At 36.0% G+C, this 288,358-nt stretch overlaps 8 protein-coding genes, 2 long non-coding RNA genes, 3 other non-coding genes and 5 pseudogenes across 74 annotated transcripts in view; 10 read left to right on the plus strand and 8 right to left on the minus strand.

Annotated features, from left to right (window-relative positions):
* Nucleotides 1-6,799: 6,799 nt before the first annotated feature.
* On the minus strand, nt 6,800-14,867 carry CLK1 (CDC like kinase 1). 3 transcript variants are annotated; one of them, XM_039844370.1, is made up of 13 exons: nt 14,732-14,867; nt 13,145-13,305; nt 12,625-12,853; nt 11,518-11,608; nt 11,043-11,109; nt 9,814-9,930; nt 9,559-9,725; nt 8,977-9,071; nt 8,756-8,885; nt 8,134-8,216; nt 7,632-7,711; nt 7,278-7,368; nt 6,800-7,160 (listed from the first exon to the last, which is right to left on the minus strand). In XM_039844370.1, exons 2-13 carry the CDS (start codon nt 13,303-13,305, stop codon nt 7,017-7,019), a joined length of 1,455 nt encoding a protein of 484 aa, XP_039700304.1. In that variant the 5' UTR covers nt 14,732-14,867; the 3' UTR covers nt 6,800-7,016. The 3 variants fall into 3 exon arrangements, with proteins under 3 accessions (XP_039700304.1, XP_039700306.1, XP_039700307.1); XM_039844372.1 differs by lacking the exon at nt 14,732-14,867 and adding an exon at nt 14,014-14,204; XM_039844373.1 differs by lacking the exon at nt 11,518-11,608 and having other exon boundaries at nt 14,732-14,826.
* A 5,756-nt stretch (nt 14,868-20,623) lies between these two features.
* On the minus strand, nt 20,624-20,742 carry LOC120587868 (uncharacterized; annotated as a pseudogene).
* A 9,534-nt stretch (nt 20,743-30,276) lies between these two features.
* On the plus strand, nt 30,277-44,758 carry NIF3L1 (NGG1 interacting factor 3 like 1). Of its 2 annotated transcripts, none has more exons than XM_039844376.1 (7): nt 30,277-30,412; nt 32,100-32,560; nt 33,620-33,782; nt 35,931-36,057; nt 38,288-38,426; nt 40,058-40,141; nt 42,626-44,758. In XM_039844376.1, the coding sequence occupies exons 2-7, from the start codon at nt 32,125-32,127 to the stop codon at nt 42,808-42,810; spliced, it is 1,134 nt and encodes a 377-aa protein (XP_039700310.1). In that variant the 5' UTR covers nt 30,277-30,412; nt 32,100-32,124; the 3' UTR covers nt 42,811-44,758. The 2 variants fall into 2 exon arrangements, with proteins under 2 accessions (XP_039700310.1, XP_039700311.1); XM_039844377.1 differs by lacking the exon at nt 30,277-30,412 and adding an exon at nt 30,419-32,003.
* Nucleotides 33,392-33,510, minus strand: LOC120587810 (uncharacterized; annotated as a pseudogene).
* ORC2 (origin recognition complex subunit 2) lies at nt 44,151-82,247 on the minus strand. Of its 6 annotated transcripts, XM_039844365.1 has the most exons (19): nt 81,971-82,246; nt 81,761-81,866; nt 79,292-79,346; nt 78,271-78,374; nt 77,621-77,764; nt 73,047-73,136; nt 69,842-69,934; nt 69,124-69,155; nt 64,455-64,515; nt 62,029-62,222; nt 60,896-60,994; nt 58,001-58,110; nt 56,055-56,187; nt 55,145-55,241; nt 53,019-53,165; nt 52,241-52,412; nt 48,702-48,763; nt 47,907-48,025; nt 44,151-45,918 (listed from the first exon to the last, which is right to left on the minus strand). In XM_039844365.1, the coding sequence occupies exons 4-19, from the start codon at nt 78,365-78,367 to the stop codon at nt 45,832-45,834; spliced, it is 1,737 nt and encodes a 578-aa protein (XP_039700299.1). In that variant the 5' UTR covers nt 78,368-78,374; nt 79,292-79,346; nt 81,761-81,866; nt 81,971-82,246; the 3' UTR covers nt 44,151-45,831. The 6 variants fall into 6 exon arrangements, with proteins under 6 accessions (XP_039700299.1, XP_039700303.1, XP_039700298.1 ...); XM_039844369.1 differs by lacking the exon at nt 81,761-81,866 and having other exon boundaries at nt 62,029-62,171; nt 81,971-82,247; XM_039844364.1 differs by lacking the exon at nt 81,761-81,866.
* A 7,985-nt stretch (nt 82,248-90,232) lies between these two features.
* Nucleotides 90,233-155,226, minus strand: HYCC2 (hyccin PI4KA lipid kinase complex subunit 2). 7 transcript variants are annotated; one of them, XM_039844385.1, is made up of 15 exons: nt 154,850-154,943; nt 154,028-154,060; nt 139,909-140,006; nt 133,321-133,402; nt 132,516-132,617; nt 131,704-131,759; nt 127,486-127,665; nt 123,613-123,693; nt 122,154-122,269; nt 112,019-112,114; nt 109,187-109,303; nt 105,783-105,870; nt 102,937-103,096; nt 102,027-102,194; nt 96,826-97,888 (listed from the first exon to the last, which is right to left on the minus strand). In XM_039844385.1, exons 7-15 carry the CDS (start codon nt 127,570-127,572, stop codon nt 97,287-97,289), a joined length of 1,515 nt encoding a protein of 504 aa, XP_039700319.1. In that variant the 5' UTR covers nt 127,573-127,665; nt 131,704-131,759; nt 132,516-132,617; nt 133,321-133,402; nt 139,909-140,006; nt 154,028-154,060; nt 154,850-154,943; the 3' UTR covers nt 96,826-97,286. The 7 variants fall into 7 exon arrangements, with proteins under 7 accessions (XP_039700312.1, XP_039700319.1, XP_039700318.1 ...); XM_039844378.1 differs by lacking the exon at nt 131,704-131,759 and having other exon boundaries at nt 90,233-97,888; XM_039844379.1 differs by lacking the exons at nt 131,704-131,759; nt 154,850-154,943 and adding an exon at nt 155,084-155,226 and having other exon boundaries at nt 97,196-97,888.
* LOC120587765 (5S ribosomal RNA) lies at nt 100,138-100,256 on the plus strand. Its single transcript, XR_005649082.1, has one exon. It is a non-coding gene; the product is annotated as a 5S ribosomal RNA (ribosomal RNA).
* LOC120587774 (uncharacterized) lies at nt 152,641-152,759 on the plus strand (annotated as a pseudogene).
* Nucleotides 155,002-163,769, plus strand: NDUFB3 (NADH:ubiquinone oxidoreductase subunit B3). Of its 3 annotated transcripts, XM_039844389.1 has the most exons (4): nt 155,224-155,304; nt 157,338-157,460; nt 160,011-160,164; nt 163,434-163,769. In XM_039844389.1, exons 3-4 carry the CDS (start codon nt 160,013-160,015, stop codon nt 163,588-163,590), a joined length of 309 nt encoding a protein of 102 aa, XP_039700323.1. In that variant the 5' UTR covers nt 155,224-155,304; nt 157,338-157,460; nt 160,011-160,012; the 3' UTR covers nt 163,591-163,769. The 3 variants fall into 3 exon arrangements, with proteins under 3 accessions (XP_039700321.1, XP_039700322.1, XP_039700323.1); XM_039844387.1 differs by lacking the exons at nt 155,224-155,304; nt 157,338-157,460 and adding an exon at nt 155,002-155,163; XM_039844388.1 differs by lacking the exon at nt 157,338-157,460 and having other exon boundaries at nt 155,161-155,304.
* On the plus strand, nt 156,781-156,899 carry LOC120587873 (uncharacterized; annotated as a pseudogene).
* LOC120587906 (5S ribosomal RNA) lies at nt 160,853-160,971 on the plus strand. Its single transcript, XR_005649093.1, has one exon. It is a non-coding gene; the product is annotated as a 5S ribosomal RNA (ribosomal RNA).
* Nucleotides 163,770-173,047: 9,278 nt separating the features above from the next.
* Nucleotides 173,048-174,393, minus strand: LOC120587526 (uncharacterized). The gene is made up of 2 exons (XR_005648993.1): nt 174,267-174,393; nt 173,048-174,007 (listed from the first exon to the last, which is right to left on the minus strand). It is a non-coding gene; the product is annotated as an uncharacterized LOC120587526 (long non-coding RNA).
* On the plus strand, nt 173,426-211,316 carry CFLAR (CASP8 and FADD like apoptosis regulator). Of its 29 annotated transcripts, none has more exons than XM_039844391.1 (13): nt 174,865-175,002; nt 175,182-175,252; nt 175,498-175,578; nt 175,763-175,887; nt 184,928-185,336; nt 187,302-187,407; nt 188,905-189,040; nt 189,991-190,076; nt 192,940-192,997; nt 199,241-199,290; nt 199,950-200,031; nt 208,038-208,548; nt 209,922-211,316. In XM_039844391.1, the coding sequence occupies exons 5-13, from the start codon at nt 184,978-184,980 to the stop codon at nt 210,058-210,060; spliced, it is 1,527 nt and encodes a 508-aa protein (XP_039700325.1). In that variant the 5' UTR covers nt 174,865-175,002; nt 175,182-175,252; nt 175,498-175,578; nt 175,763-175,887; nt 184,928-184,977; the 3' UTR covers nt 210,061-211,316. The 29 variants fall into 29 exon arrangements, with proteins under 29 accessions (XP_039700349.1, XP_039700326.1, XP_039700331.1 ...); XM_039844396.1 differs by having other exon boundaries at nt 175,797-175,887; XM_039844403.1 differs by lacking the exon at nt 174,865-175,002 and adding an exon at nt 179,122-179,227 and having other exon boundaries at nt 175,248-175,323; nt 175,797-175,887.
* Nucleotides 211,317-222,194: 10,878 nt separating this feature from the next.
* Nucleotides 222,195-222,324, minus strand: LOC120587917 (small nucleolar RNA SNORA9). The gene has a single exon (XR_005649103.1). It is a non-coding gene; the product is annotated as a small nucleolar RNA SNORA9 (small nucleolar RNA).
* An 89-nt stretch (nt 222,325-222,413) lies between these two features.
* Nucleotides 222,414-249,122, plus strand: CASP10 (caspase 10). Of its 9 annotated transcripts, none has more exons than XM_039844424.1 (9): nt 222,414-222,774; nt 224,103-224,456; nt 225,633-225,726; nt 233,102-233,237; nt 236,725-236,846; nt 242,233-242,295; nt 243,846-243,960; nt 244,864-245,356; nt 247,879-249,122. In XM_039844424.1, the coding sequence occupies exons 2-9, from the start codon at nt 224,104-224,106 to the stop codon at nt 248,015-248,017; spliced, it is 1,515 nt and encodes a 504-aa protein (XP_039700358.1). In that variant the 5' UTR covers nt 222,414-222,774; nt 224,103; the 3' UTR covers nt 248,018-249,122. The 9 variants fall into 9 exon arrangements, with proteins under 9 accessions (XP_039700358.1, XP_039700353.1, XP_039700355.1 ...); XM_039844419.1 differs by lacking the exon at nt 222,414-222,774 and adding an exon at nt 223,714-223,857; XM_039844421.1 differs by lacking the exon at nt 222,414-222,774 and adding an exon at nt 223,714-223,857 and having other exon boundaries at nt 243,849-243,960.
* On the plus strand, nt 231,947-232,065 carry LOC120587925 (uncharacterized; annotated as a pseudogene).
* Nucleotides 249,123-263,058: 13,936 nt separating the features above from the next.
* On the minus strand, nt 263,059-267,282 carry LOC120587530 (uncharacterized). 2 transcript variants are annotated; one of them, XR_005648994.1, is made up of 2 exons: nt 266,680-267,282; nt 263,059-265,943 (listed from the first exon to the last, which is right to left on the minus strand). It is a non-coding gene; the product is annotated as an uncharacterized LOC120587530 (long non-coding RNA). The 2 variants fall into 2 exon arrangements; XR_005648995.1 differs by having other exon boundaries at nt 263,059-265,625; nt 266,680-267,194.
* CASP8 (caspase 8) overlaps nt 266,209-288,358 on the plus strand; it is a 30,552-nt gene continuing 8,402 nt past the window's right edge. Inside the window, exons 1-4 of one of the 9 annotated variants that reach the window (XM_039844435.1) lie at nt 266,231-266,362; nt 276,161-276,246; nt 284,309-284,646; nt 287,967-288,072. In XM_039844435.1, coding sequence (XP_039700369.1) covers nt 284,342-284,646; nt 287,967-288,072 — 411 coding nt within the window. In that variant the 5' untranslated portion in view covers nt 266,231-266,362; nt 276,161-276,246; nt 284,309-284,341. Of the gene's footprint in view, nt 266,363-271,814; nt 271,889-273,720; nt 273,970-276,160; nt 276,247-282,488; nt 282,827-283,453; nt 283,478-284,308; nt 284,647-287,966; nt 288,073-288,358 lie in introns of those variants that run through there. The other 8 variants (XM_039844433.1, XM_039844434.1, XM_039844432.1 and 5 more) reach the window with 8 other exon arrangements.

Here is a 288,358-nt window from a genome sequence, read left to right on the forward strand (position 1 = left end):
ACCTGAAATTTGCTTCATGTCTGTACCCTTGAAATTGAATAAAATTTCATGAGACTCATTAATGTAAAGAGAAAAGCAATAACTTGTATTGGTTATTGTATGCTAATAACCTTTAAGTGCTAGAATTGGTTAAAGCTCAGTCTTTATCCTGGGGTCCTTCCCATTTTTCCTGGGTGTTTTAAATACTATCAGAAGGCTTTTCCCTCCAGAAGTTCTTTTCCAGACCAGTTTTGCTTTTGTTTGGTTCACATGTACTTCACATATCCAAATGTGTACATTTAATAATTTAAAGAATGCCAGTGCCTTACTTATAAAGTAGTAATACCATATACCCTCTCCAGAAAGATTCAGGTCCTTTTCAGCCCTCACATGTAACAGATCTAGTCTTATTTATTCCTTCAAAATAATTTCTCTCTGATACCACTACCCTAATTCAGGCCACAAGCAGCTAGGGTGGTCTTAAACTACAAGTGTAATTGAATAGACCTTTATCTTTTCTTGGAGGGCGCTGCATGATTCTTTACCTTTTACTTGCCACTACTGTTGGATGCCCAGTATACAACAGTACTTGTCAGTAAGCATTAAATATTAGTTGAATAAGAAATGAGAACAGGCACCCTGATATTTCCTGGAGGAATGTTTGCATGTAGAATGAAAGCTAGTCTGTGAATATTTTGAGTTTTTGGAAGCAACATTTATTAGACAAGATTAGATACAAAATATTTGTTCTGTGTTTAGAGTTGCTATGACTGATGTGACTGAGATGGAATGAGAAATTCAGTCAACAAATAAATGTATGTTGTCAGGCACTCTGCTGAGCTTTAGGGCTACGGTGGGTAGTAAACAGGATGGGGTGCCAAAATTCAGACCTGCAGGAGGTAGGTAAGAGAGGTTAAGGGCAAAACAAGGACACATGATAGGTACTGGCAAGTTAAGAGTCCTGTTTCAGAGGCTATAATCTAATTAAAATACCATGAGAAATTACATTCGCCAAGCCCTAATACTGAATGAAATAGTGCATGCCTACTGGAGACAGTCTTGGAGAAAGATGTCTCATTCATTAGTTATATGACTGGGCAAATAATTTCTGCGCCTAGTTTTCTATGTCTAAAATTTATAATTGAATGATACCATCTCATGAAGTAGTTGAGAAGCTTACAATGAATCTACATGAAATAAAGGTACTTAATACAGTATCTGTCAGATAATAAGTGAACAGTAGCTGTTATTTCTGTTTGCCAAGTATGTATTCATGGGAGGGCAAAGAGCTGAACACAGGTTTCTTATTTGATTTGTACTGGTAGAAGGTAATGGAAGTCCCAGCAACCATCATGATGCCTGTGTTAGCAACTACTAGAAAGATGCAAGATAACTGAAATCCTCGTGGCCCAGTAGTAAGAATGGAAGTTGTGTTTCGTGTGAGTGTGGTCAAGTATTTACGGTCTATATCTTCCCAAAGTTCCATTCTAATAACTATAAAAATGTAAACCCACAAAGAATGAGAGAAGAGTTAATGGCAGATGAAAACAATACAGCTGTTGGAAGAAGGAAGACATGATCAACTGGCTTGGTTTTAGCTTTCTTTGTTCTGCTAAGCCCGTGCACAACAGGGAGCTAACAATATCAAGTAGATTGATTCTGCAAGACCCAGGAAGGTCCCAAGTTGGGGGCATTCATTTCTTCTAAGGGTGGGGGTAAGGTGGAGCAAAAAAGTAGGGGCTATGGACTGGTGGCTACCAAACACTGATGAGAGGAAGAGCACCATATTAAAATTCAAAACAAAATTAAATGGGCAGATCCCTAGTACTATACACCTGTGTGGCAGAGACTAACAGTGATCCCCTGTATTCCCTGATTTTTTCTTAGGATCCCCAACTTTCAGCTGGACACATGACTGCTCAAAATACACCTCCCTGTCTCCCTTGTAAATAAGTGTGGCCATATGATTAAACTCTACACAGTAGGATGGGCTGTTGCTAGTGCCCATAAAGGGAGAGACTGTCTTCTTCCTTCTCTTTGTCCTTCCTGCTAGCTGGGGAATGGGCATAATGACGAGTTCAAACAGGATTCTTGAACCATAAAGATTTAGAACCATTTGCTGAGAATTACAGAGCAACAAAATAGCCTGATTTCCTGACATGAACATTCAGCATTTTATTCCTGGACAACCTACAACTAGATTTCAGATGATAAATATTTTATTTCAGGTCTCCTGTTACATGCAGCTGAATGTAATCCCAAATGGGTTACTTAAAAATATAAAGAGAAATAGCAAAAGAAACAGCCAAAATAGACTAAAGGAGAAAATCCAAATAGATCAATCATCTTAGGGAAAAAATTCAAGTAGTAGTGTGGCAGTTATTAAGCTATTATCATTCAGCTTCAAACACCCTTTTGTCCTAGTCAACCCGACTAGGTGGTGTGAGAGGCTAAATGGGGAGCTGAGACTTCCATCCCCATCACTGGTAACAAGATACCCCCACTCTTCCTGCTGGTATGGCATTTGAGGAGGCCAGGTGGGAAGTCATAACTTTCATCACTGTCCAGTGATAATGTGGATTGAGGCCATGACATAATAGGTAATGAAGCAATCCTACCCTCTTGGCCAGGGTGGTAGCAGGTGCTTAGTGGGGAGCCAGAACTCCCATCTTGGCCCAGCAGCAATGAGGAGCCCCTGGTGTTAGCAGAAGCCAAGAGGAAATCCTGGACTTCCATCCCAACCTTGCAGTAACGGACCAGTGCCCCCTCTTCCCATCAGGGTGGTGTCAGAAGAGCCCTGGTAAAATAGAATTTTTAAATAAGACCCAGAGTCTCATAACATACATGCCCAAAATGTCCAAGTTGCAATTAAAAAATCACCTGTCATACAACAGCCAAGAAAATCCTAAACTGAATGAGAAAAGGTAAACAGATGCCAAGATAACACAGATCCTGGAATTACTTAACAATGCTTTTAAAGTAGTCATAAAAATACTGCAGTAGGCAATTATGAACACATTTGAAACAAATGGAAAAGTAGGCAGTCTCAGCAAACAGGACACATGAGGAACCAGACAGAAATATAACTGAAGAATATAACGGGGGCGGGGGAACCTCAAGGACAGCAGAAAGGAGGGGACGGAGGAAAGAATTGGTACTCTTAAATAACAAGTTATCTGATTTGAATGGAGAAAATAGATGAAAAAAATAAGACCAGTGTCTGGGACCAGTAGAACTTTAGTAAAAGATCTAGTATTCATGTCCTTGGAATCCCAGAAAAGTGAAACAGGGTTGAAAAAGTATTCAAAGAAACACTGGCTGAAACTTCCCAAATTTGGCAAAATATGTAAATCTACAAATTCAAGGAGCATATATCCAAATAGAATAAACCCGAAGAAATGCACATCAAGACACATCAGTCCAACTTCTGAAAATTTAGCTGCCCATTGCCTGTTTTTATAAAGTTTTATTGGGATACAGTGGCACCCATTAATTTATATACTACTTATGGCTGTTTTCTCACTACAACAGCAAAACTGAGTATGGCCTGCAATGATTAAAATATTTATTATATATCCCTTTACAGAAAAACACTACTAACCCATAATTCAGTCTGACCCCTTTAGGTTCAGAAACTGTGGTGTGAACATGATGGCGGTGTCAACCAGGATGCCAAACATGTAACGAATATACACGTCCTCTTGCCAATGTGGTACAGTTACATGAAAAGCGTTTTAAAACTTGTTCATAGAAAACTTAGAACATTTATAAGAAAAAAAAAATACAGTGAACCTCCCTTGATTCATCGCCGAGTTTCAAATACTATCTCATGGTCAATTTTATTTGGTTTATATCCTCCCTCCCCTACCCCTGGAGTTTTCTGAAGCAAAACCAAAATAGCATAACTTTTTGAGAATTCTTTTCTGTGATTGTTGAAAGGGAGGCAATTCTTTCTTCTAGTGAGAAAATACAACCCAGGGGCTGCAGGCAACCATTCTTGTCACCATCTGGAAACTTCTAGTGACTTCTCATGCAGAACAAAATCTAGTCTTTACAATAACCTACAAAGCCCTACTTGACCTGGCCCCTGGATGTCTCTAACCTCATCTAATACGCTTTCCAAACACCCATTCAGCTTCAACTGCACTGCTGTTCATTGAACATACTGAAGATACTTCTGCCTTAGGGGCCATTATTGCCTGCACTATCCTCCCTGAGTTATGTATTTGGATCTCTCCTTAAAGTCACTCATTCAACAAATATTTACTGAGCATCTTTCAATCTACCTGGCATTATTATAGGATCTTGGGTATGACACAGAGTGAACAAATTAAAACTCCTTATGTCACAGAACTTACCTTTCAGAAATATATAAACATGTTCCTATAGAGAAAAATAAAGCAGAGAAGGGGCATATGGATAGTGTTGACAAAAGTTCTGTCAATTTTAAGTAACATAGTCAAGGAAAGACCTACTGAAATGAATAAACACCTAAAGGAAAGTGAGATGTGTATATCTACAAAGACTGTGCTTAGTATGTTTGAGAAATAAGATCAGCAAGACCATAACAGTTACAGGAGAAAGTAGGTGGCAACGTGGTCAGAAAGATGGAGTGACATGGCAGATATACTACAAAGGTGATTATAAGGGCTTTGGTTAAACTGACATGGAAGCCTTCGGAGGATTTTGAGATGAGTGATGTAGTAGTGTTAACAGGCTCACTGTGGCTTGTCAATAGACTGAGGGTAGGTAGGATGGGTGACTGACTCCACTGATAATCTAAATTCTCTTATTTCTGCCTTTATCCACACCTTTTGTCATGTAGCCTTATAATACCTTCCTGTGCAGATTCTGGGGCCCAGTATGTGATTCCAATCAATGGGATGTTAGCAAATTGCCTGTGAACACTATTCTTGAGGCAGGATAAGCCTCAAAGCTTTTAACTGCCTCTTTTAAATCTAAGAAAATATAGGCTTTTTAAGGTTTCCATCGTCCAATTTAATGCATTTTCACTCAAACATGTAACCCCAATACACCTTTTGACTGTGAGCTTAGGCTTAGAATCAGTACAACTGAATATTACCATCTTTAAATGGCAAATTTTACGTAACTCAAAATTTAGGACTGATTAGTACATAATTTAAGGCTCAAAAAAAATTCAGAGAAATCCTTTACACAGGGAACCTTGATATAACTTTTGAGTGGGAATTAACCTTAAAATTAAAATACTGCATGGGACCAAAGGAACAAGCAGAATACCAAAGACACATGTAGCCTCTCTCTCCAAAACAAACAGCTTATGTAGAATTTAGGCCACTATACCAATTATTTCATATACAAACTAATTTATAACTCTTAAGTAAATATAATCATCTTCCTTAGTTTTACAAATACAGGCAAGCGCAGAGGTTTAGTGACATTCCAAAATCATGCAGCTAGTAAGGGCTAGATCTGAACCTAGGCAGTCTGGCTCCGGAATTGGGATCCTTATCTTGGCAACAAGGGAAGAATTTTTAGTTGGATCTACAAATATGCTTAACATCTCTCAGCCTTAATTTTATTTTTAAATTTCTAAAAAAAATACACAAACACAACAAACCCCTTTTCAACAAATGGATGGCAACTGGACACTTGTGCGAAAATATTCATCTAAGCAAGACCTTACATCCTTCACAAAAATTAAAATAGATTAGACTTAAATATAAAACACGAAACTATAGATTCCCAGAAGAGAAAACCTAGAAGACCCCGGGGGGTATGGTGATAACTTTATAATTACCATCACCAAAGGAATCATCCTTAAAAGAAATGATAAACTCCTGAAAAATTAACTTCTCTTCTGCAAAGACATCAAGAGTCTACAAGCCACAGACTGGGAGAAAATATTTTGCAAAAGAAACATTTGATGAAGTCTTAGAAATCAACAATACCTAACCTGATGAAACTGGAAACTCATATCCATACAAATCCTGCATACAAAGTTTTACAGAGCTATACTCATAACTGTCAAAACTCTGGAAGTTTGTTATTCATTATCCGTACTGAACTGAGATGTCCTTCAACATGTGAATACTGTGGCACCTCCAGACAACAGAATTAACACTAAAATTATAGTTATAAAAAGACATGGAGGAAACTCAAATGCACATTTAAGTGAAAGCCCATCTGCAAAGGCCATGTACTGTGTGATTCCAACTACAATCATATTGAATTGAAAAATAAAGCAGAGAAGTAAATTTCATCAAACGTACCCTCTAGTGAGGAGTATTAATAATGAGAGGCAATGCATATAAGGGCCAGGACAGGAGGTGTTATCAGAAATGTTACCTTCTCAATTTTGTTATGAATGTAAAACTACAAAAAAATCTTTAAAAATAAAACTGTGTTGGCATCCTAGATAAAGCACAGATAAAACCATGGACAAAATTATAATTTCTTATAGTCACTTTATTCAGATTTTACTGTAAAGGATTCTGGAAGTTAGTCATTTTCAGTCCTGAAGGAACAAAGAACCTTAAGCCATTTGCAGAAACTCATTCAGGGGAGACAAGGAGGCAGAATTAAATTTGAACGGGAAAAAAGGGAGAACAAAACCCTCTTGACTAATCTCTAGTTCTTAGCAGCCTGTAATTTGGTTTCATTACATTTGGTTTAGAGAAGAAAGGCTCAAGTCCCAGTGCTGCCAATTGCTAAAAAGGAAGAAACAAAGCTAAGCTTTCCCAAAGATTTAAGGAATTCTCCTATAAGAGAAACATGTCCACTCTTTAAAGTGAGAGAGAGAGAAATAAAAATAGTGCTAATAAATCAGAGATTCATAAAATTTCATTAACGCAAAAATTTATTCTGAATAAATCATTTTATACAGTAATCACTGAAAAAAGCTGTTCATTACTTAGCTATGTACTTATCAAATCATCTAAACAAAATAAACATGGCAATACAAAAATTTAAGAAATTTACAAAAGCTATACAAAATAACTTATTTAAAAAGACTGATACAGTCTATAAAATTTCTAGAGAGCTGTACAATTACGTATCTACACAACTTTTTTTAGGGGATAAAAGAAAGGATGCTTTAAGGCTTCTTTGAGTGTAATCCTTTTAGCTGGATCATACTCCAACATTTTCTGAATGAGGTCAAACAGAAGCTCATGTTCAGCATCCTGAGAAAGCATAAATTCCTGAAAGGAAAAAGAAATACAATTAACAGCTTTTTTCTAACATGTATTTTAATTCTATTTCTCCACCATAAAAAGAAGGGAAACTCAAAGATCATTTAAGCAATGACCCAGGCTTACCTTCAGAGGTTTACAGCGCCTTGAAACATATCTGCCAGCAGAACTGTGTTCATCCCAGTCCAATCGATCATGATGGAAATATTTACGTTTCCTAAGAGTAAGTCAACATCCATCTATGTTTATAACATTAACTATGAAAATATAAATATCTAAACAAAAACACTGGTTTCAATCATTATGCTTTTAGAGATCAAAGAGTAATCCTTTTCTATAGATTTTAAGCTCTCTAAAATCCTAGAAATAAGGTATCTCAACAAGGTAATCAGTTAATTATGTGAAAAAGCATTAATTTGACTTCATTGTTTTAGTTCTAAGTGATACCAAGGACAGTACTTATTCTTAAATAAAACATACCTGGTTTTCTGTATCATGTGTTTTGGTAAAGGTCCAAGAATCCTTTCCATCATTGCTAAGTGCTCCTTACTATCATGAGTCTAAAATAAAGAAAACTTGTTAACTACCTTTATTTGCACATTGTGTTTTGTTCTCATCTAACAGAGCTGCTCCATTTCGAGTCCATATATATTAGAGAATATAAGCAAGGTGATCAATAAAAAACGCATATGTTTAGCAAGCTATAGCTGCTAAAACAAATTAAGGCTTACAGAACAAGATCACCAAAGAATTCCCCAAGTTTGTTTTTATACTTTAAAAATGCATGTCTTAAATAAAATGATAAATTATGAAGGAAATACAAATGTCCAACAGCATCAGAAGTACATTTTTCTGTATTACTTATCTACGATTACAGTCTATAATGAGGGAAAAGATACCTTAATGTGTGTACTCGAATTAAAGTGTTCACATAAACAGGCATTTTTCTTGTGCAAAGACACTGAAAAACATTGTCACTTACTGGAAATACTGTAAACCCAAGGTAGTATTCAATAAGAATACATCCTATACTCCAGACATCACATGGTTGGGACCATCCTAAGGCTGAAAATCAGAGAAAACTGTTAGGGGAAAAAATCCTCAATATTTCTTAAAAACATTTTTAAAAATGTGTAATTTCATTTTTGAGCTGGAAAAGATACTAAAAGAATCACTTAAACTAAGATTAAACCTAACAACATAGTAGTATGTAAAGGTTCTGGAGACATCTGGTTTTAAGTACCAACTCTTGAGACTAGCGATTTGGGGGGGGTTGGGGGGGAGGAATTTCTGATCCTCAATTTCCTAACCCGTAAAATGGGAGCCATCTATACCGTAAGAGGACTGGCTGGACAGACACTGAATGATGATGTTTTAAAACTCCACTATATATTTATTACAAATGTGCAAACTGAGTTCCAGAAAGGTTAAACCACCTTACTCAAAGTCCCAGAGCTGACTATTTGGAACAAATAAGAGATTAAAATCCTGAATGTTTTATTATACTAATTCCTTAAAGAGAATGTCCCACAAAAGACCTAGAACTGCAAGTAAATTTTAAAATCAGCTTCAATAAAGGTTCCTACAGAACAATTTATACTTACCTAAAATAACTTCAGGTGCTCTATAATGCCTTGTAGATACTAATGTACTATGATGTTCATCATCATATGTTGCACTTCCAAAGTCTACAACTTTAATATCTGGATTTATTAAGGTACGTTCATCACGTTTCTGAAAACCATAAATGATGGGTAAGAAAGCATATTTAAAAAGGCATAAAATATTTAAAACTATGAAGTTAAAAAAAACATTGAAGACTTACCATTTTGGGATTATATGTCTCTGTGTAGTCAGACTGCACAAATAAGATGTTTTCAGGCTTTAAGTCTGTGTGAGTCAACTTATTACTGTGCAAAACTAAGATTGAAACAGAAAAAGTTGCTGTAATCTAAAAATCAAAACCCAAAAGCCCTACAAAAATCTCTCTGATGCCTTTTCCATAAGTCCAAAGAAGTGATCAACATTTAGTGTGCTAGAAAATCAGTAGGAACTGAAATCCAATACCCTTCTGAAAAAAATTAGTCTACTTAACAGTTGTTTAAAATTCAAGAATTATCTTTCTTATGAAGCTGAGATTTACCATTCTTTAATTAACCCATGGTTCTGGGTTAATACTTTTAGAAATCATAAAGGCTAAATCATAGTTTTCTACATGACATACTATTTACTGAAAGTAAATTGACCAACAACTCATCAACTCTACATCTTTGTCATACCTACTCTTGAATCAGGCTTCCAAGTCCTACTATGTTAGATTCCATTTTTTCCCTTAAAAATCCAATATGGTCTGTCATTAAATTTGTCACAATAAACAAGTATCTGGAAGATATGCCAAAATACTTACAATTCACCGACTTGCATATCTGATATGCCATCTTCCTGATATGATCCAGTCGAAATGGCAGAAAACCATTTTCCTTAATAAAGTCGTAAGTACTAAGTCCTAGGAGTTCAAACACAATGCAAATGTGACCATGATGCTCAAACCACTCCAACATCTGGACGCAGCAGCTATAAACACATAAAAAATAACTTAGTACAGCTTCTTACAATTAAAATCTACCTGAGGCCATTTCCTAAATTATGTTTTAATACTTACAATGTACTGTTGGGATCTGTTGTATTTAAGTGTTCCAGAACTTGTATTTCTGAACGAGCAGCTTCACAATATCTATCCACATTTTTAACTATTTTTACTGCTACGTGTCTACCTCCCCTGTTGAAAGAGAATAAATCCAAGTTAAAAAAAAAAAAGATATTTGCATTTTTCTATCACTCTCTCCAAACTGTACTACTACTTAGATCCATATTTGTTTTCTTGAATTTATAGTCTAGAACTGTTTTGTCTGATTACATGTAAGTCTTCTCTTCTAACTGCAACTCAATGTAAGCAACTAGAACCTTTGGCCATAAGGTAGGATTGGTAATACAAATACATGTCGAATGACACACATTTCTTTAATCAGACCACCACTCAGGCCAATTAGGCAAACTGTTTTCGGTTTGAATTAAACTATGTATCAACAGCTCTAATTTAAGAATATTGGGATATTACCACCTCAATTTGCATTCCAACTAAGACTTAAATGTATACAAACAGTTTCTTTCTATAGTATCTGTTACTGGCAAGTAGTAGCTCATTTTCCTTTGGTCCTGGTTATCAGAAAAGCTGGAATGATGATGGGGGCACAGTAATAAGTGCTAGCTCTCAGAATCTTATCAACAGTAGGAAGCTTACCGTAACAAATCATTTAGAAAAGCTTTCCCACTCAGAAGGGGAAAAAAAAAAATTTAAGAGAATGAAAAAGGTAACAAAAAAATTTATGCTAAAGAAATTTTAATCAGGAGTTTGATGAGCATAATTAACATGTAACACCAACCTAGAAAAGTTCTCAGCTCTGACTGTGCTATCAAGAATGAATTATGGGCACTTTTTAATCTAAAAATATTGGTTCGTAACTACTCTAAAGACTGCTTCAACAGATATGGTGTGAGCAAAGATCTAAGAGTCCTAAAAGAAAACCAAGGCTGAGAACCACTGATCTTGAAGAAGGAAAAAAAAGATGGCCACAACTGTGCCCAGTGGGACAAAAGAATAATTTATGAAACAATAAAATCTGCTCTCAGCTTAAAATTGAAATTAGAGGCTGCACATACTACTAACTGCTACTGTTGAAAAATACATACAGCTAGTACCTTTGACTGGGAGTCTACTACAAAAAGATAAAGATATATCTATATAACTCATGGTCAGACTACATTCTAAAGCTGAGTAAGTATTCTATATGGTTGCCCACCCAAAGTGCAATCCCAGGATAGAAAACTTACGCTTTAAGATCAACGCACTCCACGACTTTTCCAAAAGCTCCTTCACCTAAAGTATCAACAATTTCATCTAAAAGAGAAAAATAAATCTCAGTCACAGCAAGAAATGAAAACATTTTACCTACCACAATAAATACTATAAATGCAGATAATTCTAGTTGATGCTACGAATTTCCTAGTCACTATTTTATTGGTCAACACTGTCAAAAAACATGTAACTATTTTTAGGTCTAATTTCATTCTTAAAAGCTAATTTTGTTAACTCGATTTATTAATTTGGAAGTTCTACGTAACAAACATTAAATTTCTAAAGAAAGCAAAAACACAATTCCCCCCACCACCAAAAGAAATGGAAAAAAACAAAGAAACAAACAAAAACAGAGAAAGAAAAAAAGATTTCCAAATCCCTGAAATCTTAATCTATATATATAGATTATGTTATCTGAAAAGTTAATAAGTGTTGAAAAATATTCTATACATCTTGCACTTAGTACGTCTCCACTCTGACAGATCAGGTGACCCTCCTCATCATCCTCTACACTCCTGGTTCTTTTCCTTCGGTGACTCTTCTGGAAACGTCAAGTGGGCGGCACCAAGATCATCCAGCCAATCAATATACCCGAGTGAATTCAGGGCAGAATACGAAATTCATTCAGCGGGGAGATATTCAGGCATTCAGATACACGCCAGGCCACAAACGGTTGGCAGGAGCAATTTCAAATTCAGTCCCCAGAAATTCACAGGGCACATAGTTTATGTTAACAGGAGAAAAACATGGCAAGGAACAGATTTTCAGATAAGATACTCAAAGTGGCAAGGCAACAAAACATAATACAATTGTTTTCTTAAAAAAAAATGCTTAGTTGTAGCATTCACTGAAACATATTTTAAGTTTCTAGTGTCCTAATTAAATGCTGCAAAACTGCAGGATGTAATATTTACTTGTCAAAGTAGACTGTGGCCAAATTAAGATTTCCTAACTCATCTAAGAAAACGAATATTAAAACAGTAAATAAAATTAAAACCCTAATTTTGGGAAGAAAAAAAAGATTTGGTATACAATAACACCATGGCATTTTAAATGTCATCTGAGCTGACCTTCAAATACATATTCCATAATGTTCTAATCTCTTAAGTGGTTTCCTTAGTGAAAAAAAGGATCAGAGAGCATGCTTTGCTATAACAAAAAGGAATACTTAATCCTTATATAAAAATAAAATGCCTATCTATTTTTGTGATCAGGTTTCAATTTATTAATTTATCAAAAACAAATCAAATTTCTTGAAGTACCATAAAAAAAAAAACCTATCGGACTATCTGCAATCATTGCTATAAACCTACATTAAATCCCCTCCACCATATCACTGGAATGACATTTAGTTTCCAACTAATAACAAAATCTATTATATAACTAAATAGCTATTATATTTCAGGAATTTTCTATCCAATTCACAAACAATCTCCTGCAAATTAAAATTGAGATGACTTCATCTTAATCAGAACTTTCTCAAATGATTAAACAAATTTGTTTTCCTGTTCCACATGGGAAATAAAATTTCCAAAATGTTTTTAAAAGAGCTCATACCCCATGTGAATGCTGATGTGAAGTACTGTGGTGAATCCTGTGTTTGCTTTTATAACTACTTCTTCCACTTCTACCAGAGGACTTGCTACTATGGTTCTGATATCTGCTTTCATGGTCCCTGTGGCGATGTCCAGGTTCACACTCTTGATTGTAGTCGTTTCTGTACTCATCAATGTAGCGTCGACTATAATAATCTTTCTCATTTGTGGATCTGCTTTCCAAATAATGGCTATAAAAATAACAAAATTTTTTCCATCCTTTATGGTAATATCAAATATCCTCAAATTCTCAGTAAATCTCTTAACACAGTACTCTTAAGATTCTATTTTGCCCCACAACAAACCCACACAATTTTACCAACATTACAAGCTATCCTTGGAAACATAAAAAAGGAATGGTAATCACAAGTACTTACTTTAAATACTAGTTTTAAGCATGAAAACGTATCCCCCCAGTTTTATCCAGATATAAGGGACATACAACATTGTAGTACTTTATACATATAAAATACCCTCCTTACCTGTCAGATGTTTTAGAGTGATTGTATTTGCAGCGTTTGTTCTCCCGGGCACTGCTATGTGATCTCTTCTTTCTTTTATGACTGCTACTGCTCCTCCACTTTGCACAGTCCCAGTCTTTTTCATCCCAATCAGGACAATAAGTTCTCTTTGAGTGTCTCATCTACATAAAAGACAAGTTGTTCCCACTTATACAGCATCTCACATGTCAACATTGAGCAGTTTAATAAAACTCTTCTTTGCAAATTCACTCTAGTAACATTTTCTTTTAAATCGAAGCTCAAGTCACTGTTACCCAATCTGAAATCGATAAACTCAAGATTGTGGTGTCTAAAAATGTGGAGTCTGAACATTTTTCATAGGCATTCTGTATTATCCTTGTCACGCTAGCATTTATTGAAGAGTATAGGAAAAGAAAAAACAAAGGGGGAAGGGAATCCCAATTTACCAATTTTGGTAAAATCATACCCCTTTCCTGACAGCAAAAATTTACTATGGGTCCACATATATAATTCTCTCCATCTAAACGATTATCAGTAGAAACTGGCCTTCAATTCACTTCAACCACAAAAGTTCTCAACAGAACCGTCATTAAGATTTCTGTTAAGAAGGCAAATCAATCAAATTAACAATACCTTTTATTATACACAAAAGTCAACAACGGCATTAGAAAACAAAACTACAAAATGTCTTTTGATTGAGTACTCCCCAGCACATAGTATGCACATAACAAAACCTAGCTCATTCTAAAAACCACCTTACAATTTGGGGGAGGGGGAGCCAACTTCTTTCTAATAATGTTTGAAACAAAAATCTCTACCTTGAAAATGACATTCCATACAAATGACTTTTCATCAACCATCATTCTTACCAGTACTACTAACTGCCCGGACTTCACCACGTCTTTGCAATCAAATCTCAATCAAAACGTTCCAATTGTTCCCCGGAGCCCGGGGGCGCAGACCCTCAAAGCGCTCCTTCAAATACTACGTTATTTCTCTTTCCTCGGGTTCCTCGACCTAGACACCACTGAGGGGGAAAAACATTCGCGATTCTCACTTCACTCTTTTAAGATTCAACCAGAGGTTAAGTGACACCGCCTTACACGAAGTCAATGTCTTTGTCTCTATTTGCTACCAACGCAATTCTCCCCTGCGCCGCAACGCGTGACTTACGCACATTCCAGAACCGAAGTAAACACCACCCCCAACCAGAAGCCTCGCCGCCCCGCCCGGCCGCCATCTTACAGCCCGGCCGAAGCGGCGGCCGCAGACAAGATGGCGCCCGAGCGCAGCCGTCCCACCCCCCGAGGGAGGCAGACGTTCCGGGTGCGCTCTTCCCCGGGCACATACTGTCACTGCCCTCCGCCAGCGTCTGGGGCGTCGAGGTTCAAATGGAAACTTGCGCCGACAGGCTCGGTAGAGCTGGGGAGACAAGGGGCCGCCTTTACGCAGCCTCGGGTGTCGGGGAAGGGTAAAAAGAGTGCAGAGAAATCCGGGCGGCCAAACATGGAAGGCGGGCATCACCAGGCGCTCTCGAGGCACAGAAAAAGGGCCCTGACACCTTGCCCACTTTTTCTTGCGGCTTACCGTCCTGGCCAGAGAGTCCAAGCCGAAGGAGATAAAGCTTGCAACGCGACCACGGAGAAGGGTCAGCTGCCTGCGTCGGGTTCCGACAACAAAATGGAGCTGACAGCTGCCGCGTCAGGACTCTTCTCGAAAACACTGGTGACGTTGCGAGCGCGTCTCCGCCTCCGGGCGGGGCGGCGCGTGCACGAGGGCTGGGGGTGAGGTGGCCTGCGGTGGCCTGCGGTGGCCGTCGAGTGCGCGTGCGCCGGGCCGCGAGCCCCCGCCGCCAAGGGTAAATAGAGGGTGTCTGTCGATGGCGCCTGTCTTGGCCAGAGTCTCCGTTCCGATTGTGAGAAAACACTGCAAGGACTGGGGTGAAGAGTCTCGTCCATGTTAATAAAAAATAGTATTTGTGAACGCTGGAAATAAGGAAAAGTAAGGGCAGCACGGTACAAAAATAGCCAGATTGAAACCACTAAATCAGTGCTTAAAAAAATGACACCGCTTGTATCAATTAGCCCCAATTTAGTAATTGTCTTGATTTCGGCTTTTGCTCGATTTTTCAGTCTGTAGTGGCTGAGACCCACGCACACGGAAATTGCAATGGAAAGATTTTTCCCAAGGTTTTAAAAGTGGAAGAACTGAGTGGGCAAGAGCCTCGTGACAGGAAGTGGGGACACTTAAGAATTAAGCAACATTTCGGCCTTAGGGAGGCCTCTGCAGTTAATATTAAGGCCAAGTGAGCTTAAAAGAAGAAAATGAAAGGCCGTGAAGAAAAGACTAGAGTATCAAGAAATCTGTACTACAAAAATCAACTGCAATTTGATAGACAAAGTGCCGGTTCTGACCTCCGCACACCGTCCTCCATTTTTCACTTGAAAAATATTTTCACTCATTCCAAAGTTAGTGGAAAACAAAATTATCAGACGTGTTATGATAAGGATGTTTACTGGTTATAATTGCACAGGAGAGCAACTTAGATAGCCAGCCTTATACAGATGCACAATTATTGTAGGGTAAAGTGATGAATGAATACACATTCCCAAAATTCCTATGGTGGTTTGCATCTTTCTTAATGGATTTGAAAGTGCTTTAAAACCCTTAATACTTATATCTTTATCTCGGAGCCAGGATACATTGGTAAATATTTCACAGAGGGAACAATTAACTTGTGAAATTTATACCTGTTCAGTTACTACTGTATATTTAGCAGCACATTTAAATGTTAGGTAAACCCAGGGAATCCATCTTTGGAGGATAATAGCTAATCATAGTGGGCTAGTCATTGTGCAAGCACCGTATTTATGTTCTCATTAATCCTAACAATAGTCTACAAGATGGGCTTCAACTATATTGTTACAGGTAAAAGCTGAGTGAATGACTTTGTGCGAAGAGCAATTTAGTATATTTTAAATTCTTTAGAACTCATCAGCAAAATTACAGGGTGAAAGACATTGAAAAAAATCTTATACATACTACCAATTGCTTTCCAAAATGGTTAAATTTAGCAAAGCTGAAATCCAGTCAGTTGGGAACCTGAGATATACCATTTATGAAATTAACTGTGTTCTTTAGTGCACACAACCCGCCACTACCTCTGTGACTATTTGTAAGTAGGGCCTTTACAGAGGTTAATTAAGGTTAAATGAGGTCATTAAGGGCCCTAATCCAAAGACTGCTTGCTGTTCGTGTTTGAAAGAGATGAGGACACAAGCACAGAGAGGGAAAAGACCACAGATGATTATCTACAAGACAGGCTTCAGCATAAACAACCCTGGCCACACCTTATCTCCCAACTTCTAGTCTCTATAACTGAAAAAAAAATTTTAAGCCACCCAGTCTTTGGTGGCAGCACAAACAAATATAGAGCATAACATCAAAAAATGTTATTTCAGTGGAAACTGAACTTGTAATTCAATTTTCTAATGTGAAGTTAAACATTTCCTTTTTTCGAGGCTTGACCATTCATACCTCATTTTTGAATGTACAGTTCTTTTGCGCTTCTAATTACAAAAAAGTTTATTTTCATGTAGTTAAACTTGTTCCATTTTCACCTTTGTCATGCTTGTAAACAGAAATTCCTTCTTCAGAGGAATTCATTGAACTGTATTGTTTTTCCTGTTTGTTTTTTTTAAAAACAACATATCCATCCAGAATTTTGGTAGATCATGTGAGGTAAAATTCTTTTGCTATTTTTCTCCATGTCATTTACCAGTTACCTGGGTAACTAATGATTTTAGATACTTCTTTAATTAAACTCATATGTATATACCACTGTTTACACTCTTGTTCTAACATTCTAGCCTTATCCCTCACACTATCAGTTTTAAAACTTGCAGCTTTATAAAGATTGGGGCTAATTTATTTTTCATTGTGATTTATTTTTAATTTCCATTAATTATTTTTCTAGATTTACTTTAGAAGTATTATATTGAATTTCCATCACTACCACTACCACCACCATTGGTACAAATGAAATTAAAAAGAATGGTCAGTTTTCTTTTCAATTTGCTAGTGAAACAATAATTAACCTATGCACTTTGCTAAACTGGTTAAAAGTTGAGTCCTATGTATAATAATTTATTTACATGTCTGTTAGCTGCTTAGACTGTGCAGTGTCCTATGTACCTTTGTATCCAAGCCTGGAAGCTCAATAAGTTAATTACTAACAGAACTCAAGTATTTTGATGATAGTACAATTCTAGAGTGGAAAAGGGTGTATCAGACATGGTTTGATTGTGCTATTCCTTAAGCTCATCCAGCTCCCTTTGAAACCATGATTATTTGGCAATTTGATAGTTTAGATCAAGGGTTGGAAAATTTTTGCTTAAAGGGCCAGATAATATTTTAGGTTTATAAGCCATTTGGTTTCTGTCACAACCAATCAATATTGCTGCTGTAGCATAAAGAAGCCAGAGACAATAAATAAATGGGAATGGCTGAGATACAAGAAGAAATTATTTACAAAAACAGTTCGCAACCCCAAGGGTTGTATTTTACCAATCTCTGGTCTAGAGGGGAAACCATATTGCTCTCTTTTTAGAGAGAATTTGGGTTGATTAGCACTATTCTAGTCTTCTTAGTTTACACTCACTGCCAATTAATATATGGAACAGAACATCAACAACTGCTAATGTGATTAGTGTGAACCAGTCAACTCAGTGTGAGTGGACAGAAATCAACATTCTGGATCTTGATCCTCATGGTGTCTTACGACAGGCCCAAGGTAGGCAGCTAGTATACCTCCCTATCTATGAGATCCTATGGCTTTAACTGAGCTGACTTTATAAGAATGAGCTCTAAGAACCAAAAAGTGACCATATTGGCATCAGTTTAAAAAAATGGCAGAGCTTAGAATAAAAATTGAGGGAATGCCAGTCAGTGCAAAAACATCCTGGCAATCGATAGAAGCCTCGTAAGAGTAATGACAAAAAATTCAATGACATGTTTGGAGAGAAAAGATACCAGGTATAAGAAGTGGCAAAACAAACTCTAGCCAAAAAGAGGCTTTAATATTAGAAACCTAAATGATTAAATTAAAAGGTTGCAACAAAATGTGATGACATTAGTATAACTGGCACCTCAATTTAGGTGCCAGTTATACTACAAGCAAACTCCTAAACTGTAGAATCAAAACATTTAGATCAGCCATCTACAAAAGTGATACAAACCAGAAAACGTTTGTTTTCGGAACACCCAAAATCTAATCAAGGTGATCTAGGCAGTGAGTGGAATATGGTTCTTGAAGAAATCAATGGTAGAGTCTGATGGCCTGATTAGGTAAAAGCTCTCTCTAGTGGAGATAAACGTTATGAGACTAGCTTCCATTTACTTACTATACAACACTTGTTACACACCAGAAGCTTTACACACATTATTTCTTTTAATCCTCACAAAATAGATAAGAAAACTAAAGCTTGGAAATGTTAACTTGCCTAAAGTTACTAGTAGAGGACAGTGCTGTGGTTCAAACAGACCAGGACTCTACAACTGGTGTTCTAACCAACTAATTGCATTTTTCAAATGGATCATCTGTAAAAATCTATCCTGCAGTATTTTAAAAGATACACTTTACATCCTGAGAAAAAAGAATGAGGCTGGAGGCATCACTTTGCCTGACTTCAAATTATACTACAAACTGACAATCAAAACGGCACGGTATTGGCATACAAATAGACACACGGACCAGTGGAACAGAATTGAGAGTCCAGAAGTAAACTCACATTTATATAGGCAAATAATTTTCAACAAAAAAAACCCCAAAAACATACAGTGGAGAAAGGAAACTCTCATATAAATGGTACTGGGAAAACTGGAAAGCCACCTGCAAAAGAATGAAACTAGACTATTGTCTATCACCACACACCAAAATTAACTCAAAATAGATTATGGACCTGAATGTAAGACCTGAAACAATAAAATGCATAGAAGAAAACATAGGAACTAAACTCAAGGACCTTGGACTTAAAGAGGATTTTATAAATTTGACCTCAAAGGCAAGGGAACTAAAAGCAAAAATAAATGAATGGGACTACATCAAATTAAAAAGCTTCTGCTTAGCAAAAGAAACCGTCAACAAGGTAAAGAGACAACCATCCGAATGGGAAAATATATTAGCAAGCAAAGCCTCCGATAAGGGCCTAATATCCCAAATATACAAACAACTCATACAATTCAATAACAACAAAAAAACAATCAAAAACTGGGCAGAGGACCTGAACAGACACTTCTCCCTAGAGGATATGGCCAAGAAACACATGAAAAGATGCTCAACATTACTAGCTATTAGGGAAAAGCAAATCAAAACCACAGTGAGATACCATCTCATACCTGTTAGAATCACTATAATCAACAGGACAAGTAATAACAAGTGTTGGAGAGAACATGGAGAAAAAGGGACCCTCATACATGCTGGTAGGATTGCAAATTGGTACGGCCACTGTGAGAAACAGTATGGCGGTTCCTCAAAAAACTAAGAATTGATCTACCATATGATCCAGCAATCCCTCTGCTGAGTATTTACCCCAAAGACTTGAAAATTCCTATCCGAAAAGATATTTGCACACCAATATTCATAGCAGCATTATTCACGGTGGCCAGGACATGGAAGCAACCAAAGTGTCCTACAATAGAAGATTAGATGAAGAAGCTGTGGTACATATATACAATGGAATATTACTCAGCTATAAGAAGAGATGAAATGCTGCCATTTGCAACAACATGGATGGACCTCGAGATAATCATGCTAAGCAAAATAAGCCAGACAGAAAAAGTTGAAAACCACATGATATCACTTATATGTGGAATATAAACCTAAAAACAAATGAACAAGACAAACAGACTCATGGACATGGACAATAGACTAGTGGTTACCAGAGGGTAGAGAGGAGGGGGAGTGTGGAGGTAGAAGGGGTAAAAAGGGTCAAATATGTGGTGACAGAAAGAAATCTAACAATGGAAGATGAACTGTTAAAATGTACACCTGAAACTTACTGGATTTTGTTAACCAATGTCACCCTAAAAAAATTAATTAATAATAAAAAAGAAGATACGCTTTAAAAAACATTCCAGGGGCAAATCAGTTGGGAAATTCAGTGTTTATTGTACCCTAGGACTTCTCTGAGCCTTTATTATAAATCTAAAGACTAGAGAAAATAGCAAATGGATTGGCTGGTCTTTCTAGGCCATCTCTTTGTCCTTTCTCTTTCTAACTGCACAAAGTGAATAGTTAATGGAAAATAATAATTCCACGATGTGGACTATGGTAGACATATATAATTAGAATGCTCGAAATTGCCTGATTTAAGGCTCAGCATTTATTATTTTATTTTTTAAGCGAGGCAACTCTTGGTTGACCTCACAGATTGCAAGGACCTTGTCAGCTTACAATCCCTTATTTTTAAATTTTTTTTACGACTACAGCACCTGGTCTTCCTAAGTGGTCTCCCATCCAAGTACTAACCAGGGCCAACCCTCCTTAGCTTCTGAGATAAGATGGGATCGGGTTTGTTCAGCATAGCATGGCCGTAGAAGAGGGTCGGCATTTAAAAATAAATGTTTATATGTAACAACAACAACAACAAAAAGGACCTAAAAAAAATACATTGGCTAATAGTTATAACTATTAGTTTTAAGTAAATAACTAATAGTTTAAAGAATATGCTCTAAGGATGGAGTAAAAGCTGTTTGGATCCCCTTGGTACCACCAACTCATTTATCTTAGCTGTAAACAAGCAGGATGATGCAATTTCTGACATAATTAAAACTGGTTAAACCACAATAGGTGTGTCCCTTAAATTTTGCCAAGTATTTTTCCACATCAATTATAGCTACTGAGCAAACGGGTTGGCATGAATAGTTATGTCCTTAATGTGTACATCATTAAGAGGTCGATATGTCTTCTCATTTACTGGTAACTTCTCCAATTCGTCTAGAGTCTCCAGACCATCTATCACTCTGAAAGGGAAACGGTATAATTTATAAAAATTTCTCAGATTGAAACACAATATCCAAATACCTATAGCAATTACAGTATCTTTAAGAGAAAAGGACCATTCTCATAGTTCTTTGAATTTCCTAGTTGAAAGTACAATATTGATCTGATTTTCTACCATAGATATGGGCCAAAGTTCAGAAACAAAAATTCATTTTTATATTTTTACACAACAATAGCAATGTGTAGGAATATTCTACCACAGTATCTAAACATTGTATTCTGCCACATTTATACAGCATAGCTACAAATGGAGCTAATATTACCAGTCATAAGATTTTCTTCACTATAGGAAATACCCAGAGAAAGTAAATAAGAATGACACTATTATTATCAATACTACCCTACACTGGAGGACCTTAAGTGAATGGCCACTTAGCACTTTATTGTTTAAATATGGTGTTTTTAATTTTTGCTTCTGGACAACAAAAAGCAATAATAATAAAAATAGAAAAAAGAGTTGAACAGTTAAGCCTAATTCCTTACACCATGCTCACTTCATGTTTCCACTAAAAAAAAATGTTGAGAGCTATCCTTTACATATATTCTGGAAAGTTAGTCTAAAACAAGTTGCTAAGTAAAGGTAGATTTTTAGATTATACCTCCTAGTCCAACTCAAAAACAGTTTCTAAGATTTATAGTAAGTACTTTTTTAAAAATAATGTTAGCTGATAGTTTTAGTAAAGAATATACTCTATGGATGGAGTAAAAGCTGTTTGGACCCCCTTGGTACCACCAACTCATACATCTTAGCTGTAAACAAGCAGGATGATGCAATCTCTGACATAATTAAAACTGGTTAAACCACAATAGGTGTGTCCCTCAAATTTTGCCAAGTATTTTTCCACGTTTATTATAGCTACTGAGCAAATTTTACGTTTTATTTTGCAATTCAACTAAAATGCTACTATAATCAAAACCTTTTGATTTTATTCTCAAACGTATGACAATTAAGGCCTTTAAACTGTAAATGTTGAAGACTTTCCCACCTCTGGGTCTGTAAGAGAAAGAGAGGATATAGAAAACAGATCTCGGGCAAAAAAAAAAGGCATGCAGAACTGAGGCAAGTTAATTTTAGTCAAGTATCTGGAACACAGCCCCTTTGAGAACTAGTGGAAATCTATGTATCATCTTCCCAGAAAAACAGAATTTCAAGAAGTTAATGGACCTAAGGTTAAGAATTTAAAAACTCTAGTTTTGTCACAAACCCAGTAAAACAAGTCCTGGTAATTACTGATAAAAATTCTGAATGGTGGGTTAAGGGAGAAAATAAAAGCAAGGGAATCTGGATCATCCACATACATACAAAGAATACTAGAGGCTGTAATATTTCACTAATTTCATGAATTATTAATTAAATTAGATATGTATATGGAATGAAAAAGCAAGTTGTAATTTTCTATTTTTAATTAGCCTAATTTGATATCCAAACTATTAAATAAAACAAACTGTAGAACCATGCATTAGTTTATTAAGCATAGTAAATATTTGTAGAATACAAATTATAATGAATGTTCTAGCAGAGACTGCTAAATACCTCCCTAGCATTCAGTCTCCCCTTCTTCTTTCTCAAAGAAACCTAATTTCATTGAGAGTGGTAATGTGTCTGGCTGAAAAACATTTCCTACCTTCCCTTGAATGTAAGGGGAGGCAACATTGCAAAGTTCTAAGTGTTCCATGAAAACTCTTTAAAAAGGGGTAGGTTCAGCTGGCAGGTACTTTTTGCCCTTCCTCCTCTGTTCTGCCTGGAACACAGATGTTCTGACTGAAGCTGTGCTGCCCATGTTATGACCATTTGGTGAGATTAAAGACAGAAGCTAAAGATGGCTGAGAAGAAAGACAGAGGTGACTAGAACATTGGTGACATGATGACACCACCATCCCAGTCCGTCTTGTTTAAGCCACTGTTTTTCATGTCTGTCAGTTGCTGCAAAATGCTATTCCTAATGAAAACAGATACATTACTATTAATTTGTATAATGACCCTAAAAAAAAGTACTAGCAGCCCTCTTTTGCAAAATAAGGAAACCACAGCTCAGAGAGGTTATAACTTCCTAAGGTCACAGGACTGGTAAGTGGCAGACTTAAATTCTGGATATGTTTAGCTCTCATACAGCTCTTTTTGATTTTTTTTTTCATACTGCTTTCAATATTAGTTATGCTATTATCACAGCCACTCATATGTATCCCTTGCATTTAAATTCCAAAAAGAAAACCATAACCATAATACTTACTTTCCAAATACTGTATATTTCATATCCAAATGTGGCTGCTTGCCATAGGTGATGAAAAACTGAGATCCATTGGTGTTTGGGCCATTATTAGCCATAGACACAACACCTCTTACACTGTGCTGAAAAAGACAGATCAAAATATTAATTTAACTGTGTTTTTATATAAATATTCCAAATGTAGAACTGAAACAACACATGTACTCTTTAACTTCCCAATATTTAAGGGACCAAGAAAACATTTAATTGGCTGCTATTTGGGCTAACCAAAATGTTCGGTTTCTGTATTATCTGTATCTCTGAAAACTTATGTGTAAATTATTTATATATCAAATCATATCCCCCCATTCATTTCACTTTCACTTTGGAGAAGTACAGTAATACAACTGTATAAGAGAAATAATCCTTACATTTATATTAAGGAACTGTGCTGGCATGAAATGATCAGGTAGACAACAAAACCAAAATCCCCATAATCTCTTCACATATACACTGGACTCTGGCTAGTTTCTTTATCTGTAAAACAAGGGAGGTTGGACTAGTTCAGGGTTTTTTCATACTTTAAATGCTCACAAGGGTCAGCAGATAATAAATTGGTGACTGGGCAGAATGTAAACATTAGGGAGTGGTGGAGTCTGGCCAAAGGAATAGTATATCCCTTGCCTAAGCATTAAATTTTTTTTTAATCAATGCCATAGAGAATCCATCTGTGGGTCATCCACCCATGGGCAGTCAGTTCATTACCCCAGAACTAGATGATCTAAGGAAGGTCTCATCTAGCTCTAATGTTCATAACACTATTTGCTAAATAGGGACTGTGTACAGGAATTAAAAGGACTTTACTTATAAGACTGAAGACATGACAGAACCATGTTATAGGGCAGTACCCCAGTATAAAATACACTATAAATAACTCAAACAATTACTCTAGCTATTCATCAGGGGACACTAATAAGACCAGCAATAGAGATGCATACTCTCCAATTAATTTCATTTTCACTCTGGAGAAGCACAGACACACTTTTACCAACACCAATGTATAATAAATGCAGCTACATCAAGATATTAATGCTTTATTGTCTCCCAAAAAAGGCTACCAATCAAATGTAATATTTGATACATACCCAAGGATGTATGTATCACCTGTAACTTAAGTACCTATTAACCTATTTCTAAGCTTTAAGAATTAAAATTTACCAAACTGTTGCATATGTCTATGTACTCCTCTCATCTATTACCTTAGCTTCTCCAAGAAGTAACCACTATTCTAGTATCTTTATCACACCTAAACAATATATAGTTGAATGGGTCTTGAACAAGGAAGGGTTTGATTGGTGTGGGTCTACTTATAGGCATATTTTTTTAAATCTGCGTTTGGGAGTCTGCAGATGTGGACAGCTGACTGTATGCACTGATCTATGCCATTTTATATAGGAGACTTGAGCATCTGTGGATTTTGGTATCTACATGTGTGTGTGGGCAGGGGGGAGGTATTGTGGAAGCAATCCTCCGTGGAAACAGAGGGAACACTGAAGTTTTGGGGAAGTCAAAAGTTATACACAGATTTTTGACTGCATGGGGGTAAACGCCTTTAACCTCTATGTTGTTCAATGGTCAACTGTATTGTTTCCTTCACTTGTTTCTGAACTCTATAAAATACTATCATACGTTTGTAGTCTTCTGGGCAATGCTTTCTTCTCTATGTTTCTAAGATTCATACATGTATAGGTAACTGTAGTTCTGATTTTTTTTACTGCTGTGTAATATTCCTCTACTGAATATATTACAATTTGTCCATTCTATGATCGATAGACATTTGGGTTGTTTTTAGCCTTTTGCTATTAAAATAATACTGTAGGAGTACTCTTGTACAGGTCTCCTGATGCACATTTACAAGAGTTTCTTTAAGAAACCCTTAGGGATGGAATTCTTAGGTCAGAGTATGTGAATATTCAATACACATCCTCGATTCTGGTATATAAGATAATGGTTCTTAACCTTGGCTGTGTAGGAATCACCAGGGAACCTTAAAATATAATCAAGATCCTAATAGTCCTCCTGATTGTTTTTCTCTATATTTGGGAAGTGGGGATAAGGACCTAATTTTTTATACTTTTAGAACTTCCACTGGTGAGTCTGTAACAAGCAAGGTAAAAACCACTGTATAGGATGACAAATTAGAGTTATGAAAGCTGTCATTAGTTAATGCCTAAAACGTTGTTTTGTTTCTAATTCAGGAAAAAGATGACTTTAAAAACAATTTAGCATCTCCCTACCCCAACTCCTATAACAAAGTAGTATTTCTTTATGATAGAAAAGCAAAAAGAAGATAAAATAAATGACACCTAGTCCTACCATCCAGAGATAAACACTGCATTGAATTTTTTTTTCACAAAATTTCCTGGGTATATTTTAATGTAATAAAATACAACATACTAAATTATGTGTTCTGGTTGAGGAGAATTTATCTTTTTTTCTAATTATAAAGTCATTCTATGCAGATACAAAGTTAAAAGACCACACGATAAACTGTTAACTAATGTCATCACTGGGAACTGGAACTGATTTATTTAAAAAATAGGCATGAATTATTTTTTTAATTTTAGGAAAAGAAAATTCTTAAAAGAGTTTTAGAAATACAGAAAAAACACAGAAAAAAATCCCTAATTTTACCCTGCTGAACATTTACTTATATGTACTTCCTGTTAACTCTGCTGAGATCTACCACAGGTGTTAAGTAAAGTTAATACCGAAGAAGATGAGAAAAGTTGGAGACTGATAATGGCAATACTGCAACTACTGGGAGGTCTGATAGTCTTTCATCCCTACTCTCGAAAAAGGCCAATGATTCATGTCTTTCATCATGAATCTTAGAGTGAGACATTAACCCCCTTTGGTACATTAGTGATTAAACATTGCATGCTGGACACAAAGATGAGCTCACTTAATACCAAGATCCATGTGATGGTGAGATTCCAGTATATATCTTAGGCTAGAGCTGCCATTTATATTCTCTCCTTGATATCATTTATCAAGTGTGCAAAAACTACAAAAAAAAGTACAAATATTTGCTTACCAATAATGTTAACTTGTATAACTACAACATACGTATCAAAGTTTCCAATTGTAAATAAGGCATGAGAAGATAGATTTTGAAGCACTGGAGACATACCTTAAGATATTCACTGTATTCATCCTCAAATTTCTTGCTCCAGATACTGTTACCTCCTCTTCCGGTACCTATATTACAAGAGAGACAAAAGAATGATCTAATTAAACTTGAGAAAGGGTTTATTTTCTAAAACGTAAGTACTAGTTTAAAATATAACTCTTTAAACACAAATAAAATTTGATATGTATTCCCTTACTTTCTAAAATTTCACTTCACAGACCAGAAAAATAAAGTATCTCTAGAAAAAACAAAACCCCCCCCTTATCAGTATTATTCACATTTTAGGGCTAGGTGCTAATAGCTTCAGCTTAAAATTGTTTGCTATTATAAGGTAGCCCAATTATAAAAACTCCACATGCTTTTATTTTTCTAATCTTTGTCTACCCCCTTATTCAAACTTTATATACCCAATTCCCTAGATGTTAATGGAATAACTTACCTGTGGGATCTCCTGTTTGAACCATAAAACCCTTGATATTTCTATGAAATATACAGCCATTGTAGTAATTACTGGCACAAAGAGCCAAGAAATTCTGAAGAGAATAAAAATAATGATTGAGAAAATATGTAAAGAAACACATTTAAGATAAATAACTAATTATATTTACTGAAAATACAATAATAGCATAGTTAAACTAGATCTTTTAGGCATTACTTTGGATAATGTCACTTCTCTGCCTAAAATACTTTAATGGCTTTTTTTTAGTTCTTGGAATAAAATACAAAAATCCCCAGCAGAGCCTAATATGCCCTGCATGACCTGACCTACCGCCACATCTCATATAATAACCCCTTCCCTGTTGCTTACTACGTTAACCCTATCAGCCTTCTGAACATTCACCCAAAAGAGACAGGCTTTCCCACTGCTATCTCTATAACTGGAATATTCTTTCTTTTTTTTATATCTTTCCATGAAGATGCCTTTATTACCTTTCACACTCAGTTTAAACTAAGTATCACTGTCTTAGCTAGGCCTGCCTTAACCTTCTTTTAAATAATTCCCTTCCCATTATTTTTAGAATTACTTTTTTTTTTTGAATGACCACTCCCCCCTCCCTGCCCCCACATCAAGCTCCGGACTATTTTCCTACATAGAATATTAGCTCCATGAGGGCAAGGAATGTTTCTAGTTCATCACTGTATTCCCTTACACTGTCGAGATAGCATTTCATAAATAATTTTTGAATGAATATATATAGCTGACTCTTCTTCCCTCTATCCTTGTCATTTAAATAAATGAAATAATGTAAGGAACAGTTTTCTTATCTGACATCTAATGATTTTTATGTTTCCTGAGGAAAATGATCCAAGAGAAAAAGATACCAACCACTCTATGGTTAGAGAAAAATTATCTACACTTTCTTTGATCTACCTTTGATATTGGGAAAGGTAAGTGGAAATTAGGGCTGAAATTATGATGGTTGGTTTTTCCCAACAATGGTTTTATAGAAAAAGTTTTCTTTTTCTCTTTTTTTGGGGTGGGGGGTTGTTAGTTTTCTTTTAATCATTCAGTTTCGAAATGGTTATCTCTTGCATTAATTTATTTTTTATTTGTACATAATGGTACTCACTTCACATGCTTTGGGTGTCCTCTCACAGAAGACTTCTATTTTAATATCACCTACGTCTGTATGCAGTGTCACTGACTAAAAAGAATATGAAAACAAATGAGATTTCTTCAGGTAACTGTATGCACTGTATGATTTCCCTAACCAAATATTAAATATGACAACCTAAATAAAAACAGAATGAAATACTGTTTTAGAGATGACCTGTCCACAAAGCAGCTCTGAGAGATAAGTTATAGTTCTTTAAAATTTACTTCAGTAGTAAAAGACAACTCCAGAAGATAAATATAAAGTTTAGGGTAAAATAGTATCTATGCTAAAAATTAGGGAGCAAATATTGTGATATAATTATTTTTAGTTTGAATTTTTCATCAATAAAAAAATTGCAATGTTTGTATTATTGATTTAAATGGCATGCACCATCATTAATATTTACTGAAAAATAATAAGAAAATGACTTTCAAAACAGTTTCCACCATTTCCCTTATATAACTGTGAGACAGGTTTAAAAAACATTTCCTTTCTCAACTAAAGACAAGACGTAAAAAGTGTCAGTGTTTCTAGATTTTAAATGTGGAGAGGTAACCATAATACTCTTTATGGTAGCTTTTTGTTTTATCTATTGTTTTGGTAGCTCAAATACTCCTTTTGTTAACCCATGCCAGTAAGAAGGAAAACTATTCTGGGGCTTCTTTTTCATATATCTTCTTAAAATCATATTTAACGGTCAACAAGTATGGCCAGATTGAAGATGGCGAACAGGAGTGTGTGTGTGTCTGTTGGGGAGCACCGGGTGGGGTGAGGGTGGGGCAGTAAATTATTCTCATTGCTTTTCATCTACTTCAAGCTCTAGCTGCCCACCTTAGATACAGAGCAAAAGGTTCCAATTAAAATGATCTCACCTGGCTATACCCTTCTGCTCCTCCTACTCACTCTTCCCATCTCTATATCCTGTAATCTGTTTTTCCATAAAAGGTAAATTCTGTGTTTTAAATGAAAACATAATTTAAAAGTAATTTTGCTTAGTTATGGTTTTGTTTAGAATCCTGTTACGCTGTATGCTTCTACAACGTCTCATTTCTCTGTCTTGCTATTGGAATTTCCATGGAGTTTTTATTTCCCTCAATTGAATTTCTAAAAATTACTTATAATGAAAGATATTCATGAGATTTCCATAAAACTTACCATTTTTCCGTTACTTAATTTCTCAGTCTTATCCAGAGAAGTTCGAAAACGAAATCTCTATTTCCTAAAGAAAAAAGAATTAAGTTCATTTTTCTTCTTTACCTCACACATGCTCATGTTTACTGCACATTTAAAAGAAAAAGTCTCAGAAAGCATCTTCCAAATAATAAAAACCCGGTTATGTAAGTGATGAGGAGTTCTTACCGGACTTAAGTCCCTAAACCTCCTACTTCCTCAGCTCGCTCTTCTTCAAAAGCCTCCTTGCAAGTCCTCCGACAAGCCCGGTGCATTCAAGCCTTGGGGTTTACGCACTGGCTGATCTCTTCGCCTGGAACGCTCACACTCCGACATCTCTTTGGCTATTTTGCTCACCTTCAGGTCTGCACGCAACTCAGGTCTCACTGACCTGATAACTCTATTTTTAAAAGCCTTAACTCTAGTACCTGCCCTATTTCCTTTTTCTCATAGCATTTATCATTAATATGACATATACTTTATTATTAACGTTTGTGTTTTCAACATCCTTCCTGCCCAGAACGCTCATAGAAGGTACCTAAGACTAAAACAGCGCTCTGCAAGCATTTGAATAAGTGAAGGAGACAATGAGCGCGTTACCCCTTACTTAACCACTTCGATTAGCACAGTTGGTAAACAGAAAAGATGGAGTTGCAGAAGCCCCCCCACAGATCTGTAAATCAGAAATTGGTTTCTTCAGGTAACCGGAAGTCGAGCGCGGGACCCATTAGAAAGAACGCCCCTCACGGGCTCGCCTCCTGCCTCCATCTCAAACCAAAAAAACTAGAACTAGGGAGACAAGATAAGTCATCCTCACCTGGAACACTTTTGACAGTGAAAAAAAGCTCTTTTAATAGTTACGCTAGGACAAGACGCCTAGCCCGGAATTATTTTGGACAACCTCTAGAAGTGCCTTGGATTCAGAGGTAAAATAGGAAGGTCCACTTCCGCCTGCCTCTTTTGTCCCGCCCATTTCCGCTACGCCCCGAGGTCTCGCGCGGGACCGGAAGTGACGCAGAAGAGTGTTTCTTGGGACTGGTAAGTTTTGGGCGGTGTAAATCCCGGCGGGCCTAGCTAAAAATTTCGGTGCAGGCTGTGGTTCGTGCGTGCTGTGACTGTTATCCGGGTGTTGCAGCGACAGGAGGCAGAAGAGATAAGGGCAGAAAACTAGCTTGCAGCACGAAAGCATAGGGCACTAGTGGGGCAGGGTTCCTGACTCAAGGACTTGCCGGTGGTGCTACTTGTGCTTATCATTGTCCTGGAAAAGGCCTGACGTGGAACAAAAATGAAGGGTAGAAGAAGTAACTTTAGAAGGTGTAGTTTTCAGGTTGGAAAGTGGGGCCTACTACTATTAACAATAACACAGAATGCCGACTCTAGGTCAGATATTGTTCCTAGCTTTACAGTTATATTTTGCGACGATACTGTGAGCTGAACACTAATTTCCATTCTTCAGAGGTGGGAACCTCAGAGATTAAGAAATCTGTTACACAGCTATGACTCTGGGAGTCAGTCTGATTTTAGAGTCGGTGCTCTTAACTCACCATACTATGCCTGCCGCCTCTCATTGTTAGTTGTGGCATCAAGCTACCCAGCTTTGCAGTTTCCTAATCTGAAATGGAAGGTGCTCTGTTATTTTCAAGGGCTCTTTCAAATGTAATAGTAAATAAGTGGAGGTGGCCCACTAGAAGCTTCACTTTCGCACTTGCCAGATTTAGAAGAGTCTAGAGAGTGGAGTACGATCAGAATGTGGAATCTGGAGAGGAGGTGGTACAGGGAAGGTAGACGATCTTCCAGGACCACCGGCTGGAGTGATTAATGAAAGCTCAATATCACTTTAAATCATATATTGAATAAGTCCATGTCATATTATTTTTGTTGTAGAAATGTTGCCACAAACTTGCTTTTGAAATCATCGGGTTAAGAATATTTTACTTATAATCTTGTTAATTGTTTTGCATACTATGAAATGCTTTTCTTCAAAATCAAAAATGTTCGTGGATACTAAATTTAAGAATGGAGTTGGCAGTGTTATCTTTTGTATTGGAAATAGCTGTTTAGAAGACTTACAGATTCTGTGGGCAAAGTGCCCTTCACCTTCACCTCTCCCACCTGTTGAGCCTGGCCTTCTTGTAGCAGGTGTTGGTTCTGAGACAGCTGCTCCTGCCTCTTCTTGCTTCTTCCTTCCTTGACCCTGCCCATTAGTGAAGTGACCATCTGTATATCTTATAAAGCACTTAACGTTATAGATATAGATTTTTTTTTTGATAAAGTATGTGCCATCCTAACTCCAAATTCTGCTGTGATCAGTTGGAGAGACTGTCTGTGCAATAAGCATTTAGTGCTGGCCTATGTTGGTGATATTGAGAAATATAACAGATAGTTCCTGTTCTCCACTATCATTAGCATACTGAGGAGACAGATAAACAGGAATATACTAAGAGAATACTAGGGCAGAGCAGGGCAGGGAGGAGGGAGACACAGAAAAGGAAAGTGTTAAGAAAAGCTTTGTTTAGGAAGTTGAAGGGGACTTGGAAGGAAGGATAGTATTTAGAGGAAGGAGGAGAGTGGTTAAATGACACCTAAAATACCAGGTGCTGTATGTGGCAGAGCCAGTATTTGAACCCAGGTATGTATAACTGTACCTCTTTTGCTCATGGGTTTTGCTGCCGCAAAAGTCGGCCTAAAGTGTGCACATGTACCATTTTCTGTGTTTTGATTTCAGATACTCAGTTTTACCTGATTTCTGTATGTTGTCATCTCGTGTATGCCTGGTCCCCAAAACAGTCCGGCTTGTTCATTCCTTAATCTGCAATTCTTCCTCTTCCATCATGGATTTGAAGGCTCTTCTTTCCTCCTTGAATGACTTTGCATCCCTCTCATTTGCTGAGAGTTGGGACAATGTTGGATTATTAGTGGAACCAAGCCCACCACACACTGTAAATACCCTCTTTCTGACCAATGACTTGACCGAGAAAGTGATGGAGGAGGCGCTGCAAAAGAAGGCTAATCTCATTCTCTCCTACCACCCGCCTATTTTCCGACCCATGAAGCGTGTAACCTGGAAAACCTGGAAGGAGCGCCTGGTGATTCGGGCTCTGGAGAACAGAGTCGCTATTTACTCTCCTCACACAGCCTATGATGCTGCACCCCATGGAGTCAACTGCTGGTTGGCTAAAGGGCTTGGTGAGAAGCCTCTTGTACTTTCATGTTTAATATTTTCCCTGTAAATGCTTTGAAATTTTAGAATGGCTTTCCAATAGAATTTTAACTGCTTTGGAGGTAGGGCCATTATTTTATTTTTTACATAATACATTTTTTAAAAATGTTGCTGAAATCTGGCAATTAAATTGCATTTGAAAAATAATTTTTTTTTTTTAATTAATGAGTAGGGAGAGCGTAGGGAATTTTTATTGCTGGATTGAGCTTTCTGATTCCTCACTCATGTGGCATAGTCCTAGCACCCAAACACTCCAGAAATGCTTAAATTGAATTGAAAGTTCAAGCCTCTCCAGAATATACCTAATATGTCAGTCTAGATATCAGAGTTTTATTGAATGCTTAGTTTGCCCAGCACAATGAGGAAATTCAGCATATGTGTTTTAGCTTTATTTTTAGTCATTTTAGTTTACCCACTCATTTTGGGCTGAGGCTTTTCTGATGATGTAATATGGATTGATGTGGTCAGGTATATTATGAGCATTTGCAAGGTGAATCATGGTTTACATGAGTAAATTTAGTAAGCAGTCACAATTCTCTATATCATCTAAAGATTCCTGAATCAGCCTTTTAAAAGTCTTCTGGAAAATAATTCTGAAAATAAATTCGATTTTGTATGTCTGTAGTAAATCCCTAGTTTATGGGGACTATTGGATGTATACATAAGGAATATGTGTATATGTATTGTGATGTAAGCCTCTGGGAATGAAATTTTTTTTTTTTTTTCAGGCAAGGCAACCCTTGGTTGACCTCACAGATTGCAAGGACCTTGTCAGTTTACAATCCCTTTTTTTTTTACACTTACTGCACCTAGTCTTCCTAGGTGGTCTCCTATCCAAGTACTAACCAGGCCTGACCCTGCTTAGCTTCCGAGATCAGACGGGATCGGGCTTGTTCAGGATGGCATGGCCGTAGACAGAAATTTTTAAAAAATACTAATTTCTTAAAAGTTTTGCCCATAATAATTTATCTTTTTAATTAAAAAAAAACCACAAAACTTCATTTCCCCACAATTTTTTTTCCTAGGAGTTTGCACTTCCAGGCCCATACATCCTTCCAAAGCGCCCGACTATCCCACGGCAGGAACGCACAGAGTAGAGTTTAATGTTAACCATACCCAAGACCTGGATGAAGTCATTGCTACAGTGAAAGGAATTTCGGATGTTTCTGTCACTTCTTTTTCTACTAGGTACAATGTATTTTTCTCTTTTTTTGTGTGTGTGTATTTATTTGTAAGGAACTGCCTTACAAATTCTGTAACTCGGGTTTTTAGATTTGAAAGAAATAGTTTTCCCCAGGATGGGTTTAAAAGCAGCATCCTTCTCACTTGCTGTGGGTCTTGGAGGAGAATTATGGGAGATTCTCTCATATTGATAAGTAACACTTAAACTATTTTCTATATAGGAGGGACTATTCTACACATTTTACATACAGTATTTCTTATCCTGGTAATGATGAAAGGTAGTTGTTTTTACTTTGGGGTACAGGCATACCTTGGAGATACTGCGAATTTGGTTCCAGACAACCATAATAAAGCAAGTATTACAGTAACGAGAGTTGTAATCTTTTTTGCTGGTGGAGGGTCTTACTTTTAGTTTGTAAAAAACACAACACCTATGAAACTCAATAAAGTGAAGTATGTCTGTGTATAGATAAACCGTAGTAATATACTGATAACATAGGTCTACTTTTATCAATTTCCAGCAAATCAGTGATTCCCAAGCCCTTTAAAGGAAAAATACTTTAAAGTGCCTCTTATAAGGGCAGTTGTTTGTTTATTTAGGGTAGAGATAGCAGAATGTTGCCTCACAGATTTTCTTTTAGGTTAATTTACCCTAATAACTTGTCAAAGCACTATAAAAGTCAACTTATTCAAAGCTAGGATTTAATAATTGTTTAAAAACAAAGATAAATATAAAGACTTTAATAAATTGGAAATCTATTTCAGGCTACTTAAGTATATTTTAGAGTAAAATCATCACAAATGTCCTTTAACAGTATTGGGGGATTTCAAGAATCTCAAGAAAATTATTCATAGGACTTTTCATAGATGTCAGTCATGGCTGTCTTTTACCATACTGAAATATTGTGTGAAATTAAAAGAAAATTACGCAAATAAAGCATGACAAATTTGAACATTACAGAAATCCTTGTCTCCTCTACTCAGTCGCAGTATCTGTAAATCAGGTCATCTTTTTACTTGCTTTCAGAGAAGTGGGTATCTTTCTAAGTACATAGAGAAACATGAAGAAATATATAGTTTTGGTCATTGTTCTCTTAAATGATGTGCTGTATCTGCCTTTTTTACTAACAAAATGTCTTACAGATCATTCCCTGTAGATATATAAGATCTCTTTCAACTGCTGTGTAGTATTTCTTGTTATGGATGTATTATTGTTTCTTTAAGCTATCCTCCTTCTGATGGACTTTTTTTTTTTTTAAACTGATACGTTTAGTTTGGTTTTAGTTTTTCCATATTACAGATAATGTCGGTTTTACCATTAGTTGAGGCTCAGGCATTGTTTTTGCTTTTTTTCCCAAAGCTCTGCAGATGATTTCTTTGTTGACAACTATACTTCAAAATTATATTTTAAAGTGTCTTTTAGTTCATACCTTATTTTCCAAATTTGTAAACCCCATGTTTCAAAACTCTACTTAGAGTTTATGGTTAAATACAAAGCTCTCTTAAAGTAGTCTTTTTGGCTCTAGGGCATTGTTGCTCAAGGGGCAATTCAAGGACCACCTGCATTATTGTTAATGGGGTCTTTATGAAAAATGAAGATTTTTGGCTTCATTCTGGAGCTATGTAATTAGAATGGAGTTTGCCTGAGACTCTGTCCAGGAAATTCTTATATTCAGTTATGTTTGAAAATTCATCTTCGCTAGGGCTTAAAAAAAATTCACTTTGCTCCAGCCTCATTCATAGATGTCGCTTCACTAGGTCTATAGAGAGGTCCAGTAGCCATCATTTTAAGAAACTAGCAAAAGATTTCTGATGCACAACTGGAGTTAAGAACAGTGGTTTCAAAGTGAGGTCTCTGGATCAGCAACATCAGCATCACCTGAATCTTGTTAGAAAAGTAAATTCTCAGACTCCACCTGGAACTTCTGAATCAGAAACTTGGGTTGGGGCCCAGCAATTTATGTTTTAATAAGTCTACAAGGTGATTTTGATGCACTCTAAAGTCTGAGAAACAATATTCTAGAAAATAGTGTGGTTTGAGATTAAATCCTAAATTCCATATAAATCTAATCTGTTATAGGAGGTTGTAAACTATGGATTATTTAAAAACATCTTGTTTATATTCATCTTAAACCAGTGAGTGACTTCTTCTAGGGCTGATGACGAAGAACAAACACGGATCAGTTTGAATTGTAGTCAGCAGGCTTTGATGCAGGTGGTGGCTTTTCTTTCCCAGAACAGACAACTTTATCAGAAGACTGAAATTCTGTCACTGGAGAAGGTAATAAAAATATCTTAAATTGCTGTGCATTTTGGTTTGGCAAATTCATTTGTAAATTATTAGATCAGCAGGCTATTATTAACTGTTACCTAAAGAAGCACAAAGTAATGATGAGGGCATTTCCTCTGGAAAGTATATTGAGAAAGGGAGACATTCCAGAAGAGAAAAATGTTGGTATTATCAGTCCATTTGGGCTGCTATGACACATTCGGACCGTTAGAACAAAATATCACAGACTGGAAAGCTTATAAACAAATTTATTTCTCCTAGTTTTAGAGGCTAGGAATTCCAGGTTCATGGCACTAGCAGATTTGGAGTGGTGTCTGATGAGAGCCCACTTCTGGTTCATAAATGGCACCTTCTCTCTGTCCTCACGTAGTGGAAAGAGACTACAGATCTATCTGGAGCTTTTATAAAGCACTAATCCCATTTATGTGGGTTCCACCGTCATAACTTAAGCACCTCTCAAAGGTTCCACTTCCTAATACCATTACATTTGGGGGTTAGAATTTCAACATATGAATTCGGGGGGACAGAAACATTCAGACTATAGCAGTGCTCTTCAGAGTTAATGATCAGTAACAGGTTTGGTCTCTTATACCCTCTGCCTGGACCATTTTATTGATTCCTTTCAGCTTGACAGTCATTTGTATGATGGTTCCTTTTTCTTTACTTTCTGGCTCAGAATGCTTTTTAAGTTGAAAAATAATGAATGAACTCATATTTCCAACTACCTTCTGGACATTTTCCATTTACGGATCTCACAAGTATTTCAAATACAGTATATACAACTATTGACCTTATCCCTGTACTACCCCTTTATTCTTTTAACCTAAGAATAAAACAGCCTTTCAAAGTAAGAGGCAACAAGCATTTATTTGAGATCAAAAAAAGGAGTAACTATTCAGGAAGTATTGATTCAGGCACAAGCCAAAGTAATATTTCCATTAGGAGACAAAGGCAATGGGTATTTATGAGAAAGGGAAGAGGAACAATTACATCAATAGAAGGAAAGCCGTCTTGGTGCAGATAACATAGTGATATTCTAAAGAATTAATAATCTATGATATTAATTCTACCAGTCTGGTAGTCATGGTATCTGCTTTCTTGTTATCTTTGCATATAGTTCGTTGGGACACACAAGGTTGCTTTAGGCCCAGTCCAGTGGTTATGTTTTAACACTCCAAGGGTTTGAGGCATAAGATGTGAAAGGCAGTTCTTCTGGCATGGCAGCTCTGGCTCAGTTTTAAAGTGGCTCCATTGATTGATTGATTGACACCTTTAAATACTATTCTTTTTCTATTTCTACAACTTTCCCTAGCCCTGTAAATCCAAGCCCTGCTGATTCTGTCCTCAAATCTATAAAATGTTTTTCCTTTCTATTCACTGTGCCAGCACAGAAACTCTGCTGTTCCTTCACGTGGGGTATGAGTGGTCCTAAGTGGGCACCCACAGGTGACAATCCAGGCATAGCATCCAGAGCCTTTCATGACCGGCCGTGGCCCCTGTCTTCAGCCTCTTCCTGGTCCCTATCCATTGCTGTGCATACCAGCTATACTCTCTCTTTTTTTAATATGGCGACATTGGTTAATGAAATCCATTAAGTTTCAAGTATGTAATTTAACAGTAAGGCATACATATATTGCATTGTGTGTTCACCACCCATAGTTAGATTTCTTTCTGTCACCACATATTTGACCTCTTTTATCCCATCTCCCTCCCCGCTCTCCCCATATACTCTGTGCTTTTGGATCTGCCCTCAGTGTGCTCTCAACTTTGACACCTTTGTATATGTTCTTTCTGTTTAGAATGCCTTTCCATCCACATCCTGCCCTATCCCTATCCTACCCATTGCACTTAACATCACTCTTTTAACTCCTTTCATGTCTGTCTTCGAGACTCAAGTCCTTGTAAAACCTTCAATTCTACTTCTTCCAAGTACCGCCCTCCCTAAGACCCAGCTCATTTACTTTGTCAATACTTATCTTGTATTTAAACACCTTTATTGTGATTATTTATTTAAACATCTTCCCTCCCAGGATACCGTGATCGCCTAGAAATGAAAGAATGTTTTTGTCCATTTTGTATCCCCAAAGTTTAGCTTGGAGCTGGCCTGTAGTAAGTGCATAGCGTGTATATTATGTTGATCTCAGCATTTGCTGTTTGTTCTGTAAAGTTTGTTTTCTAGGACTGATGATGGACAGTTTTTCTAACTTCTATTTCTCTTCAGCCTCTGCTTCTACATACTGGAATGGGACGGTTATGCACACTGGATGAATCTGTCTCCTTGACAACCATGATCGACCGAATCAAAACACATCTAAAACTATCCCATGTTCGCCTTGCTCTTGGGGTAGGGAGGACCTTAGGTAAATATGTCCCCTTTTTTTTTATCCAGTATACATACTGAGAACATTGGGCAAAAGTCTAAACTCTTGATCGTATTAATATAAGTGAAAGAAAACGCATGAGCTCACAGGAGATGACTGGTTTACATTATTAATCAGGGTGGGCTAGGTTGTGCTGTGGTAAACATCTCATTGGCTATATAATTCTCCATCCCATTCTGTTCATCTCAAGTCAGCAGGAGGAGTCTGCCCATTTGTAGGATGGTCATTATTGCAGAGGGAGAGTTTTGGAGAGCCTTAACCCATCTGTTAAACATTTTGAATAGCCTAGAAATGAACTTCTGTGCAACTCATCGTCCAGAATTAGTCACATTGCCTGGCCTAACCTAGGTTGGACAGAAAGTGCAATCCTACCATCTGCCAGGAAGAGAGCTGAAAATTATGACTGTTCCAATTACCATGCAAATCTTGCACTTTTAATACTGGTGACATTTTATAGTAAGTTACTACTAAGCGAAATGATCCACTGCAGTTTTTGAGTCTTGTAGCCACTGTCTTTTCTTTTGGCTTTTCCTAGTACCTTTGGGAACAAAAGGAATGAACAGAACATTTGTTGAACCCCTGCAGTGAGCCTAGCACTGTACTGAGTGTCCTAAGTATGTGAGTTCTAATTGCAAAGGAACACAGAGGATTCTGAATGTGTTAGGTTCAAATTTATATGTCCTATTTGCTGCATGACTTTGACAAGTTATTTAACCCCTTTGTGTCCTAGTAGCCACATCTGTAAAAATTACAATAATAGTATAAAACCTAACTCATTGAGGTAGATGTATAATGCATGTGATAGGCACAGTTACTGGCATACATTAAGTACAGTAAATGTTAGCTCCTGTTAGCTCTGTGGTAGATGTTAGTGTTCCCATTTTAGGTGAAAAAATTGAAGTTCAGAGAGAGAAGTAACATCCAGAAGTCCACAGTTGGATCAAATAACTCATGGGAGTTAATTTCCAAAGAAAATGGATGGCGGAGTTGAGATTTGACTTCGGATCCACTCCAGAGCCCCTCTTCTTAAATACCACTGTGGTGTGACAACTCATGAAGTGTCCATTCTAGACACCTAAGTGCCAAATACCTGTTGGATTTTGGCTTGAAAGTATCTGTTATTTCACTCTTCAGAGGATGCTCTTTTAAGATAAATACCGTATTTTAAAAAGTGTCAAATCCATTCGTACCATCCTCTAACTAGCCCTTTTAGTTCCTCTGCTTCCTCATCTGAGAACAAAGATATTACCTGCCTACCTCTCACTGTTGCCTAGAGACCCAAGTAAGGTTACTTTACCGAGTAGAATTGCAGTAAAGCCTTGAGCTATACCATTAGCATTATTCAGCAGTGCCTTTTATGGGCTTGTGCAGCCAGGTATGTCCAAAGGAATAATAACCCTGCTTTGGATTAGCTATGCTATACCAAAGAATAATCTGTTTGCCTATAAAACATGTTTTGTTATTTTTTTAAAGTTCAATAAACAAAATTCACATACTGTATGAGACCAGGAGTGAAATATGCATTACTTTTAGGATTCTTTGTACAAATTATAACATTAAAATGAAGGAGAATTATAAAGTATTGGCCTCTTGTTTCCTTTATCTTGAAGAGTCCCAAGTCAAAACTGTGGCCTTGTGTGCTGGTTCTGGGAGCAGTGTTCTGCAGGGAGCAGAGGCCGACCTTTACCTCACAGGTAGGACAGCTTTTAGATCTTCTACCCTTTTTTGTGTGTATCTTTTCCCAACCTTGGTTTATTTTTTACAAATATCAGATTTTAGGGCAGCACCTGGCATGTAGATGGATCTAATAAATGCTTTTTGAGCCTGAACTAAATAGGAACTACACCAAAATTGGGGACATACCAAATTCTTTGTGGAGAGAAAAAGATTATTTAACAGTTTATTATTACATTATCTAAAAAAAAAAAAAATGATGTTCAGCATTTATTTAACCTATATTCTTCCTAAATGTGGTTTCTCTCGGATTTCATGTCTGTTAATGGAACACTTTCTACCTTTTCACCTTAGCTAGAAAGTGGTTCCTCTTACTTCACCCTAAAGTCAGTCATCAATTCCTGTCAGTGCTAGCTTCAAAATCTTTTTAGAACCTTTTCCTTTATCTCTGTCTAGGCATCATCTCCTACCTGAAGTACTTCATCAAGCCTCTGATCTTCACCTCTCACGCATTCCTCCAAAATTAACTTTCAGAAGTATAAATTCGATAGTGTATAATATTATCCTGGCTAAAAAACCTTCAGTGATTTCCTTCATCTGTCCTCATGAAGCCTGAATGTTTCATCTTCTTCATGCAGCCTTTGTTTATGCTGTTTTCTCTGGCTAGATGCCTTTTCCTTGCCCCTTTCAGTGTATTTCTATAGGTAAGCTCAAAGATAACCTCCTTTGAGAAACTTACTGCCATTCTCTGGCTCTTGCCCCTGATGGCCATGCCTTCCTCTTCAATCTCTGTCACTTTGTCCTTAACCTCCTGTATGTGTTTCTATTGGACAGTAATTGTTTGGCTCCCCAGCTTTACACTGTCTTTGAGGATAATATGTAATGGGTAACATTATCTTGTATGACCGTGGAACAGTGACCAAATTCAGGAATTTAATATTGTTAAAACACTTACTTAATATAGTCTATATTCAAATTTTGCCAATTGATCAAATTTATAGCATTTTTCTGCTCTATATCCAATCCATGATCATACACTGCATCTGGAATAGTTCCTCAGCTTTATCTTCAGAGCACTGACATTTTTGAAGAGTATAGCCCATTTGTTTTGATATCTCTCAATTTGAGATGTCTTTCCTCATACATAATGACTTTTTAAAACTAATTTTTTTTTTTTAGCATAAAGTAGTATGTGTTTAAGATAAATTCACAGAGTTCCAAAATGTTAAGCTGTCTTTCCTGTTTACTTGGGAAAATAGAAAATATTTTCTCACCTGGCTTACTTTAGGTGTCTGTGATGTGCGAGGCATTGGACTACAGCCTCAGGATTGGGAAGCACCAGCCCATGAGACCAAATATAGGCCTTTGCTGATTTTCATCACCCTTCCTTTGAGCTTGATATGGTATTAGGTTAAGGGTAATATCCTAGAAAGACTAGCAGATGGAGGAGCTCCTTGCAAATAAATACTGTATAAATTCTCATATGCTTTCTTTCCCACAGCTGCCATCCTGTGCCAGGCTTTTCTTTCTTTTGCCTTCAGCTATTATTGCAGGCTCTTCACGGATTTCCCTACTTTCACACCTTCTCTAGCCAGTGCATTTATAATAGTCCAGGCAGCCAGATTTGTCTTTCCTAAAGAATGGCTACTAACCAAGCCACCTTAGTGTCTTTTTATTTTACCTTTATGTTAAAAAAGGTTCTTGAATGACATAGTGGGTAGGAAGGTAGGAAATTAAAATTTTTGTAGAAAACTTTTTTTTCTAAGAACTTTTTCCTTATTTTTTATGCCTTTGTTTTTTAAGTATATTTCAAAACTGCTTTTTGTGAACAAGCCAGATTGTGTACAGTTTACCTTTGCTCTTAAATTGGAAGTCATCAGATGGTGTTTTTAAAAATTAAAAACATTTGCGTTTTCCCAAAATATTTTCACAAAAGATGTGATCCTATCCCACCAGTAACAGAATGTCTAGTTTTGCCTAAGTCAAAGGAAAATATTTTGTTTTTAATTTAGAGATAACCTTATTTCATTCTTATGCATTAGAGTTGATGCTGAAAGTTTTTGGTGCTCACAAAGTATCAAGGAGTCTTGTGGGAAGTATACATAAGGATTTTTCTCTATGTATTTGTTATTGAATACTTACATAAGAAACTTTCTGAAAGCCCCATTGTACTTAGCAGTAGTCATTTATTTTATTGTGAAAATATTTTGAATGGATGTTCTTTCAGGTCTGGTTCTGGCAATATTTTATACTTTTGGATATCTGAATTTGAATACTTGTCTTGGGTTTGCCAAGGACAAGGAATTTGGAATTCTTAGTGGGATAGTCTGTCTCTTTCTAAAATGGAAGACATATAAGAAAGCTGTACATAGATTTATATGTGATTCTACTGTATCACATTTGCTTCATACAGAATGTAAACTTAGTCTTTCTGCTGTTATGGTTCAGCATTCCATAGACTGTGTCTCATAAATATAAGTATTTGCTCTTTCCTTTGTTGGCAGGTGAGATGTCCCATCATGATATTCTGGATGCCGCTTCCCAAGGAATAAGTGTCATCCTCTGTGAACACAGCAACACTGAACGAGGCTTTCTTTCTGATCTTCGAGATATGCTGGTTGCTTACTTAGAGAATAAGATTAATATTATTCTGTCAGAAACAGATAGGGACCCTCTTCGTGTGTTATAATGCATACAGAACAACAGGATGACAATCTACAAATCATTTTCCTCCTAACTTGAATGCATAACATGAATCAGTGGATGGTATCCTTCTGAAGAAATTTCTTACAATGTACATTTTCATGGTTTGTTAATGTTTCACCAAATGTTCTATAGTTTATAGGGTAAAAACTGTAATGTAACTATCACTAAAGAATACTCATTATAAAGAACAAACTAAAGAATATATTATAAACTCCAGGCAAGATCGACTAAAATTTATTTACTTAACATCCATGGAAAGTAGTTCAAGTAATCCTCTCCTTAGCTTAATTGTAGATGGGATGTGTCATTCTAGACCTTTCTGTTCTCGGTTAGTTTAAAAATTTTCTTTCAAAACTTGGGATTGGAACACTTATTTTAGGTAGTAGTCTCTATGTGATAAGGTCTGTCTATATATATTCTTGTTTCTAGGTCATAATCTCCCTCCCTAAATTTCAGAATCAGGATGAGATTTATAAGGATGAGGTTTTTTAACTTTTTAATATACATGTAATTTGTTTTATTGCTTTCTAGGTAATTCAGCTATAATTTTGTTAGTAATACATAAAGACGATTAGCTTTCAAATAATATTAGTGATAATACTAGAGATTATGTATACATTATTAATTTTGTCAGGTGCTCTGTAAACATTTTCAGTCCTTTATAAAGAAGCATAAAGGTATTATTATTCCCATTTTTACAGATGAGCACACCAAAACAGGAGTCATCTCACCTCCTAGAATGTAGGAAAATACATTTTGAACAATGCTACTGGCTCTACCTTTGAATTAGCTGGGGGGAAAAAGTAGAGTTTTAAAAGTTTTCTTAGTAATTTTTTTAAAAAGTTAAGCAAAGCCTATTAACCATCCCCCAAACTCACTGATCTTGTATATGAATGAATGTTCATATATTAAAATGACAAACATGATAATAAGAAAGTCAAGTTTCTGGAGTATCACAAGAACTCATTTAGCACTCCCTCTTAAGGAATTTGGTCTTACACCAAGTTTGTAGAAGTATAAATGTCTGTTTTACATCCCCTATGCCTTTTTTTGTTTGGCCTATTTAGCCATTTTATTAAAGAGCAGCCAGAAAAATCTTTCAAGGTTTCAGGTCTGTTCAATCTTGACAAAAGCAAGTAACAGCAAAAATTGGAGTCTTGGCAGTCAAACTCGAAGAGCCTGCAGAAAATCGATGCTGAAACAAGTTAGTGAAGAGCATATAATTCTGCTGAAATCATCAAATCTGTATGAAGCACTCATAAAATTTTTGAGGTAGTTCAAAATATTTTTAGTAAAAATACTATAAATGAAAAAGTAATTCTATCCAAATTGACTTTTTATTAATAGTAAAGACTATTGACACATACTGCTTACAAATAGTATAGACAAAAATTATAAAAATAAACCAGTAGATATTTAAGGGCAGATGTAAAGTTTGCACATTAGGTCATTAAGGATTTTGTATGCTTTTTTATACTGTTAAGTTACTATATTAAGCAAAAAAAGCAAGGTACAAACCAGCAAGTATCATATGCTACCATTTGTGTTTTTTAAAGGAGAAATACAGACCAAAAACCCTTACATGTGCATAGAATACCTCTGGAAGAATTCTTAAACTGCTATTAATGTTTGCCTAAGAGACTGGATCAGGGAATGGGAAGGAAACTCACTTTTCATTAAATAGCATTTGGTATAATTAAAAAAAACTCTACAGTCATAATCATGTACAAATTTGTTTATATATTTTGATTAGTAATTATATCTGACTTAACCCTTAAAAAATGGATTTAACATAAAATTAATTATATGCCACAAAGATGATTTTAAAAATTCTGAGCATTTTGGGAAATATTTTCATGAAAGGTATTTATAAGAAATGAGTGAAAAATGCTGATGGAGTACATACTTTATTACAGTGATATTTTAATAAATTCATTTCCAAGTATGAAATATTTTCAGGGAGTATGTGAAGACTGTAAGCTGACTACAGTGGCCAAGGTTAGTCTTTTTTTTCTTTGCTAAGAAAAATATTTAAAAGGCTTGAAATGGTCACTTTAAGAAAAAAAAAACCTGAAATGTCTTACAGTGAGTTTTAGAAATCAAGATTAAATTTAAAGCTAGTCATTAATATGCTACTCACCTGCATGTTATTCAAGACAAAAATATGTTGATATTAAAAGAATAATTAAATTTTTATTTTCTATTGTCTTGAAAACAATGACTAAAATGTAATTCAGGAGTATATTTCTCTAGCCTGGCTTCTCACCTGCATCATGAAGGTGATGGCACAGTCATTAACTGTTCTGAATATCATGTTCTATTACTGTTTATGTGCTTTCTAGGGTGGGTATATACCCTGTATATTTGTTATGCGTTTCCCACTACCCCTACCGAATAGTGTCATGCCCCCTCGCCCCCCACCAGTATGTAGCCTAAATCCAAAAGGAGAAAGCTGGATCACCTACTTTTCCCCAGTCTTACACCTTTTGTTAAGCCATTTCAGAAACAGTAAGAGATGGACTGCCTTCTCCATTACACTTATCAGTTCTGACACACACAACAACAGAATAAAGCAGATTTACATGATGTCAATGTCTTTGTACTTCCACACTCTGGAATAAGCACACTTGCAAACAATCAGCTCCAGGAGTTTCAAAGGCCCTCAAAAACTTAGGATTTAAAACCATCTCTAGTATAAAAGAATTCAAAAACATCCAATTCCAAATAGTCCCTGAGCACAGTGTTCATTCCAGCAAGAAGTCTCCAGAGAGGTAATGAATGAAAGGCACATTTTCTCCAACTTGTGGACCACTGCATAGTGTAGTACTAGAGAAGATAAACCAGCCAGGCTAATCAAGGTTCTAAACTGATGATATTCCCCCACTCCCAATTTTAAATCTTACACACTGCGAAAAGTCTAATGTTGGCTGTAAACGTAACACTTTAGAGGAGTGGCAGCTGGAGTATAACCCTTCCACAGAAGATTCAAGAGTAAAGGATAGCTTCAAGACGACTCTTCTTCCTTTTCCAGGAAATCAGTCAATGTTCCATTGTCAATGGGAATTAATAAATATTCCACTCCATCAGTTCCCTAAAAGATGTAAGAATGCACAGGATGTTAGTCATTTGTAAGAGAGATTTGAATCTACTGTAGGTTAAACAAAAAATGAATTTAATATTTTATATAAATATAAAAGTATTAAAATTAAGGGAAAAGGGCACACGGGCACATATCTATTTAAATACTCTGGGTTTATAGTTAAACCACTTTACAGTAGAAAAAGACTAGAGGGTGAGCAGGTGGGTATTCTTCACCCTCCTGCTCTTTCTAGAATCTTACACCAATTATTTTTCTGTTCTTTCATTTCCCTTTCGACTGGATCCTTTCCATTGGTTTTTAAATACAATTAGGTAGCTTCCATTTTAAAATAACCCTCACTAGGCGCCTCATTCTATCACCCAACCGCTGCTCCCTTCCAGAAGAGCTGTCTATAAATGGTAGTCTCCATTTCCTTACTTTTCACTCAATCCAGTCCAACCTAGCTACTGCTACCATTATCATGTCACCAAAAGAGCTTTTGCTTAGACCACCAAGGAATTCCATATTCCTAAATCCAAGAGATATTCTGTCTTCCTCTTTTGGCCTCTCAGCAGCACCTAACACTTGACCGCTCTTTCTTTCTTAAAATATGCTTCTCTTGGCTTCTGTGACATCATATCCTGGTTTTCTTTGTGGCTCTCTGGCTGTTTCATCTTGCAGGCTTATCTTTTACTTGGCTATTAAATGTCACACTTCTAGGCTTAATTCCTGACCCTCCATTCTCACTATATGTCCTCTAGGTAGTCCCACCAATACTTGGTTTCAGTTACAACCTAAATATGTAGGAATTACAATCTTGCACCTCTAGCCTTGCTCTTTCCTCTAGCTTCTTGTTGCAGGAATCCAACTCCCTAGCTGACTTCTCCACTTGGAAATCAGAAATCTCAAACCTCAAACAGTAAGTCCAAGCACATGAAGAACATGAACTCATGATCAGTTTCCCAAAGAAGTTGTTCTTCCACCTTCTTATCCAACGATCCCACCATCTCTGGTTATGCAAGCCAGAAGCCAGGAATTACTCTTGACACTTTTTTCCCCTTGGTTTCCATATCCAATCTATCATCAATTCTTGTCAATTTTGCCTCCTAAGTATATTTTGAATCCAGTCACTTTTCTTTCTTCACCCTAGACCAAATTACCATTATCTCACCCAGGCTATTAACACCCTCCTCACTAGTCCCTGTGCATGCCCTTTTGGCAATCCCCATCCCACTCTGCCCTATTCCACTCTGATACCATAGTCAACAATTTTTTTCACGTCTTCTCGTTATTTCTGAATAAGATTAAAATCTTTTACTTAGCCTAAAATTTGTGCATGGTCTAACCCTTAAATCACTATCTTTTCAGACTCATCTTGTGCCATGCTTGCATTTTTGTTCCAGGGTCTCTTTACATGCTGTTCCTGCCTGGAATGCTCTTCCCTTTCTTGTCTCAGGAGTTATCTCCTAGTCTTCCTTTAGATCTCAGCTCAGTGGTCTCTTCCGATATCCATAATTAAGTCAATCCAGCTATTTTAATATGCTCTTTCAGAACTACATACCTACTGATCATAGGACTTACAGGTAAAATTTTACATGTGTATAATTATTCAAAAAATGTACATCTCCACTCAACTTTAAGCTCTTTGAGAAAAGGTGTTTGCTTACTACTGTATCCCAATACCTAGTGCAATTTCTGATAGTGCTCAATAAATATACACCAGATTAATGAATGGAGTAGAAGAGAGGGAGAAAGGAATATAATTATTTGACTCATATTTCAAATGGCTTATTCCTCTGAACTAGAACTCTTAGGTTTTCTGCTCTGCTCTGAAATAGAGTTCTACCTCTTTTTACACAACACAAATGGCACAATGCCTAAATGGATCCCTGTGACCCATCATAACCATCATAACCATATCTGAGTCAAAGGAATACCTGTCCATAAGCAAAGGAGGTATGCTATTCCAGGCATATAGTGCTACAACAGCAAAGCATTACCTTCTTTGTTCTTATAAGCTTGTGGTCCCTAAATTCAGTTAACTGAGCCCGAAGTGTCAGATCACTATTGACGAGGAATGCCTCCCGACACTGCTGGTAAAAATCTTGAAAAGAAAGTCCTGAAGAGGTCAAAAGGAGATGTGAACATAAGTCAGCATTTAAGAAACATGACCCTATACATGAATATCCATACCAAAGAATAAATTTAAAAAGTACTGTGGTCACAGTATGTTAAAAATAGGCAGTAAGTACTGATTTTTTTAAAAAGTACCTCTGGAAGAAGCAAAACTAGAGAATACTTAAGTGTTATACACTGTGGTTTATATTTTTTAAAGAGAACTGATTGGTTGAAAATAGTCAACTATGACCAAGTATAACAATCCTGTGGGCAGTTTTAAACAGTGTGCATAAAGTTGACTTTTAAAGAGAGAACTATTAAATAATGAGAACTGAATGATTATGAAAATATTTAAGTTAACACATTTTCTCTCAAAAGGAAGAAAATCTCCTAAGCAAATCTCTAGCATATGAAAGAAATACAGGTAATTGGTAGACACACATCCACGGTTAGCACAAGAAATTTAAAAAGCAAGCAGGGTTCGTCTTTCAGATTGCATTGGCAGCAGAGCATCTTTGGGTCTGCTTCAAAATTTGTTATGTGGTAGACACACTGATCACAGAGCAAACCATTTATTCACTGCTGTGAAAAACTGCAGTGTGATCATTAGACTCCAGAAAAAGGATTAATGAGGTGAAACAAAAGTCACACAATTTAATATCATAAATATTGAATACCAATGTAAGAAGCATTATCCTGGTTATCCAGCTGATACTTCATTAGTAGCCTGAAAATTCCCCTAAGGAAAAAAACAAAAAACAAACAGGAATTCAAATCTAGAACATTAACATAAAATAGCTAGAAGTAAAATATATGAAAAAAATGTGAATGAAATACTTGGCCTATCTGTATTAGCTTCTATTCCTTTTTTTGAAGGAACATATCCTGGCCAACTTAAAAAGAAGAAGCTCTTTTACTTCTTTTTAAGGAAAATCTAGAAGTAGATTTTTTTAGACTATAGGTTATTTCACTATAGAAAACCTGGAATATATAACAAACTCTAACAAGGAAAATATCAATCCTACAGCCCTAAAATAACCACTAACATTTGATATGGAGATCATATTTGCATATGCTGCTTTCTAAAATCTTTGTGGAAAAAGGCAGGATGGAAACTATAAATTCATGCATTTATATATGGTATGCACGATTTTATCCCTCACTTTTTCACTTAATGATTTTTCCATGTCTTTAAAAACTCTTCCTAAACAATTTTTAATGGCTGTTCATCTATGATATCACTTGAGTACCACAAATTTACCATTTCCTTACTGGACTGGGATGTTTACATTAATTCCAGTTTTAATTATTAAAACTAACCCCACATTAAATAAAATTATACACATTACTTCATATTTTGAATTATTTCTGTAGGAGTATATCGAGTAGAATTACAGGGCTGGAAGAAGTCTTACATAAACTAAAATTCCCAGGAGTCCTTGGGTATAGCAAAAATTTTAAACCTGTGCATTTTCATTTTTATGATAATCTAGAAAATAATTACGATAAGCATATTCTGTATCATCTGAAGGACCACCTTATAACTAAGTATAGCTGACCCTTGAACAATGTGGGAGTTAGAGCGCCAACCCCCCATGTAGTTGAAATTCCAAATATAAATTTTGACTCCCAGTTGTCCCTTGGTATCTTCGGGGGACTGGTTCAAGTCCCAACACCTCACATCCCCCTCTGTGGCTACCACAACCCGAGGATGCTCAAGGCTCTTATACAAAACGACGCAGAACCATGCATAAAGTTGACCCTCAGCATCTGTAGATTCTCGACCATGGATTCAAATATTGTTTTCGATCCCTGGTTGATGGAATCCGTGGTTGACTCAGTCTATGGATGCGAAACAAGGAGATACAGAGGGCCGACTGCATATTTATTGAAAAAATCCTAGTATAAGTGGACTCGTGTAGTTCAAAACTGTTGTTTGAGTCAACTGTACTGCCATTGACTCCATAGCTAAATTTTGTTAAAGATTTTTGATCAATCATATTCATACCAAGTAAAGACTAAATGATATTAGAATTAGCAGAATGGACCAAAATTTCAAAGTAGTTTAAATAAATTGTTTTACGTGTTGAAGGCTAGCACACAGACATTGAGGTACGCCAAACTAAAAAAAATTTGCATTAGTATCAATCATATTTAATGTTTTAAACATATCATATTTAATGTTTTGAGTACTTCTATTGCATGGATCCTCAACTGCACATGTAGCAACTTGTAACAGTCCATCCATTAGCAGTAAAATTGAATGAAGACTTTTTCTGTTCCCAATTCCATCAAAAATTATGATTAGATACCCATTTAATATATATTTCAGTATTAACACAATACTAATCTTATTTTCAAGTGTACAAAAACAGCTTTATAAAGTAATAAAATTCATTAGCATTTGAGGGTAACATGAGAGAGTCCTGTACTGATATAGCTGAGTTGATTGTGGTGGTAGTTACAAAGGGCTACATGCTACATGACTGCAGAACTAACCACAGACAGATACACACACACACACACAAATAAGTGCATGTATCAATGGTGAAATCTAAATAAACTCTTTGGATCAGGCCAGCATTAGTTTCTTGCTTTTAATACTACATTGTGCTGTGAGATGTTGGTATCAGTGGTAGTTGGGAAAGAGGTGCTGGGAGTTCCTGTATATATTTTGTAGCCTCCTGGAAATTTGATGATTTCAAAACAAAAAGTTTTTAAAAAACCAAAGAGATAAATAAATGGAAAAGAAATTGCTAGCAAAAAACCCAAATCTATTTGAAAGTTCCTGTGTCCCCGAACTCCTATCCCTTTCTCTTCTTCTAGGGTCAATATTATCCTAAATTAGGAATTTTTCGTATCCACCTACATTTAAAAATTTTATTCATATATGTGTGTGTGTGTGCATGCGTGCATGTGTGTATGTATATATACACATACACAAATTTGAACACTATATAATTTTGTTTTACATTCTTTTCTTAATTTTTACATCTCCCATTCTGTCCAGGTTATTTATCTTGAACAAAAATGTCTGGGTTTGGACAACAAGTAATATTGTCACACTACTGTTATTTCGTATAAGTCAAAATCCTGGATTTTGCTGCTTCTAGATCCAGAACACAGCTGGGTTGTGGCTTCAGTTCTCTCACTGCTTTATGATTCTGTTTCATTGAGATGTTCATATTTTTGAGTTAGGCAAGATCTTGGTTTTTTTTGTTGTTTTATATTTATTTATGCAGTGTGTTCGTTACAAAAGGGGATAAATTCAAGGGTGAAAGTATTGTGCCATCTTGTACAGAAGTATCTCACCACTCTTTAAAAAAAGTCTTTGCTAGTCTCACCTGCTTGTTCTTTAAGAAATTTTGAATTTTTAAAACACACACACAAACACAAAATCATTTAATGATTTGATTAATTTATAGCTCTAATACATTTCTAACTTGGGAGAAACTGCTACCTTTATATTTAGTCCACTCATCCAGAACACCATATTTCTCATTTATTCAAATCTCAATTATCTGTTCTCAACAAGGTTTGTTGTTTTTCAACATTTCATCTTGTTAAAAATAGTTACGGAATTCTATGCTCTTAGGGGGTAGTTTGCTACTAAAAGCCTTTTTTGACAGGTTAATTTTCATACTATTTATTTTTTTCCTGGCTTATATTATACCCAGCTTTTCTTAGCTTTTATTAATTCAGATATATCTCTTGGTTAGGCTATTAAAAGTGTTTCACTGGAAACATTATATAAAGATATTTAAAAGCATGAGCTTTAGAGCCAGGCAGATGTGAATCAAAATTTCTGTGCCCTTTACTATCTACCTTAGCATGGTTATGAGGATCAAATAAGCTATCTTATGTAAAGGGACCCATGTTTGAATCATAATGTTCATGTGTCATTAAAAAGGACCATCGAATTTAAGTAAAATCCATTATGATTCTGCTTTTTCCTCCACAATGACTACTGAGACACTCTTATTCAAAAATACAAAAATCTATTAAGAAAAAAAATATTGGTACTGTTTTATTATTGGGCAATTTGGTAGACTACTCTTGACTCTTGCATAATCCAGTACTGGCAAGTATTATCACTACTATTTCTCTTAATCCTTCAGACTAAGTAGGAACTTTAGTATTACCATTAAAACCTAGGAGTGCATGTCTTAAAATGTACTGAGTTTCTTAAAAAAGAAACTATGGTTTTCATTCTTACCTTGCATTAGGAGTAAGGCTTCGTAAGACATGAGTTAGGGAACTAAGTGGTAGTGATCCAGATTGTTTAACCAGAAGGGAATTCTCATAGGAGGTTTCTTCAGTATAAGGACTATATGTAGTAGTTTCATACCAGAGCCAGTTATAAAGACTCTGCTTTACATGATCCCACACTAGAGCACATGATCAAAGAAAACAAAAATTACTAATTATTTTCATATTGCCATGTTATTAGATTCTACTCTAGGAGAAAATAAAAAACCATGAAATAAAAAATGAATCTTGAAAATTTTCATTTTTGCCATTTCCCCATCCAAATCAGTACATGACGATCTAACCTCATTATCAATCAACATTTGAATTTTTACTGGTATATTAAATACAAGTTAAAAAGTTAAAATATATTAACATTACCAAGGCACTCTTTTAAAAAATTTAATAATTTAACATTTTGTTCTGTAGAATTATACCTGAATTATATCACACTAAATAAATGTTGCAATACCATGAAGTGTAGAAAAAGACCAAAATAATAATTGGGTTTCCTCTCCTTCATGAAACTTTAGGTGTAAAACACCTCCTTTAGAATCTGAATTTTTATTTCCAAGAATTATGTTCTAAGTCAGACTGAGGAGACCTATATTTTTGGCAATCTGTGTCTTTAAACATGCAAAAAAGGAAAATTGTGCTGAAAAACACTGAAAATGTTGTGACTTACAACATTAAGAAAATTTTGTAAGACTGAAATCTCAAGAAAAAAATAGTAACGTTTAACTTACTAAGGGGAGCATTGAGGTGATCAATAGATGCTATCAGGTATATGTTACGTAAAGATGACAACTGTCCAATAATTTGCTGGCTTTTATCTCCTCTCAACATTTGGCTATCCAAATTGTGGATGAGAAGGAAGAGTTCTAAAGAAGAATCTGAAAAGAAAAAGAATTCAATATTATTTTCACTGAGTATTTGTGAAGTCCCTACCACACACACAACCTATGGACTAAAGAATTTATCAAAGTAGTATAGGACAAAATAACTATTGCTCAGGGATACACAATTTATTTGAGAAGATATGTCAGCCACTCAAAAAATAGGCAAGAAATTATTAAAGTCTTTTTTAAAAAGTAAAATTCATTGGAAATCAGTAGGAACTGGTGTGCTTAGAGTCTTAAGGGTAATGCTTAGCACTTGAATCAGACCATAAAGAAAGCAGTTTTAATAAGGCATAGGAAACAAGGCAAGATGCACAACTGGATTGGAGGTGAATCTATGCATGTTGAATTGCAAGGTGGGACTGGAGGGGAAACACCCAAAAAAAAAAAAAAAAAAAAAAAAAAAAAAAAAAAAAAAAAAAAAAGAAAAAGAAAGAAAAAAGAAAGTTCTCACTAAACATTAATAAGAGTTAATATAAAAAACCTTAATTATCACAAAAGCTAAAAGAGGAAAAAGAAAAAAAAAGGAAGGGTGAGAGACAGAATACTGATCAAGGAATCAGGAAAGTGAGAGAAGTAAAATTTCTTAAGTTAATGAAGAAAGAATATAGACGATAAAGGTGTCAATACCATTGAACTGCAAAGATCGAAATAAAGAATGAGCCGAGGCTTATTTAGTAAAAAGGAAATTACAGGTGATCTTTAAGCATACAGTTTGGGTAGTAAAGAAGCAAGGAATTAAGAAGGTAACAGGTAAAAAGGAGAAGGCAGGACATGTCTTCAGAAACTCTAAAATCATATTGAAATAGGGAAATAAAATAGTGTGTAAGAGCAGTAGAATCAAGTAATTGCTTTTCCTAAGATGAAAGAAGTCTTGTACACATTTAAAAGCCACCGTAAGTCTCTCATGAGTTGATAGGAAATGAGAAATTTGGCGTTTATGATGGAGGATGAGCCTTTAGAGAGAATAAGCAAATTTCTGTTGCACTGGGGGTAGAGAGACAAATGAGACAATATAATGACAAAGATGCTGAGATGACACATTTTTAAAGCCCAAGGTTCTTTGAATTCTAGAAGCCACCACAGTCAATAGTATTTAAATTATATATAAACATATAAATTACATATGAATACATAAAATATATTTATAGTATATATAAAATATATTTATAGTATATATAAAATATAGAATACACACTATATATTTAAATCACATATAATTATATAGAATTGCAATTACAAATATATAATTAAAATTATATAAATATATACATGTATGTTAAATATTTATATAAATTATAATTATAAATACATTTTATATAAATATGTAGTTATTATATTACATATCATATATAACATGTAATATAACATGTGTAAATGAATAACTTAGGCACCTATTTTAATGAACATAAAACGATATTGAAATTATCCATCAAATCATTTAATAAGCATAACCAACTACTCCTTTTAATTCTTAAGCAATGACTGAATGACAATTGTTAGAGCCTAAATAAATTTATTTCTAATTTTTTGAAATGCTCATATAAAACATTCACACGAAAATAACAAAAAATGTTTTTCTACCCCAGATTTTAGTATATAAAACCATTGAAATGCAGTGATATTTACTTAGAATAAATAAGAATATTTTATGAAAATATTAAATATAAAACTATCAAAGGTGTACCAATCAACTGGAAGCACTTCTCACTCACCAAGCAAAACCTGAAAATTATTCTGAAATAAGAGGCTCTGGGTTATAAAAGTTCCAGATAAGAGTGAGTGTTACAACTAGTGAAGTTCACATGAAAAGTTCACAGATTAAAAAAAAAAATGTTTTAGAGAAATCTAAATCAGCATTGAGAAAAAGTACCTTATTAAAATAATCTCCATTTTCGTGTATAGTAATACACAAATAAATAGAAGCATATGCTTGGCTTCATCCTAAAACTAGAGTATCTACTTCATGTTACCTTCTTTAAATTTGTTTATTATCCAGTCTAGCTGATCCAGTACACTGCGGAAAGTACCCACATGATCGAGGACTTCTTCTGTTATAGAATTCAGGATCTATATCAAAAAGCGCAAGAAATACATCGATTATAACTTATTCTGTCATATAAGATAAATACAACTAGCAAATCAATCCTTTTTTTATAAATTAAAAATGAATTTGGATTTCCTATCAAGTATGAAAATTCACTTAAAAAATTCTACTGGTACTTAAGTGTACCTATACTCATTTTTTGTATAAGTTACCATTAAAAGAAACAGGGAAGAACAGCAAAGATGTAAAGATAAGAGGGCAGCATGAAAAAAAAACAATATGAGAAACATTAGAAAACATTTATCAAAAGAAACAGGACACAAACATTAAGGGCATTTTTAGAAAGGAATACTACATTAGTTAATATCCATCACCCAAAAAGTTTAAGTTAATTTTCAAATGATGAAGAGATATGAGCATTTAGAGAAAAAATGATCTATAAATATATTACAAAACTACAAAGTACTACTGATATTTTTATTATTTTTAGAGTACTGAAGTGACATAAAAGCATAATAAAACTAAAGTCCCCCATAATCCTGTCCTTCAGAGAAGTACTGTTAGTATTTGGTGCAGTACACAAAGCTAAACTTTTCATAAGATTTAATTCATTATCAGATACAAAGTAGGAAATTCAAAAATGGGGATTCAAAGCTAGAACCCTGAGTCCAAACACATGATCTTAAGCACTATGCAATTCTACTAGTGTGATAACTAAAAAAAAAAAAAAAAAAATTGCTCCAGAATGAGAAGTAGCATTCTCATTAATATGGGGGTATAGAATGGCAGGAGATATAATGTTCTTTTTTTAACATCTTTGACACTTTGAAACTTACTGATTTCACACTGATTCCAGGAAAGAAGCCATTTATGACAACATGAATGGAATCTTGCAGCATGGTGGCTCGAAACCTTTCTAGTAAATCTCTCTTAGAACCCAAACCATAAAGCACAATGTTGAATCCCAAGCTGTTAGGAAAGACAGCATTCATGAAATTAAAGTTCAGTAACTCTTATTGCCAACCAGTTTATAATCAACCAGTTTCCTTAATTTAAGCCTATAAAGAATACAGGAAGAACTGTACACCAAGTTCTGTACACCAAGCTTATAGTTCCAGTTTTAGTAGCTTTGGTGTCTGTAAACCAAGCTTATAGTTCCAGTTTTAGTAGCTTTCTCCCCGGCTCATATTACTTTCAAGCAACAGGTGCCCAGAAGTAAAGGGAGAACATTGGTAGGTACAAGGCACTAATAAGTTTTTCAGGCTGAAGCAGAGTTTTGATTGATAGATTAAAGTGAAAAGGTAAGCAGAGGCCAGGTCACAAAGGTTCTTGTTAAGTCAACTAACACAAGTAGATTTTATTCCAAAGATTATGACCATGTATAAGTAACTAGTCAGGTGTTAACGGAAAGGTTTTACATGAGAAAGTAACATGATCTTTTTAAGAAGATCACAGTACCTGAATGGGAGGAATAGATAGGAAGGAGGGACAAAACTGACTTGAATTAGGTGTTATGGAGAAAAATGTAAGGTGTCAAGAACTTTATATGTTAAGTCAATAGTATCTGAAGAGTAATGATTAGATGTGGAAGGTGAGGGAAAGGGAATATTTAAAAATAACAGTTTTTTGGCACAGGCAACCACATAAATGGGGTGACGTTCACTATGCTAGGTTGCAGGCGTAGGTGGGAATGATGAGTTTCAATAAGTAAAATACTATGTTAATTGAATAATTTATAGGACATCCACATGGAAACCTCCAATATACATTCAAATAGCCATGTCTGCTGCTGAAGAGTGTGATCTTGCCTGGGCTGGGCTGTAGATACATTTATGGAACTTAATTCATATTCAAAAAGCAACCAAAGCCAAGAGAGTGAATGAGATGGCCCAGAACACCAAGCACAAGGGCCCAAGCTAAAGTTCAACTCCATGATTGTTTATGGAGGTCAATCAGAAACAGTATTTATACAATGCTCTGTAGCAATGCAGGATAGCCTAGGAATAGAAGAACAGGAGACAAATAACCACCAAAGGTAGAGATCGACAAGATAGAAGCAGCAGAAAAAAAGAAGCAAAAGAATTCAGAGAGCTAGCAATTCCACTGAAAAAGCTGACTATGAGGTCTAGGCTAGGACGCAAAGCAAATCCAAGTTATTGGAGTTGACATACTGGAAGGAGGAGGAATTGGACTGGGGAATGGGATTAAGAGAGAAGTGCTGCTTTCTAAATTTATAATGAACAGATCCATAAATTGTTACTGAAAGCAGCCAAGATCCTAGCAAGGAAGATAATCATTCTCTTACTAGCACAACACTTTGAATTTCATTGGCAAAAGAAAACTAGGATCAATTGGGAAAAACTGTGGCAATTTCTATGTTCCTACTGCTTGTTAGACCTGCCTTCTTATTTACCCCAGTGACTATGTAACTGTGAGCATCTAAGTATATTTTTATTAGCATCCATTTCAAACACTTCCTTAAAAATACAAATATAACTTATTCTAAGAAAGGATATTTATCTTACCAATGGCTTTCACATCTAATAAACTTAGAAAAGACAAATTTCTTGAAAAATGTAGAATTTCTAAGAAGAGCCATACAATGACATTTCTACATTTGAGTCATAAAATTGGAAAAACACCTATTGTTCAAATTTTTACATGAAAAAATATATGAAGTTCATTGTAAAAAGAAAATTAAATGTTAAACTGCTTGATTTTAACATACTTTATAAATATATATTATTATTTTACAAGGGTGTGCAATGATGATAGTACTTACTGTAACTGCAACATCCATTTATGAAATAATTGTTCATATTGTTGATTTAATTGTTTAAGTTCAGTAGAAAAGGAAGGAGGAACCTTGCTCAATAAGTCACATAAAGTTTGCTTTAAAAAAAAAAAAAGGAAGAGAGAGGAACAAAATCACTCTCAACATACATCAAATCAATCCAAACGAAAAATATTTTCTTAGAGGTAAGGGTTAGAAGAGGCCATTAGTGGAAATATTACTTTAATCAGTTTGGTAATAAGTGCATCAACTAAATAAATACACATAGTATTTTAAACATGATTTAAATGTTTTTTTCTAATTAAAAAATTTTTTTTAATTTTTAACACTATTACAAATATGTGATAACAGTAAAGAGTTTTTTCTAGATCCATACGCATGATTATAAATTCCAACTGTAAGACTTTAATTTCTAAAAAGATTGTTACCATAAGGAGATGATTAAACCTGCCTTCCAGCTTTGACAACAAATCCAGTTTTAAAAACCTATGGATTTGGAAAAAATGTAAAAGCTTAGGGTAACAATTCAACATTAATTCTTAGAAAACATTAAATGTTCTTTATAGTTTACCATTATTATTAATAAAATAAACTTCTATCACTGCTCCTCCAAAAGCTATTCCTAATAAATCCTTTAACTTTGATAAGTATCACAAAGTTTTTAAAAATATAATGTAAATAAACTGAGGAAGGTATATTGCCCTGTACCCAAAACTTGGAAATTCTTGCTGGTGAATCAAATATAGCTCATTTTTTGAAATGAAAACTCTAGTAAAAAGCTGTATGTGCATTTTTATCCTGGCTCTACCATGTTTTCATGATTCTACCCTTTAAGTATAATATTTTTTAAATTTAATTAGTTTCAAGTATACAGTACATTGGTTAGACATTTATTTATATAGTTTAGAAAACAATCCCCCTGATTGCTCTTTCTCTCCTCTGGCTCTCCACCTAGCCATTACATTAATGCTGACTGCAATCCCTATGTCGTGCTCCCTCCCCATCCCGGTGACCATCTATCAACTACTAATTTGTATTTCTTTATCCTTTTACCCCTTTCTCCAAGCCCCCCACTTCTCCTCCCCTCTGGCCATCACCAGACTGTCCTCTATATTTGTGAGTCTGTTTCTGATTAAGTACAACAGTCTATTAATACTGAAGACTAGAGTTGCAATCAACATTCTAGGCACTCTAGCCTGTACAGTTTTTATTTATCCACATAATTAAAGAGAATAAGTTTTAAGTAAAACTGTTAAGTAGTTTAAAATTTTTTTCTCTCATTCCTTCTGAAGTTTAGAGCCATGAAGTTTAAAGCAGACAAAGTACAAGCAATCATTTCCAGTACTCATTTGTACTGGATTACCAGAGCATACTCTCACCTGAGTGTGAACTCTAAAATATTATCTCATCTATAAACTTTCATTTCAAATTTTAGTATCTGTGGAGAATAACATTACTGGCCTCCAAACTTCCCCACTCCCCATATCCACACCCTTTGCCATATGACTGTGTAGTCTTTCCCACTAACGAGGTGGAGTCTAGTTCCCTCCTCTTTGACTTTGCTTTCAGCCATGCGATTTGCCGTGGCCACTAGAGTGAGGCAGAACTGACACTTAGCCCAATGTCTGGTGCCTAGGCTCTAAAAGGTTTTGTGTTTTTTCACTTCTCTTACATCTGACATTGTCATGAAAAGAACATGCCTCAACTAGCCTGCTGGTCCAGGGATGAAGAGAGACATATAGAACAAATCCTAGATCAGACAACTCCCAGCAAACCCAGAGACATGAGAAATAAATTGACACAAGCTACTGAGATTGTATTGGTTAGCCATGTCCACAATCACTGAAAAGCCTTCCCGTCCCTCATTATCGGTAACAGGTGTTTCTTACACTCTCCTGAAGGTCCATTTGACTCTAGGTCCTACGTAGTCCTATTTTGACCCTAGATCCATTTATCCTTCTCTCATGTTGCTTGTATAAAAATATATGCACTAAGCAGATGTTAGTGCCATCTCTTCCTTGGAAGAACTTGGTTTCTTGATACATGTTTTCGGCTAGTCTCTCATCTGAGTCTCAGTACCAGAAAGCCAGGTGACAAAACAAAAACAAAAACCACCACACAGCACCATGTCATCCCGGTCATACAAGCTTACCCTATACTCTCTTTCCTCTTTTCTGCAATTTGAAAATTCTGTCAAAGCTCTGTACACCTTAGAAAACTGCACTAAAATCTAGCTTGAGAGAATAATAAAATCTTGACACTCTGTGAGCCAATAACGCTCTCTTAACTTAGATTATCAAACCCAATTCTACTGAAAGATTTTCTCAGATAGTTCTGTCTCCTCTCTTTGGGAGGTAGCAGTCAAAAGCCTAACAAGTACAACTGTATAGTATTTCTTATAAAATGAGATACTGGAACCATAGGATATACTTCACTGAGCAGGTTTTTCATAATATCAAGAAGCAAAAAACCCTGTTTTTCGCAAGGTTGTGTAACTGAGAGAATAAGGTCTTTGTTTTATAACCAGTGTGAGGTTCAATGAATATATGGGTTAAATGAAGAACAGAGATTAATAGCACATGGATATCAAATACACTATGTCCTTGATGATTATTATAAATCCTGAAGTGATTTGATGATGAATAAGGGGAAAATGATGAATAAGGGGAAAAAAGTATAACTATAGTATGTCAAATAGAATTCTAATCCAGTGAACCATTTAGCATTTATATAATAAAATATGTAATAGTTACATTACATTAATTTGTTTCATTAGATCAGGACAATAATTCTGCTTATTTACTCTTCAAATTTGCTGCTTACGTAGTATATTATTCAGCTTGCAATAAGGAAAAATTGTAAGTAACATTCCTTGCAACATACCTGATCCAGTTTAGTTCTCTTTAATTTATGCAGTGTTCTATCAGAGGTTAAAACTTTTGAACTGCTGTGAGCTTCAAAATATTCTTCTACTAAGTCACTCTGAAAGTGAATAGAACAAAGTCAGTTCTTAGTTTCAGATACATCAAAACTACACAGTAATATTACATCAAAACTAGACAGTAATATTAGCATAAAATAGGATATGTGAAATTTTTTATTTGGCAGTCAATATTTTCTATCTGAAGCAACAACACAGATTTTGGAACAAGCAAATTTAAATCTAGTGATAAAATTGAGTAACTCTTAGAATCATAAAAGTTAAAGAAATGGCTAGATTGAAGTTGTCTGTTCCCTAAAATAATTCCTAAGTTTCACCATATAATTTCCATTTAGACTTAAAAAAAAAAAAGAGGGGTTTTACATACCAGAAACTTTGTTTTGCTTCACATATTTCCCAGCAAGTTCTTAAATATTAGTACAGTTGAAGTACTGTGAAAATGAGGAAGACCAACAGCAAGCTAAAAAAAAGACTTGCCTACTATTCCAGTAAATGAGCTCATACAAGTTCTACTGATTTGGGGCAGGGCAAACCTCCAAGGCAGTAAGGAAGGGATGGAAAGCCATTCAAGCAATAGGCTTCCTAGACTACTCTGAAGCTTTACACAGAACACCAAGATAATTAGCCTTTTCTCAAATCATGGTATCTGCAGTGTTCTTCCAAACAGCTCAGCATGGATCCATAGCCATCATTTATTATTCACACTGACTTGAAAACATCAACAATGTTACAAAGATGAACTATAAAAGAAGGTGTATACTGAGAAGTCTTGCCTCCAGTTATCCAATCAAAATTTTTAATTTTTAAAAGCTCTTTTTTATACAACTGAATTGAGATGTCACCTTTCACATATACTATAGTATTGTTACATAAATAGGGATGCAGACAGGCCAAGATAGAAAGTCCAAAATGGACACAAATACATATGGGAATTTACGTGGAAGGCTAAGAAAACAGAGAAAAGTGAAAGGAAAAAATATGTTGAGTGCCTCATTTGGATTTCCTCTCGTAGCGAAGCTTATCTTTGAGATATTACACAAATTTATTGAAGGTTTAAGTCTCTCTCTTCACTTACTGTTTTCTCTCTTTTCATTTTCTTAGAAGGTGTTTCTTTGTAAACAGGAGCTGAAACTACTTTACTCTGAGCTTGAATCTTTTGGCTCAATATGACTTCATTAGTGTCCTCTTCGTATTCTTGTGCAACCCCTTCATCATCCTCTGAGTTAGAAGAAGAATATTCACTTTCACTGTCAGAATGAGACCTTGGAACTGCGGGGAAAAAATGCAATTGGGAAAATTTGACAGTTTGACAAGAGAGGCATTGTGGGGTATTAGGAAGAATGTGGGCTTTGAAGTAAAAGAGTTTGACTTCTGGTTTTGTCATTTCTTGCTGATGATTTTACCAGAGCTAGTTATGTTTTCTGAGCACCAGTTTCCTCACTTATCAGATGAGGCTAATAGTGCCTAATTTAATAAACCACTGTGAAGAGTACACTGAAATGTATATAAAGCAATTAACAATGCCTGACATGCAGAAACTGTCAATCATACCTAATACCATCCTCTTTCCTTCTTCCTTGCTAACGGAACTCCAATTTTGTAAAATGTAGCAATGTGCTCCACCCAAAGGGATAAATAATCATAGTAATCATCTTTTCCTTTGCCAGATACTTGGTTTCCCAGCCTCCTTTGCAACTAGGGTGGGCGACGTCACCCTCTTACCAGTGAAATTTGAAGGAAAATTTGCTGGAAGGTTCTGAGAAAGATTTTCCTCCCGAATGGAAGGAAAGCCCCATATTTATACCCTTAGTTTAAAGCTATGGAAGTCGTTTTGCAATATGAAGTATCAAACCTAAAGATGAAAAATGTTGGTGGCAAAGCAAAAAAAATAGGAAGAATCTGAGTCCTTCATGACATTGTTGAGTCACTAGATCAACCATGGAACTGTGTATCCCTAGATTTCTTATGACGTGAGATACTTAAATGTCTATAGCTTAAGCCACTACTGTAGAATTTTTTATTGCTACCTACTGAAAATGCCATTCTAAGTGATATACTATTCAATAAGTGGTAGCCACTATTGTTAAGCACTACTAATTCATATGCACACTCCATACAATTACATTTTTAAACAAACCACAGCCAACGCCACCACTCCCCAAAACTAATAAAGCTAGTTTAACACTCATAAAGTAAGAATAAAACTAGTTTTACATTCAACAAAATAAGTATAAAACTATTATAAAAAGTTCACTTCCAAAATATCAGTGAAATAACTTTAACCAAATCACTATATTTACTTTAAACAAAAGGTATATTTCAGAATATCAACAGTCAGCATATAACAAATATAGATGCTAAAAAAAGGGTGGGGGGCCTGATTTTGTAGGCATATATAGCTTAGCAGATTCAGATTTGCACTGACTGCTGCCCATGGCAGATGCATGGGTTAGAAGTAGTTGGAGGTACCAGAAAAAATCTCCACTTTATTTACATATATACATCATACATGTAAATATATATGTTTGGTGGTAATTGAGAAGGAAGAGGAATTTCATCCTTGCTCTAGAAATGATTCTTCTTCAGGGTAAGGAGGAAACATAGGACATGGGATGTATTTGACATAAAATAGTAATAATCATAATTGCACATGTCATCTTTTATTGCTTCAGATATTCAATCATTTAGTATTACCATTTTTATGTTGATTAATAGTGTAGTATTAACAGTTCTATGAAGTCTATACCTTGAAAAAGGGCCACAGCATGGATTTAACAATGTTAGCTAATATTATTGTCAAGGGCCCCAAGAAAGAACTTGACATCTTTCTGAAATATAAGTCAACAAGTCATTTGCCCCAAGTTAAATATTTAAAAATCTACAGACATTTTTAATTTTCCAGAAGGCAGGACCCATAGGTTTACTTAGCTTTGTATAGCATTCAGTACAACTATGAGTATTTAAAACTATTTCATTATAAAATTTCTAAAAACCAATAGAACTACTTCCAACTGTCTCAAAACAAACTAAAAAGCTTATTGTTTTGTTGGAGAGACATTTTAACTAACCTCAATAGCCACTGACTAGAATGTAAAAGACATAGTGCTAAGTATTGGAGTTAAAATATAAGATACAGTTCTCGCCTTTAAGGAATCTACAGTTTAGTTGAGAACATAAACATATCCTGTTTTTCATGAAAAGAAATAGCAATAAGTATTTACAAGAATAAAAAGTGATAATAGCTAACACCTGTTAAGCATGTAACGAAGTCAAGCTCTACATTAAAACTTTTGACATCCTTTATCTCAGTTAATCTCAAAACAACTCAGGCTGGTACCATTATTATCCCTATTTTGCAAATGAAAAAACTGAGGCACAGAGAGGTCTCTATTAGTGGTTAACCAAAGATAAAAGGCAAGCAGTCTGCTCGATCCTATATACTTAATCATATTGCCTTTGTTTACATGCTTTTTATAAACACTCAGTGTAAAGAGTACATACCTATTAATCTTTTCCTTAGACGACGAGGTGTGGTTGACAGAAATTCACTTTTATCACTGTTCTGTTTAAAAATAAAAAAGCAATGTAGTTTATTCAGCTAATAATGACGACATGAAAATTAATGATGGATCTGAGAGAGAGGCTAGAAAAGAAAAATATTTTGTTTTCAGTCAAAAATGGGTAGAAGACCTGAACAGACACTTCTTCCAAGAAGACATACAAATGGCCAACAGACATATTAGGAGATTATATATTGATTAAGAGAATATACATTGATAAGTGTTATGTATTGATATATGGTCCCCTTTATCATTATGAAGCGTCTGTCATTATCTCTCATTACCTTTTTTATCTTGAAGTCTATTTTGTCAGATATAAGTATGCCTACTCCCACTTTTCTCTGGATGCCAACTGCTTGGAGTATCACTTTCAATCCTTTCACTTTGAATCCGTTTGTCCTTGCAGTTAAGATGTATCTCTTGTAGGCAGCATATGGTTGGGTTTTGTTTTTTGATACAATCTGCCACTCTGTGCCTTTTTATTGGTGAGTTCAGTCCATTTACAATTAGTGATTATTGAAATATGCAGTTTTCCTATAACTATTTTATCTTTTGTTTCCTGGTAGCTCGGTGTCTCCATTGGTTCTTTGTCCTTGTGTGTCTATTATTTTAATTTGGTGGTGTTTTATGGTTTTTCCCTCTGTTCCCTCTTGTTATATGTTATGTATCTCAGTTCTAGATTTTGTGTGTGGTTACCATTAAGTTTATGTAAAAAAAAGTTATATATAGAGTAGTCCTTTTTCTTCTGTGTGCACCTTATCTCAAATTGCCCTTTGGAAATTTAAATTTAGATCCTAACCCTCTCCTCTTTGTTTTTATTGTCTCTAATTATTCCTATTTATGCTGTATGTTCATTTCTAGGTTGCAGCAGCTGTTGTCTTACCTCTTTAAAGTGTTTTTCTTTTTGACCTTTAACCATTATGTAATATTTAAACTTATAATACCCAGTTCTTAATAAAGGTTGCACTCTCCTTTTTCTGTGTGCCTGTTCGTTATCTTACCAGGTTATATATTTTGTCTTTTTGTTTCAGGTAGAATAACTCCCTTCAATGATAATCTAATGAGTTTTCCTTTATAAGTTACAGTTTTCTTTATTCTGGCTGCCTTGAGGATTTTTCCTTTGTCATTAATTTTTGACAATTTTAATATAATATGTCTTGGAGAAGGCCTTTTTGGGTTGAGATAATTAGGTGTTCTGTTTGCTTCTTGGATTCGAGGATCCAGCTCTTTCCATAGGACTGGAAAATTCTCGTCGACTATTTGTTTAAATATGCTTTCTGTTCCTGTCTACCTTTCTTTTTCTTGTGGTATACCCATTATTCTTATATTGCTTTTTCTGATCATTTTTTTCACTCTCAAGTCTCTTCTTCCATCTGCATCATTTCCATGGTCTGTCTTCAGTATCACTAATTCTTTCCTCCATTTGGTCAGTTTTATTTCCTAAGCGTGCTATTTCATTCTTCATCTCTTTTAATGAGTTCTTTCTCTCCAGATGTTCTATTTGGTTCTTTTTAAGAGTATGAATCTCCTTGGTAAAGTATTCCTTTTGTTCACTGATTTTATTTCTAAGTTCTTCAAACTGTCAATCAGAATTTTCTTGCATCTCATTGAGCTTTTTCAGAAGTGCCATCTTGAATTCTGTCATTAAAATTGCATATTTCTATATTCTTAAGCTTATTTTCTGGAGATTTTTCATTTTATTTCTCAGCTGCTTTGTCACTTTGATTGTTCATGTTGTTTGATGGGCTATTTCTCCACCAGGGCATTAACGGACTATTTCTCCACCAGGGCATTTGATGGACTATTTCTCCACCAGTACATTAAAATGTACTTTTTTTTTTTTTTTTTAATTTATTACATAGTGATCTCTCTTTAGCAGGTTGATAAGAAGAGTTTTTTCTTTTGGTTTCCACTAGGTGGTGCCCAAGCTTCCTGGATCTCTGCTTTGAGGTTAAAATGGCCTTTATTCTCTGGTGAGGTGTGTGTCTCCTCTGTGACCAGGTCACTTTGGTCCCAAGGCTCCATCCCCATGAGAGGATGTGAAGGGTGATGGAGATCTGAGCCTCTGAATGGGCCCTGTTACTGCTCCAATAGACAGTTGCAATGCTGTGTTGTTTCCTCCCAAATCTGCCTGCCTCGGTTGGGGAGGGGTTGATTGGGAGAGGCCAGCACTATGTATGGCTGCTTCTCTTCTAGTAATCCTGTCCCTTGGGTTTCAGCTCTTTTGCTTCTATATATATCGCCATCCCTGTCACTCGTACCAGCTGCAGTGTATGTTTCAGTTCTGGTTGTGCAAATTCCTCTGGAGCTGGGTGCTAGCTCTGGAAGGGGGAGGGCATGCTCTGGGATGGTAGGGGGAGGCAGCCAGGCTCCAGTGACTCAACTTTATGCCTGGCAATGGCGGTTGCTAAGACACAGTTGTCCCCTTCTGCGCTCAGTATCTGCCCTGCTCTCTGCCTTGATCACTGGGATCTGTTGATCACTCAGGTAGGGCTGTTCGGGGCTTCAAAGAGCCAAGAAACAGCAGTGTAACTCCCCTCATTCCTTACCCTGCAGGGAGCTCTGGGTTGCATTCTACAGCACCTTTGTTCCTCTCTCCTATTCCACCTCCTGACTCATATGATTGGCCCATCTTAGGACGCTCTGATGTGAAGATCTCTTAAACGTGCTTATTTGCAGGTTGGGTGTTTTTTGTTGGATTGTAGGTGTTCAGATTATTGTAATTTCAAGGGGGAGGGATCGGGGAGATCCCTCATGCCATCATGCTTCTGACATCACTCATTAAATGTTAATTTTTAATGGTACTAATAAAAAGATAAAATATCTTTGCTTTTGGGCAATATGAAAATATGACAAAAATTTTAAGTCTGCTGTCTTGTGCTAGGTTGTTGGTACTAGTTACAAATGTTAATAAATTTTGATTTGGGACATTAAGAATAGTACTGTAATAACTGAGCTGATCCCAATGGGTTTATGAAGTATATTACATTGTTTCAAACTTTTTTGATCTAGATCCTCAAAAATTTTTTTACATTTTGCCATCTTGATCCAGTACATATGTACATATACAACTAAAACAAATTATAATGAAATAATAGTTACAAAATAGATATTGTCTATATCATTCTATTTCACTTTTTAAACTGCAGGTCATGTCCTACTAAATTGAATCTAAAATTGAGAGTTGAGACAATTCGTATCCATATAGCTTAATTATCAGGTCTGAGAACACTTCTGTCTAACAATTTCAGAAAATTCTTGCTCAAAAAGATAGGGCTATAAACTAATAAATAACTTCACTGTTTGTTACAGAAATTTTTGCCAAATGATTTATCTCAATAGTTTTCTCATTTGGGCAATCTGCTCTCCCATTGGTACAATAATTACTCATCAGGGCGAAAGAGTTTGCTTATCAAACAATGATTTTCTTATTAAGACGTTGGTTAAGGCTCTCTCCTTGACCAATCCTAAAATATGTCACGAATTTCATCTAACATCGATCAGTTCCCCATCTTGATGATGCGTCTTAAACCTCTTGAGTTCAGATCCCCAATTCCCATATACATTCGCTCCTGAACTCCTCTGTCTAAGATAGCGTGTTAAGACTCTGTCATAGTGATGTTGTTTTACCATAATAGGTATATTAGCTTTGATTAACAGGATTTCTCATGTCCCTTGGGGAATGAAGATGACCCACTAATGTGTTGTGATCCACAACCTGAAAAAGAACTTGTCAATATATCTAAGTTATTGAGTGGATTATGGGAATGAGTTTTACTCTTCTATAGCAATATAATACACAAGATGTATTACAGGAAAGAAGCATTATTAAAGACAAAGGAGGCTCTGACATGTCTAATCCCACACCTAGACTGCCTAAATGGAACATTCCTGCACAGGCCATAACCATAGCCCTCAGTGTCTATACTCACATTCTTATAAAGGGTTCTCTGAACTTAGCCTGTACACAACTCATGGCCTGTCTAAATCTATGGTTATCCAGACCTGGACACACTCACCACTTACATACTCATTGTCTTGGATTTGTCCTTGCCCGTCTGGGCTTGCCCACATCCGGGCAGGGCCACTTGACAAGGAATAATGAAAAAAAAAAACAAAAAACAAAAAAACACAGAAAACACAAATTGTCATTTCCTTTAGCTACCCTGGAATAAATTTACCAAAGTTGACTTAGTTTTCAAATGTAAGTTGTAAAAGCTTAGACTATGAGATTTAATGGATCTTGGGACCAATCCCCCAAGAAACAACAGAACGTTATGTACAAAAGCAAAACAAAACCAAATCATAAAGTTTCTAGGCCAGTCTACTAATTGAAAATACTCAGGGATAGTTCTGACACAGAAAAGGCATGACAGCTCACTCAAAAGGCCTGACTTCATTTTCCAGTTTTTCTCCTTCCTAGTGAGATACAATGAGACAAGTCACTTTACCTCTCCAAATCTCAGATTCTTTATCTATGTTAGGTATTTAATTGGCAAATACCTATAAATTATAAAGCACTATATAAATTAAGAGATGAAATTGATATTTTTCATCATGTCTTATTTTGTAACACTAAGGTTTTTGCTTGTTTTTAATCAAATGCTTACCTTCAACTGAACTTTGTCTGAAGATGAATGTCCTAAAGAATGAAACAAAATCCATTACTTACTATAAATACTTCACTTTTCATCACAGTTTAGTTTCATTAAAAGCAAAGATGCAGTTTCTACCCAGAAGCCACCACATACTATACAAACTGAATTCTCAATTAACTGCATCTCCACTAGAGGCTGAATTGCCACTATTAATTATATAATTATTCCCATTAGTTACAGCTATGTCCTGTATTTCTTTAGCATTGATGTAACAAGAAAAAATGGAGCCCTTTTCATTTTTCATTATTTAAAAAGTATGCTGTTTAACCTAATTAGAATGAGTCATTCAAAAACAACTACTCCACAGTTCTCCAAAAATGGTAAGACTTCCAAACCCCCAAAGCTCTATTTCAAATAATATTTGCGAAAGCAAATCTTTGATGAACATTTGGCTACATGAAGCAAATGACAAGAAGATTTTAAGTCTGTTCTAGTTGGCCCTGCCAGTTCGCACAGTTTCAATCAGCATAGGTATTTTCCCCTTTTATTGATAGCTAAATATAGGTATACTAAGGCACACAGGTTAAGGTATTAACTGCATTTTGTTAAATGAATTTTCAGAATAGAAAAGAATATATAAAAATGCACTTATGACAAGGGAAAAAAATAACATACTATAACTTGAAGCAACTATGAAAATTCTCTTTAAAGAACTGAGGTAAAATCTTACCCTTGCTACTTTGAGGAATGTTTATCATAATTTCAGGATCATTCTTCAAATTGAATGATATATTTTTTCTTGGTGTTTTTGCTAGTTCTGTAGCTATAAATAGAAAAAAAGAAATATATAAAAGACCTTCTAGTAGACGACAGTAGGTTAAAAAGGGAAATAGCCTTATTTTACTCTTATATATTCTTAAAAAAAAAAAAAAAGAAATCTTTCTGTTACTATTATCAGAAAGATAAATAAAGCTACCCATATATTAAGAGTACTACTACTTTCACCTTTATTCTCTGTATTCCAAGCATCTTCAAGCCTTACATTTCTTTATCATATAAACTTAAAGTACATCTTTGTTAGAGGGTAAGAAAGAATGGCCAGAATGTGGGGTCTGAAATCAGAGAAAATTGTGTATATTTAAAATTATATCTCCCCTAAAATGTGGCATAGTTTATTTTCTAAAATATAATATTTTTTTAGTTTCTACAACTGTATAATATACATGAATACTGTATAGAATATATAGCACTGAAAAGATGGCTATTCAATTGAGCATCATATAAAATATTTGGCTTCTAAAAGGAATAGGCCATTTTAAAAGAAAAATACAATGTTTAACCTTAAAAATATTCACATTCTCACACTGTGAGAGGCATGTGGGAAATGAGCCTGATGAAGGAATAGATTTACATTTGCCAAATTAACACACACTAGAATATCATTTGCAGAGAAGATATACATTACTTAAATTATCTCCCTCTTCTTTTAAAAAAAAGAAGAAAATATACTTGAATTTGTGTAAGTTAAAGCTACTTTACTGACTCAAATTCTATATAACCTCTTTCACGGTTTTATCGTCCAGTCTTAAAATTGACCCAAGATACTCATGAGAGTCCCCACAAATACACTGGCTTTCTTTTTCTTAACTTCGTTGGTCCTCTGTATCATTCACTAGAGTTTTTTTAATCTTTCTTTGAAATTACTCTTCCATTTGGATTCTGTGACATTACCCTGGCCCCCTGGCTATTGTTGGTAGTTACTCCATTGCTTTTCCATGGTTTTCTTCCTCCCTAACAGTCTGCCCCTGTAGGTATGCCTAAGGCTCATGCCTTGGTCTTACAAGATTAAAAAAATATACCATTTTTGGATGAAAGGCTGTTGATCCACAAAATAGGGGAAAAAGTTCACAACAAAAAGCCACATAAGTACAAAGTAATTTAGCTGAGATCATTTTGGTTTTATATTAAAACAAAAATTATCTGCTTTTAAATACTTATTACACAACAAAAGGAGAAAGAAAAGGAAAAGTTGAAGAGGAAAAAGAACAAGAGACACTCATCCATGTATGGTTATTGATGCACTAATAATAAAAAATTGGGGCATATATTTGTCTTTTTATTTTCATTTTTCTAATAATTCCTTTGTATTGTATTTTACATACTTTTTTATTGTATGTCTGGAACATATTAGAAATTTTAAAATAAAATTCCTCTTTGCCTAATGACAGCTTCTCATCAGGTTATTATCTGATACTATCTAACCAATCTATTTTCAATTTCCCTTAAGCCATCTTTCTCCAAGTTGGTTGAACTCTTCATCGTCCTGCTTAGTAATTCTGTCTTTGCTCTTTTGTTTGCATTTATTTACTCATCCTGGACATGTTCTCTGTATATTACACAAAGCCTTCCAATCCAACCCTTAGTCTATTTCTAGCCCTATATCATATTAGCCCAATTATATTTAACCATCATTTATACTCAGAGTAATATATGATTTCTGGCAGATCATAAGTTATTTTAAAAATATTAAGTCATTTATATTGATATATTAGATATAAATTAGCATTTAGATTAAAATTAGCAATAATATGAGGCAAAGAAACTCTTTAAAGAGCATCATAACTAAACAGAGGTCCTAACTGAACACAGATTTTGGAAAACACAATCAGTCTCAAACTATCGAGAAAACTATCTTTTCATGACTATATATTTCTTTCAGACACGATGACAAAAATGCACAACATAATATTTAAGTTTCTTGCAGCACATTCAGATATAAGACATATCGCCACGGTTATGTGCATGTTGCTAATCTACTTGAAGAACTACTTGATTACTTCTCTGCGGTTCCACTCTACTTTTTACTATTAGTTCTTTCTTCAATGTTCTTTGTACTGCTTGATTGTCCTAGAGTTTCATTTAGGTCTTGGTGTCTATCTGATCTTTCTTCTAGTAATTACATTAGCATTTCTCTCAGTGATCCTATACAGAATTTAGTCATTTTTTACAGACTGAAAAACTTTATTTTTGATATAGATAAGAAATACATCAATGTAAATTATTGTATATACCACATTAGGTTCAAAATTAATGATGTATTTAATATTACACCTTTCAGAAAAACTGAATTGCAAATGACTGAATCATATTATATTCAGAAACAGGTCTTATAATTACTTCTTATATGTCTTTCATCAGTGTCCACACTTACTTTAAAAAGAGTGTTTTTTCACTTGACCTTGAACATTTACATAGTCATTGGCTAGAATAATTGCATAAAGATATATCACTTAAGAAATATATGTAGGTGCTTTATAATTATAGATTATAAGCCCTCTTATACAACCACTACATTTTATTGGGTAATTAATTATTATTCCATTGCTCTTGACTTTTTGGTATTCCCAAACCTTTATATGCTTATGGACGTCCTTTTCAAAGTGCTTTCACATGTCATTTCCTTTCTTTAAAGCTTTCAAAAACAATGACCCCTTCATACCACAGGATCCAAACATAGTGTCATTTGAATTTTTTTTAAAGAATTAAATCGACAGTTTAATTTTAATGTTATAAGTAATTTATTACAGTCGAATTCTCTGAAAATCAGTAATTCGTGTGTAATTTGTATAAGTGGTAACTTGAGTAGAAAAATGTTAGAACAGCCCATTCCTAACAATTTTATATAGTTTTCTGTAATACAAAGAACATATTCTATATACAGTACAAAACTCTTATTGAATAAATTCAGAATATCTCTGTGTGACTCAAGTTACTTATTTAAACTAATGGCTTTAGGAATGTTTAATAATTTAATATAAAATGACATCGTTCATCATTCTTTTAGGGAATGCAATGGATGATAACTATGAAGAATGTGGATAAATACACCTTAGAAAACATGTATAATGATTACAGAAATCAGAAAAGCAACATACCCAATTTAGCCATCTTTTCAGAGTGTTTTCTGTTTTGAAAAGAATAAACTTTATTCCCACCATCTGTAGCAGAGCCATTTTTAAAAGATTCTGAAAGAGAAAATACAACATGTATTCAGGAAAAATGAGCAAATTTAATAATGGTAAAAAAGATAAAATTTTAACTAAAAACTTAAGATTTGTACTCATCACTGCCTTACATAAAGGTTTAACAATGCATATTCATACATAAAACATTTTAAAATATGCAACAAATTATGATACTATTAATATAAATTTTAAAACACAAAAAACATACACAGGTACACAAATATATATATAAATCTCTTTTTTTAAAATCCCACTAAAAAAACCCTCCAGACTAGAGGGATATGTATTCAATTCAAGGTAGTAGTTGCCCTTGAGGAGAGAGGACAGAAGTGACTTTAATAGTTATGTTTCCTTTTTGCAGCAAACATGCAAAGTACAACTGCTAATTGACAAGGCTGAGATTTAAGTACTTGTTAGATGGTAGAAACTCTCAATTAGGATCATGACTTAATTTCATTCTTCAATCTTCCCTTTACATAATAACTACTACCCACAACATACTGGACACTCATACGCTAGCAATTCTCAATGTGTGGTCTGAGGTCTCCAAGGTCCCTTAGGCCAAAACTATTTCATAAGAACAAAGACATCACTTGACTGTCTATCAAACAAGAGTATACGGTGAGGTGTTCCTGAGACTATAAGATGTGTGAGGACATCACCACTCTGTTGGATACTGAAATGTGTGGAAGCAGATATGAAAATCCAGCTGTTTTCTATTAGAGATTTGCAAAAACGTAAAACCATGCCTTCATCACTAACTTTTTTTTGGAAATAGTTGTTTTTTATCTAAAGATACGTAATTTATGTTAATATGTAATAGGTTTATTATTGTTATTACAAAACACTGCCAAATTTCTCCAAAGTCAGTGTTTGCTCTCCTTATTTCTGAGTTCCCACTGATGTATCTATGCACTAACACTTAGTATTATCTAAACTCCTTAATCTTTGCCAATCTAGTGGTTGTAAAGTGAATCTCATGGGGAGAGGTATTTTAATTTGCCTTTCCCTAATCACTAAGGAGGTTGAACATCTTTTTACATGTTTCTTATTTCCAGAAGAAATATCTTCTCTATTCTGAGACTTGTCTTTTCACTTCTTCTCGGTGTCATTTGATGAACGGAAGTACTGAATTTTTAAAAGACTTTATATTGGAGAGTAGTTTTAAATTCACAGTCAACTTGAGTGGAAGTTACAAAGATCTCCCACATATGGACAGCCTTCCCCACTATGGACATCACACACCAGCATGGTATACTTGTTACAATCGATGAACCTACTTCGACACACCATTACCACTCAAAGTGCAGAACTTATATTAGGGTTCGCTCTTGGTGTACTTACTACATTCTACAGGTTTTGACAAAAGTATGGTGATACGTATCCACAATTATAGTATCATACAGAATAGTTTCATTGGCCTAAAAATCCTCCCTACTCTACCTATGCATCCCTTCCTTCCCCTGACCCTTGGCAACCATTAATCTTTTTACGGTCTCCATAGTTTTTCCTTTTCCAGACTGTTGAAGAGTTGGAATTATATAGTATGTAGCTTTCAGATTGGCTTCTTTCACTTAGTAATATACATTTAAGGTTCTTCCATGTCTTTTCATGGCTTAACAGCTTTTGTAAATAAAAAGTTAAAAGTTAAATAAGCCAGTCACAAAAATAGAAATAATATATGATTCCGCTTATATGACATACCTAGAGTAGATATATACATAGAGAAAGAAAGCAGAATGGTTGTTGCTAGGGGCCAAGGGGACTAGGAAAGTTTTTTTAATGGATACAGAATTTCAGTTTTTAAGATGAAAAGAGTTCTGGAGATTGGCTGCAAAATAATGTGAATATATTTAATAGTGAACTATACACTTAAAAATGGTTAAGACAGTAAATTTTGTTATGTATATTTATCACAATTTTTAAAAATAATTTTTTATTTAACCACGATGAAAAACCTGACATAGTCCATAAGTTCAAATTGGAATTAAGAATAAGGCTATATACTACTACAAATGGACCAAATATTTGTCTCAGAATTTTCTAGCCGCCAACTTATAAAGCATCAATTACAGAATTACACTGTTCATAAGAGTGAAAACAAAACAAATGTTCACTGATTGTCAAGACAAAATGCTCTTCTATTTCATGCCTGAGATCACCAGTATTGTCATGCAATGATTTTTCTCCGGATGGGATGCATTAATAGATGATGAGAATTATGCCACGCATGTCAAGATGTGTGTTGCTTATAAGAAACAGCTTATACTTCAATAGTAAGTAAAGTATTTAGAGGTCCTTGTTGAACAGTTTTTTTCTTTTGTAACTATTCCTAAAGATTCTTTGTCAAATGTCCTTGTTTTAAAAATAATGCTTACTTGTTCTCTGTTTATAATTAAAGACTAGACAGAAGCATATTGTTCAATATCTCAAATAAGGTTAAAGAAGACTACAATAGATGTCATCATTTCTTTCCTGGAAAAAAACATTAAAAGAAAACTCTCCTTCTTACACCTTAACTGGAATATCACTTTTGGCTCCTATATATATTCTGGCAAACAAACAAACAAAACAAGAAGAGTCATGTCTGCAAGACTTAAACTTAAGTTATGGGCCTCTCTATTGTACATGCCTATAGCCAAATAAATAGCTCCATTTCCTGGACGCAGAGACTGTTGACACAAGCTTGAATGTGTGAGTGCATATAGACGGATAAAAGATACACACTGAATTATTAACAGTTCCATGTTCTCTAAAGCATGCATTCCCAACAAGAATATTACACCTGATGGAATGAAAATTGGCTCTTAGTGGGAGGAGTGTGAAAAATACCTTAGATATTATAATGGTCTGTGGCCTTCCAAAGGGTCACAGTATATAAACAGATATACAGCATATATGCAGTATTAAAATTTTATGGGTTAGGAGTGATTAAGAGAAAATGTCTAATAAGGCTCCTCAGGGGATAATAATCAATCAATCAATCAATCAATTAATGTTGGGAAACACTGCTCTAAGACAAAATTTCTCAATAAGTGTACAGAAATTAAAGGTATGGGTAACAGGTGTGCTGAGTACTGATCCTAGTAGGCCTTTGAGGTTGCCAGTCAGGAACTACAGAGTTGGCAGCAATAGGGGTCAGAAGCCCAAGGGCATCTGTCCCTAGTCTGGAGCATTCTCCTCTATTTATTCCAGTGTGCCTCCAAATATTTACTGTTGGTGCCATTAGGTGAAAAAGGTTGGAAGCACTGAGTTTCTTACTATAAATATGTATTACTTTTGCAGTAAGAAAAAATTTTTAAGAAAATATTTTTTTTTTGGTCTCTTCTTTCAATCCCTTCTTAGATCTAGCATAACAGCTAGTCAAGAATCTAAAATTCTATTTAGAATATGCCCTAAAAATGTCAACTCTCTAGTTGGGAACTCTTCAGAGAATCCACCCTACCCACTAAGCCTTCTGAGGGACAGTGGTCACTTTTCGTATCATGTTATTTAACATTGGACCAAACCCAGAAGCACTATGACTCAAGAAGTGACAAAAAGGTCAGAAGTAGTCATGATGGCCATTTATAAGCCAAGTCTGAGAGAGTAAAAAATATGTACATGAGGGAGATAGATGGCATAGAGAGAACAAAACAGGTGCACAGAGGTGACATGAGGGAGACTAGGAGATGCATGAAAGCCAAATCCTCCAATTTTAAAGTGGTCCCAATTCCAGTGCCTTAGTGCCTGACAATACTGATTTTGTTCCTTGGCTTTTATTTTTTTAAGCCAACTTGGGTAGAATTGTGTTCCTTGCACCCTAATATAAATCTGTGCTCCTTAAGCCCTAACTAAAATATAATTCAAGCCTAAAAAATGCTAAGTATAATTTGGCAGGAATCTGGCATGCCAAGGTTGGAACAATGTCACGTCTTGGAAGGTTCCTTCTAACTATTTCTATAAAAAAGATGAAGATAAAAATGAAGTAACTTACTTTATGAAATTATTCCAAATTAGTTAAAAATATAAATATCTTAAAAAGTAACTTTAGAGTGGTTAGTCTGCAGAATCCATCCTTCTAAAAATAATTAAGTTTAGGGCCGGCTGTTTGGGAAAAAAAAAGAACTGCAGAGAAAAAATCTATAGTAGAAACTCAGTGCTTCCAATCTTTCAACCATAGTGAAAAAACCTGAAGCAATGCTTTTCTCATGAGAAATATATTAATATAGCACACCACATGAAAATAGTTCAGGAGATGGATGGTGGTGATAGTAGACATTATTAATGTATTTAATACAAGTGAACTGTACACTTAAAAATGGTAAAGATGAAAAAAAATGGTAAAAATGGTAAATTTTGTTATGTGCGTAGTAAAAAAAAATTAGAGAAAATAATATAGCACACCATTGCCTAACCTACCAGACTACTTTTATACATCCTGCAAAGTAATTTTGGCTATTAGCAGAAATATGAATGTATAGTCCCCTTCCATCCCCAAATACCTTGAATATCTTGTCCTAAAACTTGCACATAGTTCTGATCTTTTAAGACTTCTTGTTCATCCTCCTCCAAATCATATTCTGGCTTCTTTATTATTTTTTTTGTGTTAACCAAAAGTTGAGGTCGTTCCTTTTTTAATTTAGTTCCTATAAGAATATCCAAAGAATTAGAACATGGCAAAAAAAAAGGAATTAGAAAATAGCAGGTATAAATTCTTTCTAAATATTACATTTAAATAAGTAAAGAAATTATACTACTTATATTGTCACTACTTAAAAGATGTAAAAAAAATCGTGTTTTCTCTTTGATTTATGTACAGACCACTCTTCCACAGTTTACACAACTAAGTTAAAAAAAAAACAAACAACCTTGAAAGTGTATTTTTTGGTGGGGTCAAAATAACTACAAATTTTAATTACAATGGGTAGTTATTTACCACTACTATTGAGCATTTCATTTTAGATGAGGCTTTATTATTTTTAATTTTCAATAAAGTTTGAATGGAGTCAACTAAAATTTAGTTTTTATTTACAGTCTTACTAGATCAACTATTTTGTGCCATATGTTCAAAATAGGTTAAACTATTTTAAAAAGTGAAACAATCTATAACCATTATAAAGGTAATCTCTTCAATTGTAGAATTGCTCAGTACCTCCTTCTCTATCAAGAATGTGATTAAGAACATCATCATCTCCCACAAACTGAACCTCCAGCATCTTGTCTTCTTTTAATTCCAGTTTATTCATCATTGCCAACCTAAACAAAAGCAATAAAACACTCAAAAGTAATGAAAAATTCATGTCAACAGCCAAATAAATTAAACATTCACATAATAAATACAGGTATTTGTATATTTTAAAAAGTCTTTTAAGTATGAAAAATATATTATACATTATTGTATTAACATTACATTTTTGATAATAGATAACAATTCTTTATCTGAAAAATAAGAGAAAGAGGTGTCTGAGATTTGGAAAAAGCCAAATCCATTCAAGGCAACTAAAATGTAATAACAAGAAAACAATTCTGTCCATAAAGAAAGCTCTAATCAATCCACAAAATAACGACATTACCATAAAAAGAATGGTTAATACATTAGAGTTTAGAAAAGGAGCACCCGAACAAAGAATAATGGTTTGGTGGATTTTAATATCTGCTCACTAGAAAGATACAGACAATTCATAGAAGTCTGTGTAAATGGTCACTGGTGTACAAAGCCTGGATCACAAAATCCTCAAGCAACTCCCTTTACTATTATTGCATGCTTACCAAACAACTTTACAAATGTGAATAAGGATTTTTAGGTATCTTGGTAACTAAATAGTAAGTATAAATATTTCCAATACTTTATAATCAGTTCTTCACTGAACAAACTTGAGTTTGGCAGGCAAAAGCTTAATCAACTCTGGCTACTCTAACAAAATTTAGCTTTGGAACTTATAATACTAATAGCCTGAAATTAATTAATGATGATTCCAACTGGCTGCCAGCTAATCAGTTTACCCCCAAAATGATTTTTTTTCTCTTATAAATCCTATTTTTGCCTTTTCTCCTGATAAAAGGTACTATGTCCCTCATGAGTCAGTTATTTCCATGCAGTTGACTTCCTAAGTGTTGTCAAGTTTTCTTTTGTAACTAGCACACTTAAATGACTTGTCTTAGTTTTCATTTACCTTTAAAGGTACTGTACATTCTGCAGCTGGAAAATTCAGGTAAAATCACCTGTAACTGGAAAAAGAACTCAGCATCAGCTAATGGGAAAATGAAAGCAACCAAAGTAGTTCAAGAATTTTAACAAAGATAGATAAATCTGGTTCTTACAAAGCCAAGGCACAGTAAAGTACAAAACAACTATTATCATTTTGGCCAGGAAACCTTAGAGACAGAGATCCAGATTATGGGGGCAGGTGGGTAGAGAAAGGCGGCCAAAATTTGAGCACTTACTATGTGGTAGATACAGTTTTGAATATTCTGTATGTATTCTCATTTAATCTTCACAACAATTCTATTAGGTTTATATTTTGTGGATAAAGATAATATTTCATCTATAATTTATATGATCAGTTTCAGTAGAACATATCCTTTTGGGCCATCTTCTAGTCATACTGCTTATTATGAAAATTAAGTTGTAGTAGAGGAAAAGTTTAATGTACCTACATGACATTTGTGTAAAATAAACTTACAATTTCTTTACATCTGTATAAAATTTTCTGGGGAGGCTGTTTGTCAGGCAATGTTTTAGTCACTTTTATGTACATCAGATTATTAAATCCTCAGATTCTGAGGCAGTTAAAAATTTATATGCAAATTCCCCCTATTTATAGATGAGTAAACTGAGTTAAATATTAAATTACCCAAATTCACACAATTAGAAAATGTGTTAGGGCTGAAACCTCAGTTGAACTACAAAGTCTCTGATCATTCTATTACACCAAACACTCTGCCATTAAATATCCCAAACGTTGGAAACTATTCATAATATGTTTAATTATTTTCCCACACAGCAATTCAAATATCCAAAGACCTCTGTAGTTCTCTAGGTTTCCAGTTCATCAGATTAAACATCACTAGTTCTACCAAGCATACTTTTAAGAACATTGCCAGATTCCGTATAATCTACATTATTTTAAATTATATACTGCTTTGTTCTACAAAGGTTTGAAGCAGTGACAATAAGCAAATGTAACAAAATGAATGATAAACTATTAATACTAATAGAGAGTCTGGATCAGGGAAAATCTAAAGAAAAGCAGAAAATAAAATCCTAGAAAGAATTTTGGCTGTAAGCTTCCTGGCAATCAAAGTGAAAAAGAAGTAAAAGATCAGTTACATAATTCTCATCGGCAAAAGTTTAGTAGTTCCTTGCAGGGGTAGATTTTCAAGGAAAATTTAAAAACAAATATTCTAGACAACTGAATACTGTCCTAGGCAATTTTCCTATGATACTTTACATAAGAAGTGCCCAGACAGAGGCAGTCTAACTTGCTCTTGTTTGTAGCCGAATGCATTTATGTGTAATTTCCTTTTCTAGATTTTAAGACATCAATTATATAGCACAGAATCACCAAAGTGAAGAAATTTCTACAAAAGACCTTGAAAGAAGATTTTTCTTCCTTTTTCTCCAAGTATTTCTTTAAAAAGCACTACCCAACAATCACATATAATGCAAATATTTAGTGACCATTTACTCACCAAGGCACTGTCTTGGGTGCTCTATTTTTTTTGGTGGGGGGGGTGCTTTACTTTTAAGAAGACTCCTTTCAAGGAGTTCACAAAACAATACAGCAGCACCAAATGAGTGCTAAGAGCAGCGAACTCTCCTTTGAGAGCAAATACAGATTTACCGCAAATTTTAAAAACAATTCTTTTAAGAAAAGGTTAAGTATAGGGTAGTAGTTAAGCACCAATTTTAATATCAGATAAACCTGGATTCTGATCTTAACTACACATTTATAACCCTGTGACTCTGGACAAAGTTGTGACGATTAAATGAAATCATATGCTTGGCATGTGAAAATGCTAATTAAATGTTCCCTAACGTGGCTATTTTTACTTTAAACTTCAACTTAACCATTCAGATCTCTTGTACATCTCTATATCCCATCTAACATCTAATAGAAAAAGTACTGAATAAACGATGAATGAATTATGTCCATTTACCATGAAGTGCCATAACACAAAGTTGTGCAGGGCCATGCTACCTTTCTTCAGATTGAAGTTTAAATAGGGGGAAGGTGTGATGGTGCTATTAGGATTTCAATTGCAAAACAATTTATCAATATCCTTTTAAGTCAAAAAGATCTACCAAAAGAGCCTGGTTTATCGACACTTTATAATCAAGCGTTGTCCCAGGGTAACTGTTCAGTTAGCAGGATTCATTTAGTGCTTCCAGGCTGGGATGACATTAAAGGGTTTCGCCCCAGTGGTAGTTTTGGGAAAAGATCTCTTCCTCCTCAACTCTCATTGTACCTGCTCCTCTCCCAGGACACTTTACTTCGTTCGTTACGGATTTCTGCGTATCTCTCTTTACAATCCCAAGGTTCCTTATGCAAGGAAACAGATATGTTGGTAACAGGCGTCCCTTGTACAGAGGCCTATCACTGCTGGACAGACAGACGGTCTGTCCAGAGAGAGCCTCTCACCCGAGCAAGCCTCTGACGGACTTCGGCCTGGTCCTCGAGCCTCTGACCAGTTAGTTGGCCGTGCCCTCCAGCCGGGGGTCCTCCGGGTCGCGGAGCTGCGGGCAGCCTGAGGGAAAAGAGGGAGGTGCAGCGGTCCTGCCCTGAGAGCCAAGAAGCCCGGGAACACGCGCGCCCCAGCTCGGCCGCCCGGCTGCGCGCACCTGGACTCACCTCCCAAGCTCGAGCTAGGCAGGAGAGGCAGGCAGGCTGCCTGGGCGAACCACCACGCACCGCTAGGTCACGGCTAGTCGCGGCTCTGGCCACCTCGCGCCTGCCGGACGCCACTCTGTTGAATAGTCGCGGCAGGGAAGGCGGCTTGGGCCCCAGGGGTAAGGCCAAATTTTTGTAAGCGGTACTGGAGCAGGGTGGCAGGGTGGCAGGGTGGCAAACTCGCAGGCTCGCAGGGTCGAGCAGGAAAACCCCGGAGGCCGGGGGATGGGAGGCTGCTGCACACCGAATCTCCCGCCCTGCGCAGGGGGCGGAGCCCCGGAAACCCAATAGGAAGCTGTGTCAGCCGAGAGTGATGGCTCTGCTGGCCAGCCTGCGCCGGCCTCCGGCCTCGTTCACCAAGAAACCTGAGGAAACTAAACCCTAGGCGTTGGGTTCGGGGCCTTGCCTTTCCTCTTTCCGTTTCCGGGGAAGGGTGAAGGAAGTGTTGGTTAGATCCTAGGAAGTTTGCGGAGGTGTACAGTGCTCAGCTGTCTCTCTGTCTTGAGGTAGTCTTAAAAGTGTTTACTGGTTTCTCTAGATACCTTCTTCTGAGGAAAAAGATAATGGGAATGAATTCGCATTCTCTTTTTATTTATTTTAAACTTCACATCATTTGGTATGAAAGGTAGGATCCTGTGTATCTCAAAGGTGTGGGTATGGAGGAGGGGAGACCTCTCTGTAGAGAAGATATTAGGGTCTGGACACTGAGTATGGAGATAGGATCAGACTGCTAATGGATTGAAGAGACAGGGAAGACAGAATGATCAGACATAGAAAGATAATGAAGACGCAATACTGCTGGGATACAGTATTACCCACTAACAGAATACAGTTTCAGTTGGATTCACTCATTCATTCACAACAAAACTACAGAGTCCCCTTTGAGGAATAGAGTGAAGAAATAAAATGAAGTCCCTGTAGTCTTGCTGTTAAATTACCAAAATCAGGTAGGTTGATGTATGAAGAAATGATTCTAGTTTTATCTAGCCTGGGTACTCAAACTTTTGAACTTTCCAGTATTGTGTCAATGCCTGGATATACACCAAACCTCCAGATAACCCTCTGATTACTCCCTGAAGGACTAAGGAAAGAAAGTTCCCATATTTAGACCACATCCATTACTCAGCCCACCAGTCACCTGCAGGGATCTCCAACCTCTGGGCCTGTTAGGAACTGGGCCACACAGCAGGAGGTGAGCAGCAGGTGAGCAAGGGAAGCTTCATCTGTATTTGCAGCCACTCCCCAGCACTGGCATCACCACCTCAGCCCCACCTCAGATCATTAGACATTAGATTCTCATAGGAGCACCGGTCCCTGGTGCCAAAAAGGTTGGGGACCTCTGATCTAGAGGATTACTATCTTGGACCAATGTAGAGGCTAAGAATGCAGGACTGATTCTTTTCAACGATGTACTCTTTACTAAAAGAACTCTTAGCTTTTCTTTCTGGTTTGGAACATTCTCCATATTGCCTAGTTGTGTTTCCAATTTGCAAACCTGAAAACCCCTGAATAAATCTATCATTTATTTCTGTCCAAAGCCACCACCAGACTCATTGAAAGTTCATTTGACACTCTGGATAAAGGAGGTAAGAGCGAGAGCAGAAGGAAGGAAAAGATGGAGTTACACCATTTTGGAAATTTAGGAAATCCAATTGGGAAACTGAAATGATGGTAGCCTGGATACCTTAATATTCTATTTTGGTCGGCAGAATTTAAGAAAACAAAAGAGAAAGGTAATTTTCTCTACATTAGAAATAATTTGAGGGGTGAGTAGAGAGAAGGGGAAAGAACATAACCAACAGTTAACAATGAAGTGCTTTAAGAGTTCTTAAAAATTTGAAAATCTAACAATATTAAGGATATTCAACTAGTATGTTATGTTTCTGTGATGTAAACTCTTCCGTCTCTCCCACAGACCTTCACAGTCTTCTACAGACTTAGAGGCCTTGATGTGAGTAGTGAGTTGATTTTTTTTAAATGATATATGTATGGAAAATAGATGCTTAGTTTCTCTTTTAGATTGATATTAGTGTGGACAAAAGGGGTTCTGTAATAAATCTGACACGTCTAGTGACCAAAAGTAACCTCGCAGCATGATCTGATCATAAATTCCTAACTGGGCAGGTCATGATAGGTAGTCACACCCTGGCCTATAACTTCTTTAATAAAAGGTTTTTAAGCAAGCCCTATCCATTTTTCTTGTGCATCAAGGTTAACACACCTTTGAAATGCCAGCAGTAATCCTTTTTTCCACACCCCTCAAAAGCTTAACCACCCTTAAGGGAGCACAAAATCTTAAATATCCTGTAATCCAGTCCCCACCTTGCTTTCTCCCACTTTCATGCAATCTTCCTTACCTTCCTTCCTTAATTCTAAATGTATAAAATAAACTGCAGAGCATTTGAGATCTTATTTCCCAACAATTGTCATTAGTTTGGCTAAAATATACTCAAACTCCTATAAAAATTCCCCCCATGTTTGGATATTTCTTATGTAGACTAAGATAGATAAAAACAGAGCCATACCATTCATTTAGGGATGGCAGGAAGTTGAAACTAGAGGCAACTGTAAATGGCAGCAAGAAGGTCCCCAAATGAAAAAGCCAATTAACCTGTCAATCTACATCAAAACCTACTAACTGACAAGCCCTGGCCCTAGAGGCAGAGCTCCAACCAATTTTAGCGTCACTAAACTTTTGAATAAAGAGTCAACTCTGAAAGAGACAAAACAAATAGACAAGGAGCAAACATACTATATAGAACCAAGAAAATTTATTCCAAACTGTAATTTTTTAAATCTCATATTTCATATCTACAAAACAAGGAATAAAACAGGACTATAAGGTGAAATGAGTTATCAAATTTAGATTTTTTTTAATTTTATAAGAATTTTAATAACATTTAATAGTATTCAAACTATTGTTTTTCTTCAGTATATATTTGAAATGGAACGAACTATAATTTGTGATGGGATTATATTACAAAAATATCAGTAACTTTCCCCGTTGACCTTTTATGATATATTTAAAATAAAAATTATAAAACAATCACAAGAAACTCCCAAGTATTTCAGTATTTTAAGTACACTGATACTTTTGAATTTGTCACAGATTTAGATTTTTAAAGGAAAAAATAATTCTTAATTTTTAAACAGCAGACTGCAATATCAAGATATTAGCTGCATATTTTCTTCACCAATGATCTCATCTGTCAGCACAATTAAGAAAATCAGAATATCTTTATATTTCTTTCTCAAGATGACTGAATTAAAAAATTAAAATATTTTTTCAAGTTTACTTTTTATATTCAAAGTTTTTACCCAAACCATATTTTATATGATCAAATCAAGAATATCAGTTTATATATTCCAAACTGAAATATAATCTAAATAGCCATATAGATATCAGTGAGAGATCTAGATTGAATTACTAGGACCAAGTTGGTAGGTCTTATGGACGAGATATTTGCATTGGTTCTGTGGACAAAAAAGGGGCTCTGTAATAAATCCAATCAAAAGTAACCTCAAAAGGTGATCTGATCATAGTGGATAGTCACTCTTCAGGCCTATAACATCCCTAGTCAAAGATTTATGCCTTAAGCAAGCCCTGTCCATTGTTTTCGTGCATCTAGGTTAACATACTTTTGTAATGCCTTTTTCAGACCCCTCGGAAGCATAACCACCCTCAAGAGAGCACATGATCTTAGCTATCCTATAATCCAGTTATAGAGATTTCCCAGCCTTTCTTTCTCCCACATTCATGTAATCTTCCTTGTGTTCCCTCAATTCCAAATGTATAAAAGAAACTGCAGTGTCATTCTGAGAAGCATTTTTCTCAGTATGTTGAGATTTTGTTTCCAGGTATGTCCTGTTTGGTTCAGATAAACTTACAAAAATTTTCTACATTTTGATGTTATGTTGACAATTCCTAAATTTGGGAAACTCAATTAACTTTTATCTTTATTGCCAGAATTATGAAAAGTTTTATACTGACATTATTGCTGCTTGAAAAATCCATTATTTTCTTCTGGTTTTCTTTTTTTTTTTTAACAGTTTATTTAATTAACTTTGAGCACCTATATGTACCAAGAACATAGTGCCCCAGTATGTCCCTTACCCTTATGGAACTTAAATTCCAGAAGTTGGTAGAATCAGATAATTTCAATACAATAAGGTAGTTATGTGCAAAGACAGAATTTACTGAGAACTACTAGGACAACTACCACTTAGCCTGGTGGGTGGGGTAAGGGGTGTCGGATAAGAGAGAAAAGGCCAATCTAGCTTCAGATGATAGGGCATGGGGGTGGAGAAGGGCTTTCAGGGAGAAAGTATGGTAATACAAACTAGGTGTGGTAGTATAAAGCAGTCTTGTGTTACTTCAACCTTATGTGCAAGCAAGAATGATAGGAGATGGGGTAGAAGAAGTAAGTCTTAGACCAAGGAACATAGAATTTATCTATGATGGAACCATGAATATTTATAACCGGGAGACTGATAGGTGTTTTATATCAATCACTAAGGAAGATAAATTTGAGAGGAGCAAGGGGTCTAATTAGGAGGCTATCGAAGCAATTTGGATATGATGATGAAGACATGAATTTCAGCTATAGTAGTAAAAGTGGGGAGAAAAGGATGGATTTAGGGGAAAAATAGACAAAGTCAGCAGGATTTGGAGACTGGATATAGAGGTAAAGGAGAGGAACGATCTAATTCTCAGGTTTCTGTTTGGTTGCCTGGGTATCAGAGTATGCTGTGAAAGAAAGATAACAGATAGAGGGAAAGGGTAGGAGAATTGAGTTTAGCTTGGGGCATCTTGACTTTCAAGTGCCTGAGGGATATCCAATTACCCAGTAGTTGGTTATGAGTTTGAAATTCATTAAAGAGGTCAAGACCTAGAGATAGAAATCCAGGCATCATCAGCATATAGATTAAAAGCAAAGGTGTAAAAATGAGAATTGCCCAGGGATGTTAAGTAAAATAAGAAATAAAGTAAGATACCTACATCCTCTGAGACAGGCGGCAAGTGGATGAGGATAGCTGTTGATATAGTTGTTTTTTGAAGTGGTAGGGGAGAACAGGAAATTAAGAATGTTCTAACATGATATTTTATGGAGGAAGTGAGTTGAGGCTGCTGAAAAAGTGATACTTAAAGTAATGAAGACTTGGGACAGAAACTGAAGGGCATGAAAAAGGAGGCAGGCCAACAAATACAAAGAACTTAAGGTTGGGGCCAATGAAATTGTATTGGTAGATATAGTATTCAGTGGCCAGATTGAGGGACTAGAAAGCAGATGTCAGCCTTGATAAGAATTAGTCTATATTAAAAAAATTTTGGAATGAATTAATATCTTTCTTATGTTGTCAGTTATATAGAAAGAAAGAAAGCTTAGATATAAATGCCAAGGATTATAATAGGGTTGAAGAAAGTTTTCAATGCTGATTGCAAATGAGAATTACCTGGGGAGCTTTTAAAACTACTGATGCCAGATCTCAATCCCAGAGAGTCTGATTATGGATTGGTCATCAGAATTAAAGAAAAAAATTCCCAGATGGTTTTAATGTGCAGCTAGGGTTGAGAACTACTGAGCTAGGGAGAATGAAAACTTGGCAATAAAAATTTTTGTCAGATATGAAATGACCTAGATGCTATGAATTAAAACACACTTGGTAAGGGTACAATAGATCTAGAATATCAGTAGTAGATGCCTCAGCAAATCATGTCTACTCGGAGATTTTCTTAAGATACTAATTTGATTTCAGTCATGCTCAAGAGAGAAAACGTGATTACTTCTATCTGAGCATCTAGGAATAAGAGATTATAGTAGCCAGAACCTACTTTATTTCCAGGATGTCCTTGTACCAGGGATGATGAGGCCCTCATAAAGCACACACAAATTAGTAGAGAAAGATTTGGCAGAGTAAGCCTTAAAAAATGTACACATAATAATTCAAATTCTGGGAAACTAGCTTTAGTATACAATCTTCAATACAGAAAATAACAGTACACATAAAGCTATGATTTATAAGTTGTTAAATTAAATGTCTAAAGATTTCTTAAAATCCTGTGATTATTTTGCTTTGAGGAAATAAATGATGGAAAGCCTATGTCAGGGAATTCCCTATTGAATAATTGAGAGAATGAAATCTTTTTGAGTAGTGTTTTTAGTTAAATTATATGATTCAGAACTTAAGGCTATACTGGGATGACCTGGCCATAAAAAAGTTTCATTCCTAATGTATATTAAACATTTTTCCCTAAGATAAAGTGCCAAAAGTGATTGGCCCATCAAGTGAGTTTTAGGAGAAGTCAGTCCCACCCTTTCTAATGTAACATCTTGAACTAAACAAGGGCTGTTTCTACAGATTATCTCTGTCATATTTGGATTATGGCCCAGGGATAGATGGTCTTTAAATGCCCTACACAGACTTTTCTACCCTCTCCTATGTAGTTTAAAATAACATTAGATCATAAAATATTTGCAAGCCAGTCCAACAAAATTCTAATTTCCTCCCAAACTACCTCACAGCTTTTTTCCCATGGTGGTTGGGAACAAAGACCTGTAAAATATTCTTGTTTTATATTTGGGAGCCTCTTCTGCTTTATTATGATCTAAACCAGCTTTGTTCCACTGAGGTTCCTCATATGAACCACAGAACTATTTTCTCTTTTCTCCCAAGAACATAATTAAGGATAGTACATAATGAAAACCACTGTATATATGTAGGAGAGAATTTATAACTATAAATGTCTAGGGTATTCAGACTTCATTTTTTCATGGAGTTAGTTTGCCTATTAGTAATCTAGCTCTACTGAGATTCAATCCCCTTTCCTTCCCATCCCCCACAGGGACCTTGGCCTTGGCATAGGGCAGGTATACTAATAATTGAGAGCAGTCAACAGTGTGTGAAGCAGTATCTTATAATAGTTAAGTGCACAAATCCATGAGCCTGAGTAAATTCAATCCCAGCTCTGTGAACCTGGACAGATGAACTTTATTTTTTTTATAAAAGGAGAGTAATAGTACTTATTGGACACTGTTGTATTAATTACTGAATTAATGCATTTTATTTAAAGTGTTTAGAATGGTGCCTGGCACATTTTTGTACCCCCAAAATGTTAACTGTTGTCTAATTCATGTGAGAAGAACCTTTGGACCATAAAATATTGTGACCTGGACCAGCATTGTATGTGTGTGGAGGGATAGAGCCTATACTATCTTTTTAATATTCATTACTTTATTCTAGTATATTAATGATTTTTCCTTTTGTACTTTATATTTTGTAAGGTTTTTCAAAAAGAGCAACTATTACATTTTTAATAAAAGGAAAAAAATTGAAACTGTCTACCGGTGAATGTCATTTTTCCTAATGCAGATCCACAGTCAAAGAGAATAAAACAAGCTTGGTGAGTTACTTTAATCCATTCTCTTCTGAAAATGCTAATCCATAACAGTGATTTTGGATGAAGTCATAATAAACAACATATAAAGAAACCCGATGTGCTTTGTATTGCTTTAATCTGAATAAAAGGGAGAAGAAAGCCTTGGTTCCTAAGTAAGGAATAATAGCCTTAATGAAAAAAGCACGAGAGAGATTTCTCTAGGAAGTGCATGAAAAGAGAAAGGAAACAGGCCTGGGGCTCAGAAGAGAAAGCTAAAGTATACTTTAGAAAACACAATGTAGGAAAGATGAAAAGTTTAATGATTGATTAGAGAAAACTGCTGGTAAGAGTGTGAACACACAGACACTTTCAAAATGTACTGCTGAGGTGAATGTAGGTAGTACTAAAATAATGACGAACTGCTCTTTATAAAGGACCGAGGAAAGAAAATTTCCTAACATCTCAGTACTAGAAACAGTTGTGCTTCATATGAGAAATTGATTTGTTTTAAGAATATCTGAAAATCACATAATTAATCTTACTTCTTTCTGCATTTAGCTGCTTTAAGGTTCAGAGATAAATCTGTTTATCAACAATAACATACAGAAACATATGGCACATATTTTATGTATTAATTTCACTCCTGCCTTCATGTTATATCTTATTTCATGGTGCTATAATTAGTTTTATATATTGCCTTAATTAATTTTGTAAACTGCCTTAATAGGGTGCCATGTAAATAAAAGGTTCAGACCTAAATAAAATAGCATGCTTTGAAAAAAATGCAATGAAGGGCCATTTGAAGGTATCAAATTTAGGTAAGATATCAAATTAACTCAGGGAAATCCAGTCAAAAGGCAAATAAAGTTGTATTTTTATACTGTACAAAAAGAACATTTACATTCTTACTGTAACTAGATACATCTAGGGAAAAATTACACATCTCTTAAGAAACACAATACATCTTAGATATGTTTCTGCATTGCAGACTGATAATGAATTTTATACATCTTTATTTACAATACCTTAAAATATTTTTTTCATCTCTGGCAGATATTTACAGGTCAACAGTGACTACATTTCACATTTCAACAATCAACAGCATTAACCAGTTCAGTAAGACAGTTAAGATAATGGCTTACATGCACCAATAAATATGATCTTAAATGTGTGTTTTTTTCTTCAGCTCTGAAAAAAAATGAAGGTTTTCACTAGTCTTAGGTTGAAAGGACATCAGTCAATAGATATCCTATTTTCTTCATGCCTATTCTATTTAAATTTTCACCAGCACTATTCTCTGAATACTTGGTAAGTTTATACCAAGATGTAGGTTGATGCTGGTTTAAAAAACAAAAAACGAACAGCTGATCTATACATTCCATATCCTTTTATAAAGCAAACATGTGTAAGTGGGATGTTTCCTGTTTAATTGTCCATTTTGACAGATATCAGACCACAAAATGTTAAAGTAGTAAAAACTCTTCAGAAATTATAGCTTAGGAGAGCCAAATTATTATGAGGAAAATAATGGGAAAATAATTTTTGCACCATAAATACTGTTTCACTTAACTACTTAAACTGAATGTAAAGCCAGCATTAATTTTTAGAATAAGAACTAAAAAGATTCATTGTAAAGTAGTTGATGAACTTATTACAAATATTTTAAAACACATGAGCATTGAGCATTCTCTCTTAATTCAGTTTGGATGATAACACCCACAAACCTACATTAGTAATTGTTAGAAAGCCAATCTTCTCTTTCTAAGATCAATACAGTCATTACTTTTTAACTACCACCTGATATGAAAAAAAATAATATATAGAGCCTGTTTTGAACATCAGTTAATAGTTATATTTCATTTTTCAAAAAAAATCATTAAATAAGTATTTTAGCTTTTCTTAACCCAATCATGTTTTTCTGAAAAGAAAAACACCCAGAGTGATCATGTACATAAATTATGTAAACAAACATACCATTTTAGCCTATATCATACTTATTAGCATTGCCATTGCCCATTTGAAAAGGTGCATTTCCATAACTTCCCCTTAAATTTTACATTTAAAAAATCACAAGATCATACAATATACCAATTTTAGGAACTTCCACACTTTTTTATTCAATACTGATGGACAGAACCCTTGAGTTAAGACATGAAAACGTGCCATAGCTATATTATTTGGACTTAACCTTTAACTGGTATTTTTGCTGGAAGTGTAAATGTGGCTATTTTACTGACATAAGAAAATTTCAAATGGAATCTTGTAGGTCCTGTATATCTATGTTCCAGATCAAAGAATATTTTAATATCTATTTCTCCCAAGGCTAGAAAACAATCCTTTATGTTAAAGGGGCTTCATTCCTTAACAGTAAGGTATTTTAAAAATTCTATTTGGTTGATACATTTTCTTTGGTAAATTTTGTAATCAATGAAGATGTAAAGAATTTCCTCTGATATAATTAACACTGAGCTGTTGAGATTCAAATACAGAAAACCAGATTGGTATCAATTCTGTAGTTTGGGGATGGATTGTAGAATTAAGTTCATTTCTCTTTGAAAATAAAATAATTGCATTATTAAACCTATTTCCAGATATACAATTATTAAAAAAAAGACCCATTTATAATGTAAGCTACACCTAATACTAATTTTATTGGTAAAATCTATATTAAACATAATAGTATAATAGCCGACATGTGAATGTGCCCTAATTTGTAAACATTTTCTCAAAATCAGAAGGAAAATATAGAACCTACATTTCTGTACTATGCTGCCAGTTATTTCACATCATTCCTAGCTTTCTGCTAACTTCTAACCTGAACTTTTGCTCTTGTATAAATTTCTCATGTGATCAATGGCTAAGACTACAAAAATACTGAAGAGATTACATTACCAAAATTTTGTGGTTTTATGGTCAAGTTTAGAAGGAATGTGCCTACACAAGCTGAGGAAGTTTGGGTGATGATGACTCCTCTAATTCTCGTGGCTTGGGGTCACCACACAAATTTGTGGCACCATCAAAAATCTAATATAGTTTAAGTTCACACTGGTTGACTCTGTGAATAGTATTTCCTATGTATGTTCAGTGCCAATATGATATACCCAATAGGTACGCAATGCAGGTAATACTAAAATTTATGTCTTACATTAATCAACATAACCACCCTGGCAATGGAAAATTGTACCAATCTAGTAACTCATTATGATTTATTAGCACTGTTAACAATTTCACACTGCACTCCATCTTATAATCTGGCATGTACGTTAATATTTAGAGTTTAAGTTAGCAATAATGTCTAGTTGGTTTTCAAACAACTTATTTCTAAAAAGCACTTTAAAATTAAAGTATTACAAATAAGTGTCTTAACCAACTTAGTGGTTTGAAACATGACAATAATCATTCAACTTGAAAGATAAAAAGTATCATGTTCAGACTGTTTAACATAGCCATAATAGAGAAAAATTGCTCTAAAATTCTTATATACTTTCCAACCACTGGCATGACCTATCAAACATTTTTAAACTGAAAAAGATATGTAACTGAAATACTGATTTAAAAAAATAAAACTTACTTTGTAATCCAAGATCATAAATGGAGAGATCCTCATTGCCAGTGTTTGTATAAATAGTGTACTACTCTCTAAAGACACATACTAATTTTTTTATTTACAAATGAACATGCAGAAAATTAAATGAGACAACTGACTGTCAACTAAAGTAGTCAAAAATGGACCCATACAAACCTCACAAAGTGAGGTAGGAAAAACACCCTACTTTATTAAAATATTCACAAATATAGTGCAAACAAAACAATCTGAAAGAAGTTATTCTCAGTATTCCAGTGTCTAATAAATAATTATAATTAATTTAAAGCTACTAAGTGGAATTTGAGAGTATAGGTTGGAAATACTGAGTTTATATAACTGAGTCTACCACATTTAGGACATTTCATATGGTATATACACATTAAATGACATGATGGTCACCATTCCATTATGAAATCACAAGCTTCATACAACAAACCTTTTCCAATCACATAAAGAAATGTTGCTTTATCTATCTGCTCTAAGCACAAGGAAGGTTCAATCTCTTTTGACATTAGAAATTAATGGAATCAAATTATTTAATATTTACTTTGCAATACTCCATTGTGCAATACAATTAACTTGCCACCTAGGTGACTAAAAGCTGGCTGATTCAAAAATTACTCTAAAATAGCTAGAAATACTGATCAAAGCCACTTCATTGGGTTTATTTTGCATTTAAATAAATCCCCAGCAATATAATCAACTATAAATGGCAGCGTAAAACTGTTATATGGCAGAAAATAGTAAGGCATAAATTAGAATAAGGAAAATGTATCTATCCTTACATCTGTGGTATAGATACCTACATTTCCAATACTTCCCTATCTATGTTTATTACTCTATATTTTTTCTAGATTTAGTACTTTTCTTATTATGCTGTATTCACCAACTACTAGAACTGTACAGAAACTGTAAAAATGGAGAGTGTTACATAACACACATACCATAGTATGAGTAAAGGGGGGCAGTGTGGTGCTATTATGCATTTGATGGGAGACAGGGGGTTTGATTCTGGCTCTGCTTCTTGGTTATGTGACCTTGATCACATCACAACCTTTTGAGCCTCAGTTTCCTGAGGATGGATATGGGGCAGGGGTGATAGGAGACTAGTAAGATTATCTCTAGAGTCTCTGCTAGCACAAAAAATTCTCACTCTATAATAAATAGGCACAGAAGAGTAATCAGGAGGGCAAGGGTCAGGATTTCAAATTACAAACATTTCCCTCCCAGCTTCTAAAATATTTTTATATTCAAAAATCTTACTTCTAAGTTAGCTTTTCACTTTACATTTTAGTTTGCTTTCTAGTAACATGATTTCAAATCAATGTAATTAGAGGAATTCCCAAAACCTTCAGATATTTATTTGTATTTCTTAACCCAACATGGTATAGATGGTATCAAATTATTTTATTATAGAAAACAAGTATTTTCTCCCTCACTAGCTTTTCCATAGATGAAAGGACTTTTTTTTAGATGGAAATTAGGAAGTATAAAACAAAAGGTTAAAAGATAAAGTATGAATATTGTTGGCATATATTTGTAACTGTTGTATCTGAAAACTGTTTTAAATGCCAATAAATAACACAAATGAATATAAAAAAAATCTCCAAAAATTTGATTTATGGTTAAACTAACTCATCCCATTTTAACTATATCTTGCACAAGAAATCTGTTCTAAAATCCTGAATGCAAAGTTTGAATTTAATGAAATGTTTCTTCATTGGGGCCAAATCACATCACTTAAAAGTATGAAACAGAAATATTACAGGGTCATTCAACATTAATGGGTTATATAGACATACAAAATACGTATACACACAGATAAATGAAATCCTCTAAGTTGAAAGTTTTCAACACCAACTTATCAGGTTTAACATAAGATTTCTAACAAACCAAAGGGGGATCTTATAATATTTATTACAGCTCTTGTTGTAATTTGGTATTATCTGGTATTTTTTGTGCTTTAACTAAAATCATGCTTGATTTAGATGGCAAGAAATACACAACTTGTTGAATTGAAAAACAATCCTTCAGCCTTTTAAATCAACTGAGCATTTCTGCCGTAAGTGACTGACCTCCAGCCATGGCTAAGACCTTCCTTACTCCTTGTTAAGTACCATGCTCTTTTCCTTTGATACCTGAAACTCTGCTCTCCTTAGTATGTTACAGATCTTTATACCTCATTTATTTTAGCTACTTTTTAATTCATTTATCTGGCATCTCATAGGTAAATTAGAGGTAAGGGATACCTAAAATGTCTTTGTGATATGTTTACACCACATGCATACACATACACACACATTAATAAATCTCTATCAACTTTTAGCTTTACCCTGGACTTTGGCAATGTTGCAGATACTAGTTCAGCTTCTAGTTTTCTATTTTAACATGAGCTGAAAAAATGTTACAGACCACCAACTTCAAACGAGTATTTCATTGTTCTTATAAAGATTATAAAAGAAAATCCCTTAAACAAACAAAAAAACCTCTTAAACAAACAAACCAAATTTAAAAAAGAAAGAGGGGGAGGGAGAAAGGGTGAGATTTAAAAGTATGAAAAAAACAAGAGGCATTTTTCTGGTTATTTTAATTATCAAAATATATTATAATTTTAATTGGAAGAGAGAAAATTTTAAGCTTTGTCAATTAGGAGAATACTTGCTTTCTATAAATTCAGTATATATATATTTTTCACAATAAAATAAAAATATCTAAAGAGACAAAGCACTAATAGCTCTGATGTATTTTGTGGAAGAATAACGCATAGCAGTTCAAGTCACAATATACTGATTTTCAAAAATCAATATATTCTCTTCTATTTTGACCAAGCATTAGAGATTGAAACCAGAAGAGGTCATGATGAAATCTTAACCAACCAAATCAGAACAAAAATTTTTTTTAACCAATAATGCATTTCTGTAGCACAGTTGCCAAATGCTACTTTACATACATTCAACATTCAGCTTACTGGCATGATTTCAAAGTTTTATAAAAATGAGAAACTTTTGTAGATATATGATTAGAAGGTACACAAAATGCATTAAACACAAAGGCAGTGTGTTCCTTGTAGGAGAAATCAAGTCAGTACCTCCTGGTAGAAATGTTCTATAAAAATGTGTCACATTGAAGTATCAGTGTTTTCAGCCAATTATCTGTCCCTGATATATTTCCTTGGAGTATATGATCTATCAGGACTTCAGGTTTCTTAATCCAAAATATCTGACTGAATTTAGGTACATCTAGAAAGCAGCTGAAAGAGTTTCTCCAATAGTCTGACATCACAGAAAGCAGGATGAGAAATCCCTTTCTTTACCTGAAGACGTACTTGTTCTACTTCAGTCATCATCAGCTCACAAAGGAAAAGAAAGAAAACCAATCAAAATTTCCCCTCACACAGACAATCCCACACAAGCTAAACAAAAACCACTCCCTCCCCCTACAAAACCCCAGCACCAAAGTGTCAGTCATTCCTGGGAAACAGAACATGCCCCTTGGATTCTCTGATTTGTTAGTTGTTCAAACTTGAAGGACAGAAATGACCTTATGTCCTTGTAGGGAGGAGGGAAGGCATGTTAATGACTACAGAGTCTTTGAGAAAGTGCATTATCAATTACACAATCAACTTAGAGTCCTGCCCTCAAATGGAGGTGGCCACAACTTGATTTAAATGCCTCAGTAATTGAACATTTGTGTCCTCAAGATAAAGGAGATGGGGGGTGGGGTGGGGAAGAGCCATGCTCATTTTAATGAAAAAGTGCAACAGTCTACCACCTTTCCCCTTGCTTTTCAAGAAAATGATTGCACAGACTCAGAGAAGTCCAAAGTCATAGCAGAATCTCTGAGGCACTCCTGGTTAAGAGAGAAAAAAGTATGACCAAGTAATCTTCATAGTTCTATAGATTATGAGAACAAACCCGTTTTTTTTTTTTTAAACAAAAGCCAAAGAATCATTTCATAGGGATCATATACACCATTTCCTCTAACATATCCTCAGTCTCACAGTGTTGAAATGGGACCGATCAGCCTACGATGGATTGCACATCACCCAAGGAGAAAGGAAAGCATGGAAAATGCAAACATTTTATACTGCTTCACAAACACATTTACAAGGAATAGGTGAAGAGAAGATATAGGAAGGAGGGGGAAAGAAAACCTTATTGCTCTTTCCATACAAAATACAGTATGAACATACCTAAACTAAATCAAATCTGATTACAATGACCAATATTTTCACAATGAGGGATGAAGTTTCTTCTTGAACAATGAAATGTTCAGTTAAAAAGTAAGCAGAAAGATGAGAGAGGATGTCAAAACTACACCTGGGATATTAGCTGCATATTGAAACTTGGGGATCGAGACTGCTTGGTTAAGGGAGCTCCTGGGCTGAGGAGCTCTTTACCATCTCCAGCTTGACCTAGTCGGTCTTCCTGTAGACTGATAGTTGAGTATCGATTAGCATTGTTAGCTGCTAAATTAGTAACTCCCTCAGTGCCAACCCCAATGCTGGTACTTGCTTGACTGCCATTTACATAGTCAAATGATTTACTTGAGGAAGCACTGGCTGTCCGGATTAGACTTAAACTATTGGTTTTTGGCACCACCTGGCCAGCAGGCAGACTCAGGTGTTTCTTCATTGGTGTCAGCTCAATTGAATCTACACTAAGATCAGTTGGTTGCTGTACATATTGCCTGCGAACTACTGAATCTCGAGGGCTCTCATTGGATTTGATGGCAGAGGCTGTTTCTTTATCCTTGACTGAACGCCCAGTTGCTACTTTCCTTAAGCTTCCCCTCTGAGAAGAGGAGGATGGTTTGGTCCCAATTGGCTGACTGCTGAGGGAAGCCCCTGATGAAAATCCTTCATCTGCATCATTCAGGTTTACCGACTCCTCTCCTCCATTTACACCCTCAGCACCTAAAAAACAAATCAGAAAGACTCAGCAATAGCTAAATTAAATAAGAAGTAGCTGTGAATAACAACTCTACTGACCTCTCTTGGGTAATGTTTGCTATAGGTTGACAATGGCCCTGCTATCAATACCTCCCCTTAATAATTTAGGGGAAGAAACCTTAATCTACTCAGAATTCTAGTATTTTATTTGTTTTGTTCATTTGGCTTTAATTAGTCCAAGCTTTTGTAAAACTATCCACAAATAAACTTAGTTTACTATCAATATTTAGGAACATAAAACTTCAGGTAAAATACAACATTTTGTCATCATAAATCTTTATAATGCACCTTTGTCAATTTGAAGTGACCACATCTAGCTATTAAAAGAATTTTTTTTCTCATATCTTCCTTAACCTACCATAAAATAGACCTCTTTCTAATTTCAGTTACCCAGAATAATGCCAAAAACATTCCTACAAACCAAACCCTTTTTAACTACAATAGAAAAAATGTACATTTATTCAACAGTTAACTGCTTCTAAATGGCTTTAAAACCTTTAACATGGGACTAGTAAATTTTCTAATTCTAAATTTAAAAATTTTACATTGCTTCAAGTATTTTCATATATGTATTTTGTCTTATGGACATATCTACTCACTGGTTTCTATATTTTCTTGATCAATTAATGTGAAGAAAATACTTGATTTTAGAGGGCAAGTGTAAGGAACCAGCAGGAATATTTAAGGATTTTGATTTCCTTTATTATGTATTTCTATAATATTTTAGGTTTTCAGTTTTAAGATGTATTACTTTCATAATCACAAGATACTTAGTGCATTATGTTTCATGCAAAAATTGCAGTTAATGAAAGAATCCTTATTCTGAGATTTTCTAAGGGGAGAAGCATATATAATATATTTAGCTTGGGGTTTCCAGAAAGCCCAATTTTCTTACTGAAAGTATGAATACATTCTCTTAGAAAGTAATACATCTGCTTCTTTCCAAAACTGATAGCAGTTTACTATGTCATAAATATGTTTACCAGATTGTAAGAAGTTTAATCTGAATCTTCATACAGATATCAATATTACAGTTAAGTAAAATGTTAGGAAAGAAATCTAAACAAATATTACTTTGTGATAGGGTTACATATGTAAAATATATGTGAAATATTTAAACACAATTTTTATTTAACATGGTACCTGGAAAAATAAAAATATTTTCCTAGCTATATTTTCCCACAGGGATTAGTTATTTCCTTCCTTCAAAAGAATAAAATAGGCTATCCTTAAAGCAAAAGCATCTTGTTATTATATCTAGCAGTTTAATAATCTTTAATCATGCAAAGCCATATGAAAATGCAGCTGACACCACTTCTCTCAACCCCTTGTTCAAAGGAATAGTATATAACGTATCTCAAAATAAAAACTTTAAATTATATTTATATAATATCATCTTAGCAATTTACTTACAATTAGTATAAAGAACTCCAAAATGCCCAAGAAAGGATAGTTATTGGTTCAGGACTGATATTAGTAATATAAAACTAAGAGTGAACAGAAATGTATTATTGGATATATATATATACATATATATATATATATAGAATTAGGAAAAGGAGACTGAGAGACTTAGTGCTTGCTTCTGAATCTTGCCACATGCAGATCTGATGCCTAAGCAATATGACCATAAAAGAGATGATGATAACATAAGAGCCACCATGCAAGAAAACCTACTACTGATAATTTATATACTAAGAAATGCTGTATCAATATAATGGAACACTGACTGTACTTTAATCACAGGCATCCCCAGTTTAGTAATAATTTTAAATCCAGCTTTAAAATAAAATATTACTTAAAAGGATAAAGGTAATGGGCTCACATTCCCTTCAATTTCGACGTGAGTACAATTGTAAAGCTATTAAAACCATCATACTAAAAAACATATATAGTATATATTTTAAGGTCAATTATTGATGTTTATCCAAACGCTCCAGCAGACTTCAAAATTACCAGGACTTTACATAGGTTTTAGTAATTTCCTTCCTTCTGTTTAAAAAACCTCAAGGAATAAAAAGGCAATTGTGTCTCACAACTTATTTCCTTTCTAATTTTCTCCCTGGGCGGTAACAATACTATTCATCATCCAAAGAGACAACTGAAAAGGATTTTTAATGAACTTTTCCATTCATATCTGTCTTTCCTTATAAATTTAGCTTCTACTAATAATGATTTAAAACTACAATTAATCTAGATTAAAAGGCAAATTAGTTTACAGCCATGCCACCCTAAACACGCCTGTTCCCGTCTGATCTCAGAAGCTAAGCAGGGTTGGGCCTGGTGAGTACTTGGATGGGAGACCACCTAGGAAGACCAGGTGCTGTAGGCATAAAATAATAATAATAATAATAAAATGAAATTAAATTAAAAAAGGCAAAATAAGTTTTGAGAAATTTCAAACACAGTGAAGGAACTCATTCCTCTTTCCTTGTGGCTATACCCTACCCTCACAAACTGCAAATTTTATACCAGTAGTCAGAGATATTAAAATAGAATAGATTATTTTAATATTAATAGGATATTTAAAAGGAACTATTATTTTGGTTCCTTTTCAAACTGTATGACTTTTGATAAAAATTTAAGAAATATTTTAACCTTATCCCACACTTTCTAGAATTTCATCAAGTATTAATTAGTACAACTACATTTAGCACAAATATTCCAACATTCTAACAATGGTAGTAGATACACATCAAGTGGCTCATTTAGTCACCTGGAATGTTGAGAAATAGGATGTTGTTCAATTTAGGCCAACTCTGGGTTCAACATCTATTTGTATACTTTATTTTTATGCCTTTATACAAGATAAAACTGACTCCCAGGAATAATAAAGAGATACCATTAAAAAAATAAAAATAAAAACTCTAAAAAGAGAAGGCTAATTCTTCCACAGGATCTCTGTAAAACAGCACCAACTCTTTGGGTCCCTAGATCATGCACATGCAGCACTGTTAAATAAAGTAAGGTTAATCTGGACAAATGGGCAAGGGAACAAGAGTAGATTTAGATTCTTACTGAGCATGCTCACATTTTTAATGCACCAGAGAGCAAGAGACTTCCTTAAGGTGGAAGGTACCTGCTTCATGTATGTTTGGTCTTCAAAATAAGTAAAAATATGTAACCTATTTTAAAACTATTTGCTATATTTCATAAATTAGTGTAAAGGTTCCACAGTAGCAATACATTAAAGAATGAAAAAACAATTAGGCTATAGCTCCTTCTTTCACAAAGCCAACACCTACGGCACCACATGTAAAGCAGGACATAAATACTATTGGAGAGCAGTGTTCTTTTACAGATAGTTGTGGTTGTAGAAGGGGCGGTGGGAGTATTCTCATTTTGAGATAACTACATTGTAGAAACCAGGATTGACCAGGATACCTGACCTCTAAATAATACATTTCAATTCTGTTTGGGAGCTATATAAGACAATTATTACTTAAAACAAATGATAAAATGTAGTGTGCACTAGGATAGTACATTTATAAAGATGTCAGTAGTTCACTAGTTAGACCCAGGCAACTTGACTGCAGATTATAAAAAGCCAATCAGTACTAGTTTACTCTGCCAAAGAGATAAATTCTTAATTGACCACCCCGGGATTAGACATAAATCTCTGGCTCCACATTAGTCCAATTTCACAAAGATAATGTATTAATGTTTTAAAATCCTCCTCACATATTTTTTAAAAATAAATTATTATATGAATTAAATCAATTCATATTGATTAATAAGGCTCATGTCCATTAGGTGCATTTTTCCTCTTCTAATGTTAAAATAAACATGCTCAGTAATGAAAAAAATTCCAAGCGTTTGCAGACCTTTTGGAGACAGGCCTCTGCCTTGTTAGTAGCCATGCCAAGCTGTTCTTTGATTACACAGGGATGCAGACTTCAGGCCAGCACGAATGTTAACTAAAGATTGTACCTGACCTGGCGCTAGGCATATGGGGGGTTGTGTTTTGCAAGGAGGAGCTAATACACTTTGGGGTAGTGGAAACACACGCTAGAATGGAAAGCTGTTCTGCTTGAGGATAGAGAGCCAGGATCCCTCTCCAGCAACTGCCTCACTGCCTTCTGCCTCCTCATCTCTGTCCTACCCTCTGTTGTGGCTGCTGCATAGTTGGGCTCCGGTGAGCCGTGCTCAGGGGTCCTGCGCACCAGCACTTCCCCCTCTTGCACACGTTTGATCCCTAGGTCAGTGGAGCCGTGTTGGATCGGGGAGCCAGGAATACTCGAGTCAGCCTCGTTTGAGAAGTCAAAGCCATCTGGGATTCAACATATAAAATTTTAGTGCTTTTGTGCTGCTCTATTCTTTTCTGAGCATTTTGACCCTGGCAGATAAAGAGAATGTATATATGGATATGATATAAACACAAACACTATTTAATAGTTACATGTGTGTGCATAGCATACACACACATAAGGCAGCAGATGAACAATGTGAGGTTTGCAAATGAATAGGACAGAAAAATAGGGATCATTAAAATGGCAATTAATATCTCTTAGGCAAGACAGCTTGACTATTGAGGTACCATATGCCTATAAAATACTGCTGGATTCAGCACATATTAAAAAGGAAAAGCAAAGACAAAGATCTAAAACAACAATAATCAATTTTTTTACAGATAGCTAGTATTATACCAGTAGATTGGCTAGTTACATAATTTTCTCCCACAATGGTCATACATGCATCTTTTTTACTGGTAAGAGGCTTAAAGAAACTTCTTTCTTATTGTTATTACTAGTTCGAAAAAAGGCGAACATTAACTTGATCTTACTTTCTGTTTTAACATTCATAGAGCCTTCTAAATGACATCTTTTTACTTGATTAAAAAAATTTATATTAAAATAAATTTAGGCACTTAAACCACATTTCTAGTGCTATTTTTATAAACTGAACAATTTTAATTATAGAGAGTACTATAATATCATGTGTTAATACAGTCTGTAAAAACAGTGATAAATTTACTTGAATCCATGAGTAGGCTATAGAGATTTTGTACCCACCTTCTCTCCTCCATCTATGGCGACGGATGGAAGCTGTTGTAATCGCAGTCCGAGAAATCCTCGGCACTGTTGGAGTGACTTCCACTTTAAGTACTTTCTGGCCTTCTTGTGAAGAATCCGGAGCATCAAATGGTAATGAGTTTTTCATGGCATTGGCAACCTAAAATGATAATATAAGTTCACACCTATTTACACCCAATATACAATCTATACTTAATTCTACACTTCGTGTTTACATAATTTTTGAATATGTATTTAAAACTTGTAATATAAAATATAAAAGTACAATGTATCAGAAATGTTTGTATCTCCGTTGTTCTGTATTCTTCTAGGCAAGCTTTTTAAATGAGAATTTATTTTTAAAAATGTGTCACCCCACCAATACCTTAGAGTGGTTGACTTTCAAAGAGAAAAAGCATTCCAAAGAAAACATTTGAACCCTGACATAAGAAAAAGTAGAATAAGTTTCTGATTCTTCAGATGATAAACAACATGAAAATCTAATCTTATTTAAAAAAAAAAAATAGCCTTTTCTCTACTCCTTTGTTTTCATAAGAAATTTTCCCCAAACATATCGGCATTTTGTCTTATCACTTTCTGCCCTCCATGAAAGAGAGTAAAATATATTTGGAGAGTAAATGTCATTGACTGGTCCATGTTTCTTAACTGGGTAGTGCTAATGTGGTAGAGATCTTGAGATAGAGGATTGTCTTTCTCCTTCTCCACTTGGACAAAAACAAGTGGAATGTAGCAACCTGGCTAAGTGTGCCTGCCCTACCAACTCAAACATTTTCACCAGTTGGCTGTTCCAAGGTCTAGACTGAGGGGTAGGGAGTTAAGTCTTTCGATTTAGTTTTTATCAGTAGTAAGATGATACTTATTTCTCTATTCACTATTTTATCTATTTATCACCTGGTGCTAGATTTGAATAGAGAAAAGAAATGTTATTTATTGGGTCCAATAAATAAATACCCAATAATTAAGAACTATTCCAGGAAGAGAGATTATCAATATCTTTACCTACATTGCCTTGCAAATGCCTCATCTACTTAATTTATAAAATTATTACAAAGATAAAAGTATGAATTTAAAGAGGCTCACAAATGCAAGGTATTATGATGATGCAATGTTTTTATCTTGCTATCCATTTGTTTAATATAACTCTAAGAGTAAATTAGGAAGGATAACATTAGAAATACATGGAAAGTCAAATATAAAGAATTATTATAAATGCTATTTTAATAAATTTCTATTTAGCTTAAAATATAAAAAAGATATAAAGAAAATGACTTTTAAAATTGTATTCTTAAAGTGCTGCAAGTAAAACTACATAAACAATATTTTTAAAATATCATTATAAAAATACTACGAAAAGCTTAGAAAATACAGAAAACTGACAAGAAAAATCACCTAGACAAATCACTTAGAAAACTATTAGCACTTTTATGTTTCCTCTCTTCTCTAGATTAAAAGAATAGTTGTATACTGCTTTACCATCTTTAATATAAAATTTCAAACACTTAATTTCATCAAGCAAATATATAACTTAATAATTCTTTGCTGCGAAACTTTTAAACTGTTTGATTCCTTTGCGATTAAAAGTAACATTAACGTTGTGCTTCCATTTAAAAAAAAAATTAAAATTGCTAGACATAGGAGAGTGGGTCAAACAGAATGAACACATTACCAAACTGCTTCTCCAGAGGGATGTTCAGAGTTGCATTATACTGCTACTGGTAACATAAAGAATGCCTTTCTTACTCCACTATTGGATGTCTACATTTGTTTTTAGATTAGTCATTTACCTTCTGGAGATATATTTATCTTATAGAAGAGTATAAAATCTTTTTATATAAACAAATATTAATAGGCTTTCTTGTCATGCTTATTGAGAATATTTTTCTCAGTCTGTGTACTGCATATTAGTTTTGTTTTTAAAAAACTGGTCATTTAGAATTTAGATGTTTATGTGGTAAAAAATCATCAACCTTTTTTTAGTGACTTGTCCAATCACTTAAGCTTAGAAAGTCCTTCTCTAGAAATCTGAGTAAATATTTATAACCTTTGCCTCTTTCTTATCTTAACTCATTTCCTGTTTAAAAAAGAAAAAGAAAAAAAGGAAAGCTCACTGCCAGCATTAATTTAATTTTACATAAACATGCTCTTTGAGGCTAAAATAAAATATAATATAAAATCTGTTCTTGGAGTTATTTAGAACTTGTCTCTAATCCTAATGTAACAGACATGTATACATAAATCAGCTTCATCAAATGAATCTTCTGCTAACAACTGCTAGAGAACAATGTTAACATCATACGTAGAAATGCTACGTTTTCTAGAATTTGACATTTTCGGCGATTGAGAATTACTGTATTTTATAAATGGAAATACCATTACTAAAAACAGAATGCTATAAGTAGAATGATGTCATTTGTTTACAAAGACTATCGATATACTAGAGTGATGCAAAAATAATAATAAAAGCAAGATATTTCGTGGCAAACTTTGAGGATAAGGTTAAGACTGTAAACCATGCGTTATCGGGGTAAACGCTGCAGCTGCAAGCAATGCCAGCATGTATTCTCGCGGCAAATAGGAAATGGGTAAAGGACTTTAAAACATTTAATTCTTTAATTTATTTATATTTTATTTTGATATGTGGTAGGAGGAGAGGACCGAAACCAATTTTGCTTTCTCTCCAACAGTTAACCAACTACTATTGTGGAATAACCATTTTTCCCTCAATGATTTGAATTGCCTCATATATTACATAATTAAATTTTTTTACCCACTAGTGCCCTTTACAGGGCAGGTATATTTAATACAAAGTAAATGTTGTCACTTGCCAAAAGTGGTTGAGAAAAGAGTTCTAGCTGAGCTCTATAAATGATGTCATCAAGGACTTCCTGGCCAAGGTCCCACTGTCCATTATACCTAAGGAGAAGCAGATTGTTTATTATCTTTAGCAAATATCTCTAATAATCAACAACCACCTTTTTATTGTTCAAAGTCTTACTATTTTGGTTCTGAAACAAGGTCTTCACATCATTTCATTTTTAAACTATCTACTTTTGGTTATAAGAACAAAATAAAGATTTCGTATATTAGCATTTAAAATAGTTTATATATGTTTCTTTACATGAATTGGTTTCTATCATGAGCTGATAGTTAGGGTAATCCATTTAATGCATTCATGAAAACCATAAGCTATATAGAGAAACAGTTTTCTGTAAAGAAAACCTGACAATTTCTACACTCCAATTTATTGACTAGTTTTGTTACTTTTTGGTTATTTTAAAAGCACTAAAAGGACTATGAATAATTATATGCCAACACATTGGACAGCCCTGAAGAAATGGGTAAGTTCCTAGAAACATACAACCTACCAAGACTGAAATATGAAGGAATATAAACTCTGAACAGACTGATTACTAGGTAAGGAGATTGAATTAGCAATTGAAACCTCCCAATAAACAACAGTCTAGGACCAGATGGCTTCATGGGTAACTTCTACCAAACATTTAAAGAAAATTTAAAACCAAGCCTTTTCAAACTGTTCCAAAATACACAGGAGGAGGGAATACTTCCAAACTTATGAGGCCAGCATTACCCTGATACCAGAATCAGACAAGGTTACAAGAAAAGAAAATTACTTGCCAGTAATCCCCGATGAACACAGATGCAGAATTCCTCAAAAAAAAATTAGCAAACCTAATTCAATGATATATTAAAAAACTCTCAATAAAGTGAGTTTAGAGGGGATGTACCTCAACATAATAAAGGCACACAGGACGAGCCCACAGCTAACATCATACTCAACAGTGAAAAACTGAAAGCTTTTCCTCTAAGATCAGGAACAAGACAAGGATGCTCACTCTTGCCACTTTTATTTAACATAATACTGGAAGTTCTTGTCAGAGAAATTAGGCAAAAAAAAAGAAGAAACAAAAGGCACCCAAATCTGAAAGGAAAAGTAAAGCTGTATCTATTTGCAAAAGACATGCTATATGTAGACTCCACCAAAAAGTTGTTAGAACTAATAAACAAATTCAGTATAGTTGCAGGATACAAAATAAATATATAAAAATCAGTTACACTTCTATACACTAATAACAAGCTGTCAAAGAAAGGAATTAAGAAAATAATGCCAATTATAATTGCATCAAAAATACCTAGGAATAAATTTAACCAAGGAGGCAAAAGACGTGTACATTGTATACTTAGTTTTTTATAAGATATTGATGAAAGAAATTGAAGAATACAAGTAAATGGAAGTAAATGACAAGCTCATGAATTGGAAGAATATTGTTAAAATGTCAACCTAAAGCAATCTATAGATTCAATGTAATCGCTATCTAGTTTCCGATGGCATTTTTCACAGAGATAGAACAAAAATCCTAATATGTGTATGGAACCACAAAAGACCCTGAACAGCCAAAGCGATCTTGAGAAAGAAGAACAAAGCTGGAGGCATCTCCTGATTTCAAACTATATTATAAAACTATGGTAGCCAATTCGGTATGGTATTGGCATAAAAACACACATAGTTCCCACGGAGTTCAACAGACTAGAGAGTCCAGAAATAAACCCATGTGTATACAGTCAATTAGTTTACAACAAAGGAGCCAAGAATATACAATAAGGAAAGGATAGGCTCTTCGGTAAATAGTGTTGGAAAAACTGAACAGCCACATGCAAAGAATGAAACTGGACAACTATCTTATGCCACACACAAAAATCAACTTAAAATGGATTATAGACTTGAACGTGAGACCTGAAACCATAAAACTCCTAGAAGAAAACACATGTAGTAAGCAATTTTGATATCAGTCTTGGCAATAATTTTTTTAAATCTGACACCAAAAGCAAAGGCAAAAAAAGCAAAAATAAACAAGTAGGACTAAATCAAACTAAAAAGCTTCTGCACAGCCAAGAGAATGATCAACAAAATTAAAAGGCAACCTACGGAAGGGGAGAAAATAGTTGCAAATCATATATTTGGTAAGGGGTTATTATCTAAAATATTCTAAGAACTTGTAAAATTCAATAGAAAAAAAATAATCCAATTTTAAAAGGATAGAGGATCTGAATAGATTTTTCCCCAAAGAAGACATACAAATGGCCAACAGGTACATGAAAAGGTGCTCAACATCACTAATCATCAAGAAATAAATGCAAACCAAAACCACAAAACCTCACGCATGTTAGAATGGTTATTATCAAAAAGACAATAAATTATAAGTATTGAGAATGTGGAGCAAAGGGAACTCTATGCATATTGGTAGGAATGTAAATTGGTATAACCACTATGGAAAACAGTATGGAGGTTCCTCAAAAAATTAAAAGTAGAACTAACATATGATCCAGCAATTCAACTTCTGAATTGCTGAAGGAAATATCTGAAGGAAAATAAATCATTATCTCAAAAAGATATCTGCACCCCATGTTCATTACAGCATTATTTACAATAGCCAAAACATGGAAACAACCTAACTTAAAAGTGTCCACTGACGGATGAATGGACAATACTGTGTGTGTGTGCGTGTGTGCAGTACACACAAATATTCAGCCACAAAAAAGAAAATCCTGCCATTTGGAACAACATGGATGGACCTGAGAGCATCATGCTAAGAAAAATAAATCACCAAGAAAGACAAATACTGTATGATCTCAGTTATATATGGAATCTAACCTCCACCCCACCCCCCTAAAAAAAAAAAAAATACCAAACTCACAGATACAGAGAACTGATTGGTGTTTACCAGATGTGGAAGCTGGGGGATGAGTGGGGGACGAAAGGTACCAAGTTCCAGTTACAAGAAGTCTTGAGGATGTAATGGACAGCATGGTGACTATAATTAACAATACTGTATTATATATTTGAAAGTTGCTAAGAATGTAAGTCTTAAAAGTTCTCATCTCAAGAAAAAAAATTTTTGAACTATGTATGGTGATGTATGTTAACTAAACTTATTGTGGTAATAATTTCATAATATAAAATACATCTAATCATTATCCTTGTACACCGAAAATTATGTCAATTATATCTCAATATAAACTGTCTTCAACAGTTATATTGCTTTCATATTAAAAGTGCACATTTGCCAAAAAAAAAAGTACTAAGAGGAATTCATATTAGAAAAATAAGATAATAGGTCCATCACAAACAAAACATTCGATGTTGTGCAAGTAAAATATTAAGTTTTCAGACATTAGAAAGAATTCACCTAATTTCAGCCCACCTACTTACATGGCATAATAAACCCCTGTGAGAAGTTGCACCATAAATTCGGGATCCAATACTATTCGACCAGAGAGTTCTTTCCAGTGTTTTTCATGTTGCCGTGGAAACCCACTCACACAAACCCTAGGAAAATACAGTATATTTATCATGTGTGATTTTCTTTTTCACTGAATTAAATATTTTTGCTTTCACAAATTCATTTATTCAGTTATTTATTTCTCAAATATTTAATGAGTATCTACTATGTGTAAGTCACTGTCCTAGGGCTAGGCATACAGTTGTAAACAGGCAAAAAGAAATAAATAAATGAAATCTGTGCTCTCATAAAACATACATTCTGGTGGACTGTATCAATAAAAAGAACTTTTCTCAAATAGCCGAGTCTTTCAAAAATCATCCTTCTCCCTCTTCAAAAAGAAATGCAACACTTTCACACATCTCAAATTGTTATCAGGATGAATGAGTGGGAAATACAGAAATCTCAAAGCAAATAAAGGGACATTTCAAAATAACTGATGTCCATGAGGCTATTTTAAATCGAAGTACCATAAACAATCCTCTACCTTTCATTTCATTAAGAGATGCTTCCAGAAAAGTTATGCTTAATAATCAAAAGTTGTAATGCTGTTTCATCAATTAATTTATTAGAATAATTGGAGTGTTGAGTCTAGAAGAAATTTTTTTAGTTTTTAGTGATACATGGTCTCAGGAAAATTTTTTTTAAATTTCAGTTTACATATATATTTTTTTGTAGCAGAGATGTATAATTAGGTGAAAAGACTTAATAAGTATAAAATAACATTATATTAGGATAAAATATGTGGGTAAAATATAATGGGAATTCAATTTCAAGAAGAAAAATGAATAATATAATGTCAGACTATTAAAGCAGAGTTTGTTCATTTATTCCTCAAATGGATGATAGTAGGTATCACTGTAGTATTTACATTATACACATTTAAAATACTGACACAACCACTATTTGTTTTATTAGGTCGATATTTACATACTGGAAATTATATCATTTGCTACTATTTAAGATAGGATAAAAGGGTCAGGCCTGGTTAGTACTTGGATGGGAGACCACCTAGGAAGACCAAGTACTATAGGTGTAAAAAAGTAAATAAATAAGATAGGATAAAAAATTTTAAGTGTTAACTTAAAAATGTACAAAGGGTACTTAGTTTTTCAAAATTATTTAGGGAATATGTGTACAAAAGTTTGACAACCATTAAACTCTGCCATCACCGTTGTTGTTAAGAAAATTTATTAAATGCAACAATAATGTTGCCAATCAGCAATTCAGCAGATTTGTTTTAATGAATCAAAAACAGTCACCTATAAATTAATTTATCTGTAGAGAGGAGGTAAGTGCTTAAACAGTGTATTTTCCTGATAACAGTATCTAGGTTAGAGACAAGAACTTTGTTAGTCATTAATCACGTTACTACACGCAAGTGAAAAAAAATATATTTTAAGATAATCTATAAAATCAAACTTACAGCTAATTCAAACTGGCCTTCTCTTAATTACCAAAATTGAGTTTTGTTATAAAGAGGACCACACTCTTTTCCCAGTAAGACAATAGCAGGAACTAGAGCAAAGCATTTGTAATGAACAGACCCTTGGGGGCTATGACCTCGATGATCCTTCTTTCCTTGTATTCATGCCGTGTGTCATTCCCTCTTCTTGAGTATGGGTGAGACCTGTGACTTGCTTCTAACCAATAAAATAGGGCAAAGGTGATGGGATTTCTATGATTATGTGTACCTGATTATGTCATTTAAGCACGAAGTGCAGGTCTTCCTGGAGTCTCTCTCACTCCTCTACTTTGAAGAAGGTGCCATGTTTTAGGCTAACTATTGGGAGGTGCACACGGCAAAGAATTGAGACTGATCTCCAGCAGACAGACAACAAAAAATTGAAGCCCTCAGTCCTACAACTATAGGAACTGAATTCTGTCGATAAAAGTGTTTAATTCCTCAATCAAGCCCTAGATAAGACTGCAACTCCAGCCAACATCTCAACTGCAGCTTTGTAAGACCCTAAGCAAAGGACCCAGCTAAGTCACACCCAGACTCCTGACCTACAGAAACTGTGAAACAACAGATGTATACTATTTTAAGCTAAGTTTGTGGTAATTTGTTATAAGGCAACAGAAAACTAATAAAGCATTTAACTCTTTTGGGTGGCTCAGTTTCAAGTAAAAATCATTTGGATAGGATAAAGTCAGAGTCTCTTAACTGAAATTCTGTGACTAAATGTCCTCTATCTTCAAACTACTTTATATTTATATTACTTAAATTTTCTTCCTATAGTAGATATTTAAATTTCAGCCTAGGTCTGTCCAAATTATTAGAAATTCTAATTTAGTAAAGATTAGAACACACGAATACAAGTGAGACATATAGATCATTGGTAGTATTGCTAATTTTCTTATTCAAAGCAGAGACAGTGATTTGTAAAATATTTAAAGGAAAAGGTTCACATTCCTTAAGACTTTCTTTACATATAGGACTGTATATTCAAAGCTCTCAAAGCAATTTATAAAAATTGGCATCGCAATAGTGATTAGGTATATCATGAAACCACCCTAAACTTTGGCTTATCTTGATGTTCAGCTAGAAAATACTTCTTTAATGCTGAAATATTTTCAAGAAGTCATGATGTATGAGAGATGATAAAGATTCCTACAGGAATGTAAGCCCCATAAGTTTTATTTACTGCTATACTGCCAGATGTTATAATGGTGCCTACCATAGAGAATATGCTCAATAAATATTTGTCAAATAAATAAATAGATAAATAAATATGGTTAATGATAATTATTCTTCTAACCTGGATCCCATCCGACAAAGAGACTGGTAAGATGAAGCAGGCATATACACAATAGCAGAATTGTAACACAACATGAGAAAACTGAGGACTTCAAACCTAGAAAAAAAAAACAAGGAGAATGAATTACAAACAATTATTTCTATTAGAGACCAGTAAATTTCTTCCTTGGATGGTTATAACAACGATGCTTTAATGATTTTCAATCAGATTACTACAGCATCCTCCTCAATGATTTCTCTGTTTCCATTTTCCTTTTTAAAGGTCATATCCCTGTTGCCATCTATATTTTCTTCCTCATAAAATAAACCATAATGCATGGTTTTTATGCATTAGTCCATTGCTTTTATTGACTGCATGATAAAATCCAAATTCATCATGGCACACAAGGTCCTTTAAAATCCACTGTCAACCTACCTTTCCAACCTTACCTTCTTTCTACTGCCTACTATATACACCACACCACATCGATCTTCATACCATTCCATGAATATGCCAAATCTCTCCTAATTCCTTGCTTTTATTCATGCTGCTTTTTTTACTAGAACGTACTTTTTCACTTAAGAAACTCCTAAATTCCTGCTAAGGTTTCAAGTCCTGGCTCAAATTTTTACCTTAGATATAAAGCTATTAATTCTCCAAGTTAAAGGAAATGTTCCCTTATCTGTGTAGCTCTAAATGTCTAAGCAAGTGGCTCCTAAACCTGGACACATTACAGTTATTTAAGGACCTTCTAGAAAAATATATTCCTGTGTCTCAACCTGGACTGACCCAATTGAAAGCTCTAGGGGTAGGATCCAGGGAATTTATACTTCTAAAAAGCGTCCGATAGGTAGTGAAGTATATATGGAAACTCTGGAACATTTTTGCAAATCTGGAATTATTTCAAAATGAAAAGCTAAAAACTGAGTTGAAAGTCTGACTTGGAAGCAGTCATATCTTCAGATTCCTACTCCTCTATGTTGCTAGGTTTATTGAAGATTTATTTTCTGAAATTGAAGATTTCTTTTCTGAAAGGGTAAAAGAAAAATTTCTACCCAGGAATCAGCAGGCATAACTGTGGATTGGGGCAGGCTGTTGAAAGGGAAACATATTATACTGTGAACAGGAAGATTAAATGAAACATACCTTACTGGAAACTAAGACTTCCAGCTCTCTTTCCCACTGGGCTGCCAGACAGCTAGCTGCCAGCTCTCTAGTTAACAGATTAGAAAAGTTTTCTCTAGGGAATTTGACTACTCTAAGAAGAAAGTCTTAAAAATATAGACTTAGAAAGTCCCCCAACTGAATGGCCCAGTGAGAAATTGTGAAGTTTGCGGTCAACTAGCCCTACTAACATGGTCAGAGCTTCTCATTTTTTATTCCCCTACTCTTAAATATAAGGGAGGAAAAAGGATTACCAGACATCTGAGAAACTCCACTAATATGAAACGAGATCAAATAGGAAAAAAAGTGCAAATTGATGGAAGTAGAATATACAAAGAGAAAATATAACTTTGATAAAGCAAATGATCATTAATATTCTCAAAAATGTTTCTAAAAAACCCCAGCCTATTTTAAAAGACCATTCAGAAAACAAGAAAAGATTTTAGATATATAATATATGACTGCAGAAATTAAAAACTCCAAAAATGAACTGGTGTATGAAGTTGAGGATATAGGACAGAAACTAAAACAAAAAGAAAACGATATGGCAAATAGGAGAGGAAAGAGAACCAGTCTAGCAGTTTCAACATCCAAATAATAAAAGTTCCAGAAGACAGAAAATATAAGACCAGATAAAATGGAGAGGCCAAACTAATTAACAAAAATAATTTAAGAAAATTTCTTAGCCTGAAGGACTTGAGTTTCCAAATCATAAGGATCCACATAGTGTTTAACACAATGGAGAAAATAAACCCACGCCAAGAAATATCACAGAGGTATTTTGGAATACTAGGAACAAAGAATGAGGATAATAAGGTTCAGGAAACAGTAGCTCCACACAGGAAAAAGACAAAGGGAATTCCCAGGATAAGGGTGAAAGAAGATCCCAAGGTAACAATTAATGTACACCAGCAACGAGGGCAATGTAGTCCAGATGGGAGTAAGTTAGGCTCTGGGAACCCTATTTTTGGGAATATAAAATTGAGAAAATAACTGATGTGAATGAAGAATTGAAAGGCAATTTAGACAATTAATAGAGAATTTGCAGGGGTTGGATTATAAAGCACATAATAAACAAACAAACAAAAAATATATGAATTCCAAGGAAAACAAAAAGGTATGAAGGAAAGGAAAAGTAATCAGTTAATCACAAAGCTCAGCATTGAATAGCTCTGAATGAACCATGGTCATTCAAATTAATGAGAAATCTTAATAAATTCCCCATAATTACAACATAACTATATTGAAAGGATAGGAAAATGAGAGAGGTAATGAGTTAAATTATTATTTTTCATAAAGATACAGTATTAGACAGTGCCCAAAACAGAAAAATTAAGAAGCAGCAAGTTACTCAGAGATATGGAGATCAACATTAAGGGAGTTTAAAGGAAGATTTTTCAACCTCAGCACTACTGGCATGTTGGGTTAGATAAATGTTTGTTGTAAAGGGGCTGGCCAAGGCATTGTAGAAAGTTGGGCAGCATCCTTGACCTCTACACATGAGATGCCTGTAACAGCCCTCCCTCCAAACCAGTTGTCATAGTCAAACAAGTCTCTAGACATTGCCAAAAGTTCCTTGGGGAGGAGGGGGAGCTAAACTGACCTGGTTGAGAACTACTGGTTAAAAGTCATTATATGTGGGAAAGAAGAAATGGAAGGGTGGGGGACCTAGAGAATGCAGTTCTTCTCATTAAACTGTGTAGAACTAGTGCATACTTAATTATGAAGAAATATATATGTGTATTCCTGATATAGTTGATGTATTATAGTTGACTGTATAAAAAACTAAAACATACAGCAAAACCAAAACAACAGCACAATGAGATACCACTCTTTACTCCCACTAAGATGGCTATAATCAAAAAGATAAAAAATAAGTGTTGATGAGGATGTGGAGAAACTAGAACTATCATACACTGCTGGTGGGAATGTAAAATGGTACACCCGCTCTGGAAAACATAGTATGATAGTGCCTCAAAAAGTTAAGCATTGAATAACCATATGATCCAGCAATTCTAGTCTTAGGTATATATATCCGAAGGAATGGAAAACGTACGTTCACAAAAAAAATAAATAAACGTTCATAGCAGTATTCTTCATAGCCAAAAAAGTGGAAATAAACCAAATGTCACATGACTGATGAGTGTATAAATAAATTGTATATTAATATGATGGAATATTATTTAGTTACACAAAAGAAGAAAGTACTGATATATACTATCACACAAATGAACCTAGAAAACATGCTAACTAAAAGAAGTGAGACACAAAGGCCACATATTGTATAATTCCATTTACATGAAATGTTTGGAATAGACAAAACCATAGAGATAGAAATAAAATACATGGTGTCCAGAGGCTGAAGGGTGTGATGAAAGTATCTTGAAATTAGATAGTGCTAGGTAATTAGATTAGGTAATGGATTAGGTAGTGGTAACGGCTGTATAATCTTGTGACTGTACTAAAAAAATCACTGAATTAAACACTTTAAATGGTTGATTTTTTTAAAAATTAAGATTATTGGGGTAATATTGGTTAATACAATCATATAATTTTCAGGAGTACATTATCATTTGACATCTGTATATTCTATTGTTTACCACTCAAAGTCCAGTTTCTTTCACCTACCATATATTTGATCCCTTTTACCCACTTCACCCTCCTCCATCCCTCTATATTTGACCCCCTTTACACCATCTACCTCCCCTTCCTCCCCCACCCCACTAGTAACCATTAGTCTATAGTCCTCTGCTAACTGCTAGTCTATAGTCCATGTCCATGAGTCTCTGTTTGTCCTGCTCATTTGTTGCTTTTAGGTTTATATCCCACATATAAGTGATATCATGTGGTTTTCAACTTTTTCTGTCTGGCTTATTTTGCTTAGTATGATTATCTCGAGGTCCATCCATGTTGTCGCAAATGGCAGTATTTCATCTCTTCTTATGGCTGAGTAATATTCCATTGTATATATGTACCACGGCTTCTTTAGCCAATCATCTATCATAGGACACTTCAGTTGCCTCCATGTCCTGGCCACTGTGAATAATGCTGCTATGAACATCGTGTGCAAATAAATATCTTTACAGATATGGGTTTTCAAGTCTTTGGGATAAATACCCAGTAGAGGACTTGCTGGATCATATGGTAGATCTATTCTTAGTTTTTTGAGGTACCTCCATACTGTTTTCCATAGCGGCTGTACCAATTTGCGGTCCCACCAGCAGTCTATGAGGGTTCCTTTTTCTCCACATCCTCTCCAACATTTGTTATTACTTGTCCTGTTGATTACAGATATTCTAACAGGTGTGAGATTTGATTTGTGGTTTTGATTTGCATTTCCCTAATAGCAAGTGATGTTGAGCATCTTTTCATGTATTTCTTGGCCATTTGTATGTCCTCTAGGGAGAAGTCTCTATTCAGGTCCTCTGCCCATTTTTTGATTGGACTGTTTGTTTTTTTGTTGTTATTGAATTGTATGAGTTCTCTGTATATTTTGGATATAAGGCCCTTATCAGAGGCATTGCTTGCAAATATATCTTCCCATTTGTATGGCTGTCTATCTTGTTGACTGTTTTAAGCAGAAGCTTTTTAATTTGATGTAGTCTCATTCATTTATTTTTGCTTTTACTTCCCTTGCCTTTGAGGTCAAATTTATAAAATTCTCTTTAAGTCCAAGGTCTTTGAGTTTAGTTCCTATGTCTTCTTCTATGCCTTTTATTGTTTCAGGTCTTATATTCACGTCTGTAATCCATTTTGAGTTAATTTTGGTGTATGGTGATAGACAACAGTCTAGTTTCATTCTTCCGCAGGTGGCTTTCCAGTTTTCCCAAAATCATTTATTGAAGAGGCTTTCCTTTCTCCACTGTGTGTTTTCGGCTTCTTTGTTGAAAATTATTTGGCCACATAAATATGGGTTTACTTCTGGACTCTCAATTCTGTTCCACTGTCCACTGGTTCATGTGTATGTTTTGCTGCCAATACCACGTCGTTTTGATTACTGACGCTTTGTAAAATATAACTGAAGTCGGGCAGAGTGATGCCTCCAGCTTAATTCTTCTTTCTCAGGATGGCTTTAGCAATTTAGGGTCTTTTGTGCTTCCATACAAATCTGATGAGTTTTTGTTCTATTTCTTTAAAAAATGCCAATGGGATTTTGATGGAGATTGCATTAAATCTGTATAATGCTTTAGGTAATACGGTCATTTTAACTATGTTGATTCTTCCAATCCAAGAACACGGAATATCTTTCCATTTCTTTGTATCTTCTTCAATTTCTTTTAATAGGGTCTTGTAGTTTTCATTATATAGGTCTTTCACATATTTCGTTAAATTTATTCCTAGGTATTTTATTCTTTTTATTGCAATTGCAAAAGGAATTATTTTTTCCACTTCTTTTTCTGACACTTCATTAGTATAGGAAAGCTATGAATATTTGATGTTGATTTTACATCCAGAGACTTTATTGTATTTGCTTATTATTTCTAGTAGTGTTCTTGTGGAGTCTTTAGGGTTTTCTATACAGAGAATCATGTCATTCACAAATAGTGACAGTTTGACTTCTTCATTTCCTATTTGGATGCCTTTATATCTTTCTCTTGTCTGACTGCACTCGCTAGGACCTCCAATGTTATATTGAATAAGAGTGGCAACAGTGGACAGCCTTGCCTTGTTCTTGATCTTAGAGGAAAGGTTTTTAGTTTTTCACCATTAAGTATAAATGTTGGCTGAGGGTTTGTCATATATGGCCTTTATTATGTTAAGGAAAAAGGGTGAATTTTATGGTATGTGAATTATATCTCAATTAAAAAGAAATTAAAGTCAATAATTAACTGAAAATGTGCAAGGTGTAAAACGCAGTACAGTTTCTTCAATATTTAATACACTCGTGCAAATCACTAGGAAAAAAATACACGATTTGATAAGAGAAAAGAACACAGCAGTTCATAGGTCAAGAAAAATAATGAATTAACATATTAAAAGCGTTCAAACCCAGTCATAAATAAAGTAATGACAAGTAAAACAATGTGATATCAATTTTTAACTATCGGATTGGCAAAATTTTTTAATTTGAAAATACCCAGAATTGGGGGTTAGTATGAGGAAATAGGCACCTTCAAACTACTGGCAGTAGGTTCAATTGGTGCAGTTATTTGGGGGAGGGTAATTTGGCAATATCTACACAAACTGAAAAAGCAGACATTCTTTAACAAAGCAATTACACTGCTAGGACTTTTTCTTACAGATATCTTGGTATTCCCATGCAAATATATATACACACACACATACACACAGAAAAGAGTTCCTTGAAATGTTGTTTATAGTAGAAAAAACTAAAAATCAAAATTTCAGTCAATATGAGACTGATGGTACATATATAGAATACTAGGCAGTCATTAATAAAGAATGAGGAGATCTCTATAAGCTGCTAGAGAAATATGTCCAAGATTTATTCTTAAATAAAAAAACAAGTTGCAGAACATGTACAACTGAATCTATTGTATATGGGCCTGGGCATGTTTAAGGTTGAATATATGCTTTTGCGTGCATTAACATTTTCTGGAAGGACACATAAACTTTTCTCTTTGTACTCTCGTCTATTTTTACTTTATACTGTGATCTATTTTAAATTTACCGCAAGTATATAATGTTATACTTTAAAAATTAAAATAGAAAACAATAACAACAAAAAAACAGTTAACAGACAGCTGCTTGTAGTTTAGCATAGATAACCGGGTACAAACAGGCTTTGGGAAATTATTGCTGCTAGCAAGTCTCAAGTCCTGAGAAGAAGACTCCCACTTCCTCCTTGACCTTCAAAAGTATATAATAAATATGCTGATCTTGCCTTGGGGTCACTGTATCTGAGCAGAGTGCAGTGTCCCACCTGGCCCCAGTTTTTGTATATACTACTGTCTGTTTTTCTCCATCTGTCCATTGCCCCCTCTCAGGTATATTAACCCTCTAGCCATGCAGGTTGCAGCATACAAGTGTTTTGACATCTTCCCCCGCCCTCCCCGTATTTAGTCTCTTTAAAATGACAGAAAAATACCAACCAATGATGTTTATAGCAGCATTATTCACAGTGGCCGGTCATGGAACCAACCGAAGTGTCCTACGATAGATGATTGGCTAAAGAAGCTGTGGTACATATACACAATGGAATATTACTCAGCCATAAGAAGAGATGAAATACTGCCATTTGCAACATGGATGGACCTTGACATAATCATACTAAGCGAAATAAGCCAGACAGAAAAGTTGAAAATCACATGATATCACTTATGTGTGGGATATAAACCTAAAAACACCAAATGAACAGGACAAACAGAGACTCATGGACATGGACTATAGACTAGTGGTTACCAGAGGGTAGGGAGTGGGGGATGAGGGGGAGCTAAAACTTGAGGTAAAGGGGTCAAATGTAGGGGGGGAGGGGGAGGGTAAAATGGGTAAAGGAGATCAAATATATGGTAGCTGAAAGAAACCGGACTTTGGGTGGTAACACACAATAGAATATATAGATGTCAAATGATAACGTACACCTAAAAATTATATAATTGTATTAACCAATGTTACCCCAATACACTTAAAAAAAAAAGAAAAAGAAAAAGAAAATGCTACTAACAACATGTGGCTTACTCTCCTGCTTCGCTCTCTATGCTCTGGGCTCTCCTCTGTGCCAGGACACTACTTGCCCTTCTTCGATGCTACTCCTCTCTCTTTTGCTGAATTCAAGCATCTAGCTTTGAGATGGTACAAACTCCCCAGATGGAGTCTTTGATTCTCTTGGCAAGGTCCTGGAGAAAGGTTTTGACACTGTCAACCATCTTCTCACCACCCAAACTACCAACTACACAGAGGAGAGAGAATAATCTCAAATCTTTCACCATGAAGGATCCGGCTGCTCAGCTCTGGACCAACCTGGCCCCTCGCCTACCACGGGCCTCTCAGCTCCTCCTCACCCAGCTGCCAGCTGCTACTTGGGTGCTCCCAAGACCAAGGCTGCTGCACCCACACTGGGCATGCCTAGACAATGCAGGCAGTGAGACTTGGTGGGCACTCAGCCCAGCCGCCATGGGTGGAGGGGGCCTGGATGGCAGTTCTAATATGAGTAGACTGCACTCTGTTAGGAAGACCATCACTCTGATTGAAGAAGTTAAAAACAAATTAGTCTGATGTCTGAACTTAACTGTTTGCTACTATGTTTAGATTTTTACCAACTCGTGGGTGGTGGCCAATGACCTAGCCACATGGTCAGGCAGGAGGGCAATGGAAAACTAGCCTATTAAAGGGGCGCCTGTATGAGGAATGGGCCTATGAAAATCACTACGGGAATCAGAGGAGTGCATTAAAATAGGATATATCTATGACCTATCTATGCCCATCAGGAGAAACCCTTCCAGAACTGGAAGGTGACTGGTATCAATGAGTATATATCCCAGCCATATGCTGGTGAGACCACTCCTGTTTTCAGAACCTGATTAAGTCAAATGGAAGCCTACAAACTTCAGTAGCATTGCTTGGGGAGATATTTTGGTGATGTGATATGCCAGTATCTATGACTCTTATTTTTCAGTTTACATGTACTGCCATTCTGTGATATGGTGTAACACTGGCATTGTTGGTAAGGTTATACTGATATTGATGGTCAAATGTATTGGTAAATTGAATTAAAGCCTCCTTAGGATGAATACTAATAAAAAATGACTATCCTGAGAGAAGAACTGGATCTGATCATCACCAAATTAGTTCTGCTCAATTTTATCATAAAGTACAGGTAGCAGCAAATCAGGATGGGGCGGGGTGGCAAAGAGTAACCAAATTGATACAAAAAGATGAAAATGTGTGTAATGGTTTTATAGAACAAATTAGTTATTTCTTCAAATCTATCTCTAATTTATATTGATTCCTCAAATACCAGGCATATTCATAATCACATTGCTATCTGTATTTGTCACACAAATGCTATACTAAAAATAGATGCCCAAATAAACATAATTGTTTTTGTTTAAAAGAGTTTTAGCCAAAGGTCAGGGAATGGCCTACCTAGTAATGTAAAGAATTTGGCTTTGGCTTTTGCCTCCACGAGGAAGTAACCTATGTCATACCTGATGAGAATGTCTTTTTGTAGGGTGGGGGCTAGTGACAACAGATCTTATGGCAGGGCTGGCCACATTTAACATTCTTGGGTGGGAGCTGACTACACCAGAAAGAACCATCATGTGATTTAGGGTGGGGCTTTGGGTCACACGGTATCAATTAACCTGGAGACTGAGATCAACCTTGTGAGCAATCAATCTAATCAATCATACTTTTATATATAATGGAGCCCAATAAAAACTGTGGACTCTGAAGCTCGCCTGAGCCTAACTCTATGCATATGGTCATACACTGATGCTGGGAGGATAATGCATCCTGACATCATGAGCAAGGACAACAGAAACTTTGCGTTTGGAACCCTCTAGACTCTATGCATCTCTCCCTTTGGCTGATTTTAATCTGTATCCTTTCCTTGTAATAAACCATAACTCTGAATATAATAGCTTTCATTCACTGAGTTCTGTGAGTCCTATCAAGTTATCAAACCTAAGAGTGGTTATGGGAATCCCCCGAACTTACAACTGGTGCTAGAAGTGAGGGCAGTCTTGGGGACTGTGCATTCAAACTATGCAATTTGTCTCATTTCATGTAGGTATATATTCTCATTAACCCATTCAAGAAAGCAAGACGTAGACAGTAGATACACTGCCCAAGAGGATGGCTTCTAAATTGTAGTGCTAGAACATGAATCTGGTTTTTACATTGCTTTATATAAGATGACCATAACATAGTACCATGCATTAGATGGATGGGTATTTTATTATAATGTATTTCACTAGTATGACATAATTAACTTTTTGCCTCTTCTCACACCAAACTTGAACCAAAGTAATTATAGTTAACTGTTAAGTATAAATTAACAATTATTACTGTCCACAGTTTTTACCATTACCGGTTTTGTGCAGTAAATGTTTCCCTCTGAGGATGAAGGTCACTATAAACAACTCTGATGAGATCATGCTGACACAATGCCCCTTCTGTCAAAGCCATGGATCCAATCGTTGATGGCTACAAAAATAAGGTAAAGTATGAGACTGTGTCTCTAAAATTAAGGAAAAATCTACAAAAGAATGGTTTCAGACCATTCTTCTCTTTCAAAACCTTTTCCATTTTTCAATTATATACATTCTATAGCTCTTTTTGAAAATTATATGATACATAAAATAAAAGGTATACTGCTTTATTTTTTTTGAAAGATTATGAAATAAATCTACACTTAGGACACAGATAAGAAAATTTGCTGAAAAGACTACAGGTTACAAATACATCAGTTTTATTTGTATTCTAGAACACAGAGCAGTCTTGGGGACTGCATTCAAATTAGGAAGTTTGTCTAACGTCAGGTAGGTAAGTATTCTCATTAATCCCATTCTACTACAAAGCAAGCAAGGTGTAGAGTTATAATTATATAACACAAACAATATTGAAGACTATGATCATTGTCTCTTTAATGGTGACTGATTTCATGTTTCAAAAGTTAGAAGATCCATCCACTCATAAATGTTTCACTATCCACCATTTTATTTCATAACATGACACACAGGACTTAATTAAAATCTATTACTCAGAAATATTCTATGCTAAAATGAGTCCTTGCTAATTAGGAGGCATTCTATTTCCAATACAGAACAAAATCCCAAGGGAATTAAGAAAAGAAATAGCTGCACAGAGCTATGAGACAACAGGCTACTGACTGTTAATAAGAAAACAAAATATAATTTTTAGATTACTGGTGAAGTTTCTTTAAATGCTTTCTTCACAACTTTACGCACTAAAGACTACAAGAGACTAGAAGCTTGATTTGTAATATATATCCTTAAAAAGAGCAGGCAGAAGGAATTCAGCTCAACAGAGTCATCTAACTATACGATCATTAGTATTCTCACATTCTTCAATCAAGTAAATATAAGGAAAAATCTAAAGTATGTTATTGAATAGCTAGAATTCATCAACTAGACTCCTTTAAAGGGAAATTACAGTATTAATATTCTTCTAAGTAGCCATTTTCCTAAAAAATAATAAAAACCAATCAATCTAACATAAATGATTTCTAATTAATATGGAAACTTTTAAAAATTAAAGAAAATTCATACAAGACTAATAAAAAAGACTGAAAATAATACTGGTCGAAGAATACAAAAGAATTAAACAAAAATTAAAGGAAAATTTTCCATTAATTACTTTCTGCCTCCCTTGACAGTAGCTCAACTTTATATCACTACTAACAAACATCTACTTTTAAAAAGCATATCAGTAAAGGTGTGTTACAAATAGCTATCTTCGGTAATAAACTGACTTTTATCTCTTATTCAACATAATTTTAAATAATTCCACCTTTCAATCTTACTTACCTCGTGGTATATTGAAGGCTTAGATAAAGAAGGGATAGTAAAAGATAGAACCTTATTGTTTCCATCTTTATCAGCAATTTCCTATAGTAAAAAAAATATACAAAGATAATAAAATAATCACAGGACTATAAGAAAGAATAATTACTTTCTTAATTTATTGAGCATATTATTGGTAAGAAAGATTATTAGAAATAGTATATTAAAATATTACTACACTATTATCTCTTTATAGAAACAGTAATATCTAAAAAACACTACTTTGAGAGATTTGAGTGCAATATTATATAAAAAATACAACATGACAGCAAAGACATGAAGCAGTAATACAAGTCAATTTTCATGTTAAATTTACATATAGTACAGGGAAATTACAAGTGATAAGATCCTTAAGTAGAAACATGGCTGAGTTAAACATTAAAATTAAAGATCTTAGCCAAGAGAGCTACACTTATGAAAATAAGAAAAAAACACTGTTCTAACACAGAATGAATCTTGACTAAAAGAAACTCTTACAATTTTCAGCAATAAACTAATGACTTGAAATAAACTATATATTAAGATAACATTAGTCCAAGTGATTAAAAATAAGTTCATATTTAGGTAATTTTTACTGAACTGCAAGAAAATTCTTGTGAATTTTAAAATTTAAAAGCACTTTATCTTTTAATGAAAAGGACAACAGTGACCTTTATGCCTACAGTTTCTGGCACCTCCAATCTGCTACAGGCATCAACAAAATCTACACCAGCATTTTTGCATTGCTCCTTTTCCTCTTGCATCGTTCCTTTTCTCTACTGCCTTATTTTAGTCTTTGTCTAAACAACTCATATTAGTACACATAACAGGTATAAAATCCAAAGAGAAGCCTGCCCTTAGCAGACCTAGCAGGAAGGTGGTCAGAGATAGACCAAGTAGTTACATAGCATAAAAGGAAGAAACAACAATAAAAACAACTATTATCACCAAAAATCAAACCCAAAGAACTTCCCTATAGTGCTCATTTCTGAGTTTAATATGTCATAGGAGAGTAGCAATTATATGTGAAAAATGGCCTTACCTCTGATTTCGGCAGGAAAAGCAGTTTAAAAATTCCCTAGAGAGATCATTTAACTGCTTTGTAGTCAAATTAGTTACTGCCATATTTGGGTCATTGTGCCTCAGAGAAAGTCTAAGATAAATGTACCTGATTTAAGTTAGGCAATAAAATTTTAATTTTATTCCCAAATTTTAAATTAAGCCAAATATTTTAATTTATATTTGTATTTGTGTGAAGGGTGTTCTGAAATTTGCTTAAGCTGAGGGCAATACAAAACTCTCCCTGAGGCTACCTGAATCAAGGGAGAAGGACCAGGGAGGGAAAGAAGAAAAAAGAAAAAAGAGAAATGAATATATAAAAGAAAACCGGTGTGGTAAGAAAAATTGAGAAACACAGAGAAGAGAGAATACAGATATCAAGGGAATTAAAAGAAGACAGAAGCCCAAGATTATATTTCTGACATATAATTGAGCATTATTTAATAGTATAGTATATGTTTGAGATGCCAAAAGATAACTAAACCATAGCACCAACAAACTAGCACTGTCAAGAACTGCTATACAAAATATTTTTGCTTCAATTTTTCCCTCTACTAAATTCTATTACACTGAACAAATTAATAAAAATGATAGCTTAATGCTAAACATAATCTAAAACACTAAATTATCAAATCGATAAACATTTACTAAATGCCTGTGCTAAGTAAGCACTAGAGACACAGTGATATATGAAACAAATTCTCTGCTTTAAAAAAAACAATCAGGCAAATTAACAAAATAGAGAATTTTATACCTAGACCAGCTTTTCATTAAAAAAAACTCACCTATAATTATACTTCTACTACTACTAATAATAAAAATGATAACATTTGTTAAATACTTCAGGTAACATGCTGGATTCTTCCAAATGCTTTTAATCCTGTAACAACGTTTTATTTCTGTTTTACAGATGAGGCAACTTAAGTCAAGATATTAAGTAACTTACCCAAATTTAAAACAGTCTATAAGTGGCAGGGTCTGGTTTTAAATAAAATATAAGTGACTCCAAAGGCCAAGCTCCTTCCTTCAGATACATGTTCTAGTGATGAAAATGTTTTCTAATGATTTAAGGGATAATACTTAGAGGAGTGAAAACTGGTGCAGAAGAATATTATTTACTGTGAGACTCAATGTTTCATGAGGTACTATAATACCTCTCAACTATAAAACTTAATTTTATTATGTGGAGTATTTATTTACAATGAGTACTCAATACACAGAATATGACTTCTAAGGGAAGGAATTTCAATACCAGTGTCATAAACTGAGCACCGTGTGAAAAAAAAAAAAAGAATACTAGTATTGAAGGTATACTTGAGAATTCCTAAGAGTTTCATAAACAATATAGTATCAAATACATAATATATTATCAAATGATGACTAAAAGTAAATTTTAAAAATTTTACATGCAAAGCATTTATAAATATTGGTCAAATAAAATAATTTGAAGAATAAGTCACAGACTTAAATATATAAGACCTGAAACAATAAATTGCATAGAAGAAAACATAGGTAGTAAACTCATGGACTTTGGATTTAGAGAAGATTTTATGAATTTGACCTCAAACGCAAGGGAAGTAAAAGCAAAAATTAATGAATAGGACTGTATCAAACTAAAAGGCTTCTGCACAGCAAAAGAAACCATCAATAAGACAAAGAGGCAACCAACTGAATGGGAGAAGATATCTGCAAACAACTCCACTGATAAGGGGTTAAAATCCAAAATATACAAAGAACTCATACAATTCAACAATGAAAAAACAATCCAATTAAAACACAGGCAGAGGACCTGAACAGACACTTCTCCCAAGAAGACATACAAATGGCCAAAAGACATATGGAAAGATGCTCAACTTCACTAGCTATTAGGGAAATGCAAATCAAAACCATAATGAGATACCACCTCAACCTGTTGGAATGGCTATCATCAACAGGACAAGTAATAACAAGTGTTGGAGAAGTTGCAGGGAAAAAGGAACTCTCATAAACTGCTGGTGGGAATGTAAATTGGTACAGCCACTATGAAAATCAGTATGGAGGTTCCTCAAAAAACTAGAATTACCATATGACCCAGCAATCCCTTTTCTGGGTATCTACCCCCCAAAAATTGAAAGCATTTATCCATAAAGATTTATGCACCCCTATGTTCATAGCAGCATTATTCATGGTGGCCGAGACATGGAAACAATATAAGTGCCTTTGGTAGATGATTGGATAAAGAAGACGGAATATTACTTAGCTGTAAGAAAAGATAAATACTGACATTTGTGACAACATGGATGGATCTTGAGATAATCATGCTAAGCCACATAAGTCAGAAAAAGTTGAGAATCATATGATTTTACTCATATGTGGGATATAAAACTGAAAGCTACAAACAAGATAAACAAACAGACTCATGGACATGGACAACAGTTTAGTAGTTATCAGAGGGAAGTGGAGAGGGTGGAAGGAGGTAAAGGTAAAGGGGGTTGGAAGGAAATTTAACTTTGGGTGGTGAACATACAATGTAATACACATATGATGTATTATTGAATTATACACTAGAAACCTATATAATTTTATTAATTAATGTCACCCTAATAAATAAAAATAAGTCATAAAATATTAGCAATGCTGTCAATTATAATAGTTTTATCTACTTTATAAAATGCATCATTAAGCAACTCTGTACTCAATTTAATTAACTCAAATAAATTATTCAGTAGACATTTCAATCTCTTTTCCTCTAAACATTTAAATATTTCAGAGGATTTTAAAAAATACTTTAAATTTCCCAAACTATCATTTTCAACTTACCAAATTATAGATTCCTAACAGAAGTGCTTCAATGCAACCATTACTCTGTCTGTCTCGGCTAACTGTAAGCCGTAAATAAACCCACATCAATTCTGGCAAGAACTGCAGTGTAAACCTCTTAAGTCGAACTTCAGAGCTCCGATAGAGCTCAAACAGCTGATGGCAGACAGGCTCCAGGAGCTAAAAGGAAATAAAGTGAATTACTTACGTCCATTCTTTTGGCTGTAACTATATATTTTTAAGGCATGTATACTTATATAGTATTTTCAAAGTAAACTCTCAACATTAATTTTTACATATTTTGAATGAATGCAGCCAAAAACTTAATCTCTATTTATGTACAGAGACTACATATAAACTGACCAACCTAACTATAAGAAATACTTTGCGCCCTTATAATATCAACATATCTTTTAATATACTGTATTACTAAATTGATTAGATAATTCGTTCTTTAACCAATGTACCACACATATATTTAGTGAGTTACTTTTTCTATTCTTAGAACCCTTGCTATCCTCCATTTTAAAAAGTTTCTATTGGAAGAAAATAATTTCAAATAATCTTGTTGGAAATAAACTTTAAATATCAACTTAAGACTGTGATTTAAACAAATTATATACCATCAGTAGAGAAAGGGACTTTGCAATACATAATATTTGGACATCCAAAATGTTAGCTCATATTTAAAATTAATGATTGTAAAAAGTAAAAATGACTTAAATTCTATTAATTATATTTATTTGAAAGATTTTGAAGAGGAGGAAAGTATACAGAAACAGCTTTTCCAATGTTTAATTGGCCAATTCTGTATATAACACAACACGACTTATGAGGAACTTCATGACCTTGAAAACTGAAGAAGATAAACAGTTTAAATAAGTCTCCCCCTTTTCCTTAAACTTGTACTGTCAATTTAGAATGGTTTAGCTGGAATAACTGCAGACTACACAAAACTGTGATTTTAAAATGCAGACAAAACACTGACAGGAAACTATAAAAAAGTTTAAAATTTAATACTGCTTGAAAATGAAATATTTAGTAATTTATATGCTTATTTCTATTCTGAATGATTAAAATAATACATATACATTTGAAAATCTGTCTGAATGTAGTTATGTACATCTGTAATAATCTAACACTAGAAGAAAATCACTACTTTCACAGCTGTAGATTAAAAGTCAACAAATCCTATGTTGATTGCACAGTTAATATATTTAGATGAGTTAAGCTTAGCTCCTAAGGAACAACTCTAAAGCTAAAAAAAGTTATACACACATATCCTAGTCTAGTAACTATCACAGTATTTGAAATCTTAAAAAAAACATTCCAATTAGCGCCTCACACTGAAGTCTAGATCAGTGAGACAATTTGCCCAAGGTCAAAGAAGTTAGTGGTGGAAGAAGACACTGGAATTTAGGTCTTCTGACACAAAGTTGATGTTCCCATTATAGCACATTTCTTATATTAGAATGAAAGTGGAGTAGGATGTGAGAGTTGTATAATTACAAATAGTATGTTTCACATAGTGCTAAATATGAAGTATTAAATTTTTAAAAATAGTTAATGGCTGGCATCTTTTAAAAGTACTGACAATAATATTCACCTCTTTTAGGGAATTAAAGATTACTGCTCCCATAAATTTACTTATTAAAAATATATATACAACTTTCAAATCTACTTTCCTTTTTTAGTAAAAGACTCTAAAATTACCTTCTCTAAATTTTATTGGTCCTGGAACAATTACAATTTGTTTATGTTATAAGGTCTTAACTTCCTTTCCCCAATAGCAAGAAATACACTGGCATATTATATTTTAATTAAGCATAACAAAGAGATACAGTTATGAAAATTATTACTCTAATTTTTTTTTTTTTTAAGCCAAGAAGAGGAGTGGCTGGCAACCTAGTAACTTAATCAGATACTACTGCAAAATAAGATAGTTAAAAACTTGTCAGTGCTATCTGTTAAAATCTTTAATTCTAAGCATTTGTATCAGGCCATTATGTTCTCAATTTCTCAGTATCACAAATGACTCCGACCTATGTGGGATAAATGGGTTATCCTACATCAAAAGGTGTTAAAAATCATTATCCTCTGGTTAAAAAAAAAGCTTATGAATAATTGAAACCTTCCCCAAATGTAGCAAACAGTGCCAAATGATTAATTACTAAAAAAACATGATATCCAATGAACACAATGAGAGCAGTCTGGGTGGAATAATGGAGACTGAGGCCCAAATTGGGTTAAAGAAAGAATGTGAAGTGAGGAAAAGGGGTCAAGTAGACAGAGGCTACAAGTAAGCAATACTTCGTGAGGTTCATCTGTGAAGAGGGGCAGAGAAATGGGGTAGGTAATAAAATATAAGGCAAATCAAAGAAGTTTTTTTTTTTTTTGCTTTTGGTTTTGTTTTGTTTTGTTTTGTGTGAGGCAACCCTTGGTTGACCTCACAGATTGCAAGGACCTTGTCAGCTTACAATCCCTTATTTTTCTGTTACGCCTATAGCACCTGGTCTTCCTAGGTGGTCTCCCATCCAAGTACTAACCAGGCCTGATCCTGTTTAGGTTCCGAGATAAAGAAGGTTTTTACAAAACAGAATATGGTTATTTACAGTATTCATCAGGGAAGGGAAAAAAATCAATCAAGGAGGAAAGAGAGGGGATAATTGAAGGAGCAATCTTTGAGGGGGCCAGAGAAGATGAGATTCAGGTCTAAGTGGAAGAGATCACAACCTGGGATACTTCCTCCAATGAGTAACAGAAAAGGCATGAGAGTATGGGTAGAGATGCAGGCAGAGTGGTAAATGTGTATGGGAAAATAAGAGCATTCCCAACTATTTTCTTATGCTTTTTAATACAGAGAAAGCAAGGTGAGAATGAGGATTAAAAAAGGTAAGAGTATGAGGGAGAAAATGGTGTGAAATGAACAGTGAGACAGTATACTAAAGAAGTAAAGCAAGACTGCAAGGCAGTATATTACATGCCCATTTGACATTTTTAGTCTCGCATTTAAAATGGAGAAAGATAGAGGTCTCCCTGAGTGGAAGATGTGAAAGAACTGGTGACTAAGGGATCTGGAAGGAGGGAAAAAAGAAAAACAAAGCATTATGTTGGTTTATAGATTAAAACTTAAGCTATAGTCCAGGTTGGCCATATATGTAATATTAAACTTCTAGGAAATATACTTTCTTAAGAACTTTTATAGTCTTTAAAGCAAAATTGTAAGAGTGTCATAAGTTTAAATTAATATTATATACGGCAAGTGACATTTTTAAGAAATAATTTCCTGTTAACTAAATAATACGCTTGATAACATTTCAGAACATGGCAAAATCAGGACTAAAAGGGCCTTTCTTCTAGGACTAAAGTCCAGAATTGCTTCGAGTTTCTATAGAGCTTAAAATTCTGTTATTCTTAAGTATGAACACATGGTTAGAATCTTATAACCCGATACGAGAAAGAATGGACAGACAGACCTGCTCTGACAAGTGGCTGATTGTAATGACTGTTGGATCTTGATCTTGAATGTCTCAAGTTGTAATTTTTCCCTTTCTAGCCATGACAAGGTCTGACACGTTAATATTATGAAATATGATAATATAAAATAATATGAATAACTTTAACGTCATAATTTCCAAAGTATAAAAGAAAAAACGAAACCGATACTTTTTATACACTTGTGAGTCCCATTGAAAATGATGGCATTTTAGAATCTCATTTTGTGTTTCACTATCCTTCTAATCAAGATTTATTAAGTATTCATTATGTAATAATTTTATCATTATGATAAAATACTAGATTCTAGGAAGTATCAAATATAGAATATATGACCACTGCCCATGAAGAGCTTACAATCTAAAGAGAAAGCATAAAAAAATTTTTTAAAGCAAAGCTTAAATGTTAAGATAGTGCAAAATAAGGGGTGGGGAATACACACATTCATTATTCAAACAGAAATCTGAAAACTCCTGACCTAGGATACGCATACATGTACATTACCACACCTAAAGTTATAAACCATTCGTAAATACAAAGCAAGAAAAAAAGAAGCAAATGAATCCTGCAATTGCTGCTACAAATAGCAACAGATGCAAGTCTAACGGAGAGCCAATCCAAGTTTAAGAGATAGGAAAGAAAGAGGTCAATAAGCAAGCTTTTAGTGATAGGACAAAAATGAAGATGCACTTTAAGTTAAGCTGCTGGTTAGGAGATGATTACCTGAACTTCTTCAAACTCACTCCAGTACACAGCAGAGGCACTCTTGGAGGCTGTATCTGGGAAGATAAGAAGCTACTTTCCTGTGTGTTCCTTTCATTTTCATTTTAAAGCATACATGAATCCAGTGGTGATAAAACTATATGTCATACTATTGTGTTAATGAAAAGATAATGTGTGTATTTTGCATAAATTAACAAATAGATTCAATAGCTGCATTTTTCCCTTCCTCTATTAGAAAACTGAATAATGGGAAATTCTTACTCTAAGTTTATTAATCTTGACTATTTAGGCTAAAAAGTGCTTTCTCTGATCATTTTCAAGGTAAATTTACTAGCAATATCATTTCATGTTACCAGTTTGAGTTCACTGATTAGAGTGATCAATCAGACATAGTTCTATATTGTCAATAAAATAACTGCAAACAATATTTAAAATTAATAAATCTTCAGTATATGGTTAAAATTTGGCTTCCAGAAAAGGAAACATTCCAGAAGAAGAAACAGAGATAAATTTCAAATTAAATAAGTAATCTACTCAGGTGATAGTCACTCGAATGAAGAATCAAAACATGCTGTCCTCCACAGGAACAAATTTGATCAAAACATTTGAAAATATGGAGACAGAGGGCATGGGGAAAGCCAAAGCAACTATCGGAATGAAAAACAGCAGACAGAAAGTTTTCTAGTCCCTTAAAAAGGATTAAAATAAAAGAAAAAACGAGTAGGGAAAACTATAAAACTTAAATGTATGTGTTTTAGTACATACAGTTCATTTTACTATATTGAAATTATTTTTCTTATAAACTCTCCTACCTCATTATTTGAATCTTGAATAACTTTATAGAGGGCTGGTACCAGCGTTTTTTTCCGGTGTAAAGTTGCTGCATAATTGGTGATCTGAGTGTCAGGCAATGCCTAACAGAAACATCAAAAGAAAACAAAAGTAAACTTAATATTTGGGAATTCAGAAATTTTAGTTTACATGAGTTTCTCTTGAAAAGATTTAAAACAGAGTAACTAAAAAAAGGTAAAAATAATTAATACAATAGCCATAAGAGTTGATAAAAGAAATTAAGTTAGGATGTTATATTATACAATTCTAATTATTTAACCAAAAAAATGATTAGAGATCACACATTATACCAAGATTACTGAAAATGGGTCACCTTCAACTAATCTAGTCTAAAAAAATAGTATAGGATATATTTCAATTCTTATATTTTATGTTTATAAAAGTTACTTCTATAGTGTTCGTAAATTATAGTTTTCAATCAAATCAAAGTATGATTGCAATTACAGGAAATAAAAATATAAGGCAAAAATCCCATCTCTATGCTATATTAAAACTTGGAGGCATCCCCTCTCTAACTGAATATATTTTAAAATCTACATATACCCTCATCAATCCTATTTTCATTTTTACAAATTATCTTCTAGACATTATTCACATTAGTGCCTTTTTAAGAGTTGTAATTATGGAAGCATGTTATTTCATATTTTGATATTTCCACTACATATCATAACATTTGTTATGGTTTTTCCATAGAACACATATTCACTGTTTAAATAACTGAGATATAGACTCATATGACACATTCATATCCTCAATCTAATTTACCTTGAATTCTGATAACCATTCTTCCACAACACCACGTTCAGATCCCAACATCTTCTTCTTCTTTTGATTACTCTTTTTATCTCTGAAAGAAAAAAGCACTGCATTGAGGATAACATTACTACTTACAGAAGTTACCAAAGGTAAATGAGTGCCTTTCACTAAAGCAGCAGCTCATCTAGTATATATTTTAGATAAGAAGGCTTACTTTTAGACTAGAATCAATTAAAACTAAATTTTTTAAAGACAGAAGTTCTTTTTGTAATGATACTTTTGAAATCTATTTTCCTAATGCTTTGACACTTTTCCCAACAATTGTACTTCAAAGCGGCAAAAACAAGTTTACTGAATGAAATTAAACTGCACATTACTCAGGACAAATGTGCAGTCCATGCCTGGAACTTTTTCTACATATACAACTGGAATAAGTTACACATCACAGAAAAAACCATGTGACAGATCATAAATGAAAAACATAGAAAAGCTAGAAATCAAGAGTCATATACTCGGCAAACTGATTACAAATATATATATATAGAGATATATAGATATATATATATATACTATACAAAATAAGGCCTTTGAAGATAGATTTTTGTTTTCTAAAATGGAAAAATGACCAAACAGAAAAAGCATGTTATACAATAGTATATAAACTATTATTCCTTTAAAAATTACATAAAATATTTTTTAAAAGGCTGGAAGCTTACATTCATTAAACTATTGAGCATTTGCCTCTGAAGGAAGAATTATTGAGGATATTCTAATTATGTAACTTTGAATTATAAAAAAACAAGAATATATTTTTTTAAATGGGAAAAAACAATAAAAGGTTTTTGGTTTTTAATTTATGTCTCAAAAGGTAAGAAGTACAAGAAATAAAGAATGTCTTGGATGCAGAAGAAAATGTCTTCAAAGCAACTGAAATGAGTTTCTTTATTAAAAAGACCATATTTCCTAAGAGTGTGTCAAATTCCACACTAAAATTTCTACTTTAACAAAGGAAATCGAACTTTCTAGTTTCTCCCCACAATTCCAAAATGATTTTCAAATATCCCTATAAAATATGCCTATAAAATGTAATCTACTATGTAAGCAAGGAGTACAAAAAGGAGTAAGACATGCCCATTATTTTCGAATAGTAAATGTTCTTTAGACTGAGATTTATTCAAATAAATTGCAAAACAGGAAAAAGAGATAGTAGGGAAACCTACAGATTAAAAGAAATGTAAAGGGAAAATCAATAACCAAAGTAGGAAGGTTATTTGGACTCTAAAGACTTAAAAAAAGTATGACACAAATAGAAGAAGTTGAATATGACTGATTTTTTTAATGACATTAAATTAAGAATTATAGGTTATTTTAATATTTGACAATAGTACCATAGTTTTTTACAATAGTGTTTATCACTTAGAGATACATATTAAAATATTTATTAGTGAAATGATATCTGGGATTTGCTTTAAAATAACTGGAAGGCTTAGGGGAGAGCCAAAGGAAGAAAGTACATTGGGTATAGACTAAATACAAATGACCATGAGATAATAACCACTGAAGCTGAATAACTGGTTATTGATACATGAGATTCATTACAATGTTCTCTCTACTTTGTTAACAGGTTTGGAATGTTCCATAATGAATAGTAAGGAAAAAAAATTGACTAACCCTACATACAAATTATGATATATGAGATTTAAAGCAATGGTTCTTAATCTTTTTTTCTGGTGGTGGGGGGGAGGTAAAAGAGGAAAGTCACAGACCACCCACCCACCTCACTTTTGCTATCTAAACTATGGATTCCTAATTCAGAAAAAGATACATATGATGCACATATGTACACAATTCTCATGTTAAAAACTCTTGATGAAGAAATGAGACTCTTAAATAACTTCAAAAAATAAAACACAACTACACTTCCAAATGATAATGCCATTCAAAGAAGTAATTTTATAAGGATCCTACATTTATTACAATGACTGTCCAAATCATTGTCAGAATTCCTTTTTTTCATTCAAGTACAATTAATTAAGTGGCACTAAATATTCTTTAAAACCTAGTTCTTCACCTAAGAATGGATTCCACGATATAACTATTGATTAACTAAGATTATATCTTAGTCTATGCAACTTATATTTTGATATAAAATTTTAATTACAAAAAATAAAATAACAAGCATAGATCCATTACACTGTAACTTCCAGTTTGAACAATTATCTGAATACCTTGAAGTAGTTGCCTCTGGAAGCTTCTCAGAATTCAAAGAAACAACTGACCAAAAAAAGGAGGGATTCAGTCAGAAATTCATTGATCCATTCCATAAGTATTTCTTTAATTAAGTTTATTGGGATAATATTGGTTCATACAATTACATAATTTTCAGGTATACATTAAATTTGACATGTCTATTCTATTGTGTGTTTACCACCCAAAGTCCAGTTTTCTTCAGCTGCTATATATTTGATCCCCTTTACCCACTTCACCCTCCTCCTAAACCCTATATTTGACTTCCTTTACCCCGTCTACCTCCCTCCCTCCCTCCCCCACCTCCCTCCTCTACAACCATCCACTATAGTCCACGTCCATTGGTCTCTGTTTGTCCTGCTCATTTGTTGTTTTAGGTTTATATCCCACGAGAAGTGATATCATGTGATTTTCAACTTTTTCTGTCTGGCTTATTTCGCTTAGTATGATTATGTCAAGGTCCATCCATGTTGCAAATGGCAGTATTTCATCTCTTCTTATGGCTGAGTAATATTCCATTGTATATATGTACCACGGCTTCTTTAGCCAATCATCTATTGTAGGACACTTCGGTTGCTTCCATGTCCTGGCCACTGGGAATAACGCTGCTATGAACATTGGTGTGCAAATATCTTTACAGATGTGGGTTTTCAAGTCTTTCGGGTAAATATCCAGTAGAGGACTTGCTGGATCATATGGTAGATCAATTCTTAGTTTTTTGAGGTACCTCTATGCTATTTTCCATAGTGGCTGTACCAATTTGCGGTCCCATCAGCAGTCTATGAGGGTTCCTTTTTCTCCACATCCTCTCCAACATTTGTTATCACTTGTCCTGTTGATTACAGATATTCTAACAGATGTGAGATTTGATTTGTGGCTTTGATTTGCATTTCTCTAACAGCTAGCGATGTTGAGCATGTATTTCTTGTATTTCATGTATTTCTTGGCCATTTGTATGTCCTCTAGGGAGAAGTGTCTGTTCAGGTTCTCTGCCCATTTTATGACTGGATCGTTTGTTTTTTTGTTGTTATTGAGTTGTATGAGTTCTTTGTATATTTTGGATGTTAGGCCCTTATCGGAGGCGTTGCTTGCAAACATAATTTCCCATTCAGATGGTTGTCTCTTTACCTTATTGATGGTTTCTTTTGCTCTTTAATTTGATGTAGTCTCATTCATTTATTTTTGCTTTTACTTCCCTTGCCTTTGAGGTCAAATTCATAAAATCCTCTTTAAGTCCAAGGTCCTTTAGTTTCATTCCTATATTTTCTTCTATGCCTTTTATTGTTTCAGGTCTTATATTCAGGTCCTTAATCCATTTTGAGTTAATTTTGAAGTGTAGTGATAGACAACAGTCTAGTTTCATTCTTCTGCAGGTGGCTTTCTAGTTTTCCCAAAACCATTTATTGAAGAGGATTTTCCTTTCTCCACTGTGTGTTTTTGGCTTCTTTGTTGAAAATTATTTGCCCATATAAATATGGGTTTACTTCTGGACTCTCGATTCTGTTCCACTGGTCCGTGTGTCTGTTTTGCTGCTAATACCACGCCGTTTTGATTACTGTCGCTTTGTAGTGTAATTTGAAGTCGGGCAGAGTGATGCATCCAGCCTAATTCTTCTTTCTCAAGATGGCTTTGGCAATTCAGGGCCTTTTGTGCTTCCATACAAATCTGATGAGTTTTTGTTCTATTTCTTTAAAAAATGGCAATGGGATTTTGATGGAGATTGCATTAAATCTGTTTAATACTTTAGGTAATACGGTCATTTAACTGTGTTGATTTTTCCAATCCAAGAACACAGATTATCTTTCTATTTCTTAGTATCTTCGATTTCTTTTAATAGGGTCTTGTAGTTTTCATTAGTCTAGCTATGTTTAAATTCTTTTACCCCTTTACCAGCTATATACCATGCCTCATTTCTCTCATTTCAAAAGAGGGATAATAGTAGTACTGTACTTATTTCATACAGTTATTGTGTTCTTGGAACAGTTATCACAAGGTAAGCACTATATAAGTATATGCTACAAGTATTACATAATTAATCTTCACGATATTATGTACTATAAAATAGCTTCTATTATTTCCATCTAATAGATAAGAAAATTGAAGTGTAGAGTTGAACGACCCACATAAGGTAATACAGTTTAAGTGGAAGAACTCAGATTTGAATTTAACACCTACTCTAAAATCTATGGTTGAAAAATGTAACCCCAGAAAGAAAGAAAGAAAAACAAAAAAGAGAAAATTAAAAAAAAATTTTTTTAAATAAAAAGAATAAAAGAAAAATGTAACCTGGCCCCTTTCTCATAGCTCATACTACTCCCCACCAGAGCCTTTTATGTCCTGGCCATACTCTCCTTTTAGTTTCTCTAAACCTTCACCTCAGAGATTCTGTGCAGGCTGCTCCAGCCTCAAATGCTATTCTACTCCTGCTATTTAAACAGCTGGCTCTTTCTAATCTTGTTAGTCTCAGCAGAACTTTCCTGGCCACTTTAGCAGCCCTTTTTCCCTTCTCCAGTTTTTCCATTCCAACAAATATGATTTGTTTTCTTCCCAGAGCTTTAGATGTATTAGATCCTATTATTTATTGTCTATCTTCCTCTATCTGATTGTAAGTTCCATGAGAACAGGGTCCATTTCTGTTGAGTTCATATTTGAGTGCTCACATGCACTCAATGCTAACAAGCATACTATGGTATCTGGACATATGGCAGGAACTTAATACATAGTTGTTGAATCAGTGAACTACATTGCTTACATAACCTTGGACAAATCACTTAAACCCTTTGGGCTTCGGTTTTCTAGAAGTTACTTTCTAAATCTAAAATCCTGCAAATGTATTTTAGTACCTTTGTTTGAAAAATAGAATAGTACTAGTTATAGGGAAATTTTGTAAATATATATTTACTAACTAGACTCAGTACCTTTTAGTATCTAGAGGTAGCTATGCATATGGATATAAATATACTACAAGTTTTCTTTTTATTTAACCAGACAATATAGAATTATGTAGATCATTTCTTCTACTGTACAGTAAACCCATTCCATCAGCTGATATATAAAAACTATATTTAAGAGCAAAACTTAAGCCAATATTCCAGCATGCAGTTCAATTCAGGGCTGTACTACTGCACTTTCAGAGTATATAACAAAGTAAAGAGGATTATCACAGAAAATAATTATCTTTTTGGTGACCATGGTAATGGCAACCTTTATTAGCAAGCCCTAATACAACAGAATGGACAAAATAATAAACTGCTGAAACATGATCTGAAAGAGGTCAATTGCTACTTGCCAGGAAGCAAACTCACAGTACTTATGCAAGTACATACAGTAAGATCCCCATCACCTACATGGGGAGAAACTGTATCTTAGCTGACAATCAGCATATATCATTTCAGGAACTGTCAATTTACAGAGAATTGGACTATAAGAGACAGTACAGCCAAATAGTTAAAGAGTATGTATGGACTCTGGCTTTGGACTGCCTGAATTCGAATTCCAGCTCCATGACCTACAAGCTATGTGTTCTTGGGAAAGTTACATAACTTGTGGCCTCAAATTCCTCTTTCATAAAATAGGAATACTACGTTAAAGGATTTTTTTTTAGATTAAATAAGTTAACACATCTGTGAGCAAAACTAACTTTAATACCTGCACTTAAAGGCTTCTGGTGGGCCAAAATGATTGAATAAACAAAGCTATACGAGCATGAGGACAACATATGAGGCAGTAAAAAATGATTCTGCAACTGCATATTTTCAAATGAGGTCAACAACTATTTAGGTATTTCAAGGTATAAGTCTGAAACTTAAACACTTAAAATGTTCTGTTATTGTAAACACTAAGTTCTCTAAGGAAAAACCTAGTGCTACACTGTCCAATATAGTGGCCAGTAGCTACAAGTAGTTATTTAAATTTAAATTAAAAGAATATTTAATGATTTAATTCCTTAGTTGCACTAGCTACATTTCAACTTCTCAGTAGCTAAATGTGGTTTGTGTCTCCCATACCAGACAGCACAGATATAGAACACTGACATCATCGCAGAAATTCTACTGGATAGCACTGATCTAGATGTAGCTAAATAATGTAGTTATGCTGAATAAATTCGATAAATCAATAACTGTAAAGTTTAGGCAATAAAAAGGTTAAAAGACACAACTATTAAAAAGGAAACACTTTCAAAAGTAAAATTCAAAGGCAATAAGATGTGATTATGTGATTATTTAAAGTCTCCTAGTAAACTGCTTAATAAATAGAAGCTACTCACCAAAGAGTACCAAAAAACTACCATGTCTAACTATATGAGAAATTCATTCTTTATCCCTTAATAAGTTAAATTCTTTAATTTACCTCTGTTCTAAGATCAGTTTTCTAAAGGAGGAGGTGGCACAGGAATGCAGCAGAGTTCAAGTGTGGAATTCATTTGTTAAGACAAATAATTTGCAGCTCTATAAAAAATAAAAATGAAAAACTGTGAAATATTGAAAAATAATATCCTCAAGAATGTAATACAAAGAACAATTTTGAAAGACATAATATAGTTTATCTAATTTAAAAAATAATTAGTGATTAAAAAATTTCTATAATGACTTGTATATATTTGTGAACCGTTATCAAACCTAATATCTTACAGATAATGGCTAATGTGAAACTAAAACTCAGTTAAAAAACATTAGATGTGGATAAAGGAAGTCTGCGTTTTACTTTCAAATTAGGCATTAATTATCTGTAAAACGTTGAGTAGGTTACTTAAATTTTCTGGAGCCTCGCTTGAATAATCTACAAAATTAAGATTTCTAGCTAAAAATTCTACGAATCCAACTTTTGAAACAAACATATCACACACATGAAAGCAATCATTAAAATTTTAATATGCAATATAAAACCAAACTTAAATAATAAGTATCAATGACTATAAAATCATTTTGAATCAGTTTCACGAAAAGAACTGAAAATTTTATCATTTTTAAAAAGGACACAGAAAATGCTATTACTTGAATTTCTGACACAAAAATATATTAAGAGTTTTTTGATTAGAGAAAATTATTTTCAAATTGCTAAAAGTACAGTTTTATTACAAATTAATAACTATTTTGCTGACCACATTATGCTCTACCTGATTTAAAACTATATCACAACTATAAATCTAAAACACCAAATGAAAATTAACATTTTAAAATGTTCATTAACAAAACGTCATTTTTAAATACAAAGAATACTGCTATAAAATTATCATAGAATTATTACATTATTATAAAGTCTCCAATATTTGCAAAACTGAAGATATATCAGGACCTCCTACTCCAACCATAGCAGCTGACTTTAATCTCATATATTGGGCTATTATAAGATTTTTATTTCATGAGAAATTCTGTAGTGGGGGAAAAAACTTGAAAAGGACTAACAGAATACCTCTGAGAAGATATACAAGAAACCAGCAACACTTTGGGAAAGGGCACTGACTATTTTTTTGTACCTTGGGAATTTTGAACCATCAAGACAACTGGCAGATTTTAAAGTAGTATAGGAAAGGAGACTTGAGAGCTATGCTGGGAACCTCTATAGAGATGGGTCTCCAACAATCTTTCAGAACAAAAGATACAGATACTCACTAGGCCCTGAATTTAAGAAAACAAAACAAAATAAAAACCAAACAGGGCAAATGATAGGGAAACTGAGTTTTATTAAACTTTAACACATCTTTAAATAGCTCAATTCTGGTTAGTTGGAGATAACTAGCCCATCACCCATTTGAAGAAAAGAAAGAAATAGGAACCCTGTAGGGAAGGTAACACTACCTGGAGCCTTTGTCGTTCTTTCATACACAAAGTCTGGCACACAATCAAGAATTACTTTAAAAAAAAAAAATTACTAAACAGGCAAAGTGACAAAATATGACCAATAAGAAAAAACAAGGCAAAAACAGCATACACATTCCTCTGACGTGCACATAGGCCATTTTCCAGGATAGACCATCTGTTGGCTACAAATTAAGTCTTACAGATTTTAGAAGATAAATATTATACATAGTATCTTCCATGACCACAATGGAATAAAGTTAGAAATCAAGAGAAGGAAAACTGAAAAATTCACAAAACTGTGGAATTTAACTCCTCACTTTTAAATAGCCAATGGGTCAAAGAAGAAATCACAAGAGAAATTAGAAAATACTTAGAGCCACATGAGAATAAAAACAAATATACCTAAGCTTATGGGATGCAGTGAAAGTTGTGAAAAGGGGGAAAATTTATAGCTATAAATGCTTACATTAAAAAATAAGAAAGCTCTCAAATCAACAACCTAACTTTACAACTTAAAGAACTAGAATAAGAAGAATAAACTAAATCAAAGCTAGCAGAAGGAAGGAAATGAAAATAATAAATGATTAGAGCAGAGATAAATGAAATAGAGAATAGAAAACAATAGAAGAAAACAAAACCCAAAACTGGTTCTTTGAAAAGGTCAACAAAATTGACAAAACCTTAGTTAGATGGACTTGAGAGGGAGAGAGAACACAAATTACTAAAATCAGAAATGAAAAGGTGGATATTACTACTGATACTACAGAAATAAAAAGGGTTATAGAGTATTATGAACAAATGTACACCAACAAATTGGGTAATGAAATTCCTAGAAACACAAAACGTTCCAAGACTAAATCAGGAAGAAATAGAAATTCTGAATAGACCTGTAACTAGCAATATGATTGAATCAGTAATCAAAAACCTTTGACCCAAAAAAAAAAAATCCCTGGACCTGATTGCTTCACTGGTGAATTCCACCAAACATTAAAACAAACAAACAAATAAACAAAAAAAACAATACAAATCCTTCTCAACCTTTTCCAAAAAGATGAGGAGGAAAGAACACTTTAACTCATTCTATGAGACCATATTACCCTGCACCAAAGACAAAGACACTACAAAAACAACAACTGTAGACCAATATCCCTTATGAACAATGATGCAAAAATCTTCAACAAAATACTAGTAAACAGAATTAGCAGCATATTAAAAGGATTATATACCATGACAAAGTGGGATTTTTTTATGAATGCAAGGACAGTTCAACAACAAAAGTAATATATCACATTACTAGAATAAGAGAAAGGAATAAAACACATGAATATCCCAATGCAGGAAAAGCATCTGACAAAATTCAACACCCTTTTATGAAAAAAAAAAAAAAAACAGTAAAAAACAAAACAACAACAAAAAACAGGAATAGAAGTAAACTACCTCGACATGATAAAAGCCATCTATGAAAAACCCAGAGAATATCAAACACAATGGCGAAAGACTGGAAAGGAAAACAAAATCATCTGTTTGCACGTTATATGATCTTATATGTAGAAAACCCTACAGATTACACACACTCACACAAATAAAACCTGTCAGAACTAATGAATTCAAAAGTAGCAGGATCAAACTCAACACACAAAAATCAGTCGCATTTCTATATACTAAGAATAATCAACCTGAAAAGGAAAGTACAAAAATAATTCCATTTACAAGAGTATCAAAAAGAATACTTAGAAACTAACCATGAAAGTGAAAACTACACTACAATGAAAACTACAAAACATTGATGAAAGAAACTAAAGGAGACCTAAATAAATGGAAACTCATTCAATGTTCCCAGATTAGAAGATTTAATAATGTTAAGATGTCAATACTCCCCAAAGCAACCTACAGGTTCAATGCAATCCCTATCAAAACCCCAATGACGTTTTTACAGAGATAGAAAAATCCATACCAAAATTTATATAGAAGTTTAAGGGACCCTGAGTAGCCAAAACAATCTTGAAAAAGAAGAACAAAACTGGAGGACTCATACTTCCTGATTTCAAAACTTACCTCAAAGCTACAATAATCAAAACAGCGTGGTACTGGCATAAGCATTGACAGATATATCAATGGAATAATTAGAGAAAAAAATGGAACATTTAGCTAATGTAAAAGCAAGCAAGAAAGAAAAAAAAAAGATGGGCCAAATAGCAAACAATAGTAAACTTCTATGTATAAACATAACTATATTAGTAATTGTATTACAATACATGGACAAAAAATTCCAAATAAAAGGCTGAGTTTGTCAGCTGGATTAAACAAACAAGCATACTTTTTAAAAGAGACACACTTTAAATATAACTACACAGAAAAACTGAAACTAGAGGATGGAAAAAATATACCATGAAACACTAGTATACACAAAAATAAAATTGATATACTCTTCTAACATCAGAGGAAGTAGAATTAAGGCAAGAAACATCATTGTGAATAAAGGAACCAGTCAAACAGGAAGATTCACAATCATAAACTTGTATATATCCCAAAGTAATCTCAAAATACATAAAACAAAAATTTTCAGAATTAAAAGGAGGAACAGACAAACTCTTAATCAGAGACTTTAATGCACCTCTCTCTGTCGTTGAAAGAAAAAAGCAATAACCAGTAAGATCTGAACAATGCAATTAACAAACGACTTAAAAAGACCTATACAGAATAGTCCAACAAGCAACAACAAAAGAAAAATCACAGGGGCAGCTCCATAGTGTAGTGGTTAGCACGTCTGTTTTACATGCAGAAGGTCCTGGGTTTGCGCCCCAGGTGGAGCCACAGACCATACTCCCCGAGTATGCACCACGAGCGTGTGGGAGGAGATGCCCCACCTTCAGAGATCCAGTTAAGAGGAGACGGCAACATCCGCAGGTCAGGGGTGGAAGTGGCAGGGCGGGGGGAGGATTAAAGAGGGGGAAAAAAATCACATTCTTTTCAAGGGTACATGAAACATTTTATCAAAATTGACCACATACTGGGACTCCAGGAAAGCCTCAACATAGTTCAAAAATGATGACACCATTCAGAGTATGTTCTCTAACCACAACATAAGTAGCTAGAGATCATTAATAAAAACGACAATAATTAATAAATAAAAATCTAGAAAAACATCAACTACTGGAAATTTAAAATTATACTTCTAAATGATCTAAAGGTCAAGGAAGAAATCAAAGCTGAAATTAGTAAATATTTTGAACTCAATACTAAGGAAGATATAACATTAAAACTTGTAAGAAGCAGCTACAGCCTTAATTGCATATGCAGGAAATCCCCACTTTGTATGTATAAAGCAAAAGCATAGTTGCTATATGCATGAGTTTCAGCTAAACTATCTGTATTTGCAGAAAAGCTGAAAAAAAAAATCAGTGGTTCAAGTTTCTAAAGAAGCTAGAAAAGATAGCAAATGAATGAAACAGAAAACAAGCAAAATCAACAAAGCAAAGTTGGTTCAAACTTGTACAAAGTCTCCTAGAGAAGTGAAAATAGAAGACTTCCCCTGATAAGCAAAATTGCCCTGGTGAGATTTAGTAGCTTTGCTTTGTACATAGAAACAGACACAGAAAGGCAGCCAAAATGGGAAGACAAAAAAGCAGAAACCATATGAGAGAACAGAACAGCGATCCAGGAATAACGGAGTCAAGCAATCTAACAGATGCAGAGTTCAAAACACTGGTTATAAAGATGCTCAATTAACTTAGGGGAAGTATATATGAATTCAGTGAGAACTTTAACAAACAGAAGAAACATAAAAATGGAAATGGAAATTATAAAAGAGAACCAGTCAGAAATGATGAACACATTATCTGAGATGAAGAGTATATTAGAGGGAATCAACAGAGTGGATAAAGGATAGGATCAAACTGATATAAAAGATGGGGAAGCCAAGGACACTTAATCAGAACGGCAAGAAAAAAGAAGCCAAGACTATAATAATAATTTAAGGAGCCTATGGGACACAATTAAATGTAAAAATATCTGTATCATAGCAGTACCTGAAGGAAAACAAGAAATTGAAAAGCTTTTTGAAGAAATAATGATGGAAAACTTCCCTAACCTAGTGAAAGAAATAGACATACAACCCCAGGAAGCTCAGAGAGTCCCATAAAAGATGAATCCAAAGAGGCCCACACCAAGACACATCATAATTAAAATGTCAAAGGTTAAATACAAAGAGAGAATCTTAAAAGCAGCAAGAGAAAGCAGTTAGCTACCTACAAGGGAGCACCCATAAGACTGGCAGCTGATTTCTCAAAAGAAACTGTGCAAGAGACAAGGGCTTGGCACAAAATATTCAACGTGATGAAAACCCAGGATCTACAATGAAGTATACTTTATCCAGCAAAGCTATCACTTAGAGTCAAAGGACAGATAAAGAGCTTCCCAGACAAAAATAAGCTAAAGGAATTTATCAACACCAAACCAGTATTACAGGAAATGTTAGGGACTTCTTTAAAAAAAAAAAACATGTATCAAAAATGTAAATAAAGAATGGTAATAACTATATTCCTATCAACAAGTACCTCAAATGGAAAAGAATTAAGTGCTCCAACCAAAAGACAGAGTGACTGAATGAGTAAGAAAACAAGACCCTCCATTATGCTGCCTACAGGAGACTCACTTCAGATTAAAAGACACACACAGACTAAAAGGAAGGGGATGGCAAAAAGATATTATCTTGATGGACCTGGAGGGTATTGCGCTGAACAAAATAAGTTGGATAGAGAAAGATAAATATCACATGATTTCATATACATGAGGAATCCAGAACAAAATCAACAACAAAACAAAAATGGAAATAAACTCATAGATAGAGAATATTTTGAGCGCTACTAGATGGGAGAGGGAATGGGGGGATGACACAAAAGTGCAAAGGGATTAAGAAGTACAAAAGGATAGTTACAAAACAGAAATGGAGATATAAACTTTAGGGGAAGAGGGGTACTAGATTTAGTGGGGCGATTGCTTTGTGAATTACATGGATCTCTGATCACTATGGTGTACAACTGAAACTAATGTATTATTGTATGCCAACTATAACTGAAAACCTCACTGACTAACAATGTAAATATGAGCAATTGATTGTCTATATTTCAATAAAAGCCAGAAAAATTAAAAAAAAAAAAGAACTGGGTGCTCTGACTCACCAAGCCATAGAAGTTGAATGAGCCAGTAACTTTCCATCACTAGGTGGAAGTGATATTGTATGTAAGGTATTAGCTTTTCCTCTCCTTCAGGGCACACAAGAGAACTATACTTCTCTACATATTTAAGTCAGATGTGATCTCATGACTTGCTTTGACCAATGAGCAGAAATGATTTCTATAGAAACATTTAACTGCCAGTATGCACTTGCCTGCCTGTTCTACCCTTGCCACCATGATAAAAGAAGCAGAGATAAATAGAGAGATGCAATGCTGACCCTTCGTGTGGAAATCTGCTGCTCAGGAGTCACTCAGACTTGTAGCAGATTTTACATGCGAATAAACGTGTTTTTTTTTTTTAAAGTCATCATTTGACGATTGATTATTACCACTACACAAGCAGCTAATCCTGACTATAATGGTTATACCTATGATGAGGTCAGAGCAGGCCCTAAAAGTACAAATAAGCCTTAAAAACAAATAGTACAGACACCCATCACATGCATGTCTACTAAATGTCAATTCTCCCTTAATCTATGGCCTTGTAGAATTCCCTATGATCAAAGAAAAAAGCAATAAAAATTCTAGCCCGGTTTAAACATCATCCATATGATATGCTGGCATTACCCCTACACAGAGGTGGCCCTGCAGGACAGGAGAAAAGGGAAATCCTGCCAAAAGGCAGATCTTCAAGGAGTTGTATCTGGTTGTTCACTACACCTGAAAAGAGATAACCAGAGGTACAAATCTATAGTGTAGCTAGACAGACTCTGTCACCCGTACTTGTTTAATATGCTCCTGAACAACCTGTCAGCATGAATATGAAATTATATCTTGGCTCAACACAGACTTCCCCTCACCAATGTCAATCTACAATTTTATGACATGCCAGGCTATCTCACATCCTCATGTATTTTCTTAACCTACTCTCACTTCTGGAATGCCTTTCAACTACCCTCTAGCCTAACTACTCTACCTTTCTTTCAAGACTCATATCAAGTCACCTTCTCTTTAAAGCCTTTCCTTAGCATACAATCCTGTATTCACTCAAAGCCCTTTTTTTTAACCCTTACTCACAAGTTCTTAACCTAAAATTCATAGGCCCCCAGTGATCTCTGAATAAAATTCATAAACTTTGATGGAAAGAAAATTATATCATTCTTTTTACTAATCTCTAAAATTTATCATTTCATTCAATTATAAACGTAGGCAAAAACAAAACAAAACGAAATATCTATTGGTGACCAATAGATATTTTCATATCAAATTACAGTTGCTACAGACATCAAAATATCATATAAAAAAAACCAGATTAACCTCCTTCAAGTTTTCAGGAAACACTGCTGTAGCACAGCAGTCAGATAATACTGATTCTCCTACATATTTTGTGGACTATTCTATTTCATAAAGATTTCAAATCTGTCCTACTTTACTTCCCATTTAATGTCTTTTGTACTTGTGTTCTTTTTCTTATTAAGCAAAACTTTTCACAAATTCTTATAGTGACTGTGTCATTTTTTTTTTGGACTTTTTCATCTTTACATTAAGAAAATGGAAAATAATCTGATCTCTCTGTGGACTATCATTATGAACTTTTTACACATCTCCCCCAAATTCATAAATTGACATTTAACCCCAGTGTGATGATATTAGGAGGTGGGGCCTTTGGGAGGTGATTAGGCTATAAGGGTGGAGCTCTCCTGAATGGGATTGGTGCCCTTATAAAAAGACACTCTCACCCTTTCTGCCATGTGATCACACAGTGAGAAGACAGTCATCTCTGAACCAGGAAGTGAGCCCTCAACCAACACACAAATTTCTGACACCTTGATATTGGACTTCCTAGCCTCCAGAACTGTGAGAAAAAAAGTCTGTTGTTTAATCCACCTAGTCTATGGTACTTTGTTATGGCAGCCTGAACTGACTGAGACAGAGGTCCTTCCAACAGAATGTGGTAGAAGGGCCATTATATCATATAACTTCCAAAGCCTAAGCCTCGAAGAGTCCTTGCAGCCTTGCAGCTTCCACTTTCACCTTTTAGAACACTACCCTGAGAATGCCATGTAAGAATGAGAAGGTTGAGAAGCCTACTAAAGGATTAGAAGCCGCACTGCATTCAGAGGACTGAAGTACTCTAATAACCAATAGACAGCCAGCACTAACTGCACACATGTGGATCTTGGACCTTCCAACTCAGTCAACTCTCCAGATAATTCAACTGCATGAGAGAGATAATGAAACCAACAGAGGAAATGCTCAGCCAACCTACAGAATCTTGAAAAATAATAATTTTTTTTGTCCTAAGTCATTAAGTTTTGGGGTGATGTTTCAGGCAGCAATATCAAACAAATAAACTTTACAATAACAATACTTAATAGTTTCTGGAAGGTAAGAAAAATTACTTGGAAAAAAAAAGAAAAATTACTTGAGATTTTTGTTTTTGTTTTTTCCTCTAATTCGCCTATTACAGTATCCTGGAGGTCATGTTGACCCCATTGCTTCATTTTGTTGATCAAAAAAAGAAACTAATTTATTAAAGTACAATGGGGAGCCATTAAAGATTCTTTGTGAAGTAATATGTGATAGATATTTTAGAAAGAGCACTCTGGTTGCACTGTAGAATGGACTGGAGGGAGGAAAGACTGAGGACAAGATGACTAATAAGACTATCAAAATGGTCCAAGTGAGAAGCCTAGGAAGAGGTTAAGGCCTCAACTACTGCTGCTACTACTACTACTACTATTATGTTTATTATGTATTTATGATGGACCAAATACTGTAATCAGAACCTTACATATATTTACTCATGTAATCCTTATAACAACTCTTTAAAAAACTTTTAGATTGAAATAATTATAGAATGACTCACAGAAAGTTCCCAAAATATGTGCCAGAAGGTCCCATGTACCCTTTGCCCAGTTTCCGTAATGGAACACCTTGCATAACTATAGTAAAATATCAAGACTAAGAAATTGACATTGGTACAGACCACAGAGGTTATTCAGATATCACCAGTTTTACAAGCACTCATTTGTCTATGTATGTGTGTAGAGAGAAGGGTTCTATAAAACTTTATAACATATGTAGATTTGTGTAACTACCACCACAATCAAGACACAGAACTGTTCTATCACCAAGAGGCTCCCCTGTAGTCACTCACTCCCTTCTCCCTGATTCCTAACCCCTGGCAGCCACAAATCTGTTCTTCATTCCATAATTCTGTCATTTAGAGAATGTTATATAAATGAAATCATACAGTATGTAATCTTTTGAAAGTGGCTTTTTTCACTTGAGACCCATCCAAGTTGCTGCAAGTTTATCAACAGCTCATTCTTTTTTACTGCTGCATAGTAGTCAGTGGTGTAAATAAATGTACCACAGTTTGTTTAATCATTCACCTGCTGAAGAACACTTGGGTTGTTTCCAGTTTGGAGCTATTAGGAATAAAGCTATTAAATGCATTCATGTCTAGGTTTTTATGTGAATATAAGTTTCAATTCCTCTGGAATAAAGTCCCAATAGTACAATTGCTGGGTTGCACAACTGTTTTTAAAGATAAAGAAACTGAGGCTATAAATGGTGGAGCTGTGATTCTAATCTAGATAGTCTGCCTCTAGGTCCTACCTAACTCTTCATACTATTTCTAGTGGTTGTAAAACTGAGAGGAATAAATGGAATTAAAGAAACAGTAAGAAGGTAGAGTCTACAGAACCCAGAGTCAACAGATGAGGGATATATGAATAAAAGAGTCAAATGATAACACTAGGTTCCAGCTTCAGCACATTGGATGATAAAATATGAATTCACTTTTAGATGTATTTGAAGGACCTGCAGGTCATCCTCACCTAGCAGGCAATTAGATTTATAGCATGGGAACTAGAGATCAAGAAAAAGCTCTGGATTAGAGACACAGATTTGAAATCATCAAATTTAGATGCTAACTGAGTAAATAAGATCAGAGGGACAGGGTACAGAATGAGAAGAGATTTGACAACAGAACCCAGAAGAACAGAAACATTTTTTCCCCCACAAACAATAAATAGTAGGTACTGTGATAGACTGCCAATTCATATTAACTTTAGATTTGATAAGAACTTCATATCTACTATATGAGTTTTACAATTAGAAAGTAGAAAGTAGAAAGGACAGTGGCATACTCTTCCCTCCCTACTCCCTTTTTTATCTAAAAGAACTACAAAAAGAATACACGCTGATTAAAAAACCTCAATACTACTTTGTATGATACTGTAATGGCAGATACACATCATTATACATTTGTTCAAACCCATACAAGACTGAATCCTAATATAAATTATGGACTTTTGGTGGTAATGATGTGTCAATGCAGGTTCATCAATTATAACAAATGTACCACTCGAGATAATGATAATAGGGGAAGCTATGCATGAGTCAGGGGGAGGGGATATATGGGAAATCTCTGTACCGTCCACTCAATTTTGCTGTAAACCTAAAATTGCTCTGAAAAATAAAGTCCAGTAAAAAAAAAAATTTTTTTTAAGCCATAGAAAAGAATATGTAAAAGTATTAAGTTTTATTCCCAGGTCGGCATCCAACTCCCTCCACCAATTTTTCAAAAAATATATGGGGGAAGAAATTTAAGGAAGTAAACTGTCAAATCTTAGTAGCTAACAAGATTATATTAAGAATCAAGTACTACTGAGAGTCAATGATTACATCAATTATACCTTAATTTAAAAAAAAAAAAAGTCAAGGGTCCATAATGACAAAAGTGATAAATTTGATTCTAACATTTTTTTGTAGTTCAGTGTTTTAAAATACAACAGAATAACTATTTTGAAACTCATGCTTTGCCATTCAATAAATTGATGCCACTTAGTATATTTTATGACTACTTTTTTTGCAGTTATATTTCAACCCTAGAAAGAACTATAATTATATATATAAAGTTTTATCTCTTCATATATTACATAATTGACTTTTTATTCCTTTTTCCAAGATTAAAGTCTACTCATTTACTCTTTCTTGTACTTGTCTCCATGGCAGAGAGATACTCAAACAAAAGTCTAGAATTAGTAAAGATGAACAATGAATTTCTAAGCAAAATCAATGACAAAGACTTTTGTCAAAGTCCATAATCATGATTCCAAGTTTTACTACATATTATTGAGTGAATGTTTGAACAAAAAGTAAGCAGCTAAATGTCAAGTAAAAACTAATCCAAACCAAAACATACAGCACAATTTTTATTTCTAGCAACTTCAGCTCCTCGCTAGAAAATCTATGCCAGCTAAGACATTAAATGGTGAAAACTTACTGAGTTATAAAAATATTGGCAGATTTGGCAGCCCTTTCTCTCAAGCTAAAACTATTGTTACTGGTTCATACCACAAGTATGAAAGCCTTGCATTACATCAATGATTCTAAAGTGGGAGCCAGTGGTGAATCATTTCACCAGGGGATTTTTTTTTTTCTTCAAAATATGTATATCTTCCTCCCTTCACACACATTCCCCCTAAAACTAAGATTCTGAAGAGAACTAGACATAATATAATGCACAAATTTGTGTTCCTTGTTTTTAAAACTTAGATTATTCTGAATATATATATATATTCTGAATACACACACACACACACACACTTTCATGGAGAATTTCTGAATTAGGTCCATCCAACTATTTTTTAACATTGTATCAACAGCAGGCAAAAGGAGCAGAACTACAAAGTGACAAGAGCTCAGCAGAAGGCTCTGCAGGTAAGGGGCTGTACTCAACACCAGCCGTAAGCCGCCTTCAGAGCTTTCTGTGCCACCTCTCTCCAGAATCCATTACATCATATTTTAGACAATGACAAATGTTCAGTTCATCATTCTAAGAAAAGCTAGTCTACTAGCCAGACAAAATGTAAAAAGAAGCTATTTTGGGCATCAAAAAACTAAGAAGCCACAGACAATGAAAGACAAAAATTCCACTGTTCCTGCATTAAAAGAATAATAATAAAGTACTATTTTGTGCAGTTGATAACTTGTTTGGAGACTTTCTGTCCATATCATATCATTTTAGTTTTTCATTAGGTAGCACTGATTTTTCTATTATAAAGCTCAGTCAGGCTGAAAATCTTATTCAAGTCTATAGCCATGCTACCCTGAACGTGCCCAGTCTTGTCTGATCTCGGAAGCTAAGCAGGGTCGGGCCTGGTTAGTAGTTGGATGGGAGACCACCTAGGAATACCAGGTGCTGTAGGTACCTGGTATTTAAAAAAAAAAATTAAGAGCTGAAAATCTTACTCACTCTAGAACTTAATAAACTAATATAAGTCAAAACTGTATTAAAAAAACTGAATCTATTGCATATGAAGATGGCTTATGAGTTGGACTTAAAAAGAAGCTTTCGAGGTTCATTTTAGAGAAAACAATTATACTTCTTTACAGTCATTGTTTCAAATTCCTTATAAACAGCTCTAATACAGAAATGTGTAAGAAAAGTGGACTTCGAATGATGTATAAAAAATCAGCCAATTCTTATTACATTCTAATTTGGACTTAAGTTTCTTAAATCACTTGGTAATTTCCTATTCACTTGTTCAACTTTATTGCATTCTACAATGACACCTACTGGCCATTCAAAATCAGCCATTAGTTCTCTAAGACAACTCTAGTAGGCTGATTACATAATCAGAACACACACACACACACACACACACACACACACACAATACACATACACACACCACCCTACATAAAAGCAAAGATTTGTTCATAGATACTCGCACTACAGAATTGCAATTAAAATAGAAGCAGAAGTTTTCTTTGTGACTGAGATAGTACTATTCATGCAAAAAGGTAAAAATACAAAGAACGAAACACCATGTATCAAAATTTTTATCTCAAGCACTGATAAATACCTCAGTACTCAAAATATTTCAGAACTCTAATGATCCACCTCTCCTTACCTAATAAAATTTAGAGAAATAAACTGAATTTTTGATTTAGGTTCTGGGATATACTAATATAAATTATCATTAATAGAAAAAGGAAAATTATAGTACACTTGCAAGGACTTCATTAGTCCCTGTCGTCTAAACTAAAGGCAACATTTCAATCAGCTTACATTTTAGCAATTTATAATGCTTTTAAAACTGTTTTCCAGTGAAAAGCCAAGTTTTTAATGTAGCTTTTCCTTCATAACACTTAATGAAATTCCTGTATCAATTGTACATGTCATTGTACAATGAATTATAAAAACTCAGGAAAAAACATAATTTACAGTTATCTATGCCTGTAAATACATTTTACCTCAGTCAGAAAGGTTCAAAGAGCATACTTTTTAAACTTAAAAAATAATCCATAACTAGTATCTCATACTTAGAGAGCAAATTACTAAAAAGATTATTTTTGCACCCTCCCCCCAATTCAGACCACCACCTTATTTTCAGACTCTAACATCCACAATATCTAAGGGGGAAGGGAGAATCTAACAACTAAATTTCTAGTCATTTTCCAATTTGCACTTACCTCTTATTATAGATTTTAAGACTCTCCACTTTCCTGAAGATAAAAAAAAGAAGAAGAAATATTTGTAATCAGCCGTGACTCTCAAAACAAATACATTCATGAACTACAAAACGTGAACCTGGCCACGCTCATCTCTAACGAATCTCTCAATCCAAGTCCATATTTGGGGTAAGATCTTCGTGACTACTCTATCCTTCATGCTTCTTCGCTTATAGAGCCTGACGGGGCAGAAAATACTCAAACCAAAAACAAAAACTATTCTGATACATCGATAGGCTGCCAGACCTCCTTTTCCAAGGGGAACAATCTAGTTGTTCGGGTAAATAACAGCCAAGGGTTACATAATGAATAGCTATAAAGAGTTTCAAGTATCTGACCGCCAGTAAATACCTTTCTTCTCTGCTCCCCCTTCTTACCCTGAGAAATGGCCCTAAGAAGCAATCCCTAGGATTTCTTTCAGGTGCCTGCAATGCCGCGTCCTTTTCTCTCTCCGAGCTTCGTGCAAAGAATTCTCCAGCCATCACGACACTGTCTTTTTCCCGCTTCTCTCCTCTCTATGCCCGCGCTGCCGCAGCCCCCCACGCCCTAGGCCCCCACGTTGCCGCACAGGGATCAGCCTCCACCCGCCTCAGCTGCCTTTTCCTCACGACCCTCCCAAGCTGCTACCTGATCTGCGAGAGACTCCGGAACTACCAACACTCCGGTTGCCACCTTCCCAAACCGCCCTCGTCAGATTCCCTCTATAGTTCCTGCAGCCAGACAAGAAGAAAATCTCCTCTGATCTAGCACTCTGCGTCCCCCAACGACAGCGCCGCCGCCTACCTGTCACCCCGCTGCCTCCGGCTTCTAGCCGCTACTGCCTCCCGCAGCAGCCTGCCAACTGCAGCGCAACAACCACATCTCCCATTGGGTGAGCCCACACTCTAACAACAGCCTCACTTATTGGCTGCAGGATGTCCGCGGTCCGCCCCTCTGTGCAGTATCTAAGGATTCCGGTCTCCAAAAAAGGAAAACATCTCCTTTTCCCTGCCCTCTGCCTTCCACGATTTCTCTTACTTCAGTCAGACTCTGGATGCACAGATGTGCGGGAAAATATCAACCTCCAGCCTCCTTCATGTCATCTCCACCTGATCCAGGTATCTGTGACTCAGAACCGGAACGTTAATGGCTTCACTGCTTTCCTGCCGTGAGGTACTCGAGGTGGTGACTTCCGTTTCCGGTCGGCTCCGGCGTCAGGGTTGAATATTGAATGTCCTGAGAGGTCAGATTGCTGTCAGGTAAATTACAGAGTTGGTGGGAGATCTCTTGATAGAGAATAAGAATAAGACTATTTTGGTTGTAGAAAAGGAGAGACTAAATAGAAAAAATATGATGAGCGTTTTAGCCCTAGAGGGAAGATCGAAGAATTAAGGAGAGAGAACTATGAAATTCGGTGTGGTGAGGGGCGGTTGTAACAGGAATGCAATGACAATTTATGTGGTTAAGTTCAAATGCTGTTTTCCTCCTCTCCCAGCCGCAGCACCCTCTGCCCCATGTTTTTTGGTTTACCTTCGAATTGAACAAAGGCAGACAAGCCCCCAAATCGAAAAAAGAAATTTGTAAAATAGGAATAATTGTAATGCCCACCTTACAAATGTGTAGTTTTAAATAAGATTTTTCTGGTGTGGACGTTTATGACACAGTGTTAAAGTGAAAAAAGCAGGGTAGAAAATTACATTCTTTTTTTTAGAGTGATTACTATTTTTAACTTGCATATACGTAAGTGCGGGAACTGAAAGAAACACTAAAAGTTCATTTGTCTTATTTTCTAGTGTTCTTATAGTATTCGCAATTTTTAAAATGAGAAAATTGAGTATTACTTGAAAGTCTTTGGTACCCGTAAAATTACATGTAGTATAAGTGGCAGTATCCTCTTATTTTCTTCTTAGGGAAGGGATGCCAGCCGCCTTTAGTAAAGGTTGATCTCCACCAAACTTATTGGTTCACCCCAAACATAGATAGATAGCTTTTTTAAATTTCATGATTGCATGTGCTTTCTTTGTTAAACTAAATTGCATAATATTCTTATTTGAGCAGCTCTGAACCCGTTGTTCTTGGCATAATTTGTCACTTTATCTAATATTAGTTTTTATTGTGAAATATATGTAACAGAAGGGTGTATAACACATAAGTACATTTAAAAGAATTATAATCAAACAAACACTTGTGCAGTCATCCCTCAGGTCAGGAAATAAAGCATTGCCAATAACTTAAAACATGCATTCTCAGCAGAAGTGATTGCCCTTTAAGGAGGTGAAAATTGGTTCTTAGAGGATGAGAGGGGCGTGAAAAAAATCTTAGATACTACAATGGTTTGTGGTCCTCCAAAAAGCTGTTGTACATAAACAGATATAGAGTATATGTATGATATTTTTCATCTATGATGCATTCCTAAAAAATGCATTGTTAGGATTTTTAATTTATATAAATAGGATCAAAATGTACGTTATTTTTTCTCATCACCCCTTGCTCACCATTATATTTGTAAATTCATTCATACTTTTGCATGTAGTTTTTCTGTAATATTCCATAGGTGACTATTCCATAATCCATTATTGTTGGATATTTGGATTGTTTACACTTTGGGGCTAGCATAAACAAGGTGGCTAAATAGATATAGTAAAAATATATTTTGTACACATGCAAGAGTTTCTATAGAGTAGTATTGTCCAATGAAAATATAATGCAAGCGATATGTAATTTAAAATTTTCAAGTGTACTGCCATGCCACCCTGAACATGCCTAATCTCATCCGATCTCGGAAGCTAAGCAAGGTCCGGCCTAGTTAGTACTTGGATGGGAGACCACCTTGGAATACCAGGTGCTATAGGCATTTAAAAAATAAATAAAAATAAAATAAAATTTTCAAGCAAACATATTTAAAAAGTAGGAAGAAACAAATTAATAACATTTTATCTAATCCAGTATATTCAAAATATTATTTCAAGATGTAATCAGTATGAAAAGTTATTAATGTAATATTTTACATTTTCTTCATACCGTCTTCAAAATTGACATATTTTACACTTATAGACTATGTTTGTATGCTAAGTTTTCATTAAACACTTGATTTGTGCTTATATTTCATCAAATTTACCATTGAAAAAGTAGATCCATATGCCCAAATTGTTCCAAACTTCAAAATTTTAAGTTCCCCAGCTGCACTGAGCCACATTTCAGCTGCTTGTAGCTACCATATTGGACAGTGCAGATCTTGAGTTTACATACCTAGGAGTGGAATTGATAGGCCATAAGGTATCCAAATGTTCAGCTTTTCTAGGTCATGCCAAACAGTTTTTCAGAGTGATTGTGCTAAGTCACATTCTCACCACTTGGGTGTGAAATTGGAAGGTACATCACAATGTGATTTCCCCAGTTCTCACAATCTTGTAAGGTAAGTTTTATCCTCATGTTAAATGAAGAAACCGAAATTTAGAGAGATTAATGATTTGCCTAGTATTTTATAGAATGGTGTGTCCAGGATCTGATGCCAGATCTGTACAGCATCAAAATATGTACTTAAGTAGAATTCCAGACTCTTCCTTCAAGTGATCAGGATATCATTGTTTGAGTTATGGGTATTCTCAAGTAGAAATTATTTTTAAAAGAAAATGAAAAGTTCCCTAGAAAGTGTCCAACTTTTTGTTCTTTTTGAAAAGTCATTGAAATAGTCTATTTAATAAATGCCTATAAAGGGATCCTTTCTGAAATATTTTAATTAGGCAGGAGAGAAAACATTTGAATTTTTTAAAGAAAATTTGTTTAGGAGAAATTAGTGTATGTATACTTTCATGTTTTCTTTCAAAGTTTTATCTTCCAAATTACTTAATATTTTGAGCATAGTAAGATTATAATTTGGAAATAGGCTTCTTCCCTTATAATGTTTCAACTTTTATTTTCAAAATCAAACTTTTATCACAAAATTTTGATGTATGTTTTGTATTCTCTTCAAAGTACATTGCTAGTCAAAGAGGGTTAATATTCTAGAATTGACATTTGCCATAAGGGTTTGTCTTATAATCTCTAAACATTTTGGGAATGAAACATTTAAAAATATTTTTTTGAAAAAGTTTTAAGAAGCCAAGACATTATTATTCTAATTAAATGCTTCTAAAAGTCTTTTTTTTGTAATCATGTATTGAATTTCAAAAGTCAGTCTGAAATCTGAAACCAAAATTTTTTCCTTTATATTACTGAATCTACTAATAATGAAATAGTGGATTAAATGTTTCATTCAGAGCTGTATTGTAGTTTTAACTTGTGTTGAGTGGGTATGGGTTTTCATTCTCTTTTATATGTGAAAATCATCAACATAATGTTTTGTAGTATCTATAGGGAGCATATGAGATCTTGCTCCCATAAGTTTGCATCAAATAAACTCTTATAAAAATTCTAAAAAAAAAGTTTATAAATATTAAATGTCAATTGGTCAGAATTACAGTGTACAGTTTCCTCTTTGCCCTCCCCCCCCTCCCCCAATATTCTGGGAACTATTGTTTAATGAAATGAGCATTTCACATAATGTGTTTTGGTATATACTATCTAATAATTACCATTGTCTCCTAAAATGCGGTATAAGAATTCTGCCTTATTATTGGGCCTGTTCATAGTTATAAATGCAAACATAATGGTAATTATTTGGTTTGGTCTTATTTCTGGAGAGCAGTGATTATAGAATTGCTGCTAATAACCGTATACAAATGTACAGTATAGCATTATTAATTCATACCCCCCTTAATTTGAAATTTATAGCAATTTAACTGGGGACTGAGCTGAAGTTTATTTTTACATTATCTGTAAAAAAAATTTACATTGCATGTAAAAATAGTAAAACCGAAATCTTTATATAACCGTTAAAGGCATATTTTATTTAAGGAGCAAACTTAGTCATCAAAAAGGAGTCCTAAGATCTCTGTTGGTTTAGTTCAGTAGTCAGCAAACTACAGCCTGCTGGCCAAGTTCAACCTGTTTTTATACACCTATGAGTTAAGAATTGTTTCTACATACTAACATAAGCAATCAATTTGATATTAAGGAACACTAAACTTTGAGCCCAAGTTAAGCAAAATGTTATCTCTAAAAAAGAGAATTCCATTTTTTTCATCAGTAGCCCTGTATTACAAAAAATTTATACTCACTTATTATATTTTGAATTTTATCAACAAAATATTTGTTTTCGCTTTTATATAAGTGCCTACTGAGTGTCCCTGATTTTACCTTTTGACCCACAAAGCCTAAAATATTTACTATCTGGCTCTTTACAGAAAAAGTTCATGTGATCATATGTATTTAAAATAATACTGCATTTTAAAAGGATCATTTTGAAGAAAGCAGGTAACAAAATAGTATGTAAAACATCTTCATTTTACATGTTTATGCATTATGAAAGGCTAAAAGGAAGGAAACAAATTGCTTAGAAGTTAGGGACAAGGACTCTGAAACCAAACTGCAAGGTTTAAAACCCATTGTATTATGTACTATTTTTGTTATCTTCAGAAAGTTACTTACTTTCTTGGAACTCATTGTTTTCATCTGTAAAATGGGGACGATAATCATAGTTTAAGTTCAAAGAGTTGTTTTAGGACTAACAGAGTTAATATATGTAAAACACTTTAGTGCACCTGGCACATAGGGTACAATAAATGTCTGGTGTTATTATATATAATGAAGAAAGGAATGAGATAATAAATGGTTGCCTCTGAGTGATGAGATTACTGATTATTTTTCTTTTTTGTATTTTGTATATGTATACTTCTTAACTGTGAACATAGACTAGTGTAATAAGACACTGTTTTATAAAATTTCTTAACTCAGAATTTTCAAGTATTTATATTGGCTTCTTTTTAAAACATTAAATGTTTTATCTTGAAACATGAATAGTAAATTTGGGTATTTGATATCTATAATCTGTGTATTTCTCCCTTATGTTAATCATTTCCTATAGACATGGCCCATGGACATGAACATGGACATGGACATGAACATGGTCATAGTAAAATGGAACTTCCAGATTATAAACAATGGAAGATAGAGGGGACACCTTTAGAAACTGTCCAGGAGAAGCTGGCTGCACGAGGGCTAAGAGATCCATGGGGCCGGTAAGAATAATTAAATATTTAGATAGAATTTATCCTAGGGAATTAATATCTATATACCTTTCAATTATTTTCCTTTTAAAAATTATTGAAAATAGCTTTTTACATTTAAGTTTTAAAATCAGGTTTATTGAGGTATCATTTACATACAATAAAATTCACCCATTTTAAGTATATAATTCCATGAATTTTGACAAATGTATTCTATTACGTAACCATCACAAGAGTCATAATACAGACTATTTCTTTCATCCCCAAAAGTTCCTTCATTCCTCTTTTGCACTCAGTGCCATCCTACCCCTGGCTCCTGGCAATCACTGATCTGCTTTCTGTCTCTATAGTTTTGCCTTTTCTAGAATTTTATTCAATTGGAATCATACAGCATATAGTCTTTTGTTCTGGCCACTTAGCATAATGTTTTTGAGACTTATGCACATTGTTAACTTATATCCATAGATCCTTTATTTTTTATTGCTGAGTAATACCCAATTGTTTGCATATATCTCATTTCGTTTACTGTTCAATAGCTAATGGTCATTTGGGTTATTTCCAGTTTGGGGCTATACCTATTTGAGTACAAGTCTGTGTGAATATATGTTTTCATTTCTCTTGGGGAAATACATAAGAGTGGGATTTTTGGATTTCGTGATAAGTATATAGTTATTTTTATTTAAAAAAAAAAAAAAGTTGTGTCTACAGCTATGCCACCCTGAATGTGCCCGATCTCGTCTGATCTCAGAAGCTAAGCAGGGTTGGGCCTGGTTAGTACTTGGATGGGAGACCACCTAGGAATACCAGGTGCTGTAGGCGTTAAAAAAAAAAAAAGTTGCCAAACTTTTCCAAAGTGACTGTACCATTTTGCATTCCCACCAGCAATATATGAGAATTTAGGTCACTCAGTCTTCTCATCAGTACTTGGTATTATCAGTCTTTTAATTTTAGCCATTGTAGTAAACATGATACCTCTTTGTGGTTTTAATTCAATTTACATTTCTATGAAGGCTGATGATCATGAGAATCTTTTTGTGTGCTTATTTGTCATTTGTATATTTTCTTTGGTGCAATGTCTATTCAGACCTTTTGAACATTTTATTTTTCAGGGTGTTTGTTTTCTATTATTGAATTATAAGAGCTCTCTCTATATTTTCAATATAAGTCCTTTATCAGATTTAAGTTTTGCAAATATTTTCCCCCAGAGTATGGCTTATCTTTTTATTTACTTGGTAATGTTTTTAGAAGTTTTTATAGTGTTCTTTTAAACATTTAGGCATATGATCCATTTTGAGTTAATTTTTATGTCATGTGAGGTAAGGATGAAGGTTAATATTTTTGCATATGGACGTACAGTTTGTTCCAACATCATTTATAAAAGACCACCTTCCCCCATCGATTTACCTTGATAGCTTTGTCAAATCAATTGACATTATTTCCGTGGTCTATTTCTGGATTCTGTTACCCTGATCAATATGTCTATCCTTATGCCAGGTGGTATAAGATCTTCAACTTTTTTTTATTTTATTTTTTTAACTATTCTAAGTTCTTTGCATTTACATTTAAATTTTAGAAAGAGCTTTTCAGTTTCTACAAATACTTGCTTGGATTTTAATTGGGATCACGTTTACTCTATACCTTAATTGCAGATAATTGATAACAATACTGAGTCTTCTAGTCCATGGACAATTTAGATCCTTTTTAATATTCTCATCAATGTTTTATTGCTTTATATATAGGTCTTGTACATATCTCGTTAAATTTATCCTGAATTATCCTGTACTTTTATGCTATTATAAATGATATTTTTAAGCTTCTATTTGTTCATTGCTAATATATAAAAATACAATTGTTGTATATGTTTACTTTGTATCATATTACCTTGCTAAATTCACTTTTTAGTTTTAGCAGTATTTTTATAGATTTCTTAAAATTTATTTCATAGACGATCACTTGGTCTACAGAAGCAGTCTTCTTCCTTTTCAATCTGTAAACCTTTTATTTCTTGCATTATTGCACTGGCTAATACTGCTAATATAATGTTGAATAAAAATGGCATGAATGGACATCTTTGCCTTTTTCTTCATTGGGGGAAAGCATTTAGTTTTTTACCACTAAGTATGATATTAGTTGTGGGGTGGTCATAGATGGTCTTTATCGACTTGAGGAGTTTCTATTCCAAGGTTACTATGAGTTGCTATTATTATCGATATTGTTATTAATGGGTTTTGAATTTTGTTAAATGCTTTCTCTGAACCTATTGAAAACTCACGTTTTTTTAACCTGTTAATATGATGAATTACTGTTATTGATTTTCAAAGATTAAACCAATCTTGTACTTCTGAGGTAACCTCTACTTCATCATGATATAGTATCCTTTTTATATATTGATGGATTCAATTTTCTAAAATTTTGTTAAGAATATTTGCATCTATGTTCGTGGGAAGATATTACTATAGTTTTCTAATATTTTTGTCTGGTTTTGGTATCTAAATTATATTTGATTAGCTCTAATATTTTTTGTAAGTCAAATTTTTAAAGTTAAGATATTTGTCTTTCGTAACATGATTTTTTTCCACTCACTTATTCTTATATGTGAGGGAAGACTTTTTTCAGTAGAGCGCTCTGATTTCTGTTTACTTCTTTGTTCAGAGTACTCAGAAGAATGATTGCCAGGAGAGAAAATCAGTCTTCTAAAGTTCAGGCTGCTATGACAGGGGAAAGCCATGATTCTCTTAAATAGTAAAAATGTCAAATGTTACATACTCTCTGTGCCAGAATATATCATATTTTACCCTGCATAATTTTTATAATAACACTATAAGGTAGATAGTAATCATCATTGAGTAGGAGAGGAAGCTGGCCCTGGCAGGTTAAGTAACTTACCCAGCCTTAAAGGCTGTGAAATTAGTATAAGTGACAGAGAAAAAATTAATACCCTGTAACTTTCTCTTTCCATGATGTTATAATGACTAGTATGGCAAAGCCACACTGATGACCTGTGATTGATAAGCCAGAGCAAACTTTGCATTTGAGAATTTTATAAAATCCTGAGTATTATGACTGTGAAATGTAAAATCAAGTGTTTTTTCCTCTTTTATATGTGAAATGTAGGCATATAGACCTAATTATCCTGTGCCACACGGATTCCTATTGTGATCCGCTTAGATTATCTTATAGAAGGTTGCATTTGTCTATTAGAAAGATGAAAATTAAATGTATTTTATTCAATGAATATATGTAAGATGCATGTGATTATAATTTTTCCATTTTTCCTCTAGCAATGAAGCTTGGCGATACATGGGCAACTTTGCAAACAATGTTTCCTTTGTTGGCGCATTATTAAAAGGATTCAAATGGGGATTTGCTGCATTTGTGGTAGCTGTAGGGGCTGAATATTACCTGGAGTCCCAGAATAAAGATAAGAAGCATCACTGAAGATAATACCTGGAAGTATCTCTGTGGCTTTTTCACTCTCTTATAAAAATAAGATTTCACTGTAGCCCACTTGTCTTTGTGTTTGTTCTTTAAAGAATACTTGTAAATTTCAATAAAGAATACAGGTGCCAGTCTGTTTTTGTCATCCTTTAATAATAAAAAAAATGTTTCTCAAACCACATAAGATTTGATTTGGAATACATGGGGGTTGAGTACCAGTAGCGGTGCATTCTGTATATAGCCTACAGTTAGCATATAATTGATAAATAGATAAGCTCTGATTTTTTTTCCAGTTTTTTAAATTGTGATAAAATTTACCATTTTAACTTTTTAAGTGTACAGTCTGTGTTATTAAAATACATTTATAATGTTTTACACCCATTACCACCATCCATCTCCATAACTCCTTTCATCTTGTAAAACTGAAAGTCTATGCCCATTAAACAATAATTCCCCATTTTCCCCTTCCTTCAATCCCTGGCAACCACCGTTAGTGGTACTGTCCGTATGATTTTGACTATATTCATAATGTACCTCATGTAAGTAGAATCATACAGTATTTGTCTCTTTGTGACTAGCTTATTTCACTTAGCATAATATCCACAAGGTTCATCCCATGTTGTAGCATGTGTCAGAATTTCTTTTTAAAGCTGAATAATATTTCACTCTGTATATACCACAACTTGCTTATCTCTTCACTCATTGGTGGACACTTGGGTTGCTTCTGCATTTTAGGTATTATGAATAATGCTATGAACTTCAGTATACTCTCATAGTGTTTAAATGGCATGCGGCCTTACCACATTTATGATTCTCTGCAGGTGGTTTAGAGAGACCTAGATTATTCTATAAAATACTTCCTGCCCAGTTCTGTTTGACATATCCATGAGTCATGTTCATTTTTCTTTATTGTGATATTTTCTGCTATTTCCTTAGTCCTTGTTCCCATGCTGTGAAAAGTTTGACCTTTTTTATGTATGTCTTAACAATAAACTAGACATTTCACATCATTGAATTTTTAAATTTTAATTAAATCTCTAAAATTGAGACTTAAAACTCAGCTTGTTGAAGAAAGGTAATGTTTTTGCTTAAATAACAAAGCCAGTATAAAACTCCATGGTGATTTTTTTCTTTGTAGATTTTTGTTTATAAGTATAAACTTGATCAACAAAACAAAAAGACAACCGACTAGGAGAAGATATTCGCTAATGATACATCTGATAAGGGATTAATATCCAAAATTTATAAAGAACTTATATGACTCAACAACAAAAAACAATCCAATTAAAAAATGGGCAGAAGAACTGAACAGATACTTCTCCAAAGAGGAAATGCAGACATATGAAAAGTTGCTCAAGGTTGCTAATCATCAGAGAAATGCAAATTAAAACCACAATGAGATATCACTTCACGCCTGTCAGAATGGCTATCATCAATAAATCAAAAAATAGTAAGTGTTGGCGAGGATTCAGAGAAAAGACAACTCTCATACATTGTTGGTGAGATAGCAAATTGGTACAGCCGCTATGAAAAACAGTATGGAGGTTCCTCAAAAAATTAAAAATGGATATACCTTTTGATCCAGCAATTGCACTTCTGGGTATTCATCCAAAGAAAACCAAAACAATAATTCGTAAAGATCTATGCACTCCAATATTCATGGCAGCACAATTTACAATAGCCAAGATATGGAAGCAACCTACAAATTAGTAGTCGATAGTTAGGTATGAGGAACATGACAGAGGGAATGCAGTTAGCATTAATATGATTGTTAAGCGGAGAGCCAAGAGAGGGAGGGAGCAACTGGGGGGACCGTTTTATGAACATTATAGACGTCTAACCAATATATTGTATACCTGAAACTAAGTAAACTTATTTAAAAAAAAAAAAATATATATATATATATATATATAAACTTGAGAAATCACTAAATAGAGGAATTCCTAATAAACTGATAGTGGTAAATGGAACCATAAAAAACTTTGTGAAAGAAGATAAGGAAAGAGTTTAACAAAGAACAAAAAGCAGTAGGACAAATAGAAACAGCAAGGAGGTGGATTTAAACTTAATCATATTAAATGTAAATGTTCTAAAATTTAAATTCTAAAGCATTCCAATTAAAAGACATTATCAGCCTGGGCAAAAAGCAGGACCCAACTATAAGCTGTTTACATGAAAACAGCTTTAAAGATATAGGGTAAAAATAATGGAAAAAGATACTGTGAAAACATCAATGAAAAGAATATTGACAAAATAGATTTTAGAATAAAGAATTGTCATAAAGAGGGACATTTTAGACTAACGGGATCACATCATAAATTATATGAATGTCTAACACTGCTGTACACCTGAAACTAAAATAATACTGAAAGTAAGCTAATTGAAAAATAAAAATTAAAGAAGGACATTTCATAATTATGGAGGAGTCGGTTCATTAAGAAAACAAAAATTTTAAATGTATATGCACAGAGCTTCAAAATATATGGGGCAAAACAACTAAAAAGAGAAACAGGCAAATTCATAATTATAGTTGGAGATGTCAACAATCCTTTTAAAGTAATTGATAGAACAAGTAGAAAATTAGCAAGATCATAAAAGACTTGAACAACATTTATCAACTAGGTTGATGTAGTATTTACAGACCTTTCAAAAAAAAGAATTCATTCTTTTCAAGTGTACGTGGAACATTTACCATAACAGACTATTCTGGGCCATAACAATACATTTAAGCGGACTGAAATAACACAAAGTATATTCTCAGACCACAAAGAAATTAGACAAAAAATAACATCTGAAAAAATCCACAGATATTTGGAAATTCGATAGTACCCTATGTAAGTGTCCCATGCTCAAAAAAGTCTAGGAAAAGTAGAAAATATTTTTAACAATAAAATGAAAACTAATGTCAAAAATTGTGGGAAGCAGCTAATTAAATGGACCTCGAGACTGATGAAAAAAGGAAGACAAAATAGGAATATTAGTAATGAAAAAAGAGATATCACAATAGATCCTAGAGACATTAAAACAATAAAGGCATTTTACAAACAACTTTATGTCAATAACTTTTGGTGAAATCGAGAGTGTCCTTAAAAAAGATTATTAAAGCCCACTCAAGAAGTAGATAACCTGAATAGTCATGAATAAATTCATTTGCTGGGTTAAGTTGAGAGGATGGAAAGTACAGTGCTTGACACATTTATAGTAGAGAATAGCAGTAGTTTTACTCCCCCATCTCATCTATCATAATTTTTGCTGGAAGCAGGAGTGGTTTTTCCATATATTTTGTTAATTTGAAAATTACTGCCTGAATTCCTTAGGAACTTCAAAGCACACAAACCATTGTCATCTTAGTTGTTGCCGTTACTTAGACAAGCACCAATTAAATGTGATAATTGTTCTTAAAATTTATGACCAAATTACAATTGAAAATAATGCTAATGATGTGTTTGCTAACCTCGAAATAAGCATTGAAGATGATTGCATGTAAAAGTATTAGCCCCATTTTGCATGTAGGGCAAGTCCATAGCAAAGTAACAAAGCCTAAGGTGGCACAGCTAGTAAGTCCATATTTAGATTTTGACTTCACAGCCCATAGTAAGCACTGTGTGTGTGATAAGTACTATAAAATGCCATAAGATTATCCTTTTGGACCTTTTCTCAGAACTACTTTCTAATTATGCTTGCTATAACCAGTAGGAATTTTTTAAAAATCTAAAGTATGGCATGTAATATTTTATGAAAAATGAAATAATACAGTAATTTTACTGTATACCTGTACTTTGAAGAAAACTGTGTTTTGACATACTGAATGAAACAGATTCAGACATTTTTTAAAGTAACATGAGGACTTTAGTGGCATAGAAATTGTGTACAAAGACAAAAACATGGAAAGAATAGGAGTGTATCCATGTAGAAGGTTAATATAATGAAAGAAACAAATTAGAAAAGGAAGAAGGAAAAGAAGAGGTTGCAGGATATTGGCGTGATGGCAGCAGTAGAGACAAGTAGAATTTGGTATACAATTAGGTGTATGTACAGTCATCCACTTACTGCTTCGATCAAATTTAGACCTTAATGATACTGTAGAAAGGAAGATGCTTTATTTTAAAATTTAAAAGAAATACACACTCTGCATATTTAACTTCAGCGAGAGAGGGGACATTGGCAAGGCCCACTTGCATAGGGACTAGACAGAAGTACTCCAGTAAACTGAGTCTTAACCTCATTCGTTTCTTTCTCTTTTCTATTACTGATTATATTTGTCAATTTTCTTTATAAAAATTTGGTTATTAGAGAACAGACTAATTTTCTAACACGATGGTCCCACAAATGGATACACACAACTCAGGGAATGTGCAAGACCATCCATTGGGGTAAGAAGAAAACATATTTAAACATATTTATTTCACGTTTAATAAAAATGAATTAAATTTTGCAAATGTTTAACATACAGATTGACAATGGGGTTTTCCCTCACCTGGTGCATACCCAGTGGCCACACAGAATTTATGGTAAATAAGGTATACTGAGGGAAAAATGGGAATTCTACCTCAACAGGAGAGAACAAAGGGACTTTCAGCAAATTGCTACAGATTGTACTTTATGTGTGCCCACGAAATTTATTATCTACCAGTTTTAACAAAACTAACATTCATGAAGTAGATAAGTGGCTTAAGATTTTTACAAAGAAACTGCTGATTGAAGCTAATACTGCCAATACCAGAACAAGCAAACAAGAAGAAAATAGCATAGCAATGAACTCTGCCAACAACATTTCCACCACGTAAATACAATGATCTACTCATGAGAGAAAAAAAAAATCAAGCAAAAAAAAAAAAATCGAGAAGACCAAAGATGGACTTGGATTCATTATCAGTACTATGAACCTTGCCCTAACAGTGTATTGATCTTATATATTAACTGATAGCACGTAGTCATTATGTTTAGCAAAACATTTAAAAATAAATGTTTAATTTTTGTCTAACCTTTAATTCCTATATTTGTGTATTCTTAGTGTATGCAGGTGATAATATTTACATAATATACATAGAACATTAGGACAAAAATTGGGATTTAATGTGATTTCCCCTCACAATATTCAGCTGTTGTTAATAAATAGCATTCAAAGAATCCATTAGATTTTTTAAGTGTTTTTTAAATGCAACAAAAATTAAATGTTATTTTATATGATTTCTCACTCAGTTGTTAACATAAGTTTCAAGATTTCATGGTATAATCCTCATGGATCCTCAGATTCTCTAGAGTTGCAAGGTATTCAAATTCAAATAGATATGCTAATGAGAATGGAATCTTCCAAGTGAGTCCTGGTTTACCTTCAATATCAATTTTCTGGGAGGGGAGAGAAGGGATTTTATTGGTTTTTGTTTTTCTTTTTGCTTTTGTTTTGTTTTATTTTGGGTCAAAAAATCAGCTTCAGAAACTGAGACTAAAACACCCAATGGAAATTGCATTTACCTGCCAATGATTCTATCAGAAAGGATTTGCTGTGAAGTTTTATTTTAATTTTATGTATTTTTATATATAAAATATCTTTTCTGTATTTTATTTTTAAATAGTATTACATTACATATCATAAATGTTATACATCCCAAAATTAACTATTCAAAATGCTAACTCATGTAAAGATTAAATTCCATGTTGTATTAGATTGAATTACCTTTGTTTGATATATATTAACAATTTAAAACATGGCTTTAGCCAATAGAAAACGACAAAATCTCTGTCTCAAGGTCTGTATATTTTTCTGTTTAATCTCACATGCCAAAAAATGAAGTAACTCTTTGACGTGTGGTCACATATTACAAAACTAACTGAAAAGAATTTTGGTTGTTGCTAAAGACATGTTTCTGGGAATCATTACAAAATAAGAACATTATGTACACTTAAGATGTAAATTGGAAGGTTTTATGCCATTTGGAAATATCATATATTTTAATTTTGTGTTTTAAAATGGAAAGAATAATTCCTAATAATGTTACAGTGATTTTCAAAGCATATTATGGCTAAAAAATATTTTGCTTTTAGATTTTTACCAATTATAGTATTTGTAAATTATCAATTGAATATCATTGTAAATAAAGCATTTAGTACCCCCTGCAAATGTTTCACCTACTCTAATTTTAATTACTCAGTTCTCAAACTGAATTTGGAAATAATAACAGCATTTAACTTACATTTTCCTGTTGATTCGGTAATCAATCAAACATCTTTCTAAATCTACTTATTTAAAAAGCACTAATTATATTTACTTTGTAGAATAGCTAAGAGATTTTTAAAATCTTTGCATTATACATTTGAATGAATTACAAATCAAGTGAATATATTTCATGATTATAGCTCTTCTTGTGCTATATTTATGATGTATTTTATGTCATTTATTCTCTTGCTACAAAATTTCCATGGGAAATACTAACTGTTCAGGGGCACAGTACTGAAGGTCAACTGGTGGCTCACGGTAACCATAGTAATAACTATCCTAAAAATAAAGAGTGCCTGTGTCTGTGCTGATGGGATCCTACTACAGAGGATTAATCAGGTTCACAGGCAGTGGTGTTACTTGGACCAGAGAATCACATTTGATAGTAATATAATACAAGCGCATGAGGGTTTAATACAGATATAAAGCTTATATTCAGACGAGACTTTCCAGGGAAATAAAATTAAAAACTAAAATTATATCTGTAGATGCTAAATAAGTGTCAACAAGGAAAACTGTCACAATTCATATATTTAACAATACAGGGATTAAACTCAAGGTGTTTCTTGATTCATGACCTATAAATGCTTCGTTGTATTTGATCTGGGTTTATCAGTAATTATAATTCTAATAGATCAATTTCCACATTTATAAGTAAGAGAAAAATTTTTTACAGCCTTAAACCTTATCTACATTTCTATTATAGCACTTATGATATGCATCATAATTATTCATTTACTTGCTTGACTCCCTGTTAAACCATGGCCTCATTGGAAACAGGGACCATATCTGTGTACCTGTGTAATGGATGTTTAGGAAGTCTCTGTTAAATGAAAGATCTATAATACAAGTGAGATAATGGAGATGATTTGTCACAGATTAACACCCCATTTATGAATCTCTAAAAGTGTAGGGGAATAAAGAATTGGAAAGACATATTTTCAATTATCTAAGGGGCTTCATGGATTCCAATTCCCTATCAGAAGGCTAAGATCATTTACAAAATGCCTTGTGAGATTGACCTGGGCACATATTACCAAATTAGAAGGCACTTCCCCAATCCCAATGCAAGGATGTTAGAATTCAGCTAGGCCTAAACTTCCTAACACATGCTGTATAACTTTCCCTACTTGTTAATGAGTTGGGAATAAAAATAATAACCATCAAAAGTCAAGATAATTTCTGCTAAAAGCAGCCAATTACTCTATGGCCATTGCATACAATAAACATTTCCTCTTTAACACACTGGTCCTTTTTTTGTTTTGTTTTTGTCAAAATTACATGGATCAGAACCCCTACATGCAAATAATGGGGTATGCTCGTCCCGCCTTGCTCCAAGATCCAAGTTAAGGAACTACAGGAAGTTGCAAATAGAACAGAAACAGATATCTTAGCTCCTCTTCTTTTAATTCTATTCATTTGCTTAAATATTTATTGAGCACCTCCTATGTAGCCAGGGTTTTCATGGCCTAAGGATACATCAATGAACAAAACAAACAAATTTCTCTCCTCTTGGTACTTACATACTGGTGCAGGGTTAATATTAATTTTTTCTGATGGTAATGGTATGACTTGTCAATACCTAGGAGGCACCAGAGATATTTGGTCCACACGTGGTATATTTTACCAATCAAACATTTTTTTCTCAGAAACCTATATCTGAAATTGTAGTTTGAATCAGTGAGGTTCGATTCTTGATAATAATCTTTCATCTATAAATTGCACAGAACTTTGTACCCTCCTAATATAACATAGCTTGCCTTATCTTGTAACTTAGGTATTTTTATACTTGTCATATTGTTTTCTAGGAGATTATAAATTCTTGAAAATCATGCCTTATTTATTCTTTTATTGTCTGCACAGTGCCTTACACATGGTAAATGTTCAACAAATACTTAATTAGAACTTAATTCTTTTTTAAGTGCAAACTTTTTCAGAATTCTTATAACGAGTATAAATTCTCATTTAAACTACTTGTACACAATTACACTATTTTTCTTCCACAGTGTTTTGTGGCAAGGAAACCCTCAGTAAATATTTGCTGACTTGAATTGAAAATGTTTAAAGTAATTTTACTTCTTTTTTTGATTTTATAATCAGTTTTCATGAGGGCTATAAATTTCCCTTTACTTGACCACCTAAAATCAATCCTTTAAAAAGGAAAGAAATAAGAGAATATCTAAGGAAATAAAAACACAACCATCAGATGTTCAAAGAGTTTTATATGTCACTTTTCTATCCCATGTATACCATCGTTTTCTTTTAAATCAGAAATCTCCATCTTGATCAAGCAAGATAATTTCACCCATTTTATTAATTGATCACCTCTCCTTTTTATTTACTTACAAGCATTTATTATATTTGCTTCATATACTAAATTATTTCTTTCCCCTTTTTACTATAAGGTCAATTGATTATTCTTGCTAAGGTTAATAAGAACATGATAAAATCTATAATTCTAAAAATTGTGAAAATCTAAAAATAATGAAATGGCTTGCACATACAACCTTTGTTGAGAAATGTAGTGGGTTTGTGTTGTAGTCTGGGCTACGTGACAGGTGGTATATTCATAACATAGTGAAGCTGACCTGATTGTGTAATTTAACAGGAAGCATTCTCTTATTTATACAGACCACATAGATTTAGCTTCAGTGTCACAAGAGTTCCAAAGCTCCACATCTAGCAACTGGTTGAAGCCTAGGCTTTTTTCCCTGATTTCCCCACATTCCATTTCACTTCCTGTCTTATTGGAACCTCATTCCTGCCACAAATGTAATAAGTCCCATCTCTTCAAGCCCTCAGTCCAATGCTTATCCTTAATTTATGATTTATCTCATTCTACTTTGCTAGACTGTTTTCTTGCCTCTAGACTGTGAATTCTTTGAGACTAAGACCAAGTTGTTTCATTTTTAATTTTTTTACTCCCTTTGCTCCATTGTAGGTCCAGATGTTCACCAACATAAAAATAAAGTTGTGTTCCAGAACTTCTTTGATCTTAGCCTCCTTTGGGACTACTAAAGCTGTACCACCCATTCTGGTTTATTTTAGGGTTGTACACATAGGCCACATATGATTCTACATAGACATTTAAGCATTGTTTATACAGCAGAAGTGTGTCTAAGTGTTTTCAACAAAGAACAATATGATTAGGAATCCATGTTTGTGGATGACTAATTTTTTAACGACCACCGTAGAAGGAAGAAATTCAAAAAAATTATTTTTGCAGAAATACAAAAGGTATCCAAAAATATTTTGTTCAACTTTATTTATACAAAAACCTCTTGTCGTAGAGTTAGTATTTGTGTCAATAGGACTACTAGTTATTGCTCAATTTTGATTGAGACAGCAAGAATACAAGTATTTCTCATCAAGCATATTTGATGGGAGGGCATATTTCAATTCAAGCTCCAGATTTACGTAAGGAATGCAATTGACTTTCAGAGCACACAGGTGGATACCAACATTGCCTAGAGTTTGGCCACATGGTCAGAAATTATTTCTGCAAAAATTTTTGAGATATAATAGACATACAACATTGTATTCATTTTAGGTATAAATGATTTGATATATGTATATATTTCAAAATGATTACCAGAGTAAGTTTATTTCACACTTGCTATTTATTATCATTCCCATACATCAGTAAAAAAAAACACATTAGAAGTGCTGAATCAGTAGTAACAATTAGAACTGCTTTGTACAACTACGCTGCAGTTCACAGAATAGTCGTAAAAGATATAAACAGGAAACTGAGTGGTTGGCTATGGCCAGGAGAGTGTTTCAACCGAAGGGGACTCATCGAGAGCTAGTGAGTGGGGGGTCTCTGGCCCTAACGCAACTAATATCAGGCCATCAAACTTTTTCAGGGTGAGAGATGGGAGGCCAGCACGCGAAGCGGCAGCAGGAGGCGGTTGGTAGGTAGATAAGCGCCACGTCCGCTTCCAGGGTTTCGATTTCTTTTCCTCCATTTTGCATGCGCTTCTCGAGAGGCCGGGAAGTGAAGACCGACTGCTGCCAGCCAGAGGCGAGTCCCACGGTGGACGCGACGGTAGGTGCCCACGCTCGATACCTTCCAACTCTCCTCAGACCTCCGAGGTCTGATTTCAGGTTTTCGTGTCAGGGCCGCCGCTGTCCCCGAGCACTGCCTTTGCTGTCTGTCACTCCCCGCAGCTCCCCAACGCGCGCTTTCCTGAACTGGCCCTGGGAGCGGGGTGCCGGGGAAGGGTCAAGGGAGGGGTGGGCCTTCTGGCAGGTGACTCAGTCCTGTAGATTCCTTATTTCTGGTTTGCCCGCGGGCGCCGGCCTGGGCGGAGCCCCTCCGCCTCTCTCCTTCCCTCACTCCCACCCCCTCGCCCCGCACCCGAGTCTGGAGAGGGCTTCCAGAGGCTGCGGGCATCTCAGATGCGCGGCCGGCGCGCCCGCATCCACCCGGCCAAGTAACCCTCTGCTAACACTGTACCTCCGAAGGCGGAAAACAGGCCGCGAGCTTTGGTGGCACGTTGCCAGCGTCGTGTAAGCTTTGCCTTAGATCATCTTGAGAGTTGCTCAAGACCTGTAGTGAACTGTTCAAAAGACACGACAGTTGTCCTTTGGAACAGTTGATGAGAAAGAGGATTTTTTTTTTTCCCTGCAGTAATATGAGCGCGCTCGCCTTTATTCGGCGAGAGCAGGCGGCCTGGCAGGAATTTTCACTCTCGCAATAGCTTGGGGAAGTAGGGCAGCGTTGTTATTTCTCAAAGCATTTAAATATATATTTCGCTCGGAATGATTGACATAGATTTATGTAAAGCCTTAAAAAAAATTTTGTTTCTGTATCCCCCCTCCCCAGTCCCTTTCCTTCTTCAAAAGGACTGGGAAATTAAGGTGACTTAAATAAAGATGTTCTTGCTTGCTGGTGCCCGGATTTGGACGGAAGGGCATGTTCTTTTACATAATGACAGTGGATTGCAATAGAACAAAGGCCATTGAAAATTCAGACTGCTTTTGGTTCAGGGGAAAAGGAAGTTAGTTCAAGGACGTTGGAGCTCTTGCGAATATATTTGTTGACTTTTGAAATTTGTTCACTCAAACGAGAGGTGGTGCCAATACGGCGATAGCATACCTCAAGCATTTTTTGAGACCTACCGGATAATCTAGAAGTACAACCGGCTCTGGCGGGCCAGACCTGATTTCAGATAAGAGGAACAGAATTTTTGGTATTTTCCCTCTGGTGGTTCCCTTACATAACACTTTTTACAAAATGTTTCAAGTAGGAGGGAACAGAAACTTGACTCAGCCCTCTAACTTACCCCAAAAAGACTCATGTTTAGAGAATTTTCAATGTTGCCAAACACGGTTTCATTTTTTTTAATGTTAATACGTGTTTTTCGTACAGCTTCTGGATTGGATGTCTTGATTAAAAGGGCTTTTTCTTTCGACTTCGTGTTTTACATTTGTTTGTAACAGGTATTTGCTTTTTCTTTAACTATCTTTACACCCTATCTTACACCTGCTTTCTTAGGTGAATCCACCGGCAGGTACGCAGGAACTGGGTGCTCCTTGTCCCCTACATTTTTGGGAGTCTTGCACGACATGGGACGTTGGGAGGGTAGTCGGGGAAAGGTTTTTTAGTTTAGTTTTGTTTTGTTTTTATCTTAGCGGTGGCGAGAAACCTATTGGAAGCTGAAACAAAAATATGTTTTCGTTGCTAGGGCGCCTGTCGGTCACTCACCCACTCTCCGTGGAGTGGTGGCGAGCAGCGGCGGCACCCACTCAGTTTCCACCCGTCACAGGTAATTCCCCCGAGATCCACGTCGGCCCTTTGCCTAGACAAGGGAGAGTTTACGATTCAAAGAGACACGTGTGTGCCTTGTGTAGATTTTTAAGGTCCGGGCGGAGAGTTCTCAAACTTGGTTTCAGAGGTGTGGCGCGTCCCTGGACGCCTGCCCTGAGGCCACCTCTAACACTCTGATCCAGTTCCTTGTCCTCTCCGGGGAATTTCCGACACCAGTTTTCAGGAGCAGCAGATCTGTTCGTGTCCTCCGTGGGTGGGTACCTTTCCTGGTGGAGATCCAGCTGGAAGAGCTGGCGGCTGCCCCGGCGTGAGTAGACAGAGAACCCTGTACGCCCCTCTTCTCCCGACTTGCACCCCTGTGCTGGCGTCCCCCTGGACTCCGGGGGCGTGGGGCACTATCCTCTGATCGCGGCGGAAATGGATTGAGTCTCCTGCTTTCAGCGGTTCAGCCTCCTGGGGACTCAGCCACAGCACTCCTAGTCAGCGGGAGTGTAGCATTTTTAGATCTCCGGAATGGACTCTGGTTATTTCTTCTTGTAGACACCAAAAACTAATTAAACTCGTGTTTATGTACTGAAATGCCTCCTTTCTTTAATTCAGTACATTCCTAGCAATATTTATGGAGCTTCTCTGAGCCAAGCGGAGGTCTGGGTGCTGGGGACATAGGAACAATCTGCACTTGGTTCCTTCCGACAGAAGATCATACAGTGGTTGGGACAAAGTTAACCTGTACAGGTGACATGTTTTCAAGGCAGCTTTGCACAGGAAAGCCTGGAATATGAAGGAGGAAGCCAGTTGGGCCAGGTGGGGGAAGTAATGACAGATCACAGAGCTGTCAATGTGTTTTCACACTGGTCCTTGATTTCCTTACTATAAATCAGTGAGAGAAGAAATACTATTATTATTGAAATGTCCTATTTCTCCTTTATATTCAGCTCCTGTCACCTCCTCTAGGAAGACTTCACAACTCGGCCTGTGGGTTCATTTCTTCTATTCTTTCACATGCTCAGTGACTAGCTTTGCAGTTACCATAGACTTGCACTTAACACTTAGTATTGGCATAGTTTTTCTTCAAAAACTTTTTCAGTCAAATTGTATTATAATTATCTGAGTTAAAATAAGTAAATAGAGAAAGCCCTTAGGAATCCATTGCCTAGGATAACCAAAGGTTGCGTTTTAGTGTCTTTTTCAGACATTTATGCATTCAAATATAGTCTTTAAATGTTTTTAGAAATATGTTTTGTTCTTTTTTTATTTTGTATGTTGCTGTTTCTCCAGTCATATTTAAGAACTGCTTTTTTTTCTATTAATAACTCTGCTTTTTTTCACATGTAATTTCACTCCTTTCTGGCATTAGTGTTTCTAATGAAAGATTTTTTTTCTTCTAATGAACATTTTTCTTGTTTTTGAGAATGTGTGTATCCACAATTTACATTTTATTAATCTGTTCAGATGCCCAAATGTTTTTTCTCCCTCCTCAATTCTGGTTTTAATTTCTTCTTTGATCCTGTGGGCATATAAATGAATGAATATATATTCATTTATATAATATGTATTCTTGAATCTTTTCTTTCCAGATAAAACGGCTTTCCACCCTCCCATACTTTGTACCTGTTCTTTGTTTACTTTTCTCTGATGGTCTCTACTTTAACCACTCCGTCTTTATTCGTGCAAAACAGACAAAAAACTTCTTTGTTATTTCCTTTTATTCTAGATACTGGGTTTTCATCTTTAGTAATTCAGTATTTATGAAAGAACTAAGCTCCACCAATTTGATACCATATTTATCTGCATATTCAAAATGGTTTATGTCTTCTGCAGTAAAAGTTTTAATTGGAGAAATAAATCCATTATTTCTCATATCAATATTTATATACCTCAGTTTTACAATGTAATTGAAAAATCCTCTTGTAGCTACTGGCTCCAAGTCTTAAAATGTTTCCCAGGGTAATGGCTTCCTTTTAACATCTGATTTTACAAGTGAGAACTACAGCTTCCTTATCTACTTGGGAAATTCTTGAATTTTTTTCTTGAACTTCTTTTGTATTTTCCTTTGGCTTATCTATCCTGTTTTTTTTTTTTACTTGAAGCTTTCAAAAATAGCTTTTAAAGTCAATGATCTTTGTTTTATAGAGTAGGCAACAGAGAAATATTGCTCAAACTCACACAGCTTGGCATGCTATATATATAATATATATATATATATATATATAATATATATATATAATTTTTTTTTTTTTTTTGCAAAGGAAATTGAAGTCTCAGTAAATTGATGAATGTAGTAAATGCCACATGTTATGTTCTCTGGCTTTTTCACGATAATGTGAGTAAATACAGCAATAGCTCATGGAAGATTAGTTATGTATTAAACTTATAACATCTCATACAACATATTAGTAATTTTGAGAGTATGAGAGGACTATCTTATTTGAGGAAAAAATACTTTAAATTTGAGTTCATTGTAGGAGGGGAATTATACACAGAGGACTTGATGTGGAGGTTTGGCAAAAATGAAAACTTTGACACAAATAGTTTTAGAAATTGTGATAAGTGCAAAAGATAAATTTTTAGCTAAAGGTATGGGGGGAGGGAGATGTACCTTTTGCTAAAAAGCAAGGGAATGTCTAGCGAGCTTGGCTGGAGACATTATATTCTGCTAGTTCAAGGTGAGGTCCTGCCAGCTCCCAGGATACTCTGCATGGGGGCTCACCAGCCTCATGAAATCACATTGTGAGCCACTCTTCAACAACAACATTGTTACCCCCATGTAATTGTAAAAGTTTCCTTTAACAAGCTCTGTCTCCTGGACCTAACAACCAGGTTCCAAGTATGATATTTCACTCCACCATAACCTACAGTGAAGCAAGATGAAGCAGGATGAGTAAGTGTTACACATGTGCGGGCCTGCTGGAGGAGCTGTGTAATGATGACTAGTCAGTTAAAGGCCTTAGGAGGGTGAGCTCGGCAGGCCTGGCCAGGGCCCACCACAGCCTAATGAAGATGAGTAAGAACTTACTTATCCTCAAGGATCTTAGCTCATATGACAGGAAGCCAACTAGAATAAGATGAACTCCAGAAGAGAATGAAAACAATGCTATGAAGCAGAAAGAGATGACCTGATTTGGGAATCAAGACAAGCTTATTGAAGAGATGGCTTGAAAGATGGGATAGAATTTGATAATTGAGATCATCTATTGTTTGTGGGCAATAATTGGAATGAACTGCTTGTGAAGCGAAATCATATTTAGTGCATATTTTTGGCCACTGATACATAATGGTCATTAACATTCCAAATTGGAATGTATTTATGCTTCAGCCTAAGTCTTCTAGAATATGTTTGGTGTGTACCTGCAACATTTCAGAAATTTCAGGAACCACATGATGAATTCATTATATTAGCTGCTTGAATTGTTACACGGCCCACGCCCATAGGTTATGTACGTGAATGGTTATGCTTAGGGTAAATGTTCAGAGCTCCTGTGAGATGGCCACATTCTGCGTTGCCCAGGACCACGTAACCCTTTCTTCTTTATCCTTTCAGAAACTTCTAGGTGACTCCTTTAAGGGACTTCGTGATCATATATCAGCGGGGATTCTCAGACACCTGAAAGTTGCAGGTTTGCATGCTGCTTTCTGCAGCTGGCAAGGCAGGTTTCTCTTTATTACCACCCAGTTTTGTGGTGTTGCTAGAAAACTACACTTATTTCCATACTGTGGCTTGGTGGACATGACTTTGCTTTCATGCTATACCATGACCTCATTTCAGGTGGAGAAGCAGTAAAAAAGAGTGGAATGTTAAGTAGGTTAAGGTGTGATGGGAACCAGTCATGATGGCTGCTATGCTACTGATTATAGAGAACGCTATGTGCTTTGGATACCAGATTGTTTGGGGGCAAAGTTGACATTCTGTAGAAAGATTGAGAAGCCTGACTAAAGTTAACCATATTTTACTATCGCCTGTTGGAGCTAATGCTGGGTGCCAGGGAGGTATGTTCATTGTACGGTGGTGGTACAAGGAGTTATGTGGGCTCTTCCCAGGAAAGCTTTATATAGTAGGAGATGCTTAAGCTGGGCTTGAAAGCTGAGAAGTGTTTTGCTAGGCAGGTAAGTGGAAGAGAGTAATACTAGCAAAGGCACAGAGGCACAGAAAAGAACTCTTTGTTTGGTTGAAGCCAAATGTACAAGGTATGTGTTAATGAGAGATGAGGGCAGGAACTAGACCACCTTGAATGCAAAGAAATTGGAACCTGCCATGGGAGATGAGGAACCATTGGAAGGTTTGAAGTAGGAAAGTGACTTGGTTCAAGCATGAACTTCAGAAAGTTCATTCTAATGAGAGATCAGTTTGGAGAGAGTGAGGCCATAGGCAGGGCAATCAGAAAGTCCAGGGTTAGAGTCTGGGTGAGAGATGGATTGTACTGTGGTCAGAGAATGTGGTATGAAGTATATTTAATTTAGTATCTGTACACCTATTGCCCAGCTTATGTAGTAAAATATTACAAATTCAGTCATTTTACCTCTGTATTTTTATCTAGTTACATTTTATTTATCCTGTAATGGAAACCAATTCAGTATTTATTATGTATGTTTTAATATTTTCACTACACATACACGCACACACACACACTTTCTAAACAATATATAGTATTTTTAACATTTAGGATTTTAATGCATGCTTTTTCAACTTGCTTTTTGCCTAGGCAAAAATATTTGTTTTGTTGTTTTGCTTTTTACTTGTTTGTGAAATTCATATAGTTCTAGTTCATTCATTTTCAGGGCTGTATAGTGTTTCACTGAAAGACTAACATTTTATTCAATCTCTTCTTAAAAGACCTTTAGATGGTTTCCATTTTTTGTTATAACATCCATTGCTGCTAGGAACATTGTGTACATGTTTTGGTATACCTGTCTGAACTATTTTTTAAGGATATTTATTTAGGAATAAAATTTGCATGTCATGGAGTAATGTATGTTTTTATCTTTATCAGATATTGACAAATTGTTCTTCTAAGTGGCTGTACCAATTTATAATTCTAGCAATGTATAAGATTTCATATTTCTCTGTATTTTTATTATAGTTGGTAACATATCAGCATTTGACCAATGAAAAATAATATCTCATTGTAGTTTAAATTTGCATTTCTCTGACTACTAAACATATTTTTATGTGGTTAGTGGCTATTTGGCTTTTTTCCTCCAGAAACTGCTGTGTATTTTTTCCCTTGGGTTGCTTGTCTTATACTTATTGATTTGCTGAAATGCTTTCTATATTCTAGATACTAATTCTTCATTAATGAAGTATGATGCATTTGCCTTCTTAGCCTGTGCTTTATCTTTTTTTCATTTTAAAAAAAGATGTGTGCTTTTTATGTCTTATGAAATCTTTTTGTAATTGGAGGTTATAATAATATTCTTATAGATTTCCTTCTAAAATTTTATATCTTGGACTTCAGTACATGTGGAATATGGTGTGAGGAAAGAATCTCAGTTTACTCTCCTTTATATATGGATAACCAGTTGTCCCAGCACCATTTCTGGATGTTAATGTCCTTTCTCTACTTATTTACAGGGCTACCTCATTCATCTGGGTGTGGACTGATTTCTGAGCTCTCATCTGTGTATTGTTTTATTATCTGTCTCTGTGCCATATTACTATGCATTTGTATTATATCTTGATATCTGATAAGGCAACTTCCTCCAATTGTTTGTGTTTCTAATATGTCACCATTAGGTATAGTATTTGTTTGGGGCGCTTTTTTTTTTCCTCATAATTACTATTTAACTATTTATAAATTGCTGTCTCAAAAGTTCTTTTCCTTTAATCCATAGGTCAGGTTTTTTAGAGAACTCATATCTTTATTATATTCAATCTCCCTATTCATGAACAAGGTAAAACTACCTATTTAAGTCTTTATTAATGTCTTTTCTATAATACTTTGCAGGTTTTTTTTGTTAATGTCTTGCATATCTTTTGTTAGAATTATTCCTACATGTTATTTGTTTTGATGCTATTATATATGGTAAATCTTAAAAAACTATCACTGTGGTTTTTAGCTGTTTTTTCTTTTTAGCTTTCTACAATTTTATTTACTTTCTTACATGCTTAGCTGTCTATCTGAGCAAGTTTTTTATGTTTGATTCAGCATCTCAGTGTGTATTATACCCAGAACTTTTTCAGATTATCTAATGCAGCATTTCTCAATCTTGGCATTATTGGTGTTTTGGGATGCATAATTCCTTGTTGTAAGAATGTGCATTGGGGAATGTTTAGCAGTATCCCTGGTTTCATCTTTTAGATGCCAGTAGTACCACTTGGTTATTATGACCCAAAATGTCTTCAGACATTGTCAAATGTCCTCAGGAGCAAAATCACCCCTGATGAAGAACCATTGATTTGGCTTATATTGCAGAATTTTTTTTTTTTTTTATCTTCTTGAATGTTTTAAGATACTTATATTTTAAACTTTCAGATATAGCTTTCCAGGATGTGAATCGTATTTGTTTTGTCTACTGTCATGGATGGTGATTTTTATTTTTGTGCATGGTAATTTTTTAGCATGAGCTCACCCCCAGCAAAATGGATATTTCATATGTTCTGGCTTGTGAAGGTGGGATAGTTTTGAGTTTGCCTCTGAAGACCTTATGGACTTCCCAAGTCTGAGAGTAATTTTTATGTTAATATTTTGGTTTGGGTTTAAAAGAAACCCCATGAGGTAGTGACTATTTAGATCTTAACTGTACCTCTCCCTTCCATACTCTCCTTTCTTAAATGCCCATCACCTATAGCCACAGTTAACTGCCCCAGATACCACCCTCAGCATGTACACACTGGTATTTTGCTGCATATGGTTGGTCTGGCTCAGCATAGGATCTGTAGTTTTCCTTTTGATATTTTCTCTGAATATGCCAGATGCTATTACTGAGTAATTTGGATTTTGCTGCCAAGCTATATCTCTGTCAGTACAGAGGGAATATAGCATGCCAGTTCTTCTGCTTAGTGTGCATGACTGGCAGGCAGAAAGCCATCTTGGGTATAATGGCTGGAGGAAATGAACTGAGCACGTATTTTTTTAAATGATTATCTAGTTTTGTTAACTGTTGCTGACATTTTTAGATCATTGGTAATTGCGAATGACAAAAGTTAGGTCACTGTTTTTAGGGAGTTGAGCATTTCTAGTAGTTCTGTTTGGTTCTTTTTCAGATGTGTCTGGTGAATTTGGATAGTACTTTATTTTTTACTTTTGTGTTTAATGACTTCTTATTTATTTCATACCTTCTAGTGTATATAAATATTTTATTGGTTAATTTATAATAACAACTGCTAACAAAATTGTGAATTTTAGTGCATAGAAAAAGAACTTGACTTCCTTTCATGGAAACTAGTGGCTAGGTTAAAGTACTGTTATGTTAGCCTGAGTGGAGTATAGATTTATGCTTTCTGGAACACATGAAATCAATATTCAGGTTTCATATTAAAAAATAAAGTAGTCCTAGTACCAGTTCTTTTTCACTTTAATTGAGCGATCATTTGGTAAATTTCATTACTCTAGTTATTCACAACGGTCCATATTTAAATGAATTTTAAATGAATGAGCATGGAGTTAGCATAGACACACCAATGCTTATTAACAAGTATACATGAGATAAATGTCTATTTTTTTTAAAGATCTTACCTATTTAGACTGAATGTGGGAGGCCCAGTGTAAAAGGTATGAATGCATGGTCTATTGTAAAATAAAATATTTAAAATGTTTAAGAAATAAAATTTAAAACAAATGTAATTTTATTACTTTAAGACACTAAAGTACTCAATATTTTCATTGATGGTGAACTTTAGGAAAATTGTTCTTCTTCTAAGAGTCTGTTTTGTTTTTCTTCTCGTTGACAGCAAGAACTACATATTTAATGTCCCATATATTCCTTTTTGCTTTGACTGCCATGAAGTTTAGGGATAAATTCACTGCCTATTAAAATCTGTTTAGGCCCTTTTGGCCTGCTTATTTGCATTATAGTATATCTTTCCGCAAATATTAACTTTTTTACCTAATTTTTTCCCTTATTATCATATAAAAATTTTTTCCCACTTATGTGTTTTTATTGTTAAGATGCCTCCAGTCTTTTGTGAACTGAGGTTGTATATAAATAAAATAGATTATAAGTGAATAAAATAGATTCAGTGTAAGTTTCACTAAATATAGATGGATAAATATATAAATATACTTGTATGCAAATACATAGCAATAGCAACTTGCAGTTGGGTTGTGTTTTCAATTTTTTTTTGCTAAGATTAGCTTTTAACTTGAAATGTTCTCTGATAGAAACAGACAAGGTACTCTCCCAGAATAACTCAAACACTTATTTAATGTAAAACATAGCTGTGAAACTTTAGAGATTACAGTGACTGCCATTTGCAACTTAACTTGAAAGAAAACACGGCGAGTTGCAATGGAAGAAGTTAAGGATACCCCCATGGCATGGCCTCCTCACTGTTCCCACCCGAGTTCCCCGAGTTCCATTCCAGGACTGGGATCTTTCCCCAGATCTCCTGTTCTACTTCTTTCTTTCCACTGATACCATCAGGAACTCTAGTGATAATTGCTGCCCTGCAGCAGTGTACTGAGAGTCATGGGTCTCTGGCACTTCAACAGGGGTCTCCTGGTCTGAAGAGGTGATCAGACTTGACAGTGTTTAGCTGTGGTGACAGGTCTTGTGAGCATCCATAATGAAGCTGTGAAAAAGGCCTGGGATTGGGAGGATAGCAGTAGAGATTTCTGCTTATAGATGTAAATGAACAATTTTAAATTGGGAGAAAAAAATTTAAAAAGGAGGTGGGGTAGGAACGGATGCTTCTTCTATCACTTTTGATATCTCACAGAAGGTCTTTTTTGGTAGGACCCATATTTATTTAAGCCTATCTGGGTGATGTCACTGAAAGAAAGTTAACTCCTGTGATACTAGTTTCTCTTGTCCAATCAGCTACTTAGTCATTGGGCTTTTCCCACTTCCTCCCACCAGGGTCATTCATTTGCCACTTAGTCATTAATTCCTTCTGTCATTTCTCTCTTACCATATTGTATGTTGTGATAAATTCTGATAAAGCATGTGGGCTTTTTTGGAAATAATTTGTCTCTAGTTTCATTTCCTTTAAAATATAGGTTATCTTCTTTGTCTGTCTTAGTTTTGGATCAGTTTCTTTGTCTACTGAGGATTGCTTTTCATAGACTTAATGATATGAATTTAATCAGCTAGGCTCGAGAGACCAGCAAGAAAGGAAGAGCCTATACTTTGAATTTTAAGCATAAGTTACTTCGATATGAGGATTTTTAAAAATTCCCTTTTAACCACAGAACACCTCCATTGGAAAGGATTCTGAAAGAAATGAAGAAAACCATCAGAAATGAAGTCAGTAGCCTCATGGCCTTCTGTTGACTGGTCTGGATTCTTATTGCTCTTCCTTGCAACGACACTTTACAGAATGTCTGCTGAGGTCATCCATCAGGTTGAAGAGGCACTTGATGAAGATGAGAAGGAGATGCTTCTTTATTTGTGTCGGGATGTTGCTGAAGATGTAGCTCCACTTACTGTCAGGGACCTTTTGGATATTTTAAGTGAGAAAGGAAAGCTGTCTGCCATGGGCTTAGCTGAGCTGCTCTACAGAGTGAGGCGGTTTGACTTGCTCAAGAGGATCTTGAAGATGGACAAAATGGCAGTGGAGGCCCACCTACTCAGGCACCCTCATCTTGTTTCGGACTACAGGTATTTCATCGGCTCTTTCTGAAGCTGGGAGGGAATGAAGCGGTCTAGACTTCTGAACAAGAGAAAAGAGTACAGTCAGAAAAGCATCCTCATTACTTTCTTTATCCACTGATCCAACTGCTGTATAATGTTACTTCATTCTTTTGAATTCTTTGAATTCTTAGCTTGAGTTTGCTTAAAGTAATTGTGTAGAAGATCATAATGAGAGTGGAAGGGATGGTTGTTATGTGTTTGCCTGATGAATATAGTGAGAGATATAGGAATGACCAAGAGCTAGTAATGTTTGCCAGCCTTTTTGAGATCCGCAGTGGTCTTTGTTCTAGCTTGATTTTCTGTAATGTCAGAGCCTGGCAATTTTCGGTGCTGAGAAAGGAAATGACAAATCTGAAAGTGATCTTCCTGACCTTTGTAGGACTCTGTGACCCCTTCTGAATTCTCATTAATCTTTCCTTTGCTGAGGAAGCTAGTGGGGTAGGCTTCCTTTATGTGAGTTTCTGTGAGGTCTCTGCTTCTGGAGGCTATGGGGAATCCAAATTGAACATCTACCTCTATGCCCTCTTCAGTTCAGAGAAGACATCCTCTGGAGTCCCCTTTAAGTTTTTCCTTTTTCTTGTTCATATAGTACTCTCTTGGAGGTTCTGAGATGCACAAGCCACCAGAAAGACTGTTTCTGGGGAAAGGAAGAGAACTTGTAATCTTAAGTTAACAGTTCTTTTTCTCCAGGCCACCAGCCTTTAGTTATAATCAATAATGTATATTTGGAGATGATGCATATTATTAAAAACTATATTAAAGAGAGTTGAAAGCAATGAGACCTTGGCAAGTGTCTAAGACTTGAGACCTAAGGTCTGTTTCAAGCCTCAGACCTGTCAGTTACAAGCCTTGTAGGCTGAGACAACCACTAACATTACTGAGCCTTCATTTTTCTACTTGTAAAGCTAAGAATAATTATACACAATTTCACAAGTTCGTTTGTGAGGATAATTGTGATAATTTAGCATGTGAAGTACTTTTTAAAACTATGAAGCACTCTACAAATGTAATTTTTGTTGTTGTTATTCTTGATCATCTTCCACCTCTCCAACCACCATATAATATCAGTAATCTCAAAACTTCTTGGGAGGCACCGACTGAGTTTTTGTGAATAAGTTAGGTCAAAGGCCGGGCAGTGGGAGGCGAGTGCTAGATTCGTTTATTCATCTCTTCAGTGGGCTTTTTTTGTGGGTCAGCATATGCCAGGTGTTTGGGAAGCACTAGAGCAAAATGAATGAAAATTCTTCCATCCTCAGGACTAATTGGGAAAACGGCCCTCTATGCATTGGTAACAGTTTTAAGGTAATAATGCTAACCACGAGGTGTCCTGAGAGTCTCGATGAAGCAACAAACTAGAGCAGAGGTGACTGATCAAGAGGGGCTTTCTAGACCAAGACATCTACTGTCACAGTCCCCAGGCTCTAGATGTCTTTTACCCTTTGAGTTCTCAGTGGGCCAGGATATCCTGGCTGTTACTTTGCTTTAGAATCTTGTGATTCAAAGTATGGTCCCTAGATCAGCATCAGCATCACCTGGGAGCTTATTAAACAGAGAAGACAAAATTACTTTGAATTCTATTTCTGTCTTCATCTTAGTCATTTAGGTTCCTCATTTATTTCATTATAACTCTTGGGGAAGCTAGGGGATTCTTTAGGGAAGTTTTTATTCTCTGAGCTATTTTCAGAGCAGTTAGATAGAAAGAGAGGTGCCATCTTTCATTGAAAACTTGGGAAAAGATGAGTTTCCTTTTTGAGTTTCCTTAAGATATCTTCCTGGGGTGATCTTGGCTTTCTGTCTTATGGCTGGGACACATTTAAATGGGGGCAAGAACTAGTCTTTTAACCAATTATTGGCATAGAGGAGGAATAGGCTCTTGGTGTTCTCACTGGGACTGGTATCTGAATTTACTGAAGAAATTTGTCTTTTTAACAGGGTGCTGATGACCGAGATTGGTGAAGATTTGGATAAATCTGATATGTCCTCATTAATTTTTCTCATGAGGGATTATATGGGTCGAGGCAAGATAGCCAAGGATAAGGTGAGTTTTCTTTTTCTTGATTCATGTTCCCAAGAGCCTGTCAGAAGTCAGAGGATGCTCTCTATGGCATGAAGAGAAGGAAGCAGGCGCTTGAGCAGGGAGGCCCATGCTGGGGGCGAAGGCAGGAACTGAGAAGAGTGTGGGTTGTTTTCATAATAACATTGATGGGAAGAAAATTGGTTTATGAATACAGAAGAAATATGGTGATATCTCCTAGTGTGGCCCTTAGTGTTTCTCTCATCCTTGTATTTATCCTTTATTTGTGTAAAATTCATAGGTTTGGCTTATACATTGGTTTTTCTCCCTAGTTTGACAAATCATGTGGAAGGGTTAGGCAGTTCCATTTGCTCGTGCTGAGTAGAAACAGGTGGGAAGTGCTAATCCAATTGCATCTTGCTCTCCTACTGCCATCTATTTCTCCTCAGCTAGCTCAAGGTCAGGGTGGAGTCATTAGGCTGCATGTGGAGATAAGGTGTGGGGACATCTTTGTGACTGATGTGTGTCCAGGGGATGGCAGAAGTAGAGATTTGGGGTTGAAAACTAGGTAGGGGCAAAGACCTCAGGGAGGTTGTGATTGCTGGAAAAGTATCTAAATTCCAGCTGACCTTTTATGGTACTGCTAACCTAAGGACAGGCCAGGAAGAGCTCGAGTCTCTGGTGTATGACTATATGTCTTTAAAGGACTCGCCTCTAAAGACTTTGGTAAGTCATTGCTTGAGAATTTCCTCATGTTTCTCAATGATCGTAGTTTGTGAAATTTGGGGATACAGGGTGACTGTATGCCCCAGCATCAAATGAGAAGTGGAAAGAGAAATGAAAAAATGTTTAAAAATAAAGATAGCACTTCAACAACCAACTGTGAAACAGAAGGGAAATAAAACCAAAAGCAATGCCTGTTTCTGAAATCTAGTTATGTCACAATCCCTGAGGTTCAGTTAGATGACTAGCAAAATGTCCTAACCTTGTAATTTTGCCTCCTCATACCCTCTGAGTCAAAACGGGTTGGAATGTCCAGCACTGATTACAATGTTTTAGGACCTTCAAAACTGTATCGTTGGAATTTTTCTAGTGAAAACTTTCCCCAGCTACTTTTTCTCTTCCTTTTTCAGGAAAACTCTTAGAATTTTTTAGTATAACACCAGCCTGACTTTTGGGAAGAGAATAAACTCAGGAGGATTTTGTTGTCTTTCTAGGCCTGCTCTCTCACCATACTCCTTGATGGTACAAAATGGCCCACGTGTCCATCCACAACTTAGGTATAGGTTGGCCACCAAAACACTTACCACTATCTCTTTGCTGAGTAAAATCCAGGAATGTAATTTGCTGCTGGCCTTGGAGGGACTATAAAACAGAGAAGTCTGGTTTAGGATCACTTGAAGGTCTGAAGGGGCTCCTCTTGTTACCTTTTTTGGTAATACATCACACAACCTGAGGTTTGCATTTAGTGCTTAATTGTCAGCCCTAATGACCTTTGTTTCTTGTTGGTGGCTCTCTTAGAGTTTCTTGGATCTTGTGATGGAATTGGAGAAACTAAATCTGGTTGCTCCAGATCAACTGGATTTATTAGAAAAATGCCTAAAGAACATCCACAGGATAGACCTGAAGACAAAAATCCAGAAATACAGGCAATCTGGTAAGTAGAACTTTGGCCTCTCAGTGGCCTAAGGAAAGTACCCTGTGCATAATAGATCTGGTTGGTAAAGATTCATTTGTTGGGTGAGTGGATGGAATGGAACCTGAATGTTCACAGCCCCCACTAGCCTGTGATTAGAGATCATATGTCTTTATATCCTTCATATCCCAGATCTGCTGACTTCATCACCCCACCCCCACGATCACAGAATCTTGGCCCTCTGCAACATGCCACCAAGCAGTTCTTAACACTCTTACCTTAGAGAAAGAGTCTGCACCCACATTTTCTGCACCAGGTGAAGGTGCTGTGGACATTCAGGGTTTTGAGTATAAAAACTGCCTTGCTCCAGTGTTTGGCCTGACCACCATCCATCCAGCTCTGGGTGGTATCCTGTCACTGGGGTTCCACAGCTGCCCTGCATGTGTTCTGAGTTTCACAAAAGCTTCTCATGGAAAAGGGCATCTTTTAAGCTGATAACCTCTCCCTCCATAAAGGGGACCAGATTCAGACTGGCTTTGTTGTGTGACATCCCTGCCGCATTGCCTTTTAGACTCGTCCTCAGCTTGGGCTCCATTAGCAGTCCACTGACACCAGAGTCGCAATCTGAAGGGCATGGATAAGACCCAGTGATCTACAGACACTCCCCTCCCGCCGCCCCGCCGCCCATCCCACACACACACCTGAATGACTGATAAAAGACCAAGTACAGGAATAGAATTTTTAGTTCATTGAATGACTGATAAAAGACCAAGTACAGGAATAGAATTTTTAGTTCATTCTTAATGATATTGTGAAAGAGTCATCTGATCTGATATTTTGAATTAAGTAAGGTGGCTGGAAAGTTTAGGGCATTTTGAAGGATGATGATTGACTGTGGACTAAGCCTTCGTTCAAGATTCACTTAATAATAATTGGTAAATCTTAACTCAGTACCTCTCTTCTGCTTACAGCTCAAGGAGCGGGAACAAGTTATATAAACGCTCACAAGGCATCTCTCTCAAACTTGAGTTTTAAGGATACTTCATATAACTTAAGGGTGAGTCTGGAGCAAATGTGTGAAATCCCAGCATGAAACAGCTTCAGAACTTTGAGTAAAATATACATATTCTCACACAATGTACTTTATGTAATATCAGAAAAAATTGTGATAAAAATACATTTGTTTTTAAAATATGTGTAATTTCTCATGATTACAAAGCTAACATATGTTCATCGATATAATTTAGAAAGTAGAAGACTATAATAGAGGGAAAATAGATCGCCTCTATTCTACCACCTAAAAATAGCTACTGTTAATTAATATCTTGTTATATTCCTTTCTAGTCTTTTTGTCTTCTTTTTTGCTTGTGTATTACATATATGGTTGAATGTTTTTCAATGTTCATTTGTTTCTTTGAAAATTTAGCTTTTTAAATAAAAATTAAGTAGGACATGCCCATGGACTTAAAAGTTCAAAACATATTAAAAACATGGATTTTTAAAGTCTGTTTCTTCATATTCTAGTTCTTTTCCCCAAATATGATAAGGACATATCATATTTCATTGTTGTTTTTTCTTATGTACAAATGCTAGCACATTATGCTCATTGTCTGGTCTGAGAATTCTTGGAAATTATTCCATATGAATTTTATGAAACTGCCTCTACTTATTAATCATTGTTTTTAATCATTGCACATGGTTCTACATTCTAGATGTATAACAATGCGTTTTGCTTTTTCTTGTATATGTGTGTTTATATTATTTCCAGTCTTTTATTACTGCAAATAAGGCTTCAAAATAAATATCTTTGTGTTTACCTCTCTGGGCATTTGCTTTTTATTGAGCTTATTTTAATGATTTCAGTGAAGTGTTTTTGTTTTTGAGAGATGTTAATGATTTGTGAACATAAATATCATGTAGACACTTCTGGTTGTTATGTTAGTAGATGATGCAAAGTATTTTCAGGATTATTCTTGGGTTAATTTTTTATCTTGAAAAGTTAATAATTTTAGTGTAATCTCATCCTCATCCCCATATTAGGATATATGGAATTTGTAGTGAGGACCTAGACCACAGTGCAGTTTCATGGTTAAATTATAAATGCTTTCATAAAAGCCTGTGATGAAAATATTAACTACCCCTGTACTATAAATAGTTTCATGAGTAACATGAGCTGTTAAAGTTACCACTGAGCAATAGAATTTCGGAGGTAAAATAGATATTAAGGATTATGCTGTCCAACCTCCTCATTGAACAAATAAGGAAACAGACCTAAAGAACATGAAATGATTGTCCACCTCCAACTATCACCAGAACTGGGCCTGTCCCCGCTCCTTCCTCTATACCATGGCATAGCTTAGATATATGTCATTTTTCAAGAATCAACTATGCTTTCCTTTGTCCATCTGAATCTCAGTGATACCAAATCATGAGACAAAACTGATTTAGAATGCAAATTCAGATTTTCAGAGCTTTCGCTGCTATTGTCTATCTAATATGAATTATACTGTCAATCTTAGTTAAAAGCCTGCCGTATTTCACTATTGTCTTTCTATTTTGTTAATGAAAGTAATTGTATTTATTGTCTATGTACCCTATTGGGAACCCACATGCTCTTTGTGTAAACTTTTCCTTAAATTTGCTATATTAATCTGTGACCCTGATCATTCATTCATTTAGTAAGGAGGCACTATGGCAAATGAATTCAGTGAATTTCTCACAAGATTTAGGAGCTGAATACCTGGATGTTAACTCGTACAGGGCTGCAAAAGTACATTAAAAATTATGGTTATGGTGGCATTAAATGACATATGATACCAGCATGTTACAAAATAAAAATGTTGTATGACCCTGCAATATAATGCTTTTTAAATATAGCTTTGATTTGATGTGATCTGTCTTTAATAGTATATAAAAGTGAATGCACATCTATGTGGGGTTTGAACTTCTGTCTAATCAATATCATCAGCCTATGGCTAAGTCACTGGTTATTAGTAATAAAAGCAACTTACATGTTTTTTTTTCATTTAGACATACAGACTTAGCTACAGACACAGCTTATGAACAGTCTACTTCTCTCTTTTGGCTAGGATAGCTTCAGAGGAGAACTGTCATTTGAAAGCTGAGCGTATCAGATGGTTGACAGTATGTGGTATGTGTACCTTACACAGGACCTGTCATCTGAGAAGAGAAAGGGTCGGTTTAATCTTTCATTCTCTGATTAATCCCACTGCAGCCCTCATAAGTGGTAGCTGTTATCAAGAATCAGGCCCACATGTAGCTTATATATAGCTAGGCAATTATAGAAAAACAGTAACTGGACAGTTATTCAGTACTTTCATGTAGTAGGCACTATGCTCAGTGCTTTGTGTACATTTAATCTTCACAAAACTTTTATAAGTTAGGTACTATTATTATCCTCATTTTGAAGATAAAGAAGCAAATATATAAGGATTAAGTAACTTGCTTGAGGTTACGTAGCTAGTAAGTGGCAGGTTTGTCTGGGCTAGAACTCCCAACTCTTAACCGAACAGGTACATTGCCTCTGTGTTAAAGGATCAGGTTGAAGGTCAATTGCATGTCCCAACAGCTTGTTCTGTCTTAGAGCTCTTATAGCAACTCTACCATAACCTCTGACTTTATTGAGTTGTTTTGAAACATTCTAATATGCTAGTTTAGCATATCTACACATTCATTGTATTTTCAGTTTTTAAAAAGAAGAGTTGCCTTGTTCTTCTTTTATGGAATATAGAATTCATGGAGTAAATGGTTCTTGCTATTCTTCTTTAGATATTTTAACAGTGAATGTGATATTTTTATTTTTTTCTGGGTAAAAAACCTAATGAGATATTTAAAGAGGTGTAATATAATGTGACTGAAAAAACTAACAGGGAGTGTGACCTTATTCTTTATATTTGAAGCTCCAGAATGGGAGAAGTAAAGAACAAAGACTCATGGTGAAACAACTTGACATTCAAAGTAAGACCGACTTCTCTTTTTTTTTGTTTCAATTGATTCTTTTTTAAAAAATTTCATTTTATTAGTTTCAAGTATATAGTACGTTGGTTAGACATTTATATAGGTTATGAAATTATCTCCCTAATTGCTCTTTCTCTCCTCTAGCTCTCTACCTAGCCAATGCATTAATGCTAACTGCATTCCCTATGTCGTGATCCCCATCCCTGTGACCATCTATCAACCACTAATTTGTACCTTTAACCCTTCACCCCATTCTCTCAGCCCTCCAACCCACTTCCCCTCTGTCTGTCACCAGACTATCCTCTATATTTGTGAATCTATTTTTGATTAGTTTGTTCTTTTTTGTTCTTTAGATTCCACATATAAGTGAAATCATATGATATATGTCTTTCTCTGTCTGACTTACTTCATTCTGCGTAATAACCTCTAGGTCCATCTATGTCATTGAAAATGGTAGGATTTCATTCTTTTTAATAGCTGAGTAATATTCTATTGTATATATGAATCATGACTTCTTTATCCAATCATCTGTTGTCTTTTTGTTTTGTTGATGATTTCCTTTGCTGTACAAAAACTTTTTAGTTTGATGTAGTCCCATTTGTTTATTTTTTTCTTTTGTTTCCTTTGCCCGAGGAGATGTATCCAAAAAGAAATTACTGTTAGTAATATCAGAGAGCTTACTGCCTATGTTTTCTTCTAGGATTTTTATGGTTTCGGGTCTTACATTTAGATTATTAATCCATTTCGAGTCTGTTCTCATATACGGTGTTAAGAAGATGGTCCAGTTTCTTTCTTTTGCATGTATCTGTCCAATTTTCCCAACACCATTTATTGGAGAAACTGCTTTACCCCATTGTATATTCTTACCTCCTTTGTCATATATTAAGTGAGTGTATAGGCATGGATTTATTTCTGGGCTTTCTATCCTGTTCCATTGATCAATGTATCTGTTTTTGTGCCAGTACCATGCTGTTTTGATTACCGTAGCCTTGTAATATAGTTTGATATCAGGTAGTGTGATACCTCCAACTTCATTCTTTTTTTTCAAGATTGCCATAGCTATTCGGGGTTTTTTATGGTTCCATATAAATTTTAGGATTATTTGTTCTAACTCTCTGAAAAATGCCATTGGTATTTTGATAGGGATTGCATTGAATCTGTAGATTGCTTTGGGAAATATGACCATTTTAGTAATGTTGATTCTTCTTACCCTTGAGCACCGTATATGCTTCCATTTATTTGTATCTTCTTCAATTTCTTTTTTCAATGACTAATAATTTTCTGAGAACAGGTCTTTTACCTTCTTGGTTAATTTGATTTGTTTTCGATGCAATAGTAGATGGGATTGTTTTCTTCATTTCTCTTTCTGAAAGTTCATCATCAGTGTATAAAAATGCCACTGACTTCTGAGTATTTATTTTGTAACTTGCTACTTTATTGAATTCATTGATCAGTTCTAACAGTTTTTGGTGGAATCTTTAGAGTTCTCTTTATATAGTATCATGTCATTGGTAAATAATGACAGTTTTACTTTTTCCTTTCCAATTCAGATACCTTTTATTTCTCTTTCTTGTCTTATTGCTGTGGCTAATACTTCCAATACAATGCTGAAGAGGAGTAGTGAAAATGGGCATCCTTGTCTTCCTGATCTTAAGGAAAATGCTTTTAGCTTTTCCCCATTGAGTATCATATTAGCTGTAGGTTTGTCATATGTGGCCTTTATTATGTTGAGGTACGTTCCCTCTATTCCTTTGCTGAGAGTTTTTATCATAAATAGATGCTGGATTTTGTCATATGTTTCTTCTGCATCTATTGATATGATCATATGGTTTTTATCTTTTGATTTGTTAATGTGGTGTATCACATTAATTGATTCACAGATATTGTACCAACCTTGCATCCCAGGAATAAATTTAACTTGGTCATGGTATATGATATTTTTAATGTATTGCTAAATTTGGTGTGCTAATATTTTGTTGAGGATTTTTGCATGAATGTTCACAAGAGATATTGGCTTATAGTTTTTTGTTTTTTTTTTGGTAATGTCTTTGTTTTAGAATCAAGGTAATGGCGGCCTTATAAAAGGAATTAGGGAGCCTTCCCTCTTCTTGAATTTTTTGGAATAGTTTTAGAAGAATAGGTGTTAATTCTTCTTTGAATATTTGGTAAAATTCACCTAAGAAGCCATCTGGTCCAGGACTTTTGTTTTGGGGGAGGTTTTTGATTACTGATTCTGTTTCATTGGTGGTAATTGGTCAGTTCAGATTTTCTGTTTCTTCTTGACTCAGTCTTGGGAGATTGTATGTTTCTAAGAATGTGTCCATTTCTTCCAAATTGTCCAATTTGTTGGTATATAATTGCTTGTAGTATTTTCTTATGATCCTTTGTATTTCTGTGGAGTCCATTGTTATTTCTCCTCTTTGATTTCTGATTTTATTTATTTGAGTCCTCTCTCTTTTTTCTTTGATGAGTCTGGTTAAGGGTCTGTCATTTTGTTTATTTTTTCAAAGAACCAGCTCTTGGTTTCATTAATCTTTTGTATTTTTCTAGACTCTTCATTTATTTCCACTCTGATCTTTATTATTTCCTTCCTTCTATTTACTTTGGGCTTTGTTTGCTGTTCTTTTTCTGCTTCTTTTAAGTTTAAGATTAGATTATTTGAGCTTTTTCTTGTTTCTTGAGGCAGGCCTGTATTGCTCTGCATTTCCCTCTTAGGACTGCTTTCGCTGTGTCCCATAGATTTTGAGTCATTGTGTTTTCATTTTCATTTATCTCTAGGTATCTTTTGATTTCTTCCTTGATGTCATTGATTACCCATTCATTGCTTAGTAGCATGTTATTTAGCCTCCATGTGTTTGTGTATTTTCCAGTTTTTTTTCTGTAGTTGATTTCTGGTTTCATACCATCGTAATCAGAGAAGACGATTGATATGATTTCAGTCTTTTTAAATTTATTGAGACTTGTTTTGTGTCCAAACCTGTGGTCTGTTCTGGAAAGTGTTCCATGTGTACTTGAGAAGAATGTATATTTTGCTGCTTTGGAGTAAAATTCTCTAAAAAGATCTATTAAATCCATCTAAGACCGACTTCTATTTATATTCATTTTTTATAAATACTTGATAATTCCAGTTCAAAATATTGCCTTTTTAGAGTTGGCCATTTCCTCTACCTTTACATTCTAATCAAGCTCACAAACTAAAAAGCAGTTAAACTCTTAATATGCACTCATTGGCATTTCCAGTTATCTATTGAATTTACTTATTTTAATTTAAACACCTCTTACTTTGTCAGTTTCATCATCTTGGCTATATTTGTAAGATGTGACATTTTATCTGAAGTGGAACAATAACCAGCCCATGTTAAACATTAATCTAGCCATGATAAGGAGCCATGTTAAACCAAATGGCTAGCAGCAGGAAGAAGAAAGGATCTTGAGTGAGTGAGTGAGTGAGTAAATCTAGATACTCTACAGGTGGCATCCCCCTCCCCTAAAAAGAAGGAAAAAATACAGTAATAAACCCATCATTTCAACCTATATGGTCTCTTTCATCTCTATTAAAACAGCACTCGATTCTGGCATTTTAAAAAAGTGTTATTTCTTTTGCTTGTCTTGAGTCCTCTTTGAATGAGGGCTGAGAATCAGTCTCACACTGCGGTGGAGGTGATTGTGCTTCAGAACTCCTGGAGGCAGGGGTTGATAGGCAGGTAGGGAGGACTCCCATCGTACCTGAGGAGCTTGGACTTTGTCCTGTGTGCAGCTGGGACTGTGAACATTGTGAGTAGGGTAGTGGCCCGATGAAAGCCTTCTTTGTGTGGCAGTCTGTATGCTGTCTGTGTGAATCTGGAAACTGAGAAGCATTTTGCACACATTAGCCAGATGGTGCAGCTCATGCCTGTCCTTCCCCACCTAAAATTCCACTCTCTAGCAAAAGCTACTTAGAAGCTATTTACTTTCTGAAGTGACACATTTCTTGTTTAGAAAAAAAAGTCAGCCCACTGCTAGTGTTAATTTTACTTAAACACACTCTTTGAGGCTGAAGCAAATCTGACTGGTTTTCAATGTGAAAATAAAATATAAAAACTATTCTTGGAGTTATTTCTAAACAGAACTTGCCTCTAACCCTAATGTAACAGAAATGTATACATAAATTGGATTCATCAAATGAATCTTCAGCTAAAACTGTTCTGGAATGATGTTAATATCACAGATAGGGATGCTGCATTTTCTAGGATTTGACATTTTCAGCAATTAGGAATTACTGTATTTGGTAAATGGAAATACCACTACTAAAACCGGAATGCAAATGTCATTTGCTTCCAAAGACTATTGATATACTAGAGCGATGAGAAAATAATAATAAAAGCGAGATATTTTGTGGCAAATTTTGGGGGTAAAGTTAAGATGGTAATCCACGAGTTATCTCGGGGTAAACGCTGCAGCTGCAAGCACTGCCAGCGAGTATTCTCCGGGCAAATGGGAAATGGGTTAAACACTGGTAAGGTGGTGAGAAATAGCATTCTGAAAGATATTTAAAGGGAAAATAGGAGACCTGGTGGAATTGGATAGGAATGAAAAACAACCCGTGTTCTTTCCGTAGTGTTCCCTGATGGCAAGTTTATCCTTGATCAGAATTATACAGGTGAGGTGAGTGAGGCTCCCCGCACCCCTGGCAATCTGTAGGAAAGCTATTACCTACTTTTGTCTGGGCATGGTTTATTTGCCAGTAAAAGAAAAAAGCATTCTGGTAACTTAGCCTTAGTCTAATAGAAGTTTATAATAATCAAACAAAGTATTCATATTAATTTTGACTTCCAAATAGATTTCAACTGAATGATGATGATTTACAATTTATTAAGCTCTTATTAAGTGCTTTAAACTGAGATAAGCATATTACATAGATTATTTTTTTTAATTCTTTTAATCCATTGCCAAAATACAAAATACAAAAAGATTGCCAAAATACAAAAAGATAAAGTGACATTTCCTCTGAATTCCAATTATCAGACATAACCACTGTTAATGTTTGATTTATATACCTCTAGGCTCATTTTTTAGCATATAGATGTATAAGTATACGCACACCAATACATATTTTTAAGAACATTGGATCAATATTATACATATCATTTAGTAATATATTTTTCAATTAATATATCCTGCATATCTTTTCCTGTCAACTACCTAAAGATCTCTCTTATCCTTTTTAACATTGCATAGTATTACATTGTATGTACCATAATTTATTTAACTCATTTCATATGGTAGACTTTTAGGTTCTTTTTAGTTTGGGGCCATTATAAACAGTCATTCAGTAGATATCCTTGACATTTTTGAACACTTGCTCTATTATTTCCTTAGAATAAACTCCTAGAAGCAGAATGTTGGTTTAAAGCTCACCAACTTTGCTAGTTGTACTTTAAAAAGATAGTTTCAATTTATACAGCATTATTAGCATTTGAAAGTACTCATTTCCCCCAAACCATACCAATACTGGCATTTTCTCTGCCTGTCTTTAGACATTACTTTTCATTTTTGCAACAATCTTATAAAGTAGATATTGGTATGTTCCTCTTAGAGATTAGAAAACAAAACGAAACCCTGAGACGTCAGGAAGAAACTTGCCCAAGATCACAGAGCTGGTCAATGATGGTGCTAGGGTTTGAACTAGCCATTTATGGCTTTGAAACTGGTTGTTGGTCTACCTCTCAGAGCTAGGAAAGTCATTTTTATCTAACGAAGTGTGCATTAGGCTCATATACATTTGCTAAGCTCACTGTCTCCTATCTAGCCATTGACATTTTATTTTACGATCCCCCAATATCACTGGACTAAACAAACAGGGCCATCTGTTCAGTCTCTAAGGCTGTTCCTTTGGGCGTTGTCCATAGTTTTAGCACATGTAGGAAAGCTGTTGATAATCTTGGATGGTGAGGTCATTAGATTCTATCAGGTGAAAAACTCACCAGGCATCTGGTCCTCACCTGGAGAAGAGCAAGGGAGAGCCTTCTTCCACATGCTATTTAAACAGTTTTTCTACATGGCCTCTGTTTAGCACAGGGACTTAGGTTTCCTTATCAGTTAGGTTTTTCAGTGTGAAGTTGGAACCGTGGGACTGAATATAGCTGAGGAAAGAAGAGCTAGTAGGGAGAAGAAAATAGGAGAAGAGAACAGTTGTGATATAAAGAAATACAGCCAACATGGCGGTGGGCTTCAGCTTTGTAAATGATTACTCTCATCCCCCAGGAGAACCAGAGAAAACATCCATTCAAGAATCGGGAGCATTTTTGCCTCAGGTACAGAAAAATGATCTGATTTGGTATTGCATTGTATGCCTAATATCTGTGGAGAACACTGACTTCTTTAAAAATATTTATTAAGAATTTTTAGTGACAACAATAGGATTTTGAGAGTGCTATTCTCCTGAAGTAGATTGCATTAGTGAACTTTGGAACGTAGGAAAATTCCAAAGTGGCACTCTTTTTTCAGCTGAGTGATTACATAACAGATGAGTAAGCAGTGGCACCTTGACCTATTCTGGCTTTTTCTTAGCCTGAAACCACTTCTTCATAAGGAGAGGCAATAGCAGGTCTCCTTTTGTACTGGTTTGGAGAGATATGACTTGTACAACCTCAGGTTACTGAGGAAACGTATGATCCATCTTCTCTCTCTTTTTCAACTTATCTTTATCCTGCAAAGCTAAGACACATGTAAGGAGACTGCAATTTTCATTAAGACTAAATAAAAACTGAAATAGCTTGTTGTCTTAAGCACATTACTCGAACAGAGGAAAAATTTGATATTAATGGGAAATGTCAACTGTGATGTGTTTATTGAGTGAGTCACCTGCCAAAGGGATGTTTAAGGAAATCCGAAAGAAAAAATGATACATGGATGGGATCTTGCGAAAATAGCAGTATCTAGAGTCTTTAACAATCCCTGCTTTCTTTTCCAGCACATACCAGAAGAGAGATACAGGATGCAGAGCAAGCCCTTAGGAATCTGCCTGATAATTGATTGCATCGGCAATGACACAGGTTGGTGTGGATGCTGCAGATTAACTGATGCCCCCACAGTAAGATCACGGCACAGGAAAGCTGTATTCATCAGATCAACGCTAGCTTCTGTAAAAAACCAATGCCAAAACCCATGGTTTCAAACAATGAAGGAGATTTTCTCACTCGTGTTACTCATGTCTGGTGTGGCTTGGGCTACGGGGAGCTTTATTCCATGTGGTCCTTTAGTGGCTTTGATGTAGGATAGCACAAATTTCCCCAATTTGGGGTGGGGTGGTGTTCAAGCCCTGCACAGTGAGAGAGAGATTGAGAGAGAGAGGAAGGGAGAGAGAGAGAGACTGTACGAAGGAAAGAATTCAAAGGCATGCCAGAGTTAGAAAGGAAAGAAAAGTTTATTAGAGAAGGGATAATACACCATAGACAGAATGGGGTCTCCTTGCAGAGACAAAGAGGGAGAGAGCCTAAAGGGACAGAGAGACAGAAAAAACAATGAGAGAGACAGAAAAGACAATGAGAGGGACAGAGACAAAGACACCAAGTGTCTGGGGAATTCAGTTTATATATCATTCTTTAGATTCTATGAATTATAGCTTATAGACTTTGTTTATCTATTTTTCTTTGATGGTATGGGCATACAGAGTGAAAATAAGTGTATGTAGCATAAAAGGCATGCTAGCCTTTGGTCCAAAAGTTCCCCAAAAGTTTGCCTGTAGGGAATGAATAATTGTATTTGTTTTGTGTAAGACAAGACTTAAAGACTCTGTTTCCCTGCTTATAGACTGTTTTCCTGTTTTCCCTTTACTATGGGTAAATGGTTTGTTAGTAATCGCAGCGGGAATCTTCCTGTTCTACAGGTTTCCTGCCATCTTGCAGAAACACATTGCAGGCTTCGAATATACCTTGATTTAACATTTAGTTCTCTTGCCCCTTCTCTACATTAGTTTCATTATCAGAAGCCTTGGAGTTTTCCACCAGATCTTCTGTATCTGGCTGATAGATGAAGGAAGTGTGTGGAGGATCCCACAAAAGATTTTAGGAACCAAAGTGGTATGCATCATTTCCACCAACGTTCTTTTGGTCAGAACTCAGTCATGTGGCCCAGTCTAACTGCAGCAGACAAGGATTTAGTCTAGCTGTGTGTCAGAAGGAAACCGAAGGGGGATTTAGGGAACATATAGCATTGCGTCAGGCACAAAGGTGTAATTTGTGAAAGTTGGTGAGCTTTAGTTTCATCTTTCCATGCTGGATGCTATGGCAAGCAGGAGTCCTGGGACCCAGAGGGAGGTTTAAAATGGAAGTTTTTCTGGCTTTGATATTATCAGATACTCCATCATTTCACTCAGATAGACATGGAGGACATTAAAAATATGATACGTATGTTTGCTTAGAGTCAATGTGTCACTTAGTTCTGCCACTGTACTTTGGTTGTTGGCCTGAGTCTGTGTTACTTGTGTGTCACCATTGTTTGGATCTGAATTGATTCTTTTGCCTGTTGTTGCTGGATGTCTGACTCAAACAGAACTAATCAAAAAAGAATGAGAAGAATCTAGATAAGTGAAATAACATGTTTAATTACCTATCTCTACTTTGAAAGGATTGATTATTATATTTCCAGTTTCCAGCTTCCCAACATTCTCTTAGAATGAGTTAGAACTATCTTTTTGGCTCACTTGTCATGTTAATGTGGTGAGATTTATGGGAAGCGAATCCGAAACAAAGTCAAATTGGTAAATATTAGGCTGGATGTCCCAGGATTTCAGATATGATCTCACTTTCCCATGTCTTATTTTTAGATGCAAGAAATGCTGTTTCCTCAGCAATAGATAAGTGTTCCTTCTTTTATAGACATCAGTACCTATGAGAATGAGGACATATTTTCTCAATGAGTAACTTCCTGCTTTAAGAGACTTTGTAATCATCTTCTACTTTTGGTTGTAACCAGTTCTGTTTCATTCATTAGCAGTTCCCAAGTGTACATAGTGCAGGATGTGTATGAAGAGAATTATAAAGATAAAGCCATGATCTGCTGTGAATTTGTGACTACAATCCAGTGTCTGTGTTTGCTTCCCCTGCTGGGTTATGGGCTTCTTGCAGGCAGGAGCTGAATGGGTGTTTGTACTTTTCTGTATTTCAGGATGGTCAGAGTTGGGCCCTGGATTATGACTACATGGGTGTGAGTCATGGCTCTGCCATGCCCTAGTTTGTGACCTTTGGCAATTTTCCTAGCGCGTGTCTCATTTTCTCGTCTATAAAATGGGTTAATAAAAGGACCCTCTTCATAGGGAGGTTGGGAGGAATGAGTTCATATTTGTAAAGGGCTTACAGCAGTGCCTGGCACAGTGTTAACACATACTAAATACCAACTTGCATTGTTTTTCCAGTTTGTTTAATTTTAGTTGCAAACCACTAAACTAGAGCTTGCATGGCTTTGTGCTTGGTACATGGAGTCTGATCCCAGACAAGTGAGGGAGTAGGGAACTGGGGACCTGAGGCCTGTGCTAGGCTCAGCTGAGCAGAGCAGGTCAGTGCAGGCTGGAGCTAAGTGGAATGGAGGGGACGATATGAGAGGGGGTAACTTCTCAGGAAAGACCCAAGTGGAAAGCTGGGCAGACCACTCCTACCAGTCATCAGTATGAATGGGCTTGGCAGAGAAAGAGAATCTTAGTACAAAAGCCGGGGCAAGGGAGGGTGGGAAGTAGCAAGACCTGATAGAAGAGAAAGATGGAAAGGAGGGTAGAATTGTAGGTAAAGCCTGAGACACCTGTGTTTTTGGCGTGAGGTAAGAGCAGGTATTGGCCTCAGGTGCATATGTATGTCTGCTTCCATGACTCGAGTCCTTCCTGCCTCTGAGAACAAAAGGAAATCTGGGCTTGAGGCCACTTATACGCTTGGGCTCAGGTGGCCAATTGACAGGTAAGAAACAAGACAGCTCAGTTTAGTCCTACTGTGTTGCAGCTTTTATCAGCTGACTGGTCCTGAATCCATTATATGCCCAGCTGAGACTGAGAGCAGCAAGAGAGTGTTAATTAATATGAAGTGGAAGGCGCAGTCTCCTCACGCACTCTCTCTCTAGACATCCAGCTCTTCATTTTCCCAACTCCCCTCCTGGTGATTTTTCACCGAGAACTCCAGGCCTGGAATCCTGCTGTGGTTGATAGTGGCTTTTAATTAAGTACATCACTTTTCATTTCTATCTGAGCAGCATGAGGACCTTCATCTAGAGCGCTTTCGTGCGGTTTCTTTTGTCTCTTGCCTGGTTAACTTCGTCATTTGGTTGACGTTGAACATTTAGGAGGAGTTTAGAAGTCTGGTAATAAACATTACTGCCAACTGAAAGAAGGGCTCTGGAAGAAACTAACAGTAATATGATAAGACTAACTTGGGGGTAGTAGTAACCAGAGTGTAAAATTTATTAAAAATCTGCTATGTGCCAGGTACTTCGCTAATTCCTTTGCATAGAGTCTCAATCTTCATAAATAATATTGAAAGATAGGTACTATTATCCCCGTTTTCAAGGTGAGCAAGCAGAGCTTGAACTCCCTTCCTAAATTCTCTAGTAACTACTAGAGCTGTGATGTGAAAACTTGACTCCAACTTTGCTGTAATGTAAGTTCTATGAGAGTGGGGAGCTTGTCCATCTCTTTTACTGTGTCTCCAGTACCTTGACAGTGCCTGGCACATAGGAGCCCAAAAAATATCTGGGGAGGATGGTGAATGAATGAAGGAATAAGCTCTTCTAGTCTCAGTGTGTTTCTAAAACCATTCCTTTGTATCTGTAGAGGTTAACAGACTCCCTTATACCAATCTTCTGTCCTCAAAAAATCAGACTCTTATCCGAAGATATGCAAGTCTCCCAGACATTTATAAATTTGTTCTTCCTTTATCCCATAAATCTTTGTTGTGCACCTGCCATGTGCAAACACAATGCTTAGCCCTGTGCGAAGCAAATATGGAGGCAGCGAGGTGGAGTCTGATCTCAGAGCCACGTTATGAACAAAGAGAAGGTGATTTTTTTGATGGCTTATTCTTGAAAAGAATCCTTATAGAGGTCAGTAACCTCTTTTTGGAGCAGACATAGAGGCTTAAGGACTTGGGGCTAATTATCAGTTTGGTAGAATTGAAAAATAAGTCCTGGTGTTACGTCCTCTGTGTCAGTGACCTCACAAAGCTAGGCCTGATTCACAGTGCCCTGACAACTTTTGATCTTATTAGAAATGGAGAAGTGAATACCTCACATTACTGATAGATGAGCTCTGGGCCTTGATCTAAAGCTCTGGCTGGTTTGTAGGCTCTTGACTAAAAGATGATGTTTGCAGATTTGAAGAGGAAGTGTTTCTTCCTCTCCTTTTTCTCTCTGGGTTTTTCTGCAAAGCTTGAAGGTTTTTCTGTGCTTTTTAACCAGGCTGACTTCAATTTTTCTAGCAGACACTGCACATTTCCCTTGTAAATCTTGAATAAGCGAACTTCCTCTTCTAAAAGAGCAATAGGAGTTGTGAAAGCCAGAAATAGTTCATGAAGATGCTTTGCAGGTGGTGCTGACCCTTTACTAACAGCCCCTAACTACCACGTAGAGGAAAACCCCCATCGGTTCAGTAAGTTGGTTTCCAAACAATAGTTAAAGTGTACAAAAATAGAGCTGGGTCTGGAGCGGAGTTCCTGGTGTGAGTAGAATGAGATGTCTACAGTTCGTAGAAGTTTTATTTTCTACAGTCAGCACCCATGTTTTTCTTCCCCTATTTGCAGGAAAGGACAAGGCAGTTACTGTGCTACGTGGGAAACAGAGTCTGATTGCTTTCGGCCCATTTTAGTTTAGGATATGGAGACCTCTTTCTGGGTTCTAAGGAGGTAGATTCCATGAGAGAGATGCACTACATGCTCTGTGGTTTGTGATTTGAAATGGCTGCTTTTGTTTTCTTTACATTATTATATTTATAAGCATTCAAAGTTTGCAAAGTGTCCTGACAGAAACCTCACTGGATCCTTACAGCCACCTTTTGAAGAACATAGTATAGGCATTAGTATTAATTCCATTTTATAGATGAATGAACAAGGCTATAACTTGTTCAAAGTCACACCGTTACCACCCCCTTCATCCTGTAAATTAGACTGGGCTATATCTGTGTTCTTGTTGGCCCAAGATAGTTGCAATTGCCAGCTAACATCAGCTGCCACGCCACCTCACTATCTGATAGAGGAAAGCTGTGATATTAATAGGAAACGTCACCTGTGATGACTTCAGGCTGTGTCTCTGGAGTGACTGTGTTGCCAGACGCTGAGGCCTGTCCAGATCTGATACTCTTATTGACCTGTTCTTGGCATTGGGGACCTCTATGGTTTTTGTCTTCACCTCCAGCTTTAGCCTTTTTTCTATTTTATTAGGTAAGGACTTCCTGCCCCAGACCTCAGATTTCCATCCCCTTTTTAGCCTCTCTGCTGGTGTAAGTTACTTCTCTTTCAGGACCAGGCAAAGTTCAGATCCAGCAAATAGAGTGAAGAGCCAGGACTTAAACTCAGATCTCGTGATTCCAAGACTGGTTCTTCTTTTACTCTGTACCATACGGCTGCCTGTTCACTGCTGCGTGACGGCTGCTGCTCCAGCAGGAACCTACAGGGAGCCCAGATAAAGGGAATAGATGGAAGGCACAGGATAGCATTTGTCCCTGCATATCAGCATGTAAAGACAGGCTGTGGCTTTCTTTCAAGGACTTTGATAAGGGAGAAAATCTATCAGTGAAGAGAGGGTTCTGAGGGAGGTGAACCATTCTGAGATAAATAGCAAGCTTGGAGGCTAGTGTTTCCCTGTTTGCTTCTGCCCCCTAGAGGAGAGAATACTCCATGATTGGATACACGTGAGTTCTGAAAGGAAGCATTTGAAATAAAATAGTGATGGGACTGGGCTCCTAGTCCAGGTTATCTCATTTTACAGTCCAGGTTTCAACCTGACCTCAGTACTGGGTACTGAAGCCTTGCCAATACCCTCAGAGGTGGTGGCCGGCGGGGGAGGGGGGCGCAGAAATACTAGGCCTTTTTTGCTATACTGAGATCCTGTGGGAATAAGTAATTTAACAGGGTATCAGCCACCTGTGTGTCATTTCCTGGACAATACTTTCTTATCATAGAGTTTTAAGGAGATTGGCCTCTTACTTATCTCTTCATTATGATGTGATATACAGTTCATTTTTTCAACCACGAGTAATGTGGGCCAGACAGAGGAGAAAAGTAACCAGCTTGACTACAGTTATGGTCATTGTCATTTCTTTCTCCTGACAGGAGGAGTCAAAAGACTTATCTGGTGAATTACTTATCTAATAATGTGTACAAATCACTCCAAAATTTAGTGGCTTAAAAGAACGATACTAATATATTTATATCTCGCAGTGTCTGTGGGTCGGGAATTTACAAGTTGCTTAGCTGGGCTGTTCTGGCCCAGAGTCTCTCAGGAGATAGTGGTAAGATGTCAGCTGGGGTTGTTCGAAGGCTCACGTGGGATTAGAGGATCTTCTCCCGTGGCTCACTTACGTGGCTGGGAAGTTGGTGTGAGGCCTCCGTTCTTCATGTGGGCATCTCCATGGAACTGCTTGAGTGTTCTCAGGACATGGCAGCTGGCTGCCCTCAGGGTGGGCAGTTCAAAAGAGAAAGAGCCAGAAAGGAGCTGTATCCTTTTTGGGATTCAGCTTTGGAAATCGCATAGTATCCCTTCTGCTGCATTCCGTTCATTAAAGATGAGTTACCAAGTGTGGTCTTCATTCAAGGGGAGGGAATTACTCTCTATCTTTTTAAGAGAGAAGTGTCAAAGAATTCATGGACATATTTAAAAGTGCTATATCTAGTAGGATGTGGACCACAGTTAAACCCAGCTCTCCTGAGTGGAAAGTTCTTCTATACCTTATGTGAATGTGTCCAGACACTGTTCACAGGCTGGGCGAATTAAATTCAGAGCACTCAGGCCAGCTCTTCTTTGCCCAGTGGCTGTTATTCCAGCTGTTTGTTTACCCAAGTCTGTGTTTCTTTTCCTACTTTTTATCTTTTTCCTATTTCCTGCCAAGAGGCCAGAAGAGAAATTGTGATTGCTTGCTTTTTCATTTTTATAGTTTGTTAGTGGTCGGTAAAGTTTGCAGGGCAAGAAGGTAGAAATTACTGGTTGAAGCTGTGAGTCTTTGAATTATTTGTGACTGTCCAGACTACAAATGGTTCCCATTTAGTGTAGAGAATTGAGTGTAGTAAATAGTTATGTGGTAACTTCAGTTATGTATCTCCCCTTGGTGCTTTTCTGTGATGCCTAAACTGGTAGGAGATGGGACCCCTATGTTCCTTGATGGAAGTGACACCTGTTCTAGTTACTATTGTGTCATTCGGTTTGGGGCGAATGCAGTGGTAGACTTCTGGAAGACCATACCCCAGGGGAGGAGGAGAGGTGGGCATGTAGACATGAGACATGGAATCAAACCTAGAGAAGTTAATAGTCTAATAGTTTATGTGACAACCACAATGAGGAGATGCTTGCTCAGCCTCTGGGCTCAAGACAGAACAGTTTTTCTACCCCCAAAAGGAACTAAAAACTGAAGGCACCCCTCAGACAAGGAGCATAAACTTAATGGGTGGCTGGAAAGAATGTGGGAGCTCTGAATGAGGAAGAAAAAGATGTCTCTCTTTGCTAATAGATAAAACAATTCAGGAGGCTGTGTTTATTTCTCCAGTGAAGGAGAAATAAAAAACTAGTCAATCCAGGATTCCTGGAAACTAGGAGAAGAACCTTTGGGGACACTGTAGGTCATCTTGGCCAAGGGTTCCCACTGCTTAGTTGGAGGTTACACTGGGAAGCAGGTCATGAGAAGAACTGGAACGTCTGGAAATGCTCACAACTTATATCTTAGGGACCTCCATATCAGTCTGCAGGTGGAAGTAAGGGAACTCATGACATATACCACCCTTTCTACAGCTGTTTGGATCAGCAGATGTATCCATTCCTATGTACTTGTCTATTATTTTAAGAAAGATCTTTTTCTTTCTCTCCCCCCTCCCCTCAGAGATTCTTCGGGACACCTTTGCTTCACTGGGCTATGACGTCCAGTGTTTCTCATATCAGACTATGAACAATATAATTCAGATTCTTCGCAAAGTTGCCTGTATGCCTCAACACCAAGACTACGACAGCTTCGTGTGTGTCCTGGTGAGCCGAGGGAACTCCGAGAGCGTGTTTGGTGTGGATCAGACTCGCTCAGGTTTCCCTTTGGATCACATCAGGAGGATGTTCATGGGAGATGCATGCCCTTCTCTCTTAGGAAAGCCAAAGCTATTTTTTATTCAGAACTATGTGGTGTTAGAGAGCCACCTGGAAGACTGTAGTACCCTGGAGGTAGATGGGCCAGCAGTGAAGAATGTGGAATCCAAGCCAAGGCAACTTGGACCCTGCCTGGTTCATCGAGAAGCTGACTTCCTCTGGAGCCTGTGCAAAGCAGATGTGTCTCTGCTGGAGCGACCCTCCAGCTTACCATCCCTGTATCTCAAGTGCCTCTCCCAGAAACTAGGGCAAGAAAGGTGAGCTACCCAGGCCGTGGCCATCCCTGAACCACTTGTTTATTTTCCTACTACTGATGTGGAGATCACCACTGCCATGTTTGATGCCCTTCTTGGCAGGGAGGAATGGAGATTTTTCATTCCCTGTCGGGGTTGCCTTAGGAGTATGATACAGACCCAGCACAGTGTACAAACGCTTTGTGCTTTAGGAGGTCACTTATTAGTCAGCTTATAATTTGGATATTTTTCTTCAAAATAAAGAAAATTTTAATTGCTTTTTTTCTTATTACAAAAGCAATACATACTCCTTATTAAAAAAAAAAAAACAACCATGAAATACAGATGCTAAAAGCAGTTATAATCCTACTTATTAGAACCAACTTCTGTTAACCAAATCTTAGTGTATTGCCTTTCAGATCTCTTTTGGTTTCCTACACAATCATATATTAATATATTTTAAGCCAAAATGGAATCATCATCTGCTATTACTTTATAACCTGCTTTTAGTGGTGTAACAGTATATAACATACATTTTTACATGTCAGTAGTCACATTTCTGCAGCATTGTTTTAATGTCTGCAGAATAACCCATAGTATGACTATAGCATTATTTATTGACCAATCTGCAAGTCATTGGACTGTGTTTTGCTTCCAGAAAAAGAAAGTGTTCAACATCTTTGCAGCTCAGTATTTGTGTTTATCTTTAATTGTTTTCTTGGGGAAAGTCCCAGAAGTGGAATTACTTGTCAAATGACGTGCATTTTTAAAATCTTTAATGCATCTTCTCAGATTGTCTTCTAGGACACTTATACCAGTTTTGTATGAGAGGGCCTACATCCCCAAGTTCTTACAGACACTGCATGCTCTTTTATTTCCCCAAGTCTTGACAATTCGATAGGTGAAAAATGGTACCTGACTGTTCAGGTCTGCAAGTTTTTGTTATATAGACATTTTTCATATTTATTAGCAAGAATACTTTCCTAAGGAAAACTTTGGTCACTTGGTTTCCATTTAAGCGGAATGAAGCCACATTGTACCTCAAATGTAAGATTAATAGTCTTTTTTTTGTTGTCCATTACAATTTAGAATGATGTCTCTGAGCTACCTGTGAAATGTATTTTGTTTGTAGCTCAGGAATAAACCTCATGGCCTGTGACCCCCAGCCCCTCAGTGGGGGTTTGGTGGTGAGGGGGGAACTCCACCTTCAAAGGTGGACACCCTGTGGTCATTGAGCCAGAGTGCTGCAAGCTAGTTTGACTCACTCACGAAGCTGCTTATAGAGTATTTAGAAAGGAACAACCTCAAAGCACTTTCACATCAGTTGGCTCATTTCACCCTAATGATAATCTGTCTCCTCTTTGATATTTCATTTCTACTTTTCTCCTACTCTGCAGAAGACGCCCACTTCTGGAACTCCATATTGAACTCAACAGCAGCGTGTATGATTGGAACAGCAGAGTGTCTGCTAAGGAGAAGTACTATGTCTGGCTGCAGCACACTCTGAGAAAGAAACTCATCCTCTCTTGCACGTGAAAAGCCAAAGCCCTTTTTAGCCGTGCAGTCTATGTCCCTAGCTATAGAGCACTTCTCAAGCCAGAGTGTATATGTGTGATGTGAGTGAAGTGAGGTCATGGCTTGTGCTGTCGTGACACTGTGAGGAATGCTTGACAGGAAGGAGTATTTTACTATAGCTTCTGAGGTGAAGATATTGGCCACTATTGCTGAAATAGCTTCCAAGGTCAGTGTTGGGAAGAAAATTTAAATTGTAAATTTAAAAACCGAGTACTGGTTGAATTTGGCATCTCAAGATGATGGTGCTGACCTTTTACCCCACCTGTGTCCATCTTCATTTTGATCCTTCTCCAAGGAGCTGGTATATAACTTAGAGGGGGAGGGCAGGTGCCCAGGCCTAGCTCCAAGCAAGGGGATCAGAGTACACAATTACAGCCAGGAGCCAGAGTCCTTACCATACGCTGCTGACAGAATCCAGAAATGCAGTCTGCATCGTGCTTCTAATCCAGCAAATGTTCCTTTATCAACTTTCTTGAGAAAAAGTGAGGCTTTCTCACCTCTGCACCTGCTCAACACTCAGTTCACTCACGCAAATCTGATGCTGGCCAGGCACAGAAGTGACCAGAATTTATTTCTAAGAAGGAAAATACATAATCCGCTCATTTACTTATGCCCTACTTTAAAAAATTATTTATTTGCTTATATATATATATATATATTTTTTAAATTGTTTTTAAGTGGAGTATGACTGTGTATATGTGTGTGTTTTGCCGTGACTACTGAACGAAAGCTGCAAAGTATGAAAGGAACAGTTTCAGACCGTTTAACAATGATTATTTCTACTTTCAGAGTTATTCTACACTCTTTGTTTTAATGAGCACCGGACTCCTGAGGGAATTTAACTTTGAATTTAACATTGCTGAGGGGTGTCAGCAGGAGTAATGTTATGTGCTCGGCTCCATGAACCTAACCCTGTGTTCAATATTATAGAGGGAAACCGAGGAGGATGTTAGTGACGTGGCAGCTTTGGCATGCCTCTCTGTCCCATCCAGACGAGGTGACAAACATTTTCCATTTATTCTGTTTCTTCTCATTAACCGAAATAACCACATTGCCTTTACTTTTGAGATAGAATCACTGCTACTTCTGCAAGTAAAATTGCCTCAAAATTCAATGTATCAAATGTATGAAATTCAATGTAAAATGTATGACATTTTCTTTGAGTTACAAAAAATTGCAAGCATAAAACAAGAACATGGTATTTATGTTACTTTTTAGTTGTATATTTTTTATATACTCTTAAAATAAAAACTTTAAAAATTACTGTATTACATATTTGAAATTTGGTAAGAGAATAGGCCTTAAAAGTTCTCATCGCAAGAAAAAAATTCTGTATTTATGTTGTGATGTATGTAAACTAAAATATTTTGCAATATATACAATATCATTTTGCAATATACAGAATATATTTCATATATTGTTATATATTGTTATGTTGTATACCTGAAACTAATGTCATTATGTTGTATACCTGAAACTAATGTATGCCAATTATACGTCAATTAACAAACTTTAAGAAAAAAAAACTTCATACGTTTAACAAATTAAATTTCTGCATATAAATTTTGATGGTATCATAACTTAATCAAATATTCATTCAGCTAAAATCACAAGTTTAATATACCGGATTTCTCTAAATGTTTTAAACACCTTGAAAAATAGACCAGCAATGATTATAATACTTATCAGCAAACTTCTTTCTTTTTTATGCTAGCATTTAAATTTTTTATTTATTTATTTTTTACTTTACAATAAAATTAAACAGTGAAGGGGATCAAAGTTTTGCTACCCTAAAATGTACCTTTTGGGAATTTTAAGCTTATTATTAAAAACAAAAGACTCAGAAAGAATCTTTGACCCATCCCCTTTATGCCTAACAGAATTCAGATAGAAAAGCCTGCTTTAGAAAGGGGACTTCAGCAAAATCACCTTTGTACATATGGATTAGCACATACATGACTAGAAGAAATCTAGCAAAGCCTATTTCCCTCTGTGTCTCATTGTGGGTGGCCCAGCAAAAATTTGTTTACCATGTGTTTCAGCATACTTCTTTACAAAAGTATTTGTGCAGTATATTTAGATATTTCTTAATTGTTTTTTTAAATATTCCTATTCTTTTCCAGATTTGCCTCTCAAATTCTCTAAGGTTAATGGTGAGAGTAGACAGTTTATGATTTAGCGCTTGAGTTGTAAGACTTAGTGTGCCTTCCAGGTGATTTACCTGAGTCCATCATTCAATTAGATGAGCTGTTTTTTGTAGTTACACTTTAGCCATTGCCTCAGATCAATAATTGCTGAAATTATTGACTTTGGACCGTCAGATCTGTTTTGATATTTTTTGTGACCTAGTTTCCCCTGTGTATTCTATACAGTCTAGTTTCTAGTGTCTACTACAGTCTAGTTTCTATATATATTTAAAAATGAAAAGTAGTAATATAGTATCTTATGTTGTACATAAAATTTTGAAAATCTTTCATGTTAACGTGTCCCTTCTTATCTCTAGATAATTAAGTATTGTATCATTCAGAATGATTTAGATGCGAGTAATAGAAGACCTAACTTATAACCAAAAGACCAATTTTTTATTTGTTTGTTTACTTTCATTAAGCAGTAAGTCCAGAGGTAGGGGGGCTAGTTGCTGGTTTGGTTAATTCATTGACTCAGTGATGTCATCAGGGACTTGATGCTTTTTACCTTTCCTGTATAGTCTCGGTGTTTTGGCTTTTATTCTCAGATTTGTATTCTAATGGTCACAGGTTCAAGTATCATACCCATAGGAAAGAAGAGAAAACATTGCTTCCTTATGTCCCTTCTTAAGATCAAAGGAAAAACTTCCCAGAACCCTCTTCTTCAAATGTTCCCTTTCTTCACTTCTCATTGGCTAGAATCTCATGACATGTCCATTCTTAAACCAATCATTGGCAGAGGGAATGGGATTACTATGGTTGGTTTATACTAGCCCAAATTCAGTACTCTGGGACCGGGGAAGGATTCGGCTCCTCTGAGGCACATGGTCTTCAAAAGCTAGAATTCTGTAAGTAATGAAGAAGGGAAATATGGAACATCCCTGTAGGGTCATCAATCATAATGTATGCCAAAAGAATGAGAACATTCATTTTATAAGTGAAGAAACTGAGGCACACAGCTTTTAAGTGACTTGTTCCCAAATCTCAAAGAAAATCAGTGATAGTGCCAGATCTAGAATGTTAATAACTAGCCTTATGTTCTGGTGTTCTTTAGAAATTAGAACAAACATTGGAAATGTGTGGCAGACATTCTAGGGAATGCATAATATTCCTTTCTGCTGTTTGCGAGAGTCATTACCCTACCTTGCCAGCCCCATACCCAATGAGAGAGTTTTTATGACTGTTCTGGTGGTGCCAGGCAAACATCGTTATTATTAAAGTATCACACAGTGGAGGAGTTATTTTGGAAAGGTTAAATCAAACCTTGACAAATTGGTAGGATTTGGGCAGGTTGAGATAGAGAAGAGAATATGTTTGTTGCAGGAGAGGAAAGAACAAAGAGGGGGAATGAATGCAAGGCATGTTCTAAAAACCTTGAGTGTAACTTTTAGCTGAGGTGGAAAGAATATAAGCAGTGATGAGGGCGATGCCAGGAGATGCTGTGGTTAAATTGTGAAGAACCTTAAAGGTCTTCATCTTTTAGTCAGTTTTCATGTAAGTCATTTTGCAAGTTATTTTTCTTTAATAGTGGAATCTATGACTCTTTCTTTGGCACTTCCGTATAAAAGCATTTGATTACTTAAATACTTATTTTTCATTGAGCATAGTTTTTTAATGAAATACTTTAGACATATTAAAGAGAATTATGTTTAGATAACAGTATAATGAATACTCATGTAACTTGAACCCATCTTAAATAAAGTGTTCTAACATATGTGTGAAGACTCTTAAGATATTACTTTAAGTAATAGTCCTAAATATAGAAGAGGTAAATGTACTAAAATATTTCAAACCTAATAACAAGCCCCAAACTGAGAATTAGCCACATGTTCTGTAATAGAGGCATGGTTATGAAGAGATGTCCACTAGCTTTTTTTTTTTATTTATTTTTATGTAACCATTATAGTTATACATACATTGAACTGTTAGCTCATTTTATAGGAATTATATCATTAATCCTCAAAACAGTTCTATGAAGTAGGTATCACTTTCCTCATCGTTTATTTTTTCCTATTGTATGGTTGAGAAAAATGAGCAAAGTGATAACATACAGCTGATTAATACTCTATTGTATAGATATACCACAGACTGTTCATGCACCTATTGAGGGACATTTTAGTTGCTTCCAAGTTTTGGTGTTATGAATAAAACTGCTATAAACATTTATATGTTGATTTTTGTGTGGACGTATGTGTTTAATTCCTTTAGGTAAATACGAAGGAAAGCAATTGCTGAATTGTATGGTAAACCTATGTTTAACTTAGGAAAAGAATGTAAAGCTATATTCCCATGTGGCTGTATTATTCTGTAGAGTTCTTGTTGCTCTGCATCCTTGATAGCATTTGGTGGTTTTGGTGGTTTGTATTTGAGCCTTTTTTAGTAGATGTGTAGTGGTATCACATTGTTTTAATTATCTGTTACCTAATGACATGCAATGATGAGAATCTTTTCATAACCTTATTTGTAATATGTATATGTTTGTAGAGGTATCTGTTCAACTGTCTTGCTGATTTTTAAATTGAGTTGTTTATTTTCTTTTTGTTGAGTTTTAAGAGTTCTTCAGATATTTTGCATACAAGTTCTTTATCAGATGTATGTTTTACAAATATTTTCTCCCAGTCTGTAGTTTGTCTTTTCTTCTCTTAATAATATCTTTCACAGAAGCAGAAGTTTTAATGAAGTCTAACTTATCAATATTTTTCTTCCATGGATTTTGCTTTTGGTGTTGCATCTAAGAAACCATTACCTAGGTTTTCTCCTATGTTACCTTCTAGAAGTTGTAGAGTTTTGCATTTTACATTTAAGCCTATGACCCATTTTGAGTTTATTTCTTTTTTTCACTGAACATAAAGGCTCTCCCATTTCACCCTCTGAACAATTCTGTAAAGTAGGCAATGGGAGGCAAGGCCTTATTCTTGCTGTTGCTGTTCGTTGAAAACACTATCTTTTCTCCATCAAATTGTCTTTTTTCCTTTGCCAAAGGTCACTTGATTATATTTATGAGTCTATTGCTAGGCTCTCTCTGTGTTCCATTGATCTTTTTGTCTGTTCTTTCAGCAGTACACTGTTTTGATCACTTACTTTATAGTAAGTCTTGATGTACCCAATGTTGGGAATGTTGAGAATATTAGCATGCCAGGAATTTTGAGTAAACTCATTTGTATCATTTGTTTTATACAGAGTATATATTATTGTAACTTTAAAAAATAAAATAAAAATTACTTATTGTAAAAAGTCTAATCTCTTTAATATATATAGACACAATGTGTTTGTTTTATTTTAAACATAAATGGCATAATATCTTAACGCCGTTCTCTCTCTTCATTCATGTGGCCGTGTCTATATCTACATGTCTGTATGATATTTAAGTCATTTGGTTTTTCACTGTTTAAATGATGATATGAGAAACATCTTTTCTTCTTTATTTGGTAAGGACTTCTTGCCTCAGACCTAGGATTCATATCCCTTTTTAGTCTCTCTTCTGGCATAGGTCAGTCCTCTTCCAAGAATGCATTATTTCAACTGTCTTGCATCTTTAATCCCTCCCCTTGTCTTTGATCTTTCAATCTAAAACCAAGCTCTGACTCCCATCAAATAAGGCCCCTCTCTTTTAAGCCACTGTCTTGTGTAAATTTTAGGCTAGTCTATATTGCCTCCATTTTAGCCTTTCCCATTTACCAATAGTTCCTTGCTATCTGTATTTCACCTTAATCATTCTACCAAATCTATAAGATCCAAGGATGACATTGACCTTAGTTACCAAACAAGTGGGATTATTGTCCCTTTCTACCCCTCCAGGATATTTTACTATGGAAGTTCTATCAAGGACTTCTTTGGCAAAGTCTCCTTAGTATCTTTCCCCTCCTGATCCCTAAGCGTGGATATTCCCAAGACTCACTTTTGTTTTTTCTCTTTATATTTTCTCTTGTGATAAGTTTGTAGTTTAAATTACTACTCCGATGCCACTGACAAGATGGATATTTCTAGCCCAGACACATCTCTTCAAGTTCAAATCTCACCCTGCAGCTTCCTGTCAGATGTTTCCCTTTGATTTTCCCTCGGGCACCTCAAACTAGATATACTCCAAACATGAAACAAAATGAAAAGAAACAAAAGAGCCAACTTCTATTTCAAATCTGCTCTTCTACCCGTGTCTCCAGTTTTACTTAACAGCCTCTCAGAACATCGTTTTCACCCTGGGCCACCTTCTCCTGTGTTTCTACATCCAGCTACTTTCCAAATCAGATTGGTTCAGTATCTGTAATGTCTTTTCCATCTATCTGCATCAGTACACTTCCCCTGCCTTCATTACCTTTCCATTGAAATATGTACCACATCTTCTTTATCCGTTCATCCGTGAATGGGCACTAAGGTTATTTCCATATCTTGGCTATTGTAAATTATTCTCCAATGAACATAGGGAGCCTCTCCATTGAACTATGACAATAGCTTTCTCCCTGGCCCCTAGCCTCTCAATCCTATGATTATTTCACAGATGGCAATCCAAAGAATCTCCCTAAATGCAGCTTTATCATCTCCCTTCTTAGAAACCTTCAAGGTTCACCAGTGCATACACAATAAGATTGTGGCTGGGGGTGGGGTGAAGGATGGAGTAGAGGAATGAGGAGGGCTGCTGTTGTAAGTCCTAGAGACCAAAGACCCAGAGAACCAGGACCTCCAATATCTGAGAGTAGGAGAAGAAAAACATCTCAATTAAAGAAGAGAGAGAGAGAATTTGCCCTTCCTCCTTCTCATTGGGACTTCAATGGATTAGATGTTGCCCACCCACATTGGTGATAGCAAATTTTCTTTACTCAGTCTACTGATTCAAATGCTAATTTCCAAAACACTCACAGATGCACCCACAAATAATGTTTACTGGCTCTCTGGGTATCCCTCAGCTATCAAGTTGATACATAAACTTAGCTGTCACAAGGTTGTGACATGTGATTGTGACATATCCTATATCTCCCTTTCTTTTTTCATTGAGATATAGTTGACATCATAAAATTAATCCACTTAAAGTGTACGATTTAGTGGTTTTCAGTATATTCAAAATTGTGCAACCATCACCACAATTTAGTTTCAGAACATTTTCATTTACGTAAAAAGAAACCTATGCCTATTAGCCATCATTAGCAACCACTAAGCAGCCTCTATGCATTTGCCTCTTCCGAATATTTTATGTAAATAAATCATACAACATATGGTCTTATGTTTCTAATTTCTTACACTTAGCATAATGTTTCATCCACATTGTGGAACATATCAGTAATCCATTTTATGACTGAATAATATTCTGTTGTATAGATATACCACATTTTGTTTATCTATTGATGGAAACTTGAATTGTGACTACCTTTTTGGACATTATGAATCATGCTGCTATGACTATTCATGTATAAGTTTTTGTGCAGATATGTTTTCAATTGTCTTGAGTATACATGTAGGAATGAAATTGCTAAATCATTTAGTAACTCTATATTTAATTTTTGAGAAACTGCCAAACTGTTTCACTAAGTGGCTACACCACTTTACATTCCCAGCTGCAGTCTATGAGGGTTCTAATTTCTTCACAGTCTTACCAATGCTTATTATTCTTTTTTATTATAGCCACCCTACTGGGTATAAGTAGTATTTCATCGTGATTTTGATTTGCATTTCCCTATGACTAATGATGTTGAGCATCTTTTCATGTAAATATTGACCATATGTATATCTTCCTTGTAGAAACATCTATTCAAATATTTTTTCATTTTTTAATTAATTGCCTTTTTATTGTCCAGTTGTAATTATTTTTTATATAGTCTGGATACTAGTCATTTATCAAATATAAGATTTGCAAATATTTTCTGCTGTTTTGAGGGTTGTCTTTTCACTTTCTGGATAGTGTCCTATCCAGCACAAATTTTTATATTTTGATGAAGTCCAATTGATTTATTTTTTCCCTTTTTGTTTATGCTTTTTCTTACATGTAAGAAACTATTGCCTAATGCAAGGTCATGAAGTTACACATATGTTTTCACGTAAGAGTGTTTTGAGTTTAGTTTTTACCTTTAGGTCTCTGATACATTATGAAGTATTTTCTGCATATGGTGTGAGGTATGGGTCCAGCTTCATTCTTTTGCATGTGGATATTCAAAGCCATTTGTTGAAAAGACTATTCTTTCCCCCACTGAACTGTTGTCCTTGAGGAAAATCAGCTGACCATAAATATAAGGGTTTATTTCTGCACTTTAAGTTCTATTCCATTGATCTATCTGTCTATTTATATGCCAGTACCACACTGTCTTATTATTGTAGTTTTGTAGTAAGTTTTGAAATTGAGAAGTATTAGTCTTCTGACTTAATTTTTATTTTTCAAGATTATTTTGGCTATCTTGAGTCCCTTACATTTCTATGACTTTTAGGATCAGTTTGTCAATTTCTGTAAAAAAGGACAAATAGAATTTTGATAGTGATTGCACTGATTATATAGATCAATTTGGGGAGTATTTCCATCTTTACTAAATTCCTTTTGTACATATATTGATTCAATGACAGTCCTTGTCACTGTCCCATTTTTATAGACTTTTATGGACATGACTGCTCACACACTGTCATTTTTGAAAAATTATTAAATCAAAAGCTAAACAGCTATCTCTCTATTTTTTGTCTTAGAAAAAACTATCCTCTAAATGAACTACCTTTCTTCCTCTATCTTTTGATCCTTTTAAAATTAACATTAAAAATATTTTACCCTAGTTAATCTAATGCTAGTTTGTTGAATTCTTTTAGGAAATATCACCATTTTGTGAAACTTTGAGGTTTTGTTACCCCAAAATTACCTAGTTTCTTGCCCCAAACCCACTTAGATAAGAAAGTAAGATCAAAGGCCTTCAGGGTTCACAGTGTGGGGAAAGGTGAATTTAAAGATCAGCTTACTAATTATACATTTGGGTTCATTCTAAGGAAACAGTTATAAATTTGTGAAAAGATTTATCTGTAAGAATTTTCAATATAACATTGTTACAACAGCAAAAAATTGAAAACAAATTAAATGTCTGATAAATAGAAATTGGTTAAACAGAGATGGTACATCCATGGAAGGGAATATCTAGCCACTAAATATCATTTTTCAAAGACTAATGATATATAAAATATGCATGTATTATTAAGTGAAAAAAGCAAACTGTGTAGCAAAATTCAACTTTTGGAAAATAATACACACAGAGAAAACGAAGGGTATACATTGAAATTTTGACAGTAGTTATGTATTATAAATGACTGCATTTCTCTATTTTCCAACTTTTCTACATTAAATATTGGAAGTTCTCTCCTTTTTTTTTAGCCACTTTTGTAATAAGAAGAGATATATTAAAATACATAGGTCTATAGTGTAGTGCAGGAGTACCTAACCCCGGGGCTGCAGACCAGTACCAGTCTGTGGCCTGTTAGGAACTGGGCCACGCAGCAGGAAGTGAGCGGTGGGTGAGCTAGTGAAGCTTCATTTGTATTTGCAGCTGCTCCCTAGCACTAGCATCACTGCCTCACTCCATCTAAGATCATCAGGCATTAGATTCTCATAGGAGCACAGGTCCCTGGTGCTACAAAGGTTGGGGACCACTGGCACAGTGAATACAAAATGGGTTACACTTCATTTGTCTAGCTACAGTCTCCTGACAGTTTACTATTTGGAGATCTCAAGAGTCAACTTGAGCTCAAGCAGTTACTTCGTCATGTTGAATTTCAGTATTTGGTGATCTCTGCTGGGAGGCTTACCAGAAAAGATCTTTCTCTTCAGAATTTAGTTTCACCATACTCCCGTATACCCAGAATAAAACTGTTTCTGGGAAGGTCTGGAGTATGTGGATAAAGATGCAGAGTGAGAGAGGAAAGGAAGCTGGGGGTGGGTGGTAATCAAAAGAAGCTGCTACCTCCAGGGGTGGAGCAGAAGTTTCAGGGCACAGAACACTTCTACAGCTAGTACACCTACCTCCCCTATCACTTGAGTCCTTTCTGTAATTCAGAAGTCTTTACTCTTATAAAGTCTCCCTTTATAGACTTTGACCAGAGCCTGGCTGTTAAGGAACTTGAACCAGAGCCTGGCTGTTAAAGAAAGCCAACTATTGCCACCACCATCCCCTCCCAAGGTGGAAACAATCTAGTATTTCTCCTTTGTCACCAGGGCAGTAGTCAACTCCCACCACTATAAGGGGCTATAAAGATTTTGATTGGCTCTTCATGTGGGTGCAGTCAGGAAAAAGGCTGTAACAAATGTTTGTTTTTTTTTACTGCCATCAACTCACCATAATCATGCCCTCAGTAATTGTGTTCTAAGTGTGAGGAAGTATAAAATTCTGAATACAAATAATACAGCACACAATCTCACCTCTGTAACTTGGCTCAAGTGTTTCCCTTGAGTACTAGGAGTACTAGATTAAAAGTTTAAGTTTATTTCAGGTGTCTTATTCTACCTCTACCTTCCAAGCTTAGCTCAAATACCTCCTCCTTCAAAGTATCCCCTTGCTCTGTGGGTCTCCTATGGCACTTAGATGGAGGCGCATTGCAACATCACCCTGCCCATTACATTATGTCATAGGAGTTACAGGCAGCAGTAGCCTTGGGATCAAGAGAATGGGAAAGGAACTCTATTATTAGTTGAGCTCCTTTCTTGCAAATACCTCAAATGGGCTTATAGTTCAGCTCCCCTTCTTCTTCTTCTTGTTCTTCTTGTTCTTGTTCTTGTTCTTGTTCTTGTTCTTGTTCTTGAACCCCCTGTTCCCCAGCCCCCAGAAATGAGTGAGTCTTTTGTTCTTGACTTGTTCTTGTTCTTGTTCCTGAGTTCCTGACTTTTGAGTTCTTCTTCTTCTTCTTCTTCTTCTTCTTCTTTGCATTTAAAATTCTTTTATTTGCATGTGGAGTTATTTGGAAAAGAGCTAATGGCTGACTACTATTTTATGAGCTTCTTGGGTTTTATTTTAAAGGTTAACTGAATTTTGGGAAGGAAATGGTTAGAAAAATTGATGCTTACTTCTTTTTTTTTTTGGTATGACCCCGCCACACTCAAGAGCACAGCTGTGCTGCCCTGCCCTGCCCACGCTGGCTACTCTTTCCATCCTGGCCATTCCTGACTGCACTCAACAGCCACCAAGGCAAGGACACAGGGCATTCTTTCAACCCGACCTGTCCTCCCAGTCTGACATCCCGGGAAAGAGCAGACTATAGGGCTGGAGGAGACTGTCACCCACTCCAGACCTGTGGGTTTCCAGCTGGGCAACCCTGGACATGTAATTCTGAAGGCGAGCCTCTCATCTGTATTGGACTCAAGACCACCTCATCGTGGTCCTCAAAGATTTCAACTGGGTGAAGAATTAAGAAGTTTGGCACAAAACAAGAGTTCAGGCAACATTAGTGCTCTCTTCTCCCACCAGGATTTCTTGTAAGATTGGTGCTCACGGAGCTCATCTGCTACTGAATCTCGCCTTTGGCTCTTTGGTCTGCCCGCAGGATCATTCTGGACCCTCAGTCCTGAAGGGCAGGGCTCGCCCCTGTGACTCCTGTCTACTCACTGGTCCCTGCAGCGGGCCTACCTCCACCCCTCCCACTCTCTCTGAGCTTCATTTTCTACCTTTGTAAGGCTTTAGTGTGCAAGACATAGTAAAATAGACTTTGCCACAAGCCTGGAACATAGCAAATGCCCAAACTCCAAAACGACTTCTGCAAAATCAGGACTGTTTAATAATCTGCACTCCAATCGACATGCCGCTTGCCAAATGTGGCTACCGAGCACCTGAAATGTGGGTACTGTGGATGAAAAACTGAATTTTAAAGTTTACTTAAGTTTAACCGTATATGGCAAGTGGCTACCATATCGGACAGTGCAGGGTGATACAGTGCCCAGCACACCAGATATGAAAATAAGCAAGCAATTGTCTGAAGTTTCTATAACCTTGCTCTGGATGCAGCAGGGCAAGGCCTCAAACCATTTCAAAATATTCTTGCAAGCACCGTAATAATGCACAGGGTCACGGCAGACCCAAGGACATGAGGCTTGCAGGACACTTCCCTTTTTGACTTGCAGGATACTTCCCTTTTAGACTTATGGAGGAGAGTGGCCCAAAGGAAGTGCTAGAGCACTGAGTGTCTTACAAGAATTCGTTTTAAGAGCCCTTGGCTTTACCTGGGGGAATTGCGAATTCTACACTGAGAAAATTGTGAACTTGCCTTTAGGAGACGCTGTTTATCAGGACGATCCTAACTCCAGGAAAGGGGAGGCGAAAAGGCCATGACAACACCAGCAGGAACTTAATATCAAGTTACTCAAACCAGAAGAGCCAGTTTTCACTTGCACAGCCAGTGACTAGTCTTGAGCTCTCTTCCCGCGCAAATGGGAGCTTCCTTGGAACATGGAGTACGGAAAGGATCGTCATTTCTTTAAAACGTTTTTTTCAGGAAATTTCCCCAAGAACTATTTGTTTCCAGAGGACCAGTGGAATTTGATTTGAAGGTATGTGATTAACGCCTTCCCTCTCCCTGCCACCCTCCACTGGGAGTTTGCACTCCAGCTTTTCCCTTGCTTCATAACATAGAAACTTGCAAAAACTCTCATTTTCAGCAATGGCACTATTTCTGCCTAAATTTATTAGCCTTCCCAGGGAAAATGAAAGTTTAAAAAGGCCCAGGAAGCCTCCGACACAGCCATCTACTGGCAGAAATATGCTAGTCTGCAAACAAGAGACAAAGTCTGGCAGACTCACCAAAGCTGGAGATTTAGAATCTTCAGGAAAATTCAAGGCAAACGTATGATGTGTTGAAATAAGATTGTATCACCAAAAAACCCAATCATTTGGTTTCTAGCATCACAGAGCTGTTAGAAGGGAAGACCTCATGGCATTTTTTTTTTTTTTGGTTTCTTTTTTCTAACAATAAAAATAATATATGTTTATTGCATAAAATTTGAGAGGAACTTGAATAGGAGCTCAGAAAAAATTTACGTTATCTATAATTATACCACCTAGATACAACCACTCTTTTGTTATTTGTTTTGTTTTTCCTATGTTCTCTTTCCTTAGGAAGTAGTTTCTTGTTTCTAAATAACTAAGTCTTGCATAATGAATATATACGTTACAGAATGAATAATTACATCGAAGAATTTTATCAACTTATTGCTCCTCTGAACAGAATGAAATTTAATGGAAAGTGCATGGTTTATGAACCGGTCAGTTGGAAATATTGACTTAGGTAATTTGTGACTTCCTACACTGACCTGAGCAACAATTGTATAAAACATTCCCTTTATTTCTGGGGTCTAGGATTACGGCTTCTCTTTCTGTGGGATACAGACTTGCCCTGTTATGGTCAGCAATGTTATCTCGTTGTTCTTAGGTTGCTAGACACTTCAGAAATATAAATCTCCAGATGGCTTTATTTCTAAAATGTAGGGCGTAAATCTAAGTGCTCTTTTTGCCGTTTGGTGGGAATGAATTAGCAGCTCCGACCCGGAAGAACTCCAACCGGGAGAAATTGTGCTGAGTCGTCCTCCCTTTTAACTGGCACCCATGGGGGACATTTTGATTTCAGAGAAATCAGGGTAAATGAGTTCCAATAAAAGCTCCCTCCAGTCTTCTTAAAGGATTAGCATACAAGAATTGGGGTTGAGATTTCTGGGCTATAGCTTTTTGAAGTAATTTTTATTTCAGTAATTTTTACTTTTCAGCATTTCTAGGCAAGTCTAGTGCCTGGACCAGAGGAGGCTGAACTGGGAGAGGGCCTGGGAAGCTGAGGTGCCCTGTGTCTTTACTCTCTAACGTGCTGTCCTATCTCTGCCTCTCTCAGAATGGCCGCGGCATCTCAAGGCCTGAGTATGAGTTCCAGTTCACATGATAATGGTAGAGAGAACTTTCGCGAGAGGCTTCTGGATATTGATTATAATCTAGGAGATCTAGAGGTGGAGCAACTAAAGTTTCTCTGCCAAGACCTCATCTCCCGCAAGAATCTGGAGAAATGCAGCTCGGCCTCGGATATTTTTGAACATCTGTTGGCAGGGAAGCTGCTGAGTGAGGAAGACCCCTTCTTGCTGGCAGAACTCCTCTATATCATCAAGCAGAACTCACTGCTGAAGTACCTCCACTACACCAAAGAGCAGGTGGAGAATTTGCTGCCCACGAAAAGGAAGGTGTCTCTGTTCAGGTGAGGAGGGGTCTGTGATCAACACAGGAGAATTTTCCATTTAGTAGTGTCCATTCAGGCCATTGGACTTTGAAAGGAGGCTGGGATTGAGAACTTTTTCTTACCTACCTCCTTGTATGATACATTGATTCTAACCTGGAGATTTCTCAGCTCTAGATGGTAACGAGAGGAGAAATTGGGCTTCTCTGGGCCTGGTGGTGGCTTCCCTTAGTTTTGTTTCTCCCTGCCAAGAGAAGCCCACCTCAGCGTAATAGGCCTACGCTTTCTTCTTTTCCAGCCTGTGCACTTTCAGACAGTCCCTTCTGTGAGCCACTGGGTGTGTCCATCCATATTCAGTGATTTGAGAAAAGAGGAATGCATACTTGATACCAAATAAACCAAGTAAAAAAGATGTGTCTCTAGGATAGAGAGGGTCATCATTTATGCCATATCCAGTTACATTTTTGGGTGAAACCCAGAGAAGTAAAGTAGAGGGATCAGGCTGATCATGGGTCAGTCTTACACAACACTGTTTTAATTGTTCCCTGACACAGTATCTACAGAGAATCTCACAAGGAGGAGCCTCTGAAGTGTTATTTTATCTAATCACTTGGGCAATTACATCCTTCAGGCCTTAACACTTGAACTGGCTCCCAGAATCTGAGCTATTCTTGGGTCAGTGAGAGAATTCTGGAAGTCATTATTTCCTCTCTGCTGCTTAAACAACTGAGAAATGATCTCTGACATTTGGAGGTATTTGTATGTGAATGAAATATTTAGTTTTTCTGGTCACCCATTATAAGACTATCCATAAGGTGGGGTAGTCTGCTTTTCAACAGTGGACTTTATATTGACCGGCATCAGGTTCTCTCTGACAAGAGCCTATAACATAAGCCTGAATTTCGAGAATGGAGTCAGGAGATGGGAGGTCATGCCAAAATTGTGTTTTCTGCTTTCTTCACACCGGACTTGGAATCAGAAATCCTGCCCCCTGATGCTTACTGTGTTATCTTAATTTAATAGGTCACTTTGAAACTGAAGTTGTAGTTTTTGAATCTATAAAATGGGGTTAATAATTATCTACTCAGAGGGTTGTAATCATTTACATGAGAGAGAACGTTTGTAAAAGCACTCAATTTACTCTGTTGTCCTCTGCAAGTGTGAGGATTCATTTGTCTCTTTGGGTGTATGTCTTAGAAACCTGCTCTACGAAATGTCAGAAAACATCGACTCGGATATCTTAAAGAGCATGATCTTCCTTCAGAAGGAATCAATGCCAAAAATGCAGATGGTGAGTAGGTCATATACAATGGAGTCTTTGTGTACCTTGACTCACTCGGTGTTTGAGAAGATGCTGGAAAGTGTTTTTGAGATGTATTTTTTTTGCTGGAGACGGTATCATACAACAGAGAGGAGCATCGATTTCAGCGTCACGTGGGCCTGGTTCTACTAGCAGCTCCTCTACACACGAGGCGAGTGCCAGAATATCTCTGAGTCTCCATCTTCTCATCTGTCCTTGTTGTGGGCAATCATACTGTTTCCTTCAAGGACTATTGGAAGGATTAGAGAAAATAACGTTCATAAAGCGTTAGCACATGGCCCAGATTTGGCACACAGTAACCAACCAGTATCCACTGTGTTTTATGATACAGAAATGTTTAGGGCACAACAAAGAAATGAGAAGGTGGAAAATAATAGCAGAGTGGGAATTAGCCATCTGTCGTCGACATTAATTGAGGTTTGTGAAGGAGCTTTGTGTCCTTTTCAATGGAGTTTGCAGTGTCTCCCATGTAAGGTTTCTGTGAAAATCAAATGATACAGATGTTTGAGAATGTGCTTTGTAAAGTGCTGTATAGGTGCTTTGAAGTAATAATGATGTGTTTAAAATTAATATAATGCTATTTGTTAATATTGCTGCTATATTGGTCATATTTAAGGACAGGAAAATAGCTGCATGTCTCTCTTCCAGGCCTCAATACTTTATATGTTTTCTTTTGACTCCAGTAACAGCTTGTGTCAAGCAAGTTAGTTAATTTGAGAAGGGGCCAATATTCAAATTTTACCCTGTAACATTAATTGTGTTATTCAGTTGTTATTTTTATTAGATTTTAAGTTAGGTAATGTTTGATAACACACAAAAAATAACATGTAACATGTATGGAAGTTATGTAATGCTAAGTAAACAGCCATGAATTTCCCTATCCAACTTATGGATGAGAACATCACCAATGGTCTTGAGCCTACATGTGTAGCCCTTTCATATCATATTCTCTCCAGATCAATTGATATTGACAAATAACTTAGATTTTTTTTTTTTTTTTTTTTTTTTAAGAAAAATCACTGAGGAAAGGGAAGCTGTTTTACGTGTGGTAAAACATGTGACAGGTCAAACAAATGAGGGCAATGATAGTAATTCATGTTCTTTGGTGTCAGATTTGTAGCAGGTTAATTCTCTGTTTTGGCCACAATCTTTGAGTCTTCACCTTTTCAGAACCTTCAGAGATTTCAGCCTCTTGTACCCTTTGATTGGTTATCTCTTGAGGCTCTTCATTCCTGAAGATTTGTTGTGAGTTCTTTGGGGGTAGGAACCGATTCTTACTCATCTTACAGCCCTAGAACCTTGCAGAATCTGTTACAAAATGATGCTTTGAATGAAGGCACGAATGAATGGAATGATGCAATCTTCCCTTTTCTCTTCCCATCTGAGAAAATGGCCTGAACACTTTCTGTTTATGTGATTTTACAATGAATAATGGTGGGTACGGGGGTATATTAGCAGGATGAACCAAACCACCATGATGGGGATGTGCAAAGATATAACATTCTCATAGTTGTTGCCCTTGGTTAGAATCTATTAATTTTCTTCCTTAGACAACCTCTTTTGATATCCTCTTGTTTTTGTTTCTTACATTCTTTTCCTTTGTATCTTTTTATTCTTTAAAAACCCCAACAAAATATGAATACAGAAAATGACGCAAAGCAAACATACAGCTTAATGAATTATTATAAGGCTAATCTCCTTGAAACCACCACCCAGATCAAGAAATTGACTTTTGGCAACCACTACAAAAATGCCTTCACTTGCACTATCTCAAACACAGTCTCTTCCTACCGCCTAGAAGTTAATACTGTCCTGGCTTTTATAGTAACCACGTTCTTAAGTTTCCTTATGATTTTATCGCTTTCTTGTGCATCTCTAGACTTCAATTTAGTCTTGACCAGTTTTCCTTTTGAGTATCTTTTAGTCCAGAGGTTAAACTCCCCTCCCCACATCACTTTATTTTTCTTAAAATTTAATCTGTTGAAGATCGCCAGGACAATTGGCCCGTAGAATTTCCCCCAGTCTAGGTTTTGCTGATTTTGTGCATTTGGTGCAGTTCAGCATACTCCTCTGTCTTCTGCGTTTCCTGCAAATTCGCAGCTGGATTCAGAGTCTTCATCAGACTCAGGTTCGATCGTTTTGGCAAGATTACAGTAGTCTCGTGTTGCGTTCTTTCGTTGGGAGGTACACATTCCTGGTTTTCTCTCTTTTTCAGTATTAGCAACTGTTGATGTTCATCTGTTTTATATGTTGATTCTCTAGAGGTTGCAAAATGGAGATATTCATATTCTATCATTTTGTTTTCTCTTAATCTACTATTTGGTAACTAGGCCATACAGTTTATATATAAATCCTTGATTCTTTCTTTTAGATAAAAATGTTCAAAATAATTGACTGGTTTTCTGTTATATTCTGAAAGTGACCCATTATAACAAAAACATAAATTTTAACTCATGGATTTAATGGGTTTCAGTTCATGGCTTCATGAATTCATACTGCTTTTTCAAGTCAAATTCACGTTTGTAATCAACCTCTTCTATATTATACCTGTATCTTCTTTTTTTCCTACTAGTAGGTCCTCACATCATAGAAGATGATAGAATTAGTAACAGATAATTTGCTTTATCCCACATTGTACATATGACACTCTCAGAATATCATGTTAATACTTTTACTACCAATATGGTTATTCACAACTGTTGAAACATTTATTTTGCATGTGCTAAACCCATTGCCTCCCAATCTGGGTTTTTAGGGTTAATATATATGTTGTCAGAGAATATAGCCACTATATACTACCCTCTCTTTTAAATTTTTATTTATTTTATTTTTGTACTCTCTTAAATCTTCATTAAGTCTTCTTTCTACAAGTAAATATGTATGTGTATGGAAACGTAGAACACCTTACCAAGGTCATTTTTGTCCTTCTAGAGACTGTATGCATTTAGAATCCTTTCTTTTTGGCTGAGAGGTATTTAGGCCCTCCTCCACTGGCTGATAAAGAATTTATTTGTGTTAAAAATGTTTTGCAATTTCAAAACCCATCTGTATTTCCATACCAGGGCTTAATAAGCCTGCATTATAAATATGTGATATATATGCAGTAGACTTCCTTATCTGTTGTTTCTCTTTCCACCATTTAAGTTAGCTCTGGTCAACTCTGGTCTGAAAATATTAAATGAAAAATTCCAAAAATAAACAATTCATAGATTTTAAATTGTGCATTGTTGTGAGTAGTGTGATGAAATTTGTCACTTGGCCATTCTGTCTAGCCAGGGATGCAATCATCCCTTTGCCCAGCATCTCTGCACTGTATGTACAGTACAATGAGATATTTTGAGAAACCGTATTTGAATAACTTTTACTACAGTATGTTATTATAGTTATTTTATTTTATTATTAGGTGTTGTTAATCTCTTACTGTGCCTGATTTATAAATTAAACTTTAGCATAGATGTGTATGTATAAGAAAAAACAGTATTTTTAGGGTTTGGTACTATTCAAGGCTTCAGGCGTCCACTGGAGGACTCAGAACATATTCCTCCGAGGATAAGGGAGGGCTACTATATAATACACACACATATAGCCAAAGTGTCCACAAGTTATTGGAGAATAAAAAATGGGGGGAGGGGTTGTTTCAGATAATGTTTTGATGTTTGTGTTTACATTGGTGCAAAGCAATGATATACTCAAATGACAGAATTTACCTTAAATGCAGAATTTCTCAACACTAGAAGAGATTCCTGTAGTTTGAAAAGCTCTCTAGGTTATTCTGTTAATACTCTCTCTGAGCTTTGGGCATCCTTTCACAATTATTTCATTCTCCGGATTTATAAGTAAAATGAGATTGCTTTCTATTGTTACACCTCTCCACATGTCTTGAGCAGAAGTCCTCACTGCTCACAGTGGGGTAGGGGATGGGGAGAAGATTTATAAAAGGAGCTCCGCATATGCTCAATACTGAGCCATGATTTTCCACTAAAAAAAGTTGGGGAATGTATTTCTACCTCTGTGATTTTCACAGGTCCTAGATCTCTGCTTGAAGGCATTTGTGGCTACAGAAACATTTTTGTGGTCAGAAACATTTCAAACATTTCTCACCCGCTAAATTTGCTTTTAAATAATCAAAAGCCCATGCTCAGGTAGTCAGATGATTTTGTTTTTCTCACCTGGTACAACAGTAAAAGAAGAAGTGTTTGATGGCATAGAACTGTGGAATTACGTGGTCAAATTCAGGAAAACTGCACTTCCTTCCTGGATTTCAAATGATCTCAACTTTATTCTGAAGGAGATCTAATTCTTCAAGTCAGAATCGTGGCTGAGTTGTACATCTCAGATAATCCAGATTGATCTCTATGGGATTTGGGGATCAGGCCAGCCTTCCGAAATGTGTAAAGGACAATCTCTAAGCCACCCAGATGAGTTTCCATACTAGGGCTTAATAAGGTTGATTTATCTGCAATTCCAATTGCAAAAGATTTTATCATAGAAATAACTTCGTTACCAGCCAGTGGAGAAGGGCCTGAACACTCCTCAGCCAAACTGCAAGGTTTCTAAATTCATATGGTCCCTCTAGAGGGATAAAAATGACCTATGTAGGGTGCTTTAGGTTTCTTCTTGATAGCTTTCATTCAAACTTGTAACACTATAGCTGCCTTCACACTCCCTGAGAGACCCAAACAACTGTCAGGAAATTCGATCTCGGTGTAACATTCAACACAGAAGGTCGGTGTAAAGGAAACCACACCTAAATTTACTTGTTTTTAGCAAAGAAGCAGAGCAAAAGAGCTTTCAGACACTTCCTGCCAATATTTGCCAGGGTAGTGTTCTTTTATTTTAAAATTTATTTTTAATTATAGTTGACATACAATGTATTAGTTTCAGGTGTACAACATAATGATTTAACATTTATATACCTTATGAAGCAATCTCCATAATAAGTCTAGTAACCGTCTGTCACAGGGTGGTGTTCTAAAACTAGAGTAGTGTACAGACTCCATTTAAAGTGTGTGTGTGTGTGTATCTGTGTCTGTGTCTGTGTATGAAATGTATCATTCACTAAACATCTGATAAACTTTCTTCAAAGTATAATGAAATTTCATCATTGCTTCTGGAATCATGTCTTAGCCCTTTTTCTTTCTCCTGGAAGGATATTATCAAGATAAGAGTTTCTGTTTTGAGGGTCAGAGACAGCTCATTTGCACATAACCTACCACTGCATCTTTGGGACTTCCCCACAATCTGTTTGCCCAGTTGATCAACTCTGGATGAATCTTCCTTCACCATCTCCCCGCTCCTGCTTTAATCTCTGGTCAAGCTATTGGAGTGCTGGGGCTACAGGTGGAGACATACACACCTCTTTGCCTTTTTGGTTCTCCTACCTGCGTCTGAAATTTCTTGAAAATTTATAATCTCTTTTTTGATCAGATGAGTTTGTAACTCTGGCCTTTCCCTTGGTTGTTGGCATTCAAATACCTTCTTTGAAGATACACACACACATACACACACACACCAGATACATGCACTCTAATTAACCCTTCCTCAGCCTATATTACTGTTCTAACTTCCTCCTTCCCTCTACTGCCAAACTTTTTGAAACAATAGTCTACACACTTTCCGCTAATGCAACTATCGGTCACATTACAATACATTTCAATATGGCTTCAGCTTCCATCCCTCCAATGAAACTATTCTTGCTGAAGCCACCACGAACCTCTGCATAACCAGAGTTTTAGTTTCTCATCATTTTCTCCATGTGGGTTTTTTTTTCCCCCGCCTGGAATGTCCTTTTCCATGTCGGCAGTGAAAGCCTAGTTATCCTTCAAGATGCAATTTATGTTTCATCTTCCATGTGCAGCTTGTGTGAAGCCTACTATGTAGAAAAGATGAGTGATAGATAAATGAGTGGGATCACCATTTGAAGTCATCTTTGACTCTTCATTTCTTCACCTACTTCTAACTGATCTCCAAAACTCACAAGATGATATTTTGGAAATGTTCTTAAATGCAGTGGCACCTCTGCATTTCCGCCATGAGCTTTGGGCCAGGTCTTGATCATCTCTTCACCGGCATATTTAATCTTCCTAACAATATTTTCTCTCTAATCCATTTCCTCCTCTAACCTCTCCCCAATACTTTTATTTGAAAACAAATCCGTTCATGCTACTATTCTTAAAAACTACTGCTGGGAGTCTACGGCCATGCCACCCTGAACATGCCCGCTCTCGTCTGATCTCAGAAGCTAAGCAGGGTTGGGCCAGGTTAGTACTTGAATGGGAGACCACCTAGGAATACCAAGTGCTGTAGGCAATAAAAAAACAAAACAAAACAAAAAAACCCCACTACTGCTGGCACTCCTTGCCCCATGGGACTCTTGCCTAAATTCCTCTCATGGTGTGTGTGTTCCTTCACAGTTTGATACCAGCTCACCATTCCAGCCATGACCTAGCTCTCACTCAAAATTTGTACTCAAGTCTCCTTCTCAATACTTCTGAACATACTGTCCCTTCTCAACTGTTCAACTCCTCAACATATTTGGAGACCTCTTCCCCAGTTCTCACTCTGCTGATGCTTATGTATATAGTCAGATAGTGTTCAGTATTCACTTTCTGGGTAGTTTCTCTTTTCTGGGGGCTCTAATATAGTTTTGTTCATGTACTTCTTTTTTTTTTTTTAAACCAGCTTAATTGAGAAGCCTTAATCATTAAAAATATTATGGTGCCTTCAATCTCATATATAATTCAATATTAAAATAACACTAGCCAATTTGCAGTTTTTCCCGGGAGTACGTAAGAGACTTTTTTCTTTTAAAATAGCAAATATAAAATTCTTTCAAAACATTTTACTCTCATTTATTTCATTGGTGCCTCTGTTTTGCTGCTGCCCTACTCTATTATGTCATCTACAGCTGTGAGTTAGAGGCAGTACAGCTGAATGGTTAACAAGAGCGACTTTGACATCAAACTGCCAAGGTCGAAACACTGGCTCTGCCACTATTGGGTCTGTGACCTTGGACAAGTTATTGAACTGCTTTGTGCCACAGTTGCTTTATCTTTCAAATGGAGATTATAATAGTATTTACCTCATCGGATTATGTTTGAGGTTATTATACAGCAAGCACTGCCTGGTATGTAGTGAGAGATATATTTGGTATCTGTTATTAATACATTGTATAGAGAGTTACTTGGTAATGCCTATTCCTCATACTATTGAATTCCTCAGAGATAAACACTGTACCTTATTTATCAATGGAAAACCTGGTGCCCAGTGGCCACACAGGTAGTGTTTAATGAATAAATGAATAATCAGTAGGTAAGTAAATGTAACTCCATCGATTCTCTTGCAGACCTCTCTAAGTTTCCTGGGACATCTGGAGAAACAAGCTCAAATAGGTGAAGATGATGTGAAGGTGCTAGAGGACCTCTGTGCAAAAGTTGCACCTAGTCTTGGGAGAAAGATAGAAAAATATAAAAAAGAGAAAGGTAACTAATTTATGCTTGCTTGCACCAGACCATAGGAATTCTTAAAGTGATTGGTCATGTATGATATTTACTCATTACTCTGATAATATTCTCTTGGGAGAGCCAGAACTCTCCTGCATTTGTTTTCTCAACACATATTTATTGAATGCATACTTTGTACTAGACACAGTTTTAAAAGTTCCTCTTGGGAACTTATATTCTACTGGGGGAAAGTAGTTTTAGACAAATGTCTTCATCTCATTCTTATATGGGAGGGAGAGTATAGAAAATCATTTTGAATGAAATAACATAAAAATGGAGACAGGATAGCACAGGGATTAAGAGTGATATCTATGGAGTCAGATTGCCAAGACTCTATTTATTAGTGGTGTAGTGGCCCTTTCTTTAGCATTTCTATGTCTCACTTTCCCTATCTATAAAGTGGAGATAATGATAGTACTTACCTACTGGTTTTCTTTTGAGGGTAAGAATTTTATAATTCCTATAATACATGTCTGGCTAAGAGTTAAGCATTTCAGTATGTGTTACTATCTTTGTCAGAGAGGAAAGTCATGAAAACTTTCATATTCTCAGAAATTTCTATCAGAGAATTATTGCTATTATTATTATTTAGTCTGTCTTGTAAAGGTAGTATTGTTGTGATATTACATAGAGGTAATGGCACGGGGAAGAAATCAAACCTGGCTGCCTCCCCATTTATCAAAATGCAAAAATTTGTGTTTTTCCTAGTCAATTTCTCCACTGTTAAACAAGAGCTATAAATAAAAACTCATGAATATATTCATGAAGCTTTTATGCCACACCCATATGTTAGTTCAGGGAGTCAATCTAATGTGCAAATTCCTATTAAAAACAAAACTAGCCAAAAGGAAACTTCTAAGAATTCTATAAATATAAAATGAATTATGGAACAAAATATATTGTTGTTAAACTGGTAAAATCTCAAGCCATAACTGAAGCAATGAATAAATGTATAATTTAAGTAAAAGTTCTAAAGAATAAAAACAAGTCTTCTAACCGTCAAGGAATCAAGTGAGAAATTGAAAGCAGGAAGTCGATGTTGAAAATATATTTGGAGTCCTCACTTGAACTCTGATCACTGAGATTTTTTTTCCTAATCACATTGCTATTTTCCTGCAGTGTAGTAGCCCACACAAAGTAAACATGGGGCAGATAGGTTATTTTTGGATATTCGAACTCTGCAGAAGTCACTCTAGTTTTTATGTAGTAAATGTCTCCATAAGTCTCCAGGACTGATCTTTATTTCAGAAGAAATGAACACTTCTGGAACACTTCTGATCCCAGATGTGTGGGGTGTTCCACACCAGATAATTTTTCCTGTTTTCCGTGGACACCAGCATGGGATGTCCTACATTAAACTCAGTTCTGGCACTAACCAGAGTTAGCACAGACTTTAACTAAATCGAGTTCATAACTCAGTCTCCCAAGACTGCCTCCCACTTCAGACATCAATTGTAAGTAGTGAGTCCCCAGATTACCCATTGCTTCTGTCCAACTTGGCTACAAATTTGGGGTTCCCATGACTCCCTCCTCAGGTTGAATAATTTGCTAGAATGGCTCACAGAACTCAGGAAGACAGTTTACTTACTAGATTACCAGTTTATTATAAAAGGATACAACTTAGAAACAGCCAAACGGAAGAGATGCATAGGGTAAAGTGTGGGGGAAGGACCTGGAGCTTCCATGCTCTCTCCAGACGGTTAACCCTTCCCACACCTCCACATGTTCACCAACCCAATGAACCACTTCAGTTAAGGTTTTCTATAGAGGCTTCATATGTAGGTATGATGGATTAAATCATTAGCCATTATGATTAATTCAACCTCTAGCTCTTGTCCCCTTCCTAGAGGTCTGCAGGTAAGGCTGTAAGTTCCTCTGATCACATTGTTGGTTCCCCTGGCAACAAGCCCCCATCCTGAGTCCTCATCCAGGAGCCCTCAACCACTAGTCATCTCATTAGCATACAAAAGACATCACTTCAGAGATTCCAAGGGTTTTAGGAGCTGTGAGCCCTGAAAGGGAGCAGAGACCAAATATATATTTATTATTACATATAGGTGTCAATCAATATTTTAATAGTGACTTTCAACAATCCTAAGAGTTTGGGCCTAATTCTGCCATTTAGGATGAAAGACTAAAGGGCTATCTTTTTAGATAGTAGGTATGCAGATTTTAGACTTTTCTGTAAGTATGATCCTAAGACAAAGTTCGTTGCCTTCGATTAGGGCACAAGCTCTATTTAAGAACAACCTAGATAACTTTCTGAGTTTTTTTGAGTCTGGTGTGCTTTAGTATTTTAAATTTATTATTAAAAATGTGTATACAAAATGTGTAAAAATAAAATAATGACAACCATACAAACTGTATAAGGTAAAAGTTTATCTCTTTTTCTTTTTTCCTTCCTCTCCAGAGATAACCACTGTTTGGAGTATATTTTTGTAGCCTTTCTGGGGTGTGTGTGTGTGTGTGTGGCTAAAACAACATTTATTTCTCACAGCTCTGGAGGTGAGGAAGTCGAAGATCAAGAAGTTGGCAGATTCACTTTCTGGCTTGCACAAAGCCACCGTCTCACTCTGTCCTTACAGGGGGAGGAGGAGGGAAAGTTGGGGGGAGGAGGGAGGAAAGGGGGGAGGGGCGGGAGGAGAGGGGCTGAGCGAGAGCTAGCTCTGGTGCTCCCTTTGCTCTTCTTAAAGGGATACTAATCCCATCATGAGGATCTCCTCTAAACCTAATTACCTCCCAAAGGTCCAACCGCCAAATACTGTCACGTTGGGGATTAGGGCTTCAATATTGTACCCTTTCTTCTTTAAAGGGACAATTGTGTGTGTGTGTGTGTGTGTGTGTGTAGATTAATATATATTTAACTAAGATCATGCTAATCACATTCTATAACTTGCTTTATTCTTACCTAATATATCTGACATTTGCCCATTTATATAATGTAGAAATAACTCATTCTTATTAACGGTTCCATAGAAATACATTTTATGTACATATCATTTATTTAATGACCACTTTTAGATTTTTTTTTCTTTCTTTCTCTTTCTTCTTTCCATTTTTCTTTTTCTTTTTGCTATTATAGTCTGAGTTCTGGTTTTATTTTTCGAGATAATGCTTTCATAATCTCTACTTGGCAATTATTTGACACATTAAGCACCATAGGTTCTGAAATAGTATTTAGTAAATATATAATAAATTTTAAGGAACTAATAAAACAATAAAAATAATAAAAACATAAAACAATAAGAAACAAAATATAATAATACAAGGCATGAAAATATAATGATGATATTTATTTATCATTATAAATTCACATTTTTCTGAGTATATGTTTAGGCCTCTTTAAGTAAACGGCACTGCAAACCTACGGGTTGCTATAAAATAAGTTCTTTTGCTGATTTGTTATCTTGGATTGCAACTAGTTAGAAGGTGATTTTTGTTTTCTTATCTGTGATTCTATTTCCAGCCTTCCAGGTAGTGACATCTCGCGTAGACAAGGAAACTGAATCATTGCCTCAAGGAAAGGAAGAAGTTTTTTCCTGTTCAGACGTTCAACAATTTCTTGGAGCCTTACCGGTAAGTTCATTGGTGCGTTGGTAAATGTTTAACCACCAGCTCCACTCTTGACCCTTAGCCCCCAAGAATGAGAGAGTGAGAGAGACAGAGAGACAGACAGATAGACAGAGGCTGATTTCCATAGCTGATATCAAGTTACCAACATGATATTAACTGGATTGCAGAATTTTTGAAAATCTAACAATGGCTCTTACTAGCTGGATTGAGCTGACTCCCATACACCGCTGTGTTGTACTATGTGTCATCTCTTCTTATCTGTGGTTTGATCAGGGCTGGCTTCATGGGCATACAGCCTGTGCAGTCACATAGGGCCCATGATTTTTAATGCTTAGCTGTCATTCTTTTGAAATTCTTAATAATGTGTGAACAAGGGGCCTCGCACTTTTGTTTTGCACTGGGTCCCACAAATTATGTAGCCAGTCCTCCCCAGAGGACAAGAACTGAGTTGCTATAGTGCCCAGTGATGGAAGGATGAGTAGAGGGTGAAACATTGGGAGAAACTGCAATCTGTTCCTTAAAACATGGTTATGATACTTGGAGACATATGACATTTTTCCCTGGGATTTATGTTTCTTCCCAGCAGTCTTGGGCAGTTCTATTTTGCCATCATCTGTCAGCCTCAATGAAGTTAGCTTAGCCTTAGAGTTGTTTTTTTTTAATTGTGATAAACACAAATAACATAAAATTTATCATCTTAACCATTTAAAATGTACAGCTCAGTACTGTTAAGTACATTCACATTGCTGTGTAACCAATCTCCAGAACTCTTTTTATTTTGTAAAACTGAAACTATATTCATTAAACAAAAGCTACCCATTCCCCAATCCCACCAGGCCCTGGCAAACATCATTCTAGTTTTTGTCTCTATGAATTTGACTACTCTAGGTACCTCATGTAAGTAGAGCCATATAGCATTTGTCTTTTGTGACTGTCATTTCATTTACTATAATGTCCTCAAGGTTCATCCATGTCAGGATTTCCTTCCTTTTAAAGGCTGAATAATATCTCATTGTGTGTATATATCACATTTTGTGTATCCATTCATCCACCCATGAACACTTGGGTTGCTCTAACCTTTTGGCAATTGTGAACAATGCTGTTATGAATATGAACATTGGAGTACAAATAACTCTTTGAGACTCTGCTTTCAGTTCTTTTGGATGTTTACTCCATAGTGGAATTACTGGATTATATGGTAATTTTGTATTTCATTTTTTGAGAAACTACTGTACTTTTATCCAAAGCAGCTGCATCATTTTGCATTTCTACCAAAAATGCACAAGGGTTCCAGTTTCTCCACATTCTTGATAACATTTATTTTCTTGGTTTTTGATAATAGCCATCCTTATGGGCATGAGGTGGTATCTCATTGTAGTTTTGATTTGCATTTCCCTAATGGTAGTGATGTTAGGCATCTTTTCATGTGCTTGTTGGCTAGTTGTATATCTTCTTTGGAGAAATGTCTATTCAAATCCTTTACCCTATTTTAATTGGGTTGTTTGTGAAAGTTTTATTTTTTATTCTCATATCTTCTTTACTACTTTCATAGTTTCATATTTTTACAGTCACAATTTTTTATTTTTAAATTTAAAAATAATTTCAACCTTACAGAAAAATTGAAAAAATATGAATAATACAAAGAACACTGTATACTGTTTACTCAGATTCACTTACCTATTGTTGACTTTCTATCCCATTTGTCTTATCTTTTGCATGCTCTATCTTTATCTAGTTATCTATATACATGAACACATAATTTTTTCTGAACTTTTTGAGAGTTACTTGCATACATCATGGCTCTTTACCTCCAAATACTTCAGCGTGCATTTCCTAAGAATAAGGACATTCTGTTACAGAAATGCAGTACAGTTATCAATGCCAATAAAGTTAAATTAATATATTACTATAAGTCAAATATCCATATTTTAATTTTGTCTGTTGACCCAATAATATTCTTTACAGCTTTTTTTCCTCTCTCTGTTACGTAATTCAATCTAGGATCATGTATTGTATTTAGTTGTCATGTTTCTTTATTCTCCTTTAATCTTGAACATTTCTACAACTTTTCTACCCCTTTTATGACATTGACACTTTTAAATAATACAGTTACCCCACTACCACCTTTTATTAGAAAATGGAACTTGCCTCATTTTTTGGTGTGCGTGGTGTGACCTCATGGTTAGATTCAAGCTATGTATTCATGGCGGTATATTACATGAATGATGTACCTCTCTCAAGGCATCACATCTGGAAGCAACGTTGTTCATCTGCTCCTCATTTATGACACTGATTTTGATTATGTGGTCAAGATGTTGTCTGATTTCTTTACTACATAGTTTATTTTATATAATTACTATTTTCCTCTTGCAACCAATAAGCAGTGGGGAGATATTTTAAGAAGCAGCAAATACTTCACTCTGCATCAAAAATTTTCCTCTAGGTTGACCATCCAATGATGGTTCTTGTGTGGTTAAATATTTTCTATATTGGTTAAAAAGCAATGATTTTCAAACTCCAGTATTCTTTCCACATTTATAAGCCAATACTCAGTAGTCTACTGTAAGCAAAAGCCCTTTTTTTTCCTCCCAAAAGTATTTTTATTTTTTGCCCACTAAACTTAATTCCATCCCCCCAGTCTTTCATCTAGTTTTGTATGTGCTCAGATACTGTTGTGTATATATCACACACACACACACACACACACACACACACACACGTGCACATATGTGACTTGGCTCTTTGTCTCAGAAATTCAGTAGTTTCTAAGGGATGTGGCTCAGCCTTTGTTTCTAAGTGTGTGCTGCTGTTTTGCTGACATTGAATGATTCTGGCCAGGGCCAGATGAACATAAAGATAGCTGTGATGGCGCTGGAAGTGTAGAAGGCTTTGGGAGGCAGCACCTCACATTGCATATGTTCTCATAGACCCTCAGGGTTGGAAGGTGTCTTAAAAGTTATCTAGGCAATTCTGCACCTCTCCAGGAAGTGAGGGATAAAATAATACTTGGTAACATCATCTCGTGTTTCATATTCACCTGAGAGGTTTCCTTTTATAAGAGGGTAGTACCAACAATTGGATTTAATGAGAAGAAACTATTTTAAGCAGCATCCCCTAATTTGTTTAAAAAGCAAGTCTGTATTTTTGAGTGTGGCATAGGATTTTCTTACTGCACCCTGTGGAAAACAATGGAAAGAAGACCAAACATGGCCAGGCAGTGGGTCATTCATTCATTCATTCATTCATTCCTTTCTGACACAGAGACTTGGTGGATGCCAACAGAGGATGCAACATTCTCTGAGAGAGAACTAGGCAGACCTTAAAGCTTATTCTTCATCCCTGTTCTGGCTGATTTTATCGGCACAAAGAAGGAGACTAATCAAGGAAATCTGGGCAGAACCCACTGCTATATCTGTGATGTCCTTAATTCCAGGAAATTTGTCCAACTACTTTCAAAACCAGCTGTACAAACTCAGAAAACAGCCTGCCTGGTACTTGTATATCTTAAGCAGGACTCTGGGATTCCAAAGGAGGGAAATGTGCCTTGCAAAAAGAAAGGCAGGAAGTCTTTTGGAAAGTAAAACTAAACTTCCTTTGCATTTGTTCCCTCGGAGCTGAGGAATCCTGGTATTGTGCAGCTTGGGAGTGAGGCAGTGCACCTTCGATCTGAGTTGAAGATAGGTTCCCCTCCTGGTGGGCTCCAGCAGGGAGGCACCCCTAGTGACTTGGAGGTGACTTGCCTAACACCTTAAACAGATCTCCTGGTGCTGTTCACCACACAGCCAGTGGCAAGGTCAGCCCCTTCCCGGAACATCTTGGTTATGTCCCCTTTGGGGCTTTCTGTTTCAAGCTAAGAGCTGGGGTGGTGGGGGTGGGGTAGATGAGGAGGAGGATGTAGAAAAGTTGAGAGCCCTAGACTATGTTTTAATTTTGTATTTAATCATATAAAACATTTATATAGGGTCAAAGTAAAAACTAAATAGAGTACACACAGAGAAGTCTGGATTGCATCCCTGCCTCTTTCCCTCCCCCATAGATTACCATTTTTATTGGTTTTCTTATTTACCTTGTAGCTACTTTTGACAAAAACCCCACCCACATCTCCCCTAATGGAGGTTGCACACTAAAATGCTATTCTTCACCTTACTTCCTTCACGTAACAGTATCTCCTGGAGACATGCATAGAGATTGTCTTCTGCATCCTGTGCCATTGTGGGGAGGTACCATATTTCTCTCAACCACTCCTTATTGGTGGACCTTAGGGTTATTTCCAGTCTTTAGTTATTCCAAATAATGCTTCAGTGAATAAATATCCTTGTGCATGTGTCATTTCATATTCTTGCCATTGTGTCTTTGTGAACCTTCCCCTTTGGAAGAAGAGAGTTGATTCTCTTTTTGTCGTGGGCCAGTGACCTTTTCTGTGGCTGGGGATTAGGTATTTGTCCATCTCTGCATCAAGTCAAGATTTTTTTAAACAGTTTACTTTTTCAGGTTTATTATAAGGGATACAATTCAAGAACATCCCTATGAAATAGATCCATGGGATAAGACATGAGTTGGGAGTGGCAGGGAGCTTCCATGATAGCTCGGGGCATGTCTCCCTTCCAGCACCTCAGTGTGGTTTACCAACCCATCAAGTCTAGATTTTCAACCCTCATCCTGACTCTGTAAATTTCTGGCATTTTATGCATTTCCTGTTTCCTCAGTAGGAGGAGTCCTGGCAAGATGGGTCTGCAAGGAGTAATGGTAGATGTTCCTAATATACTTTTTATAACTTGGATCAGTGTGGCAGGAATAGATATATTTGATATATGCCAAGCATTTCAAGGTGACTTGGGAGAAGGTTTACCAATTAGTGGAGAATTCATTTCTTATCTCGATTCAGGGCAAGCCACTGAATGCATAGATTATACCAAGCTTTCCCACGCGAGGACGAAGAGGTGGTTTCTACTCTGGAAGCCTAGCATTGCAGTTTCTGGGGAATGCAGGCAACCCTTCAGAATTAGGTCACCTTCTGTGGGGAGGGAAGGAACCTCTGGTGAGGCTGAAGCCCCCAGTCTGGCACTGACAGAGCAGAACGTTGAGTCAGAGGGAATGTCTGGTGTGGTGCGGCTCCAGATGCTGCTTGTATTTTTCAGGAAAAAGGCCAGGGGGAGGGACTTGGCAATTGTGTGCTTAGTGCCCTGAATCCTTACCCAGAAACCATGATCTCAGGAAAATCTGCTACTGGGCTAACCTGCCTGAACAAACAGGTTTTTGGTGTAGTCTCTTTGTGATATGTAAAGTTTGTCAGAGGACACAGCTAGCAAAGAGTGGAGTTGGGATTTGAACTTGGAGCTGACTTGAGCTCACTCTTCAAAGGGCTGGATCTACTAAAATTAAACACATTTTTTTTTTTCAGTTTTGCAATTCAGTGATTTCAAAGTTTAGAGAAGGCTTTTCTGGAGTGTTACCTTCTCTCAAGGTGAGGAGGAATGTACAAGTGCTCCGTATGACTGCAGCTTGGGTCGTTTCTGCATCTCAAAGCAGTGCAATCTTCAGCCAATGTTCTTAGGTCTGGGGGTTACCGGACTTACTTAGCCTGAGCTGAGCACCCAGGACTGAACCTTAACCATAGTTAATAATTAACTCAAGCTTCAGAGCCAAGGGTAGAGTTTGCTGGATTTTATTGAAAACTTGCTGGTGAGAGAAGAAAAACTTCAAGATACTTTTTCCTGTTGTTGTCATATGACAATTAACTCGTTGGCTTCCTCTCTATGATAGATTCTTGATTCTTATTCACAGAAACCAGGAGTTTGCAGGAACACCTCAAAGCAGTGCAATCTTCAGCCAATGCCAAAAGCATGACTAAGTAATCCCAGGGCTGTGGTCTGGAAGTTTCCTTGCCCAGATTGGGTCTCTGGGCCTTTTTATTCCCTCCTTTTTCTCCTTTGTATCTGCCCAGCCTCTCTCTATCCAGTGACAGATAAATGATGACTCAACTCAAGCAAGCTTTCTACCAGGAACACTTGAGCAGATTCATGTGATGCTAATGTTAACCCATCCTTTGTAAGAACATCTAAGTGTTCAGGGAAGGATATTTGAAGAGTCTGAGTATTTCTCTTTCTAAGCAACAGAGTAACCCTGGTTTCCATGGAGATGTTGGGAGCATTTGCTTACACTCTAACTTCAGAAACCAGCACGAAGATCTGGACAGTTTCTTCGGGGCTTCTTCAACTGGGGTCCAGCCTTTAATGACTTCGAAGGCTCAGAGCTCTTTGTGTCTGTCTTGGTTTTCCTTCCTTTCTCTTTGTCTGTCTTTGTCCTTCCCACTTTTTCCTGTAACTACCAGAAATGTGTTGACCTTTGACTCTGGAAGGAATGCTATTGTTCTTTCAGTCACACATACACTTTGGATTATTTCCAGAAAGGGAAATTTCTTTTTTATTGACTGATGTCACTTCTTTTTTGCTTGGATTAAAGGTGTATCATCATTTTCAGGAGATCATTTTAGTCACACAGAGGTGCCACTGAAGCCAACTCAGATAACTTGTAATCATATGCTGTTTCCAGCAGGCTTCAGGAATAATTGCATGTATTTTAAAATTCTCATTGTGAGCTCTACTAAAGAGATTACTCTGTTTTTGGAGAAATCAGATCATTCTGAATACTACCATGTGAAAAAAAAATTACCATTTGATAACTTGCCTTGCTAGATCCTCACCTATGCTTTTTTCACATTGCTAATCCAAAAAGGAAGATGCTTCTGTGTAAACTCTGGGTTTGCTGAAGTTAAAATACACATTCTGTATTTAACTCTGAGAATTGACATTCTGAAGTCAAACCAAGTGAAGTCTGAATGTTAATCAGGGCTTGGCATTTCACCTTGTACATTAATCTATTAATTCTAGACCAGGACCAGGATTTTGAGAACTTTCTGCTTTTGGTACTGATAAATGGAGTGGTTGGTTAGAAACATTAAACCTTTACAATGAGGATTCTCAAATAAGTGGTTCTATCTCTTCTTCCTTCAAGAAGTCACCTGTGTACAAGATGGATCGGAAATGTAGAGGCCAGTGCGTTATTATCAACAACCACAGCTTTACCGTTACCTCACTGTCAGAAAGACGAGGGACCCAAAAAGATGCTGGTAAGAAAGGCTGAAATGGTGTCTTGAATGCAAGTTGGTGACCTTAAAACCATTTTTTTATTTTCATATATTCTTTCTGTAGTTTTAATCTTCCATTTACATGTAAAGGTGATATTATAAATGTTTCTAAGTCTTTTATGTACCCCTAGTGTTTCAGTCCATCCAGGTTGCCTGAAACTACCAGAGACTGGGTGGCTTATACGCAAGAAACATTTATTTCTTAGAGTTTCAGAGGCTAGGAAGTCTAAGATCAAGGCTCTGGCTTTTCCGTGTCTGGTGAGAGCCTGCTTCTCACACAGCCATCTTCTCACTGTAATCTCACCTGGCAGAAGGGGCGAGAGAGCTCTTTGGGGTCTCTTTATGACCTTAACCCTATGACTTAAGCATCTCTCAAAGGTCCCACTCCTGATACCCTCAACCTTGAGGGTTAGAATTCGACATATGAATTTTGGGGAGACACAAAATTTTAGACCATAGCACCTGGGGTGTCACCAACCTGCTTAAAGAGTGAAAAGTACCCCCGATCATTTATGACTCTCTGGTTTGGAGGAGAGCCTGCTGGAGCAGCAGGAGAAAACCTGAGTTTGAACTCTGTTTCCACCACTAACCAGGTTTGTGACTGCGGGAGAGTCATGGGGCCTCGGATCCCTCTTCTGTAAAATAGAATGAAACTCTGGCCTCTGCTGACTTAGACTGTTGTCATACCACTGTGGGTACTATAAAAAAGGCAGGTTAATTATAATATTTTATTGTTATGAAAGTAAAAAAAAAAATTCTAACGCTTCGGCTTATTTGTGGTAAAATTTTTATAACCATAACACTGTCTGACCCTTTCATTTTATTTCATTGCACTCAATTTCATTTTATTTCATTATTTTCCTCACTTTTTTTTTTTTTTAACAGAGTGCCTTACACATGTGTTTAAGTGGCTTGGGTTCAATGTAAATATATATAATGATGTGACTAAAGAAAACCTGGAGGAAGTTCTGATAAAATTTCAGAGCCATCCAGACCATGCTGATGGAGACTGCTTCGTGTTCTGTGTTCTGACCCATGGGAAATTTGGAGCTGTCTACTCTTCAGATGGGGTCCTCATTCCCATTCGGGAGATCATGTCTCACTTCACAGCCCTGCAGTGCCCTGGTCTGGCTGACAAACCCAAACTCTTCTTCATCCAAGCCTGTCAAGGAGAAGAGATACAACTTTCTGTATCCATTGAAGCAGATGCTATAAATCCTGAGCCGACACACCCTCCCCTTCAAAACAGTGTTCCGAATGAGGCCGATTTCCTTCTTGGTTTGGCCACAGTCCCCGGCTACGTATCTTTTCGGCATACGACAGAAGGTAGCTGGTATATTCAATCTCTGTATAATCATTTGAAGGACTTGGTCCCAAGGTGAGAGTTTTGAGTTTTTTCATCCACCTATCTACCTATCCATCTATCCATCTATTCATCTTTCTGTTCATCTATCTGTCCACTCACCTACCCATGCATCCATGCATCCATGCATCCATCCATGCATCCATCCATCCATCCATCCATCCATCCATCATCCATCATCCATCCATCCATCCATCCATCCATCCAACAAACCTGTATTGAGCATCAGCATATAAGTGGAAAGGAAGATAAATAGACTGGAACAGAATAAAAATAGACGCAGTCCTGGGCCTCAAGTTGCTCACAATCTAGAGAGATAGACAAATAGATTGAGAAGAGCATCCCCAGTGGTAAATATGCATTGTAAAGCATAGGTGTTATGGGAATTCATAACCTTACTCAGATTTGGAGGATCAGAGGAAGCTTCTAAAGATGACAAATAAATGTTAGGTAAATAATTGAAGTGAACGACATGTTGGGCAGAGGGAACAGCATGAATGAAGGCATGAAGGCCTTTTATTTGCTCCGTCATTTATTCATTTATCAGTCACTCATATTTACTGAATGCCTATGTGCTGCCCTTGGCATTGGCATTATAATATCCTTGGTCTCTTGCCATGGCTCTGACAACTTTCCTTCTGTCTCTGCCACATGCTCCTTACCCGCTACCCTGGAACTAGACCTTCACCAAGGTCCTGCCCTGGACCTCCTTCTCTGCTATCTTTCTGTAGCCCCTCTTGGCAGCTTTAGGTATACCGGGAGGCCACTGGCACCTCCATGAAAATGTCTCCAAAATTTCCATCTCTGAGTTTCTGGAGGGCAGAGTAGCTTCATTCAATTTTATATTCTTAGCATCTGATATAATATCTGATATATTGTTGAGCTTTGTAACTATTTGCTGGATCAGTGAAGGACTGAGTAAGTCAACCTCTTTTTTAAGGTCAGTCCTGCACATTTTCCACAGTCTTCCAGATATTTTAATTCTGTGTTGCCCTTGAACCTCACATCCCATATAAACAGTCCTGAATTCATCTTCTCAGCCTTCTCCAGGAGGTTCTACTTCTGAATCCCCATTTCTAGAAATGGCCACAGTGCTCTTCTGGGAATTCAGGGTAGAGAATCAGAATTGGAGCCTTGAGTCACTTAAGCTTTTCCCTCTTCTTTACCAACCTCTCCATCCCCATCATAGCCATCAAAGGCCAACGTCCTATGGCTTCAGGGATAAGGCTGTATTTATCTGGGGGATACTATGTGCGTACCATGCTGAGTACTGAGCTAGGGGTATGGTTGTGAACAAGAGAAATAAAATCTCTTCTGCATGGAGTTTACAGTGCAGTGAGAAGAGACATAATAACAATGTAAGTAACTGGATATTTAAATTAATAAGATAATTTCAGGAAATGATACCTACTATGAAGAAAGCAAAACAGGATAATGATACAGAGTAGGGCCAGGGAGCTACTTGAGAAGGTGTCTTAGTAGAGGTGATATTTCAAGTGTGAATGACAAGAAGATCTGGGGACAGAGAGAACAGCTGGTGTAAAGCAGAATGAAAGGACTGAGAACCAGCAGGGCCTGCTTTCCCACCTGAAAAATAACAACAGTGATGATGAGAAGTGGTAGTAATACTAATAACACTAAAAATGATGGTCAATGGAATATTGTAGCCTGTGTTCTAAATGCTTTACATAAATTACGTATTTTAATTTTCATGGCAATCTCCCAAATGGGTTCAATTATGGTCCTCATTTTAGAGCTGAGAAAACTGAGGCATAGTGAAGTAAGTAACCTGTCTAAGACCACATAACCAGGGAGTGATTCAAACATGAGTTGTCTCAAGAGCTGTGCTTTGCTTCCAATGATATATTTTGCCCACCACTGGAACATTCTGGTATATATTGCACATGGAACTTTGACTTACTTTTCATATGGTGCTGATCACATTTTGCCTTATTTTATGAATTTTGTGTGTATATCATCTTCGCTACATGTTTCATGTCTGTATTCTAAGTATTTAAGATCAAGAATTGTATCATATTTATCTTTCTATCCTCCCCAAACCAAGAATAGAAAGGGCATTATTAATAGTAGACTCTCTTTTTCTATCTCTGTCACCTATCTATCCTTTTAATCAATCTATCGTCTATCTATCTATCTATCTATCTATCTATCTATCTATCTATCTATCTATCTATCTATCATCACCTATCTATTTACTATCATCTATCTCTACCAGCTTAAATGAAAAACACGGAAAAATAATTATATGCTAAGATCTTTTGTGGACTAAATGCTTGAAAATGCAAGCTGTAATTATTATAATGTTCTTAAACACTGAATATAGAATTGAAAATTTTTATATAATTTAGCATTTCTTTTTAAATTTCAGAAGTATTTCTTTATATTTGGCAGGATTCCAGTTAGAATCTAGGCATGTTAGACTGGGAAGAAACTATATGTTTTAAGGTCTTCTCTCTAAGATCTGGTACATGGTTTTTGTCTCCTGATTGAAAATATATTTTCTTTTCTGGCTGCAGACATGAAGATATCTTATCCATTCTCACTGCTGTCAATGATGATGTAAGTCGACGAGGTGGAACAAGGAAACAGATGCCTCAACCTGCTTTCACACTACGTAAAATTCTCATATTCCCTGTACCACAGGAAGAACTTTGATTATAGTAGCGAGTTTTCATTGACTCTTAGTCTTGAAAGGAACCTTGTCATCTTTTCCAATTTTCACTCAGCATAGGAATCAGATGGTGAACTGGTCTCCCCTGTCATTCTTATAATAAGAAATGCCTTGCTTGTTTCCTGACATGGCAAATTCTGTTTTCTTTCATTCTTTTTGACAAGTCTAAACATTAGAAAACTTTCTTTATCGATGCCTTGGATTGTAATCATGGCTTTAGTTGTGCACTCTGAAAAAAAGTAATTGGCCTCAGTTTGTGTATCTGTGAAGTCAAAGCTGAGACCAGGTACATTTTAAGATTCCTCTTAGTTCTAGGAACCAATGTTCTTAGATTTCCCCTCTATATGACCACTCTTTGTTATACTTCTGTGTGACCTCTGCATGGCCTTGTTTTGGACATTGGCTGGTGACAAGACCATGGTTTGCTGACCCTCTCTCTGCTCTCACCTTCCCAAGTCTTCTCTTCTGCACATCTACTGGGGGGAAAATTTCCTGCTTTAGAGTCTAGGAAGATGCAAGAACTGTTTTTCTTGGGTTGGGAACTGGGTTGGCTCTTGGAAGATGACAGCTCAGTGTGAAGAGAGACACATCCAGCTACTCTGGGAACAGAAACTTGACAACTTGATGTTCCTTCCATGTTGGTCACAACCTCTCAGATGCTGGTGACGGAACGTTTTTTCAATTTCGAGAGGAATTTTTCTTTTTAAATTTTTGGAAGAAATTAAATTTTAATTCCTGGAAAGAGGGAGATTGAAGCCTTCAATTTTAGATGAAGAGGCTGAGGCCCAAGGAGGCAGAGCAATTTGCTACAACCTTTCAACCTGTTATTGTTTACATGATTTTATTTCCCATGTAAGTGAACTGGACTGTCAGGGGACATAACAGAACTTTATGAATATACAGCTGTTTGAATATACAGCTGCTCATGAAAGATGTCAGGGAGTGAAGAAAACTCTCAGTGATGCCTAATTTTATAATTATTTCTGTGAAAGTCAAATTAATTTATGGTGAACTCGCTATGAGAAATATTTGTAAGAACTTTGTTATAATGTAGCTAGTAATCACATGGGTTTGACAGTAGCTTGACAAGGAAAACGAATCTAACACATATGTCAGGATGGTCCTCCAAAACTATTGTTCATACAAGTCGAAACTAACAGCTGGTGTTTACAGTCTTTGTCCTATTGGATATGCACAGCTTTTGGCCATTTAACAGTCCTCTGCAAGTGAAGCGTGCAGTTGTACAAAGGAGAGAGCAAAGAAGAATCTGGAGATAGAAACCTTGGGTTTTGATTTTACCTTGTGATTCCCTTGTTCTGAGGCAGTAGCTCAAACTAATTTTTCAAACTTTCTCTATAAAGTAGAGAAAATACTATCTGTTGGGAGGATTAAGGAATATATATATATATATATAGGAATATATATATATAGGAATATATATATATAGGAATATATATATATAGGAATATATATATATATATCCTTAGATTTAATGGATATCTATTTAGATATATACATATATATATATCAAAATGGAGATATCTACATATCTATATAGATATATAGCCATAGCTTGCTCTCTATATATTCATAAATATATATACATTTAAATTTAATTGTGATGTGGTGCATCTTTGTATCTATACATCTATATACCTATATACCTGTATACTTATGCAGGTATATAGCTATAGCTATATATATATAAATATATATGTGTATATATATATATATATATATATATACACATATGTCCATTTAAATTTAATTGTGTGGTGCCTATATATATGTATATATCTACATGTCCATATAGGTATATAGCTATAGCTATATATACACACATATATGTATGTATATACATATATGTATACATGTATATATCCAGTTAAATTTAATTTTGATGTTGTGTAAATAAGGCCTTTAGGTAGCAGAGTCTTCAGGTAGTAACCTAAATGGAAATAGCAGAGTTTAAATTCTTTCACATCTAATTCCAGCTGACTTTTAGCTGCAAATCAACACTAGCAATACCGACCACCATCCTCTGAGTGAAGAGCTGATTCTTCCTTCACTGGTTCACAATGTCCCCAGTGGCCACAAAGCCAAGTCTTGGCTCTGAGTCCAGAACACTACTGAGGCTCTCTCCTTTGTCAAAAACTTTGGGGTTTGATGTTTACGTCTTGGGCCTGCGGTCTATTTTATACTTCTGTTTTGCTGGAACTTAGAGTTCATGCAAGGTTAAATTCTGGAATCAGGAAATGTTCCATGAACTTTCTTTTCAGAAGCCTCCAGCAAGCACTTTAGGAGTCACTAGATATTTATGCCTGTGAGGCATGGGTCTATACAGACACATGGAGTACAGTTGTCCCTGGTTCATTTTTCCTCAATGGAGCATGTACATAGTGTGTGTGTGTGTGTGTGTGTGTGTTTGTGTGTGTGTGTGTGTGTGAGAGAGAGAGAGAGAGAGGGAATTTAGAGTTTAGGGACAACAGGAGGTGATATGATCACAGCTATTTGGCAGTGGCTACAGCCGTTGTCTAGCCAGACACTTATGAAGGAAGTGGGCAGACTAAGATTTCTGTATTTTGACTCAACCTACAAGAACTGTAGTTAATTTTTTTCTTTCTTTTCTTTCCTTCTCAAATGTTCGGCTTCTACCAAATAAAATAAAGACTCCAAAACATTTGATAGATTATTATGCAAATGTTAATTATTCAATAATGATGCTACTGGTGTTTATTATTATTAGAGCTATTAGTCACCACGGCATCCTATTGGCTTCTACTTCAGGGACTCACCATGATGGTAGCCAGATTTGATATCACAGGGATTCCTGTTAGCAATACATTATATTCCTCCAATGCTCAGGTAACTTAAACACATAAGTGACAGGTGCACTGTGAATACTGATCAATCAGAACAGACACTGACCAGTATAACATATTGGTGAGTGCTGCTGAATAGCAGCCCTTTATCAATAATCAAGTCTCCACTGAGGCTAGCCAAATTAGAAGTTTAGCTCATTGTACAGATAACTTTTGTGCCATATCTGATTCAAAAAAGTCTTCTTCTAGGTCAGATGTTTTCTGAGTGATCTAGTCAAATTGTTCTCAATCTGGAATACTTGGGCCCTTAGGTGTTTAGATTTATTCTCAGGGTCTATGAGTCCTCCACCTACATTTTTAAATATCATAATTCTTTTTTGGCCATAATCTTTAAAAATCTTTTGTATGACCACTTTGTATTTGAGCTCTGCCACACAACCTCTGCGCTCCACAGAAAGTGTTGAACTTTACATTGAATTTTTTAATGTAAATGAGGTCCCATGGCTAGAGGTCCTCAGATTTATTGTCAAGTGCCAGTGCTTAACCTATTGAAACATGCTCTAACCTATTCTCTCGCCCCATAACAGGAGCGCAAATCCTCCACAATCCCTTACCTCTGCTTAATTCTTCCAGCAGAAGGAACTGGAAGAGTTCACAACACATGCAGAGTCATGGATTTGGGAGCTTAAAAAATACTAGAGACCCTCTGGTCCAGACTTCACAGTATTAAGCAATTTACTGAAGTCTCAGAGCTGTTGGAGGATTTGCAATCCTGTGTATTTCCTGCTTTGCACTCTGACCACCTGTTTTCACTTTGGGACAGCTTTAATTTTTCTTTTCTCTGTTGGACTCGAATCTGCCTCTTTAGAGTGCACTTAAAACCACTGGTTCTCTTTCTAAACTCGGGAGCTATATATACCAAACCAGTGTAATTATCCTCTGGTGAGGTATATAGTGTAATTGACAAGTTATTTAACTTTTTTTCTGGTAAGATATGGGTCTTGTCAAAAGTGTGCAGTTTTCTTCTAAGGATGTGGTAAGAATAAAGTGACATATTTGCATCTTAGAACAGGAATTAAAAATTTGAAAAGTGGAACCCTTTAAAAAATACTAGGGGAAAACTATTGATTAAAGAAAGATTCATTCGGCGATCCAGTCATTTCCTGACATAACTTTTGCATATATGGTTTTTTAAAAGAGTTTTTCTATTGCCTGATTTTAAAACTGTATTAATTTTCAAATTTATTTTTGAATAGGTAATATCTTTACATTTACTGGTACAATTCTAGAGTGGGAATAACTTTATGAGCTTTGTGGACTGGGTGCTTGTAAACAGTAGTAATTGACTTACTGATAAAAGTGTTTTTTTTCTTTTTTACCTTTGAGGTGTAATAATTTTTATTTTTCTTAATAGCTTTTTCTGCTTATATAGTAATGTATACTCATTGTGGAATATTCGGGAAATACAAGAACACATAAAGAAGAAGAGTTAATTCATTTATAATTCCATTTTGGCACACACTTCGCCGTTATTTCTCTCTGCATTTTTTTTCCTGGTCTTCCCCACCTCCTTTAAGTCAGCTTAACCTCCATGTCCTCTCAGTCACTCTTCCAGTAAACTTTGTCAGTATCTGTATTTCCACCCAAGTCTCAATTTCAAGCATGCTCCTCTCTGACAATCACCTCCTAACTGTCCATTTCACTTCCTCTAGGACCCTTTCTCCAACAGTCTTCAGTGGCACCAGGGTTCTAATTAGTCCATTAATCCTATCTGCCATCTTTCCATCCCTCCCACATCTTTACTCAGGTAGAGTCCATGTGTCATCATTAAGTTATCTTGCACCCACCCTCAACACCCTTGCCTTTCCCTCAATCGTAACTCATGAGCGGAATACAAACTCGTTAATCTTATATGTCTGCTAACACTAGCTGTGTACTGGAATTCCTGGTTGTAGCTGGTGTAAAAACATACAATGTTGTCAACTGGTCTCATTTAAAACCAGTGACTACAAACCTCGAACAGGCTTTTGGTGGTTCCTGGCCTTTCTGTGACATTTTCCTAGTTATGTCACCCTTTTGTTCTCTCAGATGATTTTATACCTTTTGTCTCCTCAGACTACTATCAACCTTCACTCTCACTTTCATTTGGTCTCTCTCATTTCCCTAAGGGAAGTAATCAGAAGAGACTTCCATCTTCCACTATCAAGTCTTTCGATCCATCAGCAATTAACCCTTATTTGCCGCTTTCTTTCCTGTCAGCGATGGGTGAGCTCTCTGTGCTACTCCCAAGAGTTAATGCCTCTTGTGCAATGACCATCCCATCTTGCTTACTCAAAGGACATCACTCCCGCAGCCCTTCCTTCTCTCTCCTGCTATATTAAGTCCTCTCTCTCTCCCAGATCATTCCTCTAGGCATACAAAACGTGCTGTAATTTTCCCTACCTTCAAAACAAAACAAACAGAAAACCAAAACAGAAACTCCCAAGTGCCCATTTCTGTCAGGTACTCAGAAACAGAACTTGCAAGGAAGGTTCTTATGCAAGTAATTTGTATAGAAATTGCTCTTTGGAGCAACTTGCTGGGTGTGGGATGCAGAACAGGGAACGGAAGGATGCAAGTGAGGCTAAATCAAGGGAGCCAGGCGTCCATCTTCCGTCTTTGGCTAAGAGCTGCCTCAGGTGGGGGAAGTTAAACTTCCAGGTGCTTCCTCTGGTTTGAGGGCAGTTCCTAATATAGTCCCCTCAAATAAAGGTGTGAGCCTTTATTTTTATTTATTTATTTATGTTTGAGAAAAAGTAAGATTTATTGAAAGTACATTTTAGAAGGAGAAGGGCCACTAGGAAAGGCTACAGCCCTGTGGCATTTAGGTGATAAGGAGATAAGATAGTACTCCCAAAGGGAGGGGCCGGTTTCCAGCCAGGAATGCTGTAACCAACCAGGCGTGAGCCTTTAGAAACAAAAAAACCCTTCAAGCTAGAGGGATGGGTGGGGGAGGGGGGCGAGGATGGGGGATAGAGGAGATGGGGGTTAGGGGCAGAGGGGGATATAAAAGGATAGAAGAGATCTGCCTGGAGCACTAAGAGCACTCCCTACACCCCTCTTGACCCCATTATCACATCTTACCTTCCCACTCGTTACCCATTCTTAGGCCTGTCTAACATTGCAGGGGCTATAGTAAAACTGGAAGCCCATAAACCATATGTACAAATATAAACACCTGATAAACTACGCTCCAACTGCCTCTTTGGAATGACTTACAAGGTCAAGTGAGAACTGATCCCTTTCGTGGTGTGCAGTGTGTCTGCCCCTGGTCTACCACCTGCCCTTTCTCTTCTCACTCTAGCCCCTTCCAGATTACCTGAAGCCCCAACGTATGCAAAAGAACATAAAAATGTCACACCCAGTAAGACAGTGTCCTCTTAAGCCCAGAATGTTGTGAAAGAATTTTCCATGATCTCAACCTAAAAAGTTAGAGATATTTCCAGAAAAGCCTTACCTTTTTCTTTAACAACCCACTATATATCTGTCATTTGTGAATTCATCTAAGTAGAAACATCCTTTCAACTTCTATTTTAAAACATCAAAAACAACATTGAAAAACTAAAAAACATATATATTCCACAATTTAATAAAATAATTGCAAAAAATATGATTATGAACCAAGAGTTAAAAGAAAAGGAATATAAATATACGAAAACATAATCAATTTCCTTAGTAACCATAGAACTGTAAAAATAAAACCACAATGAGATACCATTTACATCCATCATACTGACAACATTTAAAAACCTGTCGATAGTAAGTATGGGTGAGGATATTGAACAAAGGGAAGTCTATTACGCTGCTTGGAAAAATGTAAATTGACATGATCACTCTAGCGAACAATTTGGCAATACCTATAAATGTTGAAAATGTGCACAATGTATGATCCAGCAATTCCATTTCTGGGACTATGCCATAAAAGAAACTCTTGCACATGTACCAGGAGATGGGGAGACTTTTCAGAGCAGCATTGTTTACGAGAGAGAAAAACAAACAAAATAAACCAGAAGCAACCTAAACAACCTAAATATCTGTCAATAGGAGGGTAAATAAATTGTAGTCACATAAAGGAATACTACCAAACTGTGAAACAAAACGAACAATATTGAAAAACTAGAGTTACTGAATTGAACCATATAAAATTGCCATTTTTCTAGGTAAGAAATAGTTGGATATCGGCAGTTTCATAGAGTTCAGTCAAATACATGCATCAGAACTCAATGCTTTCTGGAATTAGATCGTGGTGGATGTGGACATTGTGAATGTACTCAATGTCACTGTACTATCCACTTTAAAATGGTGAGATATAAAATAAAAAGTCTATTTTAAAAAGAAACAATGCAGAGCAAATAAAAGAATATATATAATGTGATACAATTTATACAAAGTTAAAACACACAAAACAGTTCTATATGTTGCTTTTGGATTTATATATGTTGTACAAACATAAAGGTATGCATTGGGGTGATAAATAAGAAGTTTACAATAGTGTTACCATAGATGGAGCTGGGGCTTGGGGAGAGAGGGAAGAGAATGCAATGGGGAAGAATTATACAGGGGCTTCAACTTGAGCTGGGTGCTGGATCTGTGGGTATTCTTTCTTCTAAAATCTTATTGCTTGTTGATGCTGAGTAATGTCATTTGGCCACCAGATAAGGTGATTTCTCAGCTTGTTGCACTGACACTTGGCGAGGAAGGGTCTGCAGGGTGGCTTTGTCCTCTTGGAGCAGAGTAAGATTCTTCATTCCAGTATGTGTCTGTATTTTTGGTAGTAGTTATTTCTGTGGTGGTTATAAAATTAACATTGCCAATGCAGGCAGAAGGAGCATTGATTCATTTTTTATTGCCCTGAGCCATCCTTGTTACAAAGTAACCTACCTGATATCTAGCCTGGAACAGGAAGCAAGCCTACAGACGGTAAACTCCTTTGTGATGCCTTGGAACACCCAAACCTGTTCTGATAAATTAGTGGAAGTCAAGTGTTCAAGTGCAGTCTCAGCCTTCTTCATCTGAGACACTCACCCCTGCCTATACAGGGTAATTTGCACCCCATCCCCAGTCCTGGAGGTGGAAGTCTAGTCTCTCTACTTGAGTCATCATTCTGAAATGTCAAGGACAGGCCAATTTTATCAACAGTTTCAGGCCCATGAGATATGGGCTTGGTCAAGTTAAAGATTATAACAAAATATTAAAAGAGGAAGTTTTATTACTTACGAGAAGAGTAATTCATTCTGCCAGTAATTGAAAGCACAGCTGTCTGTAGAAGAGTTAGGCTGGTTCCACCTCCTCAGGTCCCTGGCACTGACCTTAGGTCTGAGATGCCTGTGTGTGTGTGTGTGTGTGTGTGTGACACATGCACTCAGCTTCCCTCATTTTGCTCTTTGTGTTCAGTAAGGGACTATCATTTCTGGAAAGAGAAACGAAACTCATTCGGTGGCAGAAAGAGAACACATGTAGGGGCACAGAATATACTCCCAGATCTCAACCACCTCCCTTCCCAGATTCTTTGCTCAGATGGCTCACCCTGCCCACAAGCAGGCAGGCAGGGTTTAACTGTCCCACCCATGCTGCCTGAGGTTTACAGGGCCCTGAAGCAAGACAAACCTGGCCCCATCTTTCTTTTTTGGAGCCATGGAATTTGGAATTCTGAACTTATTAAACTTCTACCCTCTTATTGTTCACACTTTTATTTCATGTGTATATGTGTCTATCTCCCTCATTTCACTGTAAACATCTTTAAATTTTTTCTATTTTCTTTATTTGGACACATAACACAAGCAAGTGGTAAAAAAATTAAAATGGTACAACAGGGAAAAATAAATTTCACACTGACCCCTGTGAATATTGGAGTTAATTGTCTCTATTTTGAATATCCTTTCAGAGATGTCATAAAAGAAGAAATAAAAGTGAAAAATGAAATTATGAAAAGATGTTCCATCTTAGTAACTGCACAAATCAAACTAAAACAATGAGATGCTATCTCTCAGATTAATAAAAGTTAAAAAAAAGAGAGATTGGCAAGGGCATGGGGAAATGGGCACTTTTAATTCTTTTCCTGTTTAGAAAAATAAAAACTTCAACTCACGTGGGAATGCTTCAATTTCTAGGATTTAACATTTTCAGCGATTGAACTACTAAAAATAGAATGCTATAAATAGGATGATGTCATCTGTGTTCAAAGACAATCGATATACTAGAGCGATGCAAAAATAATAATAAAAGCCAACTTTGGGGGTAAGGTTAGGACTGTAATCCATGAGTTATCTCTGGGCAAATGGGAAAAGGGCTAAATACTATATGTTCTATAAATTGTACAGCCTTTTATAAAAAGCGATTTCACTGCATCTCTCAAAAATGTAATTGTACAACCCTATGACAGAGCAACTCATTCCTCTTCTAGGAATTTTTTCTTCAGGAATAGTCATGTTTACAAAAACACATGTTCAGTACTGCACAGAGTGTAATAGCCCCAAATAGAAACTGTCCACATTTCCTTAAATAAGGTAATGGCAAAATAAATTTTACAAGCTATACAATAATATACTAGGCAAGAATTAAAAGAATGAATTAGGACTATATTTAGAGACCCAGAAATATGCCTTTTATATCTTGATAAGTAAACCACATAAACATATGGTTTGCAGCTTGCTTTCTTTATACATACTATATGTAAATATAGTATATAAAGTCATATATACATTTCAGTTAGAGTCCAGTTAGAGATGAAAATCACATCTGTCACTTGAAAGAGTAATTTTAGTAGGAAGAATTATTAACTAGTAAATGAGGTTTACTACTAAAGGCAAAATCCCTCTAGGGTGAGGGAGAGTATCTAAGAAAGGAAGAAATTTGGAAGACTCCTCCCCACCCCACCCAGGTAGGGAATCAGAGCTGATTGCAGAAGACATGGCTGTGCCCACTGGCGGTAGGGAAGTTCACTGGGCTGTCTTGAGCCAGAGCTTATCTGTAGTCAGCAAGTGGGAGCCGGTGAGCAGAAGGCTGCCCCCTGGCGTGCCAACAAAATTCTCTGGCTGCTGAGCATCACTGAATCTTCTGCAAACCGCTGGCAGCTGTGCCTTAGGAGCTGGAAGAGAAGCACCTTGAACCAAGAAAAGTCCCTTCATCTGCTCTGCCTTGTGTTGTCACTCCAATGCCCTCTACTAACAAAGCCTAAAATTGTGCCAGCTGGCCAGGGAGACATTTTGATACCGTGTAGCTACAGTATCACCAAGCAGGATGAAGGAGAGTGGATTTGGATCTGAGAGGCAATTGATTGATATTGGCACAGTATACTGACCCTGCTTTTGTAAAGAAAATGGTATATGTGATATATGTACATGGATGCTATAATATTTGTTCCCACTCATTATGTATTTACTTTGTATGCAGAACCTGTTCTAAGGATTTTGCATGTATTCACTTATTTGATTTTCAGAATAACCTTCAAATACAGAAATTTTTAATATCTCTATGAATGAGGACACTGAAGCACTGAGCTGTTAAGTAACTTGCTCCATGTCACACAGCTCGTAAGTGGCAGAGCAAGAAACATTATGGCTTTATACGCACAGAAAAAAGACTGAAAGAATCCAAATGTTAACAGTGGTGACCTCCCAAGGCAGCACTGAAGAGACTGTGGAGAGGCTCTCACTTTTTAATCAGTGCTTCGAATAAATACAGGGATGAAACGACTGCTTTTTACATTGTTTCTGTATAAATGAGTAGGGCTTGGGTGGGGGGCATTTTTCAAAGAACAAACTAAAATAATGAATAAATGACAACTCCCTGTGCCAGGTAGTAATAAACAAATATTAGATGAGAATGTGAGCACTTTCAGCAGTGGGAGGTAAGCATTCCAGGAGGGAGTGGCAGTGGCCTGAACAAAGCTTTATAAGAGGGTGAGTCACATACTCTGAGTGTTATTTTCCCGTTCACACTGTGTCTGACCTGAGCTTTGCCTGGTTATCCACACTGAACTTCCTGCCTGCCCTCCCAACCCCAAAAGTTTCAGGGAAAAGGTGGTTAATGGCTGCCTGATGGATGACAGCGGACAAGGGAATTAGCATTTATGAAGCACCTGCTCTCTGTAAGGTGACAAGTGCAAGCACCAGTTTATTGCTTTACTCAGCTCCCTACAGCAACCTTATCAAGTAGTCATCATTTTCCCCATTTTCCACATGAAAAGACCAAGGCTCTGCAAAGAAAAGGAAGCAAAGGAAGGTATCTAGATCCTCAGCAAGAGGCAGAGCTAGGATTTGACTTCAGATCTATCTGATCCCAAAGTCCAAGCCCTATCCACCACATCCAGCTGCTTTCCAGATAGTAAAGGGCTAGGCCCCTTTCCCTAACTATCTTCTGGCAGGCTGATCCTGGTAACTGCCCAGCAACTTTAGGTCTCTCCCCAAGAGGCTAAGGGCTGCAGGTCAAGGTGTCAGTGGAGGAAGAGCCAAGCCAGAGGTGCTGACATTGGTTTTCAACTTACCGTCATCTCTCTTCCTTCTAAGAACAGTCCCTGGGCTACATTCACTTTCAGGCTGTGAGGGGTTGGCCCTGGGCAGCCTGAGCATAGTTGGCCACTCGAATCTTGGGAATTTTGAGGTAGTCTGGAATTTTCAGAGGTCATGGGGAAGAGAAAAGGTGAGCACCACTGCTGAGCTCAGTTCAGACACCAATGGGCTGACTGGAGCAGGGGCCAGTTGGGATCTACCCACCCTCCCTTCAGTTATCAGTCCACTGTTGTTCCCTGCAGCCTTTGTATGCACAGAGGGAAGCAATATTTAGTTGAGTTCTTGATGTTTGTGCTATGAGCTAATACAATGTTCCCCTATAGTGTGGGATCTTTCCACAGAGGAGGTACCACTGGTGATTATGGGTGGTACACAGACATGCATTAAACAACGATGGATAACATAGTGAAAAGTTATTCTCTATACAATTCTCTTAACCGAGGGAAAATCCACTATCAGTGCTAACATATCTTTACTGTGTCTCAAAACACACTAACTTCCCTTTTTGACAAATGAGAGTAGGCAATAGTATTTAGCTAGAACTTAGTAACAGTGTTCCACTTTTATTTTATTTATTTTTACAATTCCTCTTTAGTAGCAAATGTAATGCTCTTCCATTTATGGTAGCGACATAAAATTCCCTTTCTTAAGAACATGTGTTTATGTAAATTTTTATTTAAGTAAAGAAAGTGAATCAGATGAGACAAATAAAAGAACAAGTAAATAGGAAATAAGATACAAGTTGTCAAAGTCATCCGGGAATGACTGAAGTGGGCAACTTAATGCCATTCATTGCGAAGGCCAGGCTGCTCTGAGAGACAGCACTTGAAGTACCCAGCTGATGATTCAGCTATAGAAGCCCAGACTCTTTAGGGAAAGTTAATTTATACATTCTTCTAGTTTCCTTTCAGTGGTTGCTTTAGAACTCTACTGTCCAATAATGTAGCCACTAGCCACATGTCTGTTTAAAACAGTTTTACTGAGGTATAATTAATAAACAACAAATGGCACATTACTTAAAGTACATAATTTGATAAATTTTAACATATATGTACATACATGTGAAATCATCACTTCAGTCAGGATAGTAAACATAGCCATTACCTCCAAAACATTTCTTATGCCCTTGTTGATCCTGCCCTCCTGTCCCTCTCGCCCCTGCTTCTTTTAGGCATTTAGTGCTATAAAATTAAGTACCACTTTAATGACATCCCACAAATTTTTGATATGTTTTGTTTTCATTTTAATTCAATTCAGAATACTACCTAATTTCCTTTTGATTTTTTTTTTTGACCCATGGATTATTTAGAAGTATGTTATTTAGTTTCCAAATAATGGATATTTTCCAGACATTTTCCTGTTGTCTAGGCTAATAATAACTTCCTAGCCAGATGAAATCAGATATCCTATTACCCAGAGGAAGATTTATACCTCAAAACCACAAGTATTTTATGTCAGTGGTCATTGCCAGAGCAAATTCCTCTACATGTGAGATAAATGTTTAATAAACTCACCAGAGGGCAGCAAGTCAACATTTGAAAATTCGATTCAAAAATCCTCTCTGCTCCAGTCGAGCAGATGGGGCCAGCGCAGGTGAGGCGAGAAGGAATAAGCTGGCAAAATGGACTCTGCGCAGAGTTAGTCTCTAAAGGAGGTAGAGGGAAAGGAGGCTGGAGTGAAATTCGGGGAGAAAATTGACGTAAGACTCCATACTCATTATGATTCATTAGTTTTTACAATACGCATATACCTAAGGACGATGCCTATGGATAAAGGCCTTACTGCTGAACTTCATATTTCTTATTCTTCTTTTTGACATTTTTGAAATCATTTGAGGTATATAATGCTTTTCTTTCTTTTTTTTTTTTTTAAGAAAAATCTTTAATGATAAAAGTTTTGAATAAAGGTTGTTAAGGTTTAATTGTTGTGGGTGGGAGAGGGACAGGAACCTAGACAGGATTCCTAGTCAAGAATAGTGACTGTCTGATTTGGCTGAAACATGCACAGGTGGTGCAGGCAGATCGGTGGGGAGCTGAGGTCCCAGGGAGGTGAGGGGGACCCCCGTCCTTATTTGAGAAGAGGGCCAGAGAAGAAATATATACTGTAGTCAAAAGGCCTCAGACTCAAATGGCAGATTGTTTTTTTAATTGAGGTCATTTTGAGATATATTTTGAACCAGCATATTCGATTAATAAATGCACATAATCTGGAGCAGATTTAAGACACTTGTGACAAACAAACTCTTTGTTTTAATTACTTGACAGCTGAAGGAATTTAGCAAGCCCCCAAGTTGGAGGGGAGACATGCCTATTTGCAGCTAACCTAAATTACACTGATGGGCCTTGGCTTTTTCAACAACCCCAAACTTTCCTCCATAGAAAACAAACAAACAAACAAATAAACGAACAAACAAACCAAAAACAGGTCCTGAACTTCTCTTCTGTAAGGCATGGCTATTAAGAAGTGAATGGTGAAATATGGGTGTAGAGGTGAGGGATGAAGACGATAAATAAAGCATGGAAGCTCGTGTAGATTTCTCCCAGGGCATGTTCTTCCCTCTGAATTAAAATACAAAAAAGGACACAAAGCAGACAAGAAGAATGTTGTGACATGATTTATCAATGGAAAAGTAAATTTAGCTGAAAAGGTGTCAGTTATTTCTATCCTCTACTTAAATCTTTGGAGTCTTTGACTTTCTTCATCAGATTCTTAATCATTTAGAGTCTTCTCAATATGTATAGCTTTCTTTTCTCTGGTAGGATCCTTTTCTCTATCTTTATGAAAATATCTAGAAAGGCCTAGGAGGAAAAACAGAAAGTCAGGAGACTGAAAGAGTCATATTGTTTTTTTGTGTGTGTGTAACCTTTTAATTGAAATAGTACATAAGTACTGCAGAATGCACAAGAGTCGTAAATGCACAGCTTGAATCGCTTTGATTTTTTAGACAGTTTTTCCATTTCCTTTTTTCTTCTCCATACCAGGGGTCTCATTTCGTTTACCAAGTACATTCTTTCACCAAGAAAGCAAGCCGGTTCGTAAAGTCATTAGTTTACTTGTACGCCAATCATTCTGTCTCTGGCTTCATCCTGGCTCAGAAAGAAGTTAAGCTCTCAGAAGTTAAGAGCTAAAAGTAGTAGTTTTGGTTCTGTGCCAAAACCACCGCCTGTGGGCCAGCTTTGTACGATAATTAACTAACGGCCTTTGATGTCAGGAATCACTTGAGTTGAAAGGCTAGCCTGGGCAATAGTGGAAAGAGGCATTTCGTATTCTCATCAAACACTTATCTGTTGATAAATGAAACCAAGCTCAGGAAGCCTGCCTCTTTCTCTGCCCTTCTTTCCAATACCAGTGAGACTCTAGTCTTAGAGCATTCGGGGGACTTTTAATCCCTTTTAGTTACCTGTTCACCTGTCCCTCATGCCCTTCTGAGAGATGAGTTTATAAATAAGCATTCTCAAATTATTTCATAGATATTTTTGAAGTACCCATGTTATTGAAGACAGGCCATTTCTAGCATACAGGAGGGAAGGCCTAGACCTTCGATGTCTCATAAGCCAAACAAATCAAAGAAATACAGGGATGTAGATCTGACCCAGAAATACTCTTTCCCTTCTTAAAATTCTTCAAGAACAAAGAATTTTAAGACCCATTCACTATCTCTCATTTTCTTTTATTTCTTTTATTTTACCTGGTGAAACAGCTTATGCTGGCCATGTAAAGGGGAGGTGGGGTGGTCGGAAAGAATACAGGAAAAAAACAATTAGTTTTCCAATCTCTGTTGACCAGATAAAATATACGTTTGTAATAATTAAGGTGTACATTTGCTGAGAGAACCACATGAACAGAAAAGTGGAACAGAGCAGAGAGCCCAGAAATTGTCCCTAATACACAGACATATGACACAGGCAAAGGGGGTCTTACAAATCAACAGTGAATTTGGGAATGTTAAATAAGTGTTGCTGGGAAAACTGGTTAACCACTTGGACAAAAACTCATGTTAGAACTTCACGTTCCATTGTACGACAAAATTAATTCATTGGGTCAGACATTTAAATTTAAAATAAAGAACAAATAAAACAAACACATTTATTGAATTTCTTACCTCTATGTGAGAAAGACCTATTCAGGCTAAAAGCAGTTTGAGAAACTGACAGAGGAATATAGAAAGAAATTTTTTTTAAAGATGAAACATTTTGGTATACCTCACTATTGACCAAATCGAGATGAATACTGGAAATAAAATAGATACATTTGAATATCCAAGAAATTAAAAACACACATTCTCACTCTCTCTTACAAATAAAGCAAAAGAAAACAACAGAATTGGAAAAATATATATGATAAAGGAAATAAATCAAAGTTTAAGAAATTGATATCAAGAATTTATATACATAAAAAGACCAATACCCCATATCCACTTAATAAGTGACAAAAATAGGTGGAACTGTCGATTTATACACAAGAAAATTTCTGTTACTGAAGCAGTTACAGAACATAGAAAAAGACATTTCCTGGCTAATTTGGTGAGGTGCACATAACCCTGAATCCACAAGAACAATTCAAGCAATTTACTTCTGAGAAACTGAGACAGATTACTTTTAAGAAATCCTATAATCATCTCAAAAGATTATGGAAAAATTATTTTATAACTTAATACTCCTTCCTGATTTTTTAAAAAAAAATGCTGGGGAGTTAATGGAAGGAAGAGTCTTCAGCTTGATAAAAATATCTATCAGAAACTGAAATCAAAAATCATACTTATTAGGCAAACTTTGTAAATATTCTCATTAAACTCAAAAACATGATAAAATTGTCTGTTATTAATAATGCGTTGTTCCACACTATACTGGAGGGCCTGGACAATTTAATAAGTTAGACAACTTAACAAGTCACTTTAACATGTATATCTGATGTGGAAAGGGCAGCTTACCTGTGAGGTAGGCCAGGTAAAGCCTTTGGAATTGCCTGTGGCTGGGCCTGAAAGGTTGGTTACACATAAGATTCTGGCCTGGAGCCAGAGTCTCAACTCCATTGTTTGCTTTTTCAGAGCCCAAAGGAGAAATCCTATCATGGAACTGAATGTATCAGACTTTGAGAGACTGTCAAGAATCAGGTAATTAGTCTGAGGTCACAGTCTATAGTAGGATGATTAGACCACCATGGAAGATTGAACATAACCATGAGCCCCAACGATTGCCAGGTCAGGAAAAGATGTCTGATAGTCCATACAGGTCTACTTTAGAGATCCAAGAGGCTTTTTACCTAAGCCTGGTGATGGATTGTTTTACTTTGCCAGTCTCATTGATCCGGGTGCCATGCAAGTGTCAGCAATCACACAGATGCCAACGTGGCTGGTTGCAGGAAGTCGAGGGCTATGCAGGTGTCCAACACTGCTTGGGCCAAGGACTTAAGGTTGGTCTGTTGTTTCTCCAAACCCGAAGTATTGCCATGAATATTTCATGCAAGTATTCATACTTCAGCAAGGGTCAAAGTCAGGTTGCACACAACCCTTTCTAACCAAAAGAACTTGACAGTGGAAATAATTCCCTGGAGTTGGTAATGCCCCCTGGCAGTTCTCCTGAGGAACTGGGGTCCCCCTGGTTTCCTATTTCCCATCCTACCCAGTGTAGCGTGACATGACAAATGGGTGGGGACTGTTTTGAATATTTGGAAGTCTCTTATTAAAGCCCCATCTATATGCATTACATTGCTAAGAGGAAGGCAAGTGAAGGTCTGTTTTTACAAAACAAATAACACTCCAAAGGGGCACACACAGCACTGAGAGTGTAAGTCATTGCTACCATGGGGGTCTACCAGCCAGAAGTCACTCCCAGTGTGCAAGGCCCTTGAGTAGAATTGAAAAGTCTGTGTAGGGTGGGGCCAAGTGTAAGGGAGGAGAAGTCTTTCACTACTGAGGTCAAAATGGCCCCAGTGTTGGGCTCCCATGTCCCTTTGTTCAGATGTTCCAGTTGTCCCTATCTCCAACAGGAATAAGTTGACACCCAAGAGGGCATTTGCTCTTGCATTGTCAGAGTCCAGTTGCGGCCCCACATTGGATCCAGAATAATAAGGTTGAGATAGCTGAGGTACCAGAAAAGTCTGTATTTAGAGAAATGTCCATTTGTAGTATTCATCAGCAACGCAATCAGATGTTCATCTGTAGGGTCAGGTAGCGGGTGACGCATCCAGCAGTTTGTCAAATATCGGGTAGGGGCATCTTCCTGGGATAGGCGAATCAATGAATTTGGTGATGTGAAAAACACTCAGGCTACTCTGTAGGAGAGAGAGGGGCTAGATCTCCACCTCTCCCTTCCCCATAATCAAGCTCACAGGCCCAAAGCTGCTCATGTCCTGTCAATTGGAGGCTCTTTTCCATATCGACCTTATGTGGGCAGTCTGTTCTGTACATAAGCAAGGATAGCACCTTTTATCCACACCCCCCACACCAGGCTGGTGAACCCTTATCTCCTGGCTTGGATCTTCTTATGATTCAACAAAGTCCTAACTAGAATGAATGAATGAATGTCCTAACTGGACTCCTGGAAGAAAAAGAAATTGAAACCCTGAATGAAAAAAGCACATCATCACGCTCTCATGAAATATTTGAACTGAAAATAATCTTGGAGATTGTCTGTCTAATCTAACTCCCTCATTTTGGAATGTTAGTTAAATTGACCAAGTCTGGGTACCTTATTTCTCGGCCTGCGCTCTGTCCGCTCTGCAGCATGACACTGGCCTGTCATGCGACCATGGTACGGAAAATGGCATGTCTTATTTCCGCCTCAGAGCCCCACCCTCTCACCCTGATTCGACGAGTCTGTTCTGCTTGTGGAAATTCCAGAAGTTGTGTTCACAGGAACGATAGCAAAATGTTCTTCATCTGACTTTCATTACATTTTGGAAGGCGTTTCTTGGCAAGAACACATCCCAGAAAAAAAGCATCTGTATTTGCCCTCTGGTAAGATTTATTTAGGCTTCTAGGAAGGAGCCAGTTTGTTTCTAGAATTGTCTAGGCTGGTGGCGTCCAGGTGATACTTTTCTTCTAACTGAATATATATAGATTACAAGTTTCTCTTGCAGTCAACCAAAAGCTAACCTATTAGCACAACCTATTAATAAATAACAGCCTCAATTTTTGAGCTCCATGACTACTTCCTTAGTCGTGGTTGTTAATTATCTCTTTTTTCCTACTGTTTAAATAATTAACAAGATAAAGAAAAATATTTAGAACACTATAATAGGAAATGTAGGACAAGAAGGTCGGGGGAACCTTACCTTATGGTTGACGATGCTGGGCTGTGTTAAGGTCCTGCTTAAGGGAGCTCTGGTGTGTAACCAGCTTGTGTGCCGAGTGAATGTTTGATCGGATCTGGTGGGGACATGGCTGACTGAAGCGGCTGTCACGGACGATCCCAAGCGGCAACATTATCAGTTTAGGTTTTCAGTCTGCGTCTTTCAGTTAATATCCACTTCAAAACAAGAAGCATATTTTCCTTCAGAAAATCATTTGAAGGTTTTTTCACCTTGGTGGTATGGATCCACGATATTAAAGGAACTGAAATACAGATGGGCGCCATCCTGTGATTTCCAGTGGTGGCCCTGCATGTTTCTCTTTATCATTCTAGTGATGCTGCTCTGCAACACCCCTTCTCATTTACCAACACATCCTGAAGATTGCTCCATGTCATAACATGTCTTTTGTTCTCTGGCCTGTGTTTTTCCTCTCTTAATGGTCTCATCTGTTGAACAGAAGCTCTTCATTCTAATGCAGTCCAGCTGATCATTTTTTGCCTTACGGTTAGCACTTTTGTGTCCTGTTGAAGAGTTTTGTCTATTCTAACATCATGAAAACATTCTCTTAGGGTTTCTTACAAAAGCTTTGTTACTTTCCTTTTTATATTTATGATCCGTCTGGGTTTGAATTTTCTGTGGGTAGGAGATAAAGGTTCATTTTACTTTTATATGACTATGCAATTTATTTTTCATTATTTATTATAAAGACCATCCTTTTTTCCCCCCATTTCACTGCAGCATCATCTTTATCTATTAATCAGGTAATACTGCATGTGTAAGAGCTTTTTCTTTTTTTTCTTTTTTGTCTCTCTCTCTTTTTTTTTTATGGCGACATTGGTTAACGAAATCCAGTAAGTTTCAAGTGTATGATTCCACAGTAAGGCATATATATACACTGCATTGTGTGTTCACCGCCCATAGTTAGATTTCTTTCTGTCACCACATATTTAACCCCTGACCCCAACTACCTACTCCCTCCTCTTTTCCCCTACCCTCTGGTAACCACTAGTCAATTGTACATGTCCATGAATCTCTGTTTGTCCTGTTCGTTTGTTGCTTTTAGGTTTATATCTCACGTATAAGTGATATCATGTGGTTTTCAACTTTTTCTGTCTGGTTTATTTTGCTTAGCATGATTATCTTGAGGTCCATCCATGTTGTCACAAATAACAGTATTTCATCTCTTCTTATGGCTGAGTAATATTCCATTGTATATATGTACCACGGCTTCTTTAGCCAATCATCTATTGTAGGATACTTCGGTTGCTTCCATGTCATGACCACCATGAATAATGCTGCTATGAACATCAGTGTGCAAATATCTTTTCGGATATGCGTTTTCAAGTCTTTGGGGTAAATACCCAGTAGAGGGATTGCTGAGTTATATGGTAGAGCAATTCTTAGTTTTTTGAGGAACCTCCATACTGTTTTCCATAGTGGCTGTACCAATTGACAGTCCCATCAGCAGTGTATGAGGGTTCCTTTTTCTCCACATCCTCTCCAACACTTGTTATTATTTGTCTTATTGATAACAGTTATTCTACTAGGTGTGAGACGGTAGCTCTTTTTGGTTTTGATTTGCATTTCCCTAATAGCTAGTGATGTTGAGCATCTTTTCACATGTTTGTTGGCCATTTGTATGTCTTCTTGGGAGAAGTGAAGAGCTTTTTAAATAAGTAATAGACTTTATTTTTTAAAGTAGTTTTAAATTTACAGAAAAGCTGAGCAGGAAGTAGAGTTGCTATATACCACTAACTTTTCTCTTTTATTAACATCTTGCATTAGTGTGGTATATCTGTTGCAACTGATGAACCAATATTGATACATTATTATTATTAACTGAAGTCCATAGTTTACACTGGCATTCACTCTTTACATTGTAGTTCTGTTTATTTTGCCAAATGCAAAATGTCAAGTATCCACCATTACAGTATCATACAGAATAGTTTCACTGCCCTAAAAATACCCTGTGTTCCATCTACTCACCCTCACACCCCTAACTTCTGGCAACCACTGATCTTTTTACTGTCTCTGCATTTTTGCCTTTTCCAGAATGTCATATAGTTGGAATAATATAACACGTAGCCTTCTCAGATTGACTTCTTTCACTTAAAGGTTCCTCCATATCTTTTCATGGCTGAATAGTTCATTTCTTTTTAGTGCTGAATAATATTCCACAGTATGGATGTACCACAGTTTACTTATCCATTCATCTACTGAAAGACGTCTTGATTGCATCCAAGTTTTAGCAATTATGAATTACAAATAAAGCAGCTATAAGCATTTATGTGCAGGTTTTTGTGTGTGGACATACATTTTCAACTCATTTGAGTAAGTACCAAGGAGCATAATTGCTGCATGGTATAGTAAAAGTATGTTTAGTTTTGTGAGAAATTACCAAACTGTCTTCCAAAGTGGCTGCACCATTTTTTATTCCCACCAGCAGTGAATGAGAGTTCCTGTAGCTCCACATTCTCACAAGCATCTGGTGTTGTTAGTGTTTTGAATTTTATTGATTCTAGAAGGTATATAGTAATGTTTCATTATTGTTTTAATTTGCAGTTCCTTAATAACATACAACCTTGAACATCTTTTCATATGCTTTTTTGCATCGGTATGTCTTTTTAGTGAAGTGTTTGTTCGGATATTTTGCCCACTTTATAAGTGGGTTGTTGTTTTCTAACTGTTGAGTTTTAAAGATAATAGTCCTTTATCAACTGTGTCTTCTGAAAATATTTTCTCCCAATCTGTGGCTTTTCTCTTTATTCTCTTTTGTATCTTTTGACTAACAAAAGTTTTTAATTTTAATAAATTTCAACTTTTTGATTATTTCTTTAATGGGTTGTGTTTTTAGTGTTATAACCCAAGGTCACCTGGGTTTTCTCCTGTTACCTTCTAGAAGCTTCAGAATTTTAATTAAAAAAAATTTTTTTTTATGCCTACAGCACTTGGTCTTCTTAGATGGTCTCCCATCTAAGTACTAACCAGGCCCAACCCTGCTTAGCTTCCGAGATCAGACATTAGGCTTGTTCAGGTGGCATGGCTGTAGACCATGTGGATTATGGCTCCACTGGGGCTCGAACCCAGGACCTTCTGCATGTAAAGCAGATACGCTAACCACGACACTATGGAACCACACTAAGAAATTTGTTTCACATTTATATCTGAGATCCATTGTGAGTTCATTTTTGTGAAAGTTTTATAGTCAGAGTCTAGTTTGTTTGTGTTTTGTTTTACTCGTGGATATTCAGTTGGGCCAGTTTCTATCTCATGAAAAGACTATCCTTTCTCTCAGCTCAGTCACTTCACCTCTTTGAGTTTTAGTTTCCTAAATGTCTTCATAACATCTTCCCTGCCTGTCCAAGGCTAAAAAATGTAGTTACCAGTGAGGGTCAAATAAGATAAAATAGGGAAATGCTTTAAAACTGTATCATGTTTAACAAATTTATTCTTATATCATTAAAAGTGGCTCTTGGATCGTGGTGATGGTTGCACAATAGCATAAATGTACTTAATGTCACTGAAGTATCTATTTAAAAGTGGTTAGAATGATAAAATTTATGTTATGTATATTTTACCATGATAAAAATTTTTAATGACTCTTGACACTAGTCCTTAGGGTTTGAGGTCCCTCATTTCTTGGGTAGGGACATATAGTAAAGCAAGAACCTGAAGGACCCTCACTGTGTCTATGTTCAGAACTTAAGAAAATATTGAAAAAGCTAGGTTGGTGACATGATTATGGGCATCTCAGCCCAACAATTACTTCAGCTTCCTCCTTTCTAGATCAGTGGTATGGGTCCTAGTTTGCATTTTCTTTTTGAGAGAGTAGAGGGGGCAGGTACTGGCAACCAGAAAGTGGCAGAACATACATGTTGAAGTCAGTGACTATAACCTCCTCTATTTGCCTGTGACTGTCTAATTATCTCAACCAAAGCAAAATTCAAAAAACTTAAAATCTCAAAAGTTAAGAACTTTTAGACAACTAGTTAAGTCTCTCCCTGCAAGGCCCAGGAAGAAATGAAATAGATCGACTGGAATACAATTTATTTTTCTTTCCCTCACCACTTCCTGGAGGAAGTCTAAGGCTGGAGCCAAGGCCAACTGCAAGAGTCAATGAAGGGATGGGGGTGGGGTGATCAAACCACAAAGGAGACCACCTGGCCTGTGGGTCAGTTATGTACAACTTAATGAAGAAGCAACAAACAAAGAACATGCACATTCAGAAGATTTTTGTTTCACCGTCAGTATTTTTCCTTGACTAATGTCCTGTGGTTCAAATCCTGATCAGTGGGAAGGATGTGCTGCAGTGAGATGAGAAAAGGTTTAGTCCTTCTCGGCTTTCTTACGGAGACTCACAGATCCAAATCTGCTTAGCAGTTCAGTAGATGCGAGTCTCCAGAGCAGGCCTTCAGGTGGGAGCTGAGATTCAGGAGGGGCGGAAACCACTTGGTGGCTAAGTCAAGCCAGGCATCCTCACCCTGCACTTGGCAGAGACCACCTTCCCTATGTCCTGCTGCTACTGCCACACCTCCAGGTCTTCCAGCTTCCCTGAGACTAAAGGCCACCTATAGCATTCATTTCGATACAAATAGGCATATATCTCAAGATGGAGGCAAAAAACCAGTTTAGAGCAAGTGAATTAATAATGATCCTTCTAGATCACAATAGGAATTTTATCAACCTGAAGTTCACTATTCACTTGTTAATTATTCATCTTCCTTTTTAAAAAGAGCTAAGACTGGGAGAGTCTGGGATTAATACCTTACAAATGACAAATTGAAGCCCTGAGACACTCCCCCACGCACACATACACCCATCCACAGCACAGCCCGTTGGGTGTCTCTGTTGACCTTTGACTAATAGCTAGATATTTCTCCAGCAAAATGATTTTATTCAAGAAAAACAAAGAATTGAAATTTAGGACATGTGGTCTGATGGCGTACTGTGTGAAAGTCCAGTGAACGAAGGAGAGCAACACTCTTTTATGGACTTGGGAGGGGCTGGTATAGGACTGTCTAAGGAAACTGAAAGTTAGAAGTATGTTGACTTTACATTGGCTGAATTATGGCTGTCTCCCATTGGCTATGCTGTTACTGGGCAAGGAGAAATCTTTTCTTCCTTCTTCTGAGATAGTAATGTATTGTCACTTCCTGTTGGAGATGCAAGGTACATCTCTTCCTGTTGTACGGTGAGTCGCACGTCCCTGAGAGTTCTCTCTTCTAGCCTCTCAACTCTATTTTAAATGTGTTTTCTGTTTATTAATTTTCACAATTCCAGTGGCTCATCTGTTTTTGCCGGGCTGGGCCTGGGTGCAGATTGGGGGAGGAGCATAAACTCTTGAGTTAGATAATCCTGAGCTCATTTGCTGGACCTGCCATTTGTCAGCCGATTGACACAGAACTTAGTTTCCTCATCTGTACACTATGTCTAATAATTCATAGCCATCTTACAGATGTTGTGAGCTTAAGTAACAATGATGGCGAATATTTACTGAGAACTGTCAAAGGCCCTGGTACTACTCTAAGCGCTCAATCTGTTTTATCTCCCAGAATTCTGCTCAGGTAGGAATTCAAAAACTAGGTCCTGAAGTCTGACTTTTTCAAACCTCCCCAGTTAATTCTCAGATCAGTCAAGTTGAGAACCATGGATGTTGTATTAATGTTTACACGGTGAGTAACCACTCAGAGTCTTAGAGAAAAACAGACCTCATTCTGTCACTCACTAGCTCACTTGGCCAAGTCTTTCAACCTCTACAAGCCATAGTTTCATCATCCATAAAATGAGAGCAAAAGTAGCATCCACTTCTGAGAATTCCTCAGAAGATGTAATGAACCAGTTTTGGTGACTGTGTCTGACATGCATAACACGTTTGATAAATGTCGGCTGGTGCCATTAGGCCACCTTCTTTTTCTTAGGTGACCAAGAACCCAAAGATCTGTTGACCTTTATGCATAAGTCACCCTGTCTTAGTTTAAATTTATTGCTCTTACAGCCACATGGTTTATTTCAAATCCTAATTTTGAAAGGGGACTAAGGTGTTATAGTGGAAATATCCTGTGTCTGGCCCAACAGAACTGAGTTTGAATTTATGGATCTGTTTGAGCCTGTTTCCTAACCCATAACAGGGAAGAACAAGCTCTTGCACTGCTGTGAGAATTAGAGCTAATTCGTACGAAGGTACAACATCTAGGCACTGTATTATTGTCAGTGTTTTGGTTATAAAATGTATAAGATGTGAAAACAAAAGGGCAGAAAACTCTTTACAAAATTGAAACAGGAAACAGAGGAAAAGGGTGGGGAGGGGACAGAAGATGAAGAAAAGCTGGGAGAGGGGGAACCTAGGGCTCAGGGTCCTGGAGGACAGGTCACCATCTCTCTGGGCTCAGCACTGGACAGGCAGTTGTTGCTACCAAACTAAGAGCATGGCCAGGGATGTGAACAGCGTCCTCATTACCCTTACTCAGGGCTGGGCCAGACCCACCTCCCACTTTTTAAAGCAGGATCTCCCCACATTTCTGCTAAAGGCCTGCTTTGACCCAAGAAGAGCCCCTGCCATACCATCTGGCTTCAGTGCTGAGATTCGAGCCACTGCACAGAGGGATAATTCCTTTCTTTAGACCCCTTTCAAGGGAGAATGGCATTTTACTTGCCACAGGCAGTCTGAAGCCTATCTTTAAAAAATTACGGGGTTATTAATACTAAATGTAGCCAGCATAAATACTTTCCAATAAAGCACATCTAGTTTCCTGATTTTTAGTTTGTGTGTGGACAAACAGATGCCTAATTTCTGAATTGGGCATCTGTTCCTTTAAATAAGAGACATTTCATTTTAGAGCGAGTCCTCTGTTCTCCCGTTTTAAGAATGAGTTTATTCTCTAGTTCCTTCTGTTGAGGAATTTTCTTAATCTCTCGCTGAACACCAGATTCCTCCCTTCTGCTGCAAGGCAATGTTTTCACAATTCTTTTGTCTCCTGTGATTTTTTTAAAAGCTCTGCTGAATTTGCTAGTAAATTCTAAATGTGGAGAATAGAGAAACAGGAAGTGAGTCCCCTGGAGGAGGCTCTTCTGCCTGGTGGAACGGTAGAAAGTGAAAGAAAACTTCCTGGAGGGTTTCCGTCTCTACCTCTTCCTCCCCACTCTGTTTTAAGGAATTTTTCTCTGGTTGTGAGGATAAGCCTTGGGAGTGTAAGCACGTGAAATCAGGCAGTTTAGGGGTCTTGGCATCGGGGGACTTGGTGACTGCGATGTGGCCGGGACAGGGTGGAGCAGGTGAGTGCCTGGTGCAGAGGTGGCTTCTGGATACTGCGTTTCCTGGACTTGCTTGGGGGACAGCTCGGACCTGCCAGTTTATCTAGTGCAGTTTCTCTCTGAACTACCACCACAGGCATTGCTCCTTAACTCTAGAAATCTCTGGTTTGTCTGCTACATTTCTGAGTCTCCTCGAATCTCCCAGCGGCCTCAAATATAGATACAGTGTCTCTCTCCTGCTGGATCAGTTTGGAGATTCCATAATACTTTATTTACCTACTTATGTTCGTTTTCTTTTCCATTTGGCCCAGAGGGCTGAGTGAATCCTTCCGTCAGAGCCTGATGCCCTGTGGTCCTTGGCCTCCAAGGCCCACAGCCCGCTTCTTCCCCTGACCTGTCCTAGGTCCTTTCTTTGATCGACTCACCCACTTCCTCCTCTCCTTCGTGGTTTCCAAAAGACAATTCTTTAAATCTTTTGATAGTATCCCTGAATTGATCTGTATCTTTGCAAAATTGTTTTGTGTGTATATACCGTTTTTAAACTATGTGACCTGGAGCAAGCAAGTACCATCTTTGTGCCCCCGGGGGTTAATACCACCTCCTGAGTTGGTTGTGGGGATTTAATGAAATGCCAAGGTTAAGCACTTACAACAGTAACTGGTGCTGCTATGAGCCCAGTAAGTGTCAGCAATTATTTTTACATACTTACTAGTATTACTTGTATTATATTTTGCTCGTTTCTTTTTTTAAAAGTAAGCACTCTGTTCCTTTTTTTAAAAGTAAGCACTCTGTACTTTAAGTTCTATGTATTTTACCTGGTTCCACTTTCTAACTACTACATAATGGACAGTCTCCTTAATCCTATATACGGACTATATAAGGGCTTGCCCACCAATCCTTGAACTGATCCAGTTTGTGAACCTCTGCCAATCTGGTAGATATAAAGTGGGTATCTTGTTGCTTTATTTTGCATTTCCCAGGTTACCAATGAATTTGAGTATCACTTCACATGCCTTGGCCATTTGAGTATCCTTGTCAGGGAACTCCATGTCTGTACCCATTGTCCTTCTATAAGGTTTCTTTTTCTTGCTGATTTGCAGGAAACTTTCAAATGTTCTAGATATTGGTAGTCCCATGGCAGGTCCTGGGAGCATGAACGTGAAAGATGTGGCCTCTGCCCTTATGAAGCTTACAGCCCAGGACAGAAACTAGTCACAAAACAGTGGGACAAATGCTCTGGTGGATGCTCAAGAGGCATCAAGAGTCATGGAACACCTCCTGGGCTAGGATTTAGCCACTAACAGGATTTTATTCTGTTGCTGTCGTTCAGACTTTATGAGCAGAATCAGGTGGCAGCGAAGGACATCGGCGTTTCCATGGCACATATACCTAGCCCTTTACAAGGGAAGAGGCACTTTCAGACACCACGTTTAAACTTCTTTGCTCTAAGATGGGTCTCTTCCTCTGAAAGTTCATATTCCATGTGGGGAAGGAAAAAAAGGTAGTTTCAAAGAAGAGGGGTGTTTGATTTTTTGTTTGTATATTTCTACTTTTTACATCAGAAAATGTTTCAACTGACTCACAGCAGAAAGGCTAATGTGCATTTTGTCCACTGTTTTATTTCTCAGCTTCAAATCACGGTGAGGGTGCTGGGATTTGTCTCTTTGATAAGGGCAGTTGGATTGATTCTAGGGTTTTCTAAGGTGCTCAGGGCAAGAGCTGGTGGACTTGGGGCCCATGTAAGTGATTCTTGCATTTGAGTGTCAATAGGGAAGCCATGAGAGTCAGCAGACCCTCTTGTGAGCTATGGTGAGGGTCCTGCAGTTTCCAGACCTCACAATCTCTCGGAAGTGTTCAATCACTATTTATTGAATGAAAACATTAAAGTCTTAATAAATTCAGAAAAATCTGTAAATTCCTGAAATATGACGAGAAAGCATCCTTAGTTATCATCCATTCTAACTTTCTAATTTTGGAATGTGGTAATAGGACCCTCCCAAAGTAAAATGATCCATCCAAAGTCACATAGACAGAGCCAAACTCAGGTGACCAGGTTCCCCACCCAATGTTTTATTTCCTGTTCCACACAAACTTTCTTTTGCATTTGAGAGGGAGAAGCTATTCAGAGCACCCTATATGACTCAGAGTTGAAAACAGGAAGTAGAATGAGCTGCGCTCTTAATGCTTCTTTCGGCTTCCGGTCTTGTCTTAGATGCACCGGGGGAAAAGAAGCAGCTGTGAGGGTCTCGGGCCTGTGAAGAAGCAGCTGTGAGGGTCCCAGGATTTGCCTTTGGTAAGGTTAGTTGGTCCTCTGGAGAGGAAGGCCTTTGATTCTAGAGTTTTCTAGGCTGCTGGGGGTGGGATCTGGTGGTTTTGGGGCCCATAGAAATGAGCCTTGTGTTTGAGCGTAGATGGGAAATTGTTAGAAGTCCCTCTAGTTCCTCTAGGCCCACAGATTCTAGATCTCAAAGCCCCTCCAGCTTAGGTTGATGCATTCTGGGTTTTTTTCTGGAATGCTCCCAGTACAGCTATCTGTACAGAGGCTTCATCCTTATGCTAGCAAAACTTGTAAAAGACTAGAAACCAAAATTTAAATCTCAATTGACTTTGCTGCTACAGAGACCCATCCACCAACACATACCCCCCCACGTAAATAACCACTTAACACACACACACACACACACACACACACACGCATGCACACATGCACACAGTCCTAATAATTCAATTTTTTTTTTGAGAAATTAAAAAGGTACAGAGCAGTATAGAGAATAATATAATAGCAAGCATAGACCGACAAAATTTGAAACTGTTTTTGTGGGGTGAAGTTACGAATTTCATTCAGTTTGAAAATCATGGAGTTGGCTATAAGTTTCATTGAGGTTTGAACACTTTTACTGGGCTGTGTGGAAGCGCTGGCTTCGGGGCCTTGCAGTGAACAGTATTCATGTGCCGAGAGAGTCCGCATTTTGGGGCGGCCATCCTGAACTGGAAGAAGTAGTCACACTATCGCTTAGGGGTTGGGCCTGAGAGCCACTTTCAAGTACTGTTGAACTTTGAATGAGATGCAGATTTTTGTCTCCAAAGATCAATGCAAGTTTTGGATTTATTTTCCCCAGCTTTGAGGTCGTTATTCATGTCACTGAAGGAGCTAGGATACTGCTAGAAGGTTGCTAGAAGGATTGTTTGTGATTAGATGGAATTGATTTGCAGTTAAATTGTGGCATATAAGGCAATGGTAGAGCTGTGACTCTGGAATGAGATGCTGATATCTAAATCCAGGCTCCAGCATGTACTGGCATGGTTTGTAAGGTTGTGACCTTCTCTCTGATGTAGTGGATTTGTTAAGAATTCCTGATTTTGTGTTTTTGTGGGTTTTTTCTTTTTATGTCTTTTAAATTTTTTCACAATTTTAATCTTTAAAAATATTGTAAGTTTTTCTTAGTTAAATTCCTTCACTGGCTTCCAACAGCAATTAGAATGAAATCAAAATCTTTGAAGGATATGTCAGTAAAACCCTCAAGTGAGACGCTCAAATCTGAAACTGACTTGTGTCTTTCTAGCTTATTTCTAAACTGATTTTTCACAATAGTGAAGTGTGGACGATAATAGCAATTTCTTCAGAAGCTGGTAATAAAATGAGACAAAAAAAAGTATTTTTATGTTACATGTTATAAACATTTATATATCTCTCAGTATTTATATCAAAATACTTTCTGGCATAAATATATTATAAAAATATGAAATATATTTATGTATTATGTAATACAAAATATATTTATATAAATTTATTACTTAACAGATATTATATAATCAAAAGTAAAAGAAAACGACCTGTAGATGTTTCTGTCTCCATCCCTCTTCTTTGCTTTGTTTGCATTATATATCAAAATATTCAAATGTATATATTTTATATGTGTATATACACACATTACATGTGTGTGTTTATATTATAATTATATATGTAAATGTGTGATTAAAAAAACCACCAAATGTGACCAAAGAATTACTTTTTTTATACTTCTCTACAATTTCTCTAAGGAACAAGTGTTACTTTTACTATTTTAAGATCAGAAAAATACGACAATGAATTTTTTTTTTTTAAACTACTCGAGTGAGGTCTTCAGCCCATGAGTTTGTCCAGTAAACCTATCCCAGGGCCCCCGTAGTTAGAGCCCAGTGCTAGAAGCGGCCTGTGGTTAACGGGGTAAAATCCCATGCAGGTGATGGCTTCCTGGGCACTATGACTGGAGATATGTGACCTAAACAAACAAACAAACAAACAGAGTATCATACCAGTGTGTCCTGGAAAACCTGGACGATAAAAGAGGCCTCACCAGCATTTTTCCTCCTAAGCAGCCATTTTGATATGATGTAAAAATCACTTAGGAAGCATTGTCACGTTATTGCAAAAATAATGAAATGAGTGAGGTGAACTGGCTACAGAGGACAGGAAGCAAGCGCCAATTATGTTATATCTAAACTCATATCTTCCTGGCCTCGGATTGTATTTTTTAAAAATATAAACTTGTCAGAAAAAGGCTATTGAACAAAAGCCTAAAAGGTTTATTCCTTGACTCTAATACTACTTCCAAGAAATTATTCTAAGAAAATAATCAGAGGTGTACATGGAGCTTTGCATTTTAAGGTCATCCTAAATGTAATGAGAGACTGGTTACATAAATTATGATCCATTTATATGATTAGATGTTTTGCAGATTTTAAAATCCATGCTGTAGAAAAAAAAATGAGGACATCAAGATGTACTTACAATACAATCAGTGGAAAAATCAACTTATACCTCAGAAATATGGTGTTCAAGTATGAGGGGAAATATATGTACATAAAATATTTGGTAGGAAAGACAGTGAAAAATTATTAGGTGTTTATCTTCGGATGATTGAATTATAGGTAATTTTAATTTTCCTTTTTGTCTTTTCTGTATTTTCTACAATGAATACAATAAGGATTGTTATCACCAGAAAAAAATAACTGTGGAGGGAAAAAAGAAGATTCTGCTTACATTAGATTCTTTGGTTGATTTTGTTCTGTAAAGTGAGATGTTAACAGTGGTTAGAACTGATTTAAAATTTTAAAGACACTGAACCGAATGGTACTCAAGAGGATCCGCCAGACCTAGTTCACATCCATTCCAGTGTATGAATGAAAATGCATCTTCAGACAGAGATTTAATTTAGGTATATGTACATTTAGAATGCACATGGTAAAAGTTTTAAATGGGGAAAAAATGTTTCACTTTCTTGTTAATCCCTTGATCAGGCCTTCCCCACGCTCACCCTCAGGCCTCTGCTTCTTCTCCTCTGAGGCAGCCACTGAGCAGCCTCCTCTGTGTTTTGTTCAAAGATCTGTGAATACACAAATCTACACCTTATATATATTGCACATATCCAACCATGTTGATCTTCCCATTCTTTTTAATAGTCGAATAGAGTACCATCGAATAGGATTAATAGCTTATTTAGCTCTTCTGATATTGATAATTAGTCGTTTCTGCTCTTTTGTTATTTCAAGCAATGCTGCCACCTCGTACAAAAGTTTTAGTGCACTGATGTTTAAGCTAATGTAGGAAAGACTCCTGGGAGTTAAATTGTGGGGGGTGAAAGGATATGTGCGCTTTATATTCTGACAGGAATGGTCAAATCACTCACCTACTCGTTTTTATTTCCACCATCTCACAACACTGTGTATTGCAAGCTTTGTGTTTCACCAGTTTGGTATTTGAAAATGGTCTTTTGTAATTTCAGTTTCCTTTATAAAAATTTGTTGTGAATGAGATTGAACATCTTTTCAAATGTTTAAAAGCTATTAATTATAAAAAAATAAAGCCACTGGTTTTTATTTTTCTCCGAACTGTTTGCTTATGATCTTTACCTGTTTATGCATTGGATTGCTAGTCTTTCTCTTTTTTTCTTAATTTGACTTATAGGAGCCTTATTTTAAGAAAATTAGTCCCTTTTCTATCATATATCATATCACGGCCCCTTTTTCCCCACTGGAAGATTTGTTTATTTTTAAATTTTGTTTGAGTTATTTTGCAAGATATTTTATTTATTATTTAAGGACATTTATCGATCTTTCTTTAATGGCTTTCAGATTTTCTGTTATACTTAGAGAGGTTCTTCACAACTGCAAGATTATTTTTTAAAACTCTCCTCTGTTTCTTTCTTTAGTATTTTAATTTTAAGGATTGAATCTTTGATTCATTTGCAGTTTGTTTCGATGTAAGGAGTTCAGTTAGGATTCCTTTCAGTTTGTTCTAGAAGTCTGCCCAATTATTCTAACGCCATGAGTTAAAGAAAAAAACCCACCTATATGAAGATAGCACTTTTTGTAGTATGTTCTATTTGGCCATTTTTAAAATTAACTTCAAATTAACATGTTAATTTCTAATTTCACTGTTAACTCCTAATAGATAACATGAACTGCATTATTTCTACTTTTTGGAACTCTATTAAGATTTTCTTTGTGGATGATTTTTGTGGATATTTTGTATGTATTTGAAAGAACGTGCATTTTCCACTGAGAGGATATGTTTGTTAGATGGAAGCTGTCAGTTGTGCTCTGCAGATCTTTATAGGCTTCTTATATTAGTCTACTAAATTTTTTAGTCTCTGAGATGTATGAAAGTTTCCTGCTATTTGGGGGGAAAATAAGTCCTTTGAGTTCTCTTACATTATTTTTAAAGTTTAAGTTTTGTAATATTTTCTTTTCTTTTAAGAACACACATGTGATTGTGTCACGCTTTTGGAATCTGGTCTCCTTGCCTGGCAGCTTTCAGCTTCCCCAAGAGCCTCATTTCCTTCTCCTCCACTCACTTTGTTACACTCCCTTAAACACAAGGACGGACATACCCAAGCTAGTATTTTAACATTAATTTCATTTATGCAGCTACGTCTGCATACATTTTCCTTAACACATTACGGGAAAAGGTAAATTCCCTTTCCTCATTCCTTCACCTCCAAGTTTTCATTTTCTCCTCTGTTTTCCAGAAGGAACAACTTTATGCGTTTGGTATATCTCTTTCTAGACCTCTTTACCTTTTATTTTCTGCTTTTACATATATATATATCTGTAATCACTGAACATCTAACTGTTTTGCTTTGAGTATTTAAAAAAATTAGGTGTATGATTTTCTTGTTATGTTGCAACTTGCTTTTTTCACTGTCATAATAGTAACATGTCTTGGATATTCATTTTCATTTTGGAAGATGGAATGTATTTTCTACATGATATTGTATAGTCTGACTATAGTTTATTTAGCTGTTCCTTTATTAAATGACACATGGAATGTTTCTAGTTGTTCGGGGTTACACATCATGCTATGCTGAGACTCCACGAACATACCTGTTGAGTACATGTGTGTCTTTATTGTGTGATTTAAGGAGTGAGCTTGCTAGTTTGTGTCTAGCAGTTTTTGCATGTCCAGCAGTTTTTGTTTGTTGCACTTTGAATATATGCCGTTGAGTGCTGGCCACTTATTTAAGATATCTTTCCTAAATAAAAGTATTTTCACGAAAATCGATGGGTTTTTGCAGTGAAAAGTCTAGGCTCCGTAGCCTTTGTGAAGCCAATGCAAAGTATATCTTCCTAAGACACTGTCCCTCCAGTTTTCTGAATCAAGAAAACTTGTCTAAACAATGATGTAAGCTCTATCTTAAAAGAGGAATTCTTTTCTCATTTAGAAAGAAAAAGTGCAGCTTGCTGCCAGCATTCATTTAATATCATGTGTAGGAATGCTACATTTTTTAGGATTCGACATTTTCAGTGATCGAGAATTACTATATTTTGGAAATAGAAATACCACTACTAAAGACAGAATGCCGTAAATAGAATGATGTCATTTTTTTCCCCCAAAGACTATCGATATACTAGAGTGATGTGAAAATAATAATAGAAGCAAGATATTTCATGGCAAACTTGGGGGGTAAGATGAAGACTGTAACCTGCGAGTTGTCTCGGAGTAAATGCTGCAGCCACAAGCACTGCCCACAAGAATTTTCGGGACAAATGAGAAAACAGTTATTAAAAGGGAGAAAAAAGGTTTTGCCCCATGATTCCACTTCTAAGAAGGGAATAATTAGAGATGCATGCAGGATATATGAAAAAGCCTTTCAATGTGATATTATTTTTACAGTAAAGAAATAGAAAAATGTCTGAAATAAATTTTGATATATCCACATGCTAGAAATCAAGAAACATTAAAAATATGCCAAAGAAGAATATTTAATGGTAGGGGTAAACATTCATTCTAAATATTAAGTGGTGGCGGGGCGGGGGGGGAAAGACCAAGTATACACTCCTGGATATGCAGCTCGATTCTAATTTTTTATATAAATGTATTTGTGTGTGTGTATGTGTGTGTGTGTGTGGTATATGATAATAATAACTGGGACCATGTTATAATTCACTATATTTTCAATTTTTATTTTAAAAAACCACTGCCTCTATAATCAGGGTGGAGAGAAGAAGGTTTTTCTAAAAGTCTCAGAGAGTTTTTGGCCCGTGTTAAAAAACATTAAAGCTTATTTTAATGTATAAATAAAAAATATTTCTATTTTAACATCAGATGTAGAAAATACAGGGGCCTTGGTTCACTCGATCGCTAACTCTGAGTAATAGTCAGGATTTGTGTTTTCATCTGAGAAGGTTAACAAATGCAAGGAGCTTAAAGAGCCAGGAACCCATCTGCCTTATTTCATGGAGGAAAGAGGTCCAAACAGGTTAAAGTTATTTGAGGTTAAAGAAAGTGCCCAAGGGCAGAGAGTGTGCTGGATCAAGGACATGATGGAGCTGGATGGGAAGTTCATTTCCTAGTTCAAGGTTCTCAAAGGGTAACTCTCCAGGACCACCTCTTAAGGCAAGAGAACATCTGAGTAAGACTTCAATGAAGAGTTCTTTAACTTTGCAGAGTTTGGAAACCACTGCTTCCAAGTGAATTTTCACATTTACCAAGCGAGACAATGGGAAAACTTGGAGAATGGGAGAAGTGCTCAAAGTCATATACCCAGTTTGGTCAGGGCCCCATAGCTGGGTCTTTTCTCTTCTTTTAGGTTAATACTTAGTTGGCGTTCATTTGTTGCTGGCCATTGTTATCTAAATGAATTAGAGGCTACATATTCACAACACTTTAGGAGATGGATGTTATTCTGATTCCTGTTTTACAGGACTCTAACCCTCAGAGGACAGGAGCTGCCAGGGCCTGGAGGCAGTGTCCCAGCTGGATTCTGATCTAAGTTTGATCTGAGCCCAAAGCCTCATACCTGAACCACTGCACTCCACTCGCCTACTGTGGTCAGCTGCAGTGAGCTTCCTGGCTTTGATGGGTGACACTGTAGCTGGCTTACAGAGCCAAGTCCGTCTTGTTTCTATGAACAAATCCGATACAAACACTGCTCCGAGGGTCCTTGCATCACAGACACAGGCCTATCAGAGCAGGGACAAATCGGTCAAGGTGACTCAAGAGGCTCAAGAGAAGAGAAACCCCAGATCCTGGACTGCTTGCATGAAGGTTGTCTGGGTTTCCTCAAACGCTACCCTCTCCTTTTTTTCCTTCTTTTTTTTTTAAAACCTACTTAAACATGTGTTTGAGAATACCACATTATCTAATTTAGAGACGGAGTTAAAAGGGTTGACAGGGTTGACCTGGTTCCCCTTCCATCTCGAGCTCTTGACCAGCAACGAGTAGTAGACCTAAGGCCTGGGGGGCAAGGCTGCATCGTATCCCTGCCCCCGACCATTGTTTCAGACCCATCACTTCTCCCCACCTCCAACCCTTCCAGTCTGTCCTCCACACTTCCAATGTTCACCCCATTCAGATGACGTCATTCTCACGTTTACAATCCTTTCCTCCTTCCCCATCACCTCCAGGACAAAGCCTGAACCCTTTGCTCCATAACTGAGGCCCTTTGTAGTGGTTCTTGGCCACAGCCTCATCTCTTCTCCCCACCACTCCCCGTCCCAGGCTCCTCCAGCTTACCTTACTGAGCTCTTCGTGCCTGCCTGAACTGACTTGAACATTCTTGTCTCCACCTTTTGCATAAATTATTTCCTGCAAAAATTGTCCTTTCCCACCTCCTCCCCAAAGATGTCTTCCTTCCAGGAAGCCCTTCTCCTAGGCTGAGGTAGGACTCCTTTCCCTGTGTTCCCAGGGTACCCTGACCACTGGCTAGCAAGCTACTCGAGAGCAGGAGCTGGTCCTGTTTGTTTGTTTTTCTTCCCTGGATCCATAGCAAAATGTCTGGTATATATTGTAGTAGATGTAATAACATTTGACGCAAGAACAAACCAGTAAATGGTACTTTTCTTCCTCTTCTGAACATAATCTTGTATTTTGACCTAGGTTACAATTACATTCGACTAACACTGGACAAGCATGAGTTTCAACAGTTGTCTCTATGATATTGGAGAAAATCTGGGCAGTGATGAGCTGGCCTCCCTCAAGTTCCTGAGCCTGGACTACATCCCACAAAGGAAGCAGGAACCCATCAAGGATGCCTTAACATTGTTCCAGAGACTCCTGGAAAAGAGAATGTTGGAGGAAAGCAACTTGTCCTTCTTGAAGGAGCTGCTATTCCGAATTAATAGACTGGATTTGCTGGTCAACCACCTAGACACCAGCGGAGAAGAGATGAAGAAGGAGCTGCAGATACCGGGCAAGGCTCAGATCTCTGCCTACAGGTGGGGAGAACCTCCACAGTGTGGGCACTGGGAAGTGTGTGAGGAGTGGGCATAACTTTGTGGGCAGGGTTGATTGCACGTTGTCTATATAGTATGACTCTGTAGGCTCTGGAAAGATGTCCCACCAGGGCCAGATTAAGAAGTTTAGAGACCTTATGTATAATTCATAAAAAAATGCTAAAACCATCAAATAAAAATTTTTCAAAGTGAAACATTACCTATAAGTATGCCAACATTAAAAGAGACTTTCTAAATGTTCTAACTCTCTGTCTGTTATATATCTATTATCTTGGTGTCTCTGCTTTGCTAATGCTCACATTGTGTGATTACCTTGTCTCTTATCTGATAAAGTATCACTACTTCACACCCTTAAACTCTTTTCCCACTTGCTTGTAGCTAATTATGGAAATTCTCAATGGAGTTTTAGGCTTTTATCCACACTTGCATTATGCAATTCTCTAATGAGGTGCATGCTGCCAGTCGTTCTGCATTGGCCAGGCCAGACCCCACAGAGAATGCTTAGCCTCTATGAGGACATCTGCTGCTAGAGTGGCAGTGACTTGGGTGTCAGTCCTGCCAAAGGTAGCTCTCTTCTCTCCACCTGTGCGAGAGTGGGTGACCCAGAGGTGATAATAAGTCACATTCAGTTACGTCTTCGTGATTCTTAAGACTTTAAAAATAGAAACACATTACCAACTTCTCTCTTTCAACATCCCCTGTTCTCAGACACGCCTTAAGATTATTTTTAGCTTTTCTTTCAGAAGTCTTCTATTCAAGCCTTGGCCGTAGCCCATTTTACTGTATCGATTTGCTTGTGAGTAATTGTGGCATGTGTGACTTTAAGTCCTCACAGCTGGGAGTGGAAGCCACTGTCCTCTACTAGACCGGCCTATTAATGCCCTGATCTTACTGCTCTCGGATACCTGAGGTTCTAGCGTATTCCTTGTCATATGCTCTACTTGAGGCTTGACCATTTTTATTTTAAATGACAAAAGAGATATTCAAGGTGTTTTTGTGTCCTGGGGTTGTTGTAACAAAGTACCACAAACTGGGTGGCTTAACAGAGTAGAGAAATTTATTCTTTCATAGTACTGAAGGCTAAAAGTCTGAAATCCAGGTGTCAGCAGGGTTGGTCCCTTGTTGGAGGCTCTGTGGAGAATCTGTGTCATGCTCCTCTTCTAGCTTCTGGTGATTGCAGGCGCTCCTTGGTGTTCCTTGTCTTGTAGATGTATAAATTCAATCTCTGCCTCCATTCTCCTCTGTCTGTTTGTCTGAATTTCCTTTTTATAAGGACCCCAGTCATTGGATTAGGGCCCACTCCAATCTAGTATGACCTCATCTTAACAAGATTACAACAGCTGAGACGCTTTTACTAAATAAAATCACAGTGACACATTCTGGGTGAACATGAATTGGGGAAGAGAGGGAAGGAAGACTCTATTCAATACTGAGTAACTTTGTTTAATAGGATTCTTATTGAAGTTCTTTTAAGGAATTTTTAAATTAAGGCACCAATTCATCCTAAAAAACAGTAGCCCCAGAACTAGGAAGGCTGGAAGGTCTCATCTTGTTCCCACCATCTTGGTCTTCTGGACGTTGCACTCTTTCTGCCATGTGAGTTAGACTGAGACGAACTGCCAAAGCCAGACGACGAACTGTCCCTCTCTGTTGGAGGGCCAAGAGTCCTTAAGGAGGGCGGGGTTTATCTGCTAAAATCTTCAACATGTGAGCTTGGGAACAAAAGCCTCAGCACTAGTACGATCTACTGCTTGTTCATCATTTTTGATTATTAGCCGAGAAATAAAAAATATGCTAGTATGGCCACTTTCTTTTTGTAAGAAAACGCCAGACATTTTAATTTTGAAATTATAATTGCTCCCTATAAAATGAGCGTCTTATAAACTATCCAGGTTAATTTCTAGACAATGATGGTACAAGAAAGCCGGTGGGTTTCAGTAATGAGGAAAGTAAAAGGGTGAAATACCTTGTTATAAAATTAAAAAGGGCCAGTAGCTTTTGATTGGACCCAATCTTGGCCAAAGTACAAAAGTTTTAGAGAAATACTTCTAGGGAAGAGATTCCATGAGAAAGATGAAGCAGATGATAATACTGAGTAACTTCTATGTTTATACTATTTTTTTTTTTTGCAGAATTAAAATTTTCAAATTTAATTTTGAAGTTAACATGATTTTGTCCTGAAGTTATCTTCGTTTACATAATAATAGTGAAAAGTTTGCTGACTTTTAAAACATTCCTTTGTTCGTTTAACAAGCATATCCCGAGCCTACATAGATTAGGAAATAGTAAAGCCTATCGTGTAGTGAGCACTTAGTGTGTTGCCAAAGATTGGTTTAAGCACTTCAGATAAACTTATTCATGTAATCTTCAACATGACTCAGTGGTATATAGTATTACCTACAGTCATTAAAATGAGGAAAAACATGTGTTAAAAAAAAAAACATGTCTAAATGCACACAGTTTATAGATGGTAGAACCAAGATTCTGACACCAGTAATCTGAGTCCCCTACATTTAAACACTGTATCTCACAACCCTCTGGGTGTATGGAAACACAAAGCCTGTGGATCCTGCTGTCAGGGCACTTGGACAGCTTTGTAAACAGACAATTATCTGTGTTATCTTTCGGGTAATACAAAGCTTTGGGTGATTCCAAAGTACAGCAGGGCGAATTCAGCCCTGAGGATGCTCAGGCAGTGCTTGAGCTGTTGTCTCAAAATAGACCAGGAAATGGGGGTGGGAGGGGCACAGCATAAAGGGGTGAGGGGCAGGGCAGCTGAGTATGTTTAGAGAAGAGATAGAGGTAGGGCGGTGAGGAGTGGCTGGAGGTGAGGAGGCAGGCTGGCTCAGTTCACAAAGAAAGGTCTGTATTACAGAACTAAGTGTTTGGCCTTCCAGCTGAAGGTAATAGCTGGGAAGACACTGGTAAGTTTTAATTAAGAAAGTGATGATCTGATTTGCATTTTGAAAAGCATAATTTCCAAAATCAAAACTTTTTATTACAACAAGATTTTGATTTTATGGTGAAGACAAAGGAAAACCACCATCTATTTAATTGAAATTAACTGAAGGACAAAGTTAGTAGAACTTTAAATTATTTTAAAGGGGGGTAGCTGGGCCTGAGTCAGTATTCTTCTGTGTCACTACACCAGCCTCTTTCCAAGGACTCAACTTATAAATCGTGTCATTAGCTGGCTTTATTTTAAAGAGAGTCCATTGGAATCAAGTCTGCCGTGATTTCAAATATCAAATGGGAAATTATTTAAGAAAATATTTCTCAGGTGTCTCCGTTTCCCACCACAGGGTCATGCTTTTTCAGATTTCGGAAGACGTAAGCAAACCGGAATTGAAGGCCTTTAAGTTTCTTTTGAGCCAGGAGATCGCCAAATGTAAACTGGAAGATGACATGGTAAGAACTGTTGTCATTCCAAGCGTCGGTCCTGAGGAAGAGTCAGCCAGTGGGCATTTCTGAGACTGAAGAAAGGGCTACTCCAGTAAAAGCAAGCTGAATTTTCTTTTTTTAATCCGGGGAGAAGAAAAAAGCTGTCAGGCATGAGTGTTTTAGACGTGATTCCTTTGTATACTGTGAAGTCCCGCTTACGTTGATTATGAGGACTAGGGAGAGTCAGGAGAGAAGGCTGCTGGTGGGGGCTCAGCCCCACGTGGGGCCCTGCAGAGCCAGGAAAGACTGTGGT

This window comes from Pteropus medius, unplaced genomic scaffold, assembly GCF_902729225.1.
Source record: "Pteropus medius unplaced genomic scaffold, Ma_sr-lr_union100, whole genome shotgun sequence".
Lineage (NCBI taxonomy): Eukaryota > Metazoa > Chordata > Mammalia > Chiroptera > Pteropodidae > Pteropus > Pteropus medius.

Excerpts from the sequence above, each read along its gene's own strand:
- HYCC2 (XM_039844378.1), bottom strand. The coding sequence starts at position 133,371 with ATGTTGGGATCTGAACGTGGTGTTGTGGAAGAATGGTTATCAGAATTC. Across the intron at positions 132,618-133,320 it reads AATGGTTATCAGAATTCAAG|GCATTGCCTGACACTCAGAT; the intron begins GTAAATTAGATT and ends TGTTTCTGTTAG. Across the intron at positions 127,666-132,515 it reads TTCAAGATTCAAATAATGAG|CTCCTGGAGCCTGTCTGCCA; the intron begins GTAGGAGAGTTT and ends ATTTCCTTTTAG.
- NIF3L1 (XM_039844376.1), top strand. The coding sequence starts at position 32,125 with ATGTTGTCATCTCGTGTATGCCTGGTCCCCAAAACAGTCCGGCTTGTT. Across the intron at positions 32,561-33,619 it reads CTGGTTGGCTAAAGGGCTTG|GAGTTTGCACTTCCAGGCCC; the intron begins GTGAGAAGCCTC and ends TTTTTTTCCTAG. Across the intron at positions 33,783-35,930 it reads GTCACTTCTTTTTCTACTAG|GGCTGATGACGAAGAACAAA; the intron begins GTACAATGTATT and ends GACTTCTTCTAG.
- NDUFB3 (XM_039844387.1), top strand. The coding sequence starts at position 155,100 with ATGCACAGATGTGCGGGAAAATATCAACCTCCAGCCTCCTTCATGTCA. Across the intron at positions 155,164-160,010 it reads GTCATCTCCACCTGATCCAG|ACATGGCCCATGGACATGAA; the intron begins GTATCTGTGACT and ends CATTTCCTATAG. Across the intron at positions 160,165-163,433 it reads CTAAGAGATCCATGGGGCCG|CAATGAAGCTTGGCGATACA; the intron begins GTAAGAATAATT and ends TTTTTCCTCTAG.
- ORC2 (XM_039844368.1), bottom strand. The coding sequence starts at position 78,367 with ATGATGAATAAACTGGAATTAAAAGAAGACAAGATGCTGGAGGTTCAG. Across the intron at positions 73,137-77,620 it reads TTTAGGACAAGATATTCAAG|AATCTTTTAAAAATGGCTCT; the intron begins GTATTTGGGGAT and ends TTTCTCTTTCAG. Across the intron at positions 64,516-69,123 it reads CAGACAAAGTTCAGTTGAAG|AACAGTGATAAAAGTGAATT; the intron begins GTAAGCATTTGA and ends ATTTTTAAACAG.
- CASP10 (XM_039844419.1), top strand. The coding sequence starts at position 223,826 with ATGGGGGACATTTTGATTTCAGAGAAATCAGG. Across the intron at positions 224,457-225,632 it reads AGGAAGGTGTCTCTGTTCAG|AAACCTGCTCTACGAAATGT; the intron begins GTGAGGAGGGGT and ends TGTATGTCTTAG. Across the intron at positions 236,847-242,232 it reads CCTTACCGGTAAGTTCATTG|TTTTGCAATTCAGTGATTTC; the intron begins GTGCGTTGGTAA and ends TTTTTTTTTCAG.
- CFLAR (XM_039844392.1), top strand. The coding sequence starts at position 184,978 with ATGAAGTCAGTAGCCTCATGGCCTTCTGTTGACTGGTCTGGATTCTTA. Across the intron at positions 185,337-187,301 it reads CATCTTGTTTCGGACTACAG|GGTGCTGATGACCGAGATTG; the intron begins GTATTTCATCGG and ends TCTTTTTAACAG. Across the intron at positions 200,032-208,037 it reads TTGCATCGGCAATGACACAG|AGATTCTTCGGGACACCTTT; the intron begins GTTGGTGTGGAT and ends CCCTCCCCTCAG.
- CLK1 (XM_039844370.1), bottom strand. The coding sequence starts at position 13,305 with ATGAGACACTCAAAGAGAACTTATTGTCCTGATTGGGATGAAAAAGAC. Across the intron at positions 9,931-11,042 it reads GAGTGCGTTGATCTTAAAGC|GGGAGGTAGACACGTAGCAG; the intron begins GTAAGTTTTCTA and ends CTCTTTCAACAG. Across the intron at positions 9,072-9,558 it reads GATATGCAAGTCGGTGAATT|TTTTGCACAGTAATAAGTTG; the intron begins GTAAGTATTTTG and ends TTTCAATCTTAG.